Source organism: Pezoporus flaviventris, unplaced genomic scaffold (assembly GCF_033815535.1).
Source record: "Pezoporus flaviventris isolate CSIRO_AGI_PZ_B2104156 unplaced genomic scaffold, CSIRO_AGI_Pfla_v1 ptg000047l, whole genome shotgun sequence".
In the NCBI taxonomy this organism is placed as follows: Eukaryota; Metazoa; Chordata; class Aves; order Psittaciformes; family Psittacidae; genus Pezoporus; species Pezoporus flaviventris.
Window position 1 is genome coordinate 14,654,178 of NW_026892595.1, and position 288,358 is coordinate 14,942,535.

The following is a 288,358-nucleotide window of genomic DNA, read 5'->3' on the forward strand; positions in this document are numbered from 1 at the left end:
CTTGCAGCCAGCAGCGGGAACCGGAGCAGCACAGCTTTCCGTTAACCCGGCCCGCGGCTGGCAGCGGAGGGACGGTGCCCGCTCTCGTCCCTGGCAGGGGGGTAGCAGGAGGGTGTTCCCCGTCTGGCTTCGTGCCCGTGAGGGCGGGGAACGGCCATAGCTGCAGCCGGGGAACAACCTGCGCGACAGCGGCGGGACAAGCGAGGGGATGCGGGACAAAGGGGGGAAGCGTAGCCAGAGGCACGCGGAGCAGGGACATTACATCTCCGCCATCGAAGGCGGGAAAGTTGGGTGAAGAGAAGGAGGGCGGTCACCGCGCACCGCCGCCTTCCTCCCTTCCCCGGCCCGCGCAGCCCGGATCTGCCGGCCCACAGCCCGCTCCCCTCTCCGCAGCGGCGAGAGGCAGCGTCCCGTTCCCCCCTGCCTGCCAGGCAGCCCTACCCCTCCTCCGCCCCCTCTCGCACCACGCACCGCCCCCCCATCCTCCCCTATCCCCTCCCGCCGCGGAGGTGAGGCGAGGCGCGGCGGCGCCGGCTGCAGCGGCGGCACCGGAGGGCCGGGAGGGGAGGGCTGTGCGCGGCGGCCAGCTGCATCCACCACCCAACCCGGCGAAGGCAAGAGCCATGGGGAGCTGTCGCCACCCGAGCAGCCGTGGAGAAACTCCCCTTCAGATGCCGGCAGCCGGTGGCCTGGTCTGAGGAAGAGGGAGGGAAGGGGCCATAGTAGCGGCGGACCGTGCAAGTTGCTCCCTGCCCTTCTTCTCGGGCCCGTCTCCTCCCCGCGGACCAGCATGCGGACTGGCCTCCGCGCTCCCTCAGATGTGCTCTGGCAGCCGCCGCTGCTGCTGCCGCCTTCAGTGCATCCCGCTGCTGGCAGCGCTAACCCGGCCGCTGGATGAGACGGGAGGGGGGAGATCGCTGCTGCGGTTCCGCCCGCTCCTTCATGCGGGCTTCTGCTCTGGCGGAGGTCGCACTGCCGCCGCCGCCGAGGAGGAGGAGCCGGCCTGCCTTCCCCCCTGCTCGCCCGCCCGGGGGGCCCGCATGGCGTGCTACCTGGTCATCAGCTCCCGGCACCTCAGCAACGGGCACTACCGCGGCATCAAAGGCGTCTTCAGGGGACCGCTCTGCAAGAAGGGCGCTCGCTCGCCGGTAACTGCCACCTCCTCGCTCCCTCCCTCACTTGCCCCCCGCACGGTAGGAGCGGGGCCGGGGGTGCCCATGCGCGGCGCGGAGAGGTGCGGAGCGGTCCGCGGGGGGCGGCGTTCGCCCGCGGGCGCCGAGTCGGTGCCGGGGCGCGGGGCGGCGGGTGCGAGCGCTGCCTCGACCGGCGGCGCGGAAAAGTTTGTGGGTCGGTGGCTGCCTGTGTGGAGCCGAGGGGCCGAATGCTGGCTCTGCGCGGCGGGGCAGGGGTGCCCCTCGCTGCGGGTCTCTGCGGAGAGCGGCCGGGGGTCGTGCCGGTGAAAGGTGAATTCCCGACGCTTTGTAGGGAAGTTGGAGGCTGCTGGAGGGGGGAAGGCGAGATGTCGGCTCCAGGTGTCGCGGTTTAGTACTTTGCTCAGGGTTTTGACGCTGCGGAGAAGGGGGAGCGATCGACCTTATGGTTTCGGCTCCAAAATAACCCGTACTTGCGAGTTTGGTTGCAGTGTGTTGTGAGCTGCCAAGACCAACATTTAGGTAGAACACGCATGAAGTTTGCGGAGGTCCCGCTGAGACCAGACTCCCACCGAGCTACGGTAGAGGGTCTCTGTGAGCGGCTAAAGGCGTTTCGTAGGAGAGAGTGAGGGTTTCGGGCAGGGGCGGGGGGCAGCGCATTCGGAGGGAGCCTCCAGTCCCCTCCGCCCGTCAGTGGGGTAGCAGTGCCGCAAGCGCGTCCGTAGCCATGACTGAATGTCCCCTGTCAGTGTGCCGGTCAGCGTGTGAAATACTGAGGAGTACGGACCTGTCATCCGCCGTTCTGGCCTTGTGCCTCCATCCCGCTGGTGGGACTTTCGCCGGCTGTGGCAGCGCTTGGCTGTGCCCCGAAACACACCTGCGCCCTAACCACCTTTTGGAAACTGCTTGTGATGATAAAGTTTTTGCTTCCCCTTTCTTGACTTTCGATGACAGAAAGTGCCAAATATTTCATTATATTTCCAAAATCACTTCTGTGTCATATGCCAGCACTCTCATACGGCATCTGCAGGTCCTTCCCTTGTACTTCGGTATCCCTCGTGTGCAATCCGTCGGTGCCTTAGGTATCATCAATCAGACGTTGGCTGAGCTGCGTTTGTGTTCTCTGACCCGTGGAGCTGATCCACCTTACGTGTAGAACCTCCCAAAATACAGGAGGTGTCAGCTGAGATTTCTGTACAAAATTATAGAGATAGAAAGTAAAAGACCTCAAAGTTCTGAAGTGGGAAGTAGCTGGATTTTAAGTACTTTGCATTATAGTAGAACTTCAACAGCTGATGTTCAAGTCGAGAAGTATCAGAAGATATTACCCTCCAAATATTGTTATGTTCCAGATCCTTCACTTTCTAACTTCTTTCCCTTTCTTTCTGCCTACTTAGTGAGCATGCACACCACTCCTCTCAGTCTATCTAAGTAATTAATGAGATAAATGTAATTGTCGAACTCCATTAGCAAATCATCATAACTCTGCCACCAGCTGGGAGTAATTTTTGTTTGAATGCAAAATATTGGAGAAAAAAAACCCAGCAAATAATTGTATTGATGTTTTTATTGCTTAAAGGTGTGTAATTTTTCTTTTTTTTTTTTCTTTAAATTGAAGCATCTAAGTCTGAAGCCACCTATCTAGGCTTTAGTAGAAAAGGGGAAAAAAATACAAAGTTGAAAATAACCTCATGTCTCTTTTACTCATTTTTTAATGGAAGTGTTTTTTCATGTGGGCTTTCCAGTTTAAATCAGGTATCGAGTGCACTTTGCATTGCTTTTCACTAAGATAGAACTTCTTTCCAGGATTCACATGACCAAGAGTTGGGATGCTTTAGATGGTTTGGGACCATTTCTATAGAAAGGTCTCAATTTCAATAATCTTTAGTTTTCATTCTGAATTCTTGAGGGAAAACTTTCACTTCTACACATAAATTTCTGTTTTTTTTTCTTTGTTTCCTTTTGCCTTTTTTTTTAGTGGCCTCTTTTTGAAGCTAGACAGGCTTTTGAGGTGATAGGCCAAGCCCTATGGAGAGGGAGTAGTGGGTAGCTTATAAGAATAAAGGTACATGCTAAATTGTTTTATTAATGTTGGGTAATTGTAGCTCTAGAACTCTCTTACTTTCATGTGTTTGATAATTAGCATTTCCTACTGGTTTGTATATGCTGTTTTTATGTTTTCACATGGGAGTCCAAATTTTAGGAAAAAAAAAAGGGATGTTTAGTTGGCAAAGTAGATAATGGTTTGCTATTAAATATGGAAATCAGTGGTTCTCTAGAGTAATTTGTACATGCGTACAAAGTTACAACTTTCCAGACCATATTCTTGTTGCTCATCAGTGTGTACAAAGTTGGGAATAGTGAATAGCAAACACCACCTGGATGCATTTTTGCATTATGGATGTGGGAATCATGCGTATGAAAGCTTAGTATTGACTGAGGCAGTAAAATTGTTTTAAGGATGAAAAAAAAGGTCACACAATACAAAAGAAACCCTTCCAAGTCCTTGTATTTTCAGTAACCTATAAGATAAACTTGGGACCACTTATACTTTAGAAGGAAGTCTTAAGCAAATGGTATTTATTTGTATCCCCAGTCCTGTGCTTGTGCATTGATTTAATACCTCCTGATTATAACTTTGAAAGACACCGGTTATGTCTTGCAGTCATTTTTTAAAATGCTGAACTTGGAAGCATCCTTGAAGATTTGATTTTATAGCTTGTACCATTAAACAATCTTTTATTTGTACACTATGAGCTATTCTATGCATGAGTCTACATCGTCTTTAGCAGATAACGTGTACCTTTCTATATTTAAAGTGTTCTGTATTAACAGACCATGAAATGTCAGTAGACCTAAGGTTATGCTTTAAGAAATGAGAACAGTGGTGAATATTTTTAAATACCTTTATCAAATTTCATGGTTATATGAACAAGGATTTTTCAGTCTGGATGTTTCTGTAGTGTTTATTTAGCATACTTAGGTATTATTGTGCCAATGCAATTCTGGCCCTTCTTCATGGAATGCAGAGAGACCTTTAGCTGTAGCAGTATTAAGAAGAGCAAGAGATGGATGACTACAAAGGTAACACATTTAATTTATGCCTGTGAATATGCAACTGACAGCATTGTCATAAAATCCTTTTAAAATTCTACCTTTCTTTTGCCCACTTTTGCATGTTGGAAAATTGACTAGCTGGGGATGTGCAGAAGCTAGGATCTGAAGTTGGTGGTAATGAATTCAGAGAGTGGAATCAAAAGCAGTTGTCAGTAAATCATATATCAATGGAATTGTGATAGACTTGCAAAGGGAAGGGAATGCTGAGTTTGAGCATGGTGCTGATGTTACTGAGGGTAATGGACAGTAAGCTGAAGCTTATTTTAGAGACCTGATTCTGTGCTTTCAGGTGTTTGTTTGTTTTGTTTGTTTGTTTGTTTGTTTCTAATTTATCTGGAAAGTTATGTTCGTGCATGTTCGTGCAAGTTTTCTGCCTCTGAAAATTTCTATTTAATGAAATACATTATGATACAGAGAGAGATATACTTCAGACTGATATTGTCTACAGGATTTTGGAGTCCTAAATAGATTACATTGATCAGCATACTGGTTTTAGTTTTTGCAGTCATGATAGATATGCTGTAATAGTGACCTGTAGCCAAACCTAGTCAGAGGTTTACTGCCACACCTCACAGGTCTAGCAGAGCTGGCACTGAAGAGAACTTGGTTACCAAACTTTTGAAGAAAATCCTCCAGGATGCAGCAGAAAATGGTACTGGGAATTCAGCAGATGGCCCTCTTGCTTCTGAATTATTTCTGAGCCAAGGATGTTATTAGGGTGCTCTTTCTGCTGGTGGCTTTTTAAGATTAGATATAAACAAAGTCTCATTTACTACTTGGTATTTAAAGATCCCTTTGTATTTTGAAGGAAATAGAAGGCTCAGAAGACCCAGTGCCATAGCCAGTTTCTGACTCGGCTAATTATTTTTCTTCTATTCTTCCCTGTAGTTTCAGCTGAATACAGTATTTTTCACATACTTTTCTAAGCTGTTTTATAATAAGGCTGTCAAGCAGCTGCTTCATTGTACTTATTGCTTGCCTAAGTTCTTTGGGGTTAGTGGAGTGGGAAATGCTTCTCTGTTACACAGAGCTACCTTTGGAAAAGCACAGCTTTCACCCCATGTCCAGAGGCTTCAGTAGTTCTAATTAAGTACATTGTAGATACTTGATAATAATGACTGACTAGTTGATACTGAGCCACAAGCATGCAGTTCCAGCACTGAGGACTCAGTAGCACCTTGTTATTCTCTGTAGCAGATAACAACATTAGGCACTTAGAAAGTTCTTAGAAAATTTAAGTGTGTTTGAGGACTGAGGGACTGTAAATAGAGAACTGGAGGGCCATGGCATGAGCAGGTATCTCCATCTGCCTGAGCCTAATGGGGAGATGCTGGCACAAACATGTCTTCAAGTGAGAATGCCAGTTTTGTGTTTGCCACCAGTGAGATGTGCCAAGCACAGTTGTCAGAACTAATTTAAAGGTTAGACATGGTGGATGTGTACCATGGGAAATGTGGTCTAGGTGGCAGCAGGTTAAAAGCAGGACCCAGTGTATATCTGGGTGGTTAGCTGGAAGGCCAAATACATCATGAGTTTCTGATCATAAGTAAGTCATTTCTCAGCACTGTGGCTATACACAACAGCACTGAGAGTGGAGAGGGAGGGTATATGCTCTAGAATTGCTCTCTTTTTAAAAAGAAAATGCACAAGAAGTAAAATTTCAATTAAGAAATATAGTATAAAGGGACCAGTAATGAACCAGTGGCTCCGATAAATAATCTGGTTTGGGTAGTTTCTATGAAAGGAAAGGGGGGGGGGGGGGGAACCAATTGTACAAACTAAATAATATAGAAAGAAAAAGAGGGAAGTACTGGAGAGAAAACAAAAAGTGGTACTTTTACTTTTCTGTGCCAGAAGTCTCTGGCAGCCTTCTCCAGCAGAAGTGGCCACTTGCCAGGGGCATCCTATGCTCTGCTGAAGGCATGGAGCTGGCTTACACAAGGTATCTGCCTTACAAAAACTAAGGGAAGGCACTCCTCCTTGACTATTTCTAATCTCATTAATTCACAGCCCTTATGTCTCAGAGTGGGCTGTGTTTCTTACCAAGCCTAATGCCTTCACTGTGCTGAAGAATATGAGCATTCCTGCAGCCCAAAACCAACCTTAGAGTGACCTTATTTCCTGATTTTGTGTCTCCTATTCTTGTGTTTTCTGTGCACTTCTGCAACACGTGAGAGATGGAAAGAATTTTCAGAAGATACAAATGTGGTTTTGGCCACATGTAGCCTTGGGACTCATCCCTTGTATTAAACTTGGGTTTGTGGTATATATCTCTTCTGAGTATATTTTGTTTCTAATTTAGTCTGTGGGTAGCACTTTGTATATAGCATTGCAATTAAATTTAATCATCTTCAACCAATTTCTGCTAGGGCCATTTCCTTCATCCACAATTAGCAGTAATGTTAAACAGGTGCTTTATGTTTGACAGTGCTTTTCCAACATTCTAATATTTTTAGTGCCCCCTCAATTGAGTTCTTAAAATCAGATCAATTTCTCTCTTCTTTTGCATGTGGCAATGCTTGTTTGTCCATTATTTCAAGAGTTATTGCTGTTACATCCATTTGCATCCTCACTTTCAGTTGATACGCATTTTACTCACTCAGAGCATAGCAGTTTAGGGTTTTTTTTTTATTCTGCACTCTGTACAAGTTTGAAAATTGATGTAGAGATCTAGTGTTTGTGAAACAGGTGGTCCCTTTGATAGTGGGTTGAGCTGTTAACCAGGCTTTAGCATTAAGGGCTGTTCCTCTGCCTGTTCCTGTCCTGCTTCCTGGACTTCTGCCCACATGTGCTGTCCATGGTAAGCACTCGCCTGCCTGTGCTGGGGAGGATGCTCTGACTCTTTCCTCTGGCTAAAGGAACATTTTGTTTTGACCACTTAATGACTAAATAAAGTGTGTAACTGCCTCTATGCAAATACTTTCATTTGAGATTAGATTTCTTGTGTAAAAACTGTGGTCAAATGAATCTTATATTCTGAATCTCCTTATTCCCCGCAAAAGGTCACTAAGTGGAGAAGGAAAGTAAAGCTTTTAAAGGCTGGCCAGAATGTAGGCATTTTGTTTCCTACTTGGGTGGCTGCAAGGCGTGGGGCCTTTTTTTTTCCTCATTTTGTGTGTGTGTGGGGGGAGAAGGACAACATTTAACACCAATAACCAAATCTTTTTATTACATCTCAAGTGATTATTTTAGAAGGCTTAATTCATCACTACCTGAAAATGTAATTTTTCTTGCTTGTATAGGAAATCTGTGGGGTGTATTAAGAAGAGTGTGGAAAAATATTCCCACTTTTCTCTAAAAAAAAAAAAAAAATAGAAATTTGAGATCCTTTTATCTGCCTGCTGAAATACTGTTATTTAAAAATGCCACTGTAGTACACTGCAAGAGATACAGTTTTGCCGCTTTATGTGTCTATCCACCCGTATAAGCCTGGCTTCTTATATGGACGTACCTTCCATGATGCCCTCATGCCTTTTCTCTGGAGCACGGTGCATCATATTTGTTACAACATGCAGCAGAAGCTGTAATCCTTCTTTTAGCATTGAAAATTTAGGATCTTACTGTGGAAGTTTTTACACCGACAACAGTAAAAAAAAAATAAAAAATCACAGTTCAGAGCTAATTTATTTAACAGGTCAAATTCAGTTTATTACAGGGCTGAGCCAATGTCATAGAAAAGTACAAATGCATACATGGGCCTGCAGGAAACAGAATTCCTGACCTAACATTCAGTACCATTAAAATCCAGTTTGTGACTCCAAGGAATTCACTGGGGAAAAGTCATTTTACCAACATATATGCATGCAGAAGTTCATGCATGCAAACATTTCTGAATATCTGTAAGAAGATCCTTTAAAGGAGATTTTTAGTAGTCACATCAACAGTTGCAAACCCTGCTTTTTTTCAAGATTCAACCAGCTCTGCGGTTAGCCTTTGAACCTTCAAAACTCTGAATGAACAGTATTAAAATACCTTGATTTATGACGATAAGCTGCATAGGTGATAACAGAGGCAGCTACTGTGATACTAGAGCTAGAAAACCAGAGTTTACTCCTGCATTTCTGTATTTTACATGGGCACATATGACTGCTTGTCTTGTACAATCAGCTGCCATGCACGAGTAACAAGATTTATCATGGGGTATGTACACATGCCTGAAAATGCTGTTTGCTGCTCAGAATGTATTGTTCTGTACCCAGTTGTAAGACGCTTTAATGACAGCTTTTTGATTTTTGTTTAATTTTTTTTTTAATACTAAATTTATGTGCATACTGGATAAGATGTAAACATTATCATCAAAATTTTGTCCCAGTTTCATAGTTAAGCATAATGATAATTGGCAAGCTCGTTCAAGTAAAGAAATAGAACTATTGCTGGGAGATTGCATGCAGCTCTGAAACAATTCATACATTAATCAACTGTAGTTGGTATCAATTTTTCAATTGATGTTTTCCCTGGAACACATTCTAAAACAGATTTAGTGCATTTGTGTCAACAGAAATATTCTATCTATATTCTGCTCAGACTGAACTGGAGAGATGTATTTGATGTTGTTGAGAAAATTCTCAGTTGTAATCGGCTGTAAATCTGCAGCCTGCATTTCCAGCTTAGATTGTAACATGTTAGGAAGGCTTGTGAAACTTGATTGGAAAGTGTGAGGACAGATCTTCCTAAAATACACCCTTTGATGGCAAAATATTTGGTAGATGGAATTTTTGGGTTGAAATTACAAATGAAATCTGTATGAACCCTATGATCAGAGGATCTGTTAGAAATGCAAACTCTTACAATTATTAAGCTGTTGTATGCATTTTTTATTTCAAAGAAAAGTTTTCATATACAGATTTTTATAATTTTTAGTAGATTTTTGTGGATTTTGTGATTGGTACAAATTATTTTTCTATATTAATCATTTCTTTGTGCTATTCATTGCATCTCCAGTGGAAATAAGACTGAGTGTGAGGGGGTGGGGGGTGTCTAGGAAGGAGCAGCCCACGTTAGAAACTGGAAAGCTGGGTTCAAGTCTTGATATTTTGAGCCCATTTTTGTGCCCTTTCCTGTGATTACAAGAAACTTCTGGTCATGCATTACAACTTGACAGGGAAAGAATCTGCAGTGATTCTCGCATCAGCTGCTTTGTGAATATTGTGGTCCAAATGCTGGCTGAGGTGGGTAATCAGTGAACTGAATAGTAATAAAGATTCCTCTATGTGGGAAAGGCAGTGCTTACTTCCAGATGCTGCTCTGACTGCTCTGCTGTGCTGGAAGGCATTACAGAATATCCAGGGTGGCCACAGCCCACATGGCTACAGGTCTGTGCTAAACAGCAGCCGAGAGGCATACCTGTCATCTCAACCCAGGGAGTGGCTGCCTGGTCTCATGAGCACCAGATCAGAAATTGTCACATAGCTATGAAGAACTTGTTTGGAAAATAAAATAAACAAACGTGGTCATGTAGGCCCCCATAGAAAAAAAGTAAAAATCTCACACTATGATGTGAATGCAAGTAGTTTGTGTGCACTGAATTATGAATACGCATACCGTAAATGTCACTGAATACATGTGCAGCTTCTCTTAGCTGTCTGAATGCTTAACTGCAGTCCTTATAAAGCTGTACGAGTGCTCTTCGTTCAGGAAAGTCTAAGGTTATTATGTTATGTGAATGGACTCTAGCATTTCCCTTCTTCGGTGTTTCAGAATCTACTTACTTCCAAGAAAAGATAGCAAAACATATGTGAGAAAATAGTGAGAGAAATGAAGAAGGATTATGTTGGTATTTTATGCAAAGATTTCAAATTTTCATTGGAATGATAAATACATGTTTGGCTATTCAGTATAGCAAAGAGGCAATGTAGGAAGGCTGAACAATGCTGGAGACAGTGATTTACTCACAAAATAAAGCCCACTTTAAAAAAAATTCTGTTTCTGGGACCAGGTGATAAATTTTTGTGGTTACTAATAATCAATAAAGAAATCACAGATGTGTGCTCTTTGCAGACATTGTGCTCATATTCTATAAACCAAAAATGACATTGAAATAACTGTTGAATATGTAAACTTGTTGGTTTTATATTTTGTTTATCTCTTTCTGCTGAAGACCTGTTTATCACCAGTGTATTGTATACCATGGGGAACAGTAGTTTTTTATTGGATATATACTGGATATGTACAATATACATGTTTCATTGCTTAACATTATAATAAGCATATTTTAGAACTTAAACTTCAGGAAATACAGATGCAACATTGTAGTTATTTGTCTCAGAAGTTAACCCTCCCCTCAACATAAACAAAAAACGGTCTCTAAAATTATTCCCTAGAAGACATGGCTTATTTGAAAATGATAACACTTGGTGGAAAAAGATGCACCTTTCATTTCAGCTAGGTTAATAAATCTGTGCAGCACAGGTTTACAGCTCTCTTGTTATTGGGGAGCAAGTTTCCATTCTGCAAAGTTGTTTTTTTTAAAAAAAAAGAGTACTGACAGCATTGGGCTTTTCATTATGTAAAGCAGATGTAATGGCTGAAATAGAGGATTATATCCATATGCCATCTTATGACTTCTAATGGGGAAAGGAAAATAGAGCAAATAAATTTGTGTTGCTTTGTGGTGGGAGGTTTTTTTTAAATTATTTATTTGAATATTTACTTCTGTGGGGTTTTTTTTGTTTGTTTGGTTTGGTTTGGTTTGTTTTTTTTTTTTTGTCAGCTGCCTACTAGCCTAGGTACTATTCATGATATTACTTCACCTTAAATAATCACTGACGTTGTAGGTGATTAAATTTGATACCTGCAGGTTGTGGAATCAGTCTTTTAAATATTACATACATTTTCATACATGACAGCTTTCATTGGTAGAGATCATTATGAGAAGGAGTTAAGAAAGTGTTCTCCTTGGAAGGCGTTTAAACAAGTTTACAGAATGACTTAACAGGGCCTGCATAATCTTCACAGTCAATAAAACCTGAGGCAGAGAAATGTACTTAAAATCCACAGCAAAAATATTTTGATTCCACTGTCTATTCTTGAAGACTCACTCTTTAAGCTATGGCAAATGTGGCTTAATAAGTATGTACAGTTAGAAGTTTTCCAGTAGAAAAACAGTTTTCAAGGCTTTTATTAAATCTGGAGTTCATCTGTAAAACTAAGGACTTTGAATGCCTTTTCCTTCTACACAAATATGGTTGCTTATACCAAGCTTTTGTCAAAATATCTCTAATTGCAGTAATACTGTCTTCCTGATGCTCAGACTAGCACAATCTGAAGAATAAAATTATGATTAAAAAAGTGCTTGAAATACATATTTTTAGAAACTATTTCAACTACTGTGATTTATCATTGTACCAACCAATATAACCTTAGATAATTCCAAAAAAATCCCAAACTCACCAACACTCACAACCATCCCAACCCACACCTCCAAACATAACAAAATAATCAGAGTTAGCAGATGAGATCAGCATGAATGTGATGAATCACTGGCAGCCTTTCTTCCACTGTCCACTCAGGTAACGTTCAAATATTGACCTTCCACTTGCCTTGGAGCTGTTATAGAAATCTTAATTGGCTTCTTGATTGCCTCTTAAGAATAATAACTGATTACATAATTGTAGCACCTTGTGCTCCTTACGATAATAGGTATGGCTGCTCACACTATATGTTCTAAAAGAAACTCTGTTTTTTTCTATCATTGTTATGTACTTACTTAGCTGTGTTTATACTTCTAACCCTGGCTAATCAGAATGGCGACTATAGGCATTAGGCAGCCTTAAAAAGATTGATGCTTTTGATTACAGCATACTATAGGATAAATTGTAGGGTTCAAATCTCTTACAGAGTTAAAAAGGATATGTGGTAGCTGAAGAAACATAGAAGTGTCAATTTTCCACTTGATGGTACTAATATATTTTGATAAGATCTGCATATTAAGAATGAGCCCTCAAGTACAGTGATTTAGTACTGCAATTGTACACTGTACTTCACAGTGAGTGTAACAATAAAAATGTGAATCCTTGCCTCTGCTCTGAAGGACAGTGAACAAAGACATGGAGGCATTACTGTTGGCAGGCATGGAGAGAACTTGGTTTTCAGAGGTGACTGAAAAGAAGAAAGGAAGGGGGATAGTAAATGTGAACAGGGAGGTTAATTGTGAAGTAAATTATTTTGCTACAGAAAGACCTGAGGCTCAGATCCTCAAATGCTATGTATGTATGTATGAGTAAGCAACACCAGGAAATGTGCCAGGCACTGGAGCTTAATCAGCTAAGCTGTTAAATTGCGAGCATTGTTTCTAGTATCCTTACGGTGTTGACCAAGTAACATTGTCCCAGGCTTTTCTTGGAGAGGGTTAGGAACGAGGATAGGGCAGGGACCATTACCAGCCTGTGGTTTCCATTCCAGGAGAGTTTAATAGCACTGACATGGGCTGCTTGGTAAAGGCAGGTAAAAGTCTCCCTTCTTTTCTTATCAGGCTTTGAAATCTCTCTTCTATATGGAACTCCAAACCATCTATTAGGAACATTGCCCATTCAGTGTTGTTCCCCAAACTATTAACTGGGCATTGAGAGAATGGTGGGTGCCGTAAGTCAAAATTGTGCTGGGCAACATTGTAAAGAAACCCCCATGATGCTGACATTTGTGTACTAGTGCTTGAGCCCATGTCCTGGCTCTGTTTAGTTACTAAAATGAGTATAACTTGGGCTCCTGCCAATTAAGGGTCTGCAGAAGACAGGACTGTATCTTGGAGTGTGCTGGGACGCCCAGAGACTGGATGAGAGTAGTTACGCAGCAGCGGCTGGACCTCCTGACAGCAGTCTAGTAGGTGGATCAGATAGAGCAGCTGAATTTCCACACAAATACCTTTACGAATCTGTCCCAGGCTCCTGACAGAAGTCTCAGTAAATGTGAAATGCTTATTCTCACTGAATGAGGGAAAGCTCAGCTTCACCACTCGGGCAACAAACTTCAAAGATAAAGAGCAGGTGAGATGATATTGGTGAATTATAATGAGCTTCTTGGAGTGCTTTCTGTATTTCCTTCAAGCATCCTTAAAATTCACAGGGAGTAGAAGTGCCCAGTGACTGTCTGTTCAGGGCAGGACTTCAGCTTGTGTAAATCAATGTATTTAATTGATTGTATTCTCCAAGGCTAATTTATTCCAGCGTTGATCTGGTCCTCAGATTTTATTTCGATTTTATTTAGTACGTAACCTGGCCAAAGTTAGTGAAAACTAGTTGCTGCGACCTCCAGGTTGAGACATCATTGTAATTCAGTCACAGAATTTCAATTGGAAGGGAAATACAGCTATGTTCCAAAGATGAAACCTTGTATATCTTTACTGGACTCCATACAGTGACTGTCTTTTCTGTACTACTGAAACACAAACAGTGCTGATTAATTATAAACCATGCTGCTATAGCATATATAGTCATGCAGTAAGTATAACACCTTTCTTGTTATGGAGCACCTCTTTGATTTGCTTCCCTGAGAGCACACAGCTTGAATCAGAACTTGTTTCCACATTCCTTAGCCTCATAGCAGATAGATGTTCATTAAGAAGGACAATTCTGGGGTTAGTCACTGTGGGATGGTGTCATACTATACATTTTAGATGCTCACCATAGTAACATCAATGCCACTTGCTTTCACGATCCATATTGCTGGTTGGAATAAATTAGCTCTAAGTAAAAGACACATATGAAATACTTTTTCCAGCAGGGAAAAAAGCTCAACAGCAGTCAATCACAGACTTTTGCTGGATTGGAAATGCAGAGCAGTGTGTTTTTGAAATGTGAATTAGTGATCAGACTTAATACCCCAATATTATTTAATCTTAATCATTAACGTGGTATTATCTTAATATCTGAATATTAAGCTAATATCCTGTTCTCTGCTGTTACAATTTTTGTGCATAAGTGCATGAATGACTATGCTGGTTAACGCCATCTGTTGACATGGTGAAGTGATTAGTTTCCTGTAGAGGACAAGTAGTATTTTTTGGGTTTCTTTTGAAAATCAAATGCACAATTTTTTAAGAATATAAGATGGATTTTCTGGGTTTTATGTTTATCTGCTCCATTAGAGATTTCTAGAGAGTCACTCTGATGTTTTGGCTCTGCAGGTCAGTGCACACCAGGCCTGTTGTGGGGATCTGAGCAACTGCAGGCCACTGAGTGTTGGGAAACGTTTGAGCTTGGTAGAGTTTTGCTGGACAGAAGGGATTACCTTTGGGTTGTTTTATTCCTTCATGTTTTTGATGCTACCATTAGGCAAGTGAGCGATGGAGGTATCTTGCTTTATTATCTGGAGCTAGTAAATATTTCTATTGTTAGTGATGATCTGATGAGTTTGGAAAATTACTACTAGAAAATTAATTCTGGAAAAAATATATTTATGGGAATGACAGAGGTTTTGTGAGGCTGCTTCAGTTTCGCTAACTGAGGTAGATACATATAACTCTCTGCTGGACCTCCTCTTGGTTTGTCTGCTAGCAGTGCCACACTTACGTGCACTGGGGTACCTGCTATAGTAGTCTCTGCTCTCTCTGTCTCTGTCCAAAAGTTCAGGAGGAAACTTGCATGAGAACATGGAAGATGGAACTGTGAATGGCTGGGTTATTCATCCTGCCTTTCTGAGGTGGGCTTGGAGTTCATGGTTCAGCAGCCTGGGTATGGTATGGAGAACTGCCTTGGGAAGGTGAAAGGGAGAAAAAAGGGGGAAGCTAAATATGGGAAACCCCACATTTTTTCAGTTGGGTTTTGTCGTCATCCTGATAACATGCTAGAAAAAAGGTAATCATCCATGGCCAAAGGTCTCCAGTGTGACAGTAGATCTAAAATAATTGACACAAAGAAGTAAAACCTTTGGAAAACAGAATTGTGGCAACTGTGTGTGATGCTATTCCTGCTCTGTCTGTATATGGTTAACAAAGTAGTCTGCAACTGCAGCTGAAAATGGACTCAGCTCTCTCGCTGTGATATTTAGCCTGCTGTCACTGGTTTAATCCCACTGCTAAAGCAGTTGAAACACAGATACAGTTTCTGTGACACAGATAGGTTACAGAGGATTGTAGTTAATTTCTGCGTAGTTACTCTGTATGTATGCATGGGTTACAGGAAATGTACTGAAAGACGGGTTGGTTTTAGTACATAGATAAGTGAACTGCCTCCCTTGCATGACTGTAATTCCAGTTTTTTTATTAGTGTGTGTAAACTATAAACTGTTGCTTTGTTAGCACACTGAGTGTATTTATCACAAACTAAGAGTCTGAGAAAATGCCGCTTTTGTCAAGAAAAATGAAGTTTCCCTCTTCAGGTATGGTGCTGAGAACGATTTTGTGTAAAGGAAGGAATGAATCAATAGCTTTTTCAGTTGCAGGAGCACAACTTTTCATGGCAGGTATGTCCCTAGGAAGCATGGTTTTTAGGCAGGCATATGCAATAATTTATGTCTGAGCCATTTGTTAATATTGGCAAAGCATCACAGGTGCTCTGAGTGCTATGGCAGGCTGGGGAGAAGAATGCAGCAGGAGGTTGATGCTTCATCCCTGCACCGAGGGCTGGCATTTGTACACAGCAAGAGGCTGGAAAGGTACATTATTTTCCTTTGTAACTAGCACAGGAATTAATCTGTGTTTCTCCTGGTAGTTTCAAGGAGTTTTACTGGGCTTAGCTCTTGTGACTTTCAGCAAAATCTCTCATAAAAATGTTTGTAGAAAATCCTGTCTCACATGCAATTACTCTGCCATATGTAGTGGCACATCTTACTCATTCTTTGAACATCTTATGCTCCCAGGGTACAAAATTGACCTATCAAATTAATTTTGATTACATAATACATATATGTGAATACACACAGAGAGATGGATCATGTCAGTTCAGGGCTTGATCCTGCATATGCTGAAGTTACGTTGGTGTTATTTTGGTTTATGATTGGCACAGAAAGCTCTTGATTTTTTTTCTACTCATGTGAAACCCCATGTTATTAAATGAGCACAGGCATAGTGTCTTTAAAAAAAAGCAAATAAAGAATACATTAGGTTCTTTTTGAAGGAACATAGTACCAAGTTTCTATCAACTTTTTTTGGTTTTCCACGAAGAACAAATGCATTCACAGTCCTCTAATAATTCTCTGAATTAGAAAGGTTACTTTTAGATCATTGTATCGTCTGTGTTAGAAAGTGGTAATTGGGGATTACTGGCAGTTTCTGTCAGATTTGGCTTGGTAGCAAACAAGGTTAACATAAGTGGCCATATAGCTGAGTTTATTTTAAATGATCTTTAAGGTTGAGATGTTAAAGTTGAAATGTTTTTAAAGTAAGCTAAGTGCTGCTTGTGTTTGGAATGTGATCTAATGTATAATTAGGTTTGTCCTACGGGAAGGTTAGACGTTTTAATCCATGATTTGAATAAGCAGCAGAAATGTGTCTTTTAAAGTTTAGGAATGTGTAGAAATTACTGTAAGCTGGTTTTAAAGATTTATGTGCATATGATGGTGTGGGCATGGAAGATACTGGATATTGTAGTTGATGTAAGTCATGATGTGGGTTGTAGGGCTGTTTAAGAATGTGGATTTGAACACCTGGTATTAAAAATAAATATGTAGAGAAATCTATTAGGGTGAAGGATTGGATGTGAGACTTAGGGTACCCAATACTATCCATTATAGTGCTTTTAAAGATTGTCATACATTTTGTTAATATTTTGTCAATTTTCAAAACCGAATAAACTTAACACATTGAGGAGACTGGTTAATTTATTTGGAGATTTTGTGACAATAACTGTTTCTTTTTTCCCTTAATAAGGATATTTTTTGCAACTAGGTTTTTTTGTTTGCTTGTTTGTTTGTTCTCTCGAAAGAAGAAAAGATAAAAATCATGGCAGTGTTCGATCAAAATTTAGACCGGCATCTTTTGGCTGTTTTGGAAATACAGTGTTGCTGTGTTCACTTTTGAAGGAAAAACAATGTCTTTTTCCCATGCACAGTGACTTCCTGAGCTAAGTCAGCTTGAATTAAAATTGCTGAACATTCTATGGCAGAAAGAGCTTTGAACCTAAATTTGATTTTAGCCTTCCTCACTGCAGCCTGAGGACAGGAGGAGGAATGTGTAGTATGTTCACAGAAAACTTGAAATCTTGTAGACATCCGACTGCCTCCCTTTCCTTCTGTTTTATGCATTAATATGGTAAAAATATATTCAGCAAGCCTGGAGAAGCAAAGGACAGAAGAAATGGAAGGCAATAATGAATACTGTATGAATGCTTTCCTTGATTCCATTATGTCTGCTGGTTGTTCCTAGAAAGCTACGATGTGCTTTGCTCTTACTGCTGTATGATAGCTCACTGCAGAGATTACCTGTGGTGAGCTGTCTAAATGGAGAAGGGCAAAGAGCAGCAGGTAAGGAAGGGGAAGTACAAGGAGGCAAAGAAAGATAACTGTGGCCCCTTCTTCCAAGAAGCACTCTGTGTAGCCAGGGCTGTGTGAGGCAGCAACAGCAGCAGTTGTGAAGTTCCTCCATAAATCTTGAGGGGAAGTGGTGCAAGTAAGAGTCCAGTTGAGGGGGTAGTTTGCTTTCTCATGCTGATTGCAGAAAGAGACACTCTTTGAAGTCAGGGGAGATTAATGCATATGCGCGTATATACTCTTTATATGATCCAGTTTCTAAACCACAATATGTGACTATTGCTGCCATCTTTACAAGATGTATAAACAAGGAAAGGAAAGTACATTTTCACTACAGATGGAGAAGATGGAATCTAGTATTCTCCTGATAAAATGTGGTACTGTTATTGGAGAGGGAAGAAATGTGTGTGGGGAAATGAATGTGTAAATTAAAAATGTATATTACATTTCTATAAATTCATTTGATGTTAATATCAACAAGGCTAATAAATTCTCACATTAATATCTGAAAACAGGTTCAGTAATTTTTTGGTGGCTCCATTGGCAGCATACCTGTATGCTTCGTTTGACACATCTTGGCTCTGAATATTTTAATGAGATTTCTTCCTTTTCCAATCTGTGAAGCTCTCTGTGCACCTCAATGACTAGCTGGTACCTGACTTTAGAAAAAAAATAAATAATACATTGACCTTGTTAATGAAGGAAAAAATTCTAGCAAAAGTTAGGTAGTAATCATCTGTATCAAGCTCAGGATAGGCTAAAAATGGAAGGCCTTTGATATCTTTTTGTATTATTCAAAATAATTAGTGTGAGCAGTCAGCCTCACACCAGCTGCTTTGAGTTTATAAGGCGAAGTGGAGTCCCAGGCTGGGGCCATAAAACCTCCTGCAGCACTGGTCTGTGCTAGAACTTGGGAATTTGGCATCACAAGTGGGACTCACTCTTAAAGGTCTATTTAACACTGAGCATCTTTGAGCTGTTTGCTTCCTGGGTGGTATGGAGGGGTAGCATGTCAGTATACATGCTTTTATGTTTTGCTGGGTTTTTTTGTTGTGTGTTTTTCTTTTCTTTAGGTCACTGTGCCTTAATCAGTGGGCAAAAGCGAAAGTAATTTGATTGTGCAGTGTTTGTATGAGAAAAAATGAGTAAATTGCATTAAGGAAACTTCCACTAATCAGAAGTACTTCTTTCAAGAAACAATAAGCATAAGTAAGAATAATGAAATCTGGATATTGGTTTCTAGGACCACAAAGAATACAGATTTACCATTTCTGATTTTGTAAAAGCTACCTTTTTTTTTTGTTGTTGTTGTTGTGATAGGCTATACTTTATTTCTTCACCAAACCAGTAAAAAAGAATAAGGAGAATAAATATTAATAGGTTATGTAAATGAATTATCCATGTAGTGCTAAATGATGCCTATCCTGGAAATGAAGGGACAGGGTGTATTTGCTAGTGTGATGTCCTTAATTCTGTCATTTGTAATGATAGGAAAGGTAATGAAAACTACTTGTTGAGGACAGCTCACAAAAATGATGAGAGCAAATAGGTGACATGTTGGGAAGAAGAATTCCTGGTGGTTAGAGATGACAGAGGAGGCCTTATGTGTGCTATCTATTGTCTTTCTCTGCCTGCCTCCTGGATAACTTTAGCAATTCAATTAACCGGTACGAGCCTGTTTCATCATCTATAAGAGGTAGATAACACTTACCCACTTCACAGCATCTTAATAATTGATTTTTGTAAAGTGCTTTGTGATTCTTAGATGGAAGGCATTATACAAGTGTCAAATATTATTATTATTGCTACTACTAGTAGTAACACTACTTGGCATTTATAGTGCTCTTGCCTGTTCACAGTGCTTTACCATTAAGTAATGGATTCCTGCAGTCACTCAGTGAAGCAGGTACCTATGGTACATTTAGACTTGAAGAAATTCAACCATCATCAAGCTTTTCCATTTTCACGGTGGTTGTAAGACTGAAAAAAGAAAAAGTGTAAAAATCTTAAAGTACAAACATCTGTGTGATGATTAGAGCACTTGTGGGAGGTTGTAGATCAGTTTTGGAGTTTTGTCATAGTTAGAAGGACACAGAACACAGTGCTCACAATTTCGAGCCTTTTTTTAATCACTGAACTTTGTAAAAGCCTTTCTCCACTAGCTGTGTTTCTGAATGCAAGAGCCTAATGACCTTGTTTATCATGTGTTTGTCATGCTCTGACCAAGACAGTTCTTTCAGGCACTTCTGAGCTATTGTGCCTGGTTTTGCAGAGCCGGGGGCTAACAGGGTGTCCTGAGCATGTTTAGAACTCTTGGCACTGCTCTTAGACCATCTAATTTCCAAGATGGCAAAATGTCTGATTCACATGAGCAGTGGGCTCCAAAGCTCAGGCATTTTTTCCCAGGTTCAGCGGGTGTCTAAATGTCACTTACTGTATTAAGATACATGTATGACATGTTGCTACACACATAGGCAGAGATGACATGAATGCATAGTGTGGACTCAAGCGGCAAGCCACATCTTTAATGCACTTAAAATATAATGATAATAACACAGAACCTCTTGTTCAATTTATGTGGATTTAGCATGGTTATAATAAAACACTGTACAGGGTGCTAAGGTATTCTGGTCTGTGTAGAGACCCCTTTAAGAAAAGAATTAGGATATGTGATCTGCTATTCAGAAGCCTTTTCCTAAGGCTTCACAGGTTGAGAGCTTCAGTGTGATCACAGGCTACAGATTAAGGCTTTATCCTGTGGTTTGCCTCTGAGGACTGCACTGAACCTTCCCCTTTGTGAACATCCTCCAGTGGACTTGCAACAGGATGAGGTGTAAATAGTTTGTACTGCAAACAGCTTTCAGGGTGTTGGGTTTTTTTGTGCAGTCAAAACCTGAAATCAGATTTGTCAAGAAAACTTATTGGCCACTGTGAGCCAGGAGACCAGTTAGATCTCAGAATTGCGTATTTGGGGTATGTGTGGTTTGGGTATTGAGGAAGAATGGAATTTGAAAACAGAAGTTCAGTCTTTATTTATGTGAAGACAATCTCAGTGAATCATTTATGTAGCATGTGTGAATGACTGCAAAATGTTACTCAGCATTTTGTGATGAAAAGCAGATACCCAGAGACATCTTATTTTGTTATATGTCACCTTCCCTATCCATTACTAATGAGAGCCTTGGAAATCTTTAAGTAAACGTTTCTTCTTGGTGTCCTAGACTTTAATGGTTATCAATAGCAGCAGGCTGCTGAAGTCAGCTTAAATGGCAAGAACACTTTTCATGAAAACAGTAATGGGAAAAAACAGATTGAATTTGAAATTCAGTGCAGGCACATGCTTGAGGCTTGCCTGAGAGGTGAGCTGTCTAGAGACCTCTGCATTGCTTGTGATGGCAAAAAACTAGAAAATAACTAATCACAGATCTGGTTAAATGTGCAACAGGCAGGCTTGGGTTTTGTATTGAGACAGTCTTTTTGCTTTCTGCATACTGGCAGTTACAGGGTCCTGCTGCTTCCCTCCGCAGAAGGAAGGCTCCAAGCATTCATGAAATATTATCCATAGAAATCATAATATAGGCATAAATAGCAAGATTGTCTTGTGCCTCATATGTGCTTTGCATCTTCCTGCTCCCTTGCTTTAGTTCTCCAGTGGAACAGCTCTATCCACTTGTACTGCCACAGGATTTGACTTTCTGCTCCAGAAAAGGATATTTCTATAGCAGGTGATTTTCATATACTGTTTATCCCTGGTCTTAGGCATACTATCTGAATATCTTATTGCACCTTTTGAAAATAAAATTCAGTCTCACAAGAATTAATGGAATCAGTAAAATGACCTGCATGAATAAAAGCTAAAACATTACTTAGAAGCACATAGTCAATGCAAGAAATCATTAGTTTTAATATAATCCTCATTTCTTCTCTTAATGTTATCCATAATTTCTTTTTTTTTTTTGGACAAATTATCACCTGTCTTTAAATGAGCTGTATACAGAAATGGTTTTTTAAACAAATTTTAAAATATCTTTTTTTTGCATATAGATAAAAATTCTGTGAGTTATAAATATCCTGCAAGGGTTCTAACGTCAATGAAATTTTACTTTCAAGCTTGTATGATAAGAGTTTCTAAAATTTTCTGTATATATTGGGAATAAGGTGTCAAGGTATGTCATGAAACTACAGAAAATTGTTTAGTATTTCCCTGAGCGCCACAGAAGTGGTTTGAAAACTTGCTTAATTTACTTAAACCTCCTTTTAGGTTTACACTTTTGAAGACAATATGGTGCCATTTTATGATCCCATTTTATGGAGTTAGGTGAAACATAGCTTCACCACATCATATTTATATGGCTGTATTCCGTGGTGGTTTATCATTTGTTTATTTTTTGGTGTGATCCTTCTTCCATGTTATCCAAGGAAATGAAATTAAGGTACATATTCTTGGGTAATTATTTTTAAAATGTACAACTTGAAGGAAACCTCATGCAAGCAAGACTTCCATATGAGTGTTGGTAGTCATCTGAATGTTCAGTTTTGTATATTTGAAGTTGCATAAGATTTTGGGACAGCTTTTAATTCACTATATAATAAATTTGGCTTTTGTTTGTAATATAGTTCTTAACATAGCTCATCATCTTTCTCTAGTGTAACCAACAGTGTATGTGCCTTATATTAATAGAATCTGAGTTCTTCCTAGGAGAAAAAAATGTGGCTGTGATGTTTTGTACCTGTTTCCTTTCCAGCAAGACTTGAAAGAGGGGATCACTCATCACTTAAAAAAATAATTGCTGAATATACAGAATGTTAAATGTTATGAATAAGGAAAGTTGTTTGGCCAAATGGTCTATACACTTACATATAGAGTATTTGGTGGCTACTGAGTTCTTAGAAATTAACAGATGTCTAGATGGAAAATACAAGTCCCAAATCTAACCTTAGCTCTTCCTGTTTTATACCTGTGCAGCCCTGTTAATGTCACTGCTGGTTTTCAATAATGCTATGATATCTCTTCAGTTTGGAGAGTGTGCATTGCACCTTACTGATATAATTTACATCGGGGTATCGTTGCCTGTCTTTTAATTTGTCATACTCATGCCTGTGTAGCATGTGAAGGAATGTGGGGTGATGCTGCTGTACTGTTGTAGTGGGCATTTTCCCATTTTCATGTATCTTTAATTTCAGCATCTGAAATCAGAAATAATGTAATTAATGAATGAGGATTTTTGGAGACATTACATCTTCGCATAGACAATTGGTATTTAAAATGTAATCCTTAAAGAATTCTAGTGCATTGCATAACTACATAAATTAGGTGATTTCTGGGGTCTACATTTGGCTTGCTGCAGGGTAGCCCATGTGTTGTTTCTATTATACTGTTACTTTGTCCATCCTCCAGCTGTGGCTGTGCTTGTAGTGAGAATCAGGACTGCTATTAAGACACTTAAATTTTTCCCCCATGGTGAAGGATACCTGGAATGCTGAAAATGTGGTAGTAGTCACAGGGCTCCCCAGGACTTAGGTGTCACATAATGAGTTTATATCAACAAGTTACATTGATATACACAAAGCAGTCCTGACTGTATGTGCTGGTTTTGGCTGGGATAGAGTTAATATTCTTCATAGTAGGTGATATGGGGCTAAGTTTGGATCTGTGCTGTAAACAGTGTTGATAGTTCAGGCATGTTTTCAATATTGCTGAACACTGCTTACACAGTCAAGGCCTTTTCTCCTCCTCATTCCAACCCACTAGCAAGTAGGCTGGAGGTGCACAAGACATTGAGAGGGGACACAGCCAGGACAGCTAACCCCAACTGATCAAAGGTATATTCTAAACCATATGATGTCCTGCTCAGTAATAAAAGCTGTGGTAAGAAGGAAGGGAGGGGATGTTCAGAGTGACAGCATTTGTCTTCCCAAGTAACTGTTACACATGATGAAGCCCTTTATTTCCTGCCTGCCAGTGGGAAGTAGTGAATCTCAGAATGGTTGGGGTTGGAATGGACCACTGGAGGTCATCTAGTCCAACTTTCCTTCTCAAGCAGGGTCGCTTAGAGCACATTGCTCCGGATTGTGTCCAGACAGTTCTTGAATATCTGTGAAGGAGACTCCACAGCCCTTCTGGGCAACCTGCTCCAGTGCTCAGTCACCCTCACAGTAAAGTTTTTCCTCATGTTCAGGTAGAGCTTAATCTGTTACACTGTATGCCTGTTGCCTCTTACCCTGTTGCACCACCAGGAAGAGTCTGGCCCCACGTTTTGAATGTATACAGTGTACAGGACACACAGCTTGTCTACACTTTTAACAGTCTTTCAATTTCAACAAGTTAGGTTTTTGGTATGTGGGTTTTGGTTTGATTTGGTTCTGATGAAATTATCAATCCTTTAAAAGTTGTACTATGGACTAATAACACAGTCACAAATTAGTTCCTTGTTTTCTTTGCTGGTGTGCATGGCTTTTGATTTACATATTAACCTCTTGCCTATTATTACCTCTTTCTCAATTAGCCTATTAGCTATCATTTACCGTTTATCATTTATCATTATCTTTATGGCAACCGGTGAGTTTTCTCACTGTTACTCTTCCTATTCTCTCCCCCATCCCACCATGGGAGAGTGAGCAAGCAGCTCTGTGGGGCTTAGTTGCTGACTGGGGTTAAACCATGACACTGGAGAAATAAATTTCTGCTGAATGTGTGTAAATCTTCCTGTACACTATCTGTAACTGTTAGTAGGTGCCAGGCAGGAGAAGAACAATAAGGAGGTACTCTAAAGGTTTTAAATCGCTCCGGAGCTGGGAAAGAAGCCTGCTTCTGCCTGCAGATATAACTTGAGAACTGTACAAAGTCTTTTTATTGATTCTTTGTAAGGTATGAGATAGAGTAAGAATATCCAACCCTTTAAGACAGGGGAACATGCTAGGAATCTTTTCAGGTGATTCAGCTAGAGATTTTTGCCTGGTAGAGGTAAGAACTGCTCCTCATACTATTTACTGTCAAGGGTTTACAGCAGATACAACATAAACTTTTGGTGTTGGCAAGATGCAGTTTCCACTATTAAAAAAAAAAAAAGAAGAAAAAAGCACTATAAGCAATAAAGTCATTGCAAGTAATTAAAAGTTACTGTGTGTGTTAAATATGTTCTTCCATTAGAAGAAACAGTTTCAACTAAGTTTGTAATCATGGGCTAGATGCTGGGTAGTTTGCATAAAATGGTATAGTAAGTACAGGTTGATTCTTGTGGACACATGCTTAAAACTCTAGATCACTGTGAAACACTGACTGGTCCCCTGGCTGGAGTACTGCTGGGAAGAAAATAAATGGAAATAAGGAGTAAAAAGATCTCTCCTCTCTATAGGTGTTTCCTAATATTCACATCTTCATTGCTGTCTTTTCTGTGGTGGGGGAGGCAAATTTTCAGGCTGTTCACTGGAATCATTTACATCTGTTTTAAATGCTTACATAGGGGTAATAAAAATGTTGGTTAGTTATAAGAACCTGTATGTCTAATACCAAGTGATATAATAGTAAAATGCACATAAGAATTTTTTCCTTTTTTTCATTTCATTCAACTCAAGGGATGCTTATTTGATTTATTGCATATTGACTGATATGAAAAGCTGTAGAAATTGCTTCTAAATTGAAGGGCAGTCTGATTTGGTTTTAATTCTGTGACTCATCTCTAATTCTTCAAAATGTCTCTTTAGTTACATGCTTGAGAACAAGGTTACTAGCCAGTGCTTTTATAAGAACCTACTTCAAGACATGCTTAAGGTCATTAGCAATCAAACTCTTCAGTGAACAACTGTCCTTCCTCTCCTTCATGCTCAGTATAAGCCAAGCATCCAACCTGCCCCTTTCTAGTCTCCACTCCCCTATGTTCATTGTGAGTTGCTGCACTAGACAGGCAATGGATAGTGCATGAGAAAGCTCGTGGTCATGCATGTAAAGGTCTCTGCCAGCTGGTTTTCCCTTCTTGCTGGTGGTCCTCTGACCTGCTGTGAGTCATCTGCAGCCACAGTTCTCTGAGAGTATCGCTTCCCCTGTGTGGGTTGCTCTTGGACTGCATCACAGTCCCTCAGTGGTGTCTCTACTCCTTTGTCATGGGGAATCTCCTTCCAAGAGTGCATCTCCAGCTGTGCCCTTGTGGCACATTTCTGTAGTGTGTCTCCTGCCCCCAGCAGCTGCTGCCCAGGCAGAGGTGCTCTGTACTCCCCTCACTGGTTGCAGTTTTGGCGTGTGAGGGAAGTTGTGTGCCTACAGTTGGTTCTTACTGACACATAGCTGTTAATGGCTTCCTCTCATGCATCATCACTGCAGCACCCTGCTAATTAAACCCTGCCATTTATGCCCAGTATGTTGACACACATCAAATTCCTTCTTAAATAAGTATCTTTCAGAAATAAACTGTATTGTTAAGTCATTGTTATTTGCTTTCCTATCTCTTCCCTTGCAGATGGCAACTGTAGCATGGTTCAAGGTAAAACAGAAACCTTACAACCTGGACTGTTGTAAAATGCTTGGTTGGCAAATACATCTTGTTGAGGCTGGGGTACTTAGAGTCTGTTTGAGTGCTATAAATTGATTTTTCCCATGGAATGTAATAAAGCAGATTTGAGAATTTTCACTAATTTCTTTGGTTGGTAAATTTATTATAACCATATTTACCCAAAAGCATGGTGCTTTTAAGAACCTCCCCACTTTTTTGCTAGCCCTCAAATGTATTTGTGTGGTGAATGAAGTTCTAGCTTTGCCTTTACTCTCTTCCATGTCCCCCCTGACTTGCTGAGTGAGTTAATTGTTTATGGTGAGTGGTATAGTTCCTGCAGACAGAGGAATACCGATACAGACTTCAGCTGGCATGGGAGATGCTGTTTGCTCTAAACCTAGTAGGACAGGGTTTTCAAGGATGTGCAACCTCATAAGACCAAGCCATTAGCTTTTCTAGAAGGTATCTTTTTAAAAAAATGCATTTTACCATGGAATAAATTGACAGTATTGTTTTGTAGCACTGGGAGGGGGAAGAGAAATAAAAAAGCAAGATTCTTCTTTCTTTATGCATTTTTCATGCCTGGTAGATCCTATGGTCTCTATGAAATCGCATATGTTTTCAGCTGGGTATGCTGTAATTCCTTTGTTTTTTAAAAAGTATTCCAAGAGATCCTATTATGTACTTGTAGGCATAGTTAGGCTTTTTGTTATTTGCTATCAAGCCAAGAAACTGAAGTGGGACGAAATCAGAATAACATGACTTTAAAGTTTATGTATTAAAATAAATAGGAAACATTTTTTGTCTATTAGTCTGATGGCAGAAGTAAAATTAAATGCAGCCAGAGTACAGAAGAGCAAGATTAAATCTGTGATGCACTGTGGTTTGTGAGTGGAGAAGAATGATTCCTGCATATGTTTTACAGCATCTGAGTGGAAACACTGATTCTGCAGCTTAGGATAGGAAATACAATCAGTGCAACTGAAGCCAGCATCTATTTATCTTAAATTAATCATTCTCCAAGTAGGCAGTTGATATCCTAGTGCTGTGTGCCATCTTTTTTACATTCATGCAGCACACATTAAACCAAAGAACTGTTATTGTAGGAGCTGAAATATATTGCAGCACACAGATTGTAAATGTTTAAATATGCACTAACTCTTTCCTGTACATTCAGTTGACAAAATGTATTAATAATGTTTCTTTTAATACTTACGATTATGAGACACTGGGAAACAGATATGCTTACACAATTCTTATAGTTCTCACCAGTATAAAAATCAGTTTTAAGATCTTTAAATACAGAAGAAAAAGAAGTTACAGATTTCAAGCTATAATATTTTTTCATTTATTTGAGTTTTTTAAATCAAAGAGTTTTATTTCTGATTTCCTCCAATATGGAGACAAGCAAAACCACAAGAATTGTTTCTAGTTGCTTTTGAATTTACAGGGAATTGGAAAGGTCATGTCTGAATATCACACTCCGGATTGAACAACAGCTTTTGCATTTCAGTTTGCATGTATATAGTTTAATTCAAGAACAGAAGAATTCAGGCAGTAGCAACACTAAAGAGAGACCTGACTTTGAGGCACAGATTGTCCAAGGCATTTAAATGTTTCATTTCATTCTAGGACTGAGCCTGAGGTTTTGTTGGATTTCACCTCTGAAGTCACAAGAGCCAATACAATAAAAAGACAATTTACTGTTTCGTACTGAAGATGTAGTAGTTAGGAGAAATTGAAAGGAAGAGGAGAGTCAGTCATTATACAAAAAGCAAGAAATGAAGCAGGCAAAATTTTTTCTTAAAGCCATCATTTTTTTGTTCTAAGTATTGATGGTATCTGACAGTAATTGCCTGCCAACCAAAATACTGCAACTGGAATCTTATCTTATTTTTGATGATTCTTGTATTATCACAGCTTATTTTTATGCTTCCTCTTCCAAGTGCTCTTTGTTTCTGGTTTTAAATGAAAGCTACTTTAAAAATAAAAAAAAACCAAAACAGATTGTAGGATTTGGAAGTCTGAAATGGCAACTTTTTAATGTTGTTTTAGCTTTAAAGTTTTCAGCAGCCTTTGTTTTATCTATAGTGACATGCAATATGTGTACAGACAAATACTAGCTCTACAGCAAAGTTTGCATTTGAATGCTGTAAACTTATAGATTAATCACCCCATATGCTGACCACTCTTCAGGCACAACGCACTGAAGCAATTCTGAAGGACTTGCCAACCCCACCCCTAAACTGGGCTATGAAGTGACTTCTTGTCTGCTTTGATATGGTGTTTTAGACTAAATTGACATCCTGTGTATTGAAGTGGGAGTAAGCATACATTCCCTATCTGTAACCATAGCTTAACTTTGAGGGATGCAGACATGTAAGTCATATGTTAAATCACTATTTCTGAAGCAGATAATTTAACCCTAATGTTTTCCTAGGACACATGCTAGATGCCACTATAGAACCAGGGGGAATTAATTTCCCCTTAATAGAAATAGCAAAAAAAAAATCACTGGGAGACTTGGAGTCACCGTAAGGTGTTTGGGGTGCCAGTGTGGCCTCTGGCGTACATGAGAAAAGGCTCGCTGTCACTCACCCCAAGCACAAACCCTGTGCTAGCAGTGCCAAGGACTTCTGTGGAGTCACTGTGATTCGCCTGAGCTACTGAAGTTTCCTGTCTGTAGAGAAGCCCTCCTGCTGCAGTGCTGAGGTGGTTCTGTCTCTTTTCAGAGCTCAGGTTACACAGTACAAGTACTTAGTTATTTCTTCTGGATATCATGAACTGGCAGCTAGATAAAAAATAGCAAAACCAATCCTTAACAAAGAAATCAACGTCATTTCAAATTAATTATTGAAGTGGTCAACATTTAAAAATATCTGCCTGGTTACCTTCTTAAAGGTGAAGACAGGCTTTTAATATACTGACCTGATTTTTTGACAAGTCTACACTGGAATTGTACCATCCAGATAATAGGCAGGAAAAGTAGATTGATACAAGAAGTCTGATTTAGAGTTATACTTGCTCAAAAGAGAACAACAATGGAAACCTCTTTACCAGACTTCAGACTTTTGAAAACAGAGATTTAAATGGAAGTGCTGACAGACTTAACTATAACAGTCTTGAATAGACCTATTGAGACATACTGTGTTTCAGAAGTCTGCAAAAGGTTGTTGCAAACCATGATCCAAAGAAAAAACTTATTTTCCATCTCAAGGAAATTTCATATCCATTGGTAGAATGAAAATCACTTAGTTTTTCATGTGCCTAGAAGCAAATTTTGTTTTTGTGATGTGTTTTGGATGAGTCTTACCTAGCACTGGCACTTGGAAAGCAAAGTTAAATGTTCAGTACTTTTTACTAGTGAGAATACCCTTTCCTGTGTGTATTTGCACTGTATATAAGGAAAGATTTACACCTACAGGCTGTTTGGTGCATACAGAACGTATGCAGATGTGTATGCAGATGACTACAATATGTCAAAGCAAGACGAGGTTCTACAAGACTAGCTTAGTTATCTAAGGGAGCTTAGATAACTCAAGGTGGAGTAACTGCATGGCCACGGGCAAGTCTTACATTTCCAGGGCAACTTATTATGAATTTATAGCAGAAGTTACATGTTATTTGAAGACTTTTTTTGCTTGGAAGTCACCAAAGTATAAATGAAGGCCTATTCTATCAACAGATGGAAATGAAAAGAAAGCTTACACAAATTTACTTCAAGTGTTCATTTCAGCTATAACACTCATTTGTAATATTAGACCTGAAGGGGAGGCAAGACAAAGTTTATTTTAAAAGCACCATATTTACTTTTTGTTCTCTACTGTGTACCTTTTAGACAAGCACAAGGTAAGGATTTATATATCCACAGTGCAGTTTTCAGAAACAGTGAACACCATAGATTCCTGATATAACATCTGGAGCTGTATGTCCTAACACCTCTGAAAAATCAGGCCTTCAGACGTTACTGCTTCATTTCCCCAGGCAAATTATCTCACAGTATCTGACAAAATGAATAAGCAGAGTGCTGCAGTTCAATTCGTACTAACATTTATGTCTTTTGAATGTCAAGATGGCTTTTTAAATGTTTCCTCATAAAACTAAGTCCACTGTCAACAGTATTCCTCACTCTGATTAGAGGAAGTACTCTACAGCTTAATAAAATCCTAAACCAAGCAGAGAGCTGCCAAAGTTTGAGAAGAAAATATATGAAACCAGCTCAGTCTTTCTCTGAGCTACAGAAAAGTCGTAGAGTGGTTAGGCTGTTCTCTTTCACCTCGATGTGCAAACCAGCCTTTCATGATATGTATGCATGTTTTCCTCTTTCACCACCTTTGGATAGGAAAGGGTAGATGGAGCTTCCTTTGCAAAATTTTTGTGATATTTGAGGGGAGTATTTTCTGAATTTTCACAGTTTCTGTTTCTCCTCATCATTTGATCCCTTTAATAGGCCATGGTGGGTTATTTGTTGTTTGTTTGACTATTTGTTTTGAGAGTTTCTTCATGAATGAGTCCTGTAATTTCTTACTAGTGTTGGTTTTTTCAGAAGGTCAGACTCTTACCTCAGACAGTATGAAATGCTTCAGGAGATGTCAGGCTCTGCAGCTGTCCAGTTGTGATTCCCTGAAGAAGGATGAGAAGTTCTGACTCCTGCATCCTTCTCAGGTCAGTGGCACCCATGCAGTGACAGAAGTATTTACTTCTACAAGTCGTCTGCTTTCTGTAAAGGGGAAAATAAAAGAAGTCCAAAAATCCATGTAAAATACTTTTTTTTTGAAAGATTTACCAGTTCACTTATTTGCACTTGCTTTGACAGTAACTTTACTGCACAAAAAAGCTCTTCTAGGGCGGCATTTACATTTCCCTGTCTGGTGGCTGAGTTTACTTGAAACCATATAGGATATAATGGCTTCATGGTGGTTACTTTAAGTTTGGTTTTCATCCCAAGTATGTCAGAGCCTTCACTACAGAACTAGAATGTCATGTTGTAAATATGCCTGTTCTGGGATGGTCTCCCCCTGGAATATTGTATTGTGTAGCTTGCAGTCAGTATGCTATTGTCTGATTGTTGTCCATAAAAAAACTTTTTCCGTTAAATGGTCAGTGTAATGGCTGTTTCCATTCTCTCTCTTTCTTTCAAATGAGCATTTTCTGTCGTGATATTCTTCTGTTGAAAGTCTTCCACTTCTTATTTGTCAAGTTCCCTCTTCTGCTGCATGCTCTGTTCAGAGCCCCTTTTGAGAATATGTTCAGCTCTGGTATCAGCATCATGTAATACTCTCATTGCTTATAATACTGCTTCTACACTGCACTGAATTTTTCAGAGTTTCAGGTTATTCAGAGTATTATACTTAAGTGGTCTGCAAAGAATCAGGGACACTTTGGAGCTGCACAAATAATCATTGCAGTGGTAAGAATCACTGTTCTGTTAAGTTTCTCTGTTCATATGTTCCTTTCCATGTGTGATATATACACTATGCCTCAAGCACTGTAACAAAAGTCTTGTGATTTGTGACATTCAGTTTATAGTACACTATCAGGCTTTAATCCAGGAATAGATGTGTGTGTTTTTGTATGTGTACACATGTAAAAATAGGAGTAGTCTATGTAATTGGTAAGGGTGGAGGAGAGGGAAGAGCACTAGAGAAGTAGGGTGGAAATGAGAATGCAGCTGTTGTTTACATGACTGAGCATAATGCAGTCCAAGTTATGAGGCTATGTTGCTCTGCTTGTGGCAGAGTTATTTGTGTTACAAATTTAACGCAAATATTATACAAAGGAAAAATGGTACAACAGTACAATGGTACAACTCCTGTGCAACACTAAGAAGCTACTGTACTTACAACTGAATAAACCAGCCAGAAACGATTACTCTCTCACAAATCTGTGCCTGTGCAAGGGTAAAATGAGCAGGGTTAGGGAGAGAGAGAGAAAGCTCACACTCCTGGTGTGCTTCTCTGGTTTGGTTAACACCAGACTGTGATTTCTCTTGTCAAACAGGAGTAAGGTTCAGCTTTAAAATGTCAAAACTGTGAATATGATTTACATCAATTTAAGAGAGTTAAAGTGGTAATGTTAATCAGTTTATAAGGTGGGAAAAGGCAGATAATATTGCTGGCTAGGGCCTTGAGGGGAGCTCTGTCTCCTCCTGACAAACCTAGGGCATATAGTAGATTTAGCCAGTGGAACAACTAGGAAAACCAAAACCTCCATCATGCAGCCAGTCAAGTGAACTAACTAGAGACTTACTTCTTAGGTAAGCTCTTCAACAAAGAGTAGGTGCTCCTTTCTTGCAACATGCGGTTGCGTAGGTGAATATGTGTATGGCATTGAGTCCTTTAGGATTCTATGTGACTCTAGGTATACATTAAAGGACATTTTTTTGTTCATGCAGAGTCTAAGATGACAGGTTAAAGAATATGTATGCAACTGTTTCTCCAGGTGCAGTCTGTGTTTTGCACTGTTAGCAGTAATGTGTTGCAGACTCTGGTTAGGTTGCCTCTATTTAAACTGTTGTATTACTGAATTATGGAGAGGAAAAAAGTAGACAGATTTATCCCACCTTTTGGAAATATTTTAAATTATAATTGTTTGGATTATCTGAAAGCCCCATAGGAGGCAAAAAGATTATCTGAAAAGATAGAGAAATAAAATTGAGATGCCTGCCTGTAAAGTCTCGTGATTATTGATGGTGCTCAATGTGATGACTTCAGGATGAATGGCTGCACAGAAAGATTCAGTCCCATAAAATGGGCGTATATCTAGATGTACAAATTATATGCCTCTGCCCAGATGGTCAAAAGCATTTCCTGGATTTTGGTTTTTTTTTTTTTTCAGTTGGTGTGTATGGAATTGAAATGTACGCAACAAAATGGTAGCATAGAGGAGGTGGAAAAAGGAACCGGAATATAGAAAGGTTGTTCAGGCATGGAAACAATGGAGGAGGAGGATTTTAGAAAGAGCAATATTCAACTAGGATTGAGACTTGTCAAAGGCGGCAAGCAGAGCTTCTACCTCTATATTAGTAATGAAGGACTAAATGAGGACAATGTGCTAAATTGGGTTTGTGAATTAATAACAGCAGACAGAGATATGGCTGAGTTGCTCAATGTTGTCTGTCTCAGTCTTCACTGACTTGGTGCTAGAGAAATCTAACTAATCTGACTTTGATAAGAGAAAGTTCAGAATGCAACTGATGAGAAAAGGGTCTTCTACTGTGAAACAGCTCCTTTTTCCAGAAGAGGTCACCGTTAGATGGTAGTTCATGCTTACCTCTTTAATAGCGGTTTTCTGGTGGATTTTTGTTACAAGTTGTTGGCAGATCATGGGAGTATGCAAATGCTTCTGAAGCAAGCACACCTGTCAAGGATGTACTTAAAGAAAAGAGTTTTAATTGCTGAGATTTACCATGATGTACCAAGCAGAGTGTTAGCATTCAAAATACCTTTAATTTGAATGTTTATTCTAATGCTGGCACAATAAAAGGGTCACAGCAACAGAGAGAGCTGGGAGTTAACTCATGCCTGTGCTGTGTATGTTTGGATTTTCCAGCCAGCCAGCAAAACACACTTTTTTCTGAAAGCATTATCTTTTTTTCCAGTTTGAGTCCTTAGCATAGATTCTCTGTACAATTATTAACACTGTTTTATTTTATGGTCGTCTTAATGAACTGCTCAATAGATATGTATTTCTGTAATTCAGTGTGGAGTAATAAGCAGTGGGCTTAACATGTTAGTAAGTTTCAAAGAGGCATGTCTTCCAGATGCCTACCTGAATCCAATCTTAGAACCAGCGCTTGAATTTGTCACAGGCATAGCTGTGCATTTAACTCAGTTTAGAGATTTGTTACTTTTATTGTTTTTTGGAGGTTACTGATTTTGTCCCAGGTTTTCAGATCACAATGACTGCAGTTGCAAACACACAGAAGAATAAATGGAATTAGAGCTTGCTGTGTAAGTCAAACACAAATGATTCAGCTTTGACACATATGACGAGTATACAGAGGGTTAAAAACTTCTTCACAGAAGTAGTGAGCTCTCAGAAAACATTGGGTTGAAAAAGATCATTTGCAGGAGAAAAAGCATTTTCAAGTATAAAAGAAATACCAGGAAAAAGAGGCATTAAAATCACAGTAGAAGGAGGAAAGAGGGGAAAAACAAGATGCTTAGGACTACATGGAAATGTAGAAATAACAGGAGAAAAGAGAGATTTGGGAGGGAGCAAAGCTTCTGTGGGAAGTGCTGTGAAAAAGACATTCACCTCATATACATGTGCATGGCTTTTTCTAATTTGAACTGCTTGTTGAGCTTGGTGTTAAAAGCAAGAATTTTTCTAATGAGCTTGTGACAGCAAAGGAAAGTTTTATCTGTTCATGGGTAAGCTTTGAGGATCAATAGCTCAGGAAGTCCACCGAAAGGGAAATGCAGATCTTTTTCAAGATGTGGGTTCACATCTATTTTAGAATTTGAGATCCTGAAATCAGCTGTTACACTCAAACAAACATGTTTTTTTTTGTTTTTTTTTTTTTTCCTAATGTCCCATTAAATTTTCAATGGATTTGCCCAATGTGCTTCACTTTTTTTTTTTTTTTTGATTAAAAGGAGCGTACTCTTGTGGTAGTTTTGTAGTTTGCATAGGAATCATTAATAACTTATGTACCTTCCGGCCTAACTTCGTCTGACACCTATTCACCTTTAACTATGACAAATTGCTCGCACACAAAGGCTTTCCAGTCCCTGGAAGTATGTACTGAAGTCGAAACTGTTCATTTTTCAGAAAATTTAAACTGACTACTTGGTCATTGCCAGATGTATCTTGTCAGGAAGGCTTCTTGCACACTTCTAGTCTTGGTTGTTCGTATTCTTCTTCTAGAGTTGTTTTTAGCACCTACATTTCTGGGCCGATGATAAAAAAATGTAGGAATTTTTATGTTGGCTTTTTTTTTTTTTTCAAAGTATTTAAACAAAACATCTCTCTGAATTTGTCTCATTCTTTGCTTCTGGTCTTACGTGGCAGAGGAGATTTTTCTGGGGTTTAAACATTATTCTGAACCTATCTTGTCTTCAAGTTCCACCTTAACTAGCATAAAAGATTAAATGGTAAAAAACAGAGCAGCATCAGCACCAGTATAATAGTTTGCCCCACTCCTTTTTCCTCTGGCAAAGATTGTTTAATGTGATCATCCAGTTCAGGTCTTGAAAAATCCTGGAGCCTCATTTTTGGCTTCAAAATAATTTTTCTCTTGAAAACATCTGATACTTAATTTTGACTACTTCTTTGTATTGTTAGTGAAGATATCTTTCAATTTATCATTAGGGGCTGTAAAGCTGAAATATCTCTGAAAAAGCAAGCAAAGGATTGTTTCAAAACCTATTGACCACGAATGATAACTTAAGAAATAAATACAGGTATGTATCAAATCTTTGATATGATTTATAAAGGTCTCCAGAAAATCTTTATATTGCTTTGCAGCTCAGAAGTATATTGAAAATATATTTTTTCTAATAACAAAGTTTGTATATAATTTAAGTTCACTTTTTTTCCACTTTTCAAAGTTACTTTCCACTTCTTAGCTTTTCCCATGTTGTAGTTACTCTAGAATAAGAAAGTAAGATTATGCCAGATATTACTTTTTTGGAATTCCTACTTTAATATTTTTCCTATGTTAACTGTTGTGTCAACCCCTTTGAGAAGGAATTTAATGAACTTTGCACTAACTGTCTGTAAGTTTTACTTAGAAATTACTCTCTGTGGCATAATTTTCCTTATTTATGTCTTGATTTCAAAGCCTATGAAGTTGAATCCACTTTAAAACAGTGTTGATGTTCCGATAGCACTCTGTTGACTGGCGCTGCACGATGTGTTTAGGTGGCTCAGTTCAAGAGGCTAGAAATAAAATATTGCAGTAATCTCAAAACTTTAATAACTGCTGAGTGATAGCAGTTGAGTTTTAGTTAAGGTAGTGTTGAAAAGCAGTGCCCAAATGTGTCTTAATATTGTTCCTCACCATGGTCTGATGAAATGGATATCACTTTTTGGCTTTGTTTTTTTGGGGGTTCCCTTTTCCTCCCCCCAAGTTTTGGCTGAGTGGATGAGATATCACAGCCCTATGTTTTGATAGTCAGGAGTAGAATAGTCCATTGTCCCTTCTAACCCAAACCAGTTTATGATTCTGTAATTTAAAGTTTTAAATGCTAGATTATATGTTCAAGAACAAGCTGGTCATGGAGGGGTCTTTGTTTATTTTTTTTTTCTCAAATATTCTGGAATTTTACAAAGAACACAGTCTTTTTATTTAAACGTAGGGTATGATTTGTACTTTCTGTAGGCTGTTGACATTCCCTCACAGCCATCTTAACCAAGTCCAGTACATTTTATCATGTCAACCTCAGCGCATATTGGATGCTACCAGAGTTAGAGCGATGTGCCAACTGAAGACAGCAAAGCTGAGCTTGTCTTACTGTCTCTTTGGAAAGGCTTCTCACATGTTAAACCAGAAGAGCAGCTTATGGAAGTAATTTCCTAAACGTACCTCAACTACCATCTGGACTTGTTCAGAAAAAGAGCTACTGAAATGCTGCTTTGTCTGTCCTGCTGAGATCTGAAAATCTGTGAAGAAAAAACTGTGGTCAAAGCATTGGAGAGTTCTGATAAATCTTCTGCGTTAGTTCACTGCAGAAGGGAGCCACTGGCCAGAGGAATTGGCATTGAACCAGAGTTTTAAATCAGATCAAGTTGGGACCAGTGGTATCCTACAATTTTAACTTTCATGGTGTTCCTACCCCTGGATAGAGGGAGGAAAAAAGAAACCTCAAAATCCCAGCCTGAGAAATATTTCTGAAGTGTTAGCAAAGTAGGTGCTTTAGTCTAAATATGCCAGTGCTTACTAGTAACTGTAAAAGTGATTGTCATAGGTTTTTTTTTTTTTTTGTTTACAACCTCATTAACAATATAAGAAAAATAAGTATATCATGTCAGGATATAAATCCCTAAAATGGGGAGGAAGGTACACCAAATATTAACATTTTAGAATAAGATATCTTCCAGTGCACACAGTGAGTTTTTGTGGGGTTTTGTTGTTGCTGTTGTTCTTGTGGTGTTTTGTTTTGGTTGGTTGTTTTTTTCTTTTTCTTTTTTTTCACATTACCATAGTTATTAAGTAATGCCAGGGACTAGTATCTTATTCAAAGGCAAACAAGACAGGATTAAAAAAATTCAGGGAAAATTATAAAGATAATGCTTTTCAAAATTCTCTAACTTTTCGAATACATTTATCAATCAAATGAATACTTTTGATTCTCAGTTTGGCTCCTCCTTTTGAAACTTCGGAAATATTTCTCCAGTGGCAGTATACAGTGCAAATAATTACATGAAAACAGTTGTACAGTAGCATTCTCAAAGAACATATAAAATGTCACTCTGCTGTTACAAAACAATACAACATAGGTGTCCATGAGAAATATGAAGCATTAGACTTGTATTTGAAAAGAACCTGTATCCTTGAGAAGTAGTATACCTTGGTGTGTGCTAAGCTATACGTGAAGATATCTCAAAAAAGCACTTAATTTCTTAAAGAGCATTCCATCTAGTGTTCATTTGGTATCTTGCAGGAGCCTTGTCCTGAATGGTGAAGGTATGAAGTTAAAAATAGTGAGCAGAACAGAATTTAGAGGAACTTGGCCAGTCATTAATGATACTGCTCAATAAGTATAAGCGGAAAGGTGCCCATACAACAGAAAACCCTGATCTGCCCATGAAGGGCTTAAAATGACTATAAGACATCTCGCTGCTTACATACATCCTGCTCAATTTGTAACTTTGCTCTGACAGGTAATGAGTGGGAAGGCAAGAAACTCAAGATGCTCTCAGTGCATAGAAATATGCCAGGGACTCATCCCCATAGGGCTTGCTGTGAGGTAGAAACCACATTTTCACTGTCCCATTTGTTGCCTTTCTGGTTTATGGGACCATGGTCTATAAGTAATAAGAGGACAGAATTGTTCTTCAGTGCTTTCCATCACTTTTCACAAAGATCTCTTAAAATATTACATAGGTACTTTAGATAGGGATCTTTAATATAAAAAGTAATGAAACCAAGTTTCTAGCAAGAACACGAAAGGTGAAAAGGAAATGAACTCAAGTGTTTCGAATTAAGCATTTTATGCGAGGGTTGTATTTTTTTTCCTTAATACAAGGGAAGAAGAACTGAAAGACCCATTTAAACTTTTAAGATGTAAAGCTGTCGTGGTTTAAACCCAGTCAGGTAATTCGTTCACTCACTTCCCCCCCTTTCTTGCCCTCCCCCTGCTCTCGGAGGGACGGAGAGGAGAATCAAAAGAATGCAACTCCCACGGGTTGAGATAAGAACAGTTTAGTAACTAAGGTATAACACAAATCACTACTGCTACCACCAATGATAATAATGATAAAGGAAATAACAAGGGAACAGAATACAACACCTCACCACCCGCTGACCGATAACTCGCCCCCCAAGCCCGACCAAGCTCCGACCGATACCTCCTCCAACCCTGCAGTCTCCCAGCCCTTCCGGCTAACTCCCAGTTACATCCTGGGCATGACGTGCTGTGGTATGGAATAGCTCTTTGGTCAGTTTGGGTCAGGTGTCCTGTCTCTGCTTCCTCCTGGCTTCCCCTCCTCCCTGGCAGAGCATGAGGCTCACAAAGTCCTTGGCCAAACCAAAACATCCTTTTATCAGCTCTGTTCCCGAGCTGAAAGTCAAAACACTGCACTGCACCAGCTACCAAGAAGGAGAAAAAATGACTGCTACTGCTGAACCCAGGACAAAAGCTTAAACAGAAAACTCAAGAAGTTGAAATAAACTTTACTTTACAAATTGTGAGTAAATGTAAATAAAGTGAAAGCTATGTTTTGTGTAAAAAGTGCTTGAGATCTGCATGAATACACAGAACTGATTTCTTGTTGAAATATTCAAACTGTGAAAACAGTGTCATGTTTACAGTTTTACTCATCTGATGCAACTGTAATGTGATGAGATGTGACAAGAATATTCAGCAATGAAGAAAAAAATAATTTGTTTACATAGAAGAAGACCTAAGCTTATATACATATGTATTTATTGAAATAGAATCTTAGAATCGTAGAATAGTTAGGGTTGGAAAGGGCCTTAAGATCATCTAGTTCCAACCACTCTGACATGAGCAGGGACACCTCACACTAAACCATGTCACCCAAGGCTCTGTCCAGCCCAGCCTTGAACACCACCAGGGATGGAGCATTCACAACTTCCTTGGGCAACCCATTCCAGTGCCTCACCACCCTTACAGTAAAGAACTACTTCCTAAACTTCCCCTGTTTAAGTTTTAACCTGTTATCCTTTGTCTGCAGTTCCTAATGAAGAGTTCCTCCTCATCATCCTTACAGGCCCGCTTCAGATCCTGGAAGGCTGCAATGAGGTCTCCACGCAGCCTTCTCTTCTCCAGGCTGAACAGCCTCAACTTTCTCAGCCTATCTTCATATGGGAGGTGCTCCAGTCCCCTGAGCATCCTCGTGGCCCTCCTCTGGACTTGTTCTAACAGTTCCATGTCCTTTTTATATTGAGGACACCAGTCCTACTATATGAGTATCACGTATGACAAAGGTAGTATGGGTTTCAGGAAGTCTGTAGGAAAATTCTGGTAGTGTGATAGAGGAACTAATGTAGCTTGATTTACTGCTTTTATATTGTATGGCTATAGAGATACCTGCCCTGTCTGTGTAGTTCTCAATGTGGCTTTTAGTTACAAAATAAGTAATAAAGTTAATGTCCCTCTCAGGATAGCATTGCAGTGTGCATTGTGCAGAAGAGCACTTCAAGGCAGATCCCTGTTTTCATTTGGGCTCTTTCTTATACCTGTGAACATCACTTCTCTAGTGGCATGTTAATGCTATCTGTAGTGTCTAGATTGCTTTTCCACAGCATCTGCATGTGTGGGGCAGCATGCACAGTGATCCGGTTCCTAATTTTGTAGGTAGTATGGCTTCTGTTATGGCAGTACCTATAGGTCCTCTTCATGGGTTCTGGCTGTACCAAATATTATACAGACCATGCCCTGATTTAGCTGCTAGTTTGATACCATTGCTAATACTCATGGAAGTGTATGTATAGAAAGTAGGAACTGGATGAAAGGTAAGAATACCATACAATTGTTGAGGAAATTCAAGATGAATGGATTTTGGGGTATATCTTTTTTTTTCCACTTTAAGATGCAAGAGTAAAAATTCACGCCCTTTGTCCTTCTGGGCCTGTTGCACATGCAGACTTCGATTACAGCTTTTTCTAGTAATATAGGTGAATAAATGGAAGCTTAATTCTTTTGACTTAGTTCTGTCAGAATGGCTGTACTTGGTATTATGTAAATTAAACATCAGATCACTAAGTGATTTTCCTGGATTAATAAAATGATTTTATGCTATGCTTTTACCAGAGCAGTCAGGGTAGAATTGATTTATGAGGACCAAAGTTAAAGGGTCAAATAAATGAGATAAAAAAATAAGGTTCTGACAAATGTGAAATTGTTCAGTGTACTTTATTGCATCAGAAATATGCCAAAGGCTGTAATTTTTGATGTTGCCAAAGTATGCAAAAATCTTAGATCCTTACAAGTGAATCAGAATCATCCTACTAGCCAAAAATCCTTGAAGTTAAACAAAAAACCTGCAAGTGCAAGTTACGTTAAAACCTGACATTTTCCCCTAAACATCTTAAAATAATGAAATAGGTTCTAAATAAACTGTTGTGCTAAGACAAGTTCATCAATGTTAAGTGGTTTCAGTGTAATCTCAAAGGGTTATTGTTCCTTACAGTTAACTTAGGGATAGCATTTGATATATAGAATATGTTATGTTCACTGTGGAAAGTCTGTCCAATTTATTTTGTAAGAATCAGTGGCTGTGGCAGATCCTGTTACTCATATCTATGTTGAATTATATTTTAAGTATATGTATTGTTTTGCTGTATTATATTTTAAAATATGTATCTAAAATTTATTTCACTTGCTCAGCATTTTCTGTCAACAAAACTTTTATTTCTTAAAAAAAAAAGTAAAGTTAAACATGAGAAAGAAAAACATCCTTGACAGGTTGGGAAATCATTGCTACAAAATGACAAAAAAATCCCCCCAAATCTATAAATATACTAGATAATGTTTAGCTATGTTAATAGTTCTGATAAATATTCAAGCTTCATGCCAGACACTGTGTACTGGTTTGGGTATATTTTCAACTTCTTGCATTATCTTTCCATGAAGGAATTTGTTCAGATTGTGTATTGTAGCAATTGTGGTACATATCTTACCAAAGCTAGGGGAACTGAAATTCTTTCCCCTAGAAAGAAATTATGAGGTAATTTTATATTGTGATACTGACTCTGTTATGACTGTTTATCACAGGGTTCATATACTGAATTCAAATACATATTATAAATCATAAATAGATCAGTCTGTTTATGCTGAAAGAAGTGTCTGCAAGGATCTTTTCCTTCAATTGGTTAGGCATCGATGGGTTTTTTTTCCACATCTACTCTTATCCACTGGTGTCATGACATGTAGATACCAGCATTTATTCTTTTTAGAAAAAGTACAAACATAAAATCCAGTCTCCAGCTAACTTCACTCAGGAGATTTTCAGTAGTCATGTGTTGTTTGTTATTCCTAAGAAGCGAGTAGCAGGGAGTCATCTTGTGCAGTTTTCTGCCTTTCTTCCTACATTGCATCATACACTTGAAACCTGAACTTTTGTCTTTAAAATATGGAGAAAGCATAATAATAAAGGTTTTTCCTCTTCAAGCCTTTTCAAGGCGTTTCGTGCTTTCAGTTAAAATTCCAGCACAGACAGAAAAATAAGGTTCTCTTCAAAGCTGATGAAATAACACCTTCTAGGCTATTTAAGTATTCCTTGCATAATTAAATATTGTTGTTCAAATTCTGGATGACACATTTCCTTCTCCTTTCTCCCTGTCTCTTAGACATTGTTCCTGTCTTATTTTGTCTCACTGCATTCTGAAGTTCTCTTTGACATGGTAAACAAGGCCAGCAATCACTTGAGGTATTTGAAAACATTAAACTGCTTTAGACTTGTTTTCAATTCAGGTGGGATGAAACCTTTCTTTACCTTCTCCACAACTAGCCCTCATCCTTGGACACTGTGGTCATTAGCATTGCTGATACTGGAACCCAATGGATGTATTAATTCAGATCTGGGATTATCCTTTATTCATGTTATGCTCAGGTACTGTCATTTCAATAAATTCCAGTGCTGTCTTACAGTATAGTATTTCTCTCTTTCATGGGCGAAATTTGTCTTTCATTAACAGCACATCTCCACAATGCCTTTTGTTCCAGCTAGGTTTGCCCCAATATTTCTATTATGCTTTTACTAGCTGCCTTCAGGTCTGTATCAGTAATGTTAACACCTCTTTGTTGCCTTTGCCTTTCAGCAGTTCATTTACTTCCTTTAGGAACTAGGGGATCTAGCCTTCTTTTATGCAGGCTAGACTGACATGTTCATTTCATTATGTGTTGATTGCATATTTACTGTTTTCATCAACATTAACCTTTCATTCCCCTTATTGTACTTTCAAATTTTCACTGATAATCATTCTACTGTCATGTTCTTACCCACTTATTTTCCTCTTCCTGTAAACTACAGCCATGCACAGACCTTCAACTGCTTCCACAGTTTCATCAGTTTTCCTTTTTCCCCCCTGACACTGAATAACCTAGCTAATGCAAATGAGACAAATCTCCTTCTAATTTCACCCTGTATTTCTTAATTTAAACCTCATCTCATCAACCATGCCTGCATTTGTCTCAGCTTGATTCACACTTCTCTGGGGCCCATCCATAGAACAGGTACGCATTTGATGACTAGTAGTCATTCTAATGTTTTCATGTCCAATTGTATAGTTTTCCCACAGCACTAATGCTTGATCTTAATTATTTTGCTGCGCCTTTTCCTCCTTTTGAGAGAAATGACAAGGATTTCAATGAAAATTGCCCAAGATTCCTTTTCTCTGGGATCTTCGGAGGTATCATCCATAGTCCCTTTCATGTTGTCAGCTTCGCTGTTATGACAGATGGTCAGTGGGTTCTTCCTGCCCCTTGTGAGGGTGTTTTTCAGATTCCCATCCTCCTCTCATGGCCTTGTTTTTGTCAGACAACACATCTTTCTTTCTTCTAGATGTGTTATAATGACAGACCCACTTATTCGTCCTCACAAGGGCAAGGCAAACTAAATTAGGCAGACCAAAAAACTGATTCTTTTACCTTTTTTTTTTTTTCTTTTTAACTAACCTCATCATCTTCTTATAATATCATTATTCTTAGCTTCCTAAAACTCAGGAGCTCATTCTGGTTTCCCTTACGCATACTTTCTCATTTCCAATTCTATTTCCAAGGTAGGGATTTGGGAAGTTAAATTTTTTTTGGTGTTAAAATATTGTATATCTGGTAAATCTTAGAAATGAAATGGTTTCAGCTGTTCTTCAAGAAAAGAAAAGAAAGGGAGGATTTAATTCATGACAGAGGGAGTTTCATGACTCACATTCATTCTGTAGACCCAATATGTTCCTGAACCCTATGCCGTACTTGTGCCTTAGTGTTCACTGGGAGCTACAGAAACCCTTTGTAGAGAATGGATTGTTTTCTGAAGGCATAAGAGTTAAAAAAGATGTGGAATCCATATCTTTATCAGCTTTATGAACAGTTTTTTATGCCACTAAGTGCAGTAGCAGCCGATTGGTTGAGACTACCTTATTTGAAGTCAACTACCTATTTTTTCTGTTTACAGACCTTCTTATTTTTTATTCTGACTTGATATTTTATTTATTTTTGATTTTTCCACACTTAGTAGCTGAACAAACAGTAAACAAGCTTCTTCTGTAGCTAATTCTCCAGCATGGCAAATTGCAGAAGACACTGCTTTTGGCATTTACCAAACCTACTAATCCTAAACTTGGTGGGAGACATGCGTAAATATCCTGGCATTTTGGTAAAAATGCATCCATAGGAAAACTGAGATTATTGTGTGAAGTACTTTAATACTCAATACAAGCCAAAAGTTGTTTCCTTTTCCAATCAAAAAAAATAAGCAGAATGTTTCTTATGGTGAGGCAGAAAGCGGAAAAGTCTGAAGAGAGATTAGTATTTACACTGTGGTGTTGGTGAAATTTTGGGAGGTGAAATTTCCTCTCTCATACTTTTTGGTGTTTAAGTGTATGATTATATCAAAACTGTTCAGTTGATGGTGTTTTTTTCAGTTTTGTCAGAAAAGAGTCACTGTTTTCTGCTTTTTTTTTTTTTTCTTTTTTTTTTTCCCACCTTCTTTTAACTTAATTGTTATGTGTCCCTGCTCATGGCAGAGGGGATGGAACTGGATGGTCTTTAAGATTGCTTCCAACCCAAACCATTCTGTGATTCTATGAGTCTATGTATTTGTACAAAACAGGTAGCTACAGCAGTTTCAAGACCCAGAAGATGACATGTAATGTGCTTATTATTCATTAAGTTGGTGGCTGAAAATTTTCCAACTTTCTCATCCCAAGAAAAATCTAGCATTTGATGACCTATTTGAGGTGCTGATTGAGAGGGGAATGGCAGCTAATGTAGTATGAGTGTGATGAAGAGACTGTAGAGGAAGATTTCAAAGTGGCTGGCCAAGTTAAATGAAATAAACTGCAGGAGTAGTGCCCCCTGGCTCCCAGTTGCCAGAAAACTTTATTCGTTCAAGGTACTGAAATATTATGCCATTTCATGCTTTGAATATTGCTTTGGGCTTGTTCCTCTGAAGTGCAATTTTTTTTTTTTAATTTTTTTTTTAATCTGGATGGCTAGGCTGAAAGTGCAGAAATCCAATTTTCAGTGGATGAGAGTAATGCTATGCAAGTGGAAAGTTATACCTGCTTTGTTAGGGGAGCAAGGGCAAAGTTTTTTAGTTGCATCCTTTGAGAGAGAGAGTCACATAGGAGTGTTTCTTCCTTGTTTAGGGTTCTGTTCCTGTTCAGACTTCATTTGAATTCTGTGGAGAGGGATGTCATTCAGAATGACTGCCTCTGTTGATACGGCTCTCTCCCTTTGTAGAATCATAGAATGGTTCAAGCTGGAAAAGACCTTAAGATCATCTGGTTCCAACCCCCCTGCCATGGGCAGGGGTACCTCACACTAGACCATGTCACCCAAGGCTCTGTCCAACCTTGCTTTGAACACTTCCAGGGATGGAGCATTTACCACTTCTTTGGGCAACCTGTTCCAGTGCCTCACCACCCTCACAGTAACGAACGTCTTCCTTATATGCTTAAGCTTCTAAACAGGTCCACTTTGGTGAGACAAATCTCATACTTTGTGCTTAACTTAGTGACCGCCCCTGAACACCCATATCTACTCTGGGGCGTGACAGTGCTGTTTTCTGCAGAAAACCCTGAGCTGAGGGTGGATCCAACCTAGCATAAGCATTGCAAGGAGAAAGAGCCAAAGAAATGTCTTTATACATATAGATGAGGGTATTTTACCTGAACATCAATCAAGCCTACAGTAGAGACTCGTCATTTACTTATAATATACCTCCTTTATTTTATCAGCAAATCAACAAATCTAAGGACTGCAAGAGGCTTGTTCTCACCCCATAAAAAGTGATTACCATCTGCTTACAGAAGGTACGAGATCACAAAGTTGGGATCTGTAAGATGCTGGTGTGAAAACTACTGGAATATGTATATACGGTTCCTTGTCCACCAACAGATATCATTAAGAGGATGGAAAGACAGAACTGAACGGGAAAACTGCAAATGTGTATTTTGGATAATTATGATTACTGGCAGCATGAGAGTCACCTAGGGAAACAGGAATAAGTGCCTTGGAGGCAGCAAAAATGTGGTTAAATTCTTTGCATGGATTAGGGTAAGACTGCTGTGGTACTGCATGTAAAATGTGCCAAAGGGAATGTGACTAGATGTAATGGGATATAATTTAGTAAAGAAACAGTTTAGATCAATAACAAGACAACCACCTGACATTAAGATCTATACAGTTGTGGAAGAGCTTTCTTAAAGAAATTTTAAAAGCTCCATCCTTTAAGACATTCAAAATTAGAGTAGGAAACATCAGGTGAAAAATCTATTTTGACAGGAGATGTCTCTTCCTCTTACTTTCTTTTCTAAATCACCCACAACTATTACTCTAATACTTGGGTGCTTCAAGATGGACTAATGGGACTTTTATCTGTAATTCCTATGATTTCCTGATATGTTCAGTCCTCTGAGTAACCTGACTACTTTTGTGATATGGCCTATTGATAATGGGTTTTCTCCAACTGGAAAAGCACTTCCTAAGTGAAATCTGTCTTGGGAACTACAGGAGTATGTTTTCATGATTTTATATCAGTGCATTTTCCTGATAAAATTTATATTTATGTGTTGTTTTAATTTGTTGCCAGATTTATTTTTGTAAGCATGTCACTTATGCACTTACAAGCCTTGTGAAAAACAGTCATATTCCTCTCATCTTTTTCTTTTTTCTTTCTTCCTTTTTATAGGGGTCTAGCACATGTAAGTAATGTTTAAATGTCAATGTGAACTACCACTTACTGAAAGGTAATAATTTACAGTAGTCCTATCTTAGGAAGAACTGAAATGTTCAAGTTATGGTAATGCTAGTTTAATGGTTGGGCTCAATGACCTTAAGGGTCTTTTCCAACCTAAATGATTATATGATTATATGGAGAAGTATGAGAAAGGACAACTTCCGTTTATTTCCACTAGGTTTGAGAAAACGATTAAGTAAGTTTATATCCGAGTCTTTTTGGTATTACTGTGTTTTCATGCACCTCTGACTTGCCTTGCTTTGGAGATACTGACAACTGAAAATAAATCCCCCAGGTAATTTTCATCTCCAGATAACCTGTAGAAAACCAGAAATGGACGTGTGTAGAACTTGAATGTAAGAGGACTGAAGATATGGAGGGAAGTCAATGGCATCATCAATGGCTTGGCAGGAGCATAACAAATGTTTTGTGGAAATTCCCCCTTGTATTAGCGAGACATACAAATAATCCAGACTTTTCCTTAATCAAAGGATGGTTTTAATACAAATGAAAATGTGGTAGTTTGACTTCTGGAAACTTCCAAACTACCAGGTTTAAACTAAGGTTGTGCCATTCCATCTGAGGAAACAAGAGCTGCATCCACCTGGGGGATGGCTCCACTGCTTTGAGCTTTAGCAGGCAGTGGAAGTGTCTGCTTCCCTCCCAACCCTCGGGTATCACACCTCAGCAGTATGCTCACTCTCAAGCCACACTTGCAGCCATTCTCTTGTTTATCTGTTCAAGAACTTTCCCTTTCAGCGCTCTTGGTCCTTCACCAGGGGGTTATCGCAGTAAATTGTGCCTCTCTCTTACTTCTGTTCAGTCCCTGTCCAGCCACTCTGTCCAACCTCTTCAGCCTATTGGAAAGGTAACAGCAGTTCTGTTCTCCTGTTCAAAAATACATAATGATGCTTCTTCCTGGTTTCATAAATCCTACCCTGATGATCAAAATATTGCAAGAATTCTTTATGCAGTAGTGAATCAGTATAGTTTTTCAAATGTTCTTAGGAAGATTAGATTTAGTATGGTAACTTTCATTAAAGCTCCGAAGAAAAGTGGAGAGAGCTTACCACTTCATGTATAGATTATAAAACATGTAGTTTAGAAAACTACAGGTTAACAAAATTCAGCATGTTCATTTCACTTTCTGCCTTTGCTAGATAATCTTGACTTTGCTGCTTTTATTTTTGTTGTTGTTTGGGTTTTTTTTTGTAGTTTTTCTTCAGACATGGAGTTTATCTAGCTTACTGCTACCTAAAGAGTAAAAGGAGAACCTATCTGTAATTTCTGAGTTTTAACCTTGAGTCCTAATACTGTTCTGCCTGGCCTGTGCAGCATTATTTCTAACTTTGCAATAATCTCACTATGATTAGGTAATCAAAGGAGTGGAGTATATTTGACATACTATGTTATTATTTTATGCAGTAACACCACTGTATCTTCTGATTCACTCCTTCTGTTTGTAGAATCCAATTTTCCATTACTTATTTTTTTATTTTGTGTGCTCATCTAAAGGTCCTAACATTTTCTTCTAACTATATTTATGTGTGTCTTCCTAGACTTAAGATATGTAATTTTCTAGTGTACATTTTCTGTGTTTAATTTCTTTGGCTTAGGTTTTGTATTCTGACTTGCTGCATTAAGTTCTCTGCTGCAGGTGCCTTGTTGCTTGCTTTGTATCTGAATGTATTTCTGCTTCAGTAATAAAATATTTTTTATTCTGGTGCTGCTAATGTTTACTGCAGATACTTTCTGTAGAATGGTTAATATCCTGGCCTCCTTGGTCTAGATCTAGAGAAAATCAGGATTTCCCGATTGGCAGACATTTTGTTGAACTTTGACACTATTAAGGCAGAATGTTGCTTTTCTAGTATTAAAAAGATGTGTTTGGTTTTCAATTTTTAATAATTTATTGGTCAAAGTAGAACCACAAATTGAAGAAAGAAGTTGAAATTTTGAGTCTTGATTACAGCACAGCAAATATTGATACTATAATTAGATATGAACAGATTTCTAACGATAATGTGAGTCAGGGCATGGGTTTACATGTTTGCTTTTTAAGCTTTTGCAAAAGCTGTGTCTAGGAGTACTTTGTTAACTCACAATTTTATACTTGTTTAAAACCCTTGGATTTACTAACCCTTGGAGATGACCTTTTGTTTTCCTATTCTTCTATCTATGAAATCTGAAGCATGTCTTAAGACAAAGTTCTGTTGGAAGGATTTAAAGCTCTGATCAGTTATTCCAGCTAAGATCAGGCCTACACTCTGCTGTCCAACAGGCAGGTTTTGTATTAGAGCTCTAAACCAGAAGTATAACATGGAAAGTACAGCTGAACATTTTTCTGCTTTCATGTTTCTGCAGTTCTTTTAAGGGATAGCAAGGCTGAGGAGTGGAAGTTCTGTCATAAAACCCACTTCTTTTTTTAATTTCCTCTCTTACATAGAAAAACCTTTGCGGCTTCATGGTGAGAACTAGTGAATGTATTTGATACTCTGTATTTTCATTATTTTTCAATATTAGGGTTTTTTTAAAGATAGAACTATCAGTACACTGTAGTGTTTCCCTGTTTTCAAGTACTTATGAAATTTAAGCATATCTAAATTTAAATGTAAAGGGCTTTTTTTTGGTCGCTGGAGGGTTTTTTTTTCTGTTGTTTTGTTGCTTTTATAAAAAGCAACTTCAGTATATTACCACGATAACTGAGCATCGCTGATGTTGTAAAACCTTTCACAGCATTGTCAAGGCTGGAGAGGCCTATTGATTTTAAAAGTTTCAGAGTCCGTTGTGATGCCAAAAATGTTTAATAGACTTATTTTTTTATATATATTTTTAAATCTGTTTGCTTTAGAAGCTAAGCCTTTACAAAGCTGAGGCTTTCAGAGGTATGTAAAATAATTTGTATCAACTCTTTGGTTGAATTCATTTTCAGCTTTTTAAGTGCAAGGTACATGACTACTAACAATTTTCTTTGCTGTTTTCAGTGAATGGTTAGTTCAGTCCCTAATAAGTTAGCAGAACAACTACTAATATCTTTAAGGGCACTGTCATTTGCATGAATACTTAGCATCAGTACTTACAGGTGTAGGTTTTAAAGAAGAAAGAAACCAGAACAAACAAGCCATGTTCATATTATAAAATTAATGGAGGAAAGGTGTATAACAGAGGCAATATTTTTAGGTTTTACTAGAACATTTGATGGTGTCTTTCTCAAAAGCGTATTTTAAAAGAGCTCATTTCAGGCTGCCTCCTGCATTTAAACTTAGGAATGTGGAAATACATTGTCAGTTGTTAATGAACTGAAAGGAGGTGTCCAGATGAGTGCCATAGGACCTTGTGTTGGGAGATGCTGCACTGGGGACTGCAGAGAGAGCAGAAGTCGTATTGTGCTGCAGTGCTTAATGTGTTAGCAAGCAGCTCCCTTGCCCACCCTGGAGCTGGGGAAGAGAGTGCATTCTGTGCTGCATCCAGGACAGAATGGGCTGGGGGGTTCCTGACAGGCACAGAGCTGCCATCTCCTTTGTTGAGCCAGGAGAGGAAGAGAAAGGAAACCAGAGCACTTCAGGCTATGTCGGAGCAGTGCTGTGTATGAAGGTGAGTAACAGTCTGAAGGCATGAACCTTAAGGCAGGCTTTGAAGGAAAGGCAGATCAGAGGTATCCTGAGTGTTGGATATGAAGTCCAGAATGCTCTTCAGGGAATGGAATGTTGCTGACAGCAGGGGAAGGAGCATGCTGGCAGTCCTTGGCAGATGAGGCTCTGCTAGTGCGACTGAGGAGGAAAGAGCTCTCTTGAGTGCACAGTCTGTAAATGGGCCTGAGCTTAATGGAACAATAAATAAGATATGGCAGATGCTTTATACAGGGCAGATTACCCTGGGAAAATAGCAGCATATTACCTGACTCTCAGTGCTTATAAAGTTAGTAAAGGGCATATGTAATCAACCTAGCCCTCAGGGTATGGTTTGCAGTCCGAGTCCAGCCTGCTGGTGGGGTGTCCAGCATGCAGGAATTGTTCTATTCAGATAATTGGAGAGAGCAACCCCAAAAATACTGCACTTAGAGGCAGATCTGTAGCTTAATCAATTTTTAAACAGGGAAATGAGGGATTACAAGAGGAAGCTAGGTATTAGAAAAAAAATGCTAGCTGGATATGAATGTCTGGTAACTAGTACCGTAAATGCATTACGTCAGTGATCACTTTCTATTTTCCTCCTTTAATTGCTATCATCTCACATTAGAGTCTGAGACAATTGGTGTTGATTACCAGGAAAGAGGTCAAAGTATGTGAAACACACTTTAAGTCCCATTCAATATCTATGTAAAGCATTCCAGGCCTTCCCCACAAAACTTCAGGTCAACATCAGCATGTCGGAGGAGTAAATGAAAAATTCAGAGTTTTAAAGCAGTTTGCTGATAGAGCTTCAGTTCCCTTTTAGTAAATCTGGACCTATCATTATGTCAGAAAAACTGAATTTAACTACATTGTCCATATTTTGTTGCAGATAGAAAATGCAGAATGTGGCCTAAATAAAAGAACAGAATTGAAATTACAACTGTTCTATGGCAGTGCTATAGGAAGACTGTGTTGTTAATTTTGCATTAAATTTACATGAAAGCCATGACAATTATAATCACAAACAAATATAGTTGAATTAATTGTATATAATATAAACTTTTATCAAGTGTTTGTGAAATAGATTAATAGTACAGAAAAAAATTTTGAAGCGAGAATTAAAAAGCAAAGATATGATTCAAAAAATAGGGTTCATTGCAAGGCATCACTGATGTAGGTATTTACTAGCTGAGCTCATTGTTTTCAGCTGCCTTTTTAGTTGGTGGAAAGGAAGAAACCTACTTTTATCTTTCTCTCTAAAAAAGAAATAAACCACTAGCAAACCAGACTTGCTTTAATGCTTCTCTAACCTGTCTCATTACCTATCCGGCTTTGTAAGCCTAAGCTATAAGTAACCTTGTTCTTCACTGACCCTCTGCACTTTAGATATTATTTATAGAATTTCTTCATAACCAACATAAAGTGCTGCTGTTCATACTCGGGCACAGTCTTATGATCTGTAAATTGGAGCAAGATTTGTCTGGGGATTTCTGAAAGTTCGTTTAGAGAGCTGTAAGATATTGTTTGAGCTTTTTATCTAGTACCTCTATTCAGAAGGTACATATGTGAAGTTTAAATAGTTTATAGTATTTTTTTTTTTTTTTTCACCCCCAAGCTATTTTGAGTTCAGATCTTCTGGATAACTCAGGACTTGTGTCATGAGACTTGACCAAGCACTCTTATTTTTTTCTTTTTGCATTACTTTATAGTTCTCTATTACTCTGATATTTTTCACAATTCCTTTTCAGTTAATATAACTTATTCTAAGGAGGGAAACGTAGCTGTCTGGCAAACTCGAAAAAACCTTCCTTTGAGAATTAATGAAATGAAAAGGAACAAAGTCACACTTTTTTATCATTTTGTAAGAAGAAAATAAATAACAGAACATTACATAATGTAAGAATTTCTAATTCTGTCTAAATTTTTTCTTACAGGTCAGTTGTTTCATATAAGACAATTCCCATGCAACATAAAAGTATGTTCTGTGGTGATTTTTTAATGTTTTCCCTGGAAGATTGTCGTGCTTTTGAATTAACAATTATAATTTGCATGTATTTTTCCATTCATCAAACAAACTGTCTGCTTTGTCAGGCTGATAAACTTTAAAAAATTTACATTTCCATGAAGCTCCAGATAGAAATTTTCTTTTGCTTTTTGAGTCACAATACATTTTATAATACTGATGTTTAATACAAAATTCACACTATGATGGAGGTAAACCAGGTTCAAGTTAACCTGATTTACCTCGTATCTGTAACTAAAAATCGTGACTAAAGTCAAAAGAGACACAGGTATGTAAAAGTGGAATATATAGGCAGAGGCATCAGTCATTGAAATCACCTGATTTTGGGTCTTAATGTTTGTCAATAAGTGTGTAGGCTCCTGATCATAAATTTCCTGGAAAAGCCAGCAAAACCAAACATTAAGAACTACCTCATGTGGTCCCAAGTTCCCATGGTCAGTGATAAAGCCTGAAAGTTTTCACTAGGGCTACTTACTTGTTGTATTAAAAGGTAGACATTCATTTGCAGCTGTGATTGCACAATGGCGTTATAGATATTCTAACCATTTCCTGTAGCAAAACTGGGGAGACAATATGATTTCCTTTAGTGTGTCACAATTTTAGATAAAAGGATTTAGTGTTGTCATTTTAATGTTTGAGGGCCTACACACATATATGTGTGAAAGTGGCTAAATCTGCTTTTAAAAATCTTTAAAAAGCTTATTAGTTTCCCTGCTTAAAAAGTGTGTTACATACATCTTCAAGTCCTTGAATATTAGGTTTCTGCCAAAGGCAAGATTTTAAGTTAAGTTATAATATGTTGAAATGGGAGATTGTGATGGAAATGCATATGATACATCAATTTTGGCTAGAAGATGCACACACAATTAATTATTAACAAACCAAAGAAAAAAAAAAATAAGGTCACTGACTAAACGACACCTAATCTATTTAGCTTGAGTTGGTCACTTGTTAAGCTGGCCATATTGTTGCTTGGGTGGTAAATTGTACAGATCCCCTTGGCTTAGTGCTTTAATAAAAGTATGTCTGGAAGAGTTAGCTTGTGGTAAGCACATTGCAGTTTGATTTTGATAGGGGAAATTAATCCTGAATTTTTAAAATACATTTGGAAGTTAATTATGAAAACTGAACATCTAACATTTGTAACTTTTTTATTCAAAGACGAGTAAAATACATGATTTGAAAATGATTCTTCTTTAAGTAGAATTTACTGCAAACTTGGTTCAGTATCTTAGAATATTTATGTCTAAAATATTTTATCTAAAGTCTGAGATCATCTTTACATGCAAGGGACATACTGCAAGTGTCCACTCGAAAAACCTCAATCTACAAAATGACAGACAACAGATGTGTGTAAGAATTGCAACCCCAGCCACAGTATGAGACAGTAAAGAGAAGTGATGACTGGGTGCCTTTTCTTGAAATCTCTTTCCCAAGAGGGACAATTCCCTACCTCCATTCCCCTCCATTCCCCAATCACCTACTAATAATCCTCTCCTTCCCTCCATTCCTGTCCTCCTCCTTCCTGTATCCCCCCCATTCCTCAGTCCCCAGCATGACAGCATGACAGCTGATGATACAGATGTACAACTCCAACCCATATTTCCCCTAGCTGTGAAGCATGCAAACACACAGACTCTGCAGAACTCATAGCCCAAGGACTAATATTTCTGCTTGCTATCTTTCCTCCCAAGTAACATCGACACTAAACTCCCAAGACTAATGCCCTGAAGAAAGGGCAAGTGCTACAAATGTGGCATTGCGCTTCTTGCTCTACAGAGGATAGACCACTCTAAATGAATTGCCATTATACCTGCTGGTGCTGCATGCTAAGGGCATAGAGAGGTATTTCCTAGTGGCTATGCTACTGCAAGAGTCCTTCCAGTAAGGGTGTACATAATTGTGTCACATACCATGATAAAATGACATAGGGAAAATACTTGGTTTTGGAAAAGATGCTGTGTTTTCCCTTGAAAGAGCCCATCTGGTTACGTCTCTGAGCATGCGTGGTAGGTGGGTGATGGGTAAAAAACCTGGATCTGTACCACATTGTTACCTCCTCTCACAATATTATATATCAATATTCAGTGTTTGTCCGAGAGCTCTAGCTATGAAATCGGGTTATTTTCTGAGAAGCCAAACTTCCCTTGAAAATAAATAACCCTTGCTATTGTGGAAAAAGCATGGAAGTAAGAAATGTAATCTCTTTCTTGAGAAGATGGAGTTGATTATTATCTTTAAGTCTCATGATTTTTAGGCCTATTTTTTAGGAACTGAGTATGGGACTTGGTAATATCTTTTAACACTGGGGACTGCCAATGTTGCAATCCCTTGATTCTTGAGGATCTCTTGACGTCTGTAGAGAGATAATATTGTATTATTTCTGCAGAAGCTGTATGGTTTTTTAAGCTCTGTGTCATAATCCATGTTGATGTTTGAGGTTTAGTGATATATATCTTGTTGTGCTGTTGTACAAGATTTATTGGTGGCTATTCTGTAAAACCTACTTTACTCTTATCTAATATATCGTACAAAATACAGTTACTTCAAATGGCACCTATGAGCTTGTATGCAGCTGGCCTGGGAGTATTCAGCATTATGTTATTGGGGGGTTTTATTAATCACCTACTAATAATACAGCATAAATAAGAAACAGTTCTTTCTAAAATAACAAGAGTTTTCAAGAAAGCTAGACTTTTTTTACTTGTGGTTTTAATAGTGAGATATTTCACTGAGGTTATTGTTCCATCAGCTAACTAGAAATAAGAAAAAAAGGTTGGTGTTCTTCTTTCAACTACATGTAATTCTTTATATTGTTTTCTGGCTGTATTAGTATAATAGGAACTACCTTCTACTAAAGGGGTAATGCACTTGAATAAATGGCCTGACTAGTTTTAACAGTTCAGATGTCGCAGAAGAGCCTACTTTGCTGTGTGCAATAGCTGAACACAGGTTGTGAAATGTACACTTCATGTCTTTAGACTCCAAGATAAAAATAGCTGTTCGAGTCAACTTACTTGTTCCATAGAAAAAGATGTAATTCTGAGCAGGATGATTTTTTCTGATGAAATTGCCAGTACCAGTGATAATGTTAAGGGCAAATTAGGCATAAATTATCTAGTAAGTAATTGCTAATTTGTTAGCTGCACTAACAAATCTTAAATATACCTTGTTTACCCAGAGAAAGTGGAATTGGGAATAAGGTGGGAGAAAAGAGGTTGTGGAGTGGAAGTTCCCACTAGAACAAAATGTTTCAACTTAAAATAATAGTGTCTTTAACCAGTGTAATGCTTACATTGTACCTCAGTCTCGCCAAAAAGTCTGCCCTGTGCCCTAGCAGCTTTTTAAAGCTGAATGTTATATGTTTGTATTATAACTAAATATGTATCTCTGCAACCTGTACACAGTCAGTGATGATATTCTGGTTAGCTCTTGGTATAGTGTTATATGTATTTCAATATCTCACTTTGTGCAGACTTACTAAGGAAGAATTCCTGGATGTATTCTACTGGCTTTATTTGTACTTCCTATGTTATCTCTCCAAAGGTAGAAGAGAAATAAAATTTTCCTGGAAGAGCTGTGGAGTTTCATCTGAGCAGTTTCCACAACTACCCTCTTTTCACCCCATCCTCTGTATGTTTAAACTGCCTGCCCATCCTAAATTCAGTCAGCCCTTCCAGCTTTATATTTGTGGGCTGAAATTTTATAGCACTTCATTTTTCTTTCCTCACCCCCTTGTCCCTCCACAGCTCTTGCGAGGGATTTATATGAACATCATGGTTAGGTTTTAGAAGAGGCAGAGCGTTCTCCCTTGACAGTGCCATCACAGTGGCACAGGAGTTCTTATGATTAGGCTATTGTTCTGCTCACATATGGTCCATGTGCTATGGACCTCTTGTAAAGACAAGTATACCTCCCTAAAGCCCTTTTTAATCTTCTGCTGCTGCTGAACTTGCATTTGTATTTCTACAAAACCACTGACTAACTTCCATGGGCTCTGCCCAATTTCTATGCTGCAGCTTCCTAAAATACTGGTTTTTTTTGAGGTTTGCACACCTCACTAGAGAACAGGAGCTAAATAGAGCTTGTATTGCATCTGGCTCCGAGTAGCATTGCCAGATGTCAGTATGTTAATTTTTCTGCCCAGGTAGATTTAACTCATGCAAGTCAGCTGTATGTTTTGGAAATTATTCCAAGCTTATTCTTATCATCTGGGTCTACTGGTTATTTGAATGTATATGGTTCACTTCTTTATTTAAAAGGTCAGGCATGCTAGTGTGCATGCAAACATGTATGTGAATTTTCTTTTGTAACTCAACGATATTTGTCTAAGGATTTGCTGCACAAATGATCAATTTGATAAATTAATGGTTGGTTGACTGCAGTCGTGGTCATTGTATATGCAAAGTAAATGTGTAAATGTGTGTCCATTTTATGTCCATGAATTTCCTACCAAACTTGACAGAAACCAGGCAATTTTATTTCTCTTCTACTCAGGTTTCTATTTCTGGTCTTGAAGCAGTTTCTGTCTTGCAATTCAAGACACTTATAAAGGAGGTTATAAAATTTTAAAGGACATAAAACCCTATTAGAGTGGCACAAAATAGAATTAGAACAATTGGTAGAAGAATTTATTTTCTTATGTCTTCTACTTCACTATTAACAGAATTATTTGTATTATCTGTTAAAAATGGACAAAGATTGTTATTCATCTTTAAAGAGTGGAAAAGAGGTTCTGAATCCTAAACTTATTTTTACTTTCAAGCAGTTAAGGTCTGACTGGAGATCAGTGTTCACTGAACTAGCTTTCCTCCCTTGTAGGAATGTGGGTAAGAGAATAAAAGCAAACTCTGAGGTGAGCAAAGTTTAATATTCTTTTTAATAAGATAATTTTTACTTAAAAATAAGGGTCAAGTAAAGTTAGTCTCTCTGCAATGCCATTTCTGTTAGACTACAAGTGTTTCTTCTTTTTCTCATTCTTTGTTTCTTTGTCAGCTAGATACCAGGTACATCAGATGTAGATCATAGAAGGACTTGTAGAATCACACAGCATGAGCTCTAGACATTCTCAGTCTACCTGAAACTATCAGTTTTATTTTGTTGATAAATATGACTTTATATATTCATTTATTTACCAAACTTCATATAATACCTTATGGGAAATATGCATTACCTTTTCTCTAGTTTGTGTCTGATATTTCATAGGTATGCTTGCCTACTTGTGATCGACAACACAGGTTTTTTTTCAATCCTCATCAAACTAATAAAGAAGTTTTGCATATTTTGATATGATGTGGCATCTTCCATTTCCTCTTTATTTTCTTCATAATTTTTGTTTCTGGAGCTACAAACGATTGAAGCTGCTTATGAAAATTCAAGAGACAGGAACAGATGGGGAGCAGCACAGGGGAGTTTAGACCATGTGAAGCAGAGTCTTGCCATATAAAGTGAAGAAGTACTAAGCATCTCAATAGTGTCTAGTTTCTTAAAGCTTGTGAAGTATGCTTATTTAACCTGAGCAAGCTAGTGAAGACAATGAAGTTCTCAGGTTTGTATAACATACGATGGAATGGTTTGTATCACTGAAGTCAGATTCCTCTGAGCTATCTGTATTTGCAGCTTCTATCAATAAAATAACAATCGTTCTTCTGTAATATTGTTTGTCTGTATGCATTGTTCTTGATCCACTCAGAACAATAAATGCCACTTGTCTGGTCCTCAGAGATGGTCTTCTTGAGGGAAAACTGTATCTTCAGGAAGTATTGCATGAGCAGTCCTTGTATGCTGTTCCTCGTGCACTAGCATTCACAGAAAGGATTGAACATAGTTGTATTAAATGAAACAGGTGTTGGACAAATCAGCATTTGGATGCACTGGTGATCAAGTTCATGTGCTGTACATGATTCACTGAGTATATTTTATATATATAATTAGACACCAAGAATAAAGTTGGCCTATAACTTCAGCTTCCTTTTCTACATATTTTCTTAGCTTTTGTCTTGTACTATTTTCAGATTTTCTCTATTTTTTCTGTAAAGATGAGACATTTAGCTGTTAAAGTGATGTTGACAATTTCAAATTTAAGCTGTTGTAATTGTTCATTGAACTTGAAAAATAATAATGCAATAGTAGTTGTTGTCATTGTCTGATGTATTTGGGAATGCCATTATATGATATCCATTGAAAGTAACTAAACACATATGTCAAGTGCATTTTAGTTTTGATTGTGCATTGGCTAGGTGAAACTCTAACTTAGAACTTTGGAGCAGAATAAGATTTCCAAAAGAAAGTAGCTGGCTCTTTTTCAAGACTTGGTGTTCAGTCATGACTTAAAATTAATCCACTGCTATAATTAATTGCTTTATCAAGCTGCAAATCCTGTAATTACATCCTCTAATCTAGATGTGGTTTCCCAGGATGCTTCCTCCTCTTTAATTTATTGTTTGCTCCTCTGTTCAGATATGCTTCTGCTTTGTTTGTTTTCAAAGCTTTTAATATTGTCCACTGCCAGAACCTTGATTCTTTTTTTTCAGATCAGTTTTCATGAGCATCTTTATCTCTAAGGTATAGTTTCTCTTGCTGTTCATACATCCAATCCTTGTTTACTTATATTCTGTATATTAAATTCCTAAATAAATGTAATGTAGTTGCCCATTCTTTGTTACTGTTTCTGGACTTTTGGGGCTATGTTTCTCACCTGCTTGGTACTCAGTGGTTTAACTGGTTGCAAATATTCAAGTGTATTTTCTCTATCCGCAGACCACTGAATGTATATAATATTTTTCCTGTGTCAGTTCATAAGTTACCTACCAATTTTTTCAGTTAATTGAACAGAAATATTAGAAGCAATAGACACAATTAAACCATTCTCACCAAGTCCAAGTTCAAAGAAGAGCTAATATTATGATATTGCAGTTAAAAATCCATCCAAATTTGTTACTGTAAAGTGTGTGGAAGACCTGTTTTATCTTTGGGAGGTAGTAATACAAACACTGGAAAATCATCCTTTCAGATTTAAGGAGAAGGATTTATCGGTTTAAAATCTGTGAAATGCTAAGTGTTCTTTCTTGAGTGTGAATGAAAAAGAAAAGCTATCAAGTGTCAGGGCTCAGTGCACCCTCTTTGCTTTCAAGTTTTACTGCCACGTGAAAAAATTATGCCCTCAGTTCTTGGCTCTGAAAGCCCAAGCTTTAAAGGGACAGAGCAACCCTTTCACCTTGTGTTTACATTTCTCCAAATCAATCTAGCTCAAAATGTCAGTGTCTCCAGAATAAGCCAGCCTGTTCCTGGTTCTTAAGAAGACATACTATTTAAAGCACTATCAGCTCACCTGAATTCTCAAGATAATAAAGAGTTTCAGGAATTCGATATTTAGCATTTAAGATTTATACAAAAGCCAGCCTTAACTGGCCCCAGAAGACTAGCGATAATATTGGAAGATTATGCACTCATCACATAGTTTTAAGACATTTTAATCCCTGATTAAATTAAGCAAGCTATTAAAGACAGTTTTTCTGTACACTTTTTATTTGTGACATCAAGGATAGATTCAGTTATGACTGTTTGTGTATCTGAACTATATTTTTCATTTAAAATATTTGGGGTTTTTTTGAGTGTTGGTTTTGTGTATATATTAGATTTTTCTGAGTATATAATACCCAAGCCTGAGATAATTTGATTATCCTGTTGCCACCCTTTAAAGGTAGAAAATTGCCTGACAGAAAACTGCATTAATGTGGAGTTAGGAATGCTTGCTTTACATATAAACTGCAAGCAGAATTATATTGTGTCATACTTGTAATTATTTGAAGATGTGAGGTATCTAACTTCAGTGGGGGCTTTACGAAATATTAATTTTGAAGTTCCTCTACACCTCAGCAAGAGGAAGCACTACACTGCAGCCGCCTGTTGCTCTGTTTTAGGAAATGCTTTGCGCCACCAGAGGACCACAAAATAATGCCAGTGTCTGATGACACCATCTTGTTTTAATTTGCAGCTGTGTTACTGTCTTTGAGCCTCATCACTTTGTCAAGAGGGAGCTGATGGAGGAAATGCAGTACCCGGGCGCCTCAATCCTTTAAGGGCCATTCCTGCACTTTGGCAGTGCTGGCCAGGCTGGCACTGGAAGAACAGTGCCCTGTAGAGCCCTGTCTCTGCTCCCCTCCCAGACCCCTGCAACACAACACAAGTGTTCTTCAAACTTCCCCTACCGCAACGGAGAGAGTAGTTGAGAGAACATCTCTGTGGGAGAGGTGTGAATGAGGTTGTCTGACACCATGTGGTTCTACTTAAACAACCTGAAATACTTGAACTGTTGTAGCATATCTGGTCTTGATACAGTGATTTTTTTTTTTTTTAACTTCATTTACTTGGGGTCTAATTTCTTCATATAGAGTCTGTTATGACTGCAGTTAATACAAGTGTGCATTTATAACTGCATTCTTACAACAATAAGGGCTCTGCTGTCATATACTGGTTTTAATTGTATATGCTTCAGTACATTATTGCTATGCTGTTTTGATCTTTTTACCTCTGTGTCTTTTTTCATGACACTAGCAGCAAGTTAATAGCTTTGGCACATTTACCAGTGTCAGATTTTGCTGAACTGGATCCCTGAGTTCAAATTTGTTGCTAACAGACAAAAAGTGTTATTGTATATGACAGTGTAAGTTTGCTTCCTGTAAGAAGCCAAAATAAAAAATCTATATTGAAAATATATTCAGGCTGGAAAAGAGGCACTTAAAGCAAGGATGCCATGGTACTAAAGTTTTGGGAAATCCACAGAAGGAGCTGGATGGTTTTTTTAGTCATTCAAATCTGACCATCTCTTAATGTAATAATAGGATGAAGAAAAGTGGATTCCTCGCCAAAAGCAAGTCTTTCAGAAGGATAATGTTACAAAAAAAGCCTTTTCAAATACAATTCTATATTATTCCTGTGGATACCTTTCCATAATTAACATTCTCAAATGTGTAGAAAGATTCTGAAATCTGATTGCATCTTCCGGCAATTATTTTCTAATTTAAATATTTTAATGAAAAATCACATATTTTTGGGAAGAAATATATATATTTGACAATATATGTTTGTGGAAATTTATTTTATTCCTTGGTGAATAATTTCCTTGTGCATTTTAGCAAAGCCCAGAACATCAGCTGCATAGTCGGAGATCATGTATTTAGTCGCCTGTATTCAGTAGATTGTTCTGTTTTTGCTAAATCTTAAGTGAAAATGGGGAAGCATAAAATGGAAAATATTGCTTTCTTTTCACTTTTTGCCTAGCATGGATTTCACCCCCTTTGAAGAGGCCAAATCTTCCCCTGGGAGACTCAGCATGAGAAATGCTATTTATTAGCTGCAGCCTTCTGTCTTTTACATATGGTGCAAAAAAAAAAAAAAAAAAAAAAAATTATTTTTGCATTTATTTTTACAGTTTTAGGAAAGACTTTAACTACAAATTAACCTGTTATTAGCTGCAGATTGGATTTTTCTGTTTCATTGTAGTCACATTGAAATTTGTTTTATTTTGATAAAGCATTTCTCCCAGTGTTAGACTCTATCCCTAACGCTGTAAACACTTGGCCCATATTTGATTTCAAGTATGTTAGTCCCATGTTTTGGGGATGGTGCATAAACTGAAGCATAAGCATAAGTGTTTGCACTTTGGTGTTTAAATGATCTTTTGAAAATAGTCTAAAATATTCCTGCATTTTTCTTTTGCCTTTGATACATATTTCAGTGAGTCCAAAGACTGCAAAGCATGAAGCAGAGAAAGATGTTGGGATTAAATGTTGCAGCTGCAGTAGAAAGTTAGATACATTGTATTTAGTCTTGTTGCGTGTTTCTTTACTTTCATTGGGTGTTAGGGTTCCTGAAGGAAATTTTAAAGGAAATTAAGCCTGTGGCCATGAGTACGTATGACACGTGCTTTCAGAGCTTCTGGGGTTGTTGGAGGACCTCTAGGGAGACTGTGAGACACTTTCTAAGCTGACTCCTGTATCTAAAGGTACCTACAGGAGGCTTTGACATCTATCAAAAGCTCTGTCAGCTCTTAAGGAGCTCTGTCAACTGTCCATGACCAGGGTGTTTTGGGGGCTTTGTTCCACCTGCCTCCTGATTTGGGAGTATGGAGCACGCTTGCAGCCAGTGCTGGGGAGTGGCCAATATGAAAGCCTTGACTTGAGAACCCTTCCTAGCACCCAGCTAACAGATGCAGCAGTGTGCAGGAGGGGTCTTGTAGCTATGGCTGTGCTAAGTGGTGGTGATGCACTGCAAGGCAGGACCCCCAGCACCCACAGGAGTGACTACCCTGGCGCAGCAGAGGCTTTGACCCAGACAGCTCTGGGGGGAGACACAGCCCTGCACTTCTGGGGCTGTGAGGATGCATGGTCCCTTGGGCTGGGTTGGGGAGATGCGGCCCTTGCCTACAGGAAGCGTGTTCTGTGGGGGGAGGCTGTGTTGCCAAGTATGGAGCTACAGGAGGGCAGCAGTCTGTGTGACAGTGAGGATACTGTAAAGGGGATTGACTGGATCTTCGGTGAGGTCCTGCAGGTTCCAAAGCTCGACCCCTCCCAGGTGTACTGAAGGGGAGCTATGCAGAGCCTGTGCTTATGTTGGGAAATGAAGACTCCCCTGATGGTGAAGTCTGGGAGCTTATAACTTCTGGCAATGGGGCAGTTCCTATCTACCTGTGGATCTGTGTTACAGAGCAGATTCAGTGTCCTGGTTGCAGATGAGGGGCTGGGAGCTGTATGGCATCAGAAGTGGCAGGGGATAGTAGTGAGCGATTCCCTGCTGTGCACAGTGGAGGCCCATGTTGGGTGACTTGATCTGCTGTCTGTGGAATTTTGGTCCTTGCCTGGGGCTCAGATCCAGGATGTTGTGTGGAGACTGCAGAGGCTTGTTCAGCCTTTGGATTATATCCCCTGCTGGTCCAATGGTGGTGCTAGAAGAGACCTGGAGTGTATAAAGCATGACCACATGGCTCAGGGGTGATTTTCAAGGGCATGAGAGCCCAGGTCATCTCTCCTTGATCCATCTGGGGAGGAGCAAGGGCTTCAGGAGATCCTGAAAGATAAAACTGGCTGCACAACTGCTGTTGGTGACATATTTGCGGTTTACAGGACTGTACTTGAGGATCAAGGGCTGCTAGTAAGAGACAAGACTGATAATCTTACATTATGGTGGCTGGGGGAGGCTTCAGGGGACTTAAAGAAAGTAAATGTAATTTATTCAAGACAGGCAACAAGGAGGATCTGGGACCTACAAGCCGGTCAGCCGCACTTGCCTTCTGGGAAGCTGATGGAGCAGATAATCCTGGAAACCATTTTCAAGCATATGAAAGGCAGGAAAGTGATGGGGAGTAGTGAGCATGGATTTATGAAGGGCAAATCATGCTTAACCAACCTGATAGCCTTCTATGACGAGGTGACTGGTTTGATGGATGAGGGAAGAGTAGAGGATGTTTTTTTATCTTGGCTTCAACTTGACTTTTATCATCCTCATAGACAAGCTGTTGAAGTACAGGCTAGATAAATGGACAGTGTTTCTATGTACTTACAGATAGTTGGGTAAATATGAGCAAGTAGAAACACTGAGATACCTTGACAACATTAAAATTGTGTTCATGGAACCTGGATATTCAGTGATCCTTCTGCACCATCTTGTATGGCTAGCTTTGATGTATTAAAAATTTCAGGAATAAGATAGGTCATTTTATGTTATTTCCTTTGGAGTGACCTGTTCTCCAAAATGTTTCCTGCTCTAAGATGTGCCTGTGAAATATTGCTGAATTTGGGCTCAGGTTCAAATATGGACCAGATTTCTGCCCTTGCCTGAAGGCATACACATCTGACAGCTTTGCCTACCTTACTTGTGCTCTGCATCCTAAATTTTTGTGATACACTGACACTAGCCTTGATACTTCTGACTGTATCCTATTAATACATGACTAGAAGAGGCATGTTTCTTCTTAATGGTCAGCTGTAGAAGCAAGTATCTTGATTGGGTGGGATGGTTAAGAAAAGACCAGGATTTATGGTTTGGTAGACATAGAAATCTTCAGGTTGCTTGGAGACAACTCATGGCCATATTCCAAAAAATGTTTTGTTCAGTCATAAAGGGTTTCATTACTTTCTCATTGCTGGAGATATGGTGTCATTCTGGAAGTCATTGAGTATATTTACAAGCAAGATAGCAATTTTTACTTCTCTCCAAAGGCATGGAAGTTTTCCATTAGTATTATGCTTTTGTTGAAACTAGGTTGATATTTACATTACTGATGCTTAAAATACTTATTTAGTTAATGCAACGAATTCAGCCAGTTGAAGTATTTCAGCACATAAAATACTAATTCACACTCTAACTCTACCATTAGTTTGTCTTTCTATTTCTTACAATTGAAAGATGAAATCTACTGAGTTCTGTGGTTCTGAATTATAAAGTAAGTTTCTTTTTGGCCCAGTGTTGCTCATTTAAATGAAGCTATCATCAGCTGCAATAGGGAACTCTGCCTCTTGCAACATACTGACAAAGGCCAACAAAGATAAATGGGTTTGGGTGTCACAAAACATGGATCTTTCCTTTTTCTTACTTTTTCATGACCATAGTTGCTTTTTTTCCTACCTGCATTTGTTCCTTCATGTGATTGTTGTGGGCTGTTTGCTGAATTCTGTGGAGAGAACATGGAGAGTCTCAGGTGGCCTCGTGGAATCTGCTGAATGTGAGAACTGCAAGATCTCCAACAATTCCCATCTTAGTTGGACTGGACAGAATTGTGATACCAGTTTTGAGGGTGGTGCCTGCAGGCCTTGGGGTTTTCAGCTTGTTACTTGAAATCATAAAAGGTTTTGTTGTTAGACACTACAGTTTGATGTTTTAATGTTATTTTACTCAGCAATAAGAGTAAGTCAAGGCTGTTTTCTCAAAAATGTTCTGATGAGTTGAATGCTTTTTAGCTAACTGGAGTCACTTGTCTTTTTACCTGCATTGAAGTCTAGGTTCCTGAGAATATTCTGGATTTTCAAAACTAGGCCTTCATATGTATTCTGTTCCTTTTAGGGTCACAAATGATTTTATATTGCTTTTGATTTGGTTTAATGAATCATTTTGGTGATTTGGTTCCTTGTGTTTTTAACATGACTAAGCACAGAAAGTTGTTTTGACAACATAAAGAGGTAGTCTGCCTATATTCCAGGGTCCACCTACTAGTCAGTTGATAATGATGGATAATATCAGCAGCAGCTGTGAAGTGTCCTACCCACTTGTGGATTTTATTATTTACAGTAGGTGGCATCAGCAATAATATTTACATGAGTTCCAGTTCTGCATTTACTCTTATGGAAAAGACTGAAATCTTCCCTATATCACGCTGCCTACCTTTAATACAAGTGTCCAAGCATGGTATAGTGCAGTTCCTTTCAGTTGCCATTGTGCACCTGCAACATTCAGAAGAAATAACAGACTGACTGTTCAGTTTACTTTACATTGCTCATGCCACGCTGGACTGTTGAATTCTTTGCTTGCATTTCAATCACTCTCAGCTTTGTGTGTATGTGTGTGGGGAAATCCAGCTCCAGTTTGCACATTTGGTAAAAGCAGCAGGGCTTCTTTCATCCAAATCTGTGCTCTGCCTTTCTTATGCCTCTGCATAGGATACCCCACTTAAGCCTGCTTTTTCAGGCTGGTCACTTGCCAATGCAAAAGGACCCAGATTTATGCTTTAACTGCTTGTCTGGTACTAATCTTTTTTAAGTTTAGTGCCTTGTGAGCAAACCTCAAAATTGTGGGTGTCTCATACAGATAATCAGCCAGAAAGTTTGATGCCTTAGCCAGGCTTTGAAGATTTTTTCTTTTTTATCTCTCCAACATGCCCTTCATGTTTTTGTAGCATTCCCAAATCCCTTTAGTGACTTTGGTCCTGATTTTTTTTCTTCTCCCTTTTTACAGGCCATTTCTTCCTTTCCTCCAAGAGCATCCAGCTTTGATCATCTGGTCACACAATTGCTCTCTGCCTTTGTTGGAGGCAAGATGTTCAGGGATCTCGTTTTTCTCTCTGGAGAAGAGAAAACATCAGAGGGTGGACATTCTGTAGTAACCAAAGATGGCAGTTAACCTGAAGGTCTCCAGCAACCCTAACAGCCAGCATGCCAGCTGTTGCAATGATGTGTAGCCTTTGATCATCCTTTATTTATATTCTTCTTTAATTGGTTTTTGAGTACATATAGTTTTGGAAAGACTGAAATTTATCACTCTGAGTCATGGTGGAGAATGTCTTGCTGGGTGGATGATTAGACTAATTTTAGACTCTGTCCCTTGGGTATATTTAGAAACAATTTCAGGACTGGATTCTGTGACTTATGGTATGGAAGATAGCAGCCAGAGGATCATTCAGTGGCCTTTATTAATCAGACTGTCAAGCTAGATTACCTAAGAATTCCTTCTGCATTTAAAATGAAATAAAAGAGTAACCTCTAGTCCCAAAGAAATGTAAAAGCTTTTTTTCTGGACACATCTTAAACCATTCTGGGCCAGTCCATAGTTCTGCAATGCCATTGCAGTGAAAGATGCTGGTGTGGTCTGAGAGAGTAAAATTTGACCTTCCATTCATGGCTTTATAACTCAATTTTAATTGAGTCTCCACTCTCTGTGTATGGTTTCTGTCATGTCTAATGTATAAATGCTACATATGTTACACTGGTATTATAGAACTCACATAATTCTTGTTAGATTTTTAAGCTAACTTCTTGCAATAGTGCTCATTTTATGTCAACAGGGCAAAGGATTTAATAAGAAATTCTGGCACTTTGAGTAATGCATTTTTTTTCATTTCTTTCCACTAATTTAATGAAGACAACCACTGCAGCCTTTTAAAAAACATGCTCAGCCTTAGGTGACCTTACAGGTATGAGTAGGCTGTCAAGTATGAAACTAAAAAGGGGAAAAGAGTTTTCATATTTGGCTTGCAAATCAGAAATTCTGGACATTTGCTGTGAAATCTTAGATATTTTAGCACAGTGTTTTGACAGGCATGCAGCTGTAGTCCACAGGCAATGACTTAATAGCCCGAACATTGAAAAACAAGGCATTATGTACCCTAATGATTTAAAGATTCGAGCTACAACTAATGAAATGAAAATGACTGCTAAATAAAATTTTTCCTTCTTGAATTAACTATGTCTGTTCAAAGAAGAATTATCTGAAGCCATAGATCATCTTAAAATAGGTTGACTTGATTAACCAAGATATTTTAAAATGCCATTTATTCCTGTTACAGCAGGAAGTTCTCAGAGTTTAAGGTTAAATTTTCCAACATGGAAAGGCATAAGCTATTCATGAAGTAGCAAAAGGAAAATAAGTGCAGGTGAACATGGTAATTTATAATATAACCAGCCCTTTAAACTTGCATATGCAAGAAAAATAAAAACTCCTCATTAAAAGGATATGTATAAGAAAATATATGCAATTAACCAAACTTGGGATCTGGGTTAGAAAAAAAATGTAGATCTCTGTTTATCTTTAATAGGTGTTTAATTTCATAGTTATTTAGCAGAGCACATATATGTATTAAAAAGTATGTTTGTAGATAGTTTTTCTTGTGCAGACTTGAAAACGGTCCTGGAGTACAGCTTCTAGAGGATGATTGACATGCTTGGATCTTCAAAGGTCATCTGGTCCAGTCCACATCACAAAGCGACATCTTCTACTAGATCAGGTTACTCAAAGCCCAGTCCAGTCTGGCCTTGAAAACCTCTCCAGGCAACCTGTTCCAGTGTCTCACCACCCCCGTTGTGAAGAGTTTCTTCCTAATGTCCCATCTGAATCTACTCTTTTTTTCAGTTCAAAGCCATTGCCCCTTGTCATGGCTTTTTTTCTGCTTTGTTTTCTTCTTCTGGCTGGTCTTAAAGGTACTCTAGGAGTGTCTGAGTGCACCATTTATTCTTGCTTGCACATTTTTTCCTTCTGTAAATGTTCTCCAGATCTCAGGGGCTCTGCTTTTCCAATTCCACATTCAAATGCCTGGCTGTTTTCGAGAGGGATTTTAAACCTTGCAGATTTCAATCACTTGGATCAAAGTTGGACAGATCTAGTCTCAGTTACAATGTGATCATGCTATTGTCTTAAGCTATTCTCATTTGAATGGATAATCATTAATATTTAACAGACTTCCCTTATCGCAGCCGTTGAAGATATGTGACACTGGATGGCCTGTTACTGACATGTGCAATGAGGCACTGAGTGACATGATTTCTTTGTGAGATCATCTAGAATTCAGAAGGTGTACAAAAGGAAGTTATAAATTGTGATAGCAAGCAGAGACCAAATATTTCAGGCAAAGAATTTCTAATAATAGGAAGAAAACCCATTAAAATTAGGTCAAATGAAACAAGTCTCACAGCTTTTTTCAGTGTAACTACTAATGAGAAATTAAAGAGAAGGCATGAGATGTAGTACATTTTAATTTCCATTAAAAACCGAATACAGTGGCACATAAGATTAAAATTATTAGTTAAGTGACAACTAGGAAAAAAACCATACCCCAGAACCAAATGGATTCATAAAAATAAGTGTAAACATAGAACAGTTATTTATTAGTTGTATCATGGTATTGCTGAATGCTCAAGTCCAAAATAATGAACAAACATAGTTTTCAAGTCTCCAGATATTTACATCTGGTGATTTCCAGTGTCCCAGCCATCATTAATCCATGGGACTGATATCTTACTGCATATCTTCTTTTTACTGCAGTTCTCCAGTTGTTAAGCTGTTTGTGGGAATGTAAAAATATCACATATAAATGCATTTACATTTATACTTGTATGTATGTGCATGGGTAATGGAGTATTTCTAGTGGCTGAAAGGGGAAAAAAATCTTCAAGGAGAAAGAAAATGTGGAGAGTAAAATGAGAGCAACTGATGAGATGGAGAAATTTGAAACAGAGAATGAGGGTAAAATAGCAGAATTAATACTTAAAACCATATAAATTTTACGTAGAGGATATTAGTTTTACTTGCTACCAGCAGCTTTGTGAAACCAAGTCTCCTTCTGCTTCTGTTTGCTGATTTGTAAATTGGAAATGCTTAGTGACCATCTTTGAAGTATACTGGTAAGTAAAAAACAGAAAAAAGAGCAAGTTCCTGTTCATAAACAAAAGCCCCAATTATCCATGGGGAGAAATTAAACAACAGAGCACAGGGCCTATAGAAAGATGGCTAATGAGTTAGGTGGATAGGAATAGAGAAGTGATACTAGAAAGACATAGGTAACAAGATCTCAAAACATGCAAAACAAGAAAGAAAATAAGTATAATTAAAAAAAAGCCAACAAAACAACAAGATAAGTAAAACTGGGAAATGGGAACAGATAAAATTGGGGAGTGAACAAGGAAAACAAAGGAAGGAGTAGTGAAAGGTCAAAATACATCTTCCTAACTGGTTTATTTTATTTGGACTATTCACATTTGTTCCAGTCTGCCTTCCTGGGCTGCTTTTGGGTAGTGATTTATTGTACAGGCTTGTATTTCCAATAGTTTTTCTTTTCACTCTCCCAGTGGCAAAGCTTCTAAAAATGCTTCACCTCTAAAGATCCAGTTCACGAAAGGCTAGCCTGAAATATGCCATGAGATCAGGACTGAGTAATGCTGTAGAGAGACATGCTCACCCTTGTGGCCTGCTTGAGGCATGTTAGCTTGTAAAATTTGCATATAACACAGATTGGAAATTTCATATTCTTCTGTAATAGCAGTAAGGTTTTCAAGAAAAATAAAACATTAGACAAAATGAAAATTAGTTTCTTTTCTCCCATGAAAATGTTGGGTCAGTGAAAAAATATTTCCCACTAATAAAAGTTCCTCTTCACATTTTCATTATTTCAGGTTTCATGTTGGGTTGCACAGGGTTTACCCTGTGGCATTTATGCTCTCTTAGATACAAGAGATGTCTCACCCTCAACCTCCCACTGTAGCTGTCAGTTAGCCTTTGTGAGGTTAGCAACTCCAGTCTTTCTTAATAATTTAATCCTGCTTGCTCTGTAAAGTGTTCTGGATTGCTTTTTTATCAACAACTTTCTTAGAAGGATATACTCATTCCCAGCCTTGTGGCTTCACTTTCCCTGCCTTAATAGCTCTCTTTGGGGTAACATCATATTTCAGACTTCAATCTGAATCTTTTGGATATTGTTTTATGTGTGTGTTGCAGGTTTTTTTCCAGTATTACCCTCATTTCCCTTGTCCTGTTAGGCTTATCATCTCCAGATGTCTTTTTTCTGAATCCCAATTTTAATAGTCAACCACAAAGCCCTCAAGGCTTCTCTCTTCGCATCATACATATATATTTTCTCATTTATCATGCTCCTTGCACTTAGATATTGAAATTCCAGTAAATTACATTCTATGTTTAATCTGCTGCTTTTAATTTGCATGTGGAAAGCCAGGCCAGTGTATAGTGTGTCAGACAATGTGTCATCCACTCTCAGTTTGTAGTTCATTAAGGTTCTTCCTTGTGCTTTAGATACACTGATGCCAGATCTTTTCACTGGACATAAATGTCAAATTCACCTCTTTTCCTAGTGAATCCTCACTGTGTTTTCATTGCAAAGTTTTGAATCCCATGGAGTTCCTTGTATGTTAAGTGGCCAGACCAAGTCTCTTACAAAAGGTCTAATCCTGCAAAGGAGCTGAGCATTATTACACAGTATTGGAGGTGCTGGGAAATGTGGTTCTCAGGACCTCTGAGCATATGTTCAGTGGCCTGCAAGACCATCTAAATATTTCAAGATTTGTCATGAAAAATGCAGCCTGTAAAGCATTTTAGTATGTTGGTGTGAGCTTCTAAACCACTTTTGATGTGATGGATCAAATTTTCTACAACATAGAGGAGAAGGGCCACAAGGACGGTCAGAGGCTGGAGCACCTCTCCTGTGAAGGCAGTCTGAGAGAGTTGGGCTTTTTCAGCCTGGAGAAGAGAAGTCTTCAGGGAGACCTTAGAGCAGCCTTCCAGTACCTACAGGGGGCCTACAGGAAATGTGGAGAGGATCTTTTTACAAGGGCGTGTAGGGATATGACAAGGGGTCATGGCTTTAAACTGAAAGGGAGGGCGGAGATTTAACTATTAGGAAGAAATTCTTTACTGTGAGGGTGGTGAGGCACTGGCACAGGTTGCCCACAGAAGCTGTGGCTGCCTCATCCCTGGCAGTGTTCAAGGCCAGGCTGGATAGGGCTTTTTTGAGCAACCTGCTCAGTGGAAGGTGTCCCTGCCTATGGCTGGGGGGAGGGGGGAAATGGATGGGCTTTAAGGTCCCTTCCAACCTAAACCGTTCTGTGATTCTATGGTACTTTACTTAGATGAAACACTGTTAATAGATCACAACTCAGGAGCATGAGGCACAGCAGAGCAAGCTCTGCCTGGGTGACTGACATGTGAAAACACTGGTAAATGAGGACAAATGAGAAGTACCAGGAATCAACAGACAGTGCTGAGCAGGATGAGAAACTAGAGTCTTGGTGTGAGAATGGCCTAGTCACTGTTGGCATTTGGTGGAATCCTGTGAAAGAGAGTGCTTGCTGCTGTGCTCTGAAGAAGTACGTGGGTCCATCTGCCCCATGCAGCACATTGCAAGCTGCCTCGCTGCTGCACCATCATTGTTGGACTTTCCATACCAAGTGACAGATGATCAAATAGTATGTATTTAGTGTGGTAGAGACAGGGGAGGTTATGGAGCCGTACAGAGGCCTTACATTTTTCCATGATAATGGAGAAAAGAGATGTATGGGGGTGGGAGCTAACACTAAGAATCTGCTCCAGCCTTCCAAATTTTCCCTGTGGTGAGAAGGAAATACCAGAGAAGGTCTGCCTTGGCCAGATACAGGCCTGTCTCATGAAGGCTGTCTTTAAATTGTCTGCCAAGAAATCAATTTAATGTACTTAATTTCATGGTGAATATATGAAGTAGAGCCAGAAAAACAGGCACCTGCTTCCTACCTTCCTTGCAGCATCATTCAGATTCTCAAGAAATTTGATGTGACACTATGCTGAATAAATGATTGTCAGTTTTTCCCTCAGACGATTTAGCTGGTATTAAAGAGCCCATGGTATGTGTCCATGCCCTGTAAGGTTTGGGGAGCATCTGTCAATGAATGAGGCCGAGCGCTGGAATGAGCTTGCTGCTCCATGTCACTGGTGAGGCTTTGCTGGGCACAGCTGTTAAGTGTCCTTTCTGCCTCAGCTGGCCCAGGTGGTGTCTGCAGAGCCAGCTGTGTATCTTCACAGCGTTGTATTGCTCTCCTCCAACACAACCCTGCATATTTGTAAAATATGGGCCAAGAGGTAGATCAAAAGAGAAAGAGTAGACCAAACCTAGTCAATACTGTTGCTGCACCTATGTGAAAGTGCATGAAACTCTCAGGCAAGTGCAAACAAACATCAGCTGGACAGTTTTGGGTTGTGTGATGCTTCTTTGTACACTGGGGAAACAAAAATTGTATTTTCTTACACATAGTTATAGACTCATGGAATCAACTAGGTTGGAAAAGACTTTTAACATCATCAAGTCTAACCGTTACCCCAGGATTGCCAAGGTTTCCTTTTCCTCACAGTTATGCATCTGGGGAAGTACAAAATGCATACATAGAACGGGAAAAGTAAACTATCAAGTTTTCATCAGGTAACATGCTTCTGAAGGCTACATGGTGCAAATAAGATGTAGCTCTGTCACAGGCAGCCATTATTTTTTATTTTCACCATAATGTGTTGCTGCTGGAAGACCATGAAAACCGATGAGCAGTAAAACATCTGTTTAAAAAAAGAAAAAAAGTTTCATTAGGACCTTGCTGATTTAGGTGGCTGGATGAAGGAACCCTTATGTATATCTAAGATATTTGTTTCCTCTGAAGTCCAAATGTGAGAAAGTGTGCATGTTGCCACACATACAAAAATGTGACTGAAATTATAGAATCATAGAATCACAGGATAGTTAGGGTTGGAAAGGACCTTAAGATCATCTAGTTCCAACCCCCCTGCCATGGGCAGGGACACCTCACACTAAACCATGTCACCCAAGGCTCTGTCCAACCTGGCCTTGAACACCACCAGGGATGGAGCATTCACTACTTCCTTGGGCAACCCATTCCAGTGCCTCACCACCCTTACAGTAAAGAATTTCTTCCTTATATCCAATCTAAACTTCCCCTGTTTAAGTTTTAACCCGTTACCCCTTGTCCTGTCACTACAGTCCCTAATGAAGAGTCCCTCCCCAGCATCCCTACAGGCCCCCTTCAGATACTGGAAGGCTGCTATGAGGTCTCCATGCAGCCTTCTCTTCTCCAGGCTGAACAGCCCCAACTTTCTCAGCCTGTCTTCATACGGGAGGTGCTCCAGTCCCCTGATCATCCTCAGGGCCCTCTTCTGGACTTGTTCCAACCGTTCCATGTTCTTATGTTGAGGACACCAGAACTGCACACAACACTCCATATTTTTGCATAACAGTATCTTGGCAGCCAGTGAGAGATATTATCCAGTCACTTGCCCACTGCCTTTTACAAATGCTGCAGGAAATTCCATCTTTTTGTTTTTGTTTTTTTTTCCTCATTTCACCTAGAAATTTAATTTTGTATCTGAAACCTATAATCATGTTACAGTTCTCCATTTGCAAATGTTTCAAATAGGTTGGGGGAGGAGGGTGGAAAGCATGCTTGGAGATTTGCATTTTCTAAGGGCACCTTTTCTGTTCCAAACCTGTAATTGTTCATCATTCCTAATTACAGATTGTAAATTATATGAATAGCTGCCTTTTTTATTCAGAAAACCACATGTTCTGTTCAGCTGAAATGCACATTTTTGGGACTGTAACCCCAAATCTGTAAATCAATGTTAATTTTGCATACTGAGTAACTTGGTTTTCTTATTGAGCTTTCAATTCTCCACACAAAATATATTAATGTAGTCTACACTGAAGCTTTATTTGAGTGCAAAGCATCCTCTGCCAACTGTGTAGAAGATTTGGAAGATAAATTTCTTGAAAGAGCTGTGCCTTAAATCCCTATGTTTTGAACTGTATATGGGAACCAGAGAAGTTCTTTTCTGAAGATTCATCTAAAATTGTAGCAGTTTGAGATTTCTGATAAATCTTCAGATCAACAAGATACAGGTTTAAAAAAAAATCCATTTCAGATCAACAAGATTACCCCGAAAATTTGCTTTAGATTTAGAGCTGTAGCTTTCCCTTTGTTCTAACTACTCAGTGTATGAGGAAATGCAGATGCTCACTGAATGATTTTGAAGTGAAATACTTAGTGGATTAGGAAACACACCAAGTTGTGGCACCAAAATTAACAGCACATTTAACATTAACAGTACATTTACGTACACCATGAGCTAAATTCAACAGGAATAGACAACATCTATCAAGTTGGGCTGGTTTAGAAAAATGGAACATCGCAGAGTTTTCATCAAGGAGTAGTGAGGGAAAAGACACTTGTCTTTCCCAGAAAAGTAGCTGTTAATTTTTGTGCCTTTTTATACTATGTTTATAAAATGTACTACAGGCAAATGCAAGCTCTCTTTGAGCTGACCTGAAGTTGTGCAATTGCCAAGATAAATCTAATAACTGCTGACAAGAGAGATTATCTCAGCTTATTAGCTTGAGTTTGGAGTCACACTACAGTGGTTGCGCAGACTTTTTTTGGGTCACAACAAATTCAGATAAGGTAGTGACCCCCTTTGTGGATAAAGATGTCAGATGCTCTAATTTGGCAGTTTGCATGTGCTACAAGAAACATTTAAAATCTCTGAAATAATAAAATGCTGCAGGAAAACAGAATCAGTTTTCATTGCTGGTGTTCTTGAATGCTGTGTTACATGCTTGTAATGCAAAAATAAGCATACTGCAAACATAAAAAGCCATAAAAGGATATGATCTTAAATGTAATCTCCCCTTTTTGAGAGCATTAGATGGTAGCATTGAGAGAAGACCTATGAGGGGTTGAAATTATGCCAGGTGGAAAATGTCACCCAAATTTGCCATGTCTAACATTGTCGTCTGACATTGATAGAATGAATAAGTTTGGGTAATAAATGTTATAAAGATATAATTGCTGCCAAATTATTTATTAAATAAATCATAGAATCATAGAATAGTTAGGGTTGGAAAGGACCTTAAGATCATCTAGTTCCAAACCCCTGAATGAGCAGGGACACCTCACACTAAACCTTGTCACCTAAGGCTTCGTCCAACCTGGCCTTGAACACTGCCAGGGATGGAGCATTCACATCCTCCCTGGGCAACCCATTCCAGTGCCTCACCACCCTAACAGGAAAGAATTTCTTCCTTATATCCAATCTAAACTTCCCCTGTTTATGTTGAGGACACCAGAACTGCACACAATACTCCAAGTGAGGTCTCATGAGAGCACAGGAGAGGGGCAGGATCACCTCCTTTGACCTGCTGGTCACGCTCCTTTTGATGCAGCCCAGGATACGGTTGGCTTTCTGGGCTGCGAGTGCACACTGAAGCCGGCTCATGTTCATTTTCTCATCAACCAACACTGCCAAGTCCTTCTCCGCAGGGCTGCTCTGAATCTCTTCTCTGCCCAACCTGTAGCTGTGCCTGGGATTGCCCTTACCCAGATGTAGGACCTTGCACTTGGCATGGTTAAACTTCATCAGGTTGGCATCAGCCCACCTCACAAGTGTGTCAGGGTCCCTCTGGATGGCATTCCTTCCCTCCAGGGTATCAACTGAACCACACAGCTTGGTGTCATCAGCATACTTGCTGTGGGTGCATTCAATCCCGCTATCCATGTGTCGTGTATTAAACTCTGTCATCCATGCAGCTCATTCACTCATTCCCCCCCTTCTTGCCCTCCCCCTACTCCAGGAGGGACAGAGAGGATAATCGAAAAGAATGCAACTTCCATGGGTTGAGATAAGAACAGTTTAGTAACTAAGGTATAACACAAATCACTACTGCTACCACCAATAATAATAATGATAAAGGAAATAACAAGGGAAGAGAATACAACACCTCAGCACCAGCCAACCGATAGCTCGCCCCACCCCACCAGACCGAGCATCGACCAATACCTCTTCCAACCCTGCAGACTCCCAGCCCTTCTAGGTAACTCTCAGTTACATCCTGGGCATGACGTGCTGTGGTATGGAACACTTCTTTGGCTAGTTTGGGTCAGGTGTCCTGTCTCTGCTTCCTCCTGGCCTCCCCTCCTCCTTGGCAGAGCATAAGGCTCAGAAAGTCTTTGGCCAGACCAAACATGAGCAGTAACTAAAAACATCGGTGCTATCAGAACTGTTCCCAGGCCGAAAGTCAAAAACACAGGGCTGCGTCAGCTACTAAGATGGAGAAAAAATGACTGCTACTGCTGAACCCAGGACACCATGTCACCGACAAAGATGTTGAACAAGGACTGGTCCCAACACCGGTCCCCGAGGGACACCACTCGTTACTGGTCTCCAGCCGGACATTGAGCCATTGACCACAACTCTTTGCATGCAGCCATCCAGCCAGTTCTTTATCCACCGAGTGGTCCATCTACCAGATTGATGTCTCTCCAATTTAGAGACAAGGATGTCGTGTGGGACAGTGTCGAACGCTTTGCACAAGTCCAGGTAGATGAGGTCAGCTGCTCTACCCCGTCCATCAGTTCCGTAGCCCCATCATAGAAGGCCACCAAATTGGTCAGGCAGTATTTCCCCTTAGTGAAGCCATGCTGGCTGTCACCAAGCACCTTCTTGTTTTTCATGTGCCTTAGTATGCCTTGCAGGAGAATCTGCTCCAAGATTTTGCCAGGCACAGAGGTGAGACTGACTCCTCTAATTGGGGGGTTATATTTCCCTATTTCCAGTAATCGGGAACTTCACCTGACTGCCATGATGGACAGTGGCTTAGCAACTTCATGACTCCTGACTCCAAATATGATGGACAGTGGCTTAGCAACTTCATTCTCCAGCTCCTTCAGCACCCCTGGATGGAATTCATCAGGTCCCATGGACTTGGGTACGTTCAAGTTTTTAAGGTGGTCTGGAACCAGATCCTCTGCTACAGTGGGCCTAGGGTCTTCATTCTCACAGTCCCTGCATCTGCCTTCCAAGACTTGCATGGTGTGTTCAGAGCCTTTGCCAGTGAAGACCGAGGCAAAGAAGTCATTCAGAACCTCAGCCTTCTCCAAATCCAGGGTAGCCAGTTCTCCTGATAGCTTCTGGAGGGGGCCCATGTTGTCCCTAGTCTGTCTTTTATTCACTACATACCTACAGAATCCCTTCCTGTTATCCTTGACATCCCTAGCCAAGTTTAATTCTAACTGGGCCTGAGGTTTCCTAACCTGGTCCCTAGCTTCCCGGACAACATCCCTGTGTTCTTCTAAGGCCGCCTGTCCTTGCTTCCACCTTTTATAAGCCTCTTTTTATCTTTGAATTTGCCTCAGCAGCTCCGTATCGATCCAAGGATAAATAGAAATAAATAGAAATAAATGCAGAAGTGTAATGGTAAAAAAATCAAGAAAATTATATTTTCGTTCATGTAATCTCATTTGCTTTCTTTAGTTGGTTTTCTTTGGATTCTCAGGTTGAGGACTAGAGAATGATATGTTGAAATTAAACCCTCTCAAAAATTAAACATAAACCCACTCAAAATTAAACCCACTCAAAAATGATGGCAGAATTTTGTCTAGTTTTAGCTGAGAATTATTTAATTTTTGGAGCCTTGCTTCTGCCACCAGTGAGAAGAGAATGTAATGTGTAGCTTCTGTCATTCTTTGCTAAAGCCAGTCTCTCAGACAGCTAAATTCTATGTTCACGTGTCTGTAATGCTGAAATTTCAGCTTAGATGTGTTTTCCTTCTGCCCTGTGTCCCTTGAATCATAAAAATATTGGTATTAAACTACTGGCATCACTGAAAGTGCCATCCCTTTGAGCTGACTAAAGCGACTCACTGTCTTGTTTTCTACACTTGGACATCACATAGCCCTAGAGATCAGTTTATATGACAAATTAGCAGCCACTCAAATAAAAATAAATCTTGCCGAAAATACCTTCCATTCTGTTGTCCATGTTGACAAATAATATGACAGAGATGATGGATAATGTGGGTTCCCATTAGATTTTAATCATGTAGTTGTATCTTATCTTTGGATTTTCTTGAGTAATTTTATCCTGTATTCAAATCAGGTTTTACTGTCTCCTCAATATCCATAGCTGCCTGGTTTCAGTCTCTGAAGTCCAAAACAAGAGTCAAGAATTACTGGCAACTTAAGCTAAATCCTGAACTTCATAGTAAAACTGCATCTGTCTTTACTCAGGACATAAGAGGTGGAGGCCTGAGCTCCTAATGGTAGAATATCTACTTCGTGCATGAAAAATTGCAACAGGGTGGTACTGCTCTCTGTGAAAGAAATGCTGAGGTATGGCTGCAGCTGCCCCACAGCTTCCAGGATTTGACCAGGCTTAAAGGAGCTTCACTGTTCATCCTTTTCTGGATCATATTTCTCTTTTTATAGCAGATTTCACTCAACAATGTTAAACATTATCAGGATGGCAGCACTGAGAAACACAGGTTCTTTAACCATCAGAAATCATTGGTTGGATAGCAAGACACCCTCCCCATCAGTGCGGTACAGTAATCGGCAAAGATTCCGGTCCTATCCTGTAGTAGGACACCTGAGGTAGTGGTGGACAAGCTAACATCAAGACATTTCTGTTATGATATGGTTGAGGCATGGACAGAGATCCCTCAAACCTGGCCTTGATACATATGTTTTACCTGGACTGTAGGAGAAATGACCCACGCTCTCTTTAACTGGGTATGTAGAGATAGGGTGGAACAGAACATCAATTAAAATTATTTATCTATAGCAAAGAGGAATAGCAAATTGAATCTTGCAAGGTGCAGACCAGAAGAAGTAGTTAAAATACTAGAACAAACAATGAGGTGGACTGTCTGCAAGTTTTTCAAAGAGATTAATGCAGAAAGGCGGTATGGATTCATAAAAATAAATCATGTCAAGCTAACTTGGTTTCTGCCTTTGATGAGATAATAAGCTTCATAGAAAAGAGGAATAAAGGGGACATATCTCTTGACTTCAGCAAAGCATTTGACATTACTCCACATCAGAAAAAAAGCAGTGTGGTTAATGCTTTTGAAATTGTTAGACAGATGGCTGACTAACCACAATTGAAGAGTCATTATTAATGCAGCTCAGGCAAACTGCAAAGTGCACTCACATCATAGAAGGATTGGTGCTTTATCTAGCATTAAACAGATACAGATATTCACCATATCCCCGCAAAAATAGCTGTAGAATGTGCTAGTACAGAACAGAGATTTTATGTATGTCCAGTCCAGTCTGTACAGCAGCACACTGCTTGGCATGGCTGAATATAGCAGTGGCAGTGGAAGGCAGGTTAGTGAGAAAGAACTAATTATTAACATAAATACTAACCAGTTTTTCCTAAACTGCAGGAGACTGGTGCAAATTGCAGCAGCTCTGTATCAGTCTTCCGGTTTGCCTATCAACTCATTTTAGTCTGCTTTTCTGCCTTGCCCATTGTCTCAGACCCACTATGAATTCACATTAATTCCTCTGCTTTTCTTCCTGTGTCACCATATATTGTATGTTTCTTCCTAATCCTTCACTAACCTACCATGCTTTTCTGTACTGATTTTGTTTGCATTTAGTCTCCCCCCAAAATACTTCTGTCCCACGATTTCATGCCGTTGAATGTGAGGATGTGAGCCTCCCTGATGCTCCAGTGTGCCCTTATGCTCATGCCTTTCCAGCTGCCTTTCACTTCATCATCTCTGGCACTTCTGAACCACCTTCATGGTGTCCAGTCCCCACAAATCTTCAGAAAGCCTCAGAAGTCAGCTCCATCACCAAACACTGCCGTGCTTCTGATTAGAGGAGCAGATGCTCAGATGTGCTATTTTGATTATTTATCTGCAGTATCTCTCATCTGAGGTTGGTCCATGGCTTTGAAAATGCTTTGGCTAACTAAAGGATATAGACAAAACCACCATGTCTTTTGTTTGCTGTATTATGGTATGTTTCTGAGGTTGTCAAGGGATACAGGTCTGCTTTCTGCATGACTGAGGCATGAATCAGAGCCTCGCACCTTCCAGTAATGTTTCTTTTACGTATCCTTTAGATTATGGTCCCCACTCTTACTCATACCAGGACAACTGTTCCTCTGGTAAACCGTCTGTTTTTTACCTTAGGTAAATCTTTGATTTTTTTCTCATATAACTTGTCTACTGACCCTCATAAACCATCTTAGTCAGTTAAAGGACAAGAAGTTTTGATCCTCATCAGCAGATACTTTTCCCTAGACAAACACATAACAAGGTCAGCATCAAAGGTTTTTGTCATAAGCCTCTCTTTATTGTTCATTTTTATGCCACGTATTATAGTTTCTTTTTCAATAATACTTCACTGCAATATTGTTTTACTTCTTGTATTCTCCTTCATCTCTTGTTATTTCCTTCATCTCAACTGTAAATTCATTAAAATGACTGGATATACTGTGATATAATTTTGTACTTTTCCCCCTAAGGAGTCTTTTGCATGTCATTGCCCTCCTGAAGATCCAATTTATATGCTTGTGTTACAGCATTTGATTTTTATTGAAACGATTGATTCACATGTATTCCAAGATAGATAGCTAAAAGCCTGAGTTAGAGAGAGACATTGCATAAGTCAACTTTAATTAAATCCTCTGTACCTTTACGCAAATGCAGATATCAGAGATGTGTACAGGAATGAAAAATCATCTGGAAAAGATGTATGAAATTACATTAAATTTTAGAACTTGTTCTGTGCATTAGCTAGTTTAAGCTAGTTTAAACTGAATTTCAGGATTGAAAGGGGGCTAAATTTTAACATAGTATTATCTTGATTCTCTTTTTACCCATTTTTCTGGAACGTACTAGCACGTATTCTTTTGCCTGAAGCATGCATCTTCTACCTGGTTTATCTTAAATAAGAATTATTTACTGTATCATTCTGTATAGCAGTATCTTTAAACAAACATTTGATAGATCAGTTCATATAGCTCTTCTAATTTTTCCTCCTTTGTTAACGAAATCTCCCCAAATAAGGAAATCTTTTTAAGGGTAAATGCTTCATATTCCACCAACTGTGCTGGCATCATTCAAAAGAGATTTTTGTTGCCTGAACCAAATTCATCTACTTCAACTTCAGATGAAGTGCTAAGGTAAGCAAGTGCTTCCTGAGATATTGGTTGATTACCACTTTAAGAATTTGTTACTTGTCAATATAGCTTGATTGACAGACCAAATATTTGAACAGCACTTAACCTATGTCCTTAGTTGCATAATGCTCACAAATCCAGCTGTCATATACCCAAGTAGCAGTTTATATTTTCTCTTTGTGCTTAGGATCATATTATTTATTTATATCCAATTTCTCACTGACTGTCTAGTAGCAAATAAAATACAGGAATTTTAAAGTAGGCAAAAATGCATTTTAAACGTTTCTTGAAAGTTTAATTCACTTTAGCTCAAATTCATTTATTGGAAAGTCTGGGAAAGCTCAGACCTTGTAAATAGACTGAACTGTCATTCATTGAGCTTCATATTTTCTGTCCACAAGCAAGGAGACACTTCCATAAATGACATTATTTTGTGAGGAAATAGTCATTTCAGTATCATCAAAGCAAATGAAAATATTATTAATTATAATAAATATTAAAATATTTATTAATCTAATTTATGGTTTCAAAGATGCAAGATAAAAGTAACAAAATCCATTTTAACAAGATAAATAATGACATGGAAACTTAGATAAATGAGGTTATTACTTAGATTAATACAATCACTTTGATAATATCTGCTTGGTAAACTCTGGTGGGAAAGACTTAACTGTTAATAAATTAAGACTATAGTCAAAACTATGAAAGTGAGAAATTTGGGGTAGAATAATTTTTTTATCTATTAATGAGAACTACAGTGTGTGATCCTTTTTCTATATATTGGGAAAGAAGCTGGAAATACATAATCTTATAATTTCCATCCCATTCTGCATCTCTAATTCCACAAGTGTATCCAGTCCTAGTTTCTAAAATCACTTCTTCTGGCTATTTACCCTCTTGATAGAATGCAGCTATAGTTGAAAAAAAAGCACAGAAAACAGGAACATTACATCATGGAGGTTTGAGAGCCAAGTCAAATAACGCAAGGACAAATATCGCTTCAGGCTACCTTCAGGTCTGTCTGTGAAGATGAATCCTGTCTTCCAACAGATCATTAGTTTCCTTTGGGGTTTCATGGTCTACTGTAACCTCTACATAGCTCTACACTGTGTCTATATTTGGAAGTAGTGAAACCAGTGAGAGTGGATTAGTAGAGTAAAACCATTGGCACTGAGTTGCAGTGTCTATGTAACACGTATTTCTGGAATTTTAGGGCAACCTGCCCGTAATCTGGTCCAGTAGACTGGTGTTCATCCACTACAGGTTAGCATACTATGCAGGCACTCCTGGAGAGTGTCTTCAGGTCCATGTGCTTTAAGTCTGTAACATGAACCAAAGCTCATTAAGTGACCAGAATATTAGTTTCAAAAGTGCTCTCCTTATCTGAATGAGAATGCTGATGCAGGTATACAGTATGAAATCTGCCAGGTTGCGAGCCTCATAAAGTTTGAGAGCTAATGACATCCCAGTATTGGGGTTGAAGGTGTAGTCTATAATATATAAGAAATTGAGAATATACCTTAACTCATGCCACCTCTTGGGTTTCAAGAGCACTTTAAAAGCTGTACAGTACATAAGAAGTATTTTGTATTGTGCTATATTTTAAAGCCTCATCCATTTCTCCATGGGCAATTTTTAAGCAGGCAGGGTAATTATGGTAAAGTGCTGGTAGTATTTGAATCACACACTAGACATTTTCATGTTTTTATGCAAATACAGATCACTGCTTATCTCTGTAATTTAGAAAACTGTTTTCTTTGCCAAAGTGGTTTGGAAACTGTGACTCCTAGTGGTACATTTTGTTTGTAATTTGTACTGGGTGTATATTGCATCTTTGAGCTGAAGAAAGAAGGAAGCACAATGCTGAGGGTTATCTGAAAAGCTGCTCATTTTGCATATATTCACATCAGAAGTGTGCCCACTCCCTCTTCCCTGGTAGGTGAAGGCTCACAGCTCATTCCTCTAACACAGGAACTAACACCATTATGACTACAGGATTTTCTCGTTTAAAGTGCAAATGTGCTATATTTACCAGTGATCTCTCACCGGCAGTTTACACCGAGTAGCTGTTATTTCCAAAGCCCTCTGTGAACCAACTGCCAGACAACTACCTTTTTTCCTTTGCACCTCATCCACTCTCACAGCCAGTATTTGGATTTTTATTCCTATTTATGGGATGGGGACTGTGGGAGGTCAGTCATCAACCTCAGTCAGGTGTAGGTCTGTGAACTGCAGAATTTAAAGTCAAGAGTGAGTCCTGGAGGGCATAGAGCTTTTCAGAGCTGTAAGGCACACGGAGGGGGGGGGGTTAGTTTATGAACTTACAAGCCACCAGAAATTGCTTCCTCCTGTGGCCCCATGCTCAGCACTAGCAGACACAGATACCAGCTTGAATTCCATTGCCAGAGACCAGGCATGTAGGCTTGTGGAAAAAGTGCTAGGGAGCATGTGTGTCAGGTACTGAGAACGGTTTTTGCCCGGGACTGTTGCGCCTTCAATACTGCGGTTACTCATGTGTTATTTCTTCTGGTAAGCCAGTAAGCCTGAGTCTGGGTGGGTGCAGTTTTGGTTCTGCACTGCACATACTGATTTGAAGAGGGATAAGATAGCAGGCATGAAACATCCTTTCAGCAGATGTGTTAAGTTTCATGGTAGACTCATGAGGCTTGTCTACTAATGCAAAGTCTATTATTGCAGAGACTTGTTTACTAATGGAATCTGTGTCAGTCTGACTGGACCCAGTATTGGATGGGTTTAGATGTTTCCCTCTACTCTTCAGTGATTTGGTGGCATTATGACATATTTCCTCTTCTTTCAGTCTAGGACACTAAACCCTGGTATGGGAAGGGTAAGAGCAAGAGGGTTTCTAGTACTCTATGTCATGTTTCATATTCGATTATGGACATTTTCATTTGGGGTGCAGTGTGACCTGTGGTCCTTTAAGCCTTGTCTGATGAAAATACATTTTGCCTTACACTTAGAATTTATCTCTTTCCTCACACTGCTACCCAGTGCTGCTGTATGGATTCTGCTTTGGTTTTGTGGGGTTTTGGGGGTTGTTTGTTTTTTTTTTTCATTTATAGCTAAAAATAATATAATGTGAGTTTTTCTGTCAGATATGTTACTGCTGCTCAATTCCATCCAGTAACCTTAAACTTAAACATAATTGGATTTGAGCACTTGTGATAACTTGATTGCTTTAGATTTTCATGTCCTTGAACTTCCAACATTGTGTTTTTCTTACCAACTATGACCTTGAGGCTTGAAAGGATGTTGAGGGTATTTTTCTTGCTGTTAGGAGATGGTTTTCTGGAGAGTGTTAATTTTCAACCTGTTCATGCCATGCTGCTATTTGGAAGTTTTGTCTGCATTGACCAGTGTGACTGTTTATTTCCAGTGCTGCTGTGTTAAAGTAGAACACAGAGCCTAGTTTGAGAAGTTTTTTCCAGCTTTGTACGTGAACTTAGTATCTTATGTAGCTTTAATATCTTATTTTCCAGTTTGTGTCTTAGTGTCCTGTGTTTAACTGGTTGATTTCACGTACCTGACCACTATTAAGCTTTTCCAGCCACTTGAGGGACCCAACAATTGAAACTGGACTCAGTAATCCTGATTAATATGTGCCTTCACTAAAAAGACTTTTGCTTTGCATCATGGTACTTTGTGGATAGTGTTTACTAATTTTTATGTCAAGCAAATTAGGGCTTGGTAAGATGTATGTAAAGATAAAAACAGGGTAAAGCCTTTTGCCTGTAAGACAGAAGCCAGTTTGGTTATAATAGTGCTGAGGTAGCACCAGGTTCCTTTGCAGTGTTATTGCAGTGTTATAATGAAAAAAATGTTGAAAAGCTCTTAAAATTATCTTGGAATTTGCTCTTTTATGGCCACATTATCCAATGAAAAGGCAAGTCTCTTCACAATCTGTTTTGCAGAAACATTAATGATAATTGTTGGTCTCTAATTGTGGTTCCTTCTTTCTGCAATGTAGATTGTAAAAAGAGAAAATCACCCTATCCTGGTTCATTTGATTTGCAGTATTTCAAGAGTCAGACCTCAAGAAAATGAAAATGACAATGTAGTGAACAGGACTGTGTAGAGTGAACATAGATAGACCTTTTTAGGTTTTCAGATATGGGTCAGGTAAAATGATTTGGAAATACGTGCTTTGGCAAACTGTTTTGATTTAAACAGGCTGAATGTTTTGTTAAGGTATTTTCTAAACTAAATGCTTGAATTTTACTTTTGAAAAATAGTTTATATGTTAAAAGTCACTGCTGAGTAATGTTGACGTTCACTAAAAAGTGTAAGCATTAAAAATGCAGTGTTTGGGCAAAGCAGAATATTTCCTCTGACTTGATTGTGGTTTAAAATTGTCAAAATAATATTCATTGGTCAAATAGAAGCAAATTGTTATTTCCTCTCTTTGTTCAAAAGGGTGTTGTTCAATTCCTGATTAAAGAACAGACCTGAGAGCTGTTGAACACGACATATAATTTCTTTTCATCATTTCTTTCTTCCATTTTTAAGAGGGGAAAATGCCAAGAACCCCTAACTGCCAAGAATATTGAACACAGTAATCTGTTAATTCTGTTAATGTTTTGAGTTTCTTACCTATTAAATCTAGTGGTGGTATATAATACACAAAGAAATGCGTTACGAGGCAAACTACAGTCTACATTGTTTGAGTGGGATTAAGAAAACAGTGAAAATGTATTTGCTTGTTTGGTTTTCAGTAGGATTACATTACCTCTGGAAGGAAAGGAGTTCGCAAACTGACAAGCAGAGATGGTAGTAATACACTTGGACATTTTTTTAATGGCAGCTTCTACATTTTCCCCCCAAAACAGATTTTCAAGTGATTTCTTCTATAGCAATATAGGATCAGATGTTGTTCTTATTTGAATTATTTTTATTAGAAAAGTTTGATGAGATACAGATAATCCAGAAAACCATGTGATGGTGCCTGCTCTTTTCCCTTTTGCATTAGGTACATTGCTATGTCTTCTCCCTTCCTTGCCCATTACCAATAGAAGCACTGAAACCGTCTGAGCAAGAAAATAGATGGAAGTTGTGATCATGGTGAGAAGAATCCTAAGAGGCTACCGTGGTTATGTCTCAGATACTTCAGCACCAGGCTCAAATGTGTCGCATTTTGTCTGGCTACTGTAGGGTATTGTTATACTTCCAAAGGGCCTCTTTTGTTTATGTATCCAGGGAATACACATTACAGATCTTCCTTGAAGAGAACTTTTATTTTCCTTTTAGTTGTGTCAAATAGTAAAATCAATGAGTCTAGTTGCTCCCAAAATCAATGAATGCTGGCCTCTACTGCTTTGTGGGACCTTAATGCTGGTGCTGTTATCGCTGCCCTTCTGACTTCAAGAGCTCTCTACCAGCAGAATATTGACTGCCCCTCTCAGCACGAAGGGCAAGAGAGCCTTCCTAATTAGACCTGGAAGCTTATTCTGAAAAATGTTCTGTTGATGTACAATATAAATGTATATATGTATATATATATATATATTTAGTGTAAAATTCTGCAAAAAGTTTCATCTCTCCTTCTGTCTAAATGTTCCATTGGAAGTAACATTATTAGCCTTAAAGTTCTCTTGTTCCCTGTGCACCAATTCCCCACTTTCAATAAATAAAACAGAATTTGTATATTTGAGGTGGAGGTTTCATTTTCATAATCACCTCTTTTTAAACTTTGTAATTCTCAGGCTTTTTATGCTACTGGAAAGAACACAAGACTCTTAACATATTATATTTTACTTTGTATTATTCCTCAAGTTGCCAAAATCAAGGAATTCTTAAAAGTTGGTATCTCAGCAAGTAAGGAAATTAGCTGGGTCTATTCCCTGCCTATCATAGGTAACTGTGCAAGAGGAGTTTAGTCCAAAGGGCGCTGCAGGGCATCGTGTGCTACCAGCTGCACCAGAGTGAAGGGAAAATGAAGGAATGATGGTAAAATCATCCCATAAGCAAAACAACCCCCTTATGGTTATGTTCGTTTGCTGAAGGTTTTGACTGCTGTTTTTCATTTACCTGTTATCCCTCTGCATGGCCCAAATCTTGGAGTCATTCCTCAGTCATTCACACATCCATTGACTCAGTGAAAAGATTTATGGACTGTCTAACTTGGGTGATGATATGAAGCCTGTGTGGTCTCAATTATGTCAAATTAGTAACGGTCTATTGTTATTTCTCAGGCATAATATGAAGGTTTCAAACAAAGTTAAAATCTAGAGGGTACTTTTTGTTCATTTCTTCTGCACGACCGTGACTTAGCTAATGCTCAATGCAGTATTCAGCTGTATAAGTAATGGAAGGCATTTGCATGCTGACCTGCAGTTATAGCTGTTTAGAGCAGACAGTGAACTTGCTTGCTTGGGTTGTTAATATGATAGTTCCCTAGCAATCAGTCTGCTTTGATACTTATGTGACCCAGTAAAGTATATTTTTCTTGGGGATTAAATTATGTCGTTTCATCTCTCTTTAGATCTCTAAAATTCAGTCTGGCTTGATTGCAATTTGGATCATAATATGTAGACAACATGCCTTCCCCTCACCTCTGTAGTCACTTGGTTGTGCAGGTATGGAGGTCTTGCTTTGCTTTCCCAGGCACTGCAAAGATGGTTAATCATTAGACAAATGAGATCTTCTGTCCTCTATGTATCCCTTGGATTTCTTTTTCTCAGGATCCTTTCTCCTTCTTTCTATTTATATAATTTAAAGCTTGGTTCCTATGTATAGAAATTGAACATTTTGATATAAAAATGCTGCTGTTATAAGCAAATACGTCAGCTACCATAAAACAAACAGGTAAAGAGAATAAACATAGTGAGTAAGTGGAAGCTGATAAAGTGCAGACACCGCCTTAGGCTATCTCTTCACAGTGGAGACTTAACCTACACATACCTCTTCCCCGCCCCCCCCCCCCCCCCCCCCCCGCCTTTTTTTTTATTAGTTTATGAGGTCACTAAAGACATTCCCTGTTTCTAAAAGTAATTTCTGGTCACCAGTGATAAGCAGAGTAGTCTTTTCCAGTATTTCTGGTAGTTTGGGACTTCAGCTTGGGTGGTGGGATGAAGCAAGCAGACCAGACCCACTCCTGCTCTCCAAGCAGTGAACTGCTGCCTCTCCCCGGTCTGCAAGCTAACAAGCAGGCAAGGAGGATCACTTTCCAAGCCTTGTACTTTTAAAAGTTCCATGAGGCACTTGAGTAACTGTTTTCCTGTATGTTAGATGAGATAAATGCTGTGTTTATCTTAATGAAATGTCATATTATTTCATAATAAATATTTAAACATGCCAACAGCTCAAAAGAATAGGTCGGAGAGAAGTACTACCATGATGGAAAAAAAACATTTGTATCATACAACAAAGCGTCTTATTAAGTCTTTTAGAACAGGACAATGAATTACAAATTTTCCCCTCTGCCAGTCTGAGGCCTGTGAACCTTCAGCAGAAAAACAGTTCATTGCAGCCTTTCTGGGTCTTGCTCCTCCCTTTTCCAGGAGTGTATTGCAAATTGGCAACATAAAAGGCATCACTGGACTATTTCTGTTTTAACTTAAAAAGAAACAGAATTTCCTAAAAGTAGTTTTGATCTCCTTGGGCCCTCTTTAGGACAATTACTTAATCAGAAGTTATGTATTACATCTTCTCTCAGAGATTTTCTGCTTCCTGTATATTTTTTTTAACATTTTTCTTTAGATGTGGATGGACAGAGCTCTCATTAAAATCAATGGAAAGTGCCCCTGGCAGTTTACTAGAGCAGGGTACAGTCCTTAGCATCTATTCAAAGACCACACAAATCACTAATGTCAGTAGAAAGCCTCCGGCATGCACTGCTTAGTTCCTAAATCCCTACAGGAGAGGAGGGACAGGACAGTCAGCTAATGTGTATGTAGCCTGTCGTGGAAGAAAAGCTTGTCATGGTATTACAGATTTTCCTCTTTTTTTTTCATGCAGACTCATTAATTTGCTAAACCAGATGTTTCTGAGCCTGGCAGATCTATTAATCTGTGTATTTTCCAGTTTGCTAAACATTAAATTACCAGAAAAGTAAATGGAAGCTCTCATTTACTTCTAGTGCTTAAGATCGCCTAACATAATCTGAAAGTGCTTAAAACAAGAAACAAAAGGGAATAACCAAAGCCTACATTATCCTTGAGCTTCCATTCATCTCCCCATAAGGGAGCAGCCTTCCTCTTCTGGAGGAGCTCTGTGCACATGTATTAGAGTAATTTCCTCTGACAATTCTCTTCATAGAAAGGAATATTCCTCCAGTTACTGTGTCTCCAGAGGCACCCCTGCATAAAAAAGCATGTTTGCACTATTATAGGAATCATGTTAACGGACCTAAAATGTTTCAGTCAGGAAACAAAAAATTCGGGAGGATAATACAATGCAGAAGCATTTTGTTGTTGCGATGCGACCACATGTGGCCTATTGATTCATCTGTATTTAACTTCTCACAGTCTTTGACTTGACCTTTCACTTGACTCCTTCTCCTGTTGTTTTCTCGGTCTGAAAAATTTTCGCTTTTCGTTTGACCTCTGTGAACTCATAAATTCTGGTTGCTCGCACATGTAATCACAGAGCAAACAAGCAGATAAAGATTCGGGTGAAGGAAAGGAGGTTGTCACAGTGAACCTGGAGACCATGCAGCACCGCGCTAGTCTCCAGCCAGCTCTCTTTTCTCTCACAAATACTCTTCCACATCTTACCCCATGAGGTATGGCAGGTATAGCTTGAAATGGGCCATGATCTCGCAGTAACATGGTCAATACATATGTACCAGTTTAGACACTTTAGACTGAAGTATCTCCAGGAGAGCTGCGCTGTGTTCATTCATCTTTGTAGGTGCTGTTCTACACCCATACCCTAGATGAAAACCCAGGAAAGTCACTCTTTGAGAAGAAATTAGTGTGTCTGGTGTCTTCTTAAAACTTAAAATAGAAAGCTATCCTCTTATTCTGAATTTATTTTTGCTACCTAGAGCAATTTTATACAATCAGGAGTAAAAATATTTCACGTAAAGGATTCATACAGGTTCAGAAACAACTACTAGAAAAGCTGGTTGAGTTTTCTTCTGGTAAGAAAATTCAGCTAGGTGATACTGGATAGGGCTATTTCAGTCATGCTGGCAGGAAAGAATTTCTGGGTTCCAAAAGGGATTTCTGAAGAAATGCAGTGTGAACCGTACCTATCACTCCCCATATATCTTATACTTTTAAGATACATTCCTTTAAAAGAAAATGGTGGCTTCTCACTCTTCCAAATGTTTCAGCTGGCTGTCTCTCAAAAAACATCCTTACAATTAACATTTTTGAACTGTCAGAAGGTGGTTGTTCTCTCATTTTAAGGGTGGCATAGTCTCCTCATGGTGATAATTTCCCATATTTCTGTACTGCATTTCTGCATTGCATGTCATGGATTCATTGCATGTCTTCAGATATAGGGAGGTCTAAAAGTCAAGACTGTCATTGTGGTACCTCTATAACCACTGAACTTTTTGGAAAACCACTGAACTTACAGGTGAAAAGAAGTCGAAGAAGTATTTGTAGCTTTATGCTTAACTTCTAGGTTTTCTTCTGAGCCTTTTAATTGACAGTTTGAAACTTGTGTTATTTCTGCACCTACCAAAGTGATTTTCCTTTGGAAATAACACTTAAGACAGATGTAAATGGAAGGGTTAGAAGGTACATTCAGACCATAAAATTGTTCTTGTCATAAATTAAAAACAGCCTCTTTCCCTTTTGTAATAATAATTTAAAAAAAAATGGAAAAAAATATATTGACTGATGTACTCTTCATTCTTGTATCTCTGCTGCCCAAAGTAGAGCAAATTAGACTAAGCCCTGTGTATTGATTGTCCTGAACTTGCTTGGCAAGGATGAAAACTTGGGATTCATATAACAAGAAGACTGATTCTGGGTCTGTCACTTGTACAGTGTGGTTGATGTTAAAAGCAGAAGGCTCAGGAGCTATGCAGCACTGCCCTGAAAAATTATTGCAGGAGTGCCTTGACCACCTAGTGGTAGTGCAGTGAATGAAGATGATATTCAGTTTAGCATGCACCTTGCTCTTCTGAATGAAGCTGCTGATAAGGACAAGAACATTAATTTTTTGGCTGTTGCTCTGTAAAATATGTGGATGTAGACGTGTTAACTTACAATGAGCAAAGTGGTTAATTAAGGAGATTCATTGATTTATTCTTAGCAAAGGACTGTTAGCTAGTGTTCACTGCTAGAGAATTATTGAATTCAGATAGAGCGTAACATAGGTGAGAAGAAATATTTTTCTTCCCTGGAATAATGTTTCTGTCTGATTCTCAAAGTAGGAATTATATCTCCTCCATTGTTCAGTTGTTATAATTACTAAATTATGGTAATCTTTAAATAACTGGCTTTAATTTTATAGCAAAAATATTAATTACTGTATTTAATAGAGTATTTGTCATTGCTTAACATAGTATTACTGAAATCTTGGTTTGGAAGTAAGAAGTTCAAAGATGAGAGTTCAACAGATATGGATCTTGCCTGAGGAATTCTTTTTAAAGCAATGAGTGGCACGTGTTTGACAGCTTACCATTAAATGTATGCTTTTGAATCGCCTGCTGGTGGCATGGATTTTCAGATTGCATTGTAACTACACAAGCGCCTGGAACCCTAACTCTCATGATGCAAAGAATCAAAAATAGAACTGATGCTATTTATACTACCTGTTTGGCTATGCATGAAATGATACTGAATAAAAGGCTTGTGTAGAAATCTCTTTCATATTTTTATGGGAAATAATGAGCATACATTAAGAACAAATTACATATATCTGAACTTAATGGGTGAGGTGTCCCAGGCTTCTGCAAATGAATACTAATGGAAGGAAGCTGTAATATATATTGAACATTTAATTAACTTTTGGGGCAAGACTGTCAGTGCATGACACAGTAGCAGCACATGTAAGAAAAGCAAACAAACAAATAACTCCCCAGTCTGTATTTACAAGTACAGTTCCAGAATGGGAAGCAAGAGACATTTTAGCAGCAATTTTTCTGCAGAAGAATCCTAATGCCTCCATGCTGCAGCAGCTGGTGTGTACATGAAATACAAACGGGATTGTTCTCCTTTGGCCCTTACTTGCATAGCTTTCTGTTTTCCCTTTTCTTTTTCACTAGCATTCATGTGGACTGTGATTGAGATGGCCATGGATTTACTGTGCTGTGTCAGGAGCAGAACTGAAGTGTCGGTAATCTGTGAAAAGATGGAGCTATGTGGTGCTTGACTGGGATCTCTGTGTGCAGCCATATACGCATGAACAACCAGAGTGAATCTACTTTTGGGCTGGCCCAAAGTTTTTTAAACTTGAATTAACTGTTGAAATGCAGGCGATATTTTAATCTTGTACAAGTTGGTATCACCTATAAACAGAGGAGAACTGTGTTTGCAGTCCCTGTAAATTGCTATGAATACATTACCACATTAGGAAATGCATATAGAATATAACTCTGGCTGAAGCATTTGACTTTCTGGAAAAACAGCCAAAATATTTGTATCTCACTGAAAGCAGAATAACACTAGAAAACAATCAGCTAGGATATATTCTCATCAGCTAGTCTATTTCCTTATCATGCAAGTCGTTCCTGGTGATGTCAACTACTCTAGCCTATGACACTTCAGTCTAAGAAACTTCTGTGCGTTGTGAGCAGCACATTAACTTATAGTATATAATTGACGATGCTAGTGATCCTAGTAGTCTCTACTAGGACACTATTAAACAGTTTTTAGTCAGTTAATTACAGAAGTAGAGAAGGTGTTGCTTATGTGACTGTTATTCAAAAAGTTTCATAGTATTTGGCTTAAGTACCATTTTTAGAGTCCATTGGTGCAGTGTATCATTGTGTTTCTAAGGAAATGTGAAGATGTGAGAGACAGCTCACAGACCAAATAGACTGATTATTCTGTCTCAAAGCTGAGTTAATCCCCTGATGTTTAGCTGATGTACAGCTGGGAGTTGATCAGCTGTGGAACCACAAGCAAATGATAAATAGCACCTATTCCTAGGAGCTAAATTTCCTCTCTGTGTTGAATTTTGTAAGCAGGGATGCATTTGTCATGGGTAGCTGTCAATTCCATCTTGGCTCATTTTGTTACATTTGGGAGCTCTGATTTGTGATTTGGGGGAACAGCTACATTTTGTCAAGCATTTCTGAGTGTATGAATTTCTGTCTTACAGTTTGATCTTGGAATGCAGGGTAAACTTCCCATTAAGTATAAGTGTGGTGTTTGTTGTCACTGAGTATGTATTTTTGCTCAAAGATGTCTTTTGGACTCAAGCACTGTATTTTTTGGTTGTAATGAGTCTGTCTTACTGCCAATTCACCAGTGAGTGCTATATCTTGCCTGGAGACACCCATAGGAGAGATGTGGTGTTTTGGGGATAGGGGTCCTCTGATGTCCCCTGGTACTTCAAGGACCTGCACATTTTGGTTATCCAACCCTTTGCCCTGTTGGGGCTGAGAAGAGGCAAGTCTAGCTTTCTGTGCTTGTCCCACCTTGCAAACACAGGGACCAGTGCATGTACACACAGTCAGACACCCTGAATCTTTCCAGTTGCTGCATAAGGAAAGTACCAGGAATAAATTGCTCCTAAGTCTGCTTTTACATCTCTATGTAATCTACCTGGCCTTCTTCCTTGAACAAAGTGCAGTTAGTTACTTGGATTCACTTTGGGATAGCTGGAGCTTGAACTAAATCTCAGGAAATGTTCACATTTACTGTTCACATACTGCAGATGTTGCAGGTACTATAGTCACTGTGGGAAGAAACCTCCCTCCCCCCCCGCCCCGAGAAGCGCTGTCTACGTAGAAATGGGGGTTTGGATTTGACACAGTTTTAAGCTTAGGCAATTGCTGGTTCTCTGTTCTCCTAACTCAGAAAAAATGTAAAAGGTGTTACCTTCTGACATAAACTAGAACAAGTCGAAGATGGGTTAATACTCTTCAGATTTTTCCTGTGCTATGGGAAGGGACTAGTAATTTGCTGAAATGGTGTTATTCTCACTATCAGTAACAAGCCTCTACACACCAGTACAGGAACTGGCCCTCAATGGTTTCCCATTAGCCTGTGAGTTTTGAGTGAGGCAGGCAAGGACAGAATCTGCAGGAGCAAAGGGAATGTTAGAGCTGAAGGAGTTCACAACCTTACTACCCAAAATGTGAATTACATCTTATCAAACTGGCAGAAAAGCCAGCAAGTAATAAGTTGCATCCTATTTTATTTAGCTGGCAGGCAATAAACAGTGGTCAACTTGCTGCCTCGTATCACTTTCTGCAGGATCTGTGGCTTGACTGCGTTTTATTACCCGCTAGCTTTTCTTCTGGTTTCGTAAAATGTGATTTTGAGAGACTACATGACCTCCTTAATACATCTTGCAGTGCCTGTGTGTTCAGGGACTACACTATGTATATGTGGTCTAGCTTGATCAAATACAATGAACTGTAGATGCTGTGGCACTTGTGAAGTGTGAAGGAAAACAAATATTGAATGGAAAAGAGAAGGTACATCAGGAAGTCCCTGCTAAATTGACAAGGGATCACAGAAAGGAAAGGGAAGAAAAACAGTAAAAGGTCAATTAAAGTGCAAAACTCGCATTTATAATACACGAGAGGTCAGGAGAGCAATGATAAATGACATTTTAATGTGTAAAAATACAGATAAAATTATAGTAGGTAACCTTATGTATTTTAGATAACCTTGTGCAAGTTAAAAAGGCCAACACATGGGTTGGAAGAAGATTTCTCTGTCAGCAAACCTGCAATTACTGACTGTGTGAAGAAGTTGGTGCTGGTTCCTGGGAGAAGCCAGACCTGCAGCACTATGTGTGCTGCTGGAAATGGTGAGGAGTGGAACTCAAAGGACTGAAATAAGCCCAGGGTTGTATTGGGGCAGCTTCTTTTGTCTTCGCTGTGAATTAAATCAACTTTTGCTGCTAGGTTTAGTTGGGTGAAGGCTGGATTTTTCTTTTTCCAAAATAAGTATTTTCTACCCACAGGTATGCCAGGTACTGGCTTATAAATGTTTCCACTCAAAAAAAACCACAGGATAGATTAGGGGAGAAAGTGTAACAGTGCCGAGGGAGAAAAAAATATGAAATAATTGTCTTCTTTCTGTGTTTTGAAAGCTGTTTTTTCTTCCAGTTTAACTCAGTTATACTATGATTAGGTGATTTTGGTTTTTGTTTTTTTGTTTGTTTTTTTTTTTTCCCACTTGCTGTGAATGTAGAATTCAGTACTTTTTCTCTTTCATACAAAAAAGCATCCATTAAGATAAATCTCAGTGTGGCTCTGTACAACAACTTTTGGCTGTCATGGGGGATCCCTGGTTGCATTCATGTCATCAAGGATTTTTTTTTTCTTTTACAAAGTATTTGTTTAAAATGGTTATGTCAGAAACATTAAGAAAACTTTTTATCATTGCAGCTGAAATAAATATAAAACCAAACCAAATAATATAAAATCCATAAAATATTTACCTTACTGTAGTGAATCATTTGATGTAATATAATTGCACTGTGTGTTGGTTTCTCATAATCATTATGTTCTGATAGGAAAACTAGGAATGAGCTAAAAGGAAGAAAGAGACTAATCTGTATCACCTCCCGTATGAAGACAGACTGAGGAAGCTGGAGCTGTTCAGCCTGGAGAAGAGAAGGCTGCGTGGAGACCTCATAGCAGCCTTCCAGTATCTGAAGGGGGCCTATAGGGATGCTGGAGAGGGACTGTTCATTAGAGACTGTAGTGATAGGACAAGGGGTAACGGGTTAAAACTTAAACAGGGGAAGTTTAGATTGGGTATAAGAAAGAAATTCTTTCCTGTTAGGATGGTGAGGCACTGGAATGGGTTGCTCAAGGAAGCTGTGAATGCTCCATCGCTGGCAGTGTTCAAGACCAGGTTGGACGAGGCCTTGGGTGATATGATTTAGTGTAAGGTGTCCCTGCCCATGGCAGGGGGGGTTGGAACTAGATGATCTTACGGTCCTTTCCAACCCTAACGATTCTATGATTCTATGATTCTATTTCTGTTAGTGTCTTATAGAATCGTAGAATCAAACAGTGGTTTGGGATAGAAGTGACCTTTAAAGGTCAGCTAGTCGAACCCCCAGCAATGAGCAGGAACTTCTTCACCATCTTATTTCATACTGTTTCTTTGTTGTTGTTAAGTCTTATTCTACAGTGCGAAAGTTTGTCATGGAATGACTGTAAATGATAAAATTGATCGTTTCATTTTTCATAGTTAAAGCCTATTCTCAGCTGCGCTAATGAAATGCCGTAGTCACTGGAAGCTATGGTGTGGTGTAATGAACAGGCTCAGGAAACGAGTGTCTAATTTTGGGTGTAGATGGTCTTGGAAATCTGGCTAAATAAAAGCTTTTCCAAGCAGAACCATCAGGAGGAAACCATTGCTTTCTGTGACGAGTTCCCATCCGTGGAACAGAGCTTTTCATAGCACACTACTTGTCCCACTGACAGCCACTTATAAATCATGGAAATAATGATCGATGGGGCACCATCGAAACAAACACTAGTAGATGGAATATATAAGCTTCACCCCAGAAAAGCCGGTGCAGCTGGGCAGCCAACAGAGCAACAGTAGAAGAGGAGTAGCTATGTTTTCCAAACCAGTGGAGGTCCCATGGTTCCTGAGCTCCTGCCCTTCCTATATCTCATGGCCCCTGAGGCTCCCAGGGCAAGTCTTCTGCAATTTGAGGTGTTCACCCTGAGTCTGCATGCACCACACTGCTGCCACATGTGCTTGCACTGCATGTTTCTGATTCAGTCATTTGAGATGGCGTTTTGTGTGTTCAGTCTGAAAATTTCTGGAATAAGCTTTATTCTCCATTTTAATATTGGAAATCCAGGGTAATGACAGTGTTACAATCTATACTGAATGAAGATGGGATTCTCAGTGCTCAGTATTGGTTTCTCCATAACTATGGAAACAAATATATATTTAATGTTTTCAGTAAACAGTGGCTGTAGACTTAGGCTAAACCTGAACACATAAGAGAATCTCAGACATGTTCTGGGAGCCAGCATGTTCACAGTTTATACCTAAGTTTAGACTCAGAAGTAACTATTAATAAAACTGAACGAAACTGGCTTGACTTTTCTGAAGCACTGCAAACCTATTCACTGTAGGGGTTGTGGACTCCTGGAAAGCAAAGATGCATAAAACCAGAATCCTAACTTTATGCAACTGGGTATGAAGAATATTGTCTCAAATCTGTGCAATAAAATGGAAAAACTTTTGCTGTAGTAATCTCAGACAGGTGTCAGCTTTGACACATACCAGACAATCTTTGAAAAATATGGCAATGAAATAATGGAAAATAACTTTGGCCTACAGGTTAAATCCTGCACACTGAGTAAAACTGGGCAGACTATCATTCAAGAAAATGGTACAAAAAAGAGGGAATTTCTTCTTGTTGAATTACTAAAAGGCATATCTTGAAGATTTTCTCTAAAGATTGAGACTAATTTCCAGGTTATCAAACTGTCATAACTGAGTCCTTCCACAGAATGTGGCCCTTCTGCACTGCATTTTTAACATAGCAAGTTGCTACAGAACACCTAAGGAAATAGTAAAGAGCTTGCAAGATACTGTATGGTGCAGCTAAGTTTTTTCAGATGTGTAGAAAGGAATTCCTAGATTCAGAATGCTAATCTATAGTGTCTGACATCTGTCACAGGGTATCGAATTTGGAATCCTGTGCATAAAAGGCACTCGGGTCTTTAACAAGCTACCCTTGTTTTGGCAAATTCGCTTCTACCTACTCCTATTTCTGTGTGAAGACAAAGGTGACAAGATGCTTCAAGTTAGATGATAAAAATATCTTTCCTACTGCTCAGTAACCTCCATGCACCTGGTCTCCATGGTGCTGTAGGATGGTGAGGCCAAGAGCCAGGCAGCTTTAGTTATCAGACTCTTCAGCATGACTCCCTTTGTGGAGATGGGGTAGGCAGAGGTTAAGCAGCAAAATTTCTGCTGTTAGACCAACGGCATCTCCTCTAATGTTACTGTGCGCTCAGGTACAACTGAAGAAAAGTAAGAAAAAACACACCAGTAAAACTCTAGAGGCACTGCTGTTCACTTTCAGACATGAAAAGAATCTCTCCCTTTCATTTTGCAAAACTTCCATAAGAAGAACCAAATCTTAGAAAAATTGTTTGTTTTTCACCCCTCTCTGGAGATTAACCGGAGGAGGGAGAACAGAGGGAGTTCCTGTGCTTTTTTTTCTCTTTTTGCACATGCACATTTTGTGCACACTACTGCATTATACTTTATGGCCACAGACCCAATCCCCTCTTCTCCTCTCCCCCATCCCAGGGTCTAGAGCAGTATTTCAGGAGCAGCTGGAACAGAGAGTGAAGTCAGGAGACACCTTGGAGGAAGTTACCTGTGTCATGGTGGGGTTATATGACAGCAGTTGTTCAAAGCAGAAGTCTCACTTTCTTGTAAGCTACTGCTTTCCACCCTCGTTCCCCAGCTTCTTTGCAAGGCTGCAGGAGCCCACATAAAGGCAAACTTTGCAGGCAGTCTTCTCCAACAGCCAGAAACCCCATCAGGGTCTGGGGCCTGGAGCTGGTCCTGGTCCCAGCTCTGCAGTACTCAGTAGCTGCTTTGCTCAGTGGCCACTCTCATGAGCAAGGTGATGCTGGCCAACCTGGCCATGAAAGTATTTGTCTGTTCCCAGTCTGCTTTTGCATTAATGATTTGTACTTTATTTTTCCACTAAGATTTTTTTTAACGGGCATAACTGTCTGTTGTCAACCTAAAAGGAAAAGCCTGATGTTTGCCATCCTGGGAGAGACAGCTAGGGCATTTGTGGAAGTCATTATTCTCCAGAGCTGCTGGTGGCAGCAGCTAGTGCTGAGTCCCCAACGGGAGAGACTTGGGCACGAGAGCTGCAGCCGTGGAAATGTCTTCCTGGCATAACAGCCATCTGCGTGATCCTTCACCAGACTCTTCCAAACTGCTCAGAAGAAAGATGTTATTGTGGGTTGAGCCAAATATGTTACATGTTTTCTTCCTGAAACAATTTATTCAAGTTTGGGGCATTTTAATAAAAGTCTAGGAAATATGGATGCTGTCTTCAATGTTGTTAGAAAAAGTCAAATGAGCCTTAAAGCAGCAATATTCTGGTTTAGGTCATCATTGGTTATTTTTCAAATAAGGAGACTTGTTTCTGTCATAAACTGAAAATGTGAGAAGCCACCAGTGGATACTCCCCCACTTGGAGCTCTGCAGTCAGCTCTGAGGCCCCCAGGATAACGGGGACCTGGACATGTTGGAGTGAGTCCAGATGAGGGCCCTGAAGGTGATCAGAGGCTGGAGCACCTCTTCTGTGAAGACAGGCTGAGGGAGTTTGAATTGCTCAGCCTGGAGAAGGCTCTGAGGAGACCTTGGAGCAGTTTCCAGTACCTAAAAGAGGGCCTACAAGAAATCTGGAGAGGACTTTTTACAAGGGCCTGTAGTGACAGGATAACAGGGAATGGCTTTAAACTGAAAGAGGGGAGATTTAGACTAATTATTAGGAAGAAATTCTTCACTATGAGGATAGTGAGGCACTGGCACAGGTTGCTCAGAGAAGTGGCTAGCCCATCCCTGGAAGTGTTGAAGGCCAGGCTTTGAGCAACCTGCTCTTGTACAAGTTGTCCCTGCCTGTGGCAGGGGGATTGGAACTGGATGATCTTTAAGGTCCCCTCCAACCCAAACAATTTTATGATTCTGTGTAAAGCAGACCTTTGGTCTGTCAGCCTATTTTTGTATCTCTGTTCCCTGGTAAATGCATAAAGTACTCCAACTGGCTTCACTCCAAAGGAGTGAAGTTAAGGAACTCACCAGTTAAGGAACTGGTGAGAAGTATGCAGAGAAATATTGGCTGGTGTCTTGGCACTGTCTTCACTCTTTAAACAAGAATTCAGCCTGTTCAGCAACCCTAAAGTTCAGACTTGTGGTTGTGATACATGGCTTAACTGCCACCAGAATTACCACCATTGTAATTGTAATGTGTTGTAATTACTGCAAGTTAAAAGATATTTTGTTTTGCTATCTTACTCTGCCTTTTGTCATATTTGCACAGCTCTCAAAGCACAGGGGTACGTGAGGAAGGAGCACAGCATGCGTTAACGAACAGACGGTTTTACTGCAGGGCAGGATGCAACAATCAATAATGTGGCTCTGCCAGTGCTAGCCACTGCTTTCTTCCCAAACCTGGTCAGTGGCTTGGGAAGTCAACTGTGATATTTATAATTCAGTAGAGTCTAAGCTCCCGTCGGCTGAACCACTACATCAGCCAGATTTAACCTGTTGGGTTTTTTTGTATAAGTCAGCTCCCTTTGTTCTGTAAACTACCTCTACAATATGAAGATCTCCCAACAGGAGCTGTTTTCTTTATTACATGGGTTATGTTACAAAGTTATTGCTGTATTCTCAAATTAAACAGAAGTATTGTATGGCTGTTTAAAGAAGAATAGAACAAACATAATTCTGTTTTGTGTGGGTGAATTTCTGTGAAAGTCAGCTTACTTTGCTTTGGGCTTCATTTGGCAGCGTGTCAATGCCTGTGTGGGGAAATTGGCATATATTACCTTTTCATTCATGGGATCTCATTTATAAAAAGAAAAGGCAAGTCCAAAAGCTTTTTACAAATTTCAGACCAGTAGACAGACCAAAGTCACAGAGATGGTTTAGTTTATTTTAGAGAAGATTCTGCTACAGACTCACATTCCAGTTTGGGTTGACATAATATTGTTATACGTTTGCACCATATGTTTATAATTTTAAACAGCTTGGGGGTAAAACAAACAAAAACTGTGCCTGCTGTTAGAGGCACCTATTGGCAATATAATCCTGGGCAGAAAATTCAGATGGTGAATTGCATCTCTCAGAACATCAGTCAAACCTGGTCAGCAAAGAAGGAGTAAACAATGATTTTATTAACCTGTATTAAGGTGGTGCAGCTGCTCAATTTCCTCAGTGTCCAACGCTGTGATGACCATTAGAGGGGCCCTGCCTCCAGCCAGGTGGAGGTAGGGGACAATCGGATTTACTGGACTGTGTGGATCAGATGGCCTGGCACATCAGCCCCACAGAAGTATAAGGCTCTAGTAGATACCGGTGCACAGTGTACCCTGATGCCATCAAGCTATTAAGGGGTGGAACCCATCTATATTTCTGGAGTAACAGGAGGATCCCAAGAGTTGACTGTGCTAGAGGCTGAAATCAGCCTGACTGGGAGGGAATGGCAAAAGCACCCTGTTGTGACTGGTCCAGAGGCTCCATGCATCCTTGGCATAGACTACCTCAAGAGAGGGTACTTCAAAGACCCAAAAGGGTACCGGTGGGCTTTTGGTATTGCTGCTTTGGAGACTGAGGAAATTGAGCAGCTGCACCACCCCCAGCAACAAGTATAGTCGCTACTCAAACTTTGGCTGCAGTGAACAGCGCAGCTACCCCAGCGGCAAGTACAGCAGCTGCTCAAACTTCGACTGCAAAATCCAGAAGAATTAGTAAAACACTTAAATGAGGTGTGTGGTCATTCTGGCCGTACCAGAGATGGACAAATCATGGCAACGTACTGGGGCTTGGCCTATGCTTACAGGGGCCTGTTCAACACTATCCAGCACCTTCAAAAAGAAAAGAATGTCGGCGGATGTGAGGGCAATCTGGCTGCGACATCTGTCACCCCATTGATCGCCAGGGTTGATTCGGCTGATCTGGCTGGCTAGGCGGGTGTCCCCTTCCTCCCTCACCGCTCCACGTGCATCCCTCCCGAAGCTCTGCACTCGGTCGAAGAGGACGACCTTCCCCGATACAGGCGGTGCCGTTCATCGGTCGTGGGTATACAGTAGCTGCGCTCCCCTGTTAGAACCTCCAAACAAGCTCAAGGTCCAGTTGTAGGAGAACGTAGGGTAGTCAAGCTTCCAAGACTGCAGACACATCCAAGTGAGGTGCTGCACGTGGCAGCCTGCCATTCTTAAAAAAGAACTGTCGTGGTTTAAACCCAGTCAGGTAACTTGTTCACTCACTCCCAATGAGCGGTGCTGAGCTGACAACAATCGAGGTCCGTTCCCCCCCCCCCCCCCCCCCCCCACCGGGTCTCTCCCCTTCCCCGCTCCCGGAGGAACAGGGAGGAGGATCGAAAGAGTGCAACTCCTACGGGTTGAGACAAGAACAGTCCAGCAACCAACGTACAATACAAATCACCACCGCTACTATCAACTACAACAATGATAAGGGAAAATAACAAGGGAAGAGAATACGATACCACCGGCCAAGAAACGAGTCCCACCCGGAAGCCCGTGTCCTTCCGGGTAACTCCCAGTTACCCCCCACCCCGGGCATGACGGCTGTGGTATGGAATACCTCCCCGGCTAGCCCAGGTCAGGCGCCCCATCTCTGCTTCCTCACAGCTTCCCCTCCTCCCTGGCAGAGCATGAGCCTCACAAAGTCCTTGGTCAGGGTAAACATCACTTAGCAACAACCGAAAACATCGGCTTCACCAACACTGTTCCCAGGCTGCAAGTCAAAACACAGCACTGCACCAGCTACCACAAAGGAAAAACATGACTGCTGCTGCTGAACCCAGGACAGTCACTGATAGTGTGTTAGTTTCTTAAAAAAAAAAAAAAAAATAAATTGAGAAACAGGTCACCAGACAAATTACATTCCTTTTTTTTTCTAATAGGGCATTTTCTTGCCAGACTTTACACTTCTAGTTAGGTTTTTATTTTAATGTATCATTTTACACATAATCCATAATGAAGAAATTATTTTAATTAAAAAAACAATACGGTATGTCTCACTTGCTGAAGGAGATCAAAGGAAATAATTTGTCTCAGTATTTTAGAAATGGAAATAAAATGGCAAAAAGGAGATTCCTTTATTCCTGGTGTGTAATATGACTGATGAGAAAAGTAATGCTTTTCCTTGGCATCTCCCTCTCCTTCCACAGTACAACACTGTCATCGTTTCCATAGGGAAAGATTAGGGCATTTTTTTATTTCCATTTTCATACAGCTTTTAAGGGCATACAGAAGAAGGGATAGGAGAAATGATTCCCTGATTATCCGGCTATTTCTTGTGGAAAACACCACCTCGAAGCTAACCCCTATCTCCCCAGTCACTGGAATTTTCTTCAGGGAAAAATGATTTTTGGGTAGAAAAGGGAAAAAAAAAAAAAGCAGAAACCCTTCATCCCTAAACTGTAACCTTTCATGTGAAATTGCTCAGTTTAGAAATGACTGTCCTGAGAAACACAAAGCTGTTTTGCAGCTGCATGGCCTCTGTAGTCTTATCTGAAGGTGAGACTCTTGGCCAACCCATAATATCCCTTGTGTCACTGTCTTTCACTTGTGGAGTTGATGTGGCTGGTCTCTGCAGCGGTCATTGTGTCAGCCTGCACCAGAATCATTGTCAGCTCTCTTTAATTACATTAAGGCAACGTTCCAGTATGAAAGTTCAGTGGTTTTATTCTGATACTTCTAATGAAAAACATGCTTGGTTGAAATACACCTATAACTTTCCATCAGTTCTGAATGATGAGGATAACTGCATTGATCTACAGAACCTATTCTTGTGAAGCTGGTGCTCCCAAGGACACTGTTTGCATCCTGCCTGCTCACAAAAGCACAAGAGCTTTTGGACATTTTCTCATTGTTAATGGATTTAGACCTTGTCTTGCTACTACAGTTAGTGATGGAAATAGCTTCTTTGTTCCCTAGTCAGGTTACTGATGGTTGTTTCCTGAGAGCAGGAAAACAGAACTTCAGTGCAGTGTTGGTGCAGTGGGTTCTGGGGGAGCAGAGGAAACCTTCTTGCAGGAGAGTTTCCACTGATCTCAGACTACATTTTCAGTGAGAGAGAGTGGTTTTGCCATGAATTTCTCAGCATCCCACGTCAACATTATTCACATTGCATTAGCCTCTAGAAATGCGCCTGGAAAAATACTCAGAATTAAGCTTTAGTTAGGAAAGCACCAAGCTCCCAGGTAGATGCTTAAATGCTTTTCAGAATGGGGTCCTTGCAGAGAAATCTATATATAGATATATGAATTAATATATATATTTAGATCTGGAAGCTTAACGTGGCTCATACTTGGCACTAAACACTAATTAACTACAATTACTTACACCTATATTTGGGAAACACATACAAATATGAGCCATACAAAATTAGATGGTCTGACCTCTTGACAGGCTGTTTCAAATATTATTAGCTGTTCATATTAATAGAAATCAAATGTAATAATTAGTGATTCAGAGAAAATTGTGGGAAAAATCAGAGTTGCTCAGCGCATTAGTGGGGAAAGAATAAAGCTCTAAGATGGGCAAATTGCATTTGATGAATGCCACAGGTGCAACACTTTTCAATACACCTTTGCTGGGCTAATAGCAATAAATGAGGCTCTGAGCTCTGTGAGGGGTGCCAGGCACTCTTCTAATAACAGTAATTCCAAAATAGTAGGTGAGTATGCTCTTAGAAATCAAAAGGAAAAATCAAAATACTGTCTCACTCTTGTTGAAAGAAGCTTTTAACTTCTTTTAATTTCTAACAAAAGAGTCCACAAAAAAACAACCCAGAATTATACAAATTTTTGCTGTACAACTTTCACCATTCCAGAAATGCAATAAATATATTTCAAAAAAACCTTTGGAGGACTGGACACTGAATCAAACCTGACATTGGGTCTCAGGGTAATAGCTCACTGAGTAAGGCCAGAAATACAGGGGAGGATAAAGATCCTGCAGATCTTCACTGCAGAGTGGACAGGTTTTGATGACTTTTTTGTCTTGCCTATCTTCTCAAACCTGCCTATTTTCCCAACTTCTTCATATGAGCCAGCAGCAGAAATGAGCTTTAGGAGAGGCTGGAACAAAGGGGAGGATCACAGAGTTAGTTCTGTGACTCGCAAAGGGGTTTAAATGCATCAGGAGCACTTGGCGGTCGTCAGCAATGAGCTGGCACTTGGGAATACTTGCACCCAGCTAATTATATGACCTGTGCTATCTACATACTTGGCTTTAACAGCAAACTTTGTGGGATTTCCTACCACATGTGTAGGAATTTACAGCCAGATTTTGCAGTTCAAACATTACTAGCTGAAATATTTATGTTCGGTCATTGTACCACAGCTAATTTATTGGAAGCTGTTGCAAAGGTGTTAAAGAAACAATGGAGGACAGCAACGTTTCACCTTGGGTGAATAACTTGCTTTTGGATATTGTGGATGATGACATTTTTTCTTCAGATAGCTAGTCATTTAAACTGATGAGCATAAAGTATCTGTTCTGCTAGTGAAGATAAACTTCGGTCTGGCTGAAAGTAGTATTGTCATGTGTTTGAAACAGAAAAAGGGATGAACAGCTGGGGACTGATGCATTAGGAACTTGTGGCTGTTGCTGTGCTTCAGCTGTGGGTGCAGCACAGGGCTGCCCATGCTTACTTTGCAGCAAGGTGAGGAAAAGCTATTATTTTGACCATCTCCTCTGACTTTCTGCCTACTCCAGGCTTCTGAGTTTCATGTGATCGTTCTTTCAGCTGGCCCATGACTTCCCATGGGGTTAAAGCATCGCTCTAGACTACAGACTGCCTGGTTCCCCTTATGATACTCATTTGGGGAATGCTGCTGCTCCCAGTTTGTGCCAGTTGTGGTAATGGTTGTCTACTGTGTGGGTAGTTGCCTACGGAATCTGTGCAGGTACACCTTATTCACTTCACAGATTTTGCTTTTCCTGAGTACGGTCTTCTGTCTCTGACTGCTCTTGAGGGAAATTGTGCAGGATTTTTTTAAAATGTATTGCCGTTGTCCGTGTCAAAATTAGCTTGTTTGGGAAAGCAACCACACCATATTCAGAAGACACTTTTTCAATGTTTTGTTTCTCCAGCTGCTTGAAAGCAGTGATTTACAAAGCCATAGTGGAATGGCAAATGTAGGTAAAGAAACCAGCCTGCAGGCGCTTACCACCTACATTTAACTGTAATATAAATGCCAATTAGTGCGCATATTGACAATTTGTTAGATCTTTAATACTTGTCTGAACAATAAACCAAAAAAGTCAGATGGAACTTCATTAAAACGTCTTTTCAGTCTAAAATAAAGTAGTTCATCGCTTGCATAGAGGAACTTCCCTTCAACAGCCTGGCTGTCCTCCAGGTTATGGTTCAGAGGCCTTTGCAACTAAATGGGGAGAACATTAACAGCAGCTGTCAAGTGTGAAAGTCTCACAGGTGGAAGGTATAGGCAGATGTTCCCCAACTTGTCCTTCTTTGCTGTCTCCTGGGACACAACACGCTTTCTGCAAAGACATGGCTGGTGTCTGGAGGAGAATGCATGTGCTGCTCCAGAGCTGATCTTTCTGGGAGGTGGCAGTGGTCTTTCTGGCTATTTATCTGCAGTAACTTCACTCACAGCTTTCTCCCCATGCTTTTTCCTAGACGGAGCACTGCTGACCCAGCAGCTTGAGAATGATGCAGGCTGTCTGGGTTTAGGTTGCTGCAAACTCCCTCAGACATATATCTGTAATAGAACTGCCTAAATAGTTCAGTGCTTCCTGGTCATGTCAGCAGGTACTACTGCCCCAAATCAGAGCTACTGCCCTCCAAAGGCACAGGATTACAAAGTGACCTGAGAGTGGTCTGTTGATGCAGCAGTGTAGCTCCTGCTCTGTATGTTGCAACTTTGGTCTAGCATGTAATTGGAGAAAACAACAAATGAGAAACCTGGATATTGTCCTCTGTGCTCTCAAAGACATTTTCTGTGTCATCTGGAAGCTCTGAGTACATGGCTTTGTCTCAGATACAGAGGAGGGACAGGTAATGGAAATTACTATAAAGAAAAGTGAGCGTATTGAATTAATTTGCTTAACTCATATGGGCACATTACATCAAGTTTCATTTCCAAGTTTTTAACCTCTCGTTACATGTTTGAGCATGAAACTACTCTTCTCAGCTGGTAAACCCTCTGCTTAAAAACTTGCTCTATCCAAATCTGAAGGCTGAAGAGGAACATCAATCATGAGTATCTCCCATGTCTGCTGTAATCATGTCTATTTAAAATCTACATGTTAAAATTAAGAGATCAAACTCAGCCTGTGCAACAACCGGCAGCTAATGAGCTCATTGTATGGAGAAAGCAGATAGACACCTTATTTTCTTTTATCTACTGACAGTTGCTGAGGCTTATTTGTACTTACCACATGCAATGGAGCGGACAAGTTGGCAGTATTTTGTGGCTCGCCTTGCAACACTTCATCCATGCTGTCAAATGTGGCATGAAACTGAGCCTCTAGTTTCTGCTGCAAGAAGGAAAAGAAGCAGATATTTCTAAAAGAGAGGTTTATTTGTTCTTTGTTCTTGTCTTCTGAGGGCTGTGGTCACCCCTGACAACTGAGCCTGTACCCTGCATATGTTGTAGAAATGGTTTTCAGCTTGCTAACTCCAAAACCATCAGAACATATAGCTGAATTTGCTAGTTTAGAGATATGGGTTTAATTACAACCTAAGCGCATTACGGAAGTGAATGCAGATTGATGTTGCAGAAGGATGGTGCAATGGCAGACAGAGATGGTTCGACTCCCTTGCATGGTAGCTGTTTGATGGGAGGCAGTTTCAGGGATGGCTTTGGATTGTCACCAGTGTGTGCTGCGTTGCTGCTAACACTAGGCTAGGTGGGCTCTGGTGGCATGGGTACAGAGCTGGGTGCTACTTGCAGGAGCCAGTGAGCAGTCCGCTCTGTGCCTGTGCCTGGGAAAGCTCCCGAACTCCTGCTCACTGTGGGATAAAAAGGAAATTCAATTGTTTTATCTGGATTCTGGGGAGAGGATGTGTGAGATCAAAGTGAAAAACGTTGCCTTGAAGTCGTGCTTTCCTCGAACATTTCCCTCACTTGCAGCTGAAGTTACTCCCTTCCTAGACTTGTGAGGAGTCTCAGAAATTGGGACCAACATCTGCCTTTGTGATACTGAGAAGATTGAACCTGCTAAAACATGCAGGTGCTCCTGGGGGCAGGGCATAGGGAAAAATGCCCTTTCTGCACTTGTGGTCACTCACAGAAGAAACCTGATGGGGCTTTCTGAATGGTGTGCTAGTCCTGGGGACCCTGGCCACCAAAGAACCCCTGTACCTCTTGCCCTCAGCCACTCTCTCGCCATGTGAGGATGGAGAGCAGTCAGGTCATGCACAGCTTTCTTTCTGCTGTCCCCTATGGTGGGAGTTGCCATTACTTCTCAAAGGCTGATTTGGAAAAGTGATGTTTCATGAAAAAAGCAGCAGATTTGGGAATTTTCTTTACTTACATAGACATGGCAAAGCTAAGTAGAAGTCACCACCTTGCATTTCATCTCTGAGGAGGTTAAAATCCAGTGCACTAAGTTAGATTTTGCGAGAGTTGAATGTACAAAAAATACAGTAGGTGCACAAAAAAAACAGTAGGTGCACAAAAAATTAACTGTAAGTTTGTACAGAACAGTTTTAGCAGGCAGTAGGCATCATGAATGTGTGTTTGTTCTCTTACTTTGTTCAGTAACTAATCTGTTTTGGAGACAGCATGTATAACGGGGCTTCCTATTGCCTCAACACATTAATGAGATTTATTTTTTGCAAAACTGGGCTGCAAAAGATTAAACCATTTATGACTGTGATTTTCATGCTTCTTTTTTGAAGTTTATATTTGGTACCACACTTCAACACCAAAGAAAAATTCTGTTATGCATTAATAAACATTTCACATACTTTTATGAAAGAAATCTGTGAGTTAACAGTATTGCAATACTTTACTTATGAGAATATGTTTTTTAATTACAAAAAGCTGGTGTTTCATGATAGGATAATGAGAGCAGAACATTTTCATGAGCCCTACCTACTCATGCAGTTAGGGGTGTATTTCTTTGTTCTGCATTGTCATGAGAAAAATGACGGGTTTTTTTGCTCTTAGGTAGCACATACAAAAAAAACCAGAGTTTCATAGTAATACCATACTGAGTCAATGAAAAACAGTTGTGATATGTTACCAATTATTTATGAAGGGAATCTTGGAGAAATGTTCTGAATATAGTACTTTTCTGCTTTTCTGTACTTCTTATATTTTTTTAAAATAACACAATTATCTTGGTTTGAAGATAAAACTCTCCTTTTCTGATGCACAAACCTATGCACACAGGTAGATTCACCTTTTCAATGAATAATGGAGGGCTTTCTAATCTAGCAAACGGCAGAAAATAAGCTAATGCCTGGAAGCTCTGGCTTGTGCAATTCAAACTTTAAGTATTTTTAGCACTTTTAAAGAACAAAGATAAGTACTGGTGTAGTTTCCTCAGAAAAGTGTTAGATTTTCCACGGAAGATACTCTTCCAATACAAAGAAATGTAATTACAAGTGTTGGACTTTATGTAGGAATTTAGAAAAGCTGGAGAGATTCTCTATTATTATAGAATTATGCCTACGGTTATGCAAAGAGAGCAGGTGACAAATCACTGTGGCTACTTTTTTTTTTTTTCCATTCAAATCTGTTAATTCATTCTAAGTACTAAAAACACCACAAAATCCTTGTGGCTTTTTTTGGATCTGCTCTGCATTCTTCTTTTGTTTGAGCTCTCTAAAGTTGCTATTTGGGCTTTTTGAATTTTCCAGGATGCAGTGGACTATATAGCATCCCCAGCAGAGCAGCAGTTGCCTGGGGAATATTACAAGGCAGCTGTTCTTCAGTAGTCAGTGGGTCTTCTCTTTGGTTTACTACTTAATGCTCCTGTTTTATATTCCATAGGAATAGGTCTACTTAAAGCTGAAAAACAGCTAGCTGTTTTTCTTCAAAACAGTTTAAATGCCATTCTCTAGTATGAATGTCCCTGACTTGCTGCATTAGGAGTGTCCAAGCAGAAGCGGGAAGGCAAAAGAGCCAGTGGTGGCTGCTTTGAGCTTGGAAAATAAAAACACAACAGAACAAACAAGTGCTAGTTGAGCAACTGAGAAACTTAATGCCTGGTTTGGCATCCTTCAGTTCAGTAAACATCTCAGTGACTAATGGTGTATGTGAGATGGTAAATGGTATGTATGTTCTTTTATTTTTTTTTTCCCAGAATTTGAGAATTTTAGCAAGTGCATTATAACAAGAAAGACTATGAGTCACTAATAAATAACCCCTAAAGATAAGCAAGGAATAAAGGATACAGTAACAGCTTAACACCGATAAATTGGCATAACACAACTGTAGCATTTGTCGTTTTCATTAGATACTGAATTTGGCTAGTCTTGTGCAACTGCGGAGAATTACTGGTTGGTCTTGAAAAGTTGAAGGACTCTTAAATATTGCCTCGTTGAGAGATAAAGTACACAGGTAGAGGTACAAAAGCTAAGGTTGAATGCTCTGCAGTTGAATCTTTTCTCTACCATAAATAATCACCCTTCCCTAGGACAGTTGCTGCCTCCAGGTCTGAATTACACCTGGGATCTGCTGCCTCTGTTGAGGACAGGGTAAGGTCACACCGCTCAGTTTGTCCCAGTCCCAGGCCGGGTTGCCCTGCCCTGCCCTGCCCTGCACACAGGATTTCTCCTGCACTCCTGTGCTGGTTGCCCTCGCATCCCTCCCCAGGCTCCTGCATAGGCTGTTATGGGGGAATGGAAACATTGGGCACAGAGAGAGTTGGTGGCAGCTGAGCTGTTTGGCAAAAGTGTGTGGGGGCTTTTGGACTCACACCTAGGACTCTCTCCCCAGTTTTTCTAAGTAAAAACATCTTTTTTTTTTTTTTTTTTTTTTTAGCAAAAAATTTCAAAGGGACATGTAACAGTGAGACAGGAAAAAAATTGACCCTAAAACCCAAAATTTGTGACCAGTTCTATGAATGGTCTGTTTTTTCATAAGGCCAGCTTACATATTTCAAGAAATTTCAACAGATATTTCTGTAGATCAGTTCTTGGCTATGCATGATTCCTTTTTATGCCATTAAGGTCCTTCCTCGTATTCTTTTATAGAATATGACATCACCAGTATCTGTAGCACCAGTCACTGTACTGGGGCCTGGGATTTCATGTGTGTGGAAATGTCAGATTCATAAAATGCCATGGTAAACTGGAACTTGTAAATCAGTCACAAAGGAGTTTCATTAAGCTCAGTGTTAAAGGAAGGACAAAGCTTTAGAGGACCCATAAATAATGTAAAATTAATTAGAAAATATTTGTAGGAAAGGTGATTAAGAGTCAACAGTATTTCTTCACAACAGTCCAAACACATGTATAGAAAGCTAAGAAGTCCATCATTTCTTTTTATTTTATTAAGTCTCATCTAGAAATCACCTAGCTCTCTTTTCAAGCAGCACTCTTCACTTGCCAGATACAGTAGCCTGGGATACTTTCTGCAAGACTGAAAGGTGCTCAAGAGGAAAGTAGTGTGATGTTATCTAGATAGCGGTGGCTGCGTAAGTAAATAATTTAATTCTCCTTTCATAGCACCTGCAGAGAGAACTATGATACAGAGATATGTAGAGCTCTGTGTAGCTCCCCAGCACTGAGAAATAGAGAGTCGCGATCAGAGACATGTATGTTCTTGAGGATCTGCCAACCTGTGTGAGCTGTAGCCTATCCTCTGGGAAAACCCAGGTTACCATTTTCTTTTTGCCAGTCCCCGTGGGGTCTGTGGGAGTAGCAGGATCTCTCTGGTGCTGGTCTGTGTGTGAGACTGTTGAGTTGCAGATGAGGTGTAGCTGCTTTGTGGTGCCAGATGTTTAAGCTTCTTTTCTCTGCTTTACTTTCCCCCACCTAATGTCCTCAAGGTGTTTGGTTGAGTACTGATATCTTCTTGTAAGCTGTATCCTAGGAAAAACTGTCTCAGTGGCCACCCTAGATCTTGAAATCTAGTTCCCATGCTGAACATTAGACAGGAGCTGCTGCCCTTGCACTGGAGAGGGCATTACTGAACAGATCAAGCACAAATACAGCTGTGTGTTTGTGGTGCCGGGTCAGCTGCTCTCCATGCCACTTCCATCCAGCTCTGGCTGAGCATCTGCATTTGGTCCTGTAAAGGTCTCTTTCTATACAACATATTTAATTTAGAGTAATACATTATGATTATTTTTTTTCAGTTGGTGGTGTATGGGTAAAGCCTGATAATATAAAAAAGTAGTTAAAATGATTCAAGTTGTTCACACTGCAGGATGTACCAGCTGCCACAGTCCTGCCCTCGAAAGAGACAGACTTGCTGACCTGATACTCTGGGTCTCTTGCATCTGAGTTATATGGTTCAGTTTTATTGCACATAGGGTGTTAGGTTAGGGTCAGGTTGTTATCTTGGCCATGTCATCTACCTTCAGTTACACAAAAGTAAGCAGGCCCAAGAAATTTTCTTCTGATATTATTCTGTATTTTAAGGCATTCCATTGTAAGCAGCTCTGAATGTAGCAGTGACCTCTTTACTGCTTTCAAAATGAAAGATCTCTCAAGCCATAGAGGTTTGAAAAAAAACATAAAAGTACAGAGCTGAAATAAAATTCCCTAAGCACAGCCAGCATCTCCTGTGCTCCTTTGCACTGTTTTCCATTTTGGGCACAAAATAAAAAGTGTGTCTTGGCTGTGTATAATTAATGTCATGGAACTGTGATCCTGGCATGACACAAGCTGTATCACTGAGAGCAGAAGGTAAGAAGAAATCATGATTGCTCAGCAATTTACACAGGAGGATGAAGGGGAAAGGCATTTTAAATTAATGGTTTTAAGGCCTTGATGTTGCCCTGCCACATTTCATAAATCTTTCCTGAGCAATATCTCCTGTGAAAGGGACTTCACAGTTGCTTAGGGAATACCAAACAGGTCCCTTTCTTCAGAAGGAAACCGTTTTTACATTTTACTTCAAAATGCACCCTGTGGAAGGCAGTAGTGTTTCAACTTATGCAATAGCACTAGATGTCTACTGACTGCGAAGAAGGGTTCTTCTTCTCAAAGCCGTTTCTCTTTGAAACAATGCCTGTCCCCTTTGATAAAAGGTTGAGCTCCCCCCACCGTGCTTGAGTGCCACAGCAGAGAGCTGTTTGAAGGCTGGTCCCGTGCCAGCAAGCCAGAAATGTCCCTTGCATCTCACAGCCCAGCTGCAAGCTCAGACCCCAGCATGCCACCATCCTCAGTACATGGGTGGCTCTGCCTTTGAGAGTGCTCTGTAGCTCTGTGTGCACTGTAAAATCAGTTACTTCATACAAGCACCACGGCACATTTCAACCTTTCTTTAAAACAGCTGGGGAGCAGGTTTAGGTACTTCTAAAGCTTTGGCAACATAGCAGGGGTGGGAAAACCCAGTGCACATGGTATTTGCAGTACTGAATTTTCATTTGGGGTGTTTCAGCAGCAGCACTGTGGCAGCAGGCAGTGTTTCTCCCCGACAGTTGCCCCATTACAAGGCTTTCTGCATCTTTTGGCAACATGTCTTACAGCATCTGTTGTAGGTTGTATAGGTTCCTCTCAAAGATTTTAATAATGGAGCAGATCAGTCTTCAAGTGAACTGTTTGCATTAACTGGCATTTACAACACAGTAGTTAGTGCATAGTCAGAGAAGGATAGATGTCCTGCCTTAATATATTCAGCAGCTGTTTATGTTCCTTATAGTACAACTTCCAATGCACAAAAAGCTTTTACCTCACATTGCCTGCTCTTGGGTACTAAAAACACTTGAGTGATAGCGCAAGTGACTCCCTTATGACAGTTATTTCCCCAAAATAATTCCTTATGCCTCCCTCATGATTGTCATTTGCTACAAAGTCATTTCACTATGATCCATACAGTACCACTAATGCATTTTGTGACTAAAAGCAATCACTGCTTAGCACTGGAATCCTAAAAAGATTGCATACAAAAAAACAAACAGGAAAAGATTGTACCATGTCCACAGGCAAAGACACAGGGAAGGGATTGGAAGAGGAAGGCAAGGTTTCTCCTGAGCTGGCAGGGCAGCTAGAAGCTGTTCAGAGGGTCACAGTGCAAGGGCAAGGTGCTTCCTCCATGCCCTGATGGTCACAGCCAGCCACAGCAACAGCACCTCCTGAGAGCTTTCATGTGGAGGAGCAAGATCATGTCCAGGGAGCAGAGGGGAGAGGATGCTGTGAAGTTTGACTAGCCCTTTATAGCACACTTACGGGAGGGCACAGCCCCACGTATTGGTCAGTGCTGCCTTTGGCCATGCCCAGCAGCTCCATTTTACCTTTGCAACCTTAAAGCTGGGGGGCTGATGTGGCCACCATATTAGCACTGCCCCAGCTAGCGCTACAGTTTTGTGTGTCGTGGTAAGCTGAGCTTCTCATTTTTCAATCAATAGACAAAATCTTCTAGAGCACACAGAAGATGCTGAGTTCAACCTTTTAAGGGGCACAGATGCAGGCATCATTCAGGGAAGTGCCAATTAAGAAAAATACTGACAACCCCCCTCTTCCCAACTTCTGTTTGTTTCACACAATCCTAGAATTTATCATGTTATAGAACGGTATCACGCTGTAGAGACAGAAATGTAGTCTGCTGGACATATGACAGACTCTTTCTATCCCAGGGAACTTGAAAACGTGACTTAGGAAGAAAAATTGAAAGAATGAAGATTTAGCTTAAGAAAGAAAGGGGACATGTTAAAAGCCCATAGGAAAACTACAGAAAAAGCTTTCATAATCAGAGCAAGGAATAATATGGTGTCCACGTTAATGATGGATAGATAAGAATTAAAATTGCACTGTGGCTGGAATTAAATACTAGGAAAACCCTTATAATGGTAAGAATATAGTCATTTTGGAAGATGGGGAAATTGTGGGGTCTCCATCACTGGCAGTCGTTAGTAACACATTACCAGGCTGAACTGGACTGATATAAATGTTGATCCTGCCTTGAAATGGGGGGACAGGTCACATGGCCTCTTTAGGTTCCTTAGAGCACTCCAAATGTATTTGCAGGTACACCAGAAAAAGTATTAATTCTCACTTTATTTAATTGCAGATAAAGTATTTGTTGAATAGTGACCGATTTGCTCAGTGAATGTTTAATGCTTTATATTTGGTTGACATTATTTAATGTCCCCCCTTCCTGTTCTTGTCAGACAGCTTTCAGCAATGACTAGGAATCTTTCTGCATTTCAGCAGACAGCGTATTAACACTTTTAAGTAGAATGATCTGTTACAAGTGTAATATACTCATTACAGGTGGAAATTAGAAAGCTTATTTGAGAAATATGAAAGTCATTAAAATAAAATGAGCTCCCAGATGAGATTTGGGCTACATGTAAAAAAAAACCTTCCTGAAAAAGACAGAATTTACAAAGCTGTATGGACTGTCCAAGTTTGGAATGAATAGCATGACTTTTACAAACGTGATATCAGAACGCCTAATTTCAGATGACTGATTTGGAAGGCTCTTATGCTTGGAGAAGAAAAAGAAATGCAAAAAAACCTAGTTCAAGTAATCCCAGGAATCTTCTGCTGAAGTATAAGGGACCTTTTGAACTTATGTTGTCTCTAGTAAAAACTTCTATGACAGGAGCTAAAATTAAGCACTATGCAAACACAACATAATTCACTGGTGTGAGAAGGAGTTTGACTGCATCATGGTCGTTGCAAATTGGGATTCTGATCTGCTACCCAAATAACTCTCCGTGGTTAGAAATGGTGTCCCATAATGTAAAAATCAAATAGATCCAGGGGGGATCACTGCCTCTTCCTGAAGCTTAACAAAAATGGTTTTAGCAGTAAAAGGTCTACAAGGCTGTATTGTAAGGCTTTAAGATCCTACACTGAATATGTATATTCAGGCTTTTCCATCAGTGCAGAGTTAAGATTTAAAAATAACCCTTTTTTTGAAGAGTTGAAATTGAACATGATTTGGGGATAGTAAAAATGTGGAGGAAGAAACATCTTGTGGGAAATACTGTCCAAAATCATAAGCATTTTGCTGAGAAAAGGTGAATGTGCTGAGACTATCATGCAATGATGGTTTTAACTTGTGACAGCCTTTTTGCAAAAGGGAATGTTTAACAGAATCACAGTGAAGCTGCTGAAAAGGCAATGTGAATTTTGCTCCAGAAATTGCCTTTGAAAACCAAATCCAAATGAGGGCACAAACTTGGCCACTCTAGTTCCAGCTCTTCCTTCCCTGTCCAGCACTGGTTTTGCTTTTCTGCATCACTCTTCTGAAGCCTCTGGAGGTCAGTTAGCACTTCACGCAAGCTGACATGCACCAGCTGGTTACAGTGGTGTTTCTGGCTGTGTAAGTCTGGTGAGTAGGGCTTGTAAAGCCGTGTGACCACAGCCATGTCTAGCTGACTTTGGGAATGGGCTCTGAAACCCCACTATAGTGTATAGCAACTGGCTCGGGGTAGAGATGAGGGCAAATATTCCTCACAGGTACTGGAATGAAACAGAGGCAGTTGTTTTAAGAAGTGTGACCTCCAAGGGATGCTGTAACATTCTGAGCAATTTTATTCACCATTTGTGATTTTGAGAAGCTATTTTATTAGTTGATGAACTCCAGTTTCTGTGGAAAAGATAAAATGGATCTCAAAATATTACCATAAAATGTATCTGTATGGGAAAATGGAATCTGACATTTGCGCTTTATTAACCATTAGGAGACTAGATTGAGTCTTTAGATCTACCACTGTATTATGTAAGAACCTGGTAATGGTTGATTTTACTTTCAGTAGAATGGAGACAAGAGTTCCTGTCTTAGTTGGCTTTCCTTACTACCTCTGATGAAGATGTTTCTTAACTAATTATGAGTACCAGAACAGAAGCCCTCAGCATCACCACTGTGATAAAATAATTTATAAGAATAATAGATCAGATGCTTCCTAACTTGCATAGAATGAGTTAGTATAGTCTAACATGAAAAATAATAATGCTGAAAGGCAAGCCTGCAAAAAGAGCTGGCTGAATAATTCATACTTAAATTGAATCTGATAAATTTTGCTCCTTTTCTCCATTGACAGAAAGTCTATATACAGTTGACTGTTTCTGCAGATTTGTTCTGTTATTCTATGATTCATGTGCTCTACAGATCTCTTTTGGAGCATTGTCTGTATCGTTTAACTGTGACTGGTTGTGCAAGCCACGCAGTGTTTTTTCTCTTTCTTGATGGTGCAGCACTAATGCTAACATCAAGGACTCTGATACTAATGTTTACAGAAAACAAACATAAAATTCTCTTCCTATAAATATTTGAGCACAAAAACTTAGCACTTGCTTTACATGAATATTGATGATAGTAAAATATGGTGTTACGGGTTTTCCAAATGTTCATGGAAAGTTAAACAAGGTCAAAGGCAGACTGCTTGCAGGTGTGACTGAACATTAATGCTGGCTTTCCCTGGTTTCAGAACTATGACACAGTTCTAAGGCATGCAGTTGCCAACAGGATACTTTTATTCTTTCCTCACCCTAATTCACGTTTCTTATATGTGAACCCTGACATGGATTTAGAAATGGGAGACGACCTATCAGTACTGATGGCGTAAGGTGTGTTCTAAGAACACACATTAGTTTAGATCCTTAGGAGAGCTGCATGATGTCCCTGATGGCAGCCTTGCTGGCATGCATGCTCCCAACATGGGCCTGCTGGCAGTTCAGCAGGGAGGACAAAACCCTAAAACTTTATTGATTTTTTTAAGGTAACCACTGGAATACCTGCAGTGAATCACTGTAAAGCACATGTGTCTGAGTTCACTCTGTCTGTCAGAGTGCCAGGAAGCCCAGATAAGCTGTTTTAAAAATACCACCATAGAACCAGAGTTTCCTAAGTCCCCAAATAGCAAAGCAATTTCAGAAGTACAGCAAGATAAACAAGGAGAAAAATATGACAGCAGAACAGTAAGTGCAGGCTGGGTACTCTCTTGAAACATCAAGTGTTAATCACAGACTGCAGCCAGGAACGGGGAACATGGGAAAAATACTGAGTAGTGACATTCTGTAATTGCAAATGGCATGGTGAGTACTAATAATCTTCATCGTACTCAGAAACTGTAGAAACACTCTCTGAGTGATGCTTGAGAAAACAAGAAAAACTCTCTTCTTGTGAAAGAGGGTTCTTTCCTTCTTGGTACTCGGCTTCTACATGCGAAGGCTAACGGTGGAATAGAAGATGCCTTTTGTGTTTGTAGTTTAGCTCCTGCGTTGCCAAAATCATGGAGTATCATGGTCCAGCTGGCAGCTCATGGGCTGATCTCATGTGCAGGATTCTTTCTGCAAGTCTCCCTTTTCATCAGTGCACCCAAGGACCAACACTTCAGCTGCTTTAACAACTGCCCCTTCCACTCGTGCCCTCACCCACAAACAGATAGTGCTTAAATCCTGAACTGGTGCTTCCTGGCATCATAAGAGGAACTGCCTTCCCTGCATGGGTCTGGCTTGCTTGGCTTCCAAAACTGGAGCGCAGTCCTTCTCGATAACAAAGCTAGAGCACATTTGTTCACAAGCAGAATTTCCTCATAGACACTTAAGGAGAAAAAAAAATTTGACCCTAGGTGCTTAGAAAAAAAGAAAAAGAAAAAAGCTGGTGTTTTCTGTTATTGGATCAGTGAGGTTTTTGAGAGGTTGTTTGTGGAAACAGAAGTAGAAGGTGGAGGAGCTGACATTTCAAGGGTGTATTTTATACACAGAAGAAATCGAGTATGAATACATTTTGGATTAATGAATTTGTATGTTTGTACTGAGATATCTTTCTGTTTGAAATACAAGTACTGCGACTATATGCATCCTTTACTGAAATACAAGATACACTTCCTGCTGGTGAAGAGCAGGCACTTTTTCCTGGAAAAACACCTACGGCCTCAGTATATCTAGAATTATTGCTAATATTCTGCCTTCAGGTTCTTGTGCAAAAGCAGTATGTATTTAAATTAGCATTCTATTTTAATGAAATGATTCCCTGTTGATAATGACAAGGTTACCAGCTCCCTTCTCCAGTTACAGAAATTCTTCCACAGTCAAGGCGGGAGCTTTCCTCATTGATATTAATACATCAATCCAATTATAACAGCCTCAGATAAATGGGCCAAAGAAATCGATTTCATTCTGCCATGCTTCACAGTCAGAAGAATATTTCTTTTCAGTTCACATCTTTGCATCGCAGGTCATATATCTCATAAAATTTAAAAATAAAACCTGCTTATTACTAATTACGTTTACTCTCCCCAGTGCCATCAAATTCATTTTCCACTACAATACTATTACAAATATTCCATTTAGTTGCTAGGACTGAACATCTTTATGAAGTCTTTGTCAACTTGTTATTACAGTAACATGTGGCTTATAACAAGATGGTTTTTAGGTTCATTTTTAACATGTTTAAATATCAAGTTGCCTTTACTTTGCCCTATGTAATAAACCACTAAATGTGCAGGAGAAGGTTAATGTAATAGGCAAAAGAAATCAATTTCAAGTTTCAACTAATAGCCTGAATAGTTGGGCAGATCTCATCAAAGTTTTCTGTTTGAGGTTAATTTGACAGTGGGCCTGACATCAAGAAACAATTACTGGCTTTAAAGTGGTTCTTGTCTTTATCTCCCATTTTAAGACACATCAAATGAAAATTAGAAGAAGCAAGGGAGATGAAATGTTATGTTTAACATTAAACTCCTGAGCATGTAAGTTCATTTTACTTGCATAGCTTGAGAGGTCAATGAAATGCAAGGGCTAGGGCCCGACCTCTTTGCATTGTGTTTTGTAATTACAGCTTATAGGAATTCATGTTATTGTTTAGAGCAGGGATGCCGTCAGATGTCTGTGTGGGTGAGCTTCTTTGTACTTGTTCTAATGATTTTACGAAAGCCATAGCTGCCAGCTCTTATGCTCCTAGCTGCAGACTCAAAGCAAGGAGCTTGCCTAAAGTGAGATACAATGATATCACATCTCTGGCTCCATTAAGAAGCTTGCTGCTAGTTGGTGCTTCCTCCTGATGAGCAAGGTCACCTGGAGGGCTGCAGTTCATGGATGCAGAGAAGATGAATTCATTCAAAAATTAAGAGGACAAGTGTGTAAGAGGTATTGATTTTACCCTGAGACTTGTGTCTCTTCAGACCACTCTTCAGGTGAAAGTCCCTGGTCCTAGTGCTGGGTGTCCTCAGTTTAATGGCTTTCCAAATTAGCATTAAATTTCTGCTAAAATGGATTTTGGGAGCTGAATAATGCATAAATAGAAACATACACAAACCTATTTCAGGATCCCTGGACTGGCATGTCTTCACTCAAATGATAAGCATCTAGCTGTGGCTGTGAAGCGAGGCACATCAAAATGTCCTTGTGCTGTCATAAATTCTTAAATTCAAACTAAGAGAATCCAAATATTTTATTCAAAAACTCAAAAGCTTTGCCTCAGTTTATTGACTACTTGTGTGCTGTATCATATCACTTGCTGTATTCTGTGTAGGCAGCAAATACATCCATTTGGTGCAGATTTCACAAGAGCAGCAGATTAGAACTTTACTTGAATCCCTGTATTAGGATGAACAGTCCATAAAGGATTGATCCTAGAACGTGTGCATTTTCTGGCACAAGTGAAGAATCTGATGTTCTTGCATTAAGTTTAACCGATGTCATTTACCTGGACTTGTGCAAAGCATTTGTCCTGTGTGACATCCTTGTCTCTAAATTTGAGAGAAATGGATTTGATGGAAGGACCAGTTGGTGGATAAGGCATTAGCTGGATGGTCACACTCAAAGAGTTGTGGTCAATGGCTCGATGTTAAAGAGGAGAACAGTGACAAGCAGTGTTCTTCAGGGGACCATACTGGGACTGGTGCTGTTCATCATCTTTGTCACTGACATGGACAGTGGGATTGAGTGCACCCTCAGCATTTGCCAATGACACCAAACTGTGCGGTTTGATACGGCAGAGGGAAGGAATGCCATCTAAGAGGGACCTTGGCAGGCTTGAGAGGTGGGCCCATGCCAACCTCATGAAGTTCAACAAGACCAAGTGCAAGGTCCGGTATCTGGATTGAGCAATCACAAGCACAGATACAGGTAGTGAAAGTGTTCAGGGCCACGTTGGACAGGGCTTTGAGCAATGTGGTCTATTAGGTGTCCCTGCCCTGGTAGGGGATTGGAACTAGATGATCTTTAAGGTCCCTTCAAACCCAAACTGTTCTATGATTCTATGATTTAACTTGACATATACCAAGAACAGAAATCTATTACTTCTGGACAATGTCATAGCACATTTTGTGACTTGAAGTGTTCTATAACTGATACGATGAGCCACTGACATTGTTTGGAAGATTTTGAAAAGCATTTTTTTCTTACTATAGTAACCCGATTTGCCATCAGAATAGCCTTCCAGTCTTAAGTGCAGACTGCAGAGTTACTAATTAAGACCCTAGAAAAAGCTGAAGAGATACAAATGAAAAAAAAAAAATGTAACTACTGAGAAAGCACAGAGAGAAATAGCATACCAAGTAGAAGCATCAAAATGAGCACAATACAAGACACAGATCAAAGCTGAATTGGAACTTACCATATTCTGGTGATACACATAATAGTGTCTCTGTTGATGCTATTGAGTATTTCCTGAAACAGAAAAGTGTACCCACAGGAAAAGGATAGCATCAGATACCACTTTAAGAAATTTCTTTGTCTGGTTTCTGTGGCAAAGGTTAAGCAGTAGATCACATTGGATGACGAGCATAACACCTTTCTGGCCTTAAAATCTGTAAAAGGTCACAAAAATGCAGTTTAAAAAAAATAAATTGAAGAAGTATGTGTGGACTGGTATTACTACACAGTTTTAGTGATTGCTATCCAGTTCCACACATATTTCTTCAATATAATTTTTAATGGGCTCTATTTCACCTACATAAATGTCCCTCTAGGAGCATTAATCCAACATTTAGATAATAAAAGTTCTCACCATTTAACCTTACAATTGCCTAAAATGTGTAGTCGTCTGCAACCTGATACATCTATATGACACAGTGCACTACCTCCCTGAAAGCAGTTAGGAAGTCACATTCAACCTGCACTAAATTTGCCACAGGAATTTTAGAGTTGGCTTCATCAGTCTGGTCTCAAGGATTTCTGCACCACCTCTGCCACAGGTTCTCATGAAACTGTCATTTACCTGTCTCGTTCACCTGTCACTGATTTGGCCCTGAAGGTGTGTGTGACTAAATCAGAGAAAGTTAAGAAGGGAGAATAGAGGTACTTCCTATTTTATCTTTCCTTCAGCTATTGCTGTTCTTGTGTTTATTTTCAGTATTCATGATGTACATTATCAAGGCCCATTTGTAAACTCTCAGCTTTAATTCTTACATCAAATTTTCAAAAGAAGGATTTGAGTAATGGAAACAAAAAGAATATTACACCAACGAAAACTGCTTTTTCTATTCAGCACAACTCCACAGTTGAGAACTATTTAAAATATGTTTATATATTCACATATTTTCTGGGTTTGGATAAACTGAGAAATCTGGTGCATATTTACAATAGTTTGAAAGTTCAGTTATTATCACCAGAAGTCATCATTAAGCCCCCAGATAAACAATGAAATGTCACTTGGTTTGACAATGCAATAGGAATAATTTCTACTAATTATTCCTGTGATTAATTCGGCTCATTAGGTTTTCCTAGAGGAAAAGGAAACTGAAAAATCAATGTTTTAGTTCACTTTTTCCCTCCTCCCCCATCACCTTGGAATGCTAGTTATATAGTTTGCACAGTAGTAAAGAGAATCAGAGGGCATTCAAGGAGACTAAAAAATATTAAACTTAAAACCAGTGGTGACTAACAATAGATGCATCTGTTATCAGAGTGCAAAGAAGTGTTTATTCAGAGGGATGTTCTGTCTTTTTCAGTCTTTCTTTAGACACTCTTTTTTTTTTTTTTTTCTTTTTTCCTTTCCTTAAAACAATCACATCGATGGCTCTTTTGGACAAATTATCTCGATTAATTTCTGTGTTGATTCAGCATTACTTCTTTTTCTCATATAGTGCCTAACCGTAACACTTGTTTCTTACCATTTTTTGCTTATTAAGGTGTTTGCTATCTCTTTAGCTTTGCATTTAGTTTTTCCTTTTTTAGTATCTTCACTCAATTTCACCACTGCTGATGTGAGATCTTTCCTTTGCTGTCTGAACACAGCTAGGAAAGCCAATGAACAGTCAAAGTGTTTTAACCACAGGCTTTTTAAGCTGGGGAATTGCTTTGGTTGGGAGAATTGGTCAGACAGGCCTTCAGCTTATACTGCAATTCAATTAACCGTGATGCCAGAGCAGATGTCAGGATTGTGGTGTGACAAGAGCAAGTCATCAGCTGGTTTGTGATTTTTAGAGGATCTATAAGTCTCATCAAAACATCTACCCAGTCTCGGATGTGTGGCATGCTAGTCATTAATGAAAAAAAAAAAAAAATCAGTGTTGTTGAAGACTGGAACTGATAGAAACTTTCTGACTGAATGTTTTGCCCTCTGAGGAGCCTGATCAGTCGGGGAAAAATGTTCCTATGGTTTGTGGCACCTGGGGGAAGCCCAGCTTTTTCTAAACTGAGCACCTATCCCAGTCTCTACCACTTTGGTGCTGCCCAGAATCTCACTCTTGAGCACCTGTGGCTCCAAAATTTTGACAAAGAGGTCCTCAGGGGTGATTAGAGAAAGTCAAAGAATAGGATTGGTCTTAAGCTATTTTTGTTGTCTAAGGAAAGATGACAACATTTGGGTTATATATAGCTCACTCTCTAGTCATTGCAGAAAATGGGTAAACCAGAGAATGGTTTGATCTGTCCTTTTTTTTAAGGTACTTCAGCTGAAATGGATCATCCTTCAGGAATGTCTGCTTTCTTCCATTGTTCAGAAAGCCTAAATTAGATTTCAATGTAAAAATTTTAGACAGGAAAGCAGGGACAGAGTAATCCTTCCCCAAATGACATGTAAATTCATATGTATGTTTACAGTTACAGTTATATATATGTATATATGTATATATAAACAGATATACAGATACGTATAGAATAATTTGAATTCTGCAAGAAATTTTAGTTGATGATTTTTCTTTTTTTAAGATATGGTTTTGAATTTCTTGGGAAAGGTGGTTCCAGTTTTCATGGAATTCTGTGTATAACAAATGTTTTGCTTTGTCTTTCTTGTAGATTATGACATCTGAAATCTGCTAAGATGTGAATAACATAGCATTCTAACAGAGAAAATAGAACATGAAAATCCTGGCTTTCTTGCAGTTCTGATAGGAAAACAAAGAAACTTTTTTCAATGCTGAAAAGTAACATTATCGGAAGTCACACCTAGCTGGTTATATTCAAATGGTTTTCATCAAAAGAGTGCACACACACAGAATAAACGATCTAAATGCAAGACATATTTTTTCAATCTCTCAATATTGCTATCATGTTATGAAAAGAGAGGTAGGCTAATTTACCATTGCTGGTTGAGCTGTTTCAGCGTGGCAATGAATAATTGGCCAATAGGTTCTGAAACAGATGTAAAGTGGCAGTGCAATGTTTCCAATGGGGTTGTTATAAAACACTTGCTTTCTTAGTTTCCGGTATAGATGGCTTTGGGCCATATAATCCATCAAAGAAATTGGTAACTAAATGAAATCCTTATTCTATCTGGAAATAAAAATCTATTTACGATATTTAGAAGGCCTTTCACTGTACTATCTGAGCACCTCAGAAGCCTTGCAGTAGCTTCACTTCTATATAAGTAGAAAATGGAGACCTCCTGAGTAACTTGTCCAAATTCTTCAGAAAGGTCTCTGACAGAGTGGTGCTGGGCACGCAAGTCTTTTCTCGCAGCAGAAGAATTATAGCTGCATGCAACCTACAATTGTAAAGGACCTTGATATAGAAAACTGTAGGAGACGTAAAAGAATCAGTAAATTCAAAAATTGAGGTAATATCTGGATTGCACATCTTTATGACAGCAGAGAAAATAACTAGCTGTAAGCAGCTAAAGGGCATTCTGTGGTTTCACATATGTATGCTGCTCCTGTTCCCATTTCTGTGGTTGTTTACTATTATGGCACCATGGCTTATGATATCAAGTCATCTCATATAATGCTACTGACATTTCAGTGCATGTCAGATATGTTTTAGTGCTGCATGAAAACATGAGGTTTTTAAAGAACGTATGTCTCAATATATTCCATTGCATTTCAAACATCCAGCAAGAGCAGCATTAGAAATGTGTCTTTGATACCTTTTAAGAAACAGAAGGCTGAATTCCATGGTTACACCATGGCATCTGCAGAGTTTTCTTTGCAATTCCGAGCAAAACTGGGAACAGAACATTTTAAAGCATTTCTCCATATTTGAAACATTCTAAGGATTTGGTCTTATTACAGGAGCACACAGAATCTTTAACATCAGTGACTGGCTTTGAATGCAACCTCTGCCTATTTCTCTGATTATGAGCGTGGTGAAAAGTATGGCTGGATAGAAAAAAAAGCATGTCTATTGCTGGTGGTACTACTTTTGCACTTTTGTTGACTGCTTATTTACCCAGTTACAATTTACGCAATACATAAGGATAGAATGTGTATAAATGGCCCATGAATCCATCTGAACTTTTTTAGGTTATGATGATCAGGTGAATTAAATTGTATTTTCAGCTACTCTCCCAGTATCTCTGAAGTGAAAATCTGGGTAAAAAAGATGATTTTGGTTTACCTCAGAAGTGATATTTTAAAAGTGTTGAGAACAAAAAATGTCATCTTTCTTTGTAATAGTGATGGAAAAATCTCTCTTTGTTTTCAATTGTCTGAATCACATCCGCTAGCAGCACTCAGGAAAATGTGTAGAATGTAAAATATTATTGGATCCCAAAGAGGATGTGGTACATATTTTATTTCAGAACATCAGTTACACTGCTGAAGTAGGATACTGAAGTTGCCAGCTTATCAGACAATTATGCATAATTCAAGATTTCTGGAGACTTGAGTCTCAGGCTTTCTAGTTAGTCATTCAGGGACTAAATTTTTAGATCACTGGCCTGAGTTTGGTGCCTAGTTTCTCTGCAGTGCTTCAGGAGACATAACTGTCTAATAATGAGATTTGCAAACTGTGCTGAGCTACTTAAGCTAGCCAATAGGAACTGTAATGAACAGAGGTGGTCTTAAACTGTCCAGTACTTATAACTTGAGCCCCAGTGGGACTCACAACACTGAAGCTCTACTGTATAAGATTACGTTATTAATTTCTCACAAAACGCATCTGGAGAAGCGAATGGTGATAGTTCCCTAACCTTTTATCCAATAACTCATGATTAAAGTACTCACCCAGGCTGCAGGAAAGGCAGATTCAATGGTCTCCTCTACTTAATGAGATTCAACCCACCCCCTCCATGTCCCAGAAGACCATCATAATGGATGGACTATAGGCTATTCTGACTAAAGCCTTTTCTCAGTCCCATGAAAGCTGTTTCGTGCTGTCTGACATAATTGAAACTAGTGGCAGTGCTCTTGTAGCTATAATGGTCTAAGAATAATAAGAGAAGAAAAGCTTGGTGGGAAAAGGTAATGTCTCCTATAAGAACATCTGATGTAGCTGAAAGAAAAGGACAAGCTCAGGGTCATCTAAGACATTCCTTAGATCTACAGTAGAATTTAATTTCACAATAATACATTTAGCGTAAAAGATGTAAGGCCAAAGGCAGAATTATTGTGACACTTGGGAATGCAGACTTCATCCCAACTCAGATGAGCACTTAATATATATTACTTATTCACGGGATGAGGGCATGGCATTTAGGTAGCTAAGTTAGATGGCTCTACCTCCACTGTTGTTTTAGCCATTTAGCATGTAATGGTAAATGGTAAAAATGGATAAAACAGGGCATGCAGCTGGAAGTTGTAAAGTGTTATATTTTTTCTAGCACAACTTTTAAATTTTGTTCATCCCCATCATTGCACACAGCTTTATGTCTTGGTAGCTTGAAAGATGTCCTCATCAAAGGCAATATCTCAGGTTTACACACACGTTCAGGGAGTTATTTCAGACCATCCCACCTCTGTTTTATGTGGAGTACTTTCTGTTTAATGAACTTTCTTACACCAAGTGTCTGCTTCCAACAGAAAATAGATGTTTTTCATCAGATCTGCTTGAAAACAGTTTGTTGTTCTGGGCTGGCTACTCTAGGATTTGTCTTGCCATGTATTCTCCTCCATACTGGACACCTTCAGGACTGTGCACAGGGAACTGTGCAGGCAGGGGGCATGTGGGGTCCATGCTCGTGGCCCTGTCTCCTGGCTTGTTGATCTGACATCAGCTCAAACTCAGCACTCTTACCTTCATCTTATCATTTTTCTCCATTATTAATTTTCATAGGAACATTATACTAACACTCCTCTAAAGTCAGAGGCCATATATGGTCTCCATGAGAGAATAAATCAGGAGGCATTAGCTGTAGTTTGGAGAATGAATTTATATTGTTTTTCACAGTTACATACTAAATGCTAGTTAAACAATGTCCAACAGCCAAGATAACATCCCAGAGGTCCAAGAGTACAGCTGTACTATTTTCCAGACCACCAATCCCTCATTTACTGTTAACAATCTCGTCAACATTGTTAAAAAAAGTTAACATTTTCTTCTCATTTATCTTGCAGAATTGAGCGCTGGCAGCTGTAGTCCCTCAATATTAGGATAATGCATAAAACCAATTTATTTCATATATATATAAATTATCTATATTATTTGATATATATGTATATGTGTATATATATTTTTTCTAGAATACTTTTATATTTCAGCCTCACTTTTAAGAATTTGAGTTATATTTGAATTATGACCTGTTGTCTCTTGTCTGTCATAGGCAGAAACAGCTGTACTATAAGAAAGACATGGAGTAAAGGGAACAAAACAGGAGAAAGGATTAAGATAGAAAGTAAAAATATTAAGTCAGATTCTTTGGTTAATCAGGTCCAAAGTTCAGTTAAACAGTAAAGTCATATAGGGAGCCTTTGGCTGGAAATTCCATATTTAGACCTTTAATAGTATGTAGAAAGCATAAAATTCAATCACATACAGGCTTCCATCTAATTCGGAGCAGAGTCAGCCTCAGAGGTCTGAATTTTCTTCTTATTTGTTTAATAATGTTTGTTACACAAACAAATGTCATTAATAGTAAGCATTAAAATCAGAAGAAAAACTTGATGGATTGGTCAAAAGGTCAGGTAACATAGGTTTATACAAAGTCCAAAGAAGCAAAGAGTGCATTTCTTCGTGGCATTGCAGTGTCATTAACAAAGTCAAAATCTTGCAGAGAGCCCTCTCACTGCTGTTACAGGACAGAGTAAAGGAAGAACTTATTGATCTGCACTTAGCATTTTCTAAAGTTGGAAACACTTTCGGACCATTTTAGGTCTTGTACTATTCACTTCTCAAAATAATGATCTTTCATACGCAGAGTGTGATTTTCTGCTTACAGGGATGGCAGATGCAAAAGTATTTCAACAGCTTGTGGAAGCAGTTAGAGCTGAAACATGCACCAAGTGGAGTTTTACTGAGACAGTACCATTCACTGAAGACTGGGTGGGAAGATAGTATAACAGCTGCAATCCATGTAATGAGGAGGCTTAGTAGGAGTTATAGCCAAAACCTTTAAAAGAGAAACAAGGAAATTTTGCACTTAGAAATACAATTTTGTTTGAGGTTTTTTTGCTTTTGGTAAATTTTTCAAACAAGTATCAAAACTGATGTTCTCTGTTCTTCAGAATCTGTAGTAGAGAAACCCTAATTTCACTATGACATGATTCCTTCACTTAATATAGTTTTATTCTATTTGCTACATCACTTATGTGGAGCTGTTTTCACATTGTCAGACTGTATTGTTCATCTATTATAATTCATATTATTTTAATGTTCTGTATTTGTCCAGTGCTGTTAAAATGCTTTTAACTTTTTGAGACAACATTTTTTGGCAAAGTGTGATGATTTGAAACTATCAAAACAAACAATTCAGTATTTCTGATTCTAGGCCTCCAGAAGGTGATTCATCCTGTTCTAAAACAGGTGTTGCAAAGAGCTGTGATAAATCATCTGCCAGAGGTGCTCATTCCCCTGCACTGATTGGGAACTTTGTTTAGGCAACTAGTTTAGACTTTTTCAAGAAATTTAGATGTCTGAAGTGGGACAAGAATCCCATCCAAAATAGACCCAAATTCAGAGATTAGCACTGCGAATAAGGGACTCTTAGTTACAACTACTGCACCACCCATGAGCTAAGTTTAGGTTTGAACAAATGGCCGGAAGGGAGGGTTATTTTTGTATACGTTATCTTCAGTTTTCCTGGTAGGGTTTCTTTTGTTTGTTTCCTTGCTGTATTCCTTTTATTGTATTCCTTTTGTAGGCTTGTAGATTATAAAATCTAAAACCACTGACTTCCCTCAACCCATGTTTGCATCGCTTCTGAATTTGGCCATGTGAATCAACTAATTACTTAAATCCAATCAATTGTCTGACCTGCAGCAAGCACAGTAAATAATCCTTGTTGGTGAGGATGCTAGTTTTCCTTCTTGCAGGATGCTCTCTAGGACTGGATTATGTTTTAAAAATTAAACAAAGTCATGGGGAGACTAAGCTTTAGACAAACACTTTTTCTGATCAGTTACTCTCTTCCCAGGAGCCACATGCAATAGATGTCATTTTTCTTGAGTTGTAAAAACTAAATACCCTCAGCCTTGTTCTCTGGTTTCCTTTCTGACTCTATTCAGTGAACTACTCTCTCAGAGTATAATTGGGACCTCTGATGCTATGTTATACTCCAAAGAATTACAGCAAGAAGCAAACCTGTGATTTGTAGTGTTCTGCACCCAGACTGCATTATGCTATGGTCAGACTAAGAGAGCAAAACTTGGGGGTCTTACCAATTATTTTCTTACCCTGTTAAGACTCTTGAGGTGCTTGAGCAATTCTGAATTAATTAAAAGATTCGTGCTGGTCCTGGTGACTCATCCCTGGAGAACATTCCCCCTTGCCTTTTCACATGACCAAAATTGCACAGCTCCATACTTCACAGAAGTTTGAACACTTAACTCCGGACACCACTAAAATATTCTGCTTGACTCAGCTGTGCTATCAGCAGTCTATGCTTCATAAGCAGAGTACATCCAAGATTTTATGTGGTTTGCCTCAAACACCCAGGGAAAGCAGGAAAGGTTCTTTTATCTGTATTTTAACCAATGTGAACTGAAACAGAAAAGCTAAAGCTTCTCTATACAGTGAAAGCAGACATACAGTCATCTTTCTTCAGACCCACCCCTGAGCCAGGCATGGTCCCAAAGCCATACAGCTGCATCCAAGTAGCTGGAAGCTATTAGCTGAGAGGAAGATGTGTCTGGTAACTGGCTGGTGTCCTGGCTGCCAGAGTGCAGCTGTGTCATGGCCCTCAGGGACAACATACAGTCAGAGAAAGGCCTTGACTGCCTGCCCTTGGGTTGGCCGCATGCCCATCTGGGTTTTCCCAACACCCAGGCAGTCTGTGGAGGACCTGGGACTCCAGCAAGCCTTGTGCTTTGGCAGCTAACAGTATGCCTGTGTGTGCTGACTAAAAGTCTAGGGACTGTATGTTATTGCTCAGCAGCAATCTCTGTGGTTGTTGCAGAGTGCATTTCTGAAAGATGTCCTATAAAACAGATGTTCTGTAAATGCCCTGATTTATTCCTGAAAGCTATTAAAGAGACAGTAGTGTCAGACATGAGTCAAAGCTTGTAGGCAGTCCATTAAAGACTGAGGACACCGGCTCACTGTGGTTATCACATGCATGATGCATGTGAATGTGAATTAGTGGAGCCAAATAGAATTATTTAGCACTCCTCATTAGTGGAATCATTTGTTATGAAAAGGGCAATAGTGAAGTTCTTTCCTCTGTTTGCTTGCTTTTTCACCTTTCCTGTGGTAGTTTGCAAGCAAATTTACTCATTTTGTCTCTCAAGATGTGTCTCTAAAATTGAGGGTGTACCTGCAGAACACTCGATCTCCTCCTGTGGAGAGCACAAGTTTTCATGTAGCACTGGGTGCCTTGTTGATTTGGAGTTGCAATGATTTGCCTTTCCTTGGGTTTGCTTCAGAGACTTGCACTGTGTGGGGCTATAGCTGAGCTTTTTGTGGCAATGTTCACTATGTTGTGATGGTGTGTGTGTGTAGCCATGGAATCATAGAATCATAGAATAGTTAGGGTTGGAAAGGATCATCTAGTTCCAACCCCCCTGCCATGGCTGCTGCCATTTTCCAGACCATTTTTCCTTCTATGTAGCTGCAGTCAGACTTTTGGGGTTACAATAACTGGGTTTCATTTTTTAACAGAAGCCTTTGAAATAGAAGTCTTCTCTGATACAGAGTTGTCCACTGTCTCCAGTGTTCTCAACTTTGTGAAAAGAGGTTAGACTTAGACTTTACAGTATGACTGAACCTGTTAAAAGCTGATCACTTCTAGGCAAGTCTGCAAGCTCATGTTTGCTATTGACAGTGAGAGCTGGTGTTTGTGACACCCTTCAGGGAAATCATCTTTCCTTGAGATAAAGCCCAGCAAAGCAAACTGCACACCTTTCATCACAGTGTGCAATGGGAGCAGGTCCTGAGCCAAAGTCTGCTGACAGGAGTTGAATCTTTTCATTTACTCCAGTGATACTCTTTGGGCCCTATATATATTCAGAGGTGATGTCACTTGGAGACCCTATCTGAGGGGTAAAATTGGTCTCTTAAAACCTTTTTTTGTTTTTCTTTACCTTAGATGTAAAAGACACTGTCACTGTTCTTCACAAAAAAATAAGGAACTTAAGCAAACCCAGGTTTTGCAACTCAGCCAAGCAGCAAAGCTATCTAACCTCTGACAGAAAAATACTGGAAGCACTAAAGAAAACTCTGCTGCTATGATGACTGCCACTGTTTCCTTCAGATCTTTTAAATGAGAATGAGATTGTATGTCAACACCAGAGCAAAACAGTTTAAGCCTACAGAAATCAGTGGAGCACTTCCGACTGCGAATCTGGCCCCAAAGGCACACTTTGAAACAGATAACTATGTTTTTTTTTTCAGGCTGGCTATTAAAAACAATCCATGACAACAACGCCTAATGGAAACAGCCAGTTCCAAAATGTAGAGCTAATGCATTGCCTTCAAAAAGAAACAGAGTTAATCACTTATTATTGCTAGCTGCCCTGCTTAGGCACAGCTTCTGCTGGAATGTGCCGTCTGTTTGGATTCATATCGTGTATCCAGTAGACTAGAGTGCTAAGGAGACTGTAGCACCAGATTTCATCCTGCTTTTGGAAGTGATTACTTTTTAATTTATATATGCATATGTATATTTTATTGGTCCTTCCTTTTCACAGTCAGTAGCTGATAGCTAAAAACAAGCACATTAAAGTGTCAGACCAGTACGTGAGGTAAGGTGAGGTGATAATGTAGCTTATATTGCCTGGCTGTTATACCAGCTTAGTGGCCAGGGAGTTGCAAGAATTTGTTAAAGAATAATAATTCTAAATTTTCCATACTCATGAGTGCAATTAACTGAGAACAGACTTCAGGGAATAAGGAGTCTGGTGCTGCTGGCTAAGAAGTGATTAGTAACTGGCGTAAAACTTCACAGTTCGGGTAAATACAAAAATTAGATGTTAAATACGCTAGAACCATCTAAGCTTTCCTTATCACTACTTATGACTACTGACAACAGGCATTTTTGTGATATGACATGAAGCCAGAATTAACTTTACATATAGAATTTTCTATTCTGCTCACACTCCATGGAGACAGTATTGCTGTCTGAGTGATTGGTTACAAGTACAGCTTTTTGCTTTGATGCGCTCTTCTCAAGTCACATTTGCTTTTCACGCAGTCTGTTTTCTCACAGTTCATGCTACCCTCATTAGTATTTTAATCAATGCTTCTAAAAAGTGTGGAGGAAACTGCTGGTTAGATAAAGCTAACATACAAACCTCCAGACCCTGGAGCCATGGTGAATTTGCTTCTGCTGTCTCTTGAGACCTGCTCTGAGACCTGATTCTCCAAGTATGCAGATACCTCAGGCAGCAGCCCAGCTGCCTGGCCCCAGTGGGCAATGCCCCCGGTGTGTCTGATACCCCTTGTGCACACATACACTCAATCTCCTTGTACCTCACCACCCCACATCCCCAGAAGCAGTCAAAGGCAGTCTGTGAAGTAGCTATAGGGATGGAGGTGAAGAAGCACGCTGTGTCCTTTCCTCATCTGCAGGCTTCTCTTTATCAACAGTGTGGGTAGAGCCAAGTAATCTTCTAATCCATAGGTCTGTGCATCGCACCCCTCACAGCCAAATCAATCTTTGATTTTATGCCTAGTTTCAGTCCTAGAATGGTGCACTACCCAATCTGCTCTTTTGTCTGATTTTTTTCTGCATGCTATCCAGACACCTTGTTCTGGTCCCACTTTCCATATAAATTAATTCCTGACTGTGTTCCTTTCAACCGTAATCCTTTTTCCAGTCTGTCTGTTTGGGTATCCCACCCTTGACTCTTCTTGTGTTCCAGATATTTTTTTCTCAAATATATTTCTCTCCCTCCTCAGAACAGAGTCTTGACTTCAAAGGTGCTCAAGCCTTCCCCTTTCCCAGGTATTTCTCTGTATTTTACTATCATCAAACTTTCAAGTTTCTCTTTTGCTACAGAGACCATCTAATGTTTTTCTCCCAAAGCTTTCTCCCCATCTGAGGCTGGCCAGGCTTTTATGATCTGAGGAAAGAATATTAAATGTTATGGTATCAGAGGGTAGATTGTAATATAAGTTTTGAGCAAGACTTGTCTTCCAAGTCTGGTCTGAGTGGACAGGAAGGTAAACACATTTTTGAATAAGCAACAAAATGTTCAGTTTTCTTAAGTGCAAGTGAAAATGTTTCTGCCCAGGAATATGGAAGACTTGTTGAGAGAAACCATGCTTGAAGCTCTAAACACCAGTTAGTTCGCAGCATGTTAATTTACCATTTATAATGATGTAGGGGGAATAAGGTAGAAAAGTGGGGAATTTATGTAGGTGTAAGATCAGCCCACCACTTCGAAGTACAGCCAGCCTTTGGAATGTGACTCTGCTTGCTGCTACAGTGTAGATACAGGTATCGATAATCCCAGCAAACTAATGCAGCCCTGTTGATCTTGAGTTCATGCCAAGGGCTTCCTTGCTGTGGACTTAATAACTCAGCATCTGATTCTCCCTCTATCCCTGTTACCATGCAAACATTTTTTAACTAGAAAGTAGCCAGGTAGGGCTTGCAGCGTTGAATGAGCTATTCATTTAGAGCATGACTAATCCACAGGTCTGTGCAAAAGCTTTGATGAGAACCATAAACTCATTTAGAGTCCTGGTGGATTTAGATAGTTGCCAGCTGCATGAATAAATCCATGTCCATATGATTTAAGAGCATATCCACTTATTATTCTCTTCCCTGTCACCCTTCTTTGCGGGTACAGCAAATGAGTAAGAAGTAATTTCCTTTGGTAAACTAAGAGCAAGGGTGGGGCCTTAAGCTTTTATGACAGTGGCAGGTCACAAATCTGCCATTCCCACCAGGGCTTGGCCAGGGTGAGGTTAAGACAGCAAGGACAAGGTGAGCAGGCAGGGAATCACAGAGCTGGGGAGTTGTTAAAGGTCCTTCTGCATGGGAGGTGGTGGCAGCTCAGAGGTGTTATGCGGGAAACAGCCTCACAAACATTGGCCTCATGTTGAGAGAGCTTCCACCCGTACAAACCACAGCACACGCCCCTGAAAATTTCGCCTAGGCTTAGGACACTTCCCACTGGCACCAGTCTTTTTTCCTCATTCATTAACTATTTAACCAATTTTTGGTGCTGCGCAGTTTGCTTGAGAAGGCGTTGGTTTCAGAACACTACTGTTACACACATCTTAAATGTCAGCATATGTCATTTAATCCCGAGCTGGAGAGCTAACGAAAAGATTGAAAAGGTGCAGTTCTTTCCCTAGAAGTCAACAGCTCTGTATTAGTATGAATTTATTAATTCCATTGATGTCTTTTTAATAGAATCCAAATGTTTTTTTCTGATCTTCTGTGCTTTTTAAAGGGAAAAGTCCAAGACATATTAAGTCATTGAAGTTCCACTGAAACTAATAAAGCTGTACCAGCTGTGACCAGGGCAAGAACTGCCTGCTTCTTCCAGTTCCACAGTAGGTCATCAAACTTTAAACCTGTGGGGAATACCTCCACAATGACAAAATATTTTTATGTAGGAAGACACAAAGTATGTACAAAGATATTTTCACACCGAAGTTCAACTTAAATCAGTGGGGTACAGGTGTCAAAGTATTTTGTGGACCTCAGCTGTAGGCTCAGATCCTCAAATTGTTCCTGAGCTGTTTTTCCTCTTTTTTAAGGTCATGTATTTTCCTCAATAGAGACAAACAAAATAAGTGATAAATATTTGTACAAACTGGGGAATTGTTTTCATAAGTCTTAAATTCAGTTTAATTCCTACTGACTTTATGTGAGATTTGATAGGAAATGATCTCTATATTAAACCCTAACAAGTCGCTTTTCACAAGTCAGTTTTAGCAAATGCTTTCCTTAAAGAAAAAGCTAATTATGCAGAGAAAAAAACACACATATTTATATATAAATAAATAAATACATTTTTGAAGTTAGTGTTTATATAATCTGGTTTATTTATTAGGGATTGAGTTGATAGTGTTTCAAAAAGGAACTAACACCACCTTCTAAAGAAATTCAGGGTCTGAATAATACTGTTGAAAGAGAGGGATTGTGTGCTTTAGATTTATATCTGGGTAGCTGAGAGCTTGTGTAATACGAAATACTGAAGATCGATCTTGGTATAGATGTTAAAAGAAGAAATTCAAAGTCAACAAATGGCTTTTGTATGGATTTTCTTGACCAGAGAATCCTGATGCTGCAGTCCAAGATGTGGCAGTACACCCATCTGTGGCGTGCAGCAAACGTAGTGATGTGTGGCTCCGTGAACTACAGTCAAGCAGCCGCATCAGTACTTTGTGCAAGGTTTTGTTACACCTGGTCTGTGTGAATTGCTGTTCTGAGGCATGAGACGTTGCCAGAGGTGAGGCCAAACATTGAAACATGCTGTACAGTGCCTCCAATGCTCCATTAGTACTCAATATGTAGTAAAGGCAACATGGACCTTAACATTTTATTCTTCCACAAAAATCTCTCTTCTGGCTTTATGAAAGGCTCAGTGATTCCTGAGGCTAGAGTGACAGGTGCCATCAACTCTGAGGGGTAATAGCCCAGGTGGGGGTTCTGTACTGAGTCTTTCTCCATGTGTAAGTACACATTTCTTCTGGAAAGAGCAACGTGAAGTGAACACAGGTGATGGGCTATGCCCACTTCCATAAGGTCAGGGGGGTTTTGGGTTTTTGTTTGTTTGTTTTCTTTTTTTTTACTCCGCATTCCACAGTAATGGGGTGAAGCCTGTGTTTCAGCAAGGTGCAAAAGTACATGAGCATACCACAGCTTTAGTATTTTGAAACCTCATGTTCAACTCCTTAATAAACAGTTCGGCTAAACCTCAAATCCCGGACTTATCCAATTTTGTTTGCTGTGCTGCAGTGTTCTGGGCCCCAGCGCAGAGCAGGGTTGTTTGAACATCTGCACTGCTTGTTCCTGCTATTCCGGGGCATTCTGCCTCCTGTGAAGGAGTAAGCCAAGTCTTGGGACATCACAACCAAATGCTGTAGTTTAATGCAGTTTGAGTAAACATGTGAAACTAAGCGCTATGATTGCTATGTCTCTATACACAAACACACACAAAAATATTATAATTTTGTGTACATGGCAGTGCTACTTTCAAGATACTAAAGTGAAGAAGCCTCTAAGATACTTCTGTCCCTAACAGTACCCCACACCAGCATCTCTTCTTTCTGATAGGAGGACCTTTGGCAGGTAGAAAAGCTCAATATATACAGCATTTTTGTCCAAGCAGTTCCCAGAAAGGGGCCAGCTCTTTCACTCTGTCATCCCTACAAATCTGCCTGGAAAAAAAATGCACAAGTCATTCAAGCCGAGCATTTTAGCATATAAAACAACCTGCTGTTGGTCAAAGGCTCAGTCTTGCTTGTCCTAAGGAGCAGCATGGTTTGTATGAAGATGAGTGCAGATGCATTGCTGAAATTTCAGAAACAGCTATAGAATAGGAATAAGCAAAGATTTTTAGAGCCACATAATCTCTGAGGGCTAAATGCACCTCCTAATTTTGATATTCATCAATGAAGCAGGATGTTTCCCAGCTCCATGGATGTCCTGCTTAGGAGGTAAAGTGGGGGAAACATGTTCAATTTAAGGCCATTAATTACAGTGCATCAGAATACTGAATTTTGAAGTTCAGTTCCCTTGTGAATCTTTGACTCTAGTAGGTTCAGGGTGCAAAGGTGTTAAGTTCAGGCCTCATGTTGATGCGAAATATATAATTAACACTGATTTTGGTCTAGCTACACAAATGTCAATGAAGAAACCCTGCATGTTGCTGGATCTGGATCTTCTGCTTCTTGCCTTCAGAAGAATTTGCATTAAGCTTTCCTTGCTTTTTTTTTTTGCCTTTCAGACAGAGAGCTATGAAGCAGTCCATTTTGTGTGCAGATTTTGAAAAAGGCTAAACTTACCTCCTGCTAAAGATCTGAAACCTGATGTAAAAATAAATAAATAAAATCTAACTATCACTGCATGCAAATTTATTCTATTTAGAAGAAGCTATGGTTAGTAAATCGTGTCCTCCTTTGTTTGTAAATAAGAAACTTTTGCTGTCTAGCACTTATGTTCTTTTTGCATGTGAAACCAAAGCCAGCTTCTACTTGCCATGTTTTTTTTACCACTAGCCATTTTCTAAAGTATGGCACAGCGTGCAAAGCAGCATCAAGTCATTACTTCAATATTGAATCCTAGTTTGGGCAACTGAGAAACATGTACAGTAGTTTTCTAGTTAAACTTCTGTCATAAAAGGAATACACCATTCCCTTCTCATCAGTCTGTATACTAATGCCAGATTATTTTGAAGCAGTGCTTTTCAGTTTCTGACATGCAGACTACTAGGTCTAAGGATTATTTCTAAGTATTCTGTGGAGGAATAAAACCCAGAGCTATTATTATTAGGCTAACATTCTCTACTCAGCAGTCTATTTCTTTATTGTAGTATTCTTGGAATGTATATAAAAAAAAATTTTGGAAGTCCAGTTTCCAGTCACTTCATCTAAAAGAACTTACAACTTTGCAGAGAAGACCTGAGAAATATAAACCAGACATTTTGGCTGTGTTTGTATCAGTACAGAAAATAGTGTCAGGAGACACCCACAGGCCCTGGATTAAAATCATCATTGCTACTAAATTTTAGAATAATTCCTGGCACACATTTGGGCCCAGGCCAGCTTATGTTTTTTCCTGAGCATGTTTGGAGATTTATTGGAAGGAGGAGCCTAGGTTGTCTCTGTCTTGGAGAACAAGATAGTTAATAGGATGGGTATGGGCTGTTTCAAGCCAGTCAGTTTCAGTGCCAGAGAATGTTCCTAGCGTATTTAATGTAATATACCTAGGTAGTGCTTGTGCAGATACCTCACTTTACTGCAGTTTGAGTAAAGTGTCCAGTTTCCATCCTAACTTGTTTATTAGTGTTTGTATGTATGACTGAACACCTACTTTGGTTTTGCCCAGAAGTGGCACTGTCCAAATGGCAGCCAAAATTGCAGTTAGGAAAGACATGTAAATGTCATTGATGTTTCTCAGTTTCTATCTCCTTCAGCAAAAAGATATTGCTTACTTTAGTTTTCCTTATATGTGGGTCAAATCTGATATTTATATTGTACATGTTACTTTGTATTTTTTTGTTTCCAGGACACTGCTTTTTTTAATTCTCCATTTTTTCAGGGGCGAGTCATAAACAAATCCCGATTGGTAAGAAGACATTTCTACAGTGCTTACATGTTTATATGTCTTCAGTATTCATGCAGTTTGTGCTCTGCTCTTAAAGCCACCTGCATATTACATCTCTCTTCTGAGCTGTGTTTCTTTTGTGAAACTTCCATTAAACACATTTGTGTCCCCAGTAAAGAATAAAATCCCTATTTGAAAGATGCCACTAGCTGCTACATTTAATAAGACCAAACCATTTTTAAAAATACTTTTAATAAAACTTTCAATTTTAAGATGGCATATAAAATTGTGACAATTAAAACTGTAAAGCATGAACATGTCAGACTTGGGCTCTTAAAAAAAGGTAAATTTAAAAGATCACTGCAGTACATGAAATTGTGGCTCCTGAAGGGTCACAAAGTAGAGGAGACGGTTCAGGAGCATGAGAAGAATGGAGCAGAGAGGAGATGTAGAGGGAAGGGTGTCAAGACCTACTTCCAAACAGGAGCTTTTCGCTCCTTTTTGGGAGAGGGTCTTGACAAAGAGGAAGAGAGTGATTTGCTCTGCATAACAAGACAGTTGTTTTTCCTAAGGTTCTCCTTGAAGGCTGCAACTTGCACATAGGTCTCTTGCTGTTTCTCCTGCACATTTCAAGCTAGGGGGTTTGGAACTAGGTGATCTTAAGGTCCTGTCCAACCCTAACTATTCTATGGTTCTGTGATTCTATGACATGTATAGTGATCAACTTCACCAAAAAAAAAAAAAAAAGAATACAGAAATAAATTATGCAACTGAAGGTGCGCAAAAAAGAAAAATTGTAAACAAGTGCTGGTGAAGATGACACTGATTCATTTCAGCTTTTTGATGAGGTTTTCCCCAATCAAAGATCAATAATATATAGGTATGTTGTTGTTCAGAGCTTTGCGAGCAGTGGCTGAGTAGCTAAAATGCAAATATGCTTATGCCCAAACCAAAACACAGTAGAGTACAGCTTGTGTGACTGAAATTGTTACAGTCTATGCCACAGAAAGGAGACGCATTAAATTTCATTTGAACAAGAAATAAAATTAATGTTACAAGTTAATAAAATTAATTTGGTGTGAAATTCAGCTCATGTGAAGGAGCTAAAATAAATTCCTTTTAGTGGTGTACAAGCAGTACATGGGACTCCTGTAGAGAAAAATCTTCATGCGTTTGCAGAAGTCAAAGTACTCCATAAAGGTCAATACTGTTAATTTTTATCGGTGTTACAAAGAGGTTATGAAGGATATTGAAATACGTGAAAGCATTGTTGTGCCAGATCCAAGAGATCCAACCAAGGAAGCCACACCATGTGCCATCAGTGGCAAGCTCTCAATTTCACGTAATGGAAACATTCATAAAAACAAACCTGTTGACTGTTCACAAAACATGCACAAAAAAAAAGAATTTTCTAAAAATACTTAAAATTGATACTTTGTCTGGATTTGTCAGTTTCCTCTGCGGCATTAGAACCATGCAATCCATTTATATATTTTTAACTCTTCAGGGATGCGCAACAGTTGTAAGATGTATAGGTACATGACAGCAAAGCTTTGTGCAATGAGTCTGAAAACACCTTTGCTTTTTTTTATCTGAAAGCACATAAAATATGTAGGTTGACAGAAAATAAACTGAAGATGTATTTTGAATTTTTGATAGGGTCCTCTGGAAAAATGCAGTCTCCATCTAAGAAGCTTAATTTTGGAGCTCTTCCAAAAGAAGAGGTCTTCCTGTTTATGTGTCTGCACAGTGTTTGTGAAAGGAAGTTTTCGTCACATCTCAGTTTTTGTTCTGCTGGGAAAACCTCCCTCCACAAACTCCTCTTTAAGAAATGGCAAACCAGGTCTTCCTTAGCCTAGACATTTCTTTAACGTATTTGTAACTATCAAAGTGAAATTCTAAATGCTGCTCATTTTTCTAGACTAGTGTGTAGATATAATTATTGACTGCAAAAGGAGATACAGAGATATTTCATAATACAGTCATTTTCAGAGTGGTGACTTCAGATTTTTCCAAATCTGTAAGGTGCAGATTTAAAAGTTTCCTAGATACAAGAGTAGCTCAGTATCTTCTCTTTATACAGAAAAAAAAAACAGTAACTTCTTTGAACTCCTCAGAGGAAAAGGTGATATTATTCTTTTGCTGAAGTACATGAAAAACTTTGCTTTGTGGGGAATTAATCTACCGAAGAATAGAGACTTAGGACTACTGGTTTTTAGTTTCTGTCTGTATACATCAATTAATGCATTCCTCCTGTCCTGTTATGTGAAGTTTTGTGTGGAAAATCCATGTTATGTGCCACAAAAATAACAGTAGTATCTCCGTTTTAGCAGAATTTATTAAACTGTGATAGTCTTAGGGCATAAAGAAAAGGTCAAATTTTTGTAGGAAATGTTAATATTTTTAATAATAAAGGTGGAAAAACCAGGTAAGCTTTTGGAAGCATGAGCATTTCTTCAGGTAATCATGTTTATACAGCGAACATTAAGAAATCAACTTTCAAGAAACAGCGTGTTATTTCCACTTGTATTAGAAAATCTGTTCTTGTCTTACATAAGTGCACACAATATGTGATGATTTGTAACAATGTACTCTGTCATAAATTGTTAGTATTAATTATTTTATAGTGTCATAGGTGTGTATGGCATTGTAGAGACAAATAAAAACTGACAGCTCCTTACCTGAAGGAGCATGCAATCTAAATTACACATAATACAGCAAGGGATGACAATAAACAAAGACAGCAGGTGGGGGAATGCAGAAGGCAAAACTTCCATCATTGCGAGAGATGTATTTCATTAGGTACATATCCTGTTTGTTCCTTCTTTTCTTTGCTGTCATTTAAAATGAGTGTATGAGACACAGGGAAATGCATGAACAGTGTCTGGAATGGCAGCATATTGAAGCCATTTGTGTTTCATAGAATCATAGAATGATTTCGGTTGGAAAGGACCTTAAGATCATCTAGTTCCAAGCACCCTGCCATGGGCAGGGATGCCTCACACTAGACCATGTCACGCAAGGCTCTGTCCAACCTGGCCTTGAACACTGCCAGGGATGGAGCATTCACAACTTCCCTGGCCACCCCATTCCAGTGCCTCACCACCCTTACAGTAAAGAGCTTCCTCCTTATATCTAATCTAAACTTCCCCTGTTTAAGTTTGAACCCATTACCCCTTTTTCTACCACTACAGTCGCTAATGAACAGTCCCCCCCAGCATCCCTATAGGCCCCCTTCAGATACTGGAAGGCTGCTCTGAGGTCTCCACGCAGCCTTCTCTTCTCCAGGCTGAACAGCCCCAGCTTTCTCAGCCTATCTTCATATGGGAGGTGCTCCAGTCCCCTGATCATCCTCATGGCCCTTCTCTGGACTTGTTCCAACAGTTCCATGTTGAGGACACCAGAACTGCACACAATACTCCAAGTGAGGTCTCACAAGAGCAGAGTAGAGGGGCAGCATCACCTCCTTCGACCTGCTGGTCACATTCCTTTAGATGCGGCCCAGGATACGGTTGGCTTTCTGGGCTGCAAGCGCGCACTGAAGCCGGCTCATGTTCATTTTCTCATCGACTAACACACCCAAGTCCTTCTCCGCAGGGCTGCTCTGAATCTCTTTGCCCAACCTGTAGCTGTGCCTGGCGTTGCCCCACCCCAGGTCTTATAGTTTGAATTGGAGGATTTAAAGGAATGAATTTGAGATGGTCTTCCCAGGAAAAAAGGGCAGATAATTTCTGTCCTGGATGTCCTGCGCTGTTCAATAGAGAATTGTGTTCTTCATGGGATTGTGTGCTTGGAACACCATCCACACAAGGCTTCTTTTCATATGCTTAAATTAAGAGGTGAGTTGGTCTGATGCTGAGGGATAAGTACAGACCATTCAAGCTCAAGAATAATCAAGCAAGGAGCCCAGAAAAGTTGCAGGGAGTCTGCAGGTTTGAAAAAGGTGCTTCTCACTAAACTGAAACATAGAAAGGAATCACACAGAGGTGGTAGTAGGATCAGATCAGCCAGAGGAGGACAGAGACACTGCCCAGGCATGCAGGAGTGGGGTTAGAAAAGGAAAAGCCCACCTGGAGCTGAATCTTGGCAAGAGATGTCACAGGCAACAAGAAAAGCTTCTTCAGGTATATTGTAAGCAAAAGGAAGGCTATGAAAAATATGGGCCTTCCACTGTCAGAAGTTCCAGGCCCCTGAGAGCAGTGGAAAAGTCTGGAGCAAGGAAGGCTTGGAGGAGGAGGGGGAGGACCAGACCAGGGAACAGAAAACAAACTGGACATGTACAAGTCATCAACTTCATTAAGTTCAACAAAGGAAAGTGCAGATTCCTGCACCTTGGGAAGAAAATCCCCAGTCGCCAACATATGCTGGGGGTTACCCAAGTGGAAAGCAGCTTTGCAAAAAAGGACCGGGGGTTCCTGATGAACACTAAGTTGAACATGAGCCAGCAGCTTCCCTTGCAGCAAAAACAGATAATGGTATCTTGGGCTGCATTAGACAAAGTATTGCCAGCAGGTAAAGTGACGTGATCCTTCCTCTCCACTTAGCACTGGTGAAGACACACTAGGAGTACTGTGTCCAATTCTGTGTTTCTTAGTACAAAAGAGACATGGACATACTGGAGAGAGTCCAATGAAGGATTGTGAAGATGATGAAGAGACTGGAAGATCTCTCCCATGAGGAAAGGCTGAGGGAGCTGGGGCAGTTCAGCCTGTAGAAGGCTCAGTAGGGGGATCTGCTCCACATACATAAATGCCTGAAGGGAGGATACAAAGAAGATGGAGCCAGGTTCTTTTCAGTGGTGCCCAGTGACAGGACGAGAGGCAATGGGCACAAACTGAAATATAGGAGGTTCCTTTCAAACATCAGGAAACTCTTTTTTCACTGTAACGATAGCTGAGTACTGACACAGGATGCTCAGCAGTGCTGTTGACTCTCCATCCCTGGACATACTGAAAACCTGACAGAACCCAGCCCTGAATATCCTGCTACAGCTGACTCTGGCCAGAGCAGAGCATTAAATAGGACTGTCTTCAGTGGAGCCTTCTGGCATCAGCCATTCTGTGATAGAGCAGGCCATTACATGAGGCCTGGGAACTGCTCTGGGTTACTCTTTGCATGAAAAAGTTCACAGTATGGAGTTCATTAGCTTTTTCATTTTCATGTAGGTAAAATCACAGAGTTTTATTTGATGTCATTTCTGGAAAATACCTGTGTGAAGATAAAAAAAAAAAAGAAAAGCATAAATATGATTATTGTCGTAGATATCCATAGAGATATTACATTATTTGCATAATTAATTTTATGTACATATGCAACAAAGGCAATTTACTATGAAACATTTTATTAGGCTCTGTCAATAGCAGTGAAAAGTTTTATTTCATTTCACTGTAGTTCAAAAATAGTCCTAAGGGTGCTGTTTCTAATTTCCTGTCTGGGAAACCAATTGTGCTATTAACAAAACAAAATCCTCTATTGTTTTTAGGAGCAATATTCAAGTTTTATAATGCTTATTTCTTGGGAGATATACACAGACATTGAAATGGAAGAGATAAGTCAAGTGATATATAAATCTTCAGAATTAAATCCTGAAAGCATTTGCAATGTGATGTTTGCAGTGACACATAGTTTATTGCTGTTCCTAACCTTGTGACACCCTTTTAGTTACATTTATAATTAACTGCGATTTTAGCCATATTTCTAGCAGCATTTTATTTAGAATGTATGCGATTAAAATAGTACTTTCTTAGAAAATATATCAGCTGTTCTATTAACATAAATTAATACTGATATAATATATATGTAATTATTTTTTGTTAATTAAATGCTAGACTTGAGAGAGAGCATGACGAAGACATTCTCAAGATCAGTGTAATTGCCTGGACCACAAAAGGATGGAATTGAACTCAACAGTTCGTCAGAAAAGTGGAAAATTGTTTCTTCTGTATATTTTTGACTGTGCAGATTAAATGACTGTACTAAAACAGCACATTACCATTTGCATACAGGGTAAACAGGGTATATATTGTATGTATGATGTAGTCAATTTAACAGTGAAATACACATATACTGGATATCTCTCTGATTAGATATTTAAATAATGTTTGTTTTTATTTCTAGTACAGTTCTTCTTGGGAGCCAAGTGCACTCAATTGAAGTTTATTTGCCGCTTGAGTCTCTCTAAAGGGAGTAATTTCTTAGAGAGTGCCTATGAGCTATCCGTGCAAAAAGAAAACATTAGTCAGTGTCAGAAAATGTAACATGGTAGAGTGTTATTTGTCTAACAACTATGTCGGTGTTTATTCTGGATGCGTTGTTTGTATTTAGGATATGTTTTGTATTTATTGCCATGTTTTGTCCTCATGACTGGTTTGCTTTGTAATCTGTTTAGGTCAGAACCTTTCAAAGACCATTATGAAAGCTACCAGTTTAGTTCAATACCATTTCATTCATAAAAATTTCTTTTTCTACAATGTCACTTGAATGTCTTCTAAAAGCTGATGAGATTTTTATTGACCTCATGATTATTCAAGTTGTGTACACCTTTGTTTTTTCCATACTATCTTTAGAAAGTGCCCCTGTAAGTGGAGAGGAAATGAACAGTGAATTCACTCCCTCTTCCTCTTGCCTTTTTTTTTTTGACTTTGGTTCTTCCACTCTCACCCTTCAGGACACGGTCGTGGTTTAAACCCAGTCAAAAGCTAAGTATCATGCAGCCACTCACACAATGAAGTATGTATTTGAGTGTAAATACATGCTAGGGTCCTGGGAACTCCATGAGTTGTGTATGTGTCTGAGTGCTTGTGTAAGGTATGATAAATATAAGCTGTAATTACAATAAAACACCCAAAACCCCCACCCAAAGCTGATCTTATAAAAGAATGCCCCTAAAAATGATTAATGAATGGTCAAATTTGCAGCCTTTCAAATACACATCCTACCAACAGAATGACGAGCTTGATACTCATAGCTTGCTAGCAGATCTGAACTTGTGTCACCGAGTCATCTGGAGGCTCTATTTTGCCCAAGTGCTAATAAAGCTAATTATGCAATACTTTGGATAAAAATGCTGACAATATTTTTCTCCTTCTCACATTGCTGAAGTTTCTTATTTGGGGATAATTTTTCCACAGGAAAAGTTGCTTAAAGAAAAAGGATTCTGCTTCATGTTTCTGAAGGCTTATGAGACTGAGTCATGTAGTACATGACTGGGACAAGTGAAAGTGTTCCAAGTTTCAGTTTTGAGTATGATGTTGTACACCTTTATAAAAAAAAAACAAAACGAAAAAAACAAAACAACCAAAGCCACCACCATGAAATTTTTGTGGCTGTGTTAATATCAAATTGATTATGACTTTTACAGGAACCATCCATTTTAGCCTGGAATATTCCCTGCCTACTCTGCTAAGCAAAGTCAGAGTAAGGAATACTCTCTCACAAGACTCACAATGTTCAGAGCTCTACCTTGGCAGACATGTAAGACTCCAAACAAGAGCAGATAAAAAAGGCTTCAAGAAGCTGATGACAAGCCTAAAAACCAAAGAAAAAGAGACAGGGCAAGAAACAGTAGTCTTGGAGTATGTATCTTATGGCAGAACCCAGAGGATCCTTGCTAATAGCAGAAAGGCTAGAGAGATATTCAGCTGACAGATGTTGGAGGGTTTTTCCTGTTGGAAAAACAGGAATAACAACAAAAATGAACTTTTCAGCTTCATATTCTGAAGTTGGAGCTTATAGATCCTAACTCAGCCTTACACTCTCCAAAGTCTCACATTATTATTTGCTCCAGAGTCACGCAGGCACAAGAATATAGGAGGAAAAGTAGTAGAAACAGGAGTAATTGAGCAAAAGAGATGTAATCTCTCTCAGTTCATTTAGAAAAAAAATTATTTTAGTTGAAAGTCTGACACATCTTTATAGAGTGCATGGAAATATAGGCCTGGAGATTTTTTTTTAGGTTGGCCTACAGGGGTTCATTCAAATCTTTGCTGAATAGTTCACTGAAGCTCTAATTGAAACATTTAATTTGGTACTTCATAAAAATACCTCAAAATGCATTTTATCACAGTACCAGCAAATATTAAATGTTACTTATTATGAGGAGGAAAAATTGATTTTTAATTCAGAGGTGCCAGAAGGAAGCTAATTAACAAAATGCACACTGCATACATGAAGTCAGTTTTGATTATGCACTGAGGTTTTCAGTGTGAAAAGACAGTGTATTTTTTCATTGTTTATTAACTCTCTTTTAAATAGCGTGACAGAATATCTGTACATGTCTACATGTGCATAATATTGTGAACTCTTCACATACCAGGTATTAATTTAAAACTCAAATGAAGGAATCAAGGACAACCGTACCACAAATCAAGGGCAGATTGAAAAAAACTACTGAAGCTACATAAAGTCTCATTTTCTTTTTTTTTTGTGCGTGCAATAAAATGGCTTTGAAGAAATTCTCGGTTATGTCTGACATTTCTAGTGATGAATGCTGGTGTTCACTGGGGCATACTAATAGGGAAAACAAGGAACAATTGAATGTGTTGAAGGAAAATGAGGGTCATTTTTAAGATATGCATACAGGAGTCTTAGCGACTAATAAATGCAGCTTGTGTTACTCAAGGTTGATAAGAAGATGAAGTGCAATATGTCTGTGAAAGAGTCTGCAGAAGTTAAATCCTTCTCCTGCATGAAAGTCCATGGCTACTTTTTCTCTCTCCTAAAATTGGCACATAAAGTCAGGTACTGTTCTTTCTCAACTTGCTCTGCAGTTTGCTACAAGCCCAAGAGTGAAGTTTATTTAAGTCAAGAGTCCTATAAGGCAGTGGGATTGTGGGGCACTGTAAGCACACAGGTCATCACTTGAAGGTGATACACAAGAAAGCCATCATTAAAGTTGTTGGGAAGATATCCTGGAGACAGGTCAGGAGGAATGAATGCAGCTCACTCAGCAGCTTACTCCATCAAGCCACTTTATTGTTAGTGTTGTCCTGTGAAGTGGTGACGGCTCAGTTATTCTTGGGGAAAATATGTTTTTATTCTTTTTTCGCTATAGCAAGTTATTAGTATTCCATTTTGTAGAATTAACAGGTACTTAATGATGTAGGGATATTTTCATTCTGCTGTTGCAGTTACGAAGATTTACTTAATCAAGTGTGAATTTCCTGTGGGTTTTAATAAATTTTAACAATAAATAGTGTTTGCCCAACTTATGAGGCATTATTAGAGAGAAAGAAAAAAAGGAACCTCATCCTGAATTATTTTCTAAAAGTCATCAAAACTTAAGCAGAAGGAAGCTGCTCTCGTGTATTTTATCAGTATTACAAAATTGCTTGGATTAAAATAACCTAAGGAACCTGTTTAAAAGGTGAGTGTAATACAAAAGTAAATGCTTCCATAATAAGCAAAACATCAAAATTTCCAAAAAATACTGACTTGGGACTATAAAATTGGGTGTTCTTTTATAAATTGCTACATAATTTTGACATGGTCAGGAATATTCCCAAGCCTTCAGAACTCATATTCTTGCTATTATTATACTTGAATTTCTTTCATGTTTTCTGGTGAAAGCAATTTTTCTCTGCTCTAATATAAGAAAGAAAATGAAGCTCACAGAGGTGGCTGCGATCAAAAGACGTAATTAATTTATGCATTTGCATTAAAACTTAAATATTAAGAATGCCAGAATTTTTATTTTTCAGTAGTTTCCTTTAGTTAGCACCAAAGAAGTGAGGGCAAAATACTGGGGAAAGTATAGATGGTAGGGCATTAGTTAAATGAAGCTCTTCTATGGGCAGAAGAATCATGGAAGGGAGGGGCAGGCAGAGAGAGATTAAAATCTGGGGGTTGCATTCTTTGTTAAATGTGAAACTGAAATATGTAAGCAATCCAGTCTTAAAATATGTAAGCAATCCAGTCTTAAAAAAGTTGAATGTACTGGAATAGTTCCTAAAATTCAAACAGTAAAAGGAACCAGTAGCACCACAATAGCACAAGGGAGAAGCAGAAATTGTCAGACACCTAAAATCCAAAAGATGGATCTATTTTTAACAAAATAAAAGATCATTTAGTCTTGGAGAAGTTGCATAGAGAAAGAAAAGAAGTACGACTGCCTGACCCTGGTCGGATCAAACCCTGACCCTGGTCAGATCATGCCATCCGTTCTTTTGTGTGCAGTTCACGTGAAGATAATAGATCAAGATAAAGGCACTTGAGTTTTTAAGACTGCCTTTTTAGAAGTACTTTCACCTTTGAAGGTCTCCAGTATTAAAAGCCATTTCTCTTTATACTGATGAAAATCTTTCACTGTACACTAGAATTATAACTTCCTAAGATGAGTGTAAATCAAAATGATGGAAATAAGTATCTATCATAAATGGAAATATTCATAATTATTTTTCAGTTGATCTCAGGATCCTAAAGTGAGCCTATTTTTATTGAGAAAAAATAACTTCCAAAAGAAAATCCAACATCATTTGCATTTCTTAGTACAATAAATGAGCAAGTTTTAAATTACCTCAGCTGTTCATTTGAAATTCAGTAATAAAATGATGTGCAGAAGACACTACACAGAACCAGAGACCACAAAGTCAAAATGTGTGCCTCAGTAACTCAATATAGCAACTCTGAAACATTAGAAAACTTATTCCAAGCATAGCTGGACTTTTCTTTGAAAACCAGAGGTGGACAAGATAATTTCTTTATTCTGTTTTGGTCTATGCCTTATGAATTCTTGATGGGACATCAAATGTATCACAAAGTTCCAGTGTAGTTTAAGTATACTAATGATCCCTCTTTGCAAAAGGCATAATTTCTTCAACAGTGTTATTCATTTTTTATTTTTCAAGTCATGTTTGAAAGTGTTTTTTCTGCTAGCACTTTTTAATATACCTGAGAGTTGTACAACATCTTTTCATTTTATCATTGCTCTGGCAACTCCCAAAGAGGTAATAATGCACAGCAGCCCTGTGTCATGGGATGGCTTGGAACTGGATTCACCTGGAAACACCGTGTTCTCCCAGAGCCTCTGTTGATGTTGTGTAACCCAGTCTATAAACAACTCCAACTTAAACAAGAGGGTTTTCTTTTCTCCCTCTTCTGTTAGTTGACTGTTCCATCATTTTTTCTATCCTAAAATAAGGCTTCTTAGCATCAATATCTAATTTATTTTTTTTTTTTTTAACTCCACAACAAGCTTATACCCATGTAGTACTCTTCTAGCATTGCAGTGTAGTTCAAATAGTTCTTACCTTCCCTGGCGATACAGAGAGAAGTCATAATGACTCTCAACTATCACTTTGCAATGCAGTACTACCTATTTCATTTTCTTCCTTTTGGGAACTGAAATGGCAAACTTTAATGCTATATTCCAGTGAAATGCCTCGAGGCTGACAGACCCTCCCTTCAGGTACAGGTGGGCTCACCAATGTACAGTTATATAACACGTGAATAGTTCAGCTGAAAAATTTTGCCTGTTCTATTTTTTTCTTTTTATGTTATCATACCCAAACTGGTGACTAAACCACAATTTGTGACTATTACTAAACTCAGGCCTTTATCTTTCTCCATTGATCCTAAGCTGCTTTTTAGAACAGCAGCTTTTGGTTTTGATCCCATTTCCAGCCCTCCCAATCCTCAGGATGATCCAACTGTGCCATTTGGATGTATACGGCATATGATATGCACATATGTTTGTACCTGTTACGTATGAACGGTAAGGTTCCGAATTTCACACTGTGACCTTTTATGCCAAAGTCTTCTGTGAAAATGTCCAACAAGATTGGATATTCAACTGGTCCTTCCTGTCCAGGCCCTGAGGGCACCAAGACGCTGATGTCTCTGGCCTCCCGCAGGGTCTCCCCATACTCTGCCCATGGCCCCAGGCCCCATTTCACCCCTCAGGGCCCTCCCTGCTCTAGTGACACTGCAGCAGCACCAGCCTCCAGCTCCCCGCAGTCGTGCACTGGACCTCCAAGCTGGGCCCAGTTCTGGGACCACATCCTGCCCTAGCCCCAGCTGGGGCCAAACCCCAGCTCGTTGCCCAGTGTGTCACTGGTCCCTGGCAGTCCCCAGTCTGTGTGGAACTCTGACTCTTCCCTCATGCCATCTCTCTAGCTATGTAACTGCTTCTGGTACAACCATAATGGCTGGTTTCCTAGCCACTCATCTCTGTTTTATCTAATAATTTCCACAAGCATCTGAAAAGATACAAGTTCTATAATGCAATTTGCTTTGAAGTTTACTTTGGTATAAAAGACTGTGCCACCTTTCTGTCCTCAGAGAATAAATACTAGCTACCAGTTTTACACTGGATAGCTATTAGTGACAGAGAAAGCTGCTGTAAATGAGCTTTCAAGAAGACATCACAACTAAAACCTTTTATGCAACAGAGCTGCCAGAATCTTTTCCTGTCAACAAAACAATAAGGCAACATTGTGTTAGTCAAAAATATGCTCTTGATGCATTTAACTCCTGAGTCTCTCTGGAAGCGCAGTTCAAAATTGCTGATGTGATTGGCGTTTGACAGGCCATTGCTGAACCTTCTGTTATTTGTCGCTCATATGGATTATGGTGCTGACCTTGGTGGAAGCTGAGAAAACTAATCTCCTTACTATGAAATTACACTCAATATCAGATGCCCAACAAGAATATTCAGGGTTTGTGCATTCCAGGGACTTGCAACAATTCTATGAGCATAACTAAAAAAAATGCAAGAAGACATGGAAAAGTCAGTGTTGGAGTATTTGCACATAATATTGGCTATTCCAGGCAGAAAATATTCACAGTTTTAGAAGTCGAAAAAATCGTTATCAGAAAGTTCAGATACACAGTCCTTTAAGCACTGTCAAGCTAAGTAGAAAAATGACCTGTGAAAGGCCAGCAAATTGCAGTTGGAATAATGTGAACATGTTTTCTGCCAGCTTAAAAATTACTTACTCTTTCCAGTATGTTCTCTTATCAGTATACCTAAAGTAATTCAAGGACCATCAGAAAGTGTTAGGCAGCATGATTTTATTGAAAACATTCAAATGTGAGGTGAAAGTGCAGGGTACATGTCTTGAGATGTTCATGGACTCAATTATGGAAGGATTTATTTAATTTGGCTTTAGCCATCTAAAAGTTTTCTTTAAGTATCCCGTCTACTGTAACTGCATTTGATGACGAGAAAGTACTCAAGGGAGTCTGTTCCAATCACATCAAAAATCAGTCTTGGCACTCAAGCGAATGTTTTTTTCATAAAGGTAAAGGGAGACCAAACAAATATTAGATTGCATATCTACACCTTTGTGGTGTAATATTAGGTCAGAAAAATCATGTATCTTCCTGAATATGAAGATGTTCTTTGTTGCCTATTTCATGCTGACCCTTTCAGCATTACCACAATTTATCTGAGATGATGATGGTGACAGTGTAAGTGTGTTTCATGGAAAGTAACATAAAGAATGGCTGAATTATATAAAATATATAAATGAAGATATGAAGACCTTTAATAATGCATAACAGAACTGAAATGTTGTGCAAAGCATTTCATTTTCTTGAGAATGACTTGTGTTTCCAAAACCAACCTCATGAGAGAGAAAAATCACAACTCCAAAAGATCCTTTGCAAAGCTTTATCTATCACAGACTGTTATGGACCATGTATATAATAAGCAAGTTACATGTTTGGACCTCAGTTATCTCAGCCTCAACAGGCTGATGCAGTACTAGGGCTACAGTTCAGCAAGGAACTGGAACAAACTGAAATAGATTTCTCTGTGCAGATGTGTGATAAAATTTAACATATGTTTTAATATGTATTGCATGAGGGCTTTTAGGCTTACAATATTTCTGACTCTTAGGACAAGATAAAAGTTCTTGTCTGTGCCTGTGGGTTTAGTTTCTGTCTTATGTTTGGGATATGAGGGCTGCATTTCAACGTTACCTTGCATGTGTCTTAGCACATTAGGGAAAGTCATAAGCACCATAGGAATATTAAAAAATAGAAAATTAAGAAAGCACAGATAATACTTCAGTTTCTCCAAGAAGAATTGGGGTCATCCTCACTCGCAGGTTTTTCCTGTTTGATGTGAAGCTTAAAACATAAAAATTATGGGCATACTTCAGTTTCATTTTGAAAAAAAAACCCAAACAGCCAAACATTGTTCCTACAGCTTTACTGCATTACATTAAAATTCTGTCCAGGTTAACGGGGAGCTGAATGAGATACACTGATCAGTGGGAAAGCAAGGTAATACTGATTGGATGAGCTGAGTTATGCAGGCAGCCTGACCACTGGAGCACAGAGAGAATAGTGCAGAGAAATTGAAATGGCTCCACAGGAATCAAATCCAACATAGAATCATAGAAATATATAATCATTCATCTTGGAAAAGACCTATAAGATCATCAAGTCTGACCATTAGCCTAGCGCTGCGAAGTTCACAACTAAACCATGTCTTGAAGCACCTCATCTACATATATTTAAAATACCTTCAGAGATGGTGACTCAACCGTTTCCCTGGGCAGTCAGTGCCAATGATTAACAATCCTTTCACTAAAGAAATTTTTCCTAATATCCAGTCTAAATCTCTCCTGGCACAACTTGAGGCCATTTCCTCTTGTCCTACCACCTGTTACTTGGCAGAAGAGACTGAAACCCATCTTGCTACAACCTCATTTCAGGTAGTTGTAGACAGTGATAAGGTCTCTCCTGGGCCTCCTTTTCTCCAGGCTAAACAACGCCAGTTCCCTCACCAGTTCCTTATAAGACTTGTGCTCTAGGGCCTTCAACAGCTTCATTGCCCTTGTTTGGACATACTCCAGTGCGTCAATGTCTTTGTTGTAGTGACGGGTCCAAAATGAAACACATGTGGTCTTAACCATCTGGGCAGACTGCTTGCTCATATCCAGCCAGCTGTTGACCAACACCTCCAGGCGCTTTTCCCCTGAGCAGCTTACCAGTCACTTGTCTCCCAGCCTATAGCGTTGCATGGTATTGTTGTGACCCAAGTGCAGGACCTTGGACTGAGCCTTGTTGAATCTTGTACAGCTGGCCTCAGCCCATTGATGCAGCCTGTCCAGATACCCCTGTAGAGCCTTCCTACCCTCCAGCAGATCAACCCTCCCACCCACCTTGGTGCCATCTGAAAACTTACTGAGGCTGCACTCAATCCAGTCACATCTTTGATAGAGATATTAAAGAACTGGCCCCAATACTGAGTCCTGGGGAACACCACTTGTGACCGACCAACCAACTGGATTTAATTCCATTCACCACCACTCTTTGGACATCCAGCCAGTGTTTTACTCAGCAAAGAGTATGCCTGACCAAGCCATGAGCAATTTCTCCAGAAGAATGCTGTAGGAAATGATGTCAAAGGGTTTACTAAAGTCTAGGTAACAACATCTACAACATTTCCCTTATCCATTAAGTGTGTCACCTCACCATAGAAGGAGATCGGGTTAGTCAAGCAGGACCTCCCTTTCATAAACCCGCACTCACTAGGCCTGATCACCTGATTGTCCTGTACATGCTACGGGATGCCACTCAAGCTGATCTACTCCATTACCTTCTCGGGCACTGAGGTCTGACTGAGGCCTGTGGTTCCCTGAATCCTTCTTCCAGACTTCCTTGTAGATGGATGTCACATTTCCTAACATCCAGTCAACTGGGACCTCCCCAGTTAGCAAGGACCGCTGACAAATGATGGAAAGTTGGCTGGTGAGTATTTCCATCGGAACTACTCAGTACCATCGGCTCCCTCAGTACCCTTGGGTGGATCTCATGCAGCCCCATTTGTGTGTCTATGCTTCCAGAAGTCAGCACTGAGCCGTAGTTGGTAAGCTTTGCTTGACCTCAGTGCAATACGTATCTAATTGCTTCAGTGTCTCTTTAAACGTATTTCCTATCATTTCCTGTATGGAAAAGTTCACTAATCTACATAGAACCACCTCAGTGCAGATTACATGGTGCAGAAAATCAGACTTACTTACTCCTTCTGGGCTGAAGCTGCATTTGGAATCAGTATAGCCAAATTTTTGCAATGCTACACCTGAACAGCAAATGATCGTCAGATCAAACATACATGTAGCTAGCTCCAATGTTTCTCTGTAATATAAACAATAAAACTACACTGCTATTCCTCTCAGGTTTACATAGCTGCCTACTGCTAAGAAAATTGCCTTGATCATTATTCTGACAGTGCAACCAGTTGAATTCCATTTTACAGATATTTTCCATCCTAGATAGCTAACAGACAGGTCAAAGACACCAAAGACATCACATCCTCTCCCTAAAGACTTCACGTGTTAGTGTTATTTCACTGATGAATGTTTTAAAATTGTTTAGCCTAATCTGTTTCACTTGGAATTGACTTAAAACAGCAGGAAAAAGATCTCTTCAGAAGCAAAATTGGACACTTCTAGAATTTGTGGAAGACCAGTATAGGTTTGCTTTCACTTCTGTGCAAAAAAAAATGACAGTACTTCAGAAGAGTCTGAGATTTGTGCAACAATCAGCACTGTGTCAGATTATATGGCAGAAGGCAGGAGAGGTACTCCAAGTGAAGGATCTCATTCTAACATCCATGTGATCCAGTCATTCATCAGCAGCTTAATCTGTGTGAGTGACTGCTGCCTGCAGATTCTACAGCATCCAGTATCTTCTCTAGTATGCTGATATAACATAATAGCCTGACTTCTACTTGTGAGCTTCATTGGTGTCCCCAGCTCCTTTCTGAATTGTGGGTAACTGAAAGTGAGTAAGAGAGAAATCCCCATTCGCAGAAGTCCTCCTTTATAATGCAAAATGTTTCTTGCATGCTTATACATATAGACCAGGTACAATCTGATTCTTTCTTGTTTGAGATGAATCTGCTTTGACACTACATGCAGATTGTTCTCCTGTAGATTGCCTCACTGAGTAGAATAAGTTTTTTCTTTGTATTTGAAACATGTTGGAATTGCCAAAGAAGGAAAATTTGACTCTTTTCATTTTAATTTTACAATCTATAAGGAATGGACAATCATGAATGAATATTAGATGCCAGAGAAGGACTCTGCATCAGGAACTGTAGCAATAGGACAGTAGGGGTAATGGGTTTAAACTTCAACAGGGAAAGTTCAGGTTAGATATAAGGGAGTTCTTTACCATGAGAGTGGCGAGTCACTGGAAGAGGTTGCCCAGAGAAGTGGTAAATGCTTCATCGCTGGCAGTGGCCAAGGCCAGACTGCACAGAGCCTTGGGCGACATGGTCTAGTGTGAGGCATCCTTGCCCATGGCAGGAGGGTTTCTACTTTATATTTTATATTTCTATAATATATTTCTATGTTATATCCTACACTTCAGTGAAATTCGACATTATATTATTGGTGATAGACAACTTACAGCTTACCCTTACCATTGTTTTGACAGAAAGTGTGCGACGCTAGAGAAAGTTGACATATTAGATGAGAAAAATAATCTACAAAGGTTTTTCATTCTACAAAAGTATCTCCAGAAGCTACTGGAAGACACATCTTTGATACTGTCCTGTCTACTTGCTTTATGGAATGTATGGAAAAATTCTCTGTAATATTTGTCTGTGAAATACTGTATCTCTCAGCCAAGGGACATGTTTCTTACCAGAACTGTGCTGACTGGGATTGTCTCCAGAGACTTAAATGCTGATGAACAAGCTCCTCTAGGCAGTCTGAAAAGACTCAGTAAAGCAGCTGTGAGAATAGACTCAAAGGGGAAAAAAATCTTTCCAAAGGTCATGGCACTTTATGGTGAAATCAGCGAGCCACAGAAAATAACTCCTATCCAGAATTTGGGAGGTAATATAGAGGAGAACAGGAAGAAATATAACATTGCTTACTGACAGTATCAGATACAGATGATGTGATTAAAGTGAGAATAAAAGACAGAACTCCCTCAGGAATCTTTCCTGAAGATATATCATTCCTTCGTTCCCTTTACTCCTTAGGTAAACAGGAAGAAATAGTAATTCATAGAAATGCTAGTGGTTTCTTTTGTTTTCTTTCTTGCTGGGAGATAGTAAGGATTAAAAAGGCTTTTTTTGATTTTATACAAATAATTTTATTAAGTGTATTATCAAAAATAAATTTATTATTTCTAGTATCAAGAAATTCTTTTCCTAAAATTCTCAGTGACAAACCCCCATCCCGCATTTAAATACTATGTAAAGAAGCAGTATTCTATCACCTGTTTCAATCCAATAAGCAGTTCCTTTCAATACTTCTTTCAATTACAAGTATACAGGGCAGGTGAAGCATTTAAACTATTGTTTTACCTAAAATTTAATGTTGTGACTTACTCACATACTGCAGCATATTTATAGGATTTAGTCCTTGCCTATACTGGGTCCTGGAATCATAGTTTCTCACAAGGAAAATACAGTATTACTTAGTGCTATTTGACAAAAAATCCTTGGATAGTGTAAACGACATTGCTGTCTTTCCTTTAGCACGCCAATTTGCACCAAATGAAAATATTTGCTCTTTCAGATGTCTCTCACAGACAGTAGCAACTATCAATCTTGCAACTGATGTGATTATGCATACTTCTGAATGTAGTCTGTCAGCCCTTGAGAAACTTGCATTCTTTGTCATTTCCAGGGGAAAATCCAAATTCGTAAATCAAAAGGAAAATATTTCTAATTACTATTTTACTGCCAAATGCAAATTTTTGCATTATTTAATTTGAAAGGATGGTATAATGACCACCCTAGGGTTTTTTTTTAAGAATAGTTGCGCAAGAAGAATGAATTTTTCTCATTTATTTAAAAAATATCATGCTTGAAAAAACCTTACGAATTTCTTAACAGATGTTCTTATGAGATAGTATCCCTTGGATGGCTATTTATGTACCTTACATTTAAGTTTTACATAGGTGGTTAATAAAAAAAATACATCCATGGCAATTGTGGAAAGAGATAAACAGTACTTTGTTTACAAAACAAAGTATCCAGACAGCTTTGCAGAGATCATTACAAATCACACAACTAGCCATTTAGCTAACTTCTTACAAATGCTGATGAATGAGTGGATTAATTTTTGTTTCCTTTGTCTCAAATTTAGAAAGTTATAATACTTTTAGTCTTGTATACGTTAGGTATCTTCTTGATTTGTAATAGTATCTGATAGAATCTTTCTCTACATTTTAGAAATGTCAGAAAGATAGTTTTAAACCCAGAAATCTTTAATATGTTAATGTGCTAAAGATCATTCTTTACCTCCTGCTTTAAATATAGAAGTTTGTCAGTCTGACAAGATTTAATAGACTTATGCTTGGGCTTTAATTTCATGATGTCTGTATTTAGCAGCTAATGAGCTGCTGGGCTGTAACATTGGAATTTTGTTTGTAAAGGTTTCTAGACATCTCGCTTCATAGCCTTAAGGACTAGACTTTGATTTTACAATTTTTGTCATTTCTTGGGTTTGCAGTGGCATGAGGTCATTGTTGTCCAGTACAGAGCAAAGATTAAGGAGCAGTAGGAAAAGTTGCTTTCTATTTCTGGATTCTTTTGTATCTATTGCTCCTCACAGGTTAAATACTGTCTGAGACTTGTTACCCAAACTTTTAGATTGCTAATCTTAACAATCCTCTTGGCTATGATATTCATCACACAATACCATTGGAAGTTTTACAATGGCATAGACATCTATAAGATATATTACTTGACATCATGATTTAGTTGATTACTTTATGTTTTGGTTATAGATCTTGATAAAAGCATATATTTATTGTTTTTATGAGCTTGTTTCTTGAATATAATAGATGAGTTTGTTGAAGATAAGAGTTATTAGTGTCTTTAAGACATTATTCATACATCCCACGTTGGAACAGAGAAACCTTTCAGATTTTAGTATTTTCATGCTACACATATTGGCTGTCTGAAAAGATCCTGAAAAAGACTTTGTATAGCTCTTTACGGCATAATTACTTTTTCTAAGCTAGAAACTGCCTAAGGACACCCATATGTGGAAGTGCCTGATGTGTTTTTGCATTCAACAGAAAGGACTTGAGTTGGTTTCTAGGCACCATCTGGAGACTTCTCATTTGCTTATGACCCTGTTGGGTCTAAAGTGCCAGTCCTGATAGTATTAAAAAGCAAAACAGCAATACTTGTTCGTGAACTGGCTTTATTGTGATTAGTAAAATACTTAGCAAATGAAATTTGAATATTTGCTTTGTCACAGAAACTGGCAACACACACTCTCACTAATGGAATACTAAAATCTTTCATTAATTTAATTCTATATTTACACCTTTGATGGCCCATCCATCTTTTTTCACATTTTCGAGTATCTCACAAATGTATGTGTTCTTTAACAATGTCTGAAATTTCAAGAACTGAAAAGTGGAACCAAATGTCAGAAACATGTCATCAGTGTTCCAACCAGAATTGCTGAGGCGTCTTTTAGATTTGTCTTAATATAACCTGGAATTACAAGGGTAAGAAAATGATAAGTACTGGGAGAATAAAGTAATCTGGCATTTATTTAGATGGTGCAGATGTGGTTTTGGGTGATGTTTTGTTCAGGATTATTCTTGTTTCATCTGGGTAGATTGAAATGTATGCACTCAACATGTTGTTGTGTCTTTATTTTCTCTCTTAGTCTCTACAGGACAGTACAAACTCTTTTCCTTGTTTCAGAAATGCAGCGTTAATAGAACTTTAAGCAGCTCAGCCATTCATCTAGTTACAGTTTTGGTGCTGAACAAATCTGGATGAATGACGAAAAACTGAAACTTGACCCGTAGGGGTAATTTGTCTGAGAAAAGGACATGGGTATATATGCATGAAGTTATAACATAATTTTTCGCATGTTGAAAGCACTTAGAGCTGCTTGGAAGCAGCGCAAAGCAGAGACAATTTGTTAAAGACAATGGAAGCAATATAGATAATAGTCAGATACAATAAACACCTAAAAAAGAAGGAAAGCAATTTTACTGTGACTTCTTCCACTCTCATTTAGTAGCATTATTAATATTATTAATTGTACTCATTATCTAATATTAATTGTAAAATACTTTGTAATTAAATTTTCTATGTTCATGCAAAATAATCTGTGCTGGCTTGTTGCCCATGGGAAACACTTTTTCCTTTTCCAAACAAAGGCACAGGTTTGCCTGTTCTGTGTAGGAAGTTTAATTTTCTTTCTCCTTTTTAAGTTGTATTTTCTACCATCAATTATTTTCAAAGTTAATGAACTGGAAATTAGTTTGCCTTTGGGATTCCCAAAGTCTGACATTGGTGGATTCTCCCATTATGTGAAATATTATGGCAAAGTATATGTAAAATAGTGTCAATGCGTGAAAAACACGTAGAATGCTTCTGCATGTGTGGGTTTTTAATGTTAGATTCAAGTTAAAGGCATTGTTTAACACACTTGCAATTGATTCAAGTTGTAATTACTTTCTTTCTCCAGAAAGACTCAGTTTTAAGGGCAATGATAGCACGAAACACTGTGGTTAATTGTGTGTGTTACAGCTCCTAAAATCGTGTACACCATTCATTTGAAGGCCTTGCAATGTACATTCACAAGCCAAATAAATTAAAATAAAGGCATCTTATTAATAATGATTTTTTTTTACATTTGACAGTCTTTTGTGTTGCATGAAAATATAGACACACAGCTGTTAATTGACACCATAAGTAATAATCCTTTGATTACAGTAGCTAAAGGCTGTCCTTTAATGGATTTTACTTGTCACTTTTAATTCTTTTTAATCTTTGTCTGCATTTCATTAGAATGGCTTCATCATTCTGATGGCCCTCCTGTCGTTATTCTGATTGAGTTAATGGTTGTCGTCATATGATGGAGCTCTGGCATAAAATATAATAGTGTTATATTTATAGTCTACAGGGACATTTTTAAGATGATTGCTTTGTCAATCAGCTTTTCTGGTTTTATATAGTGCATTATTGTAAATGGAGTGCTGTATTTTGCTTTTGTTTGCCTGGTAGGTACTCTGAGCAAAGCTTCTGTCTTAAGCTTCCATGACTTAATTTACCTATAAAATTCAATGGACAGTTGGTGAGAGAGCTAGAAAAGGTCTGTTACAATTTTCTGTCCTGCTTTTCAGATAGATACAATTTTGACTGTCTTTTTGAAAGCTACATGCCTGCACTGCAATTTTCCTAACAGATGATACAGGTACTTTTATATTATTCAAAAACTTACCTGAGGTCTTGTAGTGCAGCTGTTAAAGTGGATTTGTTACTATCTATCTTGTGCTCTCAACTACAGCTATATAGGTGTGTTGTTTAGGCCTTTATGCTTTTCACTTACCTTTGGAAAAAATAATGTTAATGTATTGTATTTTTCCACTACTTATTGAGGAGTCTGATAAATTGCTAGTCATTTAAAGATTATTTAATAGAAAAAAACTTGTTAAATAGCTGTGGAATGTGTTAGGCAGCTCGTGGTTACATTTTCAATTATGTAATTTAAAAATTACGGTGGTTGCATATAGAATAATGTTTGGATGGGCAAGAATATTTGTCTTTTTAGGTTGTTAGAAACAATATACTATACAATAAATGACTATAGAAAACCTATTAATACAGTATTGATGATTTTATCTGTGATTACAATCCAGCTGTGACACCGAGTCTTGCTCAGTATTTAATTACATAATACTCTGCTGCAGAAGAGATGTCATAATTATTATAGGCAAGATTTTATGATGTGTTTTTGATAAGTATCCTGGACCACGACTTATATATGTGAATGAGTTCACCTTGCCTACAAGCTAGAAAATACAGAAGGTATGTGGAAAATAGCTCCCTAAATACATGCATTTTTATTTTTGAAATAACTTCAGTGTATCAATTTCATTTCTTTTTTTTCTATGGGGATTTGCTAAAATAGGATGCAGTTTTCAAAGAACGTTAGTATTTATATTTATTGCCTAAAAACTGTTGATGAAAAAGCAGAGATATGACGATAATGTATTCTATCAATAGGCAAGGTTTTCAGGACTGTAAACAGAAAAAAAACACTTTCTTCTATGAACTAAAATATCTTTTGTATTTGAGGTAGTCAGAGTTTTTAAATAGCTACCTACATACCTTGTGTTAATGAAATCCATTACAACATTAAGTAGTGTAGAAGATGTGCCTGTCGATATATATATACACATATGTTTGCTTATGCTCACTGTTCTTGAATTGACTGTTTAATCAAAGAGTGGGGAATTAAATATGTTTTATTTCACTCAGTGAAAATTTTTCTTGAGAAACATTTTCATATGCTACACTATTATCAGACCTTAAGCATGTAACAGATACCTGACTATGAGCTTTATTCCTTCCAATTCCACCATATTAAAATGCAGATGTTAGAGCTTGGTGAATTCATCAAAAGAATGTTATTTTGCTGAAGTTCCAGATGCAACTATAGTTAAGTGTTCTAACGAGAGACAGAGGCTCAGGAACAATTGCCTTTGTGATTTTCTCCTGGAACCACCAGAGAACATCCTTGGGGCTGTTTAGCTTTTATATAATTACTATTATTTATATTTGCATTCCTATAGTGCCCAGGAATCCCAGCTGTGAATGAACCTATCTGAATCCTCCTATACTATCTCTGCATAAGAACAATCCAGTCTGAAGTCTTTACAGAACAAAGTTCACTTTACACATTCTGCCCCATGCAGATCATTGAGCCTCAATTCAAGATATGAAGAGATTTTTGGTAGTAGCAACCTGTTCACTTTTTGAAAAACCTTTCAAGTATTAATATTTTCAAAACACTATACTTAGCCTCCAGGCTCTTGTGTGCTTTCTATTTTTCAGCAGCTACAGCAAAATGGCTCATATCAGCAGTATTATATTGCACAGAAGTCTATATAACAGCACTCTGAAGAATGGAGAGATTATACTGGTTCACAGGTGTTCCTATTCTCTTATAACTTTTAACTATTTCTAATGTTGTGCCTACTATCAAGCTTTTTTTTAATTCCAGTATGTCAGTATTTATATAGATTACTGCTTGACTTGGATGTAAGCAGCCTCTCCCGTTTTCTGTGCTTACTTAGTTCAGTATAATTGTCTATAGCTTGCTTAAAGGCTGGTGAATAGATATGTATTGATTCATATTTCTTTCTCTTCTCTGTGAATTTGCATTTTTGGATATTGCCAAACAAAATCAGCAAATTTATTATGGCATTTTTTTAGCCTGAGTGAAAGGATAGGCAAGAGCAGATAATGGTTTCATGTGGAACCTATTAAAATATAGTGTTCATTGAACCGTAAACATTTACCAGAAACCTAAAAAAAAAATAAAATGGCTCCCAGAAATGTTTTAGTGTAGATTTACTCCACTGGTCTGAATCAGCAGAGAAAATAATTATAAATTTAGAAGTGTTTTATGAAGGATCCATTCACTCTCAAGAGGTCTGCTGGACTACTCTTATTCTATATCAAAAAATGTGGGCTTGTTGACAGAGGTAGATGAGTGGCAAAATACAAGAGACGTAAGAAAGACCAAATGGACATTTAGAAGATACTGGGTAGAGTAATGGAGGCAAATTAAATCAGAGGGAAGGGATGAAAAGAAAGAGACACTAAACAAAAAAAATCTTAGAAGAGAAATCATGTGCAAGTTGAAAATATCAGGATTTTAACTTGAGTTTAAACTGACAATATGTAATTCCATAAGTCTCCAGCTACCCTAGCATGAGTTGAGCTTATTTTTTTCATCTTTGGTTCAGCACTGCACTATGGATTATAATTAAAGCTGGACTAAGATAGCAACAAAATTAAATAAATTATTCATTGAAAACTGGCAAAATTTTCTCAAGAATATATTCAATGAATAATATTCAACTGAAAACAGGTACAATATACACAGTATTCTGTGCTCAGAGTTGGTCCTTGGCCCATATTTTATCATACCTACTAGATTGATTTATTTTCTTTATAGGGAAGGAAAGCAAGAAATATTTCCTTTCTAGCCTTACTAGATAGGACATATGAATGCATTTTGATGTTACAATTTTAGAATTCATTGCATAATGTAAGTAAGTAAGTAAAAATTAACTAGTCTTTTCACTGGAACTTAGTGGTGGACTAGACACTGGTGATAATGATATGATTATGCTCACTAGAAGAAAATAAAGACAGTTCGAATGAGCTAGATGTATATTTAGTGGTTCAGAAAAGCTAATTTCCAAAACCCAAAGAAAATAAAGAGAAAATTATGACTAACAGCAAAAAGATGCACAGAAAATTTTAAGTGGAAGTGGCTATGAGAAAGGATTTATGGAATAGACAGATGTCTGCATTGCCTTACTGAAAAGGGCAACTTTTTCTGAAAGTTCGTTGCAGCTCAGTGGCCATACGTAGGACAGTAATTATCATGAAAAGTAGTGGGAAGAAAGTGGAAGATAGGGTAGATAAAAATTAACCAGTAAAAATCGGGATGTAAAATTCAGGGTTTTTAAAGGAGGATAAAAAAACCTATTATCATATTTCACAATGATTAAATTTTTTTTTCAAAGGTATATATCCTAAGTATCAACAATCGCATTTTGAATACCTTTGCCATTTATACACCCACACAATATATATCATGATGCAGAGAAACCAAATAGAATCCACATATAGTTGCATAAAAAAATTATGAGCATGAAGCTAATGTGAAATGAGAAAATGCTATATCTGCTCTATTAGCAATCATTAATCTAACCATTAAAATGTTATCAACAAAATGTACGTGTCTTTTTCAAACACCAGGCCTAGCCCACTTATTGGTAAAAATCTTGGGTGCTTAGCTTCCGAGATCAGGAAAAAACATTAGGTGATGAGAGATAATCCAGGAATTTGAAGGAGTACTGGTACTGTGTCAGTATTCAAAAAGGCTGGTAGACTATTCCACAAAACCATAATCCCAATTTCACTTCTAAGCAAACTAATGTAAAAACCACTGTGGGAAAGCAGTATCAAGACATGCCAATATCTGAACATCTGCTTCCACAGACATTCGTCTCTTCTTTGGTCTCATTCCAGAAGCAAATCATAGAATCATAGAACAGTTAGGGTTGGAAAGGACCTTAAGATCATCTAATTCCAACCCTCCTGCCATGGGCAGGGGTGCCTCACACTAGACCATGTCACGCAAGGCTTCGTCCAACCTGGCCTTGAACACTGCCAGGGAATGGAGCATTCACAACCTCCCTGGGCAACCCATTCCAGTGCCTCACCACCCTAACAGGAAAGAATTTCCTCCTTATATCCAGTCTAAACTTTCCCTGTTTAAGTTTTAACCCCTTACCCCTTGTCCTGTGACTACAGTCGTTAATGAAGAATCCCTCCCCAGCATCCCTATTGGCCCCCTTCAGATACTGGAAGGCTGCTATGAGGTCTCCACGCAGCCTTCTCTTCTCCAGGCTGAACAGCCCCAGCTTTCTCAGCCTATCTTCAGGTGCTCCAGTCCCCTGATCATCCTCGTGGCCCTCCTCTGGACTTGTTCCAACAGTTCCATGTCTTGTTTATGTTGAGGACACCAGAAGTGCACACAATACTCCAAGTGAGGTCTCACAAGAGCAGAGTAGAGGGGCAGGATCACCTCCTTCGACCTGCTGGTCACGCTCCTTTTGATGCAGCCCAGGATACAGTTGGCTTTCTGGGCTGCGAGCAGACACTGATACCTTGTCCTGCTTATCCTATAAATACAGAGCCCTTCTCTGTGCTTGCCAGTGCAAAGGACTGTGTAAACTCCTTACTTAGTGGTAGGACCCCATCTTGCTTCCTTTGCTACAGTTCTGGTTAGAGAAAGCAATAAATTGAATATACTGGCTTGGTTAATTAATTTTTCATCAAGATGTTTAGGAAAGCATATTATGTCAACCAGACTTTTCTTAGCTAAATACAATTTTTACATGTGTGGACATGGAAAACATATAAAGGGAAGAAGCACTCTATTCTTTCTTGATAGCTTCCTCATTTAATCCTAAAAAATGATTTTTTTCTTTACTTTGTAGGCACGGAAAGTAATGTAGAGCTATTTGTTAGTTCTGAACCTTAAGTATAATGCAGTTTAGATACACTGTAAAAAACATTAAATGGATTTAGAACTGTTCCTTTTCCTCTTTTTTTCCTAAGAAGTTGGACCTGTTACAATTAGTTTTACAATAACATTTGCACGTATATTATATTACATCACATAAATATATTTAGTTTTACATATTTGTAAAGCCATTGTCAAAATTATCTTGTTGAAAAGTGTGATGATGAAGGAGGAGTTACAGACAGAATACTGAATCTCATTGTTAATGGAGATACATTGAATAAATTGTGGCTTTATCACACCAAAGCATAGCTGCCATTCTGTATATAAGTCATCACCACCCCACTTGTCAGAACTGTATAAAGTAAAATCTGTTAGAAGCAGGAGCATGAAAAGCAATTTGCGGGAAAATATCTGTGTTTTGGATCATTCAAACTGCTCTTGTTAGAGTATTTGAAATAAATAGAATCTCTCAAAAGTTTCTTGTTCAACCACAATCACTATAATCTGCATTCATTATAATACTGTGCATTGTACTCCTTTGACAGCAGAGCTCAGCAGTCAATATGGTCCTTTTCAGCACTCTGCTGTAGCAATCTCGTATAGTTAATAATTGAGACAGATGAACTGTATAAGAATTTCACAATTGTACCAAATGCATATTGGTCTTTTACAGCCTTCTGTTAGCAAGCAAATGCTTGAAACAATACCTACTACAATAACTTCTTGCTTAGCTTTTAGAATAATTTAAATGGAAGAGCTAAAATCCATATTTTAAATCTAGAAGAAAGAGTGGTCTAGCAATGTAGTTTAAAATACATTAAAAAAAAACCAAACAACCAGCAGTTAAAAAACTAAAATGTCAGTATATGCAAATGCATAGCAAAGACATCCAAACTTAACTTTATATAGGCCATAAAGATGACAAAGATCCATATTATATACAACCTATGCTTCTAAGTGATATAAACTTTCTTTTACTTATCCATATATCTATCTAACTTCATTTGTTCCTGTCTTGTAAATCATTTTCTTTGATGTTTAATTGTCTTTTATGTTTAGAATAATGTCTCATTGAATGTATAAAAATGTCAGATAATAGTGAAGTCTAGATAATACATATGCTTATTGCCACAGCTGTTAGGCAAAGAAACAAAGCCCAAGATGCCTTGAAAGCAAATGTCACTCCAGTCTTCAAAAAGGGCAAGAAGGAGGACCCGGGTAACTATAGACCGGTCAGCCTCACCTCCATCCCTGGGAAAGTGATGGAACACCTTATCCTTGGTACCATCTTAAGGCATATCAAGGATAAGAAGATTATGAGGGGCAGTCAACATGGCTTCACCAGGGGGAAATCATGTTTGACCAATCTCTTAGCCTTTTATGAGGAAATAACACGGTGGATGGATGATGGCAGAGCGGTGGATGTGGTCTACCTTGACCTCAGCAAAGCATTTGACACAGTCTCCCACAGCATCCTCACGGCTAAAATGAGGAAGTGTGGACTGGATGATCAGGTAGTGAGGTGGACTGCGAACTGGCTGAAGGAGAGAAGCCAGAGAGTTGTAGTCTATGGGGCTGAGTCTAGTTGGAGGCCTGTAACTAGTGGAGTGCCTCAAGGGTCAGTACTGGGACCGGTATTCTTTAATATATTCATCAATGATTTAGATGAGGGAATTGAGTGTACTATCAGCAAGTTTGCTGATGACACTAAGCTGGGAGGAGTGGCTGACACGCCAGAAGGCTGTGCTGCCATCCAGCGAGACCTGGACAGGCTGGAGAGTTGGGCAGGGAGTAACTTGATGAAATATAACAAGGGAAAGTGTAGAGTCCTGCATCTGGGCAGGAACAACCCCAGGTTCCAGTATAGGTTGGGGAACGACCTGTTAGAGAGCAGTGTAGGGGAGAGGGACCTGGGGGTCCTAGTGGACGACAGGATGACCATGAGCCAACACTGTGGCCTTGTGGCTAAGAAGGCCAATGGCATCCTGGGGTGTATTAGAAGGGGGGTGGTTAGTAGGTCGAGAGAGGTCCTCCTTCCCCTCTACTCTGCCCTGGTGAGACCGCATCTGGAGTATTGTGTCCAGTTCTGGGCCCCTCAGTTCAAGAAGGACAGGGAGCTGCTGGAGAGAGTCCAGCGCAGGGCAACGAAGATGATTAAGGGAGTGGAGCATCTCCCTTATGAGGAAAGACTGAGGGAGCTGGGTCTCTATAGTTTGGAGAAGAGGAGACTGAGGGGTGACCTTATCAGTGTCTATAAATATATAAAGGGGGAGTGTCACGAGGACGGAGCCAGGCTCTACTCAGTGGCAAACAATGATAGGACAAGGGGTAATGGGTACAAACTGGAACACAAGAGGTTCCACTTAAACTTGAGAAGAAACTTCTTCTCGGTGAGGGTGACGGAACACTGGAACAGGCTGCCCAGGGAGGTTGTGGAGTCTCCTTCCCTGGAGACATTCAAAACCCGCCTGGACGCATTCCTGTGTAACATTATCTAGGTGTTCCTGCTCCAGCAGGGGGATTGGACTAGATGATCTTTCGAGGTCCCTTCCAATCTCTAACATACTGTGATACTGTGATACTGTGAAGTGGCTCTTAATCAAGTCTGCACATGATGTATAGGATCCCAATATTTGGATGAGCTTTGAGGAGTTTATATTTGATAAAATTGGTATTTTTCCTAATTTTGTGTGTGAAGGCTGACACCACAAAATCATAGGGCCACAGAATAATTCAGGATGGAAGATACATCAAGAGATTTCTAGTCCAACCTCCTGCTCAAGCATGGTCAACAGTGGGCTCAGATCAGGTTGTTCAGGGCTTTGTTCAGTCTGGTATTGAAAACAGATGCTATAGACCATGGAACATGTCTGGGCAACTTGTGCCACTGCTTGGTGGCATTGGGAAAAAGGTTTTGCTTATATTAAGGCAAATTATTAAGCAAAAAAAATCAACCCAGAGAAGAGTTTACTGTTTGCTACAGTTTACATAATTTTTTTTTTTTTTAAAGTTTAACTTTCATAGTCAACGTAACTTAAACATATTATTTCTAATAGTATCAATTATGGTTTCATGTGAAGTGAGCAGTATGACAGGAAATTATTGAATCCATTTATGTATTTCTTTTCTTGTCCTGTATTCGTCGATCTTTCATTAATATCTTCTGCTTACTCCTTTCACAATTCTGAAGGAGGGAGACTACTTCTGTTTTGATATGCACTGTACCATGTGGATTTTTTTGTCACAATAGTTGCAAAAACAGTTATGTACTTAGTATTAAATACACTAAAAATTTTATTGAAAATAAAAAAATAAACCTTCTCTATGTGTTTTAGGCTTGAACTTTAACCTCATACTAAATGATAATCAGTTAAAATCATGGCTTGTTATCTAACAGTTTAGTTTCTTAGGTGAGACATCATCCTTTTCACTTCAACTCAGAAAATAATGCACTTCAGTCACAGAGCATTGGGCAACATCAGATGAGAGATAAACACAGAGTCACTCAGTACCATGGTGTGTATTTTTAATAGAAGTCATATTCCTCTCTGATGTTAATCAAGTGGAATAATGAGCATGTCCCAAATGTCTATACTGAAAAGTGTGAAACAGAGCCAAAGTGGTCTAAATAGAGAATGTATTTTTTTATTCTTCTGATTATTTTTCTATTTCAGAAATTATACCATGGTTTTAGCTGCTAATTGATTCTTTCTTCTTTATGCAGGTATATACTTACAGCTGCACAGTTTTGTGAGCAATAAGGAACTGTGATTTGTGAAATGCTTATATGCTCTATCACAAAAATGGAGCTCAGACTGGCTGCCAGATGTAATCTTAGTCTGTGGCTATGAAGTTACAACAATATGTTTTTCTCTCCCTTAGTTACTGGAAGGACTGTGTACAATTAAGGAAGAATTGTATAAAATGAATGGGCAGCTCTCTTTTCCAAGGGATCTTCTTAATTGCTCGTCTAATGTTTTTTCATGACATCTTAAAAAAAATGGCATTATATAATTAACATTGGAAAAGTCAATAAAATCTATTATTTTTCTTTTAGAATAATCCAGTGAAGATGTTAATAATTATCCTATCATATCATATGTCTGCTATGGCAAATTTCGCTGAAATTTACTCTGCATGAACCAAACTTATCTTCAGTTGGTTATCCTTGAAAATGTTTTTTGCCTGCATGAACATAAGGTAGAGTTTTTCATCTGCCACAACATCCAAATTTTTAAAGATTTTTTCAGCATTACATTGGTAATGCTGTTATAATTTTAATCCTAGACATGCTAAAGGTAATCTTTGCAAAACAAATATGGAAGACTGGTGGGCTGGATGGAACTTTAGCTGACTGCATTTGGGCACGAATCTGTGATTAGAGAAAGACCTAAAAAGTCATTGTATTTCCTAAATTCTCCTGATCAGGAACAAGTTACTGTAGTCATTATACTTTCTTCACGAAACTTACCTAAGTTTTCCTAGGCAAGAACACTCTGTTCATCTGTGTTTATACCAGATTTTGATTAGGACTCTAGGGTACTATTGCAATATAAATAATTAATAATTATAATTATGCTAATAGTAGAAGGTTTTAATGCACAGGGAAGGGAACATTTGTATTCAGTTTACTGTTGATCTCATTAGCAATCATGCTTTATGGAAACAATGGTACAATGAGAACTAAAATCAATGTCATTCTTTTGGCAGTTTGTGATCTTTCATTATTTCTGCCTTCATTGAAAAAAAAACAACAAAGCAACAAATCCTCTCAAAATACTTTTCCCTTATAAGGCTGCATTTTTTCTGATACGGCAGCTTTGTACAGTATAAGCAATGGGTTTCTGATGTCATTAAAGCCTGGCACCACAAACTGGCAAACAATGCCTATTTTTATTTACTGTTTGACTTGTTCTTCAATGTGTCATTTAGTACTTACAACTAAAATACTTGTTCCTCTAATTTCATTCCGCAGTTGCATGCAAAATAGATTATATAAGGAAATAGGAAGTTAGAGTGTTGACACTGAGGTAAACACTTTTCATGAGAAATTTCAATACCTTAATAAAATACTAAAATGAAAAGCTAAAACGAAAAGCAAAATAGAATCTTTGGGCTATGGCAATAAACTGTGCATGATTATAGATAAGAGAATCAATGTAGAATTTTTCTCTGTTAAGAATTCCTTCAGAGAAAAAAATATCTGCAGTTATTTACATGGTTTAAATATTTGTTTAAAACAGCGTCTTGGAATCAGTCTCTTTTTAAATTGTCCTAAAATCACTGGGTACAGTAAGCTGTTAAAAAATTGTTACAGTGGGCTTTATTTGGTTTCAGGCAAGTTAAATTCTGCTGGAGTATTTATTGCTCTTCTAATACAGTTGAGATATGATTTTGGCCAACCTGTTCATTCATTTCTAAGCATTCATGAACCTTGCTCTTATATATGCAATTTTCAATGGAAAATGGGCATTTACATATAACTGATGCAGAATACCCTGATGACAAGCTCATTCCAGCTCATTATTAGTGGAAATAAACAGTCCTGGAACTTTAGAGGTTACAAATGAGTTTGCCACTGCAATCATCTTCCATTTGCTCCAGCATGATAAAGGATGATCAAACAGCCAGTTATAAACAAGTTCAGGAAAAGCAAATAATAAGCTATATACCTCTCCAGTTATTAATAATCTTCTTCCTAACATGCAGACTGTTTTAAGGAATATCTTTGCTATACAACTGCAATTTCATAGTATTTATCAATGTTTTGTTTACTGTTTAATCAAAGAAAGAGTGCTCATAGAACTGACTTCCAAAAAAAAATGACTCATTCTTTCAATTAATTTTACAATAAATTAATTCACAGAAAAGTTAAATTTGCTAATGCAGGAGGGTGCACCCGACTTGATAGCCATGATCTCTTGAATGGTTTATTCCTCCTTATTTAGTACTGCAACATGTGAAATCATCTGTGAAGACACTGGCAATATACCAGAATAAATAGGGACATTTGGTGTGCTTTGTCTCAGTCTGTACCTACAAAGACCATTAAGTTTTCAAGTGATGTGTTTAAATTTGTTATGACTGAGCAATGTATTAAATTATTATCCTTTATGAGCATTTTTGCAGTCCTGGTATTCAATATTTGTGGACATAAAAATGTGGGCAGAAACTTTGAGGTCACCTATGTTTTACAATATAACCATCCAGAAGGATCAGTAGAAAACTTTGGGAAAAAAACGTTTACAGTTGTTTTCACAGAGAAAGAAGGTGATATAATTCCTTACAAAGGATCAAAATTAAATACTTGCTAGATTGTGGAAGTGGCTGTAAAGGTGTTAGGCATATGAAGGTTTACTGAGCTCTACGGATAACACATAATTAAAAGACTCTTCCAGGATTAAAAAATAAAATAAACTGACTGAGAAGACAGATTTGATAACCATCTATGAAGCCTGGCTATGGAGTGGTAAACAAAAAGTCACAATCTCCGTATAGAGTGTGGTAAGCAAAAAGTCACAATCTGTCTCCCCACAGGCCACCCTCACAGCATGACATCCAAGGATAGCACTTAAATAGTGGCGCAGAATCTTAGGCGTTTTTAGTCTAAGAAAAACAAGGCAAACAATAATCTCAAAATGGTTAATCTCTTTTAACTTTAGTCATCTAAAATCTGGTGTCAATTTTTGTTGTATTGGGGGTCATCATTATAAACATTTTATCTCATCTATTTTAGGACCCCCTGTTTTAAAAGGGCCGTTGTTCATGTGAGAATTATTTCTCCATTAGCTATAAAGGAAGTCTGATACAAGTAGTCCTTATTTTTAGGTGATCCAATCAGGGTGGGTAAATCTATCCATGTAAGACTGATTACAATTCACTGGTAGCAAAGCAATTTATTGAGTGGATGTTCACCATGGATTTAGAGATGTACCACTGAGGGCTAGTTTCAGGTTTCAGCATTTAGATATGCACGTAATAGTGTATAGTTTTGTAGGGATTCATATTATACTAATAGAGAAATGTATGTAGTGTTGCAGAAGCTGAATATCTGGGCTGGAATAGTAAATTGCTCTAACACCTGAGCTTCAGAAAATATGTGCATGTATATTTCTCTGTGTGTCTGTGTGTGTATGCATATGTACATTTGCAGATAGCCACCCTTTGTCACTCCTTATGCAAAGTGTAGATTGAGGAAAGGGCATAGAAATGTTGTAGAGTCCTTGTCACCTCAGAGCACTTCTCTTGGCAGAAAAGCCTGATCAGTGCACAGGAAGAGGAGTGCATTCTGCATGTGGGGCTCAGGGCTGATGACCTGAGGAATTATGAGATTAACTTTATTGTTTGTGTTACAGTACCATCTGGGACTACAAGGCTTGGAGCTGGAGCCTTCTGTGGCAAGTAACATGCAAACAGCCAGAAGGTAGATCTGCCCTGGATTTGTTATAATTTAAATTAAAATGCAAAGGACAGCAGATGGATATAGACAGAAAGATGAAAAACAAAAAAATAAGGGGGAGGAGGGAAGAACAGTGACATTACATAACATCAGTATTGGATGTTCATAGGTAGCTGTCCTGCAACATATGGGAGATCCTGAAAATAAGTTTGAAGGTATTTTAAAATCCAGTCAAATAATAGATGCACATTGATGAGGTCAGATTGTGGGTGTAAAGCAAAGAAGAATGAGATCTCCTGAGAGACAATAACTAACATGAGCATAATCAGCTTGAAAATAATAAAAATAAAATAAAATAATAAATAGAATTAAAAAATAAAAATAATAAGACTAGAATAAAATAAAAAATAGAATAAAAATAAAAATGGAAAAAAAATAAAAAAGATACTCCATGAGGTTTATTCAACTGGACAGAGACTCTTAGCCAACATTCAACCAAATGTGATTCTTGACACATAATTACAATTATTTCTTGTTTTTTAATTACAAAAAAAAACCAAATCTTCAGCATATATATTTTTTCTTTTTTTTTTTTTTGTGATTGCTAATATGCCACAGGAAAGGATTAATAAAAACCTAAAACCTTTGAAGCAAGTCAGCATGTTCATGACTTGTACAACCACCAGTTACCACACTCTGAAACTTGTTTTGGAGAAAGAGTTACAGAATTAAAGGATAATTAACTGGGCCCACTCCAGTGGCTTCATTACAAAACGAGAGTGAAAACACTGAAGCTGCTTCAAAACTTACTGAATATCTGTTCCGGCCTTCAGGGCACTTTTTTTTTCAGAATAAGCCTGACAGTCTGAGAATCCATTTAATGACCTTGAATTTGAAGTTGCTCCATCACTGCTAGATTTTGTGCCGTTTAATCAGTAATATCCTCAAGAACATCCTGCAATACAAGTGACAGAAGGTAATTCAAAGATGTTAGATAACGGGATCCGAGGCATTAAGAGCCTGGGGCTGAATTTTTAAAGCATGCCTCTCCTCTGTGCTTGGGTAATTTTGATAAACACAGCTACACACATACAAATAAAGGGAATGCAGTAGAGACTATTCAGGAAACGAAACTACAATGTGAAACATTGCTCCTGAGGGTTGAGCTGCTGATCTTAGCTCTCTAAGTAAAGCGGCAGGTTAACATAGGATAAATAATATCAAATAGAATATAAGGAATTATTCAAATAGAATATAAGAAATTAACAATGGCTTTAATACAGCTGAGATAGGACTTTAATAAGATCAGGAAAAAAAATTTCCATTGTCTTTCTCTCTTTTATTTTCATTTAAATTCTTTGGCCTTTATTAATGGGGACAGAAGAGAAATAGTCAGAGGTATAAGATTAGATGTCTTAAAAAGGTTAAAACAGAGTGCAATTTTTATGTTTGTTAAAATTCTTCACTGAACAAACTGTGAACAAACCTGTAAATAAAGCACCAGCGGCTGAAATAGCAATGTCCATTTTACAGATTGCCATTCTCTCAATCTGAACTTCCACAGTTTACTGTGTGCTGCTGAAATCTGTAAGATATGGTAAAATGTATTTAATTGATAATAGTTTGATTAATAAAACTGAAATGTCAAGTTACTTAATACGTGACTTACCCCTCACTGGCATTATCAACAGTAGTTCAAACAGTGAAAGCTCTGGAATTTGTTTTAGGTAGTATGTGTCCTCATTTTAAACTGAAAAACAAATTAAATTCATATTGTGTTGAATTGTGCAGTTATTTGTCACATCTGAGGAAGGAAAGAAGAAAGAATAAATAAGGAATTTAAGAAAGGCAATGAAGACATACTTGGCTCGAGGTGAACAGAGTATGTAACTTTACCTAGTTTTGCTGTATCTGAGTTTCTGGAAAGAAGCAGATGAGGTGTATGGGCTTGCTGTTGGTCAGAGAACAGAGTAAAATGTACCTTTTGAAGACCTGGTGTAATTTGGTGCATGTTTACAGAATTGCAAAATTGCAAGCAATTGAACTAGCAATCCTAAAGGAGTTTCTGCCTACCAACACAGATGTGCCAATGGACATACTCCAGCTCATCCAAACAGCTAAAGCACTAATCAGGTTTCAGGATGAGGACGGGCAGGTGCTTATGCATGTCATTTCCCTCCCGAGGATTCCTATCACTGTGGTTTAAGGCTGTCAGTAGAGCCAACATTACTGAACAGCGGATGCTGAGGGAACTGTTACATACAAATGTCATATTTAAGATTGGGTGCATTTCAAGATAAGGATCCTGTACTTAGCAGCATGTCCAGATTCTCTCTCCTTAGCACTCTGCAGAGATTGTGGAGTCCAGGAAAGCTGCACAGGGTACCCTGCCATCATTTGGCTGTCAAAGTGCTGTGGGGCTTGGGGATACACTGTGAGATGGTTTTCTTCCATGGCTATGGAGGAGGCAAGAAAAGGACATGTGTGATGGCATGGAAAACCAAGTAATTATTCTTAATTTACATGTTCTTTTTACCTTGTAGTTATGGGTTTGATGCTAAATCTCCAGTCATAAAAGGAAGTTACGGAATGCAGACTAAAGAATAGAAGAATAAGCTACACTAAAATCTCACATTTTACTTCATTAAAAATATTAAACTACACAAAAAAACAATGGCTGGGATAATCAATTTGATAATATATTCGGGTAGATCAATGTCTTTGCTTGCCATTTAGTATCATTTATTGATTTTACACCATTGTCTTCACAGGCAGTGCTTTACATTCATCTAGTTATAAATAAATACCCATTGTGGCAAAACTACACACTTCTGCATATTCTTTGTAATATGTATTATAGAAAATTGCAGGTTGGGGGATTGCTAAAGCAGCAGAAAAAAATATTGTTTCTATGGCAGCACTTTTTCCCTGCTGGTACATAGTTGGACAAGATTTGTCTTTGAAGTAATAGCAAGTGTAAGACTTATTAGATCTATTTCATTTTCCATACAGCAGAGACACCTGAATGGGGAAGCACTGAACCAGTGAAAACAAAAAGATTCAAAGAGCCAGTGTGGCCATATTATCACTAGGTCTGCAGCTTCAGCAATTTCTTACTGCAGCTCTGTGCCTTATGTTTTTTACTTCACTGGAAGGCAGGACTTTAACTTCTGCTGGTTTGACTTTGTACTTACACAGCAGTAGCATTACACAGTGGTGTTGTCCAGTCTTTTAGCATGTAGGAACTTAGGCTATGCCATTTTGATTATATCAATATGTTTAAGCTGCATCTAGAAGCAGACCAGGAGTGCCTCTGAAGCAGACTGTGATGTTTATCTATGAGCATTTTTCTGAGTATTGGCTCCGACCTGAGGTTCCTTAATTCTCAAAAAACTTGTGACAAACTATAATTGCGTTGGACATGTGTCTAATAGCAGTGGAGCATTACATCAAGGATTGACATTTTCTTAGATGCTTGAGAAGAACACTGAAATCAGGCTCACATTCTGCAACACACAAAATGTAGGGACGCAGATGTGTTAGAAGCCCTCTGGGTGTGTTTATGCACTCACCCTTGGTTTTTCTCAGAGACTAATTCAGAGCTTTATCCTCTGGTACAGCAACAGCAGCTGCATACAGCACTGGTGTTCAGGTCAGATTTTGGTTTTGGAAATTATTTTCTCCTTAACACTCTCATACTTGGTCATTTGTCTAAATTCAGATGTGTGCCTTCTGAGTTTGGTGAGCATTATGGAAGAGATACAATAAAATAGGATTTGGCATTGTAGTTTTTGAAAAGCAAATATTGCAACTCAGTAAAGAAGAGATACAGTTATGAAATGATGGAAGTTTGGGAAACTATTGAGTCAAAACCAAACAATCTAATTTGTATGTCAGCAAACAAGTACTTCAGTACCTCTATATGTGCTCTCATTGAAGCATTTTCAGTATTTCCTAAGGTTGTAGAGGAACAAACAATAGCAATCTCTATGTATTATCATGTATTTTAAGTGAAAATCAACAGAGATGGTCTGGTGTTCAGCACAGGTAGTCTTATTTTGAAAAATATAACAGAGAAGCATTCAGTTTATTGATCCTGTCTCTTCATTAGTTCCTATCTCATCTATCTTCTTTCTCAGCATGATAGGCAGTGAAGCAGAGAAAGACATAGTGCTGGAAACATTCAACAGTAACTGAAACCAAATTCCATGCAACAGAACAGATCTGGCAGTTTTTTGGGTTTTTTTCTTTCTTTCTTTTTCTTAAATTAAAGACTTTTCAACTGCAGTCTTTGGATCAAGTTGATCTTCATGTAATTATGCAATAGAAAATACAGTCCTACAGCAACAGAAGTCCTGTCAGTGCAATGCTCAATCCATTGATGCAGGGGAGAACTAGCCCTCACTGTCAGCAGCCTTGGTGAATTCTCCTTGTATCTTTCACATATGTTTTTACTATTAAGTCTACTTTACTGCATTTGTGAACCAGACAGTGGAACAAGTTCTTCACAGAGCACACCCAAACTGCATGCCAGTTTTGTAGTCTGCTGCTGAAAATGTGCTTGCATCTACACAAAGTTAACCCAGTTTTACTAGAGAGTATTTAAGTATAAAAATTAGGGCACAAGAGTAAGGAAGTGATCCGGAGTATCCTCTGAAGAACTGCCCCAGTCACATTGCAGTGGCAGAATATTCCTGACTTGGCATCATCCTGAAGCAAAAATGAAAGTTCATGAGAAAGGTAGAAAAAGTCCTGCTTGAAAGTGCCAAGATCACAAAGGATTACATTAAAAAGCATGAAAACATTCAGAACTTTAATGAAATGACTGAGTCAGTAACAGTCCATTTCCTTGGTCCTTCCGGCACATTTCATTCACTCACTCCCTTTTAAAAAATAGATTATTTGTATTCTCTTCAGGTTCAGTAATTCTCTAGCTATTTTATCCATGAATTACAAGGCCAGGTTGGATGAAGCCTTGGGGGACATGGTTTAGTGTGAGGTGTCCCTGCCCATGGCAGGGGGGTTGGAACTAGATGATCTTCAGGTCCTTTCCAACCCTAACTATTCTATGATTCTGTGTTTCCTAACTACCTCTTTTTTCCCCAGGATGTTGCATTTACCTTTTTTTTTTTTGTCCCCAGTAGAGCTTTATACATTGAAACTTTACTCTTGCCTCTTGGTATTCATTTGTGATGTTTTACATAATCTCTCAAATGTTCTATGAGTGCTTATATGTAGTATTTCTATAGCTAATATAAATGAGTCTTAGGCCTAGCAAATTCGCATAGGTAATGAATAATTATAAAAGCTAGCTAGAGTAGTAGTTGCCATAGACCACAGAAAGGCTCAGACAACAGTTTTGTCAGTGTTTAATGCCTTTTCAGGAATCAATTTTGCAAATCCTGAAGCCAGTGCTACCTTGCACCTTGCAAGCCTGAATTCTTAATATATGCCCCTGTTGAAGCCACAGGATAAAGATGTCTTTAGATTCTCTGGCAGTTTTTGACTCCATGGGACAGAATGCTTGCTTTTGGTCAGAGGTTCTAGGAAGTAGAGGTTACTTTTATTCAGGTCACAGCCATATAAAGTTAGAGAGCACTAGAGATAGCATATCTAGTGTTGGAGGTAACTCTATTTTCTTAACATGTTGTATTTTCAAAAATAAAGCCTTCTTTTTGTGTTGTCAACCAGTCGGTATGAAAAAAGAGAAATCCTTCTGGAATTTAGTTGAACAAAATATTTAACACTGAGAACAAAATTTAAAAACAAAACAAAACAACCCAAAAAATCCACAACACCTTATTTCTTATTACAAAGAAAAAGTTGATAATGTCATTTGCAGCCGTCTCACAGTCAAGGTGGCTAAGACTTCAGTGGCCCATGTAGATTCTTAAGGAGTAATGAATAGAAAATTGATTTTACCTCGGCTATCATACATAGTAACTGAAAATTACCTACCTAAATTGCAATCACTATTTTCATTTCTGCAGTGCTTGCAAGTATTCATAGGGAAAATTGTAGGTATGCTGTGCAATTATATAACACACATTGAACTCTGACATCCCCCAGACAGTCCAACAGACCTTTATGAAATGTCAGCAGAAACTGTAAAAGTCCATTCTCTTCTTTTAACCAAAATACTCTGTGGTTAGGTTGTAGCTACACAAAGAAATTTATCCTTACAGACAAATTGTGAAGAGTCTCTTTCTAATACCATTTACTTTATTCTGATAGCACATTTCAAACCCCTACTCCCCCTGTATTGACAAGAGGCCATCTGGATTATTTTACGTTATGGTGAAAAATAACTTGCAGAAGCAGATTTTCATATTATTTGAACACTGATGGGGTCACACTGGCCACTCTCCTTTTAATCTAGTATAAAAGAGAATTACATGTGGTGGACCAGCTGCAGAATAAAGTGTTGTCCCCCAGTCATTGTTCGGTTGACAGTTCCATCATCTCCAAGGAGAAGGGCTGTCAAAGGACATCCCCCCCTGTGAAGAGATGGTTCGTCTCTACTGATGTTGGAAAATTCAAAGTAATGAATTACCTGAAAATTAGCATTTAAAAAAAAAAAAATTATCGCTGTTCAGGCAACATTAACAGGACAGTGCAAGAACAAGTTTTTACTAGCATGCTAGGGGTACAAGCTCCCAAAGCCTAACCCAGAAGAGATTTTGAAGTTACCAAAGCTTGACCTGGACAGGCTGGAGAGTTGGGCAGGGAGTAACTTGATGAAATATAACAAGGGAAAGTGTAGAGTCCTGCATCTGGGCAGGAACAACCCCAGGTTCCAGTATAGGTTGGGGAACGACCTGTTAGAGAGCAGTGTAGGGGAGAGGGACCTGGGGGTCCTAGTGGACAACAGGATGACCATGAGCCAACACTGTGCCCTTGTGGCTAAGAAGGCCAATGGCATCCTGGGGTGTATTAGAAGGGCGGTGGTTAGTAGGTCGAGAGAGGTCCTCCTTCCCCTCTACTCTGCCCTGGTGAGACCGCATCTGGAATATTGTGTCCAGTTCTGGGCCCCTCAGTTCAAGAAGGACAGGGAGCTGCTGGAGAGAGTCCAGCGCAGGGCAACGAAGATGATTAAGGGAGTGGAACATCTCCCTTATGAGGAAAGACTGAGGGAGCTGGGTCTCTATAGTTTGGAGAAGAGGAGACTGAGGGGTGACCTTATCAGTGTCTATAAATATATAAAGGGGGAGTGTCACGAGGACGGAGCCAGGCTCTACTCAGTGGCAAACAATGATAGGACAAGGGGTAATGGGTACAAACTGGAACACAAGAGGTTCCACTTAAACTTGAGAAGAAACTTCTTCTCAGTGAGGGTGACGGAACACTGGAACAGGCTGCCCAGGGAGGTTGTGGAGTCTCCTTCCCTGGAGACATTCAAAACCCGCCTGGACGCATTCCTGTGTAACATTATCTAGGTGTTCCTGCTCCAGCAGGGGGATTGGACTAGATGATCTTTCGAGGTCCCTTCCAATCTCTAACATACTGTGATACTGTGATACTGTGAGTCAAAACAGTTCAGCTGAACCTTTCTACCAGTCCAGTTGCTCAGCTGACAGGACATTAGATACAGTTGTCCTTGTCAACATGTAAGGTAAAAGTTACTGCATGAATGGCAGGTAGGACCTAAAGCAGCCTGATGTTCTTACAGAGCAGTACTAAGCACATAGCAGGTAGCACTGGATATATGTGGACAGCAGAACAAAACTCCCAACACTCGACTGACTATAATAGGAGAGCCTAGATAGTGCACACTTAGGCATGCATCCTTAGGTGTTTTAGCCATGAAATGAATACCTTTCTAAATGCCTGCACTAATGACTACACGCTTGTGCTCAGCATGACTGTCTTGTTAAAGTCATCTTCTGTTACATGGGTACATGCAATGCTTTGGCATGGGAGCAAACATCCTTAAAGTGCCTTCTGCCTCACTGCTCTTAGGAAAACTTTTCTTGGAGCTAGAAATGAGAATATCCTCCAGGATAATGGAAAGCTGAGCGCAGAAATGTTCTATGAGTACCGAAGGTCAGCGTCTGTTTTCTAGCTTTTCTTGCTCTGGTAGTGAATCTGTAGTTGGATCTTTTTTGTGTCTAAACTGAGCAAGCTAATGCAACTGTGTGAGCTTACTGCTGTGCACACACAGTAGGGGACTACAGTCTGATAATGTACTGTAGTATGCATCTCTGTGGCCCCAGATAAATTTGAGGATACAATTCAAAGCTAGTAATGTCATTTTATTGATGTATTTTTTTAATAGGTACATACTTCTTGTTAGAGCTATATCAAGTCTATGCCATATCACCTACCCACAGTAGGTATGATACATCGTTTACATCCCTAAATATTCTATGATACTATGATTCTATGTCAGAATTTACCCTCTGCAAAACGATAGCTAGTGGAAGTCCATTCCTATACAAGGGTAAAATTATTGCTATACGAGCAATCAAATGACTGCTACAGCAGTGAGAAAGCATTGCACAGATGAAGAGAAAACTTTTAAAAAACCCAACAAATTCTCTTTTACTGTAGGCTAATGCTGTATATAGCGTATATGAGAAAGACGTGGACCTATTGGAGTGAGTCCAGAAGAGGGCCATGAAGATGATCAGAGGCTGCAGCACCTTTGAAGACAGGCTGGGAGAGCTGGGCTTGTTCAGCCTGGAGAAGTGAAGGCTCTGGGAAGACCTTAGAGCAGCTTCCAGTGACCAAAAAAAGGCCCACAGGAAGTCTGGAGAGGGACTTTTTAAAAGGACACGTAGTGATAGGACAAGGGGTCATGGCTTTAAACTAACAGAGAGGAGGTTTAGATTAACTATAAGGAAAAAATTCTTCACTCTGAAAGTGGTGAGCTAGTGGAACAGGTTGGCCAGAGAAGTTGTGGCTGCCCCATCCCTGGAAGTGTTCAGGTCCAGGCTGGAGGGTTCTTTACGCAACATGGTCTAGTGGAGGGTGCGCCTGTCCATGGCAAGGGGGTTGGAGCTAGACAAACTCTAAGGTACATTCCAACCCAAACCATTCTATGATATAGCATCTTTAATGTATACTAACTGTTTATACGGTAAAGCAAAATAGGAGATCAGGAAGCATTATTTGATTAATGAGGATTCTGTCTCTAAACCATTCTTTGTGGTGAATCACTTCAAAATGCACCTGGCAGTATAAATTTCAAGACTTCCTCCAAGCCAGATTGCGAGTTTTGGACTGCAGACAAGCGCCTGCCCATACCAAGCCAAAGAGTACTCCTCCATACACACATCCTGTGCTGGGAAGATTAAACCCCATAGGAAAATTTTCTGAACAGTTCTAAATATACCATCTCTCTTCCTATTCTTCTCTGCCAAACCAAATTACTAATATTTGCCCTATGTAAAGACTCCAATAGCATTACTGTTAGGAACTCAGCTGCTCTGAGACTGAAAATCCACCCAATAAATCCAATAAAAAAGCACAGAAGAGCAAAAAGGAGGATATTATTCTAATACACTTCAAATACGTGAGCATGCAACTGTCATGCAGTTACAGGGAGATGGACAAGATGACCTAGACTATATGTCTTTTCTTCTCTATCAAGTATTTTTATAAGGTTCTATAATTAGATCGAACAAAGTCATGCTTTCTTCAGCCTGTAAATGGTGCCAAGTCTTATCAGTATGGAAAGGCAGGACATTTAAACCACTCAAGCAGGTGAAGACACAGTCACTGATACTATTTTCCTGAGTGCTGATAACAGCTGTTCAGCTAATTCAGTTCATAGACTGCTTTGCTGTATTGTAATGATATTTGCACCCCTGGAAGACAGCCACATGCTGTTGAAATGATGCTCGATAATGTTTCTGTACCAGTTCTGCTTCAATTGACCTGACTGCAGTGTTATCAAAATGTTCAGTTTATAGAACCTAATCTGTATTTGGTGTCTCCTTGATGGAAAAGAAAAGCAGTTCTTAAAAATAGTGACCTTAATGTATAAGTTATACATGACACTTTCCTTGAATGCAAGAGGGAGCATATTCACTTTGGGTGCTCACTTTCTTTCCACTGCTATTGTAAAGCTATAGGTTGCTAATGGACTGTCTATTCACAGAAGAGAAGGCTGCGTGGTGATCTCATAGAAGCCTTTCAATATCTAAAGGGGGCATACAGGGATACCAGAGAGGGATTTTTCATCAGGAGCTGTAGCAATAGGACAATAGCGGTAATGGGTTTAAACTTAAACAGAGGAAGTTCAGGTTAGATATAAGGAAGAAGTCTGCTACTGTGAGGGTGGTGTGGCTCTAGAACAGGTTACCCGAAGAAGTGGTAAATGTTCTGTCCCTGTCAGTGTTCAAGGCCAGGTTGGACAGAGCCTTGGGTGACATGGTCTAGCATGAGGTGTCCCTGCCCATGGCAGGGGGCTGGAACTGGATGATCTTAAGGTCCTTTCCAACCCAAATCATTCTATGATTCTATCCAAAATATTAGAGCAGAGACAGCAACACACAGAACCTGTGCTTGAGGCCTGTTTTTTATTTCTAGTATAAATAAAGAAAACAAACAAACAAGCCGAAATAAAACCCCCACCACATCACCTCAAACTTAGCTATTTTAAGTTTCTCATCTCTGTGCTGCAGCTAACTTCTTTTGCCTTAAGATTCACAAGTCTCAAGTATGAGATGTCAAGGCTTGAAATGGTTGGACTACAGACACTCTTGTATCACAGCAATGATTATTCTGTACTTAAACACAAGGTTTCAGAATCTGATAAGAACATATCATCATCTTTTGGGGTCCTAGAGTCTGACCAACCCCACAAGTCCTTGACAACTCTGGAGACTAGAAGACACAAGTATTATTTCAATGAAAACAAGATGAATGCAAACACAGAGATTCACTGTTTTGTATGAGAATACTAACCCAGAATTCCCATCTGCTTGTTTTTCTAAAGCTTGCAAACAAAGGGAAAAATAAGCTTAAATTCCACTTAAGACTCTGGCACAATCAGATAATATACTGCCCTTGCTCTTCCTCCAGTAACTTTGAAAACCTTCATAACTTGCACATTGACACTCACTGAAAATGGAATTCATCCCAGTGCAGAGTGCTAGTCAAGTTCCTAATTTTTGCCCAAGGGAGAGCAGAGAATTATAAGCGGGTTTTCTATGCAGGGTTGAATTTCATTCAAAATTAGACGCTAGTGTCACATCATTACATTGTAGGGCAATACAACTAATTATCAAATGCAGGATCTGAGGAGAAATGAGGTAGCTTTAGAAAATAACTTGGTGAGCAATTATTGTTAAAAGAAAAAAAGACTTTTTGTTCAAAATATGATAAATTTGTGGGCAGAAGCATCTGAATAAATTAATATATGAAATGGGCTGGGTTTATGCCTGTTGTATGAATATCTTGTTTGTTCTGTCACTTTAGTTTTCCATTATTTTATTGTATCCTGACTCCTTTTTTCTTTATGTGAAATATAAACATGACATTAATTTCATTGTCCTATTCTGCATGCAAGCATGTATTACATTTTCAAATGAAGAAGTGGTAAGGAGAAGCAAATTCAGTAAGAGAGTTTATTATGCATGCATAACCAAGCAAGTGCTTGTTTTAGAACAGTACATCTTGAACAGTTGCGATAAGGATTGCCAGGATTTAAGTATGAATTTAATGAATAGAAATTTTTAAAAAGTAACTGCTGAAGTAATTACTTCAGTTCATTGACCTCTGCATGTTTTATCTAGAGTAGCACCACAAATTGTGATATTCATCATTAGACTGAGTTAAAATCTGAAACAGAGAAACAAGAGACAAATGTGGGTATTATTAAAACTTGTAACTTCTCATAAACGCTCATTATTGTAAGTAGCCTCCTCTTTTATAGCATCTTAAGTAAAAATTGAAAGAAGTGCAAAAATGTTCTCTGGCAGTAACTGTAAAAGCAAAAATCTTGAGAACTCAAATTTTGTACATTCAAACTAATCTAAAATACTTGTTCCCATAAAATCTGCACTTTGTTGTAAATTCCAAGATATTAATACTATGCATGAAGTGAACCATACGTTTACTTGAAGATTTGTGAAAACGCAGCTCATTAGCAGAGCCAAGTTGGTAGCAGAGAAAATAGTAACACTATTTCTCCTTATGGCATAGTATAGTGTTGCAACATTATTTAGATTTAATGGTGCACACTTTGGTTTCTTTTAAAGTAACACTTATGTATCTGAGCTCTGGTTTTAGTTCATAATGCAGGTGGCTTATTCACAGTGACATAATGCTATACGAAGAATAGTAATGTACAAATTAATCATAAAATTTTTAATGCAGAAACTTGAATATGTATCGGAGTATTGTGTACCTTGAAATAGCAGCAGCCATTTCAAAAAATATATATTTATATATTTTATCACATTTCTGTTTCAATATATATAATGATATTACATATTAATTTTAAATATAATTAAACTGATACAATAATTGTGATATTGTATTTACTGTATTGTATTAATATCAGCATTAATGATATATATAGTGTCATCTGTCATGGCTTAAACCCAGTCAGGCAACTCATTCACCCACTTCCCCTCCTTCTTGCCCTCACCCTGCTCCCGGAGGGATGGAGAGGAGAATCGAAAAGAATGCAACTCCCACAGGTTGAGATAAGAACAGTTTAGTAACTAAGGTATAACACAAATCACTGCTGCTGCCACCAATAATAATAATAATGATAAAGGAAATAACAAGGGAAAAGAATACAACACCTCAGAACCAGCCAACTGATAACTCACCCCACCCCACCCCGACCAAGCACTGACCGATACCTCCTCCAACCCTGCAGTCTCCCAGCCCTTCCGGCTGACTCCCAGTTACATCCTGGGCATGACGTGCTGTGGTATGGAATACCTCTTTGGTCAGTTTGGGTCAGGTGTCCTGTCTCTGCTTCCTCCCGGCTTCCCCTCCTCCCTGGCAGAGCATGAGGCTCACAAAGTCCTTGGCCAAACCAAAACATCATTGTTATCAGCTCTGTTCCCGAGCCAAAAGTCAAAACACAGCACTGCACCAGCTACCAAGAAGGAGAAAAAATGACTGCTACTGCTGAACCCAGGACACCTTTTTATTATATTGTTGTACTAATGTTGTAATAGTATAATACTGTATGTAATGTGTATATTAGATGAAATTATAGTATAGTTTCATAGTTATACTACAATATGCTGGGGTTACTTTTTCACCTAGGTAAGGAGTATGAAGTTTTTGATTTTGTCATGTACATGGTTGTATTTTCCCTTTCCTCATTTCCTCCAGTGCCTTCTCATTTTTTTCCTCTATTTTCCAACCATCTTAATCTTCTTTGTCATATTTTTCCATGTTTTCTAGATTTCTTCCATCATTAAAATTATTGAAGATGTAGCCATGCATATCACTGGGCTAAGGCTAGAACACAAGGCACTATTTCTGTCACAACCCCAAACCTGCAGGCATGTCATCTCACTGCTTGCTTTCAGTTTTCCATAGTGCTGGAAGTATATAGCATTGTACTGAGCTCATCTGTCCACATAGCATTTCAAAAAGAGATGTGAATAAACACAATGCCATGTTCCCAACTTGATCAAAAAATTCACCTTGTGTAGGCAATACATGAAAAAGGAGACAACAACTTTGTGAGGAATTGCTTAGCTGTTTAACTTCAGGAAGGTGTCCAAATCCCTCAAGGAAGGATACATAAAACTCCAATTTTTTTTCTCTTGGTGTTTCCTAACAGTGTCTCATTCAATATGCTGGATTTATGCTGTGCTCATAATAGGCAGCTCTGACAACTAACTCAGCTCTGCAGGTTCCAGGATACAAAAAGGCACATACAAGTTTAGTGCTGCAAAGCTGAGTATGGTGAGACCAAAGTCTTAGCATTGAATTCAGTGCTCAATTCAGTCAGGCTTCAGAGTGATGTTTGAATATTAAATATAAGCCTATGCCACTGTATGATAGGTAGGATAGGAGATGAAGACAAAGATGACCATATAAATCACATAGACATAGTTGCTGCTTTTGCTTTTTTTTTTTTTTCCCCCCTCTGTAAAACCCATTCATTATTTCTGGCAAAACTTGTCACAGTTCTTCTACTAGAGCAGAACAAGTCATTTTGAATATACAAAAATATCTTGCACAAAATCATAACTGGAATTTACTATGTACAGGTCACTGAATATGGTTAAGTGTCCAGCATTTAAGATCTGTTCCTCTCAAATGGGAAAAAAGAAGATTTGCAGAGTAAGCAGAAACTGCCAATATGAAGTTTGACTCTCACCTGGTCACCCCTGTCATGACGCAAATGAAGGTCTGATTGTTGTTAAAACATAATAGACTTTCAGAATGGATTCATCATAATCTAATGAATCAAGTCAAAACGTCTGCTTTCGTAATTTCATATACTTGTATTAAAAAGGGAGGAGAAGGTTTCTAAACACAGGCAATGAGATCTGACAAAGATATTATTCTCTGAACATTTCTATGATGCACTTGTGTTGTTCCCCCATGTCTGGCGCATGGTTGTGAATACTTGCACTACTGAGAATGCACATCCTGTCAGATAGCTATTGATATTAGTGTCCCAGCTCAGAATAATCCAGCTTCACATTGACACATCAAATATTTTAAGGGCCAATTTTCTGTTAGGTTTTCCTGACAGTATATTGACAGTGTAACAGAAAGCTGCTCAGGGATGAAAGTTAAGTGCAGTAGACCAAGATCACTGGTGATGGAAATGTGATGGAGTAAGTTGCTTTAAACCAAAATGTAAGCAGTGAAGTGTCAATGGGATGTATACAAAAAAAATGAGGCTTAGAGACAGATGCAGTGGAAAATTTGTGCAGGAGAGTAATTAACAGAGGAACACTATATAAATAGCTCTGCTAAGCTTCTTAATATACTGGCCCCTCGGCCCTCTCATGCTGTAGCCATTCACTGAAGTCTCATGTACTAGAGGACTATGCTGCTGCTAGAATCATAGAATCATAGAATCATATAATATGTCAAGTTACAAGAGACCAATAAGGATCATCCAGTCCAACTCCCTGCTCCTTTCAGGGCTACCTAAAACTAAACCATATGACTAAAAGTGTCATCCAGATGAAAATTAATGTTTGTTTGCTTCTGCTTTCATATGCACACTTATATAATCAAATATTATTCTAGTGAAGCCAGCGGCAAGTCAGTGAAATTATAAGCAGGTTTTTTTGCAAGTTGTTTTTTATTAAAAAACAGGCCATTTACTACGTAGGTTTTAAATACTGTGAGGAAATGTCTCATCATTAATTCATTGAATTGTCTATTTTAATTAGATCAAGAGTTAGAGAGCTCACAAGGTTGTATTCGTATTCATTAAGTTACCTAATAAGATTGTGCACCATTTTATAACACAAGTGGTTGTGCTAGCAGGTTATCTAAAATCAAAGTTAAGAAGTTCTTCTGTTCACTTACTTAGCATTAAAACCATTAAACATTCAAAGAAGAATCACAGCTCAAAAAATAAAGAAGAATTCAGAGAGCCCATAATGGATAAAATTAAGTCAGATTTCAGCAGACTCACCCTTAAGAAACATGGCACAGTAAGGCGGGAGATTTAATGATGGTACTCTATGAGTTGAGAACTCCCCATTTGGTTTTATAAGAGGTGATGGTGAAGCCAGAAATATTCTTTCAACTTGAGAGATGCCAGCCTAGCTCATTTTCCTGAAATCAAGAACTTCTAATGTTGCCCTGTGTTCAGTAAATTCACAGGATTAATTGACACCCCAGGAGGCCTTGTGAAACAACATCAAGCTGTACTCCGCCACTTGAGCTGTTTTCTCAGGAAGCCTCAGGTCTCCACAGCAGCACTAGAAGTGCTCCTTACATCTGGGTAATGTGTTCACAACCAAGTACTTGTGACACAATTAGCTGTATGCTATACAGCTTATTCATTGGAGGGGACATGAGGATGGATCATCTCTTATTTGTTCCAAAAAATATCTATTTAAGATCTTTTGTGCTCCAGACACCGATGTATTTACTCTACATTACATGTTGTATTCTACAATGCTATTCATAATAACAACAAATTATTTGTGGTGAATTCAAGAGCACAATAGATTTTTGCTTCCACAGACTATATTAATCTGTTACTCAAAATACCACAGCAGAAAACAGTCTTCGATTATAAACAAGTATTCTTTTCCTTTTCCACCTCTTGTTTTGTTTTTTTTTTTTCAACCCTGCCTCTGCAACAATGTGCTCACCCTCCCTTTTAATAATTTTAATAATCTCAGGAAGTTCCCTGGATCTAAATTTTACCTTCTGTTTTGTTTTTCCCACTTATTATGCTTATTATTGCTACATCTTTTGCTCCCATTAGAATCAGTAGCAAAATTTCCACTGCGCCCAGCCGTGCTGGACTCTGCTAAACCCCGGGCTGGAGATGGAGATGGCTGCATCTCTGGTTTGTTTGCATAGAGTTTTTAGATTAGTCAACATTAATTCAATTTTACATCTGAAGGTGCTGGACAGAGACTGGAATTCTTCAGTCAATAACTGTTTTCTACAGTTATCAATCAAGTATTTATTTTAATTCTTTAGATATGTCAGTTACTACTGTCTTTTGATTCTGGACATATTCCTGACTTCCGTTTATCACAGAGAAGTAATTTTGGAGAGCAGTTGTTTCCCTTTGGGTACAGGGGTTACTACCAGGCAATTATTCATGCATAACTCTTGCACATGAGTTTTACTTTGGAAATTGCCATAATGGCGCTATTAATCTGCAAGTTGAGTGCCCAGTTGTATTTAGAAATTAAATTGCTTTTAATAGCCAGGTTTGCTGCAAGGTGGGTTTCAAGCCATAAGCATTTAGCTGAAGAAGAGCTAGAAAAAAGTATTCCTTCCTTCCACCCTTCAGACCTTCTATCCTTTCTCCCTTCCACCCTTCCTTTAACCCTCTCTCCTTTCCTATTGTCCTCCCTCTCTCTCTCCCGTGCTTTTTTTTTTTTCCCAATCAGAATGCAAATATTGTACTTTCATTTGGCAGATGAATTAAACAGATTTTTCTGGTTTAGTTCAAATCAGTGGACTTGCAACATGTATAAAACTGCAGAGTTAATAAAAAAGTGTATATAATGTTGCAACACACATGAATGCATTTGGGGAGGGACAGAGGAAGAGGAATATATATGTGTGTAAGTAACCTTCCTTTTTCTATTTGGACTTAAGAGAGCAAATTGGGATTCTTTCTTTTCATTTGGATAACCTCAAGTGCTAAGGAAGGCCAAAGCTTTCATAAATCAATGGTTTTGGCTTCTGGTGAAAAAAAAAAAGCAAAAAGATATGCACAAAAAACTAATGTGCAGAAATACCTTAGTTTCTGCTTAAAAACGTCATTAAATGCTGCACAATGCAATGATGAGGAAGTGTTTTATGGGGAATTTTTAAGAGAAGGTGGACAGTATAGATATAATTAAAATTTATGATTAATGCTTACCATGTAAGACATTTTTCTGAAATAGGTTGCAAATATATTTAAGATAAGAAAATAAACCCACCAGTCAGGATTTACTAAAAAGTTTGTTAATATTTTATCATAAAATTAACAGTTACTCTCTTTTTGCTATGAGCAATAGAAGCCCACCAATATTAGACATTATATTACATCATTTATGATATTGAATTAGTTTACATGAACTATCTTTAATATTATTAAACTTAATATTATTAGCTGGCTTTATTATTGGTTTATGCAAAGAAAGTCAAACAATATTAAAAGAGAAAGGATGTAAATGTTCAATGTTATTGGTATTCAAGACTATAAAAAGCTATATGATATGATTAGTCTGTATTTTATGAAAAAGGCACTTAATAAAAAAAGGTTCTAACAACCACAGATGAGTTGTTTGATAAATATTCCTGTGCTCATAACAAATGTTGTATTTTCCTACACAGTTGGTGCATGATCATTATTCTAAAGTGCTTTTAGCCAGCTGAGATAAGAAATACACTGAATTTAACTTAAATTATGTTGTGTTCTATAGGAGAAGGCTTTAGGTAAAAATGTACAAAGATCTTAAATTATGTCAAGTAGGTTTCAGCAGAAAAGAGGTCAGATGAAGAAATGCAACATCACACAGTCTATTAAATGCAGTGCTGGAATATGTATTGTTCTCCAAAAATTACAATTGTAAAAATGAAAATAGTGAGAGATTAATGGAGGACGAACTCTTCAGATTAATTGATAATAAATACCTTACTCATCAGAAAAGAGGTAAAAGATTACTTGAGAGGAGGAGAGAGAAAGTAGTATGAAATAGTGAACAAATTGAAGGAATTGATTTTAAACAGAAGGCAGACGATAATGTCACAATGAAATTCATTAAAGGACTCAGATTTGTGCAGGGAAGCAAGATTATAAGGAAAAAGTGAGCGATGTATTTTTTTTCTTATTCGGCATTTCAGGAACAGTTCTTCTGTCCCACTTAGAAAAAAAACATTTTTATTATATCTACATTTAAAGGTAATCGCATCAAAATACTGTTTCACTGAACCCTTAGTAGGGTATCTAGATTTACAGTAGTCACACCAGTCAATGTATCTGCAGAGTAGACAGAAACATTCTGAGACTCTCTAAAATTCCTTTCAAGTCTTACCCATGAGGCTCTTAGAATTTTATTTTAAATGCCTAGAATATAACCCTAACAGTATTAAGACTATGTTCATTTGCACTGTTCTACCAGAAATTGTTTCAACCTTTATAATTTTGTCACAACCTTGACAGTTCTGATGCCTTTTGTGTTCTTAGGTTGTCTTTGAGTCACATCCTCTCGTCTTTTGGGGACTGTTGCTCTAGTTACAGAATGACAACAATTTTCTTTTTTTGTTTTTAATAGCAGTGTTAGTATTTAGAAAATGTTATTTAATTACTTCATACCTAGGAAGTACTTTCAAAATAAGTAAAATGCTAATCATAACACTAATATAGAACAGAGATTAGTGATGAAGCTCAGAGATAAAAATCAGGCAGCATTACATATCATTAAGCAGATTTAGTATAACTGTAGATTTTCCTAAATCTTCAATTCAAGTTTAGTTTTCTATTACGATAGTCAACCAAACCACATCATACATTCCCCTTCCTAAATGTATCACGCTCAATCTTAAAATTACATCCCCTACTTCACTGTGAAGGCTCTTCATAAGTCTGTTCCACTGTTGATGAGAAACCTTCTAGATGCCAGCCTAAATACGATGGAAGTTTTATGCATCATTTAGTTTTAATGCTTGAGTGTATTTCCCCATCTCTTTAGGAAAATCTGCATTTGCTGTGTTCAAATGTTGTACATATATATACACTTTTTTTTACATATATATGCATCTCAGTAGTTGGTCAGTACATAGGAGCAGATTCTTCATCATCTTCTGTTTTAACCAATTGCCCTGACCCAGGTGCAGGACCTTTCACTATGCCTTGTTGAATCTAATGAGGTTCACATGGGCCCACTTCTTGAGCTTGTCCTATTCCTTCTGGATGGCATCCTGTCCCTCAGGTGTGCCAGCTGCACTGCTCAGCGCGGTGTTGTCTACAAGCTTGCTGACGGTGCAGTTGATCCCACTACATCATTGATGAAGACATTAAATAGTACAGGTCCAAATACAGATGCCTGAGATACACATCGCATCATCAGTCTCCACTCTATCCTTTCATTTTTCTGAAATTGCTGATTAGCTTTCTTCCCTATTTATGTTATTTCCATTCTAGTTCAAATATCCTCTATGAGCTGGTTATTTACCCTAGAAATCTTGGCGCTACACGTCATTAAAGGCAGGTATTTTTTCACTTAAAAAATTATATTTTGCTAATTACTTCCTTTAGACTTTTTAAATATATCCATTTGCAATGAAAAATTATCTAAACTCCCAAATTCACTTATTATATATTTCTTTTAAAATTAAACTGAACACATACAAGTTAGATACCTAGTTACTTTTGCAAGTCAACTCTTGATCACATTTTCAGAAAATCTAATAGATGCAGCTGGTTAAGTTCCACCAATTTTTGAAAATGATCAAAGATTTTTAGTGGTTACATGCTTCCCTTATAAAGTTGAAAAAGTGTTTAGAAAATCTCAAAGTACAAGCTCCTTTTAAAGTTACCAGAAGCAGCAAAGTGTCTTAGAATATAACAGATTTGCTGAATATCTGAATATACCAGCTAGTGCTTTTCTTTGAATTCATATGTTCTGTAAGGCTGATTCAAATCAGCACTGATGATTTTGATAGTAAATAAACTAGGAATAGGTTTATGACTCCGTAAAGTTGTAGCTCTCTACCTGTCCCATTAGTTCCAGGAGGGTTCTGTATTCTGAAAGGCATGTAGAACCTGCTAAAAGCATTGCAATTCTCAGGTCTCAGCATTCTAGTAGCAAATGGAAGTGCCCATAATTGAACATGCTGCAGTAATTGCCTAAGTGTGAAAAATAGGAAGATCTATTTATTTGCAGGATTTAAGAGCTGTCCTCTAGAGAATGACAGTATTTACTGCTTTTGAAGAAGAAAAAAAATCCTTTGCAATAGATAACTCTGTGATTCCTCACTGTAGATCCCATGCTGGCAGAAACTACCTAAAGTTTTCAAGGTGGAGAATGGCAGAAAAAGTGTGAGGTAACTGAAAACATTATATATTGCTTGCTATTGCAGCTGAATAAAATTACTTGTTCTTTATTCTATCTCCACAGCTAAATTCCATAAGATCACAAAATTTCCTAAGATCACAATGTCTTCTCCAGGATAAAAAAGGAGCACATTCAGGGAAAAGTTCATTAATTCAACCATCCCGATGTTCAGTAGCATATCCTAGTATCAGGACATTTGTGTGGTATTCAAGTTTCACGCTGCACACAAGTACTTTGATTATTTAGAATCATAGAATTATCTCGGTTGGAAAAAACCTTCAAGATCATCAAGTCCAACCACTACCCCAGGACTGTCAAGACCACTGCTAAACCATGTCACTTCCTTCATTCTGTCACCTGCCCACTGAGTTTTATAAATCTTTTGAAATCTTTCACTGTAGCTGCAGAAGATACAAGTGCATAAAAAATATGTGCAGTTAAGTCAAAAATTTGTGAGTGAGGAAAAGTAGTGAGGAAAAATGAGCACTCAAACCATCCATGGTGTCTCTATCCATCCATCCATGCGCAGGTTCTGACCACCCAGACATGTTCTATACCAGCCCAGTCAGTTCTGCAGATTTCCTTAAAAAAAAAAGTTATTTACAAGTGCTCATGTGAGTGATCCAAGGAAAACATGGATTACAGATTGAAATCTAGTTTGCCTAATTTACGCATATATCACACTTTTAAACCACTTAACCCTACTGCCCTGGTCAAGGTTCTCCCAAGTACGTCTATATCTTTCTCAAACAGTGGGAACCAAAACTGCCTCAAAAGCTACATGCACACTTTGATCTGCCCCAGCAAGCAGGCCTAGCCCCTCAGGCCCAGTGATGTAGAAAGACGTGTCAGCCATCCTTCATCACAGGGTACAGGTTATGTCCACACTGGGCTTAAGTCTCCTCAGATCTGCGTGGTACCCTTGGTTATAATTGTTATATTTGGTTTTCTTTCACTTTGTCTGAAAAAGTCTGAGTGCTGTGCTAAAGCACTGCATGGGTAGTTCTTTTGTGACATGGTGCTGCATATGTTTTTATGGCATGCAATTTTTGCTTGCCTTGGGTAAGGCTAGAAGATGGGGATGTCTGGGGGAGTGGTTTGGTGGTGGTTGGAATATTATCATCTTTGCTGCCTGTAGAGTATGGCCCCTGAATTGAATGTCATTCTAGAACTGCATGCATTTTTATCTCAAAGCGAACTGGCAAGTTTACTCTGAAATGAAAACCTGAGAATGAACTACATATAGTGGGGATGATGGAGAGTTGGGTTCCATGAGCCAAGTTATTTGCTGGTAGATGTACCCATAGTATTTTACAGATGACATTTCACCAATACTGAATCAACTGGAAACATTACCCTCAGTATCTTACATATAACACTACTATTAACATGTCAGAATGTGATTTGCCTCGACTTTCATTGTTGACTTTCATTTAATTTTTTTTCCACTCTAACCCTCTGGACCTTTTCCATTGCATTTGTGTTTACTCAGCTATTCACAAACTAGTACTGGTGAATACAATTTCCTCCTCCAAAGTGCAGCACTTGACACACATCTTAAGTTTTATCTGGCTGATTTCAGACCATATCTCAAGATTGTTAATGGTAATTTTGAATCTTGTTCCTGGTCCCTAAAACATTTGTATGCCCTATGCTGTTGATTAGTATCATTCATAGATTTCATACATAATCACAGTTCATTTTGTCATCTAAGTCACTAACGAAAATGTACTTCAAATTCTTAGAGGTAGAATATAATTCTGCAGCTTATTCATGTGCTTATATTTGTCTTTGTTCTCCTTTGACCTCTAGTTTGAGAATCCCGAAGAGGCACCACAGTAGTTGCATCAGTATTTAATACTTGCACTCAAATCTAATCTGGTTCACAGAATTATATTTAAGTTATCAAACTCTAACAACTCTGATTGCTTGTGTCCCCAAAGGGGCAGTAGTGTGTCACTTGGCATGCTGCATTAATGTGAGATAGTTGTTCTGTCTCTAATTTTGTATTCCAATTTAGAAATAGATGACCAAAAGTGGGTTAATGATGTTCTATTTTTCTTGTGTTTTATTTATAAGCATGATGCATTTACTCCACTATGTTTGTAGAAATCCATAGGTTTATAGAAAACTGCCTCTGAAAGTTTTACTGTACTAAGTGACCTACTTTTCACCTTAGTCCATTTGAACATAGCAGATATATTTGCCGTCAGTTACCGAGGCAGGCAATAAGGTATTGTTTTGTCTACATCAGCATACTTTAATGGCCATGCAGTCTATTTAATATCTCTTACAGACTCTGGATCTAATAAATGATTTCTAATTGACTAGGTGTCAGTGGCAACATTCTAGAAAACTCAGTTACACAGGATGTTTCATTGATTTTCCCTATATTAGAAAATTAAATGTCAGATACCATTAATTGCATTCTCACAATAAGAAGCATACTGCAAAAGTAGCTGCTAAGTGAAAGTACTTTCAGCCTTACATGCAACAGAAGTATTCTTTTTAAATTAATCCAATATATGAACAATTATTACAGTTATGTGCCTTTGTGGGTCAAAGTGATGTAAATTTAATTACAATCCATAATACGGAACCATTTTGCAGGCTTATACAGTCAGCATCCAGCAACATAGAGGGTGGTTAACCCATGATTTCTAGGAGTTCTTACCTATGATGACTGCATCATCCCTGACATCAGCTTGCACTTACTCTTGTCCTTGGCTCAAATACAGAACTGCTAATTTATGCTGTCTTACAAATATAAACGTTTACTCAGGCTATATGTCATTAGTAAGTAGTGTATGATCCAGAATAAAGTTTATGAGACTGTGATACACATATTCATTACCATTGGTGGTCCCCAGGTCAAAATACATTGGTGCATCTTTCCTGTTTTCATTTGTTTGCACTGGCATAGTCAGATGTTCACAATCACATATGTTTTCTACAGATGTAATTCTACAGGTTTTGTTTCATGTGATCACATTTATTATACCAGAATTGACCACCAGTCCCTATAGTCCTAGAGAAAGTATATTAGCAGTCTGGATGTGAAAATTAATTTAACTATGCACAATTTACTGTACTGGTAGTACTTATGCCTTTGAAGGGAAAGAAAAATCCATGACCTCTCCAAAGTATGTGAGGTAGCATTCAATTTCCCTGCATCTGATCGATAAGCAAGCAGGAAATTATATCTTTTGCCATGGTAGACAAGCATAATTAAGCAATAAGGGAATGGAGGTAGTTGTGATTATCTTAGGATGCACCTGGGAGCTGCCTTGTTGCTATTTAAAACATCTTTATGCTAAGAGAACTGTATTAATTTCTGCTGAGAAAGATAAAGTTGGCAGTTTAGAATGCTCACGAGAAGCAGTTTCAGTTGTGCTTCACAAGAGTAATATGGTGTCTTCACCCCAAACAATTAGGCTTCTCCTTCAGTGTAAGCAAAGACAGAGCAGGCTGTAAACATTTAATGGACAGTTCAGACCTGGGGAGAAAAAAAAATAAGGCATAACCAAAAAAAAAACCAATTATGCTTGGGCAGGTTTATAGAAAAGTGCAAAACTTATATTTTTACCAGTTTAGAAATAAAATACGTTGTCCCCCAACGCTTGACTTCCAGGGAAGACATCTCTGCATAATTAATACTATTGCGTTCACATTCTAATTTATGCATTTTAATTATACCAAAGGCCTGCTGAATAATTAATGCTAACAAAACAATGGGTCTGAAACATAAGATGAAAGGTATCACTTTTTAATAGGCTTTTTAGATTTAAATAACTAATGAAAGCTATTTAACTATTTGATTGCAAGAACATTTCCCCCAGTCAAGTACTAACAACCATTATTGAGCAGCTTCTCAAGTGGAGAAATGCCAGCTCAGGCCACCTGTTTTCACAATTGGCTAATCTGAGTACACCACAGTATGCTAACCTACTGAGCAGTGTGCATGCAGGAAAGAGATTTATTTGGATGTTTGCCCTGCCCTGTGGGAGGGACTGACATGTCATTGGCATCATCTGTAAGATGTAAAATCAAAATTCCAGGCAGAAAATTCCTCTTTGACCTCCTGTCTTCAAGCAGGTCAGTTCATGCAAGTTTCATGGGGAGATTTAGAATTGAATATAAAGAAATACATTATAGAATTTATTATCTCTGTGTTCAGCAATCTAAGAATTAAAGATGTAGGCCATGTTAGTAATTTAGAGCCTTGCAGTGGTTGATGGAGAGAGCACTTCTGGAGAGTTTCATCTCATACTAAAATAGGTTTTTGAAATAGATGGGATTAATAACCATTTGGCACTGGCTATCACTTTTCTATTTTTCACAGAGGAAGCTTAGGATACTGTCCTAGACTATATACCTAACTTCTAGACAGTCTAGTATAGGTGAAGTTAATCTCACTAGCAATGGCAGCCTCTAAACTACTGTGTGAGAAAAACCTCACACTGACCTGAGGGCATAAAGTCCAAGCCAGAGCAGAAAGACTGGCAACATATGGCTCTCCAAAGCAATTGTGTCACACTGGCAACCAGCACCTCTGCTGCTTGGTCAAGTCTCAGGCTTGAAACATGTGACACTCATTAAGAAAGTCCTTTCATCCCTGAGAGGCTCAAAATGTCCGTTCATGTTGATCTGCTGTGCCCAAGGCTTGCCTTGACCCTGGAGTGTTTCCTGAAGCAATGCTACACAGCATGATGTGCTAAGAGCATTGTCTCGTGGATGTTCAGTATGTTTTGGGTTTGGTGTACTCTGAGTGTACTTTTTGTCACGCAAAGGGTGCTGAAAGTGTGTAGACAGCGGACAACACTGACTACATAGCATGGAAAGTTTGGTAGCTTAAAGTACCCATTTCTTCAGGTGAATAAAATGGTACAACAAATGATGAATTACTCCAATTCCTGCCAATATATTACATAAACTCAAGTAATATCAACTTGTCAATATGAATATAAATGGGGGACACCTCACACTAAACAATATCACCCAAGGCTCTGTCCAACCTGGTCTTGAACACTGCCAGGGATAGAGCATTCACAACCTCCCTGGGCAACCTATTCCAGTGCCTCACAGGAAAGAATTTACTCCTTATATCCAATCTAAACTTCCCCTGTTTAAGTTTGAACCCATTACCCTTTGTTCTGTCACTACAGTCCCTGATGAAGAGTCCATCCCCAGCATCCCCATAGGCCCCCTTCAGATACTGGAAGGCTGCTATGAGGTCTCCATGCAGCCTTCTCTTCTCCAGGTTGAACAGCCCCAGCTTTCTCAGCCTATCTACACACGGGAGGTGCTCCAGTCCCCTGATCATCCCTGTGGCCCTTCTCTGGACTTGTTCCAACAGCTCCATGTCCTTTTTATGTTGAGGACACCAGAAGTGCACACAATACTCCAAGTGAGGTCTCACAAGAGCACAGGAGAGGGGCAGGATCACCTCCTTCGAACTGCTGGTCACGCTCCTTTTGATGCAGCTCAGGATATGGTTTGTCTCTGGGCTGTGAGCGCACACTGAAGCCGGCTCATGTTAAGTTTCTCATTGACCAACACCCCCAAGTCCTTCTCTGCAGGGCTGCTCTGAATCTCTTCTCTGCCCAACCTGTAGCTGTGCCTGGGATTGTTCCAACCCAGATATAGGACCTTGCACTTGGCATGGTTAAACTTCATCAGGTTGGCATCAGCCCACCTCACAAGCGTGTTGAGATCCCTCTGGATGGCATTCCTTCCCTCCAGCATATCAACCAAACCACACAGCTTGGTGTCATCGGCAAACTTGCTGAGGGCGCACTCAATCCCACTGTCCATGTCACCAACAAAGATGTTGAACAAGACCGGTCCCAACACTGATCCCTGAGGGACACCACTCGTTACTGGTCTCCAGCCAGACATTGAGCCATCGACCACAACTCTTTGTGTGCGGCCATCCAGCCAGTTCTTTATCCACCGAGTGGTCCATCCATCAAATTGATGTCTCTCCAATTTAGAGACAAGGATGTCATGTGGGACAGTGTTGAACGCTTTACACAAGTCCAGGTAGATGACATCAGCTGCTCTACCCCTGTCCATCATTTCTGTAGCCCCATCATAGAAGGCCACCAAATTGGTCAGGCAGGATTTCCCCTTAGTGAAGCCATGCTGGCTGTCACCAAGCACCTTGTTGATTTTCATGTGCCTTAGCATGCCTTCCAGGAGAATCTGCTCCAAGATTTTGCCAGGCACAGAGGTGAGACTGACTGGTCTACAATTCCCTGGGTCATCCATTTTCTTTCTTGAAAATGGGGGTTATATTTCCCTTTTTCCAGTCATCAGGAATTTCACCTGACTACCACGATTTCCCAGATATGACGGCCAGTGGCTTAGCAACTTCATTTCCCAGCTCCTTCACGAGCTGCGGATGGATCTCATCAGGTCCCATGGACTTGTGCACGCTCAGGTTCTTAAGATGGTCTCGAACCAGATCCTCTCCTACAGTGGGCCCAAGGTCTTCATTCTCACAGTCCCTGCATCTGCCTTCCAAGACTTGGGAGGTGTGCTCAGAGCCTTTGCCAGTGAAGACCGAGGCAAAGAAGTCATTCAGAACTTCAGCCTTCTCCAAATCCTGCGTAGCCAGTTCTCCTGAGAGCTTCCTGAGGGGGCCTACATTCTCCCTAATGTGTTTTTTATTTGCTATGTACCTGTAGAATCACTTCCTGTTATCCTTAATATCCCTAGCCAAGTTTAATTCTAACTGGGCCTTAGCTTTCCTAACGTGGTCCCTAGCTTCCCAGACAACATCCCTGTACTCTTCCCATGCTGCCTGTCCTCGCTTCCACCTTTTATAAGCCTCTTTTTTTCATTTGAATTTTCCTCAGCAGCTCCTTATCCATCCAAGGAGGTCTCCTGGGCCTCCTGCTGCACTTCCTTCTAGTTGGGATGCAACACTCCTGAGCTTGTAGCAGGTGATCCTTGAATATCAACCAAGAGTCTTGGGCCCCCCTGCCCTCTAGGGCTATATCCCGTGGAACCTTACTAAGCAGGTTCCTGAAGAGGCCAAAGTCTGCTCTCTTGAAGTCCAGGGCAGTGAGCTTGCTGCACGCTCTTCTCACTGTCCTGAGGATCTCAAATTCGACCATTTTGTGATTGTTGCATCCAAGGCTGCCCTGGAGCATCACATTTCCAATGAGCCCTTCCCTGTTGGTGAGCACGAGGTCAAGCATGGCACCTCTCTTTGTCAGCTCCTCTATTACTTGCAGAAGGAAGTTGTCTTCCACACAATCGAGGAACCTCCTGGATTGCTTGTGCCAGGCCATACCGTCGTTCCAACAGATGTCAGGGTGGTTGAAGTCACCCATGAGAACAAGGGCCTGTGAGTGTGAGGCTTTTCCTATCTGTCTATAGAGCGCTTCATCCGCAGGTTCTCCTTGATCAGGCGGTCTGTAACAGACCCCCACAGTAATGTCTCCCATAGCTTTATTCCCTTTAACCCTGACCCACAAACTCTCTGTTAACTGCTCACCTGTCCCCAGACAGAGTTCCATACTCTCCAACCGATCCCTAACATAAAGGGCAACTCCCCCTCCCCGCCTGCCAGGCCTGTCTTTTCTAAAGAGCCTGTAACCTTCCATTCCAACACTCCAGCCATGGGAGCCATCCCACCATGTTCCTGTGATGCCTATTATATCAAACCCCCGTAGATGTGCACACAACTCTAATTCCTCTTGTTTGTTCCCCATGGTACGGGCGTTTGTATAGAAGCATCTGAGCCCAGCTCCAACTGAAGCTGGCTCATTGGCTGGAGTGGCTGGAATATCTCTACATTGCTCCGAGCATTTATTATAGGTGCTAGCAACTGACTGGGTGTGTTGGGATGGAATGATGCCCCCCTCCCCCAACACATCTAGTTTAAAGCCTCCTTGACCAGTCTGGCAAGCCTCCTACCAAAACTGCTCTTTCCCTTCTTTACCAGACCAGCTCCACCAGCCCCCAGTAGACCTGGCCTACAAACTTGGGTCCCGTGTTCAAGACACCCAAACCCCCAACTATGGCAGCACCCTTTTAACCAGTTATTAACCTGGCTAATCCTCCTAGCTTTTTTTAGGTCCTCCCCTGCATCCTGGAGAATTAACGAAAAGACAGTCTGAGCTCCAGAGCCCCTAACCACCTCCCCCAGGGCTCTGTAGTCCTTATGTTCCCCAGGCTACTACTATCTATGTCCCTAGCACCCACATGTATCACCAGGAGTGGGTCTTAGAGCAGGCAGCCTCTCTGCCACATCCCTGATCCGTGCCCCCGGTAGGCAACACAGCTCCCTTGATACAGTGTCTGAACGGCAGACAAGTGCTTCTGTCCCTTTCAGTGTAGAGTCCCCTACTACTACGACCCGCCGCTTTTTCCTGGCAGCACCAGTAGAGATCTTCTTTAGCAGTGCATCAGCCGGATCTTTCTGGCACGAGTGCGTTTACTCATTAGCCCCCTGCCAGACAGCAAAGTGGTTCTGGGTGGAGACAACAGATTTAGGGGGAAGTCCCTTGCTTTTGATTGTCCTTTTCCTCCTTTTTTTGTTGTTTTTGGGGGTTTGTTTGTTTTTTTTTTTGTTTGTTTTCTTTTTGTCATTAATTCCCAGCTTCCCAGGTTAACGGCCTCCTTATTTCCTTCATCAGCTAGAGGGGAAGCTTGAGGCCCCTGCACAGTTTGGGCCGGGAGCAAGCATTCTGCTTACTCTCAGCTTCTCTGCCATCTCGCAGCCTATTAACAGCATCCCGCAGCTCAGCCCCTGCTGCAGGAGCACCTCCACCAGGGAGCACGGAGTGCAGCCCTGCCCATTGTGCACCCTCCCCTCACCAGACCAGTGCAGGCACTCTCTGCACCCCGAGCTCTGCACTGCAGCCTCCCCTCTCACCGGCTCTGTCTTGGTGCCTGTGCTGGCCACCGCCGGGGCAGCCAGAGCAGAGCTCCCAGACCAGGCCCTGATCATACGACGCATGCTCACCATCCCGCTCGCCTGCCCGCGCAAACTGCCTCGCCGCGCTCCCTGGGGCAGGTTTTTACCCACTCAGGGCTGGTGCCGCTGCTCCTGGCTCCGCCCCCTGTGAGTCAGCTGCTCGCTCTCGTCAGCTGAGCTGCCGGCTCCTGGGCAGGTCCTGTCGAGGACTTGAGGTTCCCTCGGTGGCTCTTGTCGCTCTGAGTTGAGGCTCCTGGACGCTGATCTCCCCCCGCTCCGGTGTTCAAGGCGTCCTCTCTCGAGCTACTCGCCTCAGCAATTGACCGCAGTTTAAGACCAAAATCTCTTTAGCATGGACAGGATGATCTAGCAACCCTAGTCAGTCTAGTAGTTTTAATGTGGATGACAAAGTAGCTGCTGAAGCACAAGCTCGCCATCTCCAGCAAAATGTCTCCCTCTCCTTCTGCCTTTTCAGGACTATGCTGAGAAGGAGAAGGCTGCAGCCAAGGCTCTGGAGGATGTGAAGGCTAACTTCTACTGTGAACTATGTGACAAGCAGTACCACAAACACCAGGAATTTGACAACCACATCAATTCTTACGACCACGCTCACAAGCAGGTAAACCTAACAAATGTCCATGCATGTTCAGCAGTCCACCTTCCTTTCTTATTGATTGTGGGAGGTTTCTAAATTCACTCAAGGAGAAGACAATTCATCTTTTGATGTTTTCAACTTTAACATGCTATTTTTCATTAAACTAAAATTTAAAATACTCATTGTTTTAATCTTCACAATTTCTGACTGAAAGATCTCCATCTGTATTTTTAGACAGGTGTTCGATACCAATATTCACACTGAATTTGATATCTTTAAATGTGGAATTAGTGGTAAGCTAAAGGGAAGGGGAAGGCTCACTTCCTCAAAATCCAGGTCCCTCTTGGATGCTGAGGGCATGTGACCATGCTGTTTCAAGCAGTTTGTGCTGTTTCAAGGACAGAAGAACAGTTTATTTTTTTAAAAAAAGCATATGTTTCTGAAGTTGAAATCTATTTCTCATCATGTTTCTCGGGGTGGAATAAGTTTTTCCTTGCATGCAGAAAGCAACATAAAATAATAGCTGCTATTGAACAACAAAGTATTGGATTCCTGAGAAAAGATAGTACATGCTAATTACCTTTGGTTTTTTTATGAATTTCATCAGGTCTGTATGCGGTAGGTATATTCTACCCATATATGCCTATTAGCTGTCCTGCATCCTAGTTTTACTCTAGCAAAGAAAACCATATTTCAGTTGTCATTCTAGACAGAAATGTAATTAATTCACATAAACAATTCAGAATTCAAAGATATTGGTTTGCAAAGTTCAGGAATGAACATTTCTGAACCTCTGATGTGACAGGCCATATATGATAAGCTAACATGTAGGAAGTTAGAACATGTAACTAGATTCCATAGATGTGTTCTTCTGTGTCTCTGGTAGTGCTTACATTGCACAGCTCAAGTTCCCACATATTGTGTGCATTCCAGTTACGAGAGTATTAGTGTCTTCTGGATGATCACACTTCTGGGTGCACAGGGGTCAGGAGCTACCTTACAAATATGTGAATCACCTAGAAGTTGCAAGTATTTCTGAAAGAGGATTAAACATAATAAATATTAAGTAAAACCAACAGTGAGAAAGGTAAAAGTCCTTACTCTCTCACTGCAAGCAGTTTTGTTGTCTTTTGCAGTACTACAGAGGATGTAAATCAGCCTGGAATTCTCTGCACGCATCCATCACAGCACTGCATTAACAAACTGCTGAGCACATGCTCACCCAACATGCTAAACCATCTTGCTGAACTCAAGCATCCCAGATTCAGCTATTTTAATGTGTATTAAGGAGACTCTTTTGGCCCATCACTCCCAAACCACAGCTAGATTCGTCTAATGTATTTATGTATTAAATCAAAAGCAATTATTCACATCACCATTTCATTAACTAATCCATAAAAATGGATATAATAATGCAAGACAAATGCTTTTCCCGATCCTAAACATGTGACTCTAATCCCTATAAATCCTCATTTGCTGCACAATGAATTTTTTTCACCCTTCAGCTGTTTTTTTAACTCGTCAGAAATGCATCTGAACTCAAATGGATCTGTTTGTGCCCTTCCCTCTTCACACAGTTCCACTGCAAGTGCAGTTTGTGCAAAATAAAACAGCCTGCTTGATACACCTTCTATGACTGAATTGTTGGGCGGGGAAGGTTTTTTCAGCTTTATGTCTTAAAAGGGAGTGTTTAAGCAATAAAATTCTTTTTAATTTTTTAGGTAAATTTAGTGCTTTAAAAGCTGCCAGGCATAGTACTGCGAACTAAAATTCTACATGGAAATGCACGATGCACATAGAATATCAATTGGCAGTACAAGCTCACCCCATCCTGCCCTTTCAGATGTAGTTCAGAAGCTCAGTTAGCACAGGATTAGATAGCTACCCTCCTGATGTGATGTGGCAATTCAGTCTTTTCTCACTTCTCACTTCCTGACACCTCAGCCAAGTCTGGAATCAGTGGTAGTTTGCCTCCAGGAATAATGTGGATGTGCCCTTTTCTCTGACTTTTATAGTCAGAAGAGTCTTTATTCTTCTTACTTTTATCAGAGTAATCTTCAAAATAAAACAGTTAATTTATGGTTTCCTGTGAGTTTAGTTAGCTTAGTTTAAAATGTTTGTTCTGGGAGGGATAGTAGCCACCAGAAAAGCTTTTTTCCTCTCTTTCTTCTAAGGTACATTTTCTGTTTCCCAGCAGAAATTTGAGGGTACCTTTAGTTTATGCACGGAATGTTCTAAATATCATTCTTGTAATGGGGAGTAAATTAAAATGAGAGACTCTATATTTCAGTAACAATACAGTGTAGTCCTCCCATGTGTATTCCTATTTAGATGCTACTGCTTTAGAATTTGTACTAAAGTGGCAATGCAGTTTAGAGAAGATACAAAGGCAGAAAAAAGGATATTGTATGGAGTACTTTGTTGTAAGTCTTTTGTTTCTTTTTCAGAGGAAACAGATTTTATTCAAAGAATTTTGACTCTAATCTCACAATATTATGGTTTTATAAAATTATTTTTGTGATCCATTTTCTTATCTATGATTTCAACCCATTGTTGAAGCAGATAGTAGTCTTGGACCTAGCAGTTGGCACACCAGCCATTGCCTTCCCCGGCCTCAGAAGACTGCAAAATGTTATGGTGACAATCTGTCCATGTTTTCATAAATGGCCTTTCTGCTGTGTTAGAAATATGCAGAGAGACTTTCTCTCTCTGGCTGCTACATAAATTAGTACTTATATCTATGAAAATATTATGTAGGTATGTTACATATATACCCATATATACATCCAGAGAAAACAGTGACAGAACACCAGAGATCTCCCCTGCCTGTGTCTTTGTAATCTTCTAACACTGTAATGATTCTGGAGGTGTCTAATATTATTTACATTTTTTTTTAGTAATATTGTCTGAGTATCAAGCAGCTTTTATTTCTTTGGTTGTCTTGACACCAATAGTCTTAATTAATGTTGCCAACATCTTTCCTGACACACTACTCTCTATATAGTTTTCCACTAATATTACATATTATTGGAAACTAATTTTTTTTCAGTGCAAGGCTGGATAAAGTGAACTCAGAAAATCTGGTGAGTGGAAGGCTGCACTCCCACCCTGCTGTACCTGAGTTCTCTCTTGTTAATCCTGATACTTGACAAGGCTGGGGCACCAATGTGGGTGGCTTTCCTGGGACTTAAATTTTCATCACTGTAACGCCCTGTGTGTAAATGTCTCATTGGCCCAGCACATACCAGCTAACCCACTTGAAATCAACAGCTTTTTTGCCTTATGTTTTTTCTTTCCTGTGGGATCTGTGATTTTATAAAGTCCTGGACAGCAGTTCACAGGCAGTAGCAGATTTGATAAGTCTGCAGTATGTCGCATCAAGCATCAAGGTGAACAATGCTTACTATCGCTTGCTCGCCATGTTCTCTGCAATAGAAATTAACTGCATCACAACTGATTATGTTGGCTCTGTCAAAACTGTCTGAACACTGAAAATGACAAAGGTCCTTGTGTGAATCTGTTAAAAAGTAATTAGTATATAGGTAATATGGTGACTGCCTGAAAATTCAGTATTTGTGGACGTATGTTACATGCTAAGCTGAAAATAAAACGGAAATATAGATTCTTTTAATGCGGTTATTAAGTTACATTCATCTATAAAAGGAAACCAAACTTGAGCAGAGATGTTTATTTGGTTAATGTTATTAAATTGAATCTTTAAATACCTCCAGGTCATGCATAGCATTCATCTATTCAGTTAATGTCAAAGTAGTTGGAGCTCAATTTTTGTATAAATAATCCTTAGCAATCAGCAAGGCTTTTAGATGTTAGCAAAGGAGAAAATCACAAATCTGTTCCATGTACTGCAATATAATAAATGTGATGATAATAATAGTAATAATAGAAATGAGCAGTGAAGAAAAACAAGACTGTATTGCCATCTTGGGGTTTCTGATGACAAAACAGGTCTTTTAGTTTTGTTGTCAAAATTTAGTTGTACAGTTAAATATATCACATTCTCTCCTATGAAAAAAAAATCTGAATTTTAGTAGGTGAACAGAAGTTTCAGTCAACACTAGTTCACATGCATGTACTAAGGATATATACTTATATCTTGGTATTAAAATCCATGCATACTAGTACTTGGTTGTTTTTTTTTTCATGAAAGTCTGATTTAGTGTGTACAGCTATGGGCACTTTCCATTAAGCCTTTATGGTACTTGTGGATTTAAAGTCTAATTCAGGCAGAGATTTACCTCCTGTTAAACATCAAATCTAGCAAATGTGCTTACATTTTAGCTAGTGTTGCCTCTGCCACCTAGAAAATGCATAGATAAGTGAACGCAGAGAAAGCTCCAGGAATGAGCATGATGCTGAGATCTTGTTTGTTCATATTTGGAGTGGTTTTTACAGCAGCTGCATGTTTATTGGAGGAAAAGTAAGTCCCATTTTTTTGCTCTAAGGTGTACCTCTCCTATTACCCAAACAATTTTCATTTGGAAGAAAGGAAACTGGACTGGTAATATCTGAGAAATTTCGCCTTGGGATCTGGGCAAACAGCAACACCAAGAAACCTTCTGCACAAAGTATTATATATTTAGGTGTAAGAGCAGTAATCAAACTCCTCAAACAGAAAGGGCTACCCCAGCATGAATGTCCCCTACTATGAGTGCATGTATAGTCCCTGCTTTTTTCCCTTGATATATAGATGGAATCAGTGTACTGCTTATACTCCCACATCGACAAGGCTAACATCCTTCCCTGCAGCCCCTGCTTTTGTTTTAATGCCTCAGGACGCTGCCTGGTTAGGAAAGGCCTGCTTTTTTAGGGCCAGGTTTTGCACATGAGGTTCGTACTCCCTGTGGCCTCCTCAGAAAATAACCTGAATGGCAGAAGACCTCAGCATTTCTTGCTCTCATTTCATCTTTAGTTAAGAGGTGCTGTCTGCAGCCATCAACATTCTGCTCCTTTAACCAAAAAATTTAATAAAATGTTCACATTTGTCACATCACTAATAAGAAAGCCAGAGCCAGATTTGTATTAAAAGAAAAAGACTCAAGCAAGAGAAACAGTGATATATTAGATCCCCTAAAAAGCTGGTTTATAAGTGGGCTTGAGGTGATACAGGAATTTTCTATGAATAGTAGTTATTGTCCTCCTATTTTTAGATACAGATAGATTGCTATGCTCAAAAGCAGCTATCACATACACAAATTGCTGTGTATGCAATTTGGAGGTGTAAAATTTGGCACAGTTCTGAAAACAACTGTGAGTTTTCTAAGATATATACCTATAAGTAGACCCACAAAAATAAAACAAAATATTCAAATGCATAAAATGAAGGATGCTGAGATGTTTTAGAAGAGAGGGGGTTTAGAGATTAAGGTTATTACTTACTAGTTTTTTTCCATCTTCAGAACATTTACCGTAAGTATCTCTAATCAGATTAGATGCTTCTGACACATAAACGAAAACACCAAAAGTATGATTCAATATGGTCAGAAGGTTCTCAGATTTTTTTCCACAAAATATTCTTTAATTTCAGTGACATGCCCATTTATTTTTAGCTTTAGGCAAATCTATTACCCATTTATGTTTTAACTATGACCATCAGACATTGATTTAGAATGATCATCTGTGCTTGCATATCCCTTGTCAGACACTTCCATTTCATCACAACATTTAATTTCACTTGAATTTTTGGGGTGTTAATGCTGAGGAATTCTTAACTGTTATTTTATTTGTTATTCTACAATACACATACCAAATTAATTTTCCCTACTCTTTCCTTTTAAAAACATCTTTCTCTTCCTTTGGAAACAGTATACTCTATATTTCTGGCATAAGTCTTATTTTCTTTCATGTAAAATCCAAAGCTAAAAGAAAAGAATTCATGTCTATAGTCTATCAATATCTTTTTGCCTTAAAGACACACTGGTCTCTTGCTCATTCTGAAACCAGTGATTTTCTTATTGTTGCTTATGCCTATGCCATTTGTTACTTTCCCTAATTTCTGTTATAGCTCCACAGTTTCATAGCTTTTCACCATACATGGATTTTGTAATGTCTGCTCTTGTTCATAGTCCTCAAAATTACTTCTACTCTGACTGTAACTTCCCAAAGAGCAGGTTTTTGATAATTTATTACTGAATAGTTTTCATTCTCTCACACTGCCTTTCCCATAATTAATTTTAAAGATCCTTCTCCTTCTTTCAAAATTTATTCTTGTGAATTCACTCCTTTTGCTCATACCTTTTGTTCCTAATTTAGTTTTATTACAAACTAAATTACCTCATGGTTTGTACTAGAATGTTAGATACAGAACTGGCTGTGATGCTTATAATTAAGGTTTCCAAACACTTTATAAGGCCCAAGTTTCTGTTGCTCTCAGAGGTTGGGCTGGAATTTTCTTTGTGGATCTCAAGCTTTAGTAAATTACAGTAAAGATACATAGTATCTGCAAAGTCAAGAGTAAAGAAGTGATAAAGCACCAGAATCAATGCTGTTTGGACAAGCTAATCTGATACTTTTAGCTGTCTACCCTTTAATAAAATCTTTAATCTCAGGTTGCATGTTGTTTTCCCTGATAAGAACTCTCTCATTCAGTACTGAAGATGGACCAAACTTGAGGAATGAATCCATTTTGTGCAGGGGATTTAGCTGTTGGCTGCAAAAGAACTGGTGATGTGAAATGAGGGAGAAACAGAAGTGATTTAGGGAAGTAATTGTGGGAATAAGTGTAATGGACAGAGAGGCAGAAATTGCAAGAACAGAAAGCCATGGAATTATCACTTTAACATTAGAAGACAATGAAAGGTGCGTACAAGAAAGGGAGGAAAATGAGCTACGAGTGCAAGGACCTGAAGAAGTAATCCCTTAAGGGGAAATACCAGGATTAAGCACAGGAGGAGACTGTCACTGTCAGCCACTTAAAGCCAACAATGCCTAGACCATTCCTCTTAATGCTGAGGAACTGAGTGTATCAACCAGATTCTAAATTAAAATCACATTTCACAACTTTGATTCTTTTAACAAGAATACATCAGGTATTATATAGGCACAAAATGTTGCATCGAAAATAATACAGAGGACTTACACAACACAAAATATGTCTGGGGTCTGAAAAAAAGCAAAGAATTAAGTGTATAATTCTGTTGCTCATATACAATTCCATCTTTTATCACTGAGATAAGACCAAAATTTTCTTGGCCCGAATGCTTCTTTGCGTTATTTAGAAATGGAACAATCTTGGTTTTCTAAAAGCATGTTTGCATGACAGAGCTGTGTTTCAAAGTACCTGCCATCCAGCATCGTTGAAATTCTGCAGTAGCATTTCAGTGAAATAGATGATCAGGTTGTGTCACATCACAGAAACTAGTCCAAGTGAAACTAAACTGAAACAATACAGGATGACATCAGCATTTAAGCAAAGTAACGTACAGCATATGATCAAAAGCAGGATGGAAACAATACAGTGTTTCTGTGGCATCACTGTACTAAGAAATTTAGTTTTCCAGGTTGAAATGATCTTAGAGTGAATGCTTAGTTTATAATATCATGCAATATTTTCTTAAATGTTATAAGGGGAGGCTTTTATTTATAGCTATGCTACACAGAGATGTTTAAGCTGCACACTTCAGCAAATGCAGGTACCAGAGTAGCTCTGGAGCAGCAGAAGCAACATTATCAGATACCACTGAGCAAACTCTGGTGATTGGGTATAATTTGAGGCAACAGATTCCAGAGAAACATCACCAGAAGCAAATATTTATTTTAAATTTACAAATCAGTGCAGATCAGTGGGCCTTATTAAGAGCTCCTGAATGTGCTGTCCTGCCAATGCCTTTGTTGCTTTTCTATTACTTAGTGCTAAAGTAAATAAATTGGCAGTATTCATCCTTTTAAATTGCACATTGCTTAGAATAATGAGATTCTTTTCATCATTAGCCCTCAAAAAAACTTCTTGCAAATAATGCAGAGCTTCTTTTAAATTTAATGTCTCGATAAGCTAAATTGTTAAATGCTAGATGCTATGGAATTACATTTGGTCTTCTTTAGAATGAATGCTAATTAACATGTAAATTAGCAATTTAACCCTCTATAAATTGGAAAGAAAACCCATGGGACACCTAATTTCATAGTTGTTAATGATGGTCCAATGACTGTAAGATATTTCTTAAGCATTTCATTATGTAAGGAATTACAGACATGTATTATCAGATTTTGGCATTTAAAACAGCAATAACCAGAATGTCAGTTAGATTAAGAGCTTTTCATTAATGCCTGTGTTATTGTCCTTTCTGTTCTTCTCAGAGGGTACACTTTTTGATTACCAAAATTTTACAACTAATTTTTCAAGCAGGAGGAATGTTTGATGCAGTTTGATGGATGGCTTATTCAAATAAGAAAAAAATCTGAAGGATTAGATTTGTAAAAAAATGTGCCAAACCACAAACAAATGGGAAATTCTACCCCAAAATATCAGCTTAGGGCTAAATTTTATACAATTTCCCTCCCAGAACATGAAGAAATACAATATTAATTATGCTGAGACAAAAGTTATGGAAAGTCTGGCTGACACTGGGTATCTGTGTTCCATTGTTTCAAACTTTGCTTCCATTTAAAATATGGATAAATAAAAAAAAAAAAAGTCAAAACCAAGAAAATTAAAACATTCTGTCTTATTTAACGTGACAATTGCAGTCCAATAAATTTTGAAGCAAAATATTTTCTGAAGCATTCCATTCAAATAAAAAGTTATTTTTGAGCCAGTCATTTATTTATTTATTTATGTATTGTATTGTATGAAAAGTGACTAAAATCAAGATCTTCCTCTTTGGTTCTTCTGAAATGCTAATACATACATTACATAGGGCTAAGAAAATAGCATAGATTAGAAGAATCTAAATATATGTGTTTAAATTATCATTTCCAGTTAACCTTCAGAGCAGTCAGGCTGGAGGTTTGACTGTACTGTTTAATGAACGAGATAAATTTTATTGGGTGTTGATGTCTTTTTTTTAAATGTCTGTATTCAGACGTCTTTTCCACTTTTTAAACGCCAGCAAAATCAAATCAGAACTAGCAGAATATACAGCATGTTTTCTACCTATTTCTCTGTAAAATTATGCTGTTCATGCAAAAATATGTATTAATTATGAACCAGTAAGAACTGGGCAAGACTGAACATACATGTATATTATATTTCACATGCTATCTTCAAAAGTCTGACAAACATTACATAATGTTGCTTATAGGCAACATAATTTTCATTTTTTAATTTTTTCTTTTTTTTTTTTCCCCTTAAATCAGTAGATTTGGAATAACTGGTATCTTCAGGTCAGGCTCTATAAGTCTTACTTCAAGTAATGAGGTGATAGGGACAAAGCATTGCCAGATGCTATGATTGTCTTTTATTACTGTCTGTTCACAAATACTTTCATTCATATTTTTAAAATGACTCATAGAATAAGGTGCTACTTGGCCAGATTAAGGAACCTGTTGAGCACATTACAAAACATCTGTAAATATCTGTTCCACAGTCAGCTTTTCAGAAACACTGGGCAATTAGCTTTTCTAGCAACTTGTTATACCCTGAAATGTTCACAGAAAAATTCCATTTTTGTCAGCTTCCTCATAACTTTTGAGTAGTGCTCTCTTGGTCATATCTTTCCCTCCTCTGGAAAAATGATAATTCTTCTAATCCCATTGGCATCTACAAAGTATATCTGGCCCTATGAACATCTGTCTAGAATTTGCATCTATTATAGTTCTGTTAATTTTTTACTATCTGCACCTTTCATGCAGTAATTAATGTGCAAGAGCAATTGGTTCCTGTGGAGCTTTAAAGTCATGCTAATCAGCTATGTTTGTGTTTGAAGAACAGTACGGTATGCTGTGTAGGTCTTGAAGGGGCATTCATAGCCGAAACAAATATTTAAAAGCAAACCAGAAACATATCAGTGCATCACCAAGACAGCAATAAGAATGGGGAGATTAGTAATTTATTATCCTTACTTAGTTAAAAGCATTAATTAACACCTTTTAACATGCCTCTAAGGGAAAAATAAAGGAGGTAACCGAGACTAATTATCATTTCACAGCTTTTGCAATTTCATAATAATTAGACTCCACCAGGAGTCATTATAAATGTGAGGGCTCTTTAAGAACCTCTCAGATGAAATTGCAAGCAAATATCTACAGAAATGTAGATGAGATTCATGTGAATACCAAACAATTATATTAGCACAGGTGATGGGACAGCAAAAAGCAAATGTTTCCTGAACAAACAAACAAACAGAAACCAAAACAAAACAAAAAAGAAAAGGAAACACTTGTTAGTCAAGAAATGCTATTTTTTTAGAGTAGAAAGATTTTGAGGGAATGTGAGATCAAAACTATTTTTTATTCAAAAGGTTTACATTATCTATTTTCAATCAGATTGAAATGGTTCATAAAGATTTGAATACTTTGCATTAACACTGTTACTTAAAACCTTTTAAAACTTTCTTGTAAGGTATTTAAAAATACTTTTAAAATAGTAATTGTAACATATGCACTCATATTCTTGAGATAAAGAAACCGTGCAAATTGTAACTTTAAGGCATTATGTTTCATTGCTGATTAGATGCATTGACATCAGGTCTCTTTGAAGCACTTGAAATTTTATTTTTTTATCAAGTTTTCAAAATTTTGTTTCTCCCAGTAAGACTAAAATGTAAAACAATTCCAAATGTCAAAATTTCCTGCAAACCACAAATTCTGGTTCTTTAAACAAGTGTGTAAGCCTAGAGAAATTGACAGGAACCCCTTGGAAGTAGCATGCTTTATGCTTGTAGTTAGTGTTTCTCTTGCTTGTTTTTGGCCCTTAGCACCTTGATGGATTCTTAGCACTGTTTCCTTCAAAACAGACACTTAAATACTGATGTTTAAAAGTGTAAGCTCAGTCACATTCCACTTAGGATATATGAGATTTGGCAAGATACTAAATCATTTCTAGCAGGTGTGATTATTGCTTATGTTCTGAACTTACTCTGAATCTCCAGTCTTAGATAACCATCTGGTTGTGTGAATATCAAATCATAATAAGTTGAGAAATTATTCGGTAGCATGTTTAGGGGTAAAACAATACAATTTATTAAATCACATAATTAACAATATTTGTATGCAAAGACATTACCATGTAATTTTCACTTTTTAAAAGGAACACAGAATATTCAGGTTAATCTCATGTTATTCTTTACTTTAAATCAAATTCAGTTTTCTTAACAGCTCCTAATGAACAACTTTTCTGAGGTCTGCCTCATTTTTATATCATTTGAATCTGGGTTTACACCAAAGATTCAATTCATTGACGTAATTATGGCTCTCAAAAGCCCATGTCAAATTCTGATTTCGTTTCCATTTTGAAATTTAGCACATCATAATGTCCCTTTCCTTGCTTAAATAAGAAAATGAAGATTCTGTTCTGTAATTTGAAAATAATAATAAATTGGACCTGTAAACATGCAAAACAACAAGTCATAGCCTAATAAATCTGAACATGGAGCACATGAGAAGTGTACTATAATTGTTATAGCAATCTTCTGTTATTTCTAGGGAATGAAAACAATGTTTTATAAAAGCAAAACCTTTCTAAAAGTAAATAATACCTGGAAAAATCTGGAAAAACTAAATGATAATTTATGACCCAGTTGCCCTACTTATTCTTGTCCCCAGAATAATTTACAGTATTGTTTTAAGTCCCCTAGTTCAAAGAATATAAAGTCACTATCACCATATTTTATTTATATTAGTGCATATTATAAGAGGGTTGTTATTCCATTTGAGTACAGAAACTCACAATCTTTCTTTTTTTCTTTTAAGAAGCCACAATATAAATAAATGATCAACTTCAATTTTTGCAGGAATAAGTTTCCTGGAATGGAGTGTTAGATTAAAGCTTGCTTAAATGGTTGTTTTTTTCAAGGGGCAGTAAAGAATTTGAGAAGTGACATAAAATAATTCTGAAGCTGAGAGTGTTAGATCAGCTTTATAATATTATATGTCCATGTATACATGAAAAAAATTAGATGTGCGTTTATGGCATCATTTGATATAAGAGTGAATACAAACATAGTCTGGAGCATGGGTAAGTACCTCCCATATCTCCCCAAAATACAAGGGGATAAGAGAAGCAGGTTGGGATTGCTCTAACAAAAGTGCATGGTGCTCATTTTGACCCTCTTTCCAGGGAGCAGTATCTTGAAAGATATTCAGAATTTTAAATTATGGAATCACAATTAGAGGGTGTGAAGTTGCAGCTCAGTGTTACATTATACACCAGTGGGCTGAACTGCGCATCTTGACCATGTACTTGCTTTAACTCCCTCTCTTAGTAAAAGCCTCAGGCACTTCAGGTTGCCATATGATACATTTAAGGGGACCAAATACAAATAACAAATTGCAAATAAATAACACTTTAAGCACATGGCAATAAAAAGGGTGCTAGATAGGCCAAAATGTCTTTATAAACTGGAAAATTAGGACATCATTCACTGTGCACAGCTTGGTCATCTTTTTTTCATGACACACTGAATTTGCTTAGGAAGCACCTTATTGCTTTTGTTATTTCAGAGGGAAATGCTGCTGAACTGTAAAAAGAAATGGATAAGTCACGTAGCGGGAAGAAAGGACACTAAAGTCAAAGGAGACCACACAATAATAATGTGAGACAAATTTGGAAAAGAATTTAATGAAAGAAAAAAACATATAATCCAAATAACATATTTTAAATCAGTAAAATTTACTGAGATGTGTTCTCAGAAGATTGTCTCTGATAATCAAAGGCTAAACCAGACTATTGCAGGAGTGAATTACCCTGGAAAAAAATGGGACATCTGCTCATCTCCTACTGTAAATAAACCACAGACTGAAACATAAACTGCTACTCCAGTCCCATGCATGAAGAAATTAAAATTAACAGATCATCCATTTGAATTTGCTGCCTCCATGGGCCTGCCTCTTGTCAAGAATAGCATAAAAATACTTCATCCGCATTATGGGTCTCTAAAAAGCTGATCTTTAATCTGTGTGTTATTAGCAGTATGATGATCAACACAGGCATACAGGAAATTAAAAAAGCCAAATATTTGCATATATTTGTATAAATGACAAACTGTAACATACACATCTATAAGAAATCTAGTTTCATAAAGGTGAATGAGCTTGCCAAGTGGACTGGGAGGAGGGATTCAAATGAAAAGAAATGAGAGGGAACTAGGATATTTTAAAGAGCACTTGGCAGATGGTTTATGAACCCAAATCCCACAACTGAAAAAGACCAAATAGGTTATAAGCAGCTAATCTCATTTAGAAGGAAAGTCAATTCTCTGTGGCTTACATTTATAATAGAGAAAGGAAAAACAGACTGTAAAGATCATAAATCAGAAGTGAAGAAATTAGAAAAAAAGTGATGGAAGTAAAAAGGGCAAAAGGAAAATCTGTAGCCATCAGAGGTGAGACCAAGAAGGTTTCTGAAAGTATATTGAGGACATAAAGAATCTTCTGCTCCAAATAGAAATGAATTACTTGCTAGCAGTGATGTAAACAGGACTGTCCAGCACAGATTTTTGTTCTGTACTTGGGGCAAAGCCAGTTGATTTAGTCACATCTATATTTATGATGATGGAGAAGTACCACTCTACCAATAGCTGAGGTTATTAAATAACATCATCTAAATATTTTTGTATCAGTAGGTTCAGGTGACCAACATTTAACTATTAGGAAAGAGATAGCCATAAACTCTCCTGATTATTAATGCTGGTTTTTAATAGGTCTCATTACCAGAGGAAGGTGCATCAAGCTACAGGCTAGATAATGCCATTGCCATGCTGAGATTTAAAAGAATAAAACAAGAAAATCTGTCATCCTAATATTAGTGCCAGGGAAAATACCGGCAAGACTGATACAGGACTCCAGAAAGTATTAAAGAATGATAATGTAATTAATTTTGTTTAATGTGGTTTATCTAAAATAGTTTTAGTCAAAGTAAACTTGATTTTATTAATTTCTCTGATAAAACATAGCAAATCAGAATGTCTTTGTCTTGTGTTATTGAACAGTTATGATCAGATCAGGTGATTACAAAAGTCTTTTGTAGCCTTTTCTTATTGACAAAAACTGTAAGGAAATGTCATAACCCTCCTTTACTTTAAGCAGGCATTTTATTATAGTATGGTTGCTAGATTCCTGGTTACCTTTAACTCTTCTGCTCCAGAAGATTAGTCTAATTTGAGCAACTTTAAGAGAAATAATATTTTTGTTTTGACTGAATAAAAAAAACATAAAAAAAAAATAAATCACACACACCCCCCCCCCAAAAAAAAAAAAGAAAAAAAAAAACAAACAAAAAAATAACCCAAACCAACTCAAGGTTATTTTCATGTATATCCATTATACTCTATTAGGAAAAAAAATCAAAGTTTTACTTCCTTGAGATTTTTAACAAGGTTTCTGCTTATAGGTGCCTTCAATAACCTTCATGCATATACTATTTTTCACTATTTGGCCTGATGATACCCTTTCATCGGAAGTGCAGTGAGTGGTACCTATGATCAACACTATATTTATCTCAAGTACGTATTAAAATTACTCTTTTTAGTGGTGAACTTGTTCTCTGGCACAGCACTTCAAAGTCACTGTGTAATGGTCTGCTGGTTCAGTTTTCCTTTATATAAAGCTATAGACATAGCACAATAGTTTGTAATAGGTTTATCATTTATGCTTTATCGCTCCCTCAGAACTACCATAATTATCAAGTATGAACTGATTACACCACATTATGTATCAAATTTAGGCTTAATTAAGATGTCTCGCATCCTTCCTCTTGTTTTAATGGGCTTAAAAAGTGTTAGATGTAGTTATTAAACATATATCTGTTAGTGCTAATTCAGCCTCCTCCCTGTTCTTTTCAGAAGTCACTCCATTTTCTGCCTTCTTTTTTTGTAAAATAATGGTAGAGATACCTTTTTCATAAAAAGTCTGTCTATGGGAAGCACTCTCTATTATTATTATATCTACTATTATTTTCTTACTCTGAAAGTCTAATGACCACATTGGAGAAAGTTTGATGCCAGACTTTGAACTCACCTGTTGAATTCTTGGATAATTCAGACTCTCTTTTCTTTTTTCCTTGAAATGTAGGCACTTTCTGTATTCCACCCACTACAGTTAAAACAAAGAATAACAAAGTGGTGCCACAAGTTTCAAAAAGATGTAGAAAAGGCTTAAATATTTCTTTAAATAAGATTACGAGAAATACTGAAAATTTGGAAAGGAGCCAGTCTTGCACAGGGTCTGTAATACCAGTTTCTTCCCTTTAAGCTTCTTAAGTTAAGAGGCAAAAGAAATAAAATGTATGAGATTTTGGTTTTTTTCCTCTGGCGAAGAAAGAGAGCCCAACAGCCTGATGAGCAAGGTAATATATGGATATGCAGTGAAAATACAGTCCCTGACCCAAATTTCTTATCATTCAAATGTTTTGCTTTTCCTAGGCAAGGTACTCTGTATTCCAAATCGGCACTAGGTATGTCTAATGAAATTATACAGTGTGCAGCAAGCTTGTTGGAGCATATGACAATAAGTTAATTGGAACTGATATAAACATGGGTGGTCAGGTGGAGCATATGCTGGATCCACGAATAGCCTTCAAACGAGACACAAAGTGTCTGTTCTGTCCTCTCTCCTCTGGAAGTGGCCCCCATGAAACCCATCTGTTTTAACTTCAGGGATTATAATGAGCACAAATGGATGTACTTGCATCCAGCAATTGATGAAATCAGTTTAATTAGCAGGAATACTTGCAGAACTGGTTGAAAAGTAAGAAGCTCCCACAGAAAAGACACAGGTAAGTTCTGGTAGGTCATGAGGCTTTCTGGCATGAAGACCCATTGCAGTCAATCAGACTATCTTTCTACACAGCCTTAGAGGAGTTTCAATGAAAACATGTGTAAGCAAGCCCTCCAAAGAGCTACCTGTAATTTATTCTTCTGGTTGAATCTCTAATCAACACCTCATTCACTGATAGATGGATTCTCTAAGGCATGTCTGAAAACCGACTTCTGCCCTCTCCTGCTATCGTCTCATTCCCTAACCTAGTCATACCAGCATATTTTTTTTCTGTCTTCCCATTCAGTCCCACTTAGAATATTGGATCTGTTAAGATTGACTATAATATAAGCCACTGCAAAAAATTATTACTATCACAAAGTTATCTGTAGCTATTTATATGTGAACTAAATGAAAATGTATCAGCTAGTTTTTGAGCTTCCTATCTCATGCTTAAATCCTTTATGTAACAGCCTTTCCAAATTACTTTTAGGATTTTATTTACCATAGTAAAAACAAATTCCTTCCCTGTTGTTTCCTCCCTTTCACTTAGAGAGCTAATGCCATAAGCTTTCAACATGAAGTCTAATTATGTTTTCTAGTAACTATCATTCTCATTTGATAGTTTGCAGTATGAATTAGTTTTGCAAATAATGTAATTGGTTCCAATGTTAGGGTTACAGACAAGAGAATGATTACTGAAATTTATATTCCTTTCTTTCCTCATTTAACCCTTCCATGGTGAATTTGTTTAGAACTTAATTAAGGAGCTTTTCAGCAAAGTGGAAATCAATCTGTAAAGCTACTCGGGCACTCAAACGCTCACATTATTTCATGAACTTAAACTCAGAGAAGGCTCTCTAAATACGACAGGAGACATATACCCAAGAAGGCAGAGATGTCTACTACATTTTTGCCTGGGGCTGCAATGCATTACAGAATGATGGATATTTTGGAGGATGCATTGTGAATGATATTCTGGAATAAAAAAATCTAAATTTAAGTGGAAGAAAATCATTCAATTCATACTAGCCTGCCGTTTTCTAACTTAATGCATAGAAAATTAGCTTTTTTCCCCAAGCTTCTGTCTATTTACATTGATGCAGTTACTTCTGTCTATTTACATTGATGCAGTTACACTACTGTGAATAAGAACATTTGGTTTTCAGTGTTGCAGCAACAGTTCTTTGCCCCAGCATCTGATGTAGTTATGTTAAGAAGCTCTGTTAGATCTATAGAGAGAAGGATGTTGTGGGGGACCATGTCAAAGGCCTTACAGAAGTCCAGATAGATAACACAGTAGCTTTTCCCTTCTCCACTGGCGCAGGCACTCCATCATAGAAGGCCGCGAGTTTGGTCAGGTAGGACCTGTCCTTGGTGAAGCCATGCTGGCTTTGTCAAATCAGCTCCCTGACCTCCATGTGCCTTAGCCTAGGAGGATCTGTCCCATGACCCTCCCAGGCAAAGAGGTACAGCTTACAGGTCAGTAATTCCCAAGGTCCTCCTTTCTGTCCTTTTTGAAAATGGATGCAGTGTTTCCCTTTTTCCAGGGATTCACCTGACAGCCATAACTTTCCAAATATCATGGAGAGTGTCTTGGCAACTACATCAGCAAGTTCCCTCAAGACTCTCTGATGCACCTCATCAGGTCCCATAGATTTACGTGTGTTCAGGTTCTTCAGGTGGTCATAAACCTGATCTTCTTTTACAGTGGGAGGGACTTTGCTCCTTCAGTTCCTGTCCTCCAGTCCATCCACCCAAGAGATGTGGGAAGAGAGATTGCCAGTGAAGATAGAGGCAAAAAAGTTGTTGAGTTCCTCAGACTTCTCCTTGTCCATTGTTAACAGTTTGCCAGTCTTGTTCATTGCAGGGGGTACACTTTCTTTGACCTTCATTTTCTGGCTGACATGCATGTAGAAGCATGTGTATTATTATTATTATTGTTATTATTCTTTGCATCCCTTGCAAGGTTAAGCTCCAGTCATGCCTTGGTCATCCTGACCCCATCCCTACACAACTGGGCAACATTCCTATAGTCTTCCAAGGATACCTGTCCTTGCTTTTACTGCCTGTGCATTTCCTTCTTGCCCTTCAGTTCCACCAGCAGGTTTAGACTCAGCAACGTCAGTCACCTTTCCATCTTTTACACCTGAGGATGGAGAGCTCTTACGCTCTGTGGTAAGCATCCTTAAAGGTCTGCCAGCTCAGTTCTGCTCTCTTGTCCCTGAGGGCAGTTTCTCAGGGAGTCCTGTTGACCAACTCCTTGAACAGCTGCAATTTTGCTTTACTAAAATTCAGAGTCCTGACTGTACTCTTCACCTGACACATATACCGTAGGACTGTGAATTCCACCACTGCATGATCACCACCGCATGCTGCCCAGGCTGCCTCCATTCTTGAAATCACTAATTAGTTCACTTGCATTGGTGACCAACAGGTCTAGTATTGTAACCCCTCTGGTATGACTGTTACCTGGCATGAGAAGTTATCCTCAGTGCATTCCAGGAGTCTCCTGGATTGCCTGCAGCTCGCTGTGCTACTTTCCCAGCAGACATCAGGGTGGTTGAAGTTCCCTAGCAGTACAAGAGCCTGCAAGCATGCCACCTCCTGTAGCTGGAGTAAGAAGGTTTCATCAGCAGGCTCCCCTTGATCGGGTGGCCACAAGGTTCCTTTTGTTGCTTTGGTCTCTAATTCTTACCCACATGCTTTCAACCTTTGTGGCAGCTATTCTTCAGAGATAGCTCTTTGCACTCTGTCTCTTGATACAGAGGGCAACTTCACCTTTTCTTCCCTTTTGAACAGCCTGTAGCCATTGATAGCTGTACTCCAGTCTTAGGATTTATCCCATCAAGTTTCAGTAATGACAACTAGGTCTTAGCTTTCTAGCAGCATGGCAACTTCCAGCTCCTCTTTGTTGCCCATGCTGTGTGCAATAGTGTAGAGCTGCTTCAGCTGCCAGCTATGTTACCTTCTTAGAAAACCACTCCTTAATAATTAAGATAGATAGCCACTTTTAATACCCTCTGTACACAATGAAAAGGAGGTACACTTACATCTCACTTTACCTCTCTTGTTTTATACAACTGCTATAAGAAGAGGTGATTAGGTCTCTAAAAGTGCTTATTTCTTTCCAGTGATTATAAAGAAAACTTAAGCAACTACTATAAGCATCTAAATTTGATCAGAAGGATAACAATCCAAAGAAAGGTTCACCTGCACAGCGAGAAATAGAAATCAGGATCATAAGCCTGAAGAGAAAGTAATCTCAGTACTGCAAATGCAGACATCAGTGAGTATGCTAGAGGTTATCATAGGTCAGTGAAAAGAAAATATTGGCCACAATAAAATAATAAATGAAAAAAAGATCACCAAAAACAAGCAAACCAAACAAAAAAAATAAGAATGGGCACAAATTGCTAAAGTACAAGTGTTTGACCACTGATATTTCATATCTAGCAAAAGTAGGTAGTGAAGATGCAGCTCTATTAACTCATTTGGATCTCCTAGTGGTTCATACCAGAGTTCAGGAGGAATAGAATAGATTCAGCAGTTTTTGAGTGGGTCTTATACAAAGAAGACAGCATGAGTCAGACCTGGTTGTATAAGTAAATCTTTCCATACAGTGAATATTATTTTCTTTTTTTTTAAAATAGTCTTTTAATATTCTATGTGGGTGTTTCTAAAAATGAGATGAGTTACTTTTAGATATGGCAATGTCCACATGTACATGTGCACAAAACTCAGATAAAGAATGGAACACGAGTCAAAGAAATAGAATATAACTCCATGGCAGTTATATTTGTAGCAGGTGAAGGACAGAACACAAGATTTCTATTAAATAAATCATAATTTATTACACGTGCCTGTATTTAGATGCCCAGTTAAGTGCCTAATTACATGAAAAATCCAATTGCCATGTTAAGCGATATTAATTTTCAGGCACACCTGCTGAGCTTAGGGTTGTCATTCAGGTACCTGCTCAGTTGCATGCTGTTGTGCACCACCTGCAGAAAATATTTGTGTGCCTGTCAGGAGTCTGGCACAAGTTATTAGTGAAGAAAACCATGGCTTTGCAGGTTCAGCAGGCAGTCCTATGTTCTATCCAACATCGCTGAAAAATTTCATTACAATTCCTAACTGGAGCTCTGGCAGTGAAGCTTTTTCTGTTCTGATGAGGTGATGTGCAGGGAGAGCCGTTTCTCTGCTCAGACTGCAGATGCTTTTGATTTCTTGGACCTCATCTCCAGTTGACGAGTCCTCTGCTATGCTTTCCTACCTTTTTCTTTATTCTTTTCTCTACTACCTTGACACATGCTGTATGCCATTAGAGAGAAAAAATACTGCTGGAACTTCTATTCTTAGTGTCGGTCCATTTGCTTTGTTGATTATCATCCTAACCGTCAAAGAAATGAAATGGCATTATTTTGCAGTACCTACAATCCATAGTACTAGCTTTCACATTGCTCTTTGTTTCCTTGACAGTTAGAAACTGTTTCTGTTTTTCCTCATGAGTGCTTTATGTATGATACTGAACAGCTAACAGTGACAGCTAAAGCATAGCAAGCGGCACTAAAGGACATTTCTCAAATGTGTTTCTTTGCCCTTTCTTCACATTGAAGATGTTAATAAGACTCAAGACTACCTATGTTTTTCTATGGAGGATAGGATCTTTAGTGCTTGAATACCTCTACACTCTCATAAATATTATTTGACAGAAAGTGAGGGTTCATTCTGGGAAGTTTATTTGATTTCATTTACAGCTTTGGCTTGAATGCATTATTTTAAAAGCTCCTTGCTTAGACCAAAAGGTGACATTTTCTTACATATTCATCCATTTTACTGTAAATTGCAGGGAATGAGGTTGAGGGAATGGAGCACTACATGACAGGCCTGGAAAGGGGCAAGTCAACAGAGAGGGAGGGCACATGTAAGGGGCATGAAAAAGGGACAAGACTAAAATTGTAATGGATCAACCACTTCTTTTCAGGGAACCAAACCCTAAGAGCTTTAAAGAGAACTTTGAGGTTGTCCTGTTTCAGAGCCCAATGCAGTGAAATACTAGATGTTGGAGCTGATAGAAACTTTCTGGAGAAACAAACAGATTTGCTGTAAGTACTTCTGGTGAATAAGGTTAAACTTTGAAGAGGTATCAAGAGCCTATCTTCATACAGGAGGTGCTCCAGTCCCCTGATCATCCTTGTGGCTCTCCTCTGGACTTGGTCCAACAGTTCCATGTCCTTTTTATGTTGAGGACATCAGAAGTGCACACAATACTTCAAGTGAGGTCTCACAAGAGCACAGGAGAGGGGCAGGATCACCTCCTTTGACCTGCTGGTCATGCTCCTTTTGATGCAGCCCAGGATACGGTTGGCTTTCTGGGCTGCAAGCACACACTGAAGCCGGCTCATGTTCATTTTCTCATCGACCAACACCCCCAAGTCCTTCTCTGCAGGGCTGCTCTGAATCTCTTCTCTGCCCAACCTGTAGCTGTGCCTGGGATTGCCCTTACCCAGGTGTAGGACCTTGCACTTGGCATGGTTAAACTTCATAAGGCTGGCATCAGCCCACCTCACAAGTGTGTCAATGTCCCTCTGGATGGCATTCCTTCCCTCCAGAGTATCAATCGAACGACACAGCTTGGTGTCATTGGCAAACTTGCTGAGGGCGCACTCAATCCCACTGTCCATGTCAGCGACAAAGATGTTGAACAAGATCGGTCCGAACACTGATCCCTGAGGGACACCACTCGTCTCCAGCTGGACATTGAGCCATTGACCACAACTCTTTGTGTGCAGTCATCCATCCAGTTCTTTATCCATTGAGTGGTCCACCTATCAAACTGATGTCTCTCCAATTTAGAGACAAGGATGTCATGCGGGACAGTGTCAAACGCTTTGCACAAGTCCAGGTAGATGATGTCAGCTACTCTACCCCTTTACTTTATTCAAGTCTAGCTTGCAAAACCACCTCTCTACACTCCATGGAAAATTTAGCATTTCTTGGTGTTGATACTATAGTTCTAAATTTCATGTGTCCTGTCCTCAAACTTTCCGGTTTGGGCATCTGCCTGAATGCACCAGAGCTTCCTTCTGGCTCGTAAACCTGACTTCCCCAAACACCACAGCACTGGAGGGATGGTGAAGGGAGGAAGGCATTTCTGCCATGGAGCATGGAAGCATTGACCCTGAACAGGGAAGTTGTAAGGTTGGACATGACCTGCTAAGTCCCAGAGATTGCAGTGAACATAAAGGCAAGGTTAACCCCACTTTTTTTTTTTTTGCAGAGGATGTTTTTGACACTTTTTGATTTGTGTCATCTTCTCCTTCACTTTTCCTTATATAATCAGCAGTGCAAACCCAGATAATAAAAAAATGTAATAAAGGCAAAGAATTTTGCTCCCTTCAACAGGAATTACCTGATTTCTAGACACTCAAGGAGGTAAAAAGATATTGTGAAAATAACCATGAAAGAGTTTCCTGATCAAATGTTTCAGAGAGTAGTTTTCTCCTTCTGGAAAGGAAAAAAAAAAAAAAGAAGTCTTAAAAAGAAAGCTACAAAACCTACATAGAAGCACACAAACATCCATGCATACACGTGCAAGTATAGAGACCTATAAAATATGTTACACATGTGAGCTCAGCTTTATCCCAGTATAATGCCTATCGATTTAATTCCAACTGATTGTGTTAAATATGTGTCAAATATTTTCAATCTCTTCTTAGGATGATAGCATTTTTAAGTATATTTTAAGTATATTTTACTCTCCATTTACGTACTACACCAAAAGCAAATATATTGAGTAAGAGGAAATGCATCTGCTGTGCACATATTTAATCCCCTATTTTTATTCTTTTCACTCTTTTCACACAGAGGTTGAAAGATTTAAAACAAAGGGAATTTGCTCGAAATGTGGCTTCAAAGTCATGGAAAGATGAGAAGAAACAGGAAAAAGCACTCAAGCGGCTCCACCAGCTTGCAGAGTTACGGAAGCAGTCCGAATGGCAAGTATTTCTATTTACATTACATTTTAATGCCCTCTTTCCCCAGTCCCAGAAGAAATTTCCATATTTTTACTTCCACACTGTGTAATGTACAGAGATAGTGTATACTGTAACCTGTTTTCAGCTCAACTCCAAATGTTCCTGTTCGTAAACCATAAAATTGAAAGCCCTGAATTAATTACTTGCTATTTAAAGGTTTGTGTTTTTCTCTCCTGTAGCTAGTTATTCTCCTCTCTTCTGAAATGAGTGAAGATGTTTTATAATATCACTATTTTACCTTGCTCAAACTGACCTGAATAGATTAGTATAGCTGTTTTCTCATTTGATAGAAAGGGAACAGGAGAGAAAAAACACCTTTTTTGAGCATCTGTATTTGGTTTGTAAAAAATTTTCACTACTATTAATATACTGATATTATTCTCGCATTATCTCTGTAGAGTAATGGAAGTATCATCATATGAATGAAAAACAAGTAATTAACTGAAATAAGTTTATCCAATATTGTTTGCTCTATTGATAAATAACTAGATACAGTACCAAGTTTGCACTAAGAAACCTTTACATTTGAAAAATCTTCTTGGTTTAATGATGCTGAATGTTTCACTAGAATAGATTGCCACTAGACCAATTATTTATATTAATCTACGACTGTAATGAGTTAAGTAGATAATTAAACTGGCATCCTTTGAAATTTGTATCAAGCTTACTGTACCCTGGAAATAATAACATTCAGAGTTTATTATACATTCATTTTAGCCTATGTAATTGCATTTGAGTAATCTGCTGAAGTATAGCAGTTTAGTGCTAATGTGTCACTTTAATGGTTACAACTCCATTTTCATATAAATTCACTGAAAGAAATGTAACAGCCTGTGGGAAGATGCCTTTATGCCCACACACTTGAAGATGTAGTCTCAGATAGACCAATAAGGTCAGTGATAATAGGAAATCCAGAGTGAGATGGGGAGGGAAAAACGGGTTTGCTTTTAGAAAGAGCCAGGAGTCCATAATTCTTTACAAAGAGCCTGGAAAGACAGTGCTTGTTATTCCCCTTTGTAATGACTAATAGGTTCAGAGGTGGCTGAAAACCATGATCTTGGTGGATGGGTAGCATTCCCAGATGCTTGGGCAAGAAAGAAATTTAGCCTTTCTAAGAAAAAGTTTACACATACATACACAATTGTGGTTATCCCTGAGTACTGTGTCTCAAATTCCAACAGAGTTTCTTACAAAAGGTTAATACAATTGGACAAAAAAATTGTTGTTAATCTCATGCACAGAAAAACTGAAAATGCAGCTTTGTTTTCCTGTTCCAAGGAAACTTTGAAAATGATGTTTTTTCAAAGAGCCTTCTCACAGAGATAATTTCTTCTTACGCAGAAATAGGGTTGAATTTTTATCTCCTGAAGCAAAACATGTGGCAAATCCAAATATACTCTCAGAAATGTATGTATATTCTCATACTCCAGGTTGACCCTACTCTAGGGAGTCTTTATGTTGTTCCTACTGCTGAAGATCAATGCATTTTTACAGCATTTTAAAACATTCTAGCCTATTTATAGATAGCTGTTATGCAGACACTGGCTGTCATAATTTACTTACATTTAATTAAACTATTTTCTAATTTTTAATCAAATTCTTTACTGAAGCAGGTTCCAAAATTTTTTCATGCAAGTGTATAGTAGTACTGAATTGATAGCAGATGTATATAATTGGTCTAATGAAATGCATGTTTAAAATATTACTTGGAATAACATTTGTATGGAAGCTGTATATGTCATATCTCTAATTTAAAATGGCAGCAGTCATTCCATCTCAGTTAATTATCTATTGCAAGAAATGAGTGGTTTACTATGTTTGTTAAGGCCTTCTCAGGTCAATTTAAAAAAAAATAAAAGTACAAGAAAACAAAAGCACAGATTTAAAATTTGAGACTGGGGAAGAAGGAAACTGTAATTGATGGAAGTAGAATACAGAAAGAGAAAATATGGCAAAGTTAAATAGTGATTGATAATCAGAGCACTGAAGTTGTCATTAATATTGATGGAAATCCACCAATGTCCTTTTTCCACCAATGTTTGGTAACAGTTTTAGCATACTATCTCTCTGAATTTTTCACAAAAACATTTATTTTGGAATAACATAAAGATAAAATAAATATATACTCTTTAAAAAATCATACATACCCCACCTCCCAAGCAAGACGAATGCTTAACTGTTTGACTCTGCAGATGCTCCAGGTAGAAAAGTCTCATTTTGATCAAAGCCCGATTTCCTTTACAGTGGCCTCTCAGAAAACCAAGACTTACACAAGCTTCTCCTTGATATAAATTCACAGTGAAGACAATATTGTTTATTCTGCATGTACATGGGCATAACTCTGAAAAAGATTATGCATGTGCTGACTTCAAATCATATAATTTCCAGCATGAAAAAAATGTGTTGCCCATATAAAAGCCCAAGCTTGGGCCTAGACTGCACATTTACCCTTTAGAAACTTAGTTTTCCCCCGAAACAGTGCAAACAACACACTTCTTTACCAGACAGGTAATGGCAAATGTGAGTTCTGTCTTAACTTGGTTAATTAATACAACTTTCTTTACTATTTATTTATTCATTCTCTTACAGCATCACTGGGAGTGGATCATTGCTTAAAGCCCCCCGATTTGTCATGGAAAAGCAACAATCACCAGATAGCATTTTCCTGTGCAAGGGCAGCAAGTTCACAGCCAGTTCTCAAAGAATGGCCGTGAGTGAGGGACATGGTTTCTCCAGCAGCGTAATAGAGAAACAGCAGCTTGTCGTAAGCAGGCACCAGTCCCCTACTGAAAGACGGCATGCACTTGGGAATCAAGTCCCTCAAATGTTCCCAGACAGCACCAACACTTCTCAAAGGGCAGGAGTGTCCTTCTCATTCTCTAAAAAAGTCCCTTTGAAGCTCGAGTCCTCAGCATCAGTCTTCAGTGAGAACTCTGAAGAAGGAAATGATTGTAGTGAATCGCTCAACCATAAAACAAAGCAAGCTCTTGAGAGCTGCCTTTCTGGCACATTTTCAGAGGAGGATGTGAAAGCAAGCTTGGATATAGGGTCACCTATTACACAAGACCAAATGGATTTGGATAACAGTACATCAAGTCATGTAGCTGCAAAACTTAAAATGTTAAAGGAAAATGATGTAACTAGTGATAGAGAATTAGAAGAAAAGGTCAGTGCTCACTCTTCATTTTCCAAAAGTAAAATACAGCTTTCAAATTTGGAATTTGCTGGTTCACTTAGAGAGACAGAGCAAGAAAGCAAATTGAATGAGTCCGAGCAATTGTTAGAAACTTTCATTTCACCTTCATGCCAAGCTAGCAATTTTTGTACACAGCCAAACACCTACAAGCACAGCAATGCCCACCTGCCTGACCAGTTACCCGAGCTCCCACAACAGCCAGCACCTGAACTGTCATGCACAAGCAACATTAATGACTGTCCTAGAGTGGTAAAAAGAGAAAGATCTTTGGAAAGGTCAGAAACCACAAATGGGAATATGGAAACGCTTCCAAAGGAGACCATGGCTAAAGAGGTTAAGCCCCAGGCATTGCCTTTCCTCCATGTAGTGAGCAAAGATGGCTCTACTGCTCTGCAGTGGCCCACAGAATTACTTTTGTTTACAAAAACTGAGCCCTGTATTTCATATGGCTGTAATCCATTGTATTTTGATTTCAGACTCTCTTTAAATCACAGAGATGGTAAACAGCATGAAACAAACAAAGCAAGCTGTAAAGAGCATTCTATAAATAAGACTGCAGATGAAAACGAAGCCTCAGGTTTAATAAAACACACGCAAATGTCAAATGAACAAGATAATCAGTTGTTGAAACCAAAGAAGATGAAAGGTTCCCTAAATTCAAGAAAGGCCAAGCAAAAAGTTGAGTCAGACATAGGGAAAGAAATGGATGAAAATGGTCAAAAATGCATTGCAGATTATTTGAACGAAAATATACCCAAAGTGCCTGATGTCTCACAAAAGGAGTATGTGACAGAAAAATGTCTTCATACAACACCACTGAGGAGACCTTTAAAGCATTATTTTCATTGCTGTGAAAGAAAAAAACAGAACATTAGAAATGAAAGCGTTTCTTTTTCTGCTTTTATGTCTAGGATTAAAAAGTCTAGAGCTGCAAAACATCATTTAATTTATTCTGAAGCAAAATGTGAAAGCCAAAATGACTGCAGATCCATTCAAGATGTGGCCAGCTGTAGCAGTGACATAAGTGACAGTGGAAAAGACTCTAGTGGAAGTTTCCTTAGTTATAAATCCAGTTCAAACAGCAGGTATTCAGAAATTGAAGGATGTGAAGATTATACAAGATGCTGGAGATTCCTATCTCTTCCAAAGTCCTCCTCCGACAAACATTCCAGCTATACTGACACTTCAGTTAGCAGTACAAGTAGCTGTATGAGCTACAGGAGTACCACATCAAACAATCACAGCAGAAATAATTTGCTTTTTTGTTGTAAAGGAAAAAGCAAGACAGCTGAAAGGCACAAATGTAAACACAGAAAGCACAAGTGTATTTTCACTTCTGATGATACAGACAAGGAGTATCTTTGTTGCAGTAGAAGTCACAGAACTAGAAACTGTACACAGAGAGGTACAATTAAGCATCAAAAATCTTCAAGACATAAAGTTTTACAACACAGAGACAGATCTAAACACAGCCGATGTAGACACCGGCATTTTGGCAAAGTGCATAGTAGAAGTAGAAGCTACCATAACTCCAAAAGTTGTTCCACCAGAGATTCCAGAAGCAGTGAAAGATCATCTAGTAGCAGAATATTAAGAGGCAGCAGTTCAGGGTCCTTCCCTAAAGAGACTGACAACTGTGACAACAAAACAGAAGAGGAGACAGAAGGAGGTTCTAACACTGAACTGAAAGCTGAAACTGCACATTACGAATCTCTGAATGAGAATAGTCAGTCAAAAAACTTTGCCACCTGCTCTTCTGAAATCCTGGCAAAAGACATATGTAGAAAAAGAAAGTCACTGACAGCCAAGTTGCTTTTAGAAAGAGTGCAGTCCAAGAAAACCCAGGAACAAATGCATGACTCGGAAAGATTTTCAAACGCTTGTGGGGTAGAATTAAAGGATCACTCACAAAGTCACTTTGCTCTTCAGTTTTCATCATCAGTAGATGACATTGCAATGTTACCTTTGCGAGAGGAACTGCTAAGCATAGGTGAAAATGTCATGGGGCATAATGAAATCAGTTCATTGGAAACCAGTGTGAAGAGAAACAATTTTGAAGGGTCAGAGATAACTAATGTTGCTCTTTCAACAGGCACTGATTATGATCATTGTCTTTTTAAAGACATCATTCAAATAGGAACAGGCTATAAGAGCTCAAGCATAAAAAGGAACACAGCAATAAAGGAACAATCCAATCTCTTCATTAGTGAAGCGCAACCCTTTATACAAAGCTGTGACCCAGTACCAAATGATTTCCCTGGTGCTTTTTCCTCTAATAGATACTCTGTTGTTGCTAATTCAACAGAGACCAAAGAACTATATGATGTAAACATGGAGTCGAACCAGGCAGAAGGTGGTTCAGACTCTCATTGTGACAATGCTATGCAGAAGTATGACAACACAGTAAATGACCTTGAAGTGTACAGTAAATCCACCTCCCCTCCTTTAATGCAGCAGTCTATCACCTTTTCACCAGAGGAAGTTGACAAATACAGGTTACTGCAGCTGCAAGCCCAGCAACATATGCAGAAACAGCTTCTAGCAAAACACCTGAAAGTTTTGCCTGCCCCAGGACCAGCTGCCTTCTCTGCAACACCAGCAGTTCCTGCCCTCCCTGTTCAGCAGCATGCCACTGTCACCACCATCCACCACACACTGCTGCAACGCTTTGCTGTCTCAGCATCTATGCATCCCCACAGTGGCCATCTCTCTCTGGCACACCTTCATCCACTATCTCAGGCACATTTCACTCCCATATCACTTTCCCCCCTAGCACCAGCCCTCATTCCCACCCACCCTGCTTTGCTGACAGGGCACCCATTGCACTTAGTCTCCACCACCCCCCTCCACCCTTCCCCACTGACCTTCCCAACACTGTCACACACTGCATATATCCCAGCCTTATTTACACCACATCTGAATGCAACCACACCTGTTATACATCCAAATCCCTTAGTCCAGCCATTATGCCAAGGGCAAGAGCCCCATCACTATTTCTGCTCTAGCCAGACCCAACAGTTACCTACAATAAAAGAAGTTTTCAGCCTTTCTAGCTATTTAAACTAGCCCAACTGATGACAGTTATGATCCCAACATGGCTCCAAACCCAAAATAAAATGAATTCTTCAGTGTTCAATCACTTTAGAGGGAAAATGTGTTGTTTTGCTGAGAGCACAATGACAAATATTTTAAAGTCCACATTCTGGCTGACAGCATATGAATGTTGATTTTGTTCTTGTATCACTGAGAAAAAGCTGGTTTAAAGCCTTTTATGATAGAAGGACAGGTCCAGCTAGTTTCATTCTACAGAAAGTTTGGAGAGAGGTGTGAAGTCTGTAACTTTCAGTAGGAATGGGACTGCAGCACCCAGACACAACAGGACCAAGAATATCAACACCGATGAGCGATTTAAAGTAGCCAAATTTAAGGCAGAATAATCTTGACATGCCTCAAATGTTTGCTTTTCTGAGTGTGTATACGCAAGTGCATAGTACCTGGTCTAGTTAAGGTATTTCAGACTGAGCAAAAAAAAAGGTATCTGGGACCACAAGTCCCTGGTTCTGTCTCCTGGGCCCAAAAAAATGGGGAGCCTCTGAATGAGGGGTGCCTTGTTGACACTGGAAGAAGAGGGTCACAACAGTGTCTCAAAGATACTTTAGTGATTTTATCCCTGGGATATGTTGCTTGGACAGTGTAAAGGGACTGTAATCTGGCCACAGGTACACAACAGAAAAGTTCCCTTAGTGTAGGGCACTCTGCTGGCACAAGCAGGCAGCTACTTTTCTCACTGAGCAAAGCAGACCCAAGAAGACAAGGGAAAGAAGGGGATGAAGCCAAGTTCTTTAGCATTGCATGGCTGTGGCTGTAGCATAGGGTATGTCAGCGTTAGGCTGCAGCAGCCCAGAGTTGCCAAGCAGCTAGGGCTGGCTTTGAACTTCAGACGTCCTTGGCCAAGCCTGCAACACTTCTTTCCTACCAAACAGAGCTCTGATGTGTGGGAGAGTCTTGCCAAAAAAATGTGTAAATATGTTTCATCCCTTTCACAAACAATATAAACAATTGGCTGGTCCTATAAAATCATGTTGATATTCATAAAAATGCAGAAGAAAATTCTGAGCAGAAACTGGCTCTCAAGGTCAAGTCTCATAGAAAACCATGTCACAGTTCTCAGCATTTCAACGTATATTGAATCTAAACAAATATGTCAAGGTAATCGCATGGCTTCCCAAACTCTTAACTACAAACTGAAGTTCTGATTCTGCAGTGTTTGAATGCATGTATCCAACCTTCAGGGCAATGCGTGTTAGAAAGTGCTAGTAATAACTGTGTATTCGGAAATAGGTCAGGGCTTCAGCATCTCTTTAAATGGCACATTTTGACTATTTTTATAATGTTTCTAACTCAACATGGGATATTTAGCATGAAATTAAGTTTATAATTGTGGTTAGACTGCAGGCATGCTTCTCAATATAATTGGACGGTGAAGTGTCTGACAGACAGTACCTGTTTGTTTGGATTAGAAACATTTGAAATCATTCCATTTGCAATAATGTAGTGCACAATTAATAATGTATCTTTCAGAATTGAAATAAAATACATTAAAAAACTTTTGGAGGATTTTATTCCATTATATTTGGCTATGCAAAGAAACAGAAAATCTAACTGCAGCCAAGTTGAGTATTAAAAATGCAACTTAGGACCAGTTTTCTAACTTAGTTTTAATCAAATTAGATTGATCCAATGCAATAAAACTGAATTGTTTTAATTTTTAAAAGCAGCTGCTTCAGCAGAAACTGGTATTGTGCCAAACTTCTCAAGAGGCTTTACAAGTTGTGACTGCTTGTTTTGTGTTTGGAAAGTTAATGTCTCTTTGAATACTTAACATTTTAGCCATCAAATGAAAGCTGTCAGGAAAAGAATCTGGAGACTGAGCAGAAGCAAAACATTTTTGTATTAAAAAAAGGTGATGAAACCAGCACCATCAAATATCTCTTGGTTGGATTCCCAGCCGATTTATTAATTTTGCTAATAAAATGTATTCGTGCCATTTTGGAGTGACTTACCTTTATTTTTCTAATATAATTAATTATTAATTTAGCATATAATTATATAAATAATTTTCTCATTTAAATTGTAGGGAACTTCTTTAATTGAAATTATTGCCTCAGGACAATAATTTTTGTAAGAAAGGAATTTTCTTTGGGAAAGATGTTAAATATTTACACAGCTTTAAAATTCTTCCTTTCATTTTTGGCTGAAGATCTTCCCCAAATTAGATCTGCATTTATATCTTTCTATACTTCCGAAACTTTATTTTCTGCTAATCGAATATATTTCACTGAATATGGCTTAACACCTTTGAAAATTAGTACTTGCTTGATCAGATAGAGTTCTCTCACTAAGTGAACCACTTGGAAACATTAGTTATAAATCTGTAGAAACACTCTGAATTGGACATTTTAAAGGAGCAGGTCAACCTGTCCCCTAGAAGAGACTGACTAAGCTGCACAGACATCAACACCAGTTCAGGGCTAATGCCAGCCTAAAAGATATGTTCCCAGCCCTACAAACTTTTAAATCCCAGCCCAGTTCCATCCCTAGTCAAGAAAAAAAAAAAAAAAAAAAAAAAAAAAAAGAGCTGTTCTTCTTGTATTTATGAGTGCATTTGAATCCTACGTAAATAACACCAAGATAAAAAGATGGAACAGAAGAAATGACAGTCTGATCTCATCTTTAATGTATACACACACATTTTCTATCCCTGCTTATTATAGGTGATCCCTATAGCAAGAAACCTGACCAACTGAAACTTAACAATATCCTACTATATAGATATTTTATGGAATATATTTATATATATTTCCCTTAATGTATGCACAACACAATGGGATTCAAGGAAGGAACCAAATTGCAGGTTGTCCATTCATCATGTATATACCAACAAGGATGATCTGGTAAGGCAACTGAATAGACAATAAAGATTAAATTTAATTCTTGGAACAATGGAAATTAGGATTCTAAGAAGTATTAATGTAAAAAAAAAGCATTAAGAAGGAACAGAAACAGCACAATAGCAAGACAGTGGTCATTGACAGCCAACAAAAAGGATGTCCGATACCATCCTGAGTACACAAGAAGGATTTTCATAGAGAAATGTAGTGAAGTTATCAGCACAGCTGAAATGATGTATTTGCTCTAATTGCTGCCATATTTGTTTTTCATCAGTGCTTCAAATATTCATTATTATTTTTACTAAAAGCATAGTTGAGCCTGATGTGTGGAGCCGTGCTACAATTTTGATTTTATCTAGACTAATTTTTCAAAGAGTTACAGTATCCTGGTGGCAGCGATATAGACACACTAAGTTAATAACCTATTTTACCTTGATTGTATATTCTTGATACGTAATTGAAAAAAACAGGTCACCCACACTGTAAAATTACAATAATAAAAGTTTCCCGAGTTATACAATAATAATTTTTTATTTTCTTTTTAACTGAGGCATTTCTGGAATACATTTAACATGTACATTTGTTGTGCATATTTGCATAAAAATGCCATTTGACCAGATTGATTTAAAAAGTGTTAAGTTTATATTTTAAACAGGATAATACTCTGGCTAGTATAATATGTAAACTAGTAATTTTGTTTTGTATTCTCTGTATAAAGTGTTTTATATTATACAGTAGCTAAGTGAATTGCACTATTGTACATGCAACATGGCTTTTTTTTAGGTTATTCAAGGAATTCCTGGAATGTAGTTTATTGCAATAATTTTTTTTTTTTTCAATAAAAAAAAAGGCTTACTGGTATAAAAAGTGTCAGTCATGTATTTTTAACGTAAAGCATACCAAAAGGCATTAACATAATAAAATGCAGAATGATGCAGAGATATTCTGTATTTTAATCTGCAGAACTGAGATGCATTTAATTCATCCCTGTGGCTATAATCCTGAAATTTCTTAGAATGTTTCCTAAAGATTTTAGTATGTGTTATAAAGTGGGTTGTTAAAATGGAACTGAAAATAAATATTCCTTAAAAAAATTATACTATCTATGTGGTTTTTGCAAGTACTTTGAATGTATCAACATCCTCCTGGATATTTTTATGCACTAGTCAGTTCAGAATTATATTTATAACTCATTTGTCATGTTCCCCAAATAATGTCTCTGAGCTACAATTCCTAATGTTTGTGTAGAATGTCCTTTGGTAAAGAAGCTAGCAGTAGGATTCACAAATGCACTATTTATTCAATTTTTAACTATTCTTTAGCACTTACCTTAGTCATTATAAGTTTCTCTTCATCCCATGTTTTCCCTTTCACTTTGTAATTTTCCAGTTTGTTAATTGTATCCTTCGCTGTCTTTCATTATATTGTAAGCTTTCTGGCACTAGGCTTTGGGCAGGTACTCAGCTTTGGAGGTTCCAGGCAGTCCTAGCTGCTATACTAATAGTAACTACAAAGCTAGTTATATGCATCAGTAGACAGTTTCAGAAGGTTCATGTGTCCGGAAAAGCACAAAGACTGAAGAAATGTAGAAAACAAGTGCATGTAATAGGTAAAAATCTGTATTTTGAGGTGTGGTATGACTGAGGTCATACTCTGTTGGGTCTATCTGCATAACTGGAAATACCTTGGCCAATCTCTGGAACCAGATTAATCTACCCCTCAGTGATATCTCATGACTCAGGCATTTTATTGAAATTTATTGAAATCACAGCAAATCAACAGAGACATAAATGACCCTGTGTATCTAATTCCATTCAATTGTGTTTCTTCATCACGTTGTTTCATAATAAAAACAAAATTCAGAATTGGACAGAGTTAAATAAAAAGTGTGGCGTGTCTGAAGGAAATCCCCTGAGATTTAATAGCAATACTATTAACTGTTAACTACAGTGGCCTTCCAATTGTGATCAGATCTCACCTGTTTGCAGTTGAAAAAACATGATACTATTTCAACTTGGATGTCATATGTGAAGATATGAAACTGTCCACACCTCCCTATTCCTGGTAAAGCCAGCTTCTAATTACCCTTTCTTAAATCTTGAACCCTGGATATGTTTAACAGTCAAGCCTAAAATGATTGGTTTTGTTGGTTTTTTGTTTTTTTTTTTTTACTTTTTTGCTATACCACAATTTATCTGTTCAGGCCAAACCTACATTTAGGACTGTTACTTCGCTGAGAATGAAAAACAAATGTTTTGCCAGCCTTGAAATGTCTCTTATCACCAGATGGAGAGACTTTTGGGATACACTCCTGTGATATCCTTGAATGTTTCTCTGCCCCAGTGCTAAAGGGAATTAACTCATTAACATTTCGAGTCATGGAAATACTCTCACTGTCTTCAGAACCATCAAGCCTCAAGTCAACACTTTGCATGTCTATAAAGCAGGCAGCACTTTTAAAATACATTTTATTATACTTCAATAAACACATTTTTTAAATAAAAACAAAGAAGAAAATAGCCAATTGCAGAAATTATAGACCAAAATAAATCTACAGTTACAGTAATGGCTATTTATTCTAAATACCTACTGCCTAACTGTGACCAATCTGTTCTGTGAATGTGCTTAAAAGTGCTTCTGGCTGAGATGTCAAACAGTAGATACATGACTGTCTTAAAAAGAAGACTCATCCCAAACTCATTTTTTATGACCTAGCTATAAACCCCTCAAAATAAAGATAAGGTTGAAAGCTTGATAGACTTTCACCAAGCAGTGTAAGCAGTTCTGCTGCCTCTGCTTAAGTGCTCATCTAGACTTTACATTACACACAAAAATGAATATTTCATTGTTACAAAGCAATAAACCTTTTAGACCAAATAAATTTGTCATTTGCAAATCAATAAATTAAATGTGTTTGTCGATTTTATATATGAAGCTTTTCTGTGCTGTGTATGTGTGCAAATCAGCAACATTAATAAATAAATCATTGTGAATGGCATGAACCAATTAGTCTCAGACAGCTATAATCCAACTATTTCTATATAAAGCAATATGTTCTGTATTGAATTGTTGAATTATAATTTGCTTTCTTCTTTCTTGCAAATAATTTATGGGCTGTTTTCTGCTGACCCCAGTGAGAAACCCTACTGAATTTAATAGAACTAGTTACGTGTGTGTGTGTGTGATGGGGAGGGTGTGTCTTCTTAAAGATACACAATTGCATCTAATAGAAACTTATACCCTTGACATAGAATTCTGCATGTTAATCATGTCTTCAGGAAAGATGTACAGGTAGGAAATATCTTTCATCGATCGTTGCATATCTTCCAGGTGAAATACTGCAGAGTTCCTGAAACAGTCTTTTTTCCCCCAGTCCCTCGTACTTACAAGGTGTAAGTTGCTGAGGAAATGCTTGTCTGTTAGCTGTCCACATTGTTATGAAGTGGAAAGTCCTACCTTCATAAGAGCAGGCGAAAACACTAGAAATGCGTGCTCCTACTTATGCCCAGATTTCTCTGAAAAGATTCCAGTCTTCTCGAGAGTACACTCTGGTTTTGTATGAATTTGCTTTCTCCAGAGGCTGGAGCACCTACAGGTTTGAAAGTGGAGGAGATGGCAGCTGCTCTCTTCTACTTAAATGCTGATCCTGTTAATTTAGGTTCTGTATAAAGGCAGCCAGATCCAGGGACAGATATCCAAACTTGAAGAACATAGCATATTAAGAGAAGAGTTAACTCTATATGTTGTTTAAGCTGCTAGTTATCAACTGGGACAAATTTCCTGCTCACACAGGTCTGGATTTTTTCTGTCTTATCTGCAGCGTGCAACCGATACCTTAAGTACACAGGAGAGTTTTCAGGACTATATTTCTGTCTCCCTAAGATGCTTGAGAAACTGTGAATAAAACACTGACAATTAAATAAGATGATCCTTGGTCTACTTTTTAGTTTACTAGTAATTTCTTGAAAGGTCTCTGTGACTTAAATAACTTAATGCTGTTATTAATATAATCTCTAATTACAGTACTGGTATCTACTGCTCACATATTATAGGTTTAATTCTTAGCAATAAGCTTTCCCCCCAGAAGTCTCCCTCTCTTAGTTCTGTGCCTGTTTTTTTCAAAGGCTAAATTCCCTGGTTTTATTTTTCTTAAATAACGTGTTAGATAAGCAGTTCTTATATGACTTTTATTGGAAATAATATGGGTCAGGGTGACATATAATAAAGAATCTTATTATGGGTTATGACCAGAGCTTATAAGTTGAAAATAATTTTGTCTTTCACCTCAGTATTGCCAGCCCCCACTAGCTTTTCACAAGAGAGATTCTCAGATGACTAAGTCTGGTGAGGGTGCTGAAGTGGGACAGCAGGAGGAAGCAAATGGGTGCAAAGGGCTGCTTGTAAATGACAAAAGTAAAAGAGAGGGCATGTGCAAAGTCTGAAGAACAATGTCAGATTTTTGACACCTGGAAAAAAGGGTATGTTAATTCCAGAGGGTGCAAAGAACACCAGGGAAAGGCTAGACACTTGATTGGTAAAGTTAGAGAGGTCTGCAAACTTAAATAAAACCTCAGATGAGCAGCTGTAATTACTGATGACAATAAAATTAAGACAAAAATTCCTGGTGGGATTTTTCACTCATGATAGGCTATAAATTTTGTGAAAATAATATTTTTTTTCCACATCTGCTCCCAGTCAACTGTTAAGACAAACAGGGTCAAACAAGGATGAAAAATACTGAATAACTGTACAAGTGTTTCAGAAAGGATAGAGAGATGCATTTAGCTACTGAGTAAACACAAACATCTCAGTCAGTCCTTACACTGCTTGATGTGGTCTGCTCATTCCCAGGTTAAGGACATTTGAAACTGAAGGTTATGGAGTAGTTTTGAGCAAGTATAAGCAAACAGCATGAAACACTTCAGTCTGATGCAGTTGGTTCATTTGGATTTACGAGCAGGGGAAATGAGTCACAGTTCCATTTGAGTCTCAGGAAACTTTTATGCTTAGTGATATGTAATCCAAATGATGAATTTAAAATCTGTTAAGTAGAAAAAATGTTAATGTTTAGCATTAGCATTTTTTCTGGAGAGTTAACAGCAACATTTTTTTCTAGGAAATAACCAGGAAATGAAAAAGTGCAAATAATAATTTAGGAAAATAATGTTAATTATATTTGATGATCTTTTTAATTCACCAGCGTCCCAAGAAATTGTAGTGTCTTTCAAAAGAGATCTTTACCTAGTTCTTCCTGATGCAGTTAACCTAAGGCAGAAGAATGCCTTTGCAGGAGCACTGTTATGAGGAATGAATTATCAAATTCCCTGTAGAATAATATTTAGGGTAGCTGAGGCAGCAGTTTCACAGGATAAGTTCCTCTCCATTGGTGGACCAGATATCCATGGGGGATGATATGGAAAATACACTGCAGAGCACCAGTAAACAATCTCCTATCTAACATGTTAGATATGTTCTTCATATAATTACTAGAAAGAACACTGTTGAAATCTATATATGCCTGCTGATAAGGCATTTCAAGGCACTGTACACTTTTTATGGCTCAGAATCAGCGCACGCTTTTGGGAGGAGGGAAGGGGGGCACACTCAAACCAAGCCAAGCTACTACAAATTTAAATTTGAAAGTGTCTCATTAATAAAAAATGAACTAAAAATTGCCAGCATGTCTTGGTAATACAAATATATATTAATGCTAACCTTAAACTCCTTCTAGAACTGTAAAGTACATAAACACTTTAATCATGCTGTAAAATTCCTATTGCCTGTCCGATAGAACTCCTTTTTCCTCTGCACGACTCGACTATCATAATGATGGCAAACCTTGTAAAATGAACACTGAGAACCATATAATATTTTCCTTGTTGCTAATTCAGTAAATACTTGGGTTAAAAATGTTCTGATCCTAAGGTCACTCATCTGCAGTTGGAAGCAGAGAAATAGTTAGACTATTGATAAGGGTGTATTTTCACAGCACAGCAGAGAGATTTAGCCACTGAATTCCCATTATAGGCAATACATTTGAAAGGTTTTGTGACCTTTACTTAGAATACATAGGTTAACTTGTAACTTAAGGTCATTTTAAAGATTTTTCAAGGATTTCTCAGAAAAATTGGCTTTAGATACTCCTAGTGGATAGAGACATGATCAGCATGATCAGACTGGTTCAGACTGAGAAAGCTTCCTTAGCAGCCTGGAAAACTTAAAGCGCTGCATGAAAATCATATCACAGTCCTGTCTGTCATCTCCTGTTAGAAAAACATTTCAACTTTTCCCTAGAATTTCTTTGGCCTTCACAAATCCAGGAATAAATTCACCGTGTAACACTCCCACTGAACAGTTTTGACGCCTAAGTCTTCAGTACTTGTGGAGAAACTTAACAGTGAGTCAAATGCTGGTTTGACTTTATGTTCTGATTATGTACCACTGACTTCTCATAAGCTTGCTCAGCAAGACTGATGGGTTAAGAAGCTCAGTGATACATAGTCTGTGCCACTGTGCACAGTATTTGTGTCTGCTTCCCTCTATATTCATAACTCAGTGCTTAGAGTTTTCCAGACCAGAAGCCAAGGCACACTTCTGCCTCCTCTATGTGTGATAGGTACACCCCAGTACTCAACATGGCACATCTTGTTAGTAGACCTGCTAACGAAAGCTCTCGGGGTTATGGAAGTGACACAAGATCAACCCATTATTATATACAGCACACAAGAATCCCCCATCTAAATGGCACTGCATAAAATGTAGATGTCTACTCCTTCCTGTATTCCCTGTATACCGAAAAGCCCTTATTGTGGGCTCATCCCACTTTCCTCGTGATCATCAAGAATCACCCTTGCTAGGTACTTACCTCTCCCAGGGGAGCTCAGGAGGTGCCTACATGTCAGCTTGAGCTACATTTTAGAGTTCAAAATAGATCAGCAGTGTAAGATATGTATCGTTATGTTTTGGGCATCTGGAAATTTAACTCAAAACTGGAATCACGACAGCTAAGCCAATTCATCGTGCTACTCCTGCTTAATAAGCAGAATAAGAAAGGAAGATGGAAATCACAACAGACCTTTACTTTCAGCTATTTATAAAGAGTTGCCTATTAAATGCCTTCCCTGACTGAAGTCAAAAGAGGGCTGACATTTCAAATACGGGTAGGTTTAGTTCGAGTGCTTTACAAGAGTTGGCTAGAATTATTCACCCAAATATTTTGTGCATAATATACTATTTCAAGTATACATTTAAGCAGCTCATGACCAAATTATGAAATGAAAAAGGCTAAATTTAAATAGGTTAGTTGCTTCATGTTACTTGCTCTGCTCAAATGATAATTCAATTAAGTCCTTACATGTGTTTGTACAAAGTACCAGATTAATTTCTTGCTTTTAATTTTTGCATTTTTCTTCTTTCTCCCCATGAAGAGATACTTTTCTCATCATCAAATTGGTTGACTTTCAGTGATAGCTTGCTATTAGGTGATATTAAGGGATCAGTCATTAGTATTGTGTATGTCACATAAATATTTGGTAGTGTCTGGTTTCTATTAACTTCAGTTGCTAGAAATGAATGAAAGATGTAGCAATGGAACATTTTAAAATGTGTCAAAGTAATGTGTGGGACTATCGTTCCTGCGAGTCCAAAAAAATCCATCGTAACAAGAGTATATAAAATGATAACCACAGAAAGAAAATTATAGGCCAAAGAGGATCTTCAAAGACTCTTCTTCTAGTAAGATGCAATTACTACAGAAAACAATATTATTCAGATCATGGTCTTTGCTCTCTGACAAACCATTAAAACATCTGCTACAAACCCTGACCAAAGGACACACCAGAGTATGATAGTCATAAATAGACCTAATTTGATGATACATCATGGTCTTCTTCCATGAATCATCAATGCACAAGAAATCTATGGTACAAACAGCACTGTATAGGATATTTTTCAAACCAAGTTGGTCAACTTTGTACTCTTCCTGGTGTACTTCAGACCCCAGAGGATAATGGGAAATAAAAACCTACAATGATGTATCATAACCTCCCCTGGGGAATGGTTGGCTTTAGAAAATGTGAAGGCACAGGCAGGCCCCAGGGGAGTAGAAGTCCTGGGAGAGAGCTTGCCCTGTGGCAGGGGAAACTGGGAAAAGCTCCCAGACTGCAGCCAGCAAGAGGAATGCACTGAGTGGGACAGCTCTGCTGCTCTGCTTGTATGGGAAAAGGCTTTAAAGGCTGAGCCTGGCCCAGCTGAGAAAAACACAGCATGGAGATAACCAAGCAGTCTACAAAAGCAAATTGCTCTTCAAAAGAAAGATGGCTCATTCTAACCAGCTTTAGTTAATGTGAGCTGCTGTGCTTAAATGAGCATGAAGACACAATCTAAGAGAAGGACAGCTCTCACATCCACATAAATTCCCATGGTGGAGGATGCATGTGATCAGGGCTGGTTGCCATAAATTCTGTGCTTTATGGGAGATGCTGTTCTCTCCATAAAAACTTTCCACTGCATGGACCCATTCAACCCCATTTTCTGACCTGAAAATGTTACGTTGTGAGCTAAATAAGTAGAGTTTTTACCTTTAAACTGTGACATGGGTGTATGTAAAAAAAAATTTAAGCAACCTACAGAACTGCTTTATAAACTGAGTACAGCTGTAATAGATGGCATGATGCCAAGGTGGAGATCTTCATATATTGTGCAAGGGACTCATTATGTCTGGAAGAACAGAACCAGTGTTTGGATATGGCAGTTACATTAACCTCAAGGCATAAGCCACCAAGCCATTACAGTTAGTGATTAAGATTAAAATTTCTCAGGTAGCTCCCATTAGGACTCAACTATTTATTGCAAAGTTCTCAGAGCATATATTACACCACTTGAGCGGGCTATATGTCTCCAAATAAGGACATAAACTGCTGGAGATGTGACTGAGGAAATAGAGGTTGTTAACTGTATGCAAAATTGCTCTTTCCCAAACAATAATTTGACAGTCTGGTGCCACATGTCCTAGCTTGTAGCTGCTCTGTTCCACACAATAAACCTAGGCATTATATTACCTGCCTTGGTCTTCCAAAGATCTCAGAGTAGGGATATATTGAAGAAAATAACCTGAAGTCCTATGCTTTGAAAGAGTTAAGCAGGATAATTTTGAGGCTGCTAATGCAAATACAAGTAAGTATGGTGATTTCTAAAAGAAGGCTCAAGCAATAGGTGTACATGCAATTTCCATGAAATTACGCTTGTGACTCTGGAGAATATAAGTGCTCAAAAATTTCACTGTTCGCAGTAGATCTAAATCTATATCAACTATATCTAGCTACATCTGTTCACAGAGATATCTGTGCAGAAGCTGAGACAGATTTCTGTCCTGACCCTGATCTCATACTTTGAGTTACTTGATTACCAAAGTGCATTCCCAGTCATGACTAAATCTACCCTTGTTACACATTGGGGAGAGACTGACATTTTAGCCACGTTATGGATGCCTTTGTCCATACATGATGGGGAGAACTTACCTACTCCAGTATATAAGTGCTTGGTAGCTCTTGGAAAGGTCCAAATTCCTACACTGTGCTTGCATGGAGGTAGCTGGGTCTGCTTTTGCTGCCATTTTAGTGTGCAGAACAGACTTGCTTAGAATATATCAATGCTTGAATTCTAAGACCAGGACCAAATTTTGAAGCTCTAGTACAGTTCTGTTCTTATTACCTTGATTCATCTTAACTAGTTGACGTCTCTTCCTTCCTTGCTGAGTCCCACAGGAGATCATGCTTTCCACCTGGACAACTGTTCAACACAGACATTATCTGGTGCCATCTCTCATTTCCTGGTGTAAGTTGTCATAATGCAAAAGTAGTCAGTATTTTAGGTCTATGCTTAAAATATAAAATACCAAATTCTCTCATACCAAGGCCCTGAGGCTTTATTAAGATCGTTACTTCTGCCAGAAATAGGATGCTGCAACTGAATCTGATTCTGTGAATCATTTAGAGGTTTATGTTTTTGTACTCTGTACTATACCAGGATTCCAAGTTGGGCATGTGTACATGTACACATTTGCTGGCATCTAATGTATGCATACAATTAATACAAATTTACATGATGGTAACTGATCACATGTAGGCTCTGATGAGCTCCTTCTCTTAAGCTCCACATATCTTATTGAATTTCTGTGCTGGTTCACATCCCAGATCAGAGTGATGCACACATTATATATATCTGTGGGTAATTACAAATATATACTCATCTATGACATTTACAATAGATCAGCTAATGTGTGATAGCTAAAATAACACCAGTTTATATAAGTTGCCAGATGAACAGAATATTTTCCATTGCTTTTCTATTTAATTTTCAATTTCAATTAAAACACAGATTGATCAAGTTCATCTGTACTATGTCAGGGATTAGAAGTGTCTAAACAATCAATTTGTTTTATACTATGTGCTTGAGGATATTTGTGCCAAAAAGAACAGTACAGATTGGCAGGAAAAACTCACTGACTTAGTACTAATAATGCATTATAAGAAAACTTTGCAGTTCATTTAAATAAAATGTATAAGAAACACTAGAGTTAAGAACACATACTTAAAAGGTGGAAAATGAGCTCAACATCTTTTTGGAAGAGTCTGATTTTCCTCCTACTTCTAGGTAACCATCTGAAGGGGTTGCCTGCGTACAAGACACTTCAAGTGAGCTCTGAACCTCTACTTAAAGCAGACCATGAGATGGTGGAGTTTAGGATCTTGTGTGGGAGGAATAGAATACCTAGCAAGGCCACATTTCTGGATTTCCGAAGGGCAAACTTTGGCCTCTTCAATCAATTGCTGAGGGAAGTATCATGGCAAAGGGTACTAGGTGGTAAAGGGGCTCAAGATAGTTGGTCAGCATTCAAGGACCACTTCTTCAAAGCTCAGGATCAGAGTGTCCCAATGAGTAGGAAGTCAAGTAGGGGAGCCAGGAGACCAGCATGGTTAAACAAGAAACTGCTGGGCAAACTCGTACGGAAAAAGAGAATCTATGGATTATGGAAGGAGGGGCTGGCCACTTGGGCAGAATATAGGACAGCTGTTAGAGGATGTAGGGAAGCAATTAGGACAGCTAAGGCCTCCTTGGAACTTAATCTGGCAAGGCGGGTCAAGGACAATAGAAAGGGCATAGCGAATAAAACTAACACAAGCAGCAGTATAGGCCCACTGCTGAGTGAAGTGGGTGCCCTGGAGACAGAGGATATAAACAAGGCAGAGGTGCTGAATGCCTTCTTTGCCTCTGTCTTTACTCCTGCAGACTCTCTCTGGGGGACCCAGATTCCTATAGCCCCAGAAGGAGTCAGGATAAAGGAGGAGTTTGCTTTGGTGGATGAGGATTGGGTTAGGGATCAGTTAAGCACTCTGGACATCTATAAATCAATGGGTCCGGATGGAATACACCCGCGGGTGCTGAGGGAGCTTGCGGAGGTCACTGCTGGGCCACTGTCCATCATCTTTGGTAAGGCGTGGGAAACAGGAGAGGTGCCTGAGGATTGGAGGATGGCAAATGTCACGCCGGTCTATAGGAAGAGCAAGAAGGAGGACCCGGGTAATTTTAGACCGGTCAGCCTTACCTCCATCCCTGGAAAGGTGATGGAACAACTTATTCTTGACACCATCTCTAGGCATATCAAGGATGAGGGGGTCATTAAGAGCAGCCAACATGGCTTTATCAAGGGGAAGTCATGTTTGACCAACCTTATAGCCTTCTGCGAGAAAGTAACTAGGTGGATGGATGATGGTAGAGCAGTAGATGTGGTTTGTCTTGATTTCAGTAAGGCATTTGATACTGTCTCCCACAGCATCCTCATAGATAAGATAAAGAAGTGTGGGCTTGATGATCAGGTAGTGAGGTGGATCAAGAACTGGTTGGAAGGAAGAAGGCAGAGAGTTGTGGTCAATGGGGCAGAATCTAGCTGGAGGTCTGTGACTAGTGGAGTCCCTCAGGGGTCGGTGCTGGGACCAGTGCTGTTTAATATTTTCATCAACGACCTGGATGAGGGAACTGAGTGTACCCTCAGAAGTTTACTGATGATACTGAACTGGGAGGAGTGGCTGACACACCAGAGGGCTGTGTTGCCATTCAGCGAGACCTGGACAGGCTGGAGAGTTGGGAGGAGAGGAACTTGATGAAATTCAACAAGGGCAAGTGTAGAGTCTTGCATCTGGGGAAGAACAGCCCCATGTACCAGTACAGGTTGGGGGGCTGACCTGCTGGACAGTAGTGAAGGGGAAAGGGACCTGGGGGTCCTGGTGGACAGGAGGATGACCATGAGCCAGCAATGTGCCCTTGTGGCCAAGAAGGCCAATGGCATCCTAGGGTGCATTAGAAAGAGTGTGGTTAGTAGGTCAAGAGAGGTTCTCCTCCCCCTCTACTCTGCCTTGGTGAGGCTGCATCTGGAATATTGTGTCCAGTTCTGGGCCCCTCAGTTCAAGCAGGACAGGGAATTGCTTGAAAGAGTCCAGCACAGAGACACAAAGATGATTAAGGGAATGGAATATCTCCCTTATGAGGAGAGGCTGAGGGAGCTGGGACTCTTTAGCTTGGAGAAGAGGAGACTGAGGGGTGACCTCATCAATGTTTACAAATATGTAAAGGGTGAGTGTCAGGATGATGGAGCTAGGTTTTTTCAGTGATGTCCAGTGATAGGACAAGGGGCAATGGGTGTAAACTGGAGCATAGGAGGTTCCATGTGAACACCAGGAAAAGTTTCTTTACTGTGAGAGTGACAGATCACTGGAACAGGTTGCCCAGGGGGGTTGTGGAGTCTCCTACGTTGGAGATATTCAAGGCTCGCCTGGACAAGTTCCTGTGTGATGTACTCTAGGTTACCCTGCTCTTGCAGGAGGGTTGGACTAGATGATCTTTTGAGGTCCCTTCCAACCCTTAGAATTCTGTGATTCTGTGATTCTGTAATGTGAACACTAATGTGAACACTTCCATCAAGATAATGTCATGATGGAACTTCTGACTCTTTCATAGTTTCTGTTGTCACATGTGAACTGAAGTTTCACCCAAGAATCTTTAAATTCTTTTTTTTAAACCTAGCACATACAAATACACTGTAAGTTAAAATTAAAAATCCACTTTTTCTTTTTCTAAGCAAGTAACTCTGTTGAAGAAAAGGCCAGCAGGTTGCTTCAAGAGGTGTCCAAAAGATCCCACTCATCTGCTTTGATTATTTTCTCAAATATATCACACTATTTACTCATTTCTTGACTGAAAATATATTGATGACTGACTGTCCATGACCATGTGAAAATCTTCATTCATAGCTCTTGAAGGCATGGCTATACTTCAGGGGGTTTCTCATTTCCAGCAGCTATATCTTGCTTCAGCAGAAACCTTCTTGTTCAGGTGACCAAGACATGACAAACAATACACCTGAATGCATGAATTCCTGAAATATGAAAATGAACGACCCAAAGCAAGGAAGAGCCTAGGAAAGTACTCAGCAGGACAGAATCAGCACTGAGACCCCACAGCAGTGAAAAGTTTCTCTTGTAGAAAATGCTCCTCCCTCAAAGAGATACTGTCTCTTCCATTACATTATTTCAGCTGTAAAACCTGATTATATTCAATTTTCCTGGTCTCAGTGTCCCTCTCTTCTATTCTGAACTCTGAATTTCCTCTTCCTTGTTATTTCGGATTCTATTCCTCAATTACATTTTGCTATATCTTTTCATTCACTTTACTTTTCTACCAATGTAATGTGAAATCAGACAAAAGGCTTCTCAAGAATTAACTTATTTACCTTCCCTAGAGAGGTCTTCAGGGCTTGTAGCAACTGAGCAGGTGACCAGGTATTGCAAAAGCAGTGATGTATTATAACTAAGAAGATCCCTGTCATGGAGGCAGAAAAATCATAGGAACCTATCTCAAGCACTTGTGTTTGTATACCCAGGAGTTCCATTTAATTTCTTGCACCAACAGTCAACCCAGCCACACTGCCTCAGTTTGGGGTTTCTGCTTTTCTTGTACCTCGACTCTTGACTTGATCGATCATTCTTCTACATTCAATTTATTCTTCTGTCCATTCTACCATCTCCATGTAAATAATTCACTGGGTGGGATATGTCCCTTAAAACAAAAGGATGAGGAGACATAATGGAAAAAAAAACAAACTTGGAAAAAAAGAAGAGATTAATAAAAATAGCTTTATGCTGCAGTTTCTTTCCTACAACTGGCACACTGTATGAAATACTGGGTTATTTCTGTTTCTATATTTACCTAGTGCAGAAGTGCACTGATCTCTTCTGTGTCACACTGGAGTGTGCTGTACCTGTAGGATGGCACACCACATGATCTGATTCAAGGTGGCATTTTTATTTAGTCTCACTGCAAATGTTTCAGAAAAGCATGCAGTAATCACAGCATATTTAAGCTTTATGCATATGTAGTGCAGCCTTGAAAGTAGTGACGAAAAGAGTAGTGAGAAAAGCAGTGAGAAAATGTATCTTTAAGATGTTACCAGCATCTGCCTTTTCTGAATTCGGATGGTCAGTTTGACAGTTTTCTGTATGTTGGTGTTCATACAGTTTTTCAGTTTACTTCGAAAATAGCTTGTTCAAGAACAGGATGACGCTGACCAAACCCACAGAAGTCTGGCCAAAGCTGCAAGATTTTCTGGGATATTGCCATGCTTCACAGACCAGACCTGTGGCTTTTCTACTTGACTGAACAGCAGCAACACAGTTCCTACAACCCTGCTGGTGACACTGAAGGAAAATGGAAATGCCGTCTCCTGATTTTCAAATCAGTTATTTTTCAAATTTGGACAAGTAGTTTAAGAATTGACTGTAAAACTTCTCTAAAGAACTGGACATTTGCAGTAGACACTCCTAGATAATGATTCTATGCAATCACGAAACTGTACCAGCTTCTTCAATACGAACTTAAACCTGTTGATTTCTTAGTTTATACATCAATGCTTACAGTCTTCCCCGAAAAGTAGGCTTGGCCCAGAAATCCTTTACTGGCAATTCTACAGTCATAGAATCATAGAATCATAGAACAGTTAGGGTTGGAAAGGACCTTAAGATCATCTAGTTCCAAGCACCCTGCTACGGGCAGGGACACCTCACACAAAACCATGCTACCCAAGGCTCTGTCCAACCTGGCCTTGAACACCACCAGGGATGGAGCATTCACATCCTCCCTGGGCAATCCATTCCAGTGCCTCACCACCCTCACAGTAAAGAATTTCTCCCTTATATCCAATCTAAACTTCCCCTGTTTAAGTTTGAACCAGTTACCCCTTGTCCTATCACTACAGTCTCTGATGAATAGTCCATCCCCAGCATCCCTATAGGCCCCCTTCAGATCCTGGAAGGCTGCTCTGAGGTCTCCATGCAGCCTTCTTTTCTCCAGGCTGAACAGCCCCAGCTTTCTCAGCCTATCTTGATAAGGGATGTGCTCCAGCCCTCTGATCATCCTCGTGGCCCTCCTCTGGACTTGTTCCGACAGTTCCATGTCCTTTTTATGTTGAGGACACCAGAACTGCACACAATACTCCAAGTGAGGTCTCACGAGAGCACAGGAGAGGGGCAGGATCACCTCCTTTGACCTGCTGGTCACACTCCTTTGGATGCAGCCCAGGATACGGTTGGCTTTCTGGGCTGCGAGCACACACTGAAGCCGGCTCATGTTCAGTTTCTCGTCAACCAACACCCCCAACTCCTTCTCTGCAGGGCTGCTCTGAATCTCTTCTCTGCCCAACCTGTAGCTGCGCCTGGGATTACTCCGACCCAGGTGTAGGACCTTGTACTTGGCATGGTTAAACTTCGTGAGGTTGGTATCAGCCCACCTCACAAGCGTGCCAAGCTCCCTCTGGATGGCATTCCTTCCCTCCAGGGTATCAACCGAACCACGCAGCTTGGTGTCATTGGCAAACTTGCTGAGGGCGCACTCAATCCCACTGTCCATGTCACCGACAAAGATATTGAACAAGATCGGTCCGAACACTGATCCCTGAGGGACACCACTCGTCTCCAGCCGGACATTGAGCCATTGACCACAACTCTTTGTGTGCGGCCATCCAGCCAGTTCTTTATCCACCAAGTGGTCCATCCATCAAGTTGATGTCTCTCCAATTTAGAGACAAGGATGTCGTGTGGGACAGTGTCAAACACTTTGCACAAGTCCAGGTAGATGACATCAGCTGCTCTACCCCTGTCCATCAGTTCCACAGCCCCATCATAGAAGGCCACCAAATTGGTCAGGCAGGATTTCCCCTCAGTGAAGCCATGCTGGCTGTCACCAAGCACCTTGTTGTTTTTCATGTGCCTTAGTCCCCTTTTTATACCTTCCATACCACCCTGTGATCCTTCTAAGCATAACTGGAGAGAAACTTAGAAGATCCATAGGAGTCTGCTTACAGATTCCCAGAATGTGTCTCCTAAAGGACAATGTGGATTACCTTGGTGAAGGTTATTCATAACATTATGATTCTGGTGGAATAGGAAAATACACAAAACTTATCCTAAATGACAGTGGAGACATGTTTGGAGGTTTTGGTGGAACGAAGTATCAGGGCACGTGTGGTTCTGGAGAAGTATAAAGGGATCAGAAGTGGAGCAATATCAAGCTTCTGGACACTTCTGTAGGGGCTGTTCAGAGCCTCAAAAGTAGGCTGAGGCTGTTGAAAGTGTAACAAAAAGACATGAAAAATCACAGAACAGGCCTGGGACTAGGGTTTGATCCACTACTATCATATCAAAAAATATGTGTACTGCTACATAAGCTAACAAGTTTAGCTGGTGCTCACAATATTTTCTAAAGGAAAAGTAAGCTTTCTTGGCATAGATTTTTTTTCCCCATAGCATTTATTATTTTTTTCCAATCTCTTGTCTTAGATCAAACATATGTGAAGCAACATAGAAATTATCATATTACATGTCAGCAAATATACAGGTTTTTTTTTCTGTCTTATGACTTCCCTGTGTCATTGTTTAATCCCAACCAGCAACTAAGTGCCATGCAGCTGCTCACTTACTCCCACCCAGCCCCACTAGGATGGGAAGAAGAACTGGAGAAAGGGTAAAAAATACCATGGGTTAAGAACATATTAATAATTGAAATAAAGTAAAATATAATACTAATAATACCATTACTAATAATGTTACCACTACTAATACTAATAAAGGAAATAGAGAGGAATAAAACAAACGAAAAACCTCCACTGAGTGATGCACAGTACAATGGCTCACCACCCGTTGACTAATACGCAGCCCCTTCCCGAGCAGCAATCAGCCCCTCCCAGCCATCTCCCTCCAGTTTATATACTGAACATGATATTCTGTGGTATGGAATATCCCTTTGGATAGTTTTGGTCAGCTGTCCTGGTTGTGCACCTAATAAAGGTAAACAGAGAGAAATGATTCCATGACACGTAGACTGCCTCTTGACTTTCACTACCATCGCATTACTTTCCACCGAGTCCTTCATTATTTTTTATGGCTGTAACAAGGACAAGAGAAATGTGGTCTTCTAGGCACAGGGGCTTCTCATACCCCAGTTAATTTCATTCAGGTGCAAGAGCAGCTGGATGCACAAAGAGAAAATATCCAGTGAGCCTTTCTGCACTAAATGGCTAAAGGTTGGCTGCCTGTATGCTCAAAGCTGGGCTACAAAATGGTGGAAGTGTCTTGCTGTCAGAAAAGCTAATGATTTAGGAGATAAGTAAAAGTCTGTGGATTTTCTTGCTTTTATCAAAAAGGTTCTACTTGCTATTACTCAACACTTAACATACAAGTGATTGTCAGACACACTCTGATTCTTTCTCTTGTTCTCCATGCAGTCGTGGGATGGAGCTATTTACTTCATCTATCATTTATGAACCGCCTACAGTGATTCCACCAAACGCAGAGACTTCAAAAAGTTAATGAGAAAATCCTAGGGAAGGTACATCAGGGAGCTGAGAGCAGCAGGTGAAGTCACCAATTTTATTTTCTAGCCCTTTCTGACAGCAAAGTCATGTATCTTTAGATAGTAAAAAAAGAAATGTAAGCAGGTCAGAAAGCAGCAGGTAAGCAAACCACTGCCATTTGAACACTGCTCCAGATTCAGGTGTGTTTTGAGGTAGGATGTATTTCAGTACAGCACAATAAGCTCAATGCTACTCAGCAGTCCAGAGCCACTAGTTGAAAAAGCTGTGTTTCCATTATGTACGTTGCAGCAAATATTTCCTTATTTTCAGATCTAAATTCCCCATTTTTGAGGTTTCCCTTCAAAATGCCTTAGGTCAGTCTTTGAACTTTTCCTGTAGGAAGCCAGGGTTAGAGGTCTTCCTGGGATGAACTATCCTGTTCTGCAGCTTTCTGGAGAGTGCTAATACATCTAGTCACAGTCTTCTTCTGAAAACAAACAATTTTCTCATATGAAAAATGCATAAATCATTCACAGATCCACATATAAGAATAAAAAAGCAATGAGAATATAAATTCTGTTTGCAACCTAAAGGAGTCATCCTGGCCAAGCCACTGATGCACCTTGCAGAAATCCTGATGCAGCCACCAAGCAGGGCATCTCTGTGCTGCAGCAAATCACAGGGCAGAGACAGCACCTTGGATTCAGAAGAGATCTCATTGCTCACTGCTTTTACACTAGATGTACTACATCTAACAGGATATAAGGTTGCTTTTTAACAATCATTTTAAAATAAGTCTGCAGAAGCCATGGTGCTTGGTTTAACCCTTGTGCCTTAGGTTAGCTGGGTCATCTAACTCGTCTGTGCCAGCCCAAGACGCTAGTAAGGAGTTCAGATACAGTCTTTTGAACTTGAAGAGACCAGACAGCAGCCTGTTTGAGATGGCAAAGGAGGTTAATTTAACAGGATTTTTGAGGGATGTGAGTAGGTGATGTCATAATTACTCAAATGATTACCCTTCTCTTCACCTTTAGGTCAGCTTGTCTGTCCAATCTTGGATGATCAAATTAGAATTCCTTTCCTTAGCTAATGGGTTGGGATTTTTTTCTTTGTTTTTGCTTTTGTTTTGTTTTGTTGTTTTTTTTTGTGGGTTTTTTTTTGTGTGTGGTGAGTTTTTTTGTTGCTGTTTGTTTGGTTTGGGTTTTGTTTATTGGGGTTTTTTTAGTTTTCACTCATTCCTGACTGGGTGATTCACTGAACCTGTTTTGCCCATCAATTTATTTGTCAATGAATTATTATCATTCTATGCTTGTTAAATATGTGATCAGCTGCCTCCTGCAGCAGTTGTATTTTAGAACTGAATCATAGAAAGCAACAGGAAAACAAGTATTTCATGCCCCCTAACACACAAAACCAAAATCTGTACTATATCTTAATTAACATCTGTGTAATTTTTGTGTAAACTTATCCAACATATGAAATTCAGTGGCAAACAGAATGGGACCAGAATTTGGCTTAGGAAATACAATGAGAGAGGAATTCCAAACTGCAAAAAGGAAATAACGTATGTTCCTGCAGAGTGTATAGCTCCCCACCTGCCACTGACCAATGCCATTTTTTCAGGGTCTGAACATCAGAAGGGGCATTGACCCTCGACACACACTTGGAAAGCAGGCAGCCAAGTAATATGGGTGAATCAATGTAATGCTGAAGTAACTTGCTTCTGAGACCATTTGTGTGTCTTGGCAATCCCCATGGAGGCTAGGAAAGCAGGCATGTTCCATGCAGTCCCCTGGCACAATCCCTTTTGTCAACCTCCTCTGGGCTCCAAACCATGTATGGGGGCTCCTTGAGAAGCCCTTCACATTAAGTTTTTGGAAGAAAGTAAGTGCCTTATTTGCAGTTCAGTGCATGGGTTTTTGTGGCTATGACAAATATGAGAGGTACATGATCTCCTAGGGATAGTGACTGCTCACACCTCCAATTCATTGCACTCTGAAACTGCAAGAGTGGGTGGGAGAGCACACAGTAAATGTCCAGTGGATCTTTCTGCACCTAAATGGCTAGATGTTGGCTGCCTGCAAGCTTGAGACTAAATAAACTGTGTATACAGTCTTCTACCTGGAAATGAACATAAGTGGCATATTTGCCACATGCTGTTTCCTTTTAGATTTCCAAGCTGTTGTTTCTGAAGTTGCCAGGTAGAACATATTTCATGTATGATAACCCTCATTCATTCAGTTTTAAATCATTTTGGTTTCTATGAAAACTTCCTCTCTCCTACTGTGTTGAAGCTCTGTTCTCTGGGCTACAACAGACTGGGCATTGTCATTTTGAATCCTCACTGCCACCGGGGTAGTGGAGCAGATTCTCTCAATTCTCTACTAAAACAATGTGCTCAAGGGCCAGCTGTCTTGCCTAGTGGTCTCAAAAACTGAAGCACTCAAAGCACATGGCATTTGAAGATGGAATTAACTAGATAGATACCATGTAATACACCTGACATCAAGTGGAATCAAAAAAGGAAAATCTAATGGCCACAGTGTCAGAAACTCAGTAATATAATGGAATTCTCCAAGTGCCCAGCTTGTTACAGATAGGTAATTGCTACTAAAACGACTCGGATAACACTATTTTTTTCCTACAAGAAATAATTACATTGATTCAAAGCACTATCTATCTGACAGTAGAATACCTACTGCAACACCTGCAGACCAGGAATGGACTGGACAGAAGTATTTTCCTCATAGCACTCCTAATCAGGTTCCTGCAACTGCCAAATCTTTTATTGAGGTGAAGGGACAGGATGCCATCACACATTTAAAGTATTTTTTTCCTCTTTACCTGCTGCTTTAATCTCAGTTCCACCCTCACCTTTTACCACTCCAAAATACATTGTTGGCTGTGACAGCAAATTCAAAGAGAAACTGCCAGGTAGTCAACTGATATAAATGAATATATTGTAGTCAGTAGAACTATATCAATATACATGAGATGAAAATCTACCCCAAATCTCCTCAAATGGTAATTAGTGTTTGATATTATCTGCAATGATTCCATGAGACCCTATACCCACAAAGGAAACCACAGATTAAGTGGACCTGTTATCCTCAGATTAGCAGTTGTCAGCTTTTCATTCTCCCTCTCAGCTAAGGCAGACTTTTAAACAAGCACTTATTTCTGATTGTGCTCAATTTATTTTCAAGCATAACAAAAACACAGACCATTACCTTTTATAAACTGGATGGGAATGATGCAGGGAAAAAAAATCACTTTCTGCAACAGACTCTATGTACTGTACTAAAGGATTTTATAATACTAAAGGATTTTATAATATAAGAAATTGGACCAACATCAAAAGCAAAAATAAACTCATGTTAATCAATACAGTGACAAGCTAAATTTAATGGCAATAGCCTTCACAGGGCCTGTCCTCTAAACGTACAGCAAGTTTTCTCTTAAGGCCTTGAGGAAGTACGGGGTTATTCAGTGTACTCTAACGGTTTCCCTAGAATAGAAATCCCCAGAGATGGTTAGTTTTATCTACTGTACACACAGCTATATTGGCTTATGTCATTTCTACAGATTGATGGTGTGCTGTTTAAATTCATGTAGCTGGCTCCCATAGTATGGTGCTGAATCATGGTCCTACATAAGCATGTGGGCTGGTTTTGGCTGGGGTAGAGTTCATTTTCTTCATAATAACTAGTATGAGGCTAAGTTTTGGGTTTGTGCTGAAAACAGTGTTGATAATGCAAAGATCTTTTCATTACAGCTGAGCAGTGCTTACACAGAGTCAAGGCCTTTTCCGTTCCTCACCTCACCCCACCAGTATGGTGGGGGTGCACAAGCACTCGCGAGGGGACACAGCCAGGACAGCTGACCCTAGCTGACTCAAGGGATGTTCAATACCATGTGATGACATGCTTAGCAATAAAAACCGGGGGAAGAAGGAAGGGGGGATGTTTGGAGTGATGGTGTTTGCCTTCCCAAGTAACCACTGTGCATGACGTAGCCCTGCTTTCCTGGAGATGCCTGAACATCTGCCTGCTGATGCAAAGTGGTGAATGAATTCCTTATTTTGCTTTGCTTGTGTACATGGCTTTTACTTTACCTGTTAAACTGTCTTAGCCTCAGCCCACGAGTTTTCACCCTTTACTGTTCTCATTCTCTACCCTATCCACCAAGGGGGAGTGAGTGATCAGTTGTATTAGGCTTAGTTGCTAACTGGGGCTAAACCACAACAGCATGACAATTAGTAAGGACAAGCAACGTGTATTTTGAGTTAATCCTAATTATAGGAACATTTCCCTTATGAAAGTGTTGCTGACTTGAATGATTTTTATTGTTTTAAAATTCAGCATGGATTGACATTAGAAGACAGCAAGCCAAATAATCGTATGTAGGGAAATGAGATCCCACTTGGAGTATTGTAGAGTGAGGGACTGGGACAGGTTGTCCAGAGAAGGGGTAAATGCTTCATCCCTGGCGGTGTTCAAGGCCAGGTTGGACAGAGCCTTGGGTGACAGTCTTGTAGGAGGCATCCCTGCCCATGGTGGGAGGGTTGGAACTAGATGACCTTAAGGTCCTTTCCAAACTCGAACCATTCTATGATTCTATGAAGAGGAACCTTGAAGAGTCAGTTAAGATTTGCTGCAGAGCCCAATAGAATTTTAAATTTATTAAAGTTAAATGGCATTTCTCAACATCCTAGACATTACAAAAAGACAGATACAATGCTAGAAATGTGGTTTAACTAGGAAGCAATTACACTAACACAACGAGAAAAACACATATTTGTTACTTGCCCTGTGCTGTACTATTCTGTTTTCTTTCTTATACCGCTGCCTCCAAAACTTTGAGTCCATGGATCTTCACAGAATCATAGAACCATAGAATTGTTTGGGTTGTCATGTAAGGTCAAATATGCACTGTGGATCTAATATGGTAATCATCCACTTTAGAGAACTTCCTTGCCTCATTCTCTTTTGAAGTCTAATTCAGCATGGAGAAAAATCTTCCACTACATGTTACTCCCACCGGGACATGCTTTAACCTAAGTTAGCCCCTGGGATTTTGTTGCAGAGAAATAGAGAAACACAAGTTTAATTATCCCTCCTCCCCATTACAAATCACTTTAAAGCAAATTCATAGAGCACATTACCATCTTGTGACCCTTGGGATACTTTTCTTGTTTCTCATTTCCTTGTCATTATGTTCTTTCTTAATTACAGCAGGAAGTTGCCACTGCTGCTCAGCATCAGGTCTCCATAAATGTGAGACCATGGAGGAGAGCAACAAAGATTCAGACAGGTGTTCATGTACATATACTTTTTAAAGGCATGATTTGGTACACCTATGTGTATCCCAACGTAGGCAAAGGACTTGCACAGCAAAGAAAGGAAAGTTAGGACTTCATCCCTTTGTTTTCAGCAGAGCCTCCTGAAGACTGTCTGGTATATTTCCCACTGGGAGAGGCCCCAGGAAGGTCAGGAGCAGTTGGGAAGGCAAGGAAGGAACACATGTAACATGAATTCAGGAATCACATGGCTCTCTTGTACACAGTCATTAGGCTTTCCAGCTGAAATATTTCAGTCGTGACTCAAGGGAAGAAGAACAAAACTGAAGGAAGCTCACAGAATTGAAAGTCCACAATATTTCCATTATGAAACATTGAAACACAGTGAGAACGTGTGGAACAGGTTTCAAATGCTTTGCTTCTAATGAGGCTAAACCACTAAAATTTAGATTATCAAAGCAGGTGTTGTTCTGGGAGTTAAGTGTCTAATCTACTATAGCTCAGGCACAGCATGATTCAGCTGATGAGTTGTTGGGGTCTCAGCTGAGGTGCTGAAACATAAGTGCCCGGTGTGATATTAACACTGCCACTGGATCACCAGCTCTCTGCAATGAAGCTAAGCCACTGTTGTCCACCTTGAGGTAAGCTGCTTCCCAGGCTGTGCAATCAGTCCTCACCAGAAACACAATTCAGGTGCCTGGTGCCATTTCAGACGCTCAGGAAAATTCCTCCTGATCTCCAGCTATTGCTCCAAGGACACAGCACTGCTGTAAGTACTGCATTGTGTCTGACAGGGCTCTGCAGGTGCCTTGGATACCAAACATCTCAGCCAGCACAAGGCACCTATATACTGGTAATTGAATCCTGCCCTAGCATTCCACAGACCATAATGTGAGTGCTGCTGCCTAACTCACCCGTAGGTGCCTGCATTTAAGTGTCTTCACCTGAAACACAACCTTGCTGAAACTCTCTGTAGTCCAGGTAAGCAAAACATCATGGTTATCTTAGTCCTTGTTCTTCTTGAGTGAGCATTAAGGAATGGCTCTCACAGAACTTACTGATTTGAGTCTGCTTTTTTGTAATGAGAAATGACATGCTGGTGGTATGGACATGCTGAATGTTCCAGAAGTAAAGAATCTAGGGCTTGGACACTCCTTTGGTTCCTCATGCTCAGGGACAAGCTCCTTGGTCTGTGCTTGAGACAAGTCAGATGGATAAGATGCCACAGAACCTTTATCCTTAAAACCTGACCTCAAACTGAAACATCTGGGGACTGATACTTTGTGCACCATTTCTCAGGCTGTGGGAGCTGAACAGTTGGGGAAATCAGATGGTCTGGGTTTTGTCACCTAGGACTATTGTGCAGAATGGTTGTCTCAGACATCAGAAACAAAGTGATTCTGAGGCTGTCCTCATAGGTATGTAACTGCAGAGGCAGCCCCCCATATGTTGCACGAGCCTAGTCAGAATTGACCAGCTGCCTATCTCGCAAGTTGTTCCTGTTAGGTTTGCCAAACTAAATCATTTCACGGAAATGTCTTGCTTTTTTAAAATCTCAGTCTTCCCGTTAAAAAAAAAAAAAAGAAAACCAAAGCTTTTTTCTGTAAAAGGTATAATGAGGCCCAGCATAATACCCGGGTCAGAAATCAGGAGAGAAAAGAAAATCTTATTTTCAATCTTATTTCCTCTTTCGTGCAGTGAGATGGCACAGCTACCTGAGTCACAGCTCAAAGTTACCTATGAGAAACATAAATTTAATTAATAGGATGTATTACATGTAATGATGGAACTCAAAACCAGATTTACAAGTTGTTGACAAATATTTCAGTATGCTTCTAAATTAAAAATCAATATTGCTTTAATCTCTTCCCACAATATTTTGTTTTGTTTACATAGAGTTAGATATATAGGAATTTACAAACAGTGATTTCATTACACTATTAAGCTCTATAATACATTTATTTTGTGCTTAGAACTAGTGAGAAAACCATTAATTGGCTGCAGAAAATTTATTTTTTTAGGGAAATACAAAAAATTCAGAAGACTAAAGCTAAAAAAAAAGCAACTATTTTAATTTCAAATAGAGCTGTGATTGTCTCACCTTTCTCTTCTTCTCCACAGGCCAAGTTCATAATTTCATTTACAGAATGATCAGAGATATTTCTTCTTCCTCCAGCAAGAAACATAGGGAATGGATTTATACATTTTAAGTGAGCATTAGTTTGGTTATCCATCAGCCAGTTTACGAAACATAGATTCCACCAAGCTGTGATATGATCAAGGAAATCATTAGATAATTTATGAGGTAGCCTTTGAAATTCAATAGATAAAATATCTGGAAAATAGGTTCTTCTAAGATACGGCTAATGTTAGTAATTCTTCTTCCAAAGACAACTGGGTACCAAATCTTTTTCTGGAGTTGTATAAATATGCTATCTCACTTCAGTTTACAGATATCATCATTGGAAGAAGGTAGACATCTTGGTATGAGGATTTGAATAGCCTGCCTTTTGAATCACCAGATATTTGAAAATTACAAATAAAGTCAACATGAGGCAGTTTCCGCTCTCCTGCCAGCAGACAGGGAAATCTACAGGAGACGTGAAACTCTGGAAAGGCTACGACAAATGTTTTATTCAGGTTGTCCATAGAAAATCCCTATATGGAACATATATCATCCACATTTAATGAAGCAACTTCTGTGGCCCATGGCTTCTCAGGTTTCACGCTGGTTATTTGTACAGAGATTGTCTGAAAGAGTGTGGTTTAAGGTGCTTCAGTGTTACATGGAGGTGTGCAATGAAATTTTGCACCACTGAAAAGCCAGTGCAGACATCTCACTGAGAGCAGCAGGTACAGAGTGAAACCAAAGTCACCTACTGCAGCAGCAGAGCCTGACTCAGATAAGGCCACTAGGTACTGTCAGTAAGAATACAGACAAATAATAACTCTTTTGAAGCAGCTAATGTATGCTGGGAGAGAACAGAATATATTTAGCAAGACACAAAGGCCCTCCAATTTTTTTTCCTACATGTTGAAGAAGGCAAAGTTCAGATGCTGATGATGCTGTCACTGAATCTAAAAATAGTAATTTTCTGGTCGAGGATGCTCATGAGTAGATGAAATGTCACAAAGGGAGGTTTTGAAATGTTGAGTAATATTGAAGATTATGTAGAAAAATGCTAAGTATTCAAAAGCATTTTCCTTTGCTTTCAGTGCTTTCATGCTTTTAACTTTGTAGTTTCACATAAAGGACATACTTTGGAGTAGAGCTACAGGAATAATGGTGGGGTTTGCTGTTTATAAATCCAGCAATGTAAAATTTTACACTCACAGCAGTTTGAAAAGTCCATTTCCTTTTCTTTTTGCCTTTTCTTTTTCCTTTTCCAAGGTGGATATTGGTGAAGTACAAGCATTGCACTACATAGTGGTCAGAATCTCATGACATACCTGGAATAAATTTCCTAGTGCTAATGTCAGAGGTAGAGCACTCTTAAGGGTGAATCAGTGTCTACTCCAACAGACCATTACTTACATTAAGTCTAGGATAGGTCTCATCTCATCCTTAACTTCTGTCCTGTTGCAGTAGGCAGACAGCAACCTAGTTTTTCTTGCTTTCTTTGACTTGTGAGAATGCAGTGCAATATGGTCAGTTGAAGTATCCAGTGATGAAGGCAGTCAAACATAAATGAAAATGCTAATAAATTCCAAAGAACATACATATTGTCAAGCACAGTCCTATAGACCAAATTGCATTTTAAGAACTTTTATAATCTCTTCAAATACCAGCCTAGTGTATGTCAGGAAAGTTATTAGAAAGGACTCTTTGCCTTTGATGTACTAACAAAGGGAGAAATGACTAGATATGGAAAAATATCTAGAAAGCATCAGCAATTTAAGAGGACTGCTATAAAAGTGGTATAAAAGAATGGCTAAAAAATTAAGCTGGGAAACTACAAATAAGATTTTAATTGCGCAATAACAGGCAAGTAACAAGGCCAGAGAGAATCCAACAGCAGTAAATATCAATCAGCTGAACCTCTGTGAAAATGAGCAATTACTTGTGCTATGTAGGAAAGGAGAATCACAGATGTAAAAAGACTTGAAGTCTTCTGAGAAGAATGAAATGTCTTTCAGCTGAAAGACACTAAGAAAACAGTTGTGGGAAAATAATCAGACTAAACAAAAAAGTCTGTTTAGGACAAATCATGACAACTATTATAAAATTCTTGAGGTGGGAAAGAATGGGGGATTAAAAAAAGTGTACATGTTCAAATACAGTTTTACATCAGAAAAGATATATCTAGGGATAGGTCTGGAACTCACTGTCAGGAGGGTATCCAAGTGAACAGAAGTAATTCTTACTACCATGGGGAAATATTTAACCTAGATGTCATTAGCTCAAGTAGATTTTTCATCTGCTGTCTCTGCAAACAGTAATTGTTGGGGCTTGGAGGAAATCGCGTTCTGCCAAAACGCAAACTGCCAGAGGAGTGTCTCTGGGTGGGAGTGCACCACAGGACAGACTTAAGAAGACTTCAGTCTTCTTCACCTCTGCAGACTAACCAAGAAATCAGCCCTTGGAGCTGCCCAAAGCTTTACAGGCAAAAATAAAACTATAAATAAGGCTGTACTAACAGTACATAATCACAGAGTTCTAGTCAGCAATATAAAGTGAAAAGCAGCCTATTCATTCACCATTTAAAAATCATGGGTCAAGATTCCAACATAGGGAAAGGTTCACAGTCAAGTTGCAAACCTTGGAAAATATGATTATGCTATCAAAACTACAATAAAAATTCTTTAACTATTGTAAAACAATCAGTTCTGCTATAATTACTATAAGGGGCTGTATCAAGTGAAGAACTAAGAGAACAGGTATTACAACCCTGCTGTTTCTGCAAACTTTCTTATTAGCTACAGAAGCAATGGAATTAGACCAAAGGGAATGACTTTCTGGAAGCTATTTACCAACTATAAACTAGCAAAGGAACAGGGGATTCTAGTTACATTGCAAGCCATTACAGTTGTTTTTTCTCTTTCCCTTTTTTTCACTAAATGGCTGTTCAATATGAAAAATTACTCTCTGTCAGCAGAGACTGTAACCCACCCTGATCAGCATCCTTCATTGCTTTATTGAGATAAACGGGCAGTAAGCAACCAAAACACTTTACATAAATGGAGTTAAGAACTCAGAAACAAGGTTTTGTCATGTGAGAATAGGAACTAAAGAGCAAATCTAGTTCCACTCTGTCAAACAAGTTAGCAATGAGCTGCAAGTTCTGAACTATTCCTTGATTCAATTCCTCTCAGGCGAAGTTGTGCAAAACGATTTACTGACTAAAAAACTTTTGAATTGCATTGGCCAGTACTTATTGCTACTGTGAACACTAATTATTCCTACAATTCTGTAGCATAAACACTATTTCTTGGTTAGATATGATAAACAGCATGGTGATCACCTTTCATTATGTTCCTTTTTTTCTCTCCTGAAGAAAGAGGCATAAAAGCTCTTCTCATTTAATCCTTATTAAAAAACATTCTGAATTTTTGATAGATTAGGTTTTTAATTGAAAAATGACATTTCCTTAAAACTGAAACATTTTACAATATAGCATCAATTTACATCAAATTTACAAAAATAATATATCAAAATTATGTGAAATGTGGTTTGTTCCAACTTTTTTCTTATTTTGCTTCAATTTTTCTCACCTAAACACAAAATAGTCATGCACTGCCTATGATATGTTGCTTCCTCAAAACAAAGGCTTCACTAACCCATATTCCACCCCATCCCTTAATTAAAATTTGTCAGAATATCTTTCCATAGCACTTAAGCAGCTTAGTCTTTCAGTGATAGCCAATAACTGTCTCCATCATAAGTCTAAATCACTCAGAACTCTGGCCTTAGAGAGATTCCAACAAATTCCCAAACCCTCACGGTCCAAGAGAGGACCCATTATACCTCTAACTTTCCACTTTTTTCTTAATTTAAGCAGTTCCTTTTGAAAGTATTAAAAACTCATGCATGTTTTTCTTAAACCCTTGCTTTGAGCTAGGAAAACTTTGATTCAGGGTTCTGAGCTTCCAGCATAATGCTGTGATCTGCCCTACACATGTTGAGCAGAGTTCTTCTCCATGCTGCTGCAGGCAGCTAATGTGGATTCAGCTTTTCTGAGGGGCCAGTGAATCACGATCTTCTACTTGTGCACACTGTGGTTTTATCACTGAGCCACTGAGTATATATACACTTTTGTACCTTTGCTACCATGTTTGACCACCATTAGCAGGCACCTTAAGGTTTTCTTTTTCACTAGCCACCTTGCCTTTTGAATCTTTTTGTTCCTTTTGACTATTTTTGAATGCTCTTCTCTCTCCATAATGAGTTAAAAATTTGACATCAGTTTAAAGGCTTGGTGGGAGGGATTGTTTCAGAAGAATGAAAAACAGAAAGCTTTATAGTATTCTTCAGTCTATTTTTTCTCTCAAATGAACAGAAAAATGAATTATTAGCTAACATTATACAGAATCCATGCTTCTGTAATAATCTAGGCTCTCCATAGACAAAGAGAAAATAACCTACTAAGCTACACACAGTAGAACTAACCTATAATCATTAGCTCCAGAAACACTGAATCTTCCCAACTGGGCTAAATGAAGAATCTCCATTAGTTGTCACTGGGGAGGTATATATTCACTTTGCAGGACTGCAAACACAAATGGAATAACCACAAAAACATGAATAGGACTGAAACTGCATGCAGGGAAAGGTGACTGAATCTGCTTTCCAGCCTCCTTATTTCCCATATTCCCATTAGGGACTTTTGTTAAAGAATACGTGTTCTGGATAGAAAAAAGTCCTTTCTACCCTGTGGGAAGATTGCAGCAGAAATTATTCATGTCAGCTTGTTGTCAAAGCCTTCTTACCAGAGCCCTTCCACTAACTAGTTTCCCCACAGACCACAGATTTCCAGTCCTCTATTAAAGCAGAAGAGAATAGCCATGAAAGTTTGTGCCTGCATGTAAATTCACTATTCTAATGTCAGTCAGAGAGAAATATATTAAAATACATACCTTGCATAGGAAAAGCATCTTTTTATCCCTTCAAAAAGCATTGCTGCACTGGATTAAATATTTTCCCTTATTAAGATTTTTACTTAAGGAGAATTTTCACTGTCATAACCAGGGAAATAATACTAGTGTTGGTATGCCATCGACAACCATGTACTGTTTCTGCTCAGCTGAATCAGTTTAGGGGTCAGAACAGTTAGCCTTCAGAGGGAAAAAATGTCAGGACAGCAAATGGGTTACATTGAGGTCTCTAATGGCACATTTGCATCCTGTGCAGGTGGGCATATCCCTCTAAGTCTCACCCCTGCTGTTCTGCCCCTTTCTCTGGGTCCTGGCTGCGGGCTCTGCCTTGGCCTGTGCTAAGCTGCCCCTTGCCCACCACTTCCCTTTGCCCCCTCCTCCTGCCACCACTCACTATTCACCCCCTTCTTCCCTGCCACAAGCTTCCTTCCTGCCTCCTTTTCTGTTCCCCAAAATCTCACGTTTCATCCAAGTTGTCCTCCATTCTCTTCCCCCACATGAACATGGGGTTTGTATTTTTGACACACCAATGGCAAAACCTCATTTTTTTGACCAGAAATCAGTCCATTATAGATTATATATATAGAATCAGAGCACATTATTCAACAAAGCATACAGGTTCTGTCTGCTTTCCAACACAGAAAAGTACAAATTTCCAGTGAATTTTATACACTTGTATGAAAGTTAAAACACACTGTTGGGAATCCAACATGGATTCTCTCTATATCTTTTTTTTTCTTTTTTTTTTTCTTCACAATAAATTGCATTATGTGAAAAAACATAGAGCTCTCAGCTATTTTGATATATATCTATCTGAAGAAAGTTAATACACATCTGACGTGTATACCAGCTGCATGCAGCTGCAGAACTATTTCCATTTTGGAGTAAAAAGAGCAAAGTTAAAGAGATTGAAGGTGGCTACTTGGTAATTAGGAATAAGAAATTAAAATTACATTGGTAAAGAAACAGACCACAACTTCAATTATGTGCCTCCAGTTTTATTTGTGTTTGCTTATTTTGTAAGTAATATTTTCTTCAAGAAATGTAATATTTTGACAGATGCAAATGTTTGTGGGAGGGCTTGCAGAGGGAGATGGGTGAAGGCTTTTGCTGATTTTAGTATAAACAGTTCCAGCCTTCATGTTTTGCTGACCTTTATTTTTATCATTTACTGGTAATGATGATAAGAAAACTTGTGTTACCTTTACACCAATTCCAGCAACCAAACCCATTAAGAGTCACAAACATTGTCAGAAATGCAAGCCTTCCAGAACAATTTCTGGTGTGGGTGTTAGCTAACCTAAGTACTCTGCTAATAGAAGTCATTCTTTCTGTCTAGCTATAGTTTACATGTTTGCTGTTTTGTGTTTGAGGGGAAAAAAAGGTATGAAATTTGCTGGCAACAGCACCTTTATTAACAGGAGCATCTCTCTGGAAGGTGCTGGCATGTTTATTGCCAGCATCTTCTCACACAGCTATCCCTGTAAAGGACTCCATAGTACACTCTGCCGTTATGAGCACTATGAATTGCTACAGTTTTATTATTGGAACCATTCTCAAATGTGAGGATTTTCCATAGCTTTACTGCAAACTTTACAGTGATAATTCAGCCTAATTTGCTGAACCTCATTGTCTTTCAAATCCACTGGGATAAGGAATTAGATACAGCAGTCCTTGTCTCTCCTCTCTCCCATGCTAATACAAACCTACCATGCATCATTAAAGGCACAGTCATACCTGCTTAAGCCACAGCAGCTGTCTGTTGATTAAAACTCCTTGGGCAAAAGGTCAGAGAAACGAGATCATCACAGCTGCAGGATGACAAGCTGAAAGTGATGAAGAAAAAGACAAACCCAGCATTTTCTCCAATTCCTGCTTCCTCCAACCTGACAGGAGGTGATACAAAAAAACATAGGATTTCAGTCTTGGGAAACCATTGAGAATCCTTTCACTTCACTGAGGAAAAATGTGTCCTTGGCCAATCTGTGGTGCACTGTGACTAAGTAAGTTTTTTGTTCAGCCTCAGTCTCTCCCTTCCTTCAGTTAATACATTAGAGACTGTTCTCAGAGTCACACAGACACTCTCTATACGTAGTGTGCATGAGGCTCTCAATTTTTGTGTACATAAGTGAGCTCCAACAATTAACCTGGTGGACTGCTGACCTAATGGGACTACGCTGGTTTCAGTAACAGCTTCCACACAGTACTGCATTTTGCCGTATAGATATATCCTCAGTGCATGTGAATGATTAAGAGATGACGAAAAGGAGCACATCCCTAGGGAATTATTTTCCTTGAAAACATGAAATCATTTAATAATGCTTTGACAAGGCTCCATTGTAAGCACTTCAGATCTCTCTCCTAATAATGTCAGTGGGGAAAGCAAGCCACAGTCTGATAAATTTCCTCAGTTCAGGAATGCCAGTTCCAGCCTGACTAATGTTTCTGTGAGCATAGGTCTGCTGTATGTGAAGAGGTAGGTGATGGTCCAGCAGCCATCTGTGGAGTGATGCCCAGCCTCGCCAGTGGGCTTCCTCCCACTTCCCCTTCATTATATGAAGTTATTATGCTGCATAATCACTTTTCATGCCACGATTACTGCCATGGTAAATGGAGCTGTTGGTCATGCTAATTGTATGTAATCACACAAGCTCCTGTCCATAGGGGTCCACCTGGGTCCATTATTACCACCAGACATCTTTAGTAGCTTTGCTTTTCATCAAGAAGTTCATGCACATTTAGCAAATGTTGTCAGGCTCACCATGGCTTGCTGTGCATTTACCAGTCTATGCAAAGCGGAAGGTTATCCTGCCAGTTCCAGTACTCCAGCCAGGCTGGACACTGACACAGCCCCTGTCTGGCCCATGGCTAGAGATAGCAGGGAAGAAAGGCTATGAATGAGGCCATCTGTGTCTACCTCAGCAAGACTGCCTGGTATCAGAGCACACTGATTATTAAAATCTCTGCTTCTGGTTGCCTGAGACACTTAAATCTTTCCAAAGGCATATATATTTTCCACATCAAGCAATCATCTCCTACATGTTAGCTTCCAGGCTTATAGCCAATTTACTTTGCTAGCTACTAGCAAACCCCAGATTGTCACCTTTGGTCAGAAACATTAATTATTCAGGGAAAACAAACAACCTTCTTGTGTTTTGTTTTGGGGTTTGTGTTGTTTTTTTTTTCCATCTGGCCAAAACAATGAGATAGCCTCTTTCTCTGCACTCCTAATAGTATAACTGAAATAAGCAAGAAGCCAATCTTCCTCCTGGGATGAAGTCAGAATACGCAGCATCTATGGTGAGACATTATCCTCCAAGACACCAACAATGTTTTCTAGGATAAGCTTGGTACCATCACAGAGCACTGAGAGAAAGCTGACACAGAATGATACGAAACCCTTCAGAGTCCACTCACAATAAAAATATTTTTAAAGACCTGGTACTGATGGCTCAAAGAAATTCATTAAAAATCATCTAAAAAAAGTTGTGTTACAGTAAACATGAATTAAGTTTATTAGTCTTCTGCCCTCTGTTTCAGTCCTCAAGTGCTCTCTAGAGATCAATAAAACATTCCCCTTATTATGGTCTGTCAACTAATGCAGGCAATGCAGGTGAAAGGTTTGCAAATAAGTAAAGAGAAATGTTGTGCTAAGCAAATAGACTAGAACAAACCAAACGCATGTGACCATATGTGCACCTGACAGCCTTTGCTTACCAGGTACTGTGTAGAGCTGATATGGTTCCTCCTGCCCTGATGACAAGGTTGTCCTTTCAGACCTCCTCACAACTACAAACTGCACAGCTGGACTCCCCACCACATTCACAGGCCGGTGGAACACTGCAGAGGAACACCTGTGGCTATAATTCTGGCACTTTAAGGAATCTTTGAGCTACCTGTGATTGGGGCAGTTTCACAGGATTATGGGATAATTCAGGCAGGAAACCTCTATCCAACCTTCTGCTCAAAGCAGGGACAGGTATGAGCGTAGGCCAGGCTACTCTGGGATTTATTGAGACTAGTCTTCAAAACCTCATAGACAGAGACAGTACAACTTCCCTGGGCAACCTCTTCCTTGCCTCATTCTCCGTTTCTAAGGGGCTTTCAGTGTCACAGTCATTATGCTCCTGCAGGTTTTATGAAAGCAGTAGAAAATGTTGCTGCATTTGCCTCAGGAATCCCTCCTACAACAGTTCCCGTTCAGAGATCAGCCACATTGAACCTGAAACACATGAAAAATAACATATGAGCTATTATAAATGTTAATGCCAATAAGAAAGGATGGAAACCACTGCCAGGGTCTCTGACCTTCTTCCAGGCTGATTGTGTGGAGAAAATACTGGTGTTGTACTTGAATAGCCAGAGCATCATACCTGATTTACATGCATACGATGCTGGGCAAACATGGTTTACTTGCAGGGAACAAATTTCACAAGTGCTCATTGAGTGGTGGTTATGACTTATCCTGAATCACACTTATCCTGTTATCACACCTGAATGTTATGTCCCTAAGCTTTGGTTAAGGGATGATGAGAACAGGAAGGGAGAAAAGTGATAGTGCTGCTGAGACAGTGGGCTCTGAATGCCTTTCTGGGAGGAGGTTTTGCTGACAGCTGTGGAGAAATTAGTATGTCCAAGCTTGTCCACTCAGGGTCTGTCTGGATCCCTCAGCAGAACTTCCCTCCACACAAACACTGCAAAGATTGTCAGTGTATTGTTCCTAAGAATCTGGGTAGATCTAATAACAATATAAGCAAAGTGACTGTGATAAAATCATTCCACTTAGGCCCCACTGATATTGCTTTGGGGATTATTTTCTTTAAGTTTGGTTTTTGGGTAATTTTTTTTTGTGTCAGCTTCTAGTTGATATTGTTCTTTCACAGAGAATTGTACTTTTGTTTCAATTTGATAAACCAGAAAACTACTTCTTATAAAATTATATCCAAGAAGCTTTTCATTTGACAGATTCTATCAGGAATGGATTAGGAAACAGTAGAAAAAGAAGAGGACTTATGAAGTTAGAGTATGTCATAAAATCATGAATTGTTATGGCTTTAAAGGAGTTAATAGACTTTGTCAACCCAGGCAGAGGTAGAATGATTAATGAGGGAAAATAAGCAAATGGTCACAGCTTTCAGAAAAAAAAATCAAGTTACAATATTATTCTTAAACTGTACAGAGGGTGCACTTCAAGCCCCTGTGGAAGTTCTGCCTCTGCTTTCTGACAGTATAGGATTTCCAAACATTCCCTTGCTCATCGAAATGAATTTTTCTGAACTACTGCAAGAGTGACTCCTGGGGTATGTTTGAAAGTCCCTGCAATTCAGCAGAAGTAAGTGTAACAGAAACCTGACTTTGATCCAGCAGGTCTTCTGCTTTGATTTTGCCATAAACTGGATCTCTGTTCAAATAGAAATTGATTTTGCCATAAACTGGATCTCTGTTCAAATAGAAACTTCATCCTTTTGCCTCTTTCTCTGATATTGTTGTCTGAGAGGGCGGGTTATCTGAGGACAGTCTCAAGGAATCATACTTTTAAAAGTTTTAGCTCATCTGAGTTGTGGGGTTTATGCATGAAAACACAATCATTACTTCAAGGGAAATTAGTTCCTCCATATAGTGTTGGAGTAGTTATACTACATTGTCATCTGGAGTGAGTTTTACGTTGATTTACCCCTGCTGAGTCCTTCATTTGCCAAAATACTCATCTCATCATGCCCAGAAGCCTTACAGACTTTTTAAAACCTGATGTAAACCAATCCCAAAACAGTTACTGTTCCTGACACAGTCCTCTCTGGGTGTCACTGACACTGCCCTTTACAACAGAGATATCAGCTGTATTGCAATTTTTTCCCAGGATCTCAGGCCTTTTCTCTGCTCAACTGAGTAGTGCCACACGTATGTTGTGCAAGTTTTTGACTATCTTCTCTTTCCATAACATCATTTTACTTTGACAAATAAAATATACTGAAAGAGTAACTGAAGATCATATGAAGGATGAAATGTGGAATCAAAGTAAGAACAAAGGCAGAACTTATTTAATTATTTAACTGCATTAGCAGGCAGTAGGACAGAAAATATATTAGTTTCAGAATTACCCAGGACAGGAAAAGCTCCTCGTATTCTTCCCTGTAAAATCCTGTGAAATTTACCATTTTCATTAAGAGATTGGAAAAAGAGGTGAGATTGTATATTCAAAGCTATGAGTGTCTTTCAAGCCATTCTGCCGATAATTATCAAAGCAGAATGTACAAAAGATCTGTACAAATACCTTTCTTGACAAATTTCTTTCTTCACTGGTCCTCTTTGTTCAATGGGCATTTCAAACCATGTGCCCATGTAAAACTAGGCAAGGCAGCACATCACATATTAGGATGATCATGAATTAAAACACATGCATCTGCCAGACCCTAATCTTAGTATTTCTCTACAGGAGAGAACAGTTTGCATCATTAAATGGCTGGAAGCCAGGATGATGCTGCTGTCAGACTCCAAAGAGAGACAAAGTGAATTGGGTGATACCTATAACTCAAGGTCACCATAACATAGTTCCAAGAAATTTCCCACATAACAGTTTCTTCAATGCAGTTAAAACCAGCAGAAACTGCCAGGCAAGACTTCAAGGGGAGATACTTTATTTTATCCTAACCCACTGAAGCAATGCTCTTGAGTAATTATACTAGAGGCTCACAAAACACTAAACCACTTAATTTTGCTGGACTGGAAAACACTAAAAATATACAAATACATTCACTTTATTGAAAAAAAATAAGCATGTTTGTTCCAAAATACTAATTTCAAAGCTGGTTTTCTCAGGAGTTTTTAAAAAGTAAGTTCCCTACAATGTAAAGTTAAGAGGGGTGGAGCCAATCAAACTGGAAATGCTACTAGGCAGAATATTTTCTGTTTTCTTCCCACAGAGCATACTGAACTATGCAAACAATTGACTTGTCTGACTTCTTGTCATACATAGTATTCACAATTTAGGGTTACCAAGATCTCTCAGACTAAAAAGTTTCCACTGATGGAAAGAAAATGCAGTTACACTGACCAAAAAAAAAAAAAAATCACTGAACAGATATATAAATTCCTCACTGTGAGACAAAGCCAATAAAAATTTTGTAAGGTTAGAGAGAAGCCTACTCAGCAAAAACATTTCTCTTCTTTGATTGTCCAGCATGTTCATTCATCTGCTCTGAAGCATCTGGTGTTGGTCATTATTAGAGAAAAAAATACCAGTCTAGATGGTCTATGTTTCCATCTGCACTTCAATTCTTACAGACATTCAAACATTTTGTGACTTGTTTCCCATAGGGACATTGAAACTTTACAGCAGTTTTTATTAACAAAGTTTTTTGACAAGCTACTTGGTAATATAGGATGGAAAGTTTCCTACTGATGTCTGGATAACTTCATGTGATGCATCAAATGAATCAGTGCATTTTACGCATTTTAATCTTGTATTGCAATAAATCCTTCTTAATAGAAATTAGTTACTATCATCCATCTGGTCTGCTCCTTGGTGCTTGGTTCTCTCATCTCACTTGGTCAGAGTGAGATGATGGACTCAAAGGTGTCTATGCTCTGCGTTCAAACTCACTGAATTCAGTCCCTATTTTCAGAAGACCCATTTCATGTTCCCTATCTCAAAAAATATGTCAAGTTTATTCTTAAAAAGCAGATTTAGCTCTTTCTACTCCCCTTAGGTACTTCATGTAAAACCTGAACATAGTAATATGTGAAAGCATCCTATCACTTCCCAGCCAAATTCTTTCATGATCATTTGATATCATTCCAGCAAGGAACTGAATGGCACCCTGGAAATGATAATGGCAACAAGGGTGCAGTCAGCTCTGTGCCAGTATGACTGTGAGTAACACCAAAACTAGCAGAATAAGGTAGGGTAGAGAACACAGCTTAGATACAGCACTCTATCTTCCAGATTTGCACTATGTGTTATCATGAGCATGGCCCTCATGAAAATGAAAGAGTAAAAGCTGGAAAGTTGATGAGACTGTGTACAATGGATGGTTCTAACGGCACTTCATTTCTACAATATTATAATATTTTTTTGAAAATGTGATTTTTTTTTTTTTTAAGAAAGCATAAGACTAATGAGAATGAGCCAATTAGGGACAAAAAGATGAGTATTATTTAAAGGAACACAGGGAAGGGAAAACAAGAGTTCCACATAGCAGATAGAGAGGAGATACTCAGTTCAAGAGACCAAGGTAGCAAGTCAAAGAAGAAAGGACAATAAGGAACTTTCTACCCTGATAGACAAAACCTTTTTGTCCAGTCAATCCTTTTTTTATCATTGTTGCTTTTTGCAAAAATGATTGTTTAACATAGAAATGCAAATGTTAATTTGTGTATCTCATTTATACAACTGCAGTCTCTTGCCTCACTGTCTTGGGCTCATGGTCACTCTGATTCTTGCTCAGGCACTGATTTTGGACCTGAAAAACCTTTAGCAATTTCATGCAAAATGAGGCTGATTTAAAAGAGTGGATTAGGAGCAGTCTTGTACTTTCATGCACTTCCTCTTGGGAATGGGGAATCTGGGTTCGACCTTCCTCTGACAAAGAAGGAAGCAATCATCTTTGTGTTCTGAATCCTCCAGGAAAGTGTGAAGAAACAAGACTACCATAGACAAACTGGGAAGATCCTTTCCTAGATTATTTTTAACAGGAGAAAATAAGTGTAAATTAAGAGAAATTATAACACAGGTCTAGTCTGAAACCTGATTGCATGAATTGGTCATCAAATAGTCTATAAAGTGTTGAGTTTATCAGCAGATTTATTAACTAGTATTACCAGTATAAAATTACCCTGTTTGCACAAAGCGTGTCTTTGAATTAGCTAGGCAGGAAAGAAATCCTAAAATTATTGTTTTCTAAAATCTACCTCCATTAACTATATGCTCAGTGTCTGCTAAATAAAAGAGTAAGAATGATTACAAAATGCATACAGAATGAAATAGAAAGAATCATTGTGTTACTGCATAAATCCACAATGTGCCCACATCTTAAATGTTGCATGAAGTTCTTGGCAAACCTCTCCTAAAAACTTAATAGCAGAGTTAGAAAAGGACAGAGAAAGGCAACAAATACTATTAGATATGTGTAATACATTCCAGATTAGATGAGACTGTAAAGAAGAGTACTTTATGGCTTAAAAAAAGCCAGTGAAGAGGATATAATATTGCTTGATAAAATTAGGAATTCTAGGGAGAAGGACATATATTGTTTCTCATAGTACATGGAAGAAATGGAAATCAGCCCTTGCAAAATCATCACTTACAAAAAGAACTGCATTTTTCATATGCATCTGTTAAAACTGGAAGCTTATTGCCAGATAATTGCCACAGAATTTCACGGAGACTAGTAAGATAAGTGGTTTCAAAATCCATAAAACAAATTCACCGAAGTTAAGGTTATTAGTAGTTTTTGAAAACAATGTTCTAAATGCTAACTCAAGATCAAGAAGGCCTTTAAATGCTGATTGCCATAAATATATTTTTAAAACATGTAAAGGTCACCTCATTATTATTAGAGTGTCCTGACTTGATACATGTGCTTTAAAAGTGCTTGTTTTATTGATCTTACCATTTCCAAGATATATATTAATCAGACTCATGACAACACTGATATATAGGTATACTTCTGAGCATACACAAGTACCTGAAGAACTTTAATGTAAAAATGGAGACATTTCCTCAATTAAACAGTATTTTATTTACTAAGCCTCCTCATATACTCATTTTAAGTGCCTTAGTCAAATATTAGGTATCGAGTGTTCTTTTAACAGTGGGGTTGATGGAACAGATTTTAGTTTAAAAGAAATCTGTATACTCTCCATGAGAAAAAAATAAAAAAGCGACTGACTCTGAAAAGCACACAGAAAAACATCACAATCTTAGATGTTTCCTTGGAATAAGCTAAGCATATACATAGTTGTACATTTTTTGTGCAGAGATCACAATTTATATCAGAATGTCAGGTACAACAGCCATTAACACCAGTTTTGTAAGGGTTTTCTTCGCTCCCCTTTCCACTGACCCCACCCCTGAAATGAACTTATAAAAATTTATTCCTTATAAAAAATTGTAGGCTTCCTCACTACTGGATGTTTTCCCTCTTAATCTGAATAAAATCCAGTCTTTAAAATCTTCCCATGGAAAGAAAATAAAGCATCTCATCAATCAAGGTTCATTTACAGGTCTGCAGCTCAAGCTGGTATTTATTCTTACACAATGGAAGGACCTCTTGTCCACACACATGATACAGCACCCTGAAATTGGAAGAAAGCTTTGTGTATTATCTTAAAATAAAGAGAACAAGATTCATTGAATCACAGAATGGTTGAAAGGCATCTCTCGAGACTGGCTACTGCAGGCCACTGCTCAAGTAAGTTCAACTAGAGATGATTGCTATGTTCAATTAGAGCTGAACTGTGTCCAGACAAGTTTTGAACATCTCCAAGTGTGGAGACTCTTCCGCTTTTCTCGGCAACATGTGCCACTGCTTGACCACCCCCACAGTACAAAAACTTTTGTCTTATGTTTGACAATTCTGTTTCAGTTTGTGCCCGTTGCTTTTTCTTCTATCACAGGCCACCACTGAGAAGAGCCTGTCTTTGTCATCTCTACCTTCTTCCATCGAGTATTTGTACAGATGGTTAAGACCCTTCTCAAGCCTTCTCTTCCCCATGCAGAACAGTCCTTTCTTTCTTACCCTCTCCTTGTACATCTTATGCTCCTGTCCCTTGATCATCTTTGTGGCCTTTTGCTGAACTTGTTCCAGTGTGTTCATTTCTTTCTGGTACTGAGAACCCCAGAAGTGGAGCCACTACTCCAGCTGTGTGAGCAGACAGGAAGGACTGCATTCCCTTACTGATAGTGATGCTCTTCTTACTGTAGCCCAGGAGGCTGTTGGCTTTCTTTGCTGCAAAGCCACATTCTTTTTTCATGTTCAATTAATGTCCACCAGAAGCCCCAGGGCCTCATCTGGAAAGCTGCTTTTCAGCTGGCTGGCTTCAGCCTGTACAGGTGTGTGAGCTAATTTGTCTCCATGTGCAGCACTTGGCATTTCCCTTTGAATTTCATGAGTTTCATGAAGTTCATGTGGAGCAGAGGCAGTTTAGCAAAACAGCTATTTATCAAGCACAGAAAATATATTTCTTTTTATCTTCTGGTTTATATGCCTGTGGTTAACACATTGATAGCAAATCTAAGAGCGATTTTCTGATTACCGTTATTTGCAATCATCAAGATTGGGGATGCAGGGGACAAAAAAAGAATGAAACATCACAATTTGAAAATCAGTTCCTTTAATGGGCCTTGAATTATTATTTCTTGGTTATGGCAGTTGTAAAGCTTGAAAGATGTCTATGAATATGTAATAATCAAATACCTGGTAAGTTAAACTTTTCAATTTCCTTGTTCTGAAAGAAAACACAACAGAATATTAATAATTCTCAAAATTTTTTTTTTTTTTAGCTTAAACAGGTGATGTTCAAAGTGCCCGAGGTGACAAATTATCTGCATTAAAAATACCAATATGGAAAGATACATCCTAGTTTCCAGTCTCAAAGGGAGAGAGAAATGCAGGAAAGATTTTCTGTTAAGGTGCCTTGATGAGATGTAATTACTATTCTCTCACCAACAAAGAGCTCATTCTGTATTTTAGAGTGGTTTTATATTTGTTCCTAATTGGCAGAAAGAAGGAATCAAATTACTGTTGGCAGTTCTCATATTAATACAGCTTTTACCTTAAATCTGTTTGATGTATGAATTTATATAACTTTCAGTTGGAACTTCTTCTGTAGGACTGAGTTACTAAGTTTTCTTCAAAAGACAGTAACTCACCACCAAGGTTCTACCCCTTCCAGTCTGAAATTATCTGATGTAGTTACTGTATTTTCATTTAATCACATTATAAGGTTGGCCAGAAAAGGGAATTTCAAGAAAAAGTGTAAAATGGTAAGGAGAACTGGTAGAAAGAAGAGGAGGGAGAATTGAAGGAAGGGAAGAAGGAAGGATAAAGTCAACACAGTCTTGTTTGACTTTGCTTCTGAAATACAAGCCACATAAATTATTCTCCTTTCTGGATGTTTATACTTTATGATATAACAATGAACCTCGCATGATTAGTTTCTTTACAAATTCTGTTTCATTCACATATTTTTATATGGTTCATTTTGTTTTCTCAAATCACTTCTGCCTGCTACTCATTCATTTCTCTTTCACTATGTCTTTTTTTCACTATGTTTCTCTGCTGGCTACATTTTCCCCTCTGAGCTGAGACTGAATTGTGTGATCTCCATCACATCTAGCAGTTTTCTTTCCCCTCCTTTTTCGCCCTCATTGATTCTAACCTTGTCTGTGCCTCTCTGTCCCTTACGTGTTGCCTTGGGAATGAATATTACAGCTCCAAAATATCTCCAATCCAGATTATTTTCTAAAATGTGGGAGGTTTTGTGGTTTGTTTTGGTTTTGTTGCTTGTTTTTTTAAGTATCTAAGATTGGCTTTGACTAAGAAGTCATTAATGTCCCCTTCCTTCCTTCCTTCCTTCCTTCCTTCCTTCCTTCCTTCCTTCCTTCCTTCCTTCCTTCCTTCCTTCCTTCCTTCCTTCCTTCCTTCCTTCCTTCCTTCCTTCCTTCCTTCCTTCCTTCCTTCCTTCCTTCCTTCCTTCCTTCCTTCCTTCCTTCCTTCCTTCCTCCCTCCCTCCCTTCCCTTCCCTTCCCTTCCCTTCCCTTCCCTTCCCTTCCCTTCCCTTCCCTTCCTCCAATGAGTTATACCCTCATTGACACAAACTTTCATTCCCCTTGACTGAAAAAAGCTCCTTGAAGATGACCAGCTGTAAGACAGACAGGGAGCCAGTATTCTGAGAGGCAGAGGGCAGGAAATAGCTTATTTAAGACCACACAATAATTCCGTCCAAAGTTTAAGATATCCAGACTTTGGTCTCTCAGAACATCTTTCTTAACATGAAAAATAACAAAATAAGGTGATATGAAATTCTTCAGTCATACAGACTTTCTACAGTCTGAATCTTATCCATATGAATCTTTGGAGTTGGTACAAATCATACATTAGCAAATGTTCAAACAAATCCAGCAAGCTAACACACTGGCTCTGATCACAACTGGGATGCAAACCAGATTATAATAAAGCAGCATATGTATGCAGGAGATACAGTTGTGTCAAAGAACAGTCTTGCAAATGCTACTGTACCCGGACTGTTACATCTCACTACATTTGAATAACTACCTGTGGAAAGCTTCTTAATCACGCACATGCTATTCTTTTTCTAATCTGGTTTCTTCATTACTTTTCTGTATTTTTTTAATGGATTCAGGCATAGGAGATGTGCTTACTGGAAATTTGGGAGATAGACGTACAACATCATTCAGAATACAATGGATGAAATATTTGAAATCTCTCACTTAAGATGCTAAGTAGCTTATAGAGAGTTTGAGAAAAATTGAGATAACACCTGATGGATATGGTGTTATCCATATGGTTCTTAGATTGCTGGCTAAAAAACCAAGCTGATTACCAGAAAATGAGCTCATATTAGAAAATGTAGTACTGGTTCCTCTGGGAGCGGGGAAGGGGACACTTCATCTCTCAGCTTTTGAACAGTTCAAAAGAAGTGATTTAATGCACACAGACACACACTTCCAAAAACCTGCAGAGAACTCTAGAAACCACCAGGAAATCCTGAACTGGAGTGGGGTGGGATCTGTTCCTTGGACGGAGTCCAGCAGAGTTCTCTTGCAGTCTGAGCTGCTCTCATGTGGCTTCAGCAATCTGCACCTATACTTTACCTTAGAAAGAAGCCTATATAACCCCCATTCTATACACCTCACTCAGTGTACCATGCCTTGAATTATGCAGGTCAAAACGGGTCATGTCTTCCTGGTCGTCTCTATGACTTCATACAAATGTTATCATCAGTGCTGTGGGGTCCCAGTTCCAGTCAGGGCTTTTGGATCTCAAATATTTTTAGAGGTTTTTGTCAAAAAGCAAAGAATTTTAGAAAACTTTATTATTTGCTAAGCTCCTCCTTGCCTCCCAGAACCCTGAAGCTAAAATAATTTAGAGCATTGACATTTCACCATCCATAATTTTGTAGCCAATTTCCATTTGCCCTTTGCGTTGGACTTCTGAATAGTTGTTGGATTAAGTTTAGCTCTTGCCTACTCAACTAACTGCATGAGCAAAACTGTGTTGAGCTGTAATTTGACTCACTGTTAATTGCTGACATATGGCATATTGAATAGGGAGGGGAGGGAAAAGTACTCCTGGGGGGTAAGTGATTAGCAGTCTAAACATGAGAATAACAGACATTCCGTGATCTTACATTTTCTGACTGTTCATTCTAGAATCCTGGCTCTCAGCATGTGCTGCTTCTCTGTTTATTTGGAAAGGAAGTTGCAGGAGATGCTATGGTGAATTATTTTTTATTAGAAGTCAAAAAAAATCATAAATCCTGCAAGAAAAGCAATCTGCCAGAGATGATTATGCATATTTAAAACTATTTACAACTGGGGCAAAGCATGAGTAGCTGCATCCAATACTTTAAGTTCTCAGATGGAGAACAGATCATTTACAAATACCAATGAGCATTGCCTAGGAAACTTGCGGTACATACATAGCGGACACCCGAAGGAGAAACTCCTCATTTACCGCTCACACATTCTTAAAGGGGGAGATTATTTGAAAATGAGAAAATAATATATCACCTACACTCTCATAATCAGAAAGATTCTGTTTGAAATATCCACCCACTAGTAGTCAAATGAAGAGTATAATAATGTGAAAAGCAGAAGAGCAATTCTTCGCTTAATCAAGAGAGTCAATAGCTAGAGTATTTTAAAAAATTGACAGTTGCTCAGACATTGCTTACTTTTTTTTTTTGGTGATACAATTTAAAAGCTACAAAACAGCAGAAACTTTCCAAACTGCTGATACACCTTGAGCAAGGCAGTCTTTAAGAAATGGGCTGCATCAGTTCAGGAAGGATGGGATATAACTCTGTTTAGGCAAGGATGGGTGTTTTACTACTACATTCATCAGCTGTAACTGTCTGAGGAGAAACCAAAATAGATTATCTTCTGACATAATAAAATTGCCCTAGAAATTAATAGTACTAAAACATTATTAGAATATTTCTTTCATATAAATTTATTCCCAGTGCTAAGTAAAGGGAATTTCCTTACCTCTAACAGCTTCTAATCTAAATTTTATGGCACACAATTTTGAATCCTGCTATGTGAATCTGTTCCTGCCCTGGGATATTGTAACTCCTTGTTGTACTTTTCTTTTTACAGTCTGAGGAAAGCAATGTTCCAAGCATGCAGGAGAGGAAAAAAATTTATCTGCAGGTGTGAAAAATAGACTTTCACATGAACAGTTATGCATGAATAAATTTCATCAACTTTAGTTCAAGAAAGGGTGATAAGAAGAAGCCAGCTGTTTATCCAAAACTAAGAAGCCATTCCTGCAAATGTCTGGTAACAGGCAAAACTCCTTGTGAAAGAGAAACTTCAGGAAATGTCAGGTTATGAAGACAGGTTTTGATATTATAGTCATTTGGTCATATCAAGAAAATTAGAAACATAGGAAAAAAAGACAAATAAGTACAAAGGAAGAAATACATGAAATTAATAAATTAATATAGGCTGTCATGAAAGTCTCCATAAACTTGGGAAGTGATGACATTTGTCTCCGTTCTTAGTTTAACTCAATCAGTATGACATGAACACAGACAGCCTTCTAGGAACTTCACAGATCCCCCCAGACTGTAATTTATAAAAAATGGCCAAAAAAAAAAAAAAAAGAAGCTGTTCCCAGACTTGTCCTTGTCCAGATGTTCAATCAAAAAAGTATTGATGAAATAACCTGTCCCCATTAAAATGCTCAGTGAGATGCCTGAAGATGGGGACAGACACCATTGTAATATAAATGGGATCCCACAGTCACTCCAAGTGAAGTCTGATGGGATCAGAGCAGAGGCCAAAATCACCTCCTTCAACCTGTGGGTCATGATCCTTTTATGCAGCCCAGGATACAGGTGGTTTCTCAGCTGTGAGCAAACCCTTAAGTTTCTCATTGACCAACACCCCCAAGTCTTTCTCTTTTGGGCTTCTCTGAATCTCTTCTCTGCCCAACCTGTAGCTCTGCCTTGTATTGCTCCGACCCAGGTGCAGAGCCTTGCACTTGGCATGGTTAAACTTCATCAGGTTGGCATCAACGTCCCTCTGGATGGCATCCAGAAATGTGCTGGGGGGAATTTTTTGCCAATCTCTCAATCTCTGCCCTCTGTACAGCACACGCACGCGATATTTAGCTGAGGTTTCTAAAACTGTTCTACACAGCTGAGCCATTTCCTTGTTTTTCTTGAGGGTTGCAGGGAAAAGCTGCTCAGACCATGTGGTTTAAACTCTTCATTTCCCCTCCTTGGGAAGAGCTGGAGAGAGCAGTGAGGTCACCCCTCAGCTTCCTTTTCTCCAAACTAGACAAACACGGTGCCCTCAGCCGCTCCTCACAGGACATGCCTTCCAGCCCTGTCTCCAGCTTTGGTGCCCTCCTCTGGATGCATTCCAGGACCCTCCTGTTCTTAAATGGTGGGGCCTGGAACTGCACCCACTACTCAGTGTGAGCCTGCACCAGCGCTGACTGCAGGAGGACAATCACCTCTTCCAACTGGCAGGTCTTTATTGACCTATCAAGAACACAGAATTAGGCAGCAGCCAGTGAAGTGATGCACTCAAGTAGCAATACAAGAGGTAAGCTCCCAAACTAGACACATGAATGTTAATAAACACACGCAAATGTCTAAATACCCTGTGTAACAAGCGCAGAAGAGATTTCTGAAACTCTTCTTCTTCCCAAGAAGAAGACCTCACCATAAGCAGCATAGTAGCAACTACCACTTAGCGTATGGGTAAGGAATGGTGAGGAAATCCTGTGTGCTCTCTATGTTTCTGCAATGTTGATGCAGAGGGAACCAAAACCCCATTCTTTCTTTCTTTCACCTCTGGGATCGCTGCACTCAAATGACTGTACGTGGTTTAAAAGCCTTTATTGATACAGTCTGGACATGGGGATTCATTTAGAGGGACACCCCGCAGTGATGCCCAGTGTGTGGCCACCACGGGCAGAGACATCCCCCTGGGCCTCCTGGGCACAGGCACTGCCTCAGGGCCAGCACTCCAAAGGCACCTCCAAGGGATGCTGGGTGAAGGGGCAGCAGCAGCAGCAGGGCTGCGGTGGGCAGGGCTGCAGGGGCCCCGTCACCCCCGTGTCATAGTGCCAGCACCCGGCCATGCAGCATCACAATGCTCCGGGGCAGTATGAGTCCAGCGCCCTCCCCTGTCCCGCTGCCAGAGTGCCCGGTGCTGCCACCGGGACAGAGCTGGCAGCCTGAGGGCATCTGAGAGGCAGTCCCTGGGGCACCGGGGGGAATTCCTGGCAGGGGAGAGGGGGTCGATGGGGGCAACCCTTGAAGCTGCACGAAGCTGCAGGAGGTTCTGTGCTGCGGTTCCAGCTCCTGGAGGGGCCACGCTCAAAGCTCATCGCATGGATGGATGGATGCATGGATGGATGGATGGAAATCCTGCCTCAGTCGTTGGGGAGCTCGCTGTCCTCGTCTCCTGGGCACCAGGGAATTAGGTGAGGGGGGGACTAAGGGAGGGAACACTTGAAGCTGCAAAGCTGCAGGAGGTTCTGTGCTGCGGTTCCAGCTCCTGGAGGGGCCACGCTCAAAGCTCATCGCATGGATGGATGGATGGAAATCCTGCTTCAGTCGTTGGGGAGCTTGCCGTCCTCATCTCCTGGGCACCAGGGAATTAGGTGAGGGGGGGACTAAGGGAGAGAACACTTGAAGCTGCAAAGCTGCAGGAGGTTCTGTGCTGCGGTTCCAGCTTCTGGAGAGGGCACGCTCAAAGCATCATCGAGGGATCGTGCTTTGGTTGTCAGGGAGCTCGACGTCCTCACCTCCTGGGGAGAGAGTGGCAGCAGCCAGAAGAAAAAGGATGCACAGGCGGCTCAGTGCCCTCCCCCACTGCCAAGCACAGGAAGGATTCGTGCTCTGAGGATTCATCAGGCCAAAGGCATTTTGCTGTTGTTTGAAGCCCGAGATGGCTTCAGGTGGAAGCAGAAAAAGCAGTGCCAGTGTCCCCTTGTCCCCTTAGAGGCGTAACCAGCTTGTGGAGCTGGAGCAGGTCTTGCTCACGTGCTCAGGGAGTAGCCGATCGCCAGCACTGGGGTCAGGAAGGAATTTTCCCCCGGGGCAGATTGGCACCGGTCCCCGGGGGTTTTTTGCCTTCCTCTGAGCACTGAGCATGACCCCTTGTCAGGGCTCCTCTGGTCCTGGTGCTCTGTTATTGCCTGGTGCTCATGCACCACGAAGGTGGCCCCTCGTGTCCTGCAGCTGGGGGGGGAAGGCTTTTTTGCCCCCAGGCTGGACTAGCAAGCATCCATGGGGTTTTTTGCCTTCCTCTGCAGCCGAGCACAGCCCCTTCATGGGGCTCCTTTGGGCTATTGTAGCCCAAAGGCAGCTGCTTGTGCTCCACACAGGTGGCCCTCATGCCCTGCATGCCGGGGGGAGACAGCCTTCTGCACTCCCAGGGTGGCCCCAGCATGGCCCTGGGACTTGCTGCTTCTCTCTGTAGCATTGAGCACCCCCCCTTGTCAGGCCTTCCCCGGCCCACTCTGCCTGGGCTCTTTCTTGCACTGCACTCGCACCACCATGGCACTGCTCCTGTCATGGCTTTTTGCCTTTGTCAGGCTGCACGAAGTGTTTTCTCAGGGTAGACTGAAGGATGTGTCAGCCTGCTGCTGGCTATGCATGGGCATCGGGTTAGTGCTTGTGGGCATCACCTCTGCCCACAGAAAAAGAAAATATCTGCTCTAGAAAAAGAAAATATCATCTAGACTAGACTAAAATTAACTGAAACGAAATAAGGTTATTAAAATAGCATCGTTTAAAAATTAAAAAAAATGCTCTTTCTACCTGTAACCTGATTTGTGTCTGATTTGTGTCTTTGAAAGTGGTTTTCGTGCTGAAAATCTCTGGCATTTCAGGTAAATAATGGTCACATCATTACACAACTCATTCTGCGTGTAGAGATTGGAATAGAATGGAACAGAATGGAACGTAATAGAACAGAACGGCTATATGTCATGAATATAGTTCTGCATGACAAGCTCTGATGTAGGTCTGAGGGGCCATCTGCAATGAAGGTCCCAAGGGAGGCTGGTCCCAGGCATTGAGGCCTATGAACACCCTCTGGACTCTGACAGAAGTACACCTGCACTCTTCATATACTCTCCTTTAGACCTGTACGGAGTGCCGCTGGAGAGAGAGGATCAGGCCAGATGGACTCCTGATGGAGTGAGCTGGTTCTCAGGCTCTCGTGTTTGGTTCTGTTTCTCCAAAAGAAACAGCTCAGGCATTTTTACAAACCACTATTTGGGGGGAGGGCTGGGGTTGGGAGCAGGGGGAAATCACAAGGAAATGAGCAGGTATCGCCCACATACAAAAGATCTGCAACCATCGAGTTCAGGAGCACATCCTGCTTCAGGTTGAGGGCTTGATCTTTGAGCCTCACTGCTGTCAGAGATGTGCTCTTTTGCTACCCTGTGAAACCCAAATGAACCAGATGAACACAGAAGAGTTTCAAAAACCAGTTCACACGTGGTTTTCACAACTCTGTTCCGATGCTCAAATTACCCAGAGACAATCGACATCTCTCACCCCCCTCAGAAGTCACGGGCCTCCTTCCCACAAAGTGACAAAGCCAAGGTCTGTGTTGGGACATGGTTACCCATCAGTCCCTTCCGCTGGTGGAGGGCTGGGAAGAAAGGTCATCCAGCGTTTCCTCAGCATGCACTGATAGGGAAAGCAGGAAGTAGGGAGAAAAAAAATGGAAGTTGGAAGAGACCTACATTGATCGTCAAGTCCAACTGCTCGACCACGTCGGGGCTGGCCAAAAGTTAAAGCATGTTATTAAGGGGTTGTCCAAATGCCCCCAAAACACTGATGGGCGTAGAACATTGGTTACCTCTCTAGGAATCCTGTTCCGGTTTTTTGACACCCCCTAGGTAAAGAAATGCTTCCAATGCTTCCTAAAGTCTACTCTACACCTCTCCAGGCGCAGCTCTGAACCATTCCCATACAACTTATCCATGGATCCCAGCAAGAAGAGATCAGCACCTCCCTCTCCATTTCCCCTCCTTGGGAAGAGCAGTGAGGTCACCACTCAGCCTCCTTTTCTCCAAACTAGACAAACGCGGTGCCCTCAGCCGCTCCTCACAGGACATGCCTCCCAGCCCTGTCCCCAGCTTTGGTGCCCTCCTCTGGATGCATTCCAGGACCCTCCTGTTCTTAAATGGTGAGGCCTGGAACTGCACCCACTACTCAGTGTGAGCCTGCACCAGCGCAGGACAAACACCTCTTCCTCTTTTTTCTTTTTTGTTACGAGCTCCCAGCTTCCTGGATTAATGTTCTCTCCATTTTCTGTGTGTGCTATCATGGATGCTTGTGGAATCTCCACAGTTTGGCGCTGGAGAAAACAGTCCAGACCCGTCTCAGCTCCCCTGACACCTTTCAGCTACTGACAGCGCCCCCCAGCTCAGCCCCTGCTGCAGCAGGACCTCCACCAGGGAGCACCGATTGCAGCCCTGCCCGTTGCGCACCCGCGCCTCACGAGACCGGTGCAGGCACTCTCTACACCCCGAGTTCTGCCCTGCAGCCTCCCCGCTCATCGGCTCTGCCTGGTGCCAACGCTGCCATCAGGCAGAGCAGAGCTCCCACCCCGCTACCCGCTCGCACAGCAGATGCCAACAGCCGCCCAAGCTCCGTGCCGTGCTCCTGCTCCGCTCAGGGTGGGTTCTCCCTAGGCAAGGCCTGGGCGCGGGTTGGCTCTCCCTCGGTGGCTCTTGCCCCTCGGAACTGAGGCTCCTGAACACAGTGTTTTCCCTCGCTCCGGCCCTGAAGGCTCCTCTGTGGAGATACCTTGACAAATGACCTCAAATTTGTTGTTTTCTTATGGAACATTTGAACCATTCCTAAGACTCCAAACACAAATACATATGTATCTATCTATCTATGGTCTCACAAATTCTGTTAATTTCAGAATCACATTAATGTACATCTAACTCACTGTAAAGCAGATCCTGTCTTTTTAAACAAATAACTTTTAGAATAAAATGGAAAGCAATACTGGAGATAAAGCAAAACAGTCAAGCAAATATCCCAGATCTATTAAATAAGCACCTGAGAGGAAACAAGCTATCTGAAAGGACATAAAGGCAATGGTGAGTCTGACAGCTTTGTCTAAGGCATGCCAGCTACAGTCAAACTAAAACATCGTTCCCATTCTTCCTGGATTGCAACACAGGACCCAAATCCTGGGCTTTGAACAGTATTTCTCTAGCAGCAGGATCTGACTCACTAGTCGACTTGTCAAACAGTTCAGCGGGCAACCTTGAAGCTGCCTCTGCACAGTAGTAGCATGCAGCTTAGGGCAGGGTCATTTCCCTATATGCCAATTCCTTGGATAATGTTTTTTTTCTTTCTGACTAAGATAAAGTATAAAACTAATTTACAGATTTGTCTTTTTTCACGACAATAAGAGCTATTCCTTTCTTAAAGCTTTTTTTTTCGTAAATAGACATTTTTTCTCCAGTTTCCTTATAACCCGGCATATGTACCATGTTGAGTTGTACTCATAATGACATACCATGTACAGTAGTCTTGAACATAAAGTAAATACTTCAAAGTGTTGTTCTTGTAGATTATTTTGGTAACAATCAATAAACGATGCAAGTAAGCTTTGTCAGCTGAAAATTGCATAAGAGCAACTTCAAGCAAACCATTACTTTTTTACTTACTAGAAACAAGTACA

The 288,358-nt window shown here is 39.1% G+C and overlaps 1 protein-coding gene across 1 annotated transcript; it reads left to right on the forward strand.

Annotated features, from left to right (window-relative positions):
• Positions 1-534: 534 nt before the first annotated feature.
• Positions 535-235,411, forward strand: ZNF804B (zinc finger protein 804B). Its single transcript, XM_061468419.1, has 4 exons — positions 535-1,148; positions 203,973-204,116; positions 226,830-226,960; positions 229,589-235,411. The coding sequence occupies exons 1-4, from the start codon at positions 819-821 to the stop codon at positions 233,259-233,261; spliced, it is 4,278 nt and encodes a 1,425-aa protein (XP_061324403.1). The 5' UTR covers positions 535-818; the 3' UTR covers positions 233,262-235,411.
• Positions 235,412-288,358: the final 52,947 nt, after the last annotated feature.

What these genes read in the sequence shown, in the direction of transcription:
- ZNF804B (XM_061468419.1), top strand. Translation starts at nt 819, where the DNA reads ATGTGCTCTGGCAGCCGCCGCTGCTGCTGCCGCCTTCAGTGCATCCCG. An exon ending in AGAAGGGCGCTCGCTCGCCG is followed by an intron (nt 1,149 to 203,972) that starts GTAACTGCCACC and finishes CTGCCTTTTCAG; the next exon opens with GACTATGCTGAGAAGGAGAA. An exon ending in ACGACCACGCTCACAAGCAG is followed by an intron (nt 204,117 to 226,829) that starts GTAAACCTAACA and finishes CTTTTCACACAG; the next exon opens with AGGTTGAAAGATTTAAAACA.